Below are 276,178 nucleotides of genomic sequence, written 5' to 3'. Positions count from 1 at the left end.
TTCTTGGATTATTTTAGTTTGTGAATTTTAATGGTAGCTTAACTTAAACCCCTTCGACTTAATCAGGAATCCACTTTATTCTCATTTCCTTTTTTTTTCATTTTTTCTAACGGATGAAGTTTTAAGTTTACTATGTGGGATGAAGCTCTAAGCTCTTATTTTATTCAATAATTCATGAGTTAGCTGGAATAAACCTTACGGGTAAAAACATTAGACAGCGGCTTGGTAGACTTTTTTGCGTTCGAAGTCTTGATTTTTTAAATGCAATTTCCATTAAAGTCTTTAACTACTTCAACTTCATTTAAATTGTAAAAATAATTCTTAAATTTTCGTTACGTTGTTTCAATTTGATTTGCTCTTCTCTCAAGTTACATAAAACTAGTAAGTCCTCAATATTCAATAGCTGGTAAATCAAAAAAAAAGAGGCAATTACATTTCAACTACTTGCTTCTCAAATGCAAAAGTCAAGCTGCCATATTGGATAGATGGAATTGACGCACTCGATTACAATAGATTGGCGATGGGGACATCACAACTATATTATTATCTACCTGCCCCCAAAGTGAGTGTGGCACGAATAGAAAATCCGCAACCTATCACAACATTCGCAAAGTAACTCCATGCCTGACCTGACAGTTACAAACTGTTATAGGTCACTAGATAATAGACGAAGTAAAGGCCGAGAGACTCTGAGCTAGAGAGAGTGAGAAATGGAAAAAATAACGTCCTCTCTGAGAAGTCTAGGAGAGCGAATCGAGAGAGTTTGTGAGCTGAAAAGAGAATGAGTTTGCCTAGAAAAGCTTTTTCGAACTGCAAACTGGGTAGAAATATTGGGGAACAAAGGGAAATATGTCCCAAAGGACTATGTTAAGTGAAGGAAATTTTAACAGAGAACTGTTGCAGCGGTCAATTTAATAATTGAAAAGAAGTGAGCGGCGAAAGTAAATACAACGCTAGAATATTTAAATGTTAAGTTTATTATTTCCAATTCCTGAAACTATCTATCTAAATAAGAATGAATTGAATTCAACATTGATTTATATTGATTTTTCCAATTTGATTGTTCTAACAAGGAAAATATATAAGATATTTACAAGTTAATTAAGAATTAATACAGCAAAATATTTACTAAACATAACTATGTTACAATAATTGAGCAGAAATTTGTATCTAAATTATCAAAATATACTTGTATAATATTAATTAAATTAAACTATTTCGAAGATCCAAGAACTTTATTCAATGCACTTAATGGCGGTATTGAAGTTCAGAACAACCTACTGCAATTTATAGGCCTTAATTTCGAACTATTTCTCCCCCTTGAAATCTGCACTCAAATCTGCTTAATCAAGAAGCTGCTACCTCTGCGTCGTCTCCCCCCTTTTTGCCATATATTAAATGCGCTAATATTTACATTAATTTGATTAAAAGCATTTTAATGGCTCAACATTTGGGCGCATCGTTGGAAAATTTGCAGCATGTATGCCTTTTGGGCCCTTGGCTCAGTCTCAGGACGAGTTGCACTCCCCCTTCTCCCTATCTCCATCTCTGACTCAGCTGCTGCTGCTGCAGCTCTCAGGTGGCAGCTGAGGTGCCGTCAGTTGCCGCATCGAGCGGAAGTTTAGCCTGCATGGCGGAAGTGCACGTACCAAAATGGCAGCCCATTTAACGCATGTGTTTGCACGTAAAGTTGCAGCTCCCCAACCAAATTGCAACAGGAAAAGCAGAGAGTAGTGAAAGGGGAGACTGAAAGGTGAGCCATGTACGTCTTTTCTTCGTTTTCCAGCCATTTCAGCAGAAAACTCAAACTGTGAAAAGGCGAAAAGCTCAACAGCAGCCGCTCAGCCATTTTTACCTGACTGCAAGAAAGTTTTTCATTTGATTTCTGCTTCTCTGTCTCTATCTGTGTGTCTGCGTGTGTGTGTGTGTGTGTTTGAGTTGCTGTAGAAAACATTTTTCTGGTCTTTTGGATATCTGGAATCTGGGGTCTGCTGCTGCTGCTGTTGCAGCTGCGGGTATTTCTGCTTATCGCACATGGCCCCCAAAAAATGTTCGAACTGCAAACTGCTCCAGCGGATTACTTGCGGATTTGTCCTTGTCCTCGCTGGCCAGTTAAGAATTTAAGCTTTGGCTCTGCCTCTAGCTCTGCTTTCAGCTCTGACTCGGACTCGGACTCTCTGCCTCTCTGCCTCTGACTCTCTGCTATTACACCAAGGCAAGGGTAACAACTGGAGACACACCCCAAAAGCAGGCAAGTTGCAACTCGCAACTCACAGTGGCCCCACAGAATGCCGCCCACTTTATTTGTTTTTCACGCTAAGCGGCCAAGTTGGGGCCATCAAGGAAAACTTCAACTGCAGTGCAAGTCAAATTTTGACCAGAAAAGCGTCAAACTTTCCACTGACGTTTTGCACTTTTGCATATTTCAAGCCAAAACTGAAGCAGCTGCGAAAGAAAACTGACAAAGCAAGTCACTACCAATTGCAATCCGACTGGCAAATACACTAACTTTTATATAAAAATACTGTAAGGGGTTTATTGCTCGATTGATTGATTTCTTTGACAAATTTAGTTATTAGTAATTATTTAAAAATTCAATTGAATTCAAACCAATTCATTAATAAGCTCGTTAAGATATAGAAAGTTAGCGTATTGAAAGCTTTTGTTGATACCTTGGCAGCATTACAACAACTGTGCATCGTTTATCAGAAACTACATCAGCCCCTTTGCTCCCTTGGCCCCTTTTAGTTGGTTACATCTTTCTTTTAAACACTTACTTAACTAGAAATTTATGTTGTTTTTGTGCCTCAGTTGCACTACTTCCCTTTCCTCCTCCTCCTGCTCCTCTTCCCCTCCCACCCTTTGCTTTGCTTCGATTCAACTTGACTCGTATCTCCTCTCTGGGCTCGGAGTTTGAGGCTATTGGCGCAAAATGTTGCGTTTGATATGTTCCAGACAAGCGCCAAGCCAAACGCAGTCAAGCCATTTGTTGATGTGCAACGACGACTAGAGAGATATAGACTGAAGAGTGAGAGAGAGAGAGAAGGAGGGGGATGCAAAGCAATAAAGAGAAGGAGAGAGAGAGAGATGGAAAACTGCAGATGTATGTAAAGGCGAGTTGGCAAAGTTGAAGTTTTGCTTTAACAAGATAACACGCACCAGCATGAAAAACTGTGGCCAAAACTTTTTGCACGGCACAAGACACAATCCAAACGAAAATAAAAAATCACACAAAAAATTATAGAAAAGCAGAGTGAGAGAGAAAGAGAGAATAAGAGTGAGTTACATGTGAGATGCAAACGCCAGCAAGTGGCAGCTGAAAGCCAAAGCCAAAGCGAAAGCCAAAGAAACGCAGCAAGAATCTAAACCATTTGAATAGGTAAGAAATTAACTTTATGCAGATTACATCCCGTATATTCGGATTCATTCATTTGATTCATACACTCACGCACTTCGAGTGTGTGCGTGAATACACTTAAGTAATTTACCTTTGCTTCTCCTGTTCACTTTTTGGACTCCATTTCACAAATGCTCATATGAATTGCATGCATTTTATACATTTATTTTCTCAAAAAGAAAGTTTTCTTTTAATAAAAATAGAATCGAAGCAATGCTTGCAATACGATTAGAATTTTCGAAATAAATCTGCAAATATATAACAAGAGGATTTCAAATTCAAAACTAAATTGTAATAATAAGAAGATTTAACTATCATATTTGCTCTGTTTTTATTTTCTTTTTTTCCAAAATATTTCAATATTAGGTTTATACTATTTCTTTTGATACTGTTTGAATGATAATTAACAAATTTGTTAATAATCTCTTTCAGCGAATGATAATCAGAACTTACAAATGCTTGATCAAACCCTCATTAACCACACATATTGTTTTGCTACATTTAGATCGTTGCTCGCTTAGTTTGTTTTTTGCACTTCATTAGCAAAGAAACAAACTCGAAATTGCCGCAGTTTTTGGTAGTTTACCATGCAGCCTAAAAGTGTGCTTCAAAAATTAACAAAACTCGATCAGAAGTCATTGAAACAAGCCCCAAAAAATGTGCATAGTCCTCTACCATTCAACACACGATGTCGACAACGTAGGGCAGAAAAAATCAGAGAGAACTTTACACAAAAAGCACTCAAAATATTGTTGATTATGCCGCTACACACACACACACACACACACACACACACACACACACACGCAGCCATACACACACATGTAACATAGTCACCCACATGGAACTAAATGCATCGCTCTGTCAGTTGAAGCCCAGCAAGGAAACAGAGTGTGAGACCCTTTTGGCCATGTCCAATGGACAAGCGAAAAAAACACAACTCAAAAGAAGTGAAAACTGTTGTTTTTTTCTTTTGCTCGCGAGTTTTTTGTCGAACATTCTCTGGCGGCATTTTAGATACCCTGTAATCATTAGGCAAGTTAACGCGAGGCATGATGAATAGATAAGAGCAGGAATTTAACTTGAAATGTGGACAAGATCCTTTTAATGAGTTGTTTAATAATAATAAATCTTTACTAAAACCTCTTCTGCACTTACACAACTTTACTTTACAGGGTATTCGAACTTACAGCAAACGTTGTTCAACGATTTTCAAGCCTTGTCTGTTTTTTGCGCTCAATGTTTAGTTTTGGGTCATTGCGCATTGTTATTGTTTTGCAAGCATCGGCTGCATATTTGTTTTCCAGCTTGCCTGTCGTGTCCCCTTGCATTTCTCTCCATTTCTCCACCCCTTTGTCCATCCCACACAAAACATTCGGAGTTCCAATAGCGCGTTGACTCGTTACTCATTGCCAAAAACTTCACCAGTCTTTAGCTCTTTTAGCTGTTATTAAATTGGCGAGACTTTATTTATTTTCGCCTAACAACTTTGAAATTTATAAGATGAACTGTATTAATTAAAGATTATTTATTAAAGATAAAATTACTTAAACAAAAACAAAATATTAGTGGCAATATGAGAAAATGTTTTAAAAATTATTATTATAATATTCTAAGCTAAATATGATTTGTATTATTATTTTTTTAACTTGAAATGCAAACTAATAAATGTCATTATTTTTTTAATTTCAAAAATAGAAATTAGTTGATTGGAAATTACTTAAAATTGTTACATGATCGATACATCAAACATGTAAATATTGAATGTAAATATCCATCATTTCTTATTAAAAGCTGCAAAATATATTTTATAATTTTAGTTAATTGGCTTCTTATTTGAAAATATTTCTTCCCATTTGCTTTGAACTTGTCGCAAACTTTAAGTGTAATAAGTGGAGACGTTAAACAGAACTCCAGAAAGTGAGTTGTTGCTTATGCAAAACAAAGAAGTTGAGAGTAAAGAGTTTTGGTGAGTTTTTGAATTTGCCTTTTAATTTAATTTTTCACTCACCTGAAAGTAATCCTTAGTATTTTTAGCACTTAGCACACTTTGCCCCAGGTCCGGACTCATTTTCGTTATAGTCGTTGTCCGATTGCTTAATGCAAAACTACATTCGCATTAAAAGCTTCTAAAGTTTTTACAGGCAAAGTTTGATGCACAGTTAAAAATAACATTACTTAAGCTGCTCCACCTCTTCTAGTCTACCACTCTCCCTTCATTTCCGCATCCATCTCTTGGCAATGAGAGTTTTCCCCCAAAATTTATCAACAACATGTCAAGCTGCCAAAAACTATGCAATGCACTTTCCGAAATCCCAAAAAAGCCAAGGTGAAGCGAGTGCTGTGTGTTTTTAATGCGGCCAAATCAGTTTTTGTTAATGCAACTTTAACTAATGCTCTGATAATTACTTATAGAGACTGCCTCAGGGTTATTTTATGAATATTTTATCATTTTTTTGTTGAAATTTTTTTTAAAGCTAGCCAACAATCTGTTTTCCATTTAATGTTTGTTTTAACTTAAATATTTCCATTTTAATGTTTAACAATATTTTCCACTCTTTGAATATTATAAAAAATGTGCAGTTGATTCGTTTTAGAATGCTGTCAATTGCAGCTGTGCAAAAGATAAAATAAAATTGCATTTTAGTCTATCTGCATTTGGTTAAAAATTCCACAAAAATTATTTTTGTTTATATTGCTTTCTGATTGACTATTCATAATACTCATATCAATACTCAATCTCTATACGACGCTTTTCTACATTATTTGATTAGTTGATTTAAATTTGTTCTCCATTTTAATTACAACCCTTTCAGCTGTAAAAAACACATTACTCTCATCTCATCTCTGCAAAAGAATAATGCTAATTTAGTAGAGCTCATTTTAATTAAACGCATAAATTGCACACACCTTGAGCTGTTGTTGTCTGACTGTCTGCTGGTCTAATTAAATGATGCTGCCCCCTCTTTTCACACGTGGTACAATCCCTCACTCTTCCCTCAAACTCTTCACACACAGACAATAATATGCAGTGGCATCATCTTTCTCACATGCCGCGTCTCTTTGTGTCGCTCAATCACTTTCGCTTAATCAGCCAGCTTGTCAGGCAGGTGTACAAACAATCAGCCACACTCCTACACTTCTCTCCCTTCTGAGCAACCCACACAACCCTTAGCCTCTAATAAAAGTGCCACGAGAAGGCGACGACAAAAAAAAGAAGAGAAATATTTTGAAACCACAGCGGTGCAGACGGGCAAACAGAAGTTGATTGCTTAATAATATTTTGTGATGATGTGAATTTACTTTTATTTCTCATTTGGGAAAAGTGCCACACCTCTCAACCACACTTTGTTCTCCTTGCTCCCCGCTCTAAACAGCACACACGCTCTCACAGACATACCCACACACGCACACACACTCAGCATTCATTCATTGGCTTTTTGGCAAAGTCAGCACTGAGACCCCCAAAAGCAGGTGACACGTTTATTTACCCCGTGTCTGTCACTAGTCATGGGGTATATTATACTCAAACAGTAGCTGGTTTTACTCACTTGTACTATTTTCGATATATTTGTATATTTTGCATATTTATAGTAATTCTTGCTTAAAAAAAGCTATTGCAGCTTCCATAACTTAATATTCAAGCCTCTCTAATAAGCGTACATATCTTAAATTTTTTTTGCATATAGTTAACAAGTGTAATTTTTGTTATTTTATTATTTGTTTTTCCCTTTGCATAACAAATACATAACATCGATTTAGTTATACATATATATAAAGAAATTATATTTTCGATACGTGCTGCGCACCTAACCACAACGAATGTAAAGGTAAAAAGAGACAGTTAATATTAAGTGTTACCATACAACAAAGCGAACGATATTCAAAACTAAATACGGTCAAGTTTGTTATAACATATGTAATATGGGCACATTTACAACGAAATAAGAAATTGAGAACACTTTCGTTAGTAAGATTTTTCCAATTTTATTTGTACATTGCCTAAAGTACATTGCAATGTGGTAGACAATTTGTATCTTTTGGTAATGAAAACTACCTTAAGAATAACTTGCAAATGCTGTTCAAATTACAGGGTATTCTCCAGCCATTCAATGCACTAAACAGCTGCTCTTTGTTGCATTATCTGAAAGGCTCGTGCGAAACGCAAAAAGAGATGTTGAATTGAGCGAAGCTGTGGCGCCAAAACATGTGTAAATATTCATAAGTGTGTGTGTGAGTGTGTATGTAGATAGGTGTACAAACATGTGTATGTAAGTGTGTGTCGTGTTGTTGTTTTCTTGCAACTCGCTTTGCATGTTTATTTGTTGTTGCCCGTGTTTTGTTTTGCGGCCCTTTTGGCATTTGCTTGGCCCAACGATAAAAATGTAAATTTATGAAGTTTTAATCAATTTGGGGAATTCGCTGGCTCACAATTTCTCACACCCCTCCCCTCCATCCATTCGTTTCACTTCGCTTTGTTTTGCTTTTTGCTGCCTAAAGGCAAATAAACAACCATACACACACACACACACATACGCACATACATAGAAATAAATGCGAATTTTCATCTCCTGCCATTTTTCAGTTTTCCGTTGAGTGCGAAACATTTAAAACATATTCCATTTGTTTTTGTTTTGTGTTTTGTTTTTGTTTTGTCGGTCGTCGCTTTTTCGTTTTTTGTTTCGCTTTTTTGCCCTTCTCTTTTGACATTTTTCATTGAGCTTTTGTTTTGTGGCTGCGTCGTGCAAAGCGACGCCCAATAAAGACCCTAATAAAATTTTAATTTAGTGTTATTTGTCACCAGAGGACAACCGGTATGGGAGATATATTTATATATCTACGACTGTTTATATATATGATTCTATATGTATAGCTCATTTAGTTTGTTGCGTGCAAATTGAGTTTTATATTGGCTGCCCTTAAGTTTTTGCCACAAAGTTTGCCATCTAAATTGTGAAACAGGGCCAAAAAAAAAACTTGTCCATTTTTTTCACAGCCCATAAAAGTTTCTCCTCTGGGGGGCATAATAGACAAATCTTGCAGGCGAATGAACTACACTAAAGTGCCCGATCTTTCTCTATAAAGAAGACTATTTGCTTAGAACTTGAAGAGAGTGAAACTCTTGTTTATTGCACCGCTCCCTCAGCTACCTAATATCCTTGCCCTAATTCAGTAATTCATATTTTGGACAACATTTAATCAGTTAATTAGCATTTTTCTGCTTACCACAAATTCGTATCTTAGTTTCACCCTGACTCTCAAATTAAATTATAAATGAAGTACTTTTAAAATATCCTTAAAGGTATTACTCAATATACGTTAAAAACAATAACTGAAAAGTTCACACTATCATTGAATAACAAATATAAATATTAGACTAAGAATATGAATAAAAATGCATGAGAAATCAATCAATGTATTTTAGGCATTAAGCATTTTCCTGGTCGCCCAATACAAGAGTTTTTTTGTATAATTAACTAGCTGACACATCATACAAAATATTTTCGTATAATTGCTACGAATATGAGCCTATCATTGACGCCTTCTCAATAGTATTTCAGTTGCCGTAGAAACCAAATGGAGATGCTTAAGCTTTTCCTAATTCCCCGGCACTTGCCTTGATTTATTTCGAGTGTCGCATAATTCACGTAACTAATTGACACGACACATTAGGGCCATAAACATGTGTGTGTGCGTATGTGTCTGCTGGCAACCTGAAGCACAAACTTTATTTATCATTTAATTAACATAAAGCAAAAAGAAGGAGAAGGAATGGCAAAAAACATAGAAATAAATACGACAGACCAAACGGCAACAAATTGATTGTTTATTGTGCACACATTAGCACACATAAACACATAAACAAACACACTCACTCACAGATTTACGATTGCTTTGCAGTAGCCGAAGAAGTAGCTGTAGCATGGCACATGCGGCGTATGCGCAATATGATACACAGGGTCGCCACAAAGGTTATGAAACATAACCGCAGCCCAAGGCAAATTATGGCCGCACAAACTGTGACAACTGCGTAACGGTAATTTCCCAATGTCCAGTTGAAGCAGCCCCCTCAAATGCCACAGCATTTCCTTTGCTCTCTCCTCTGCTCGTCTCATCGCTCCGCTTCTCTTTTTTTATATTTATGTGTTTGACCATCAGACTGTGGTTTTGTGAATAGGAGCTGGGGGCGGCAGTGGGTGGTCTAAGTGTTTCGCGAAAGCACAGCATAAAACTACATTACTCAGAGCATAATTTTAATGTGCACCGCAGGCCAACGGTCAACTAAACAACAGGCATAAAACAGCTAGACAAACATGCTGCAGCACTTGGCGAAGACTGTAGACACTTTCATTTTGTTGAGTTGAGAAACAGGAATTTTGTTAGAAATGTTGAAAATATGAAGCTAAGAATATTTAAAAGTAACAAAACTAAAATTTGGAAAAAAAAATATTCCAGAAAGAACTCTTCAAATTACCTAGAAAAGTATAAAATAATACTTTCTTCTACAATTCAATAAAACTTGCTTATAATTTTCTATACTTTATACAATTTTCAAATTTCTATTATTACAAATATCCTATTTAATTTAATTTATTTTTTTTTTTAATAAATAATAAATAGAAGTAATAAACACAAACAAATGTTTTTTTACAATTTCAATATTTTCTTTCTCTTTTTTTTAAATACTTTAAATCTTTTTTAAATATAATATAACTTATAAACTTTATACAATTTTATTTTTTTTACAATTTTAATATTTTATTTTAGTTTAAAGCTCTTAGTGAAATTATGAATTCAACAAATTTCCCTCTGAAGCAGCGCACGTGTGGCGAGGCAAGAGTATTCTTGGCGTTAGATGTTGTCACTGTTTAGTTAGAAGCTGTTAGTTAGTAGCTGTAATTTATGTTGCCATTAGTGGGAGCCAAACGCACTTAGTCCAGTCCAAAACCAGAGAAAGAGAGAGAAAGAGAGAGCTGTAAACACTGCCGCGGCGAGAGCGAGAGAGCGGCGCGATTTATGCTTGCGAACTAAAATACAAAAGGAACATAAATAACGCGTCGCGCCGAAAAGTATGCAACTGGTTTTTCATATTCAAGAGCTGACGTTCGTTTCTCATTATCAGCCATCATTTACGCTCTCGCTCACGCTCACGCTCTCATCAACACAACGACACACGCACACACACACACACACACCGATGGAGAACTGAGCTAAGCTCTTCAACTTGGGGGCCTGTTTTATCGGCGTTTGTTTTACTTCCGACAGCGGAACCAGAAACGGAAATTTCTCATTTCACTACATTTCCGCTTCGCGAGCACATACACACAGACACTTGCACACTTATACACGCAGCACACACACACACAGACAGTTGCAGAGAGCTTTGTAGCTCATATGCATAACATGTGAAGGGGAAGCCGGTTGAAGGACCGCCTCGAAATGAAAAATAAACAAAGAATTGTGTGGCCTGAAATCAAAAGGCAATGGCAACATTCATTCTAACAAATATGTGAATAATAGGGGCGATAAAACAGACAAACAGACAAACAAGCCGAAGCAAGGAAACGGCAAACGGCACCAACAACAAAAACAACAACAACAACAAACATGAGCAAGAACAAGAAACAGGCAAAACGACTGTAAATCGCACAAATGTTAAAAACTGCCGCAAGGCATAATTTTGCCAGCTTTTTGCGTTTTGTTTTTTTTTTTACTAAGGAATATCACAGGCCTAGAGGACATCGGAGCAAAAGCAACTGCGAACAGTTGACAGCAGTTGGTTGTTGTTGCTTTTGTTATTGTTATTGTTGTTGTATGTACCACTTGCTCCTTGTTATCTATTTTTGTCATGCTACACAACTCTGAGATTTGTTCAATTGTGTGTTTTGTTTTGTGTTCTCCAGCTCAAGAGAGCATTTGAATTTCCAAGTGGGGCAAATGAGCTTTGATGCTTCTAAGCAGGGTTAAGGGCCTTACGAATGGAATTATAACTAAATATCCCATTTCAATCGAATATTACAAGCATTTCGAGTGTGTAATCTTATCTCAATTAAATTGAATGCTGAAAGTGCAACTAAAAATATACAAATTTTTATATTTTACTGCTCTAAAAAAATGTGTACCTTAACTCGTTTGTTCTGTCCGCAGGTTAAAGTCACTTCAACCATTTCTTCTCTCACCTGGTTAACCCTTTTTTTTGCAATTGAATCCGGATCGTTCTAATTTGTTGCTGTGAATTGCCACTTGAGTGAATTTTTCTCAAAAGGAAAAAACACAAATTCAATTTGCATTTTCTGACAGCTGTGCGGAGGGGTGGGACAAAAAAAACTGCCGAAAATCTCGCGCAAATTCAAAAGAAAAATACGCCTGTCGCTAATTACGAAAATTTATTGAAATCAAAAGTGTCGCACTGGGTTGAGGAAAAAAAAATAGAAATCGGCTTTGCTGCCTCAGATGGCATTGGTGCTAGAGAAAAAGTTTTCGATTTCAGAGCTTACAAATTGGCATTAATTAATTTTCAATGTTTTTTTTTTCTCTCTTCTCGGGCTGTACTTTTTTTCATTAGAGCACGAAAAACACTTGAAAATGGGTTTGCTTTTTTTTGTGAGTAAATGAAATATTTTTAGCAATTTGTAGAAGGTCTGCGAATGTGTGGATTTGACTTGGCAACGCTAAAAGCAGGCCGCGAACAATAAGATAATACAATTTTCCAGGTATTCTTTCACCTGGCATTATGCATTTAATCCTAATTTTTAATAACCCCTTCTTGAGGTGCTTGTTTGCTTTAAAGGCTTAGGCCAGCATTAATGATTCAATTAAAAACTAAGTAAAACTCAATTAGGCCAACTTGCGGTTTAATTTCGTTGGCGCAGAGCCTAAAATAGCAAGATTAGCTGGGTTAAAGGGTTAAACAATACCCAGCAGTAAAATGAATTAAATATTTTCTATGATTGTTTAATCATTTTGTTAGAGATTTTATTGCACAGGTTAAAAATAAGATAATTCCATTTTACTTATTTTACGCTTCGTTCTTTAAACTGTACCAGCATACCCCTTTGTGCTTTGGTTAATGGGTATAAGAAGAGAAAGACCAAACATACATACATTCAACACTCGCCGAGGGTTTGCATACTTTTTCAATTAAACCGCGGCATAACCTACACCTACATTAAAAAAACGAAGCGAAGAGTTGAAAGCTGCGTTAAAATTATACACATACAATAATTTCTTCTCTTCTTTTATGTTATTATTCTTTTGAGCGTTGTGAATATAAACTTTCATTTGCCAGTCGTCGCTCGTCAGAAAACCCCAAAAACCAACCTGAGTCATATAAATAATTCCTTTTCATTACATTTTTTTATACAAATTTCGCGCGTGCTCATTTTTTTGCTGTTTTCTGTAGATTCACTTTTATTTTTGTATCTTCTCTCATATAATAAACGAAGCCAAGCGCGCCGGCCTTGTGCCTAATATGAATTTTATGCGAAGGGCTTGAATTTCAGCTTTAGCGTTGCTTTGGTCATAATACTCACCCCTTTTCAATGTATAATATCTGTGTCTGTGTCTGTGTGTTGGTGTTAGGTATTAAAAAAATTTAATGTGGTTACGATGGTTGGCGGGAGGAGGGGGAAAAGGGAGGCGGTGGCTGGGCAATCCTCAATTTACGAGCTTAAGAAATTTGCTTAAATAAAGTTAAAACTGTGCCTGATTCTTTGATATCTTCAAACAAATTTGCAAGGAAGGGTTTCTGTTAAATACGAGTATATAAATCTTTAAGGTATTTATCGAGAGGAATTAAAGTTTGCTCTGGAAAACTTTCTTGATCGTATCAAACATTAAGAAATTAATAGCTTGTAAATTTACATATCCATTTCAATATATAACACCAAAGCGCATTTACAATCTGAATAGAAAATATATTAATCAATATTGAAACTTTAAAGTCAACCATATAAATAAATTCATAATTTTATAAAACTGTCTACAGGGTATTAACCAGTCAAGCTTTACTGAGAACGGTTTTCTTTTTATTACTTTCAGAAAACATAAAAACTTTTCAATATATTTTTGGCAAACAAAATAAAAAACAACCGAAGCAAATGTCCAGTCCAAAGTCGTATGTGAAGAAACTTTTTGCCAAAGCTATAAACTTGTGTTACGCAGTGGTTTCTTCCCTTTTCTTCTTTGCGACGTGGTCAAGTTTACGCACTAAGCAAAATAAATGTCGAAATGGAGAAAGCGTGAAGAGAGTTGGAAAGCATGGAAAACTAAGACAAATGAGGCGATAATACGATGCGAATTACTTCCAGTTACACTCACTGAGTACAATAACCCCATGGAGAAGAGTTTTAATTTATTTGAGATGAGTGTTCGTTTGGGCAAAGGAGAATGGATAAGGAGACAGGAGAAAGGAGAATACTTGTTGCATTCTCTAATTGCTGCAAGTGACACTTGGTTGAACACAATAATAATCTGGGCATAGCAATAAATCACTGGCACTGGCTCAGAGTTCTTTCAGAACTCTACATTCACTGTATAAAAATGGAATTGAATTTGATTTGGCGCGCTGAGCACAAAAGGCAACGCCAAACTGATAAGTAGCAATCATTTTTGGAAATGCTGCAGAACCAGAACGAGAAACCAACAGCAGCGAGCAGTCAACAAAACACAACTATAAATAATAAGCGATTGTATTGTATTTCATTTGAAAAGACGACCCAGTTTCATCATCTCTGCAGCCAGCACGAGTCAGTGGCAAACGCAGAACATCAATAAGCAAAGGTCCTGCCCGCGTTGCTTCCTTTTGTTTAGGCTCTCCGCCGCGGAGAGGGAACAAAGGATTCCACTGTTCCCCGTATTTGGGCATGTTTAAGCACGTGTATTGGCCAAGTTTATTGATGAGCTCAGACATTGTTGACGACAACAATGCGCAAATGGCGAAACGACTTATCAGCACTTCAAGCTTCAACCGAAAACCGAAAGAGGCCTATTCACGCAGTTATTTAAAGACACAACTTTCGGGGATGGGATGAATAAATATTTCGGAGAAAGCTCAGATTAAGTTTTCAATATTTTACACTGTCTAAAAGGCAGCTATTTTTAATTTGTATTATTATAAGTAAAAGCCATAAGTTGAACAACATTTCAATTTGTATTTCATACTACATTAGATGACGACACTCGAGACTCAATACAAGCTTTGCCACAAATTTCCGTCTTCCCCTGGTCTCTTTTTTTTGGTTTTTTATACCTTGAAACCATTGGAAAATATATACATATGTATACTATATATAGTATATAGTATAACAGACACAACTCAGATCATGCTTTTGAATATTTCAATTGAACTAAAAGGTGGCTATTTTAAATATTTATGGTTATGCAAGTGTTCAAGTTAAAGAACATTTCAATTTGTTATTAAAACATTAGATGGCTACACTGATAGTTTTTATACACACTACCCATTATAACAGTGTGTCTGAAGGAAATGTATTTAGCAGGCAAAAGCAGTTATCTCCGACCGCATATGTTATATGTTCCTGATTAGCACGATTAGAAAGCAAATATAGACTTCAGTATAGTCTTGTATTATTTTGTATATTCTTATGGTGTATTTTTAGATAATGATTTAATTGATAATGGGTTTTATTGAAATGAAAGTCTTACAGTCAGATATCTTACGGTTGCCACAAATTCTTAATAATGTTGTAATTGTAGCTATTCATGATGAGTAAAATGAATTTTGATAATTGTTATTTTTAATAATGCTAAAAAAAGTTATTAAAAAAAAATATATTTTTTTTTATATAAAAAAAAGTGTCAATTTATATCTAATAAATTGTCATCTAATTTATTAGATATAAATTGACACTTTTTTTTGAAAACTTAGCAGATTTTCTTTTAAGCCAGGTTTTCTTTTTTTATCAATATATTTTCAACCAATGGCAAAAATATCGATATAACTGCAATGAAATATATCGCAGATATTTCTAATATAATATTTATTATTATTACTAAACGCTAAAAGCCGTTGCAAGAAAGTTAAATTTTCGCTTGGTTTTCTTTAGTTTTTTTATTAAAAAAAATTGTATTCTATAGTAATTGGAATCATTGCGTAATCCGCTTGGCTGTAACTTATAAAGCCGCATGCATATTTCCTATGCCATTTCGCTTTTCTTAGTATGTTGTCACGCCCACGCGAAAAGAGCACCACATATTTTGGGATCATAAATTTCAGGCAGCAGCAAAAGCTGCTTCACAATTTTGTTTGTTGGCTTTTGTGAAAAAAATAGACGACGCAATGCAATGCAACCTTGTTTTTTTATGGCATTTCATAACGGGCCCTGGGCATTATGTATTTCCAACATGCTAATGCCAAGCCACTAAAACACACATTTCGTTGCTGCTGCTGCTGCTGCAACAACCAACAACCAACCACCAACAATAGCAACAATAAGACGACCATAAAGCCGAAAGAGGCAAAAATCGCCAGTAAATTGAAAAGTGCGCAGAGGTTTCACAAGTTTTTCATATAAATCTGAAACAGCTGGCGTCTAGAATGGGTACACAGCCCCCTTTCTACATCCCTTTCCCACCCACTTCACCACATCGTTGCATACCTTCGCCTATATTCAACTCTAGAGGGTGCTAAGAAATTGAAAGTATGCGCGCAAAGGTATGAAATAAATGATATTCGCCTACAACAATGTGCTAAAAATTTGCATCAAAAAAATGCAGGAAAATAACGCATGAATTGTAGATTGCTCTTTAGGATATGCTGAAATGCAGACAATAGAAATTTCAAATGCATATTTCCTGTGTAACAACATTTTCGTATTATCAAATATTATTTGCAAACTTGTAATTTTCGATTTCATAATAATTATTTTTTATTTAATAGATCTGTATTTAAAAAAAATTAATTTCACTTGAATTGTTGTATTTTATTTTTCTTTAAGATTTGCTTTTACATAAGTTACTCTTTATGAATATTAATATGTGAAAGCAATTTTAATGTTTATGGAAATGAAGATCGGATAGTTTTTGAAGTAATTATAAAAAATTGCTAAGCGTATTATGTCAATAATTTCTTTTAGATATATAAATAAAGTTGATAAAGAATTAATGTCTCATTATTTGTAACTAACATTCCCCGTTTTAAAATGTTACTTTATTCAAGGGTATATGGAAAGTGTTCAGAATTTTAACGGAGTTGAAATTGTAAAATTCAATAGAAATTGCTGCCAAGCAATTGTAATGCAAACCAAGGAAACATGGCTATGGGCGAGTTTATCTAGCTCCTTCTATTATTAGAATATATGTATATAGAATAGAGCTTGACAAAAAAATATCAATTTGCGAGTTCATAAAGTATAATAAATCAGCTTTTTTAGCCAAGTAACCGAAAGAAAGTTTATATTTCATAAATAGGCACTTTTCAGAGCTTTTCTTAATGCGGACATCATCAGCAGCAGTTTGAAGTGGCAGTCAGGACAAGGACTTTACACCTTGCTGAGCTTTCAAGCAATATTTTCGTCAAATCCTCTCAATTATGCGCACATTACAAGCTAATAATATATAAACTAAAGGATTACCCCGCTCAAGAGCAACAAAAGAGAAGATGTGCTGCAAAATAATACATATGAAATAGACCCGGGCACTTGAAGCAAATGCCATCAAATTGCGCTGCCAAGGCACGAAAAAAAAATCCCATGTCGATAGAGAGTGTAAAAGTGTCGTCCTTCTGCCAGATCCAGAGCCTGAGCTCAGAAGCGGCTTTAAGCCGAAGAGGACTTTGCTTGTAATTCAATGCCTGTCGTGGGAGTGGCAAAAAAGAGAGAAAAAAAGAAGCGAACGAGAAATGAATTTAAGCGCATTTCAAATACGCACACACCGCCTAAAAGCGCGCCTCTCTACGTTGTGCTTAACGCATTTATGTTGGAAACGTGATATAATAAAGAGAAACACCCCAGCCAAAAAAAAATGCGTTGAAGAAACGCACAAACAACCAAGAAAAAAAAGGGAACTACCCCAATTCAATATTTCGAAATGGAACGATACGAAAATCCAAAATCCTACACAGAACACAGCCTCTTCTTCTCTTTTGATATCAATATCAACTCAACTTATGCCCAACACACAACCCTTTGCAAAAAAATATTACTCATACGAAGCATTGACCTGCACCCTCCGACCCATCGCGATGGCATTGGAATCGCATCGCTGAGGCGCAAATCAAGTCAAAGCGCCACACAAAAATATGCTATAGAATTTTTTCGCACCCTTAGCATTTGCACGAGCCGAGACCTCGGCTGTAAATTGAATTGAAATTCGATGGCACTTAGCCTTAGATGCTTGCCTTGCCTTGCTTGCTTGTGTCTGTCTCTGTCTCGATGATGTTCTATGGGGTCTTTGGGTGTTGCTGTCTATATTAAGGTCGCCTCAACAGCTCAGCTCAGCTGCCACCATCATCATCATCATCCCGGCGCATTAGGCGCGCATTTTCGAGTGCCTTTTCCATGGATAAACGTAAATTTTATTAGTTTTCTTCTTCATTTTTTGTTGCTGTTGCTGCTGCTGCTGCTGCTGCTTCTTCTTTGCATTAGCGAAAATTAGTCAGGCAACAGCAGCAACAACAACTCAAAGGTTATTTGATTATTTGAAGAGCCAATCGAAGAATCATAGATACCAAAATACACACACATTCACACCTACAAATACACATGCATGGATTAGGACTATTTGAAATTTAAAGTTTTCGTTTGCATTATTCAAACAAGGCAACATTGTATATTACCAAATGTTTAAAAATATAGTAACGAATAAAGAAAATACGACTTCTTAATTTATGACGAATTTCGTAAGCTACTTTGAAAGCAGAAATCAACAAACAATGTATTTAATAATATGTTATTTTCTTTGATGCGTTTTATTTCTTTGAATTTTATTAAGACTTGAAGTTTGCGATGAACCAGAGTGACTTTGAATTGATGAGTTGAAGTGATGAGAGTGACTTTTATTGAATAAATAGGAAATTTCAGTAGAGTTTGGTTGACTATGAATAGAAAAAAATTAAATTTATACCAAATTAATATACTGCAAAAATGCTAACTATACCTAAAGCTATATTTGGTATATTGATAAAGTACAACATTCATAATATACCGGGAAAATACTAAGCTATACCGAAAGCTATATTTGCTATATTTAATGCAGGACAACATTCAAAATTCGAGACACAAGATTATAATACAGCTCTATGAAGAGCGGATATAAAAATATAATGAAAGGGAAAATACCTGCTGTCATGGAATATTCTTTATTACACCTTTGTTTTAGTTGATATATTTTAATATAAACAATCAAGTTACTGTTCTATTTATATGTCCAGCCCTTTTCGATTGCAAAACGATTTCAAAATATTCCGCATTCCACTCTCCAAATTGTACTGTACAGTTTAAATTAAACTTTTCTGTTTGTAATTTAAGACCATGCTGCGTTCCTCAAGTAATTTATTGAGAAAATATTCTAGAGAACAGCCCTCTTCTTGTTGCTTTCCACACACACGCATAATATGCCATTGAAACATTCAGATTTTCATTTAAAACATTTTGGCGTATTTGCTGAGCTAACAAAAAGTGTTGACAGTTAAGCGGAAAATTGTTGAAAATTGCTAGACATGAAAAAAGAATGTAAATTAACGTAATATAATTTGACATTTCGCCTTGTCAAATTAATGTGAAACTTTTCAGATTTTTTTCTACATTTCATGTGATTTAAGGGGATGAAAACGAAATTGAAATTAGAATTGGAGATGGAGATGGGGATAAAGATGGAGATGGCAAATATATTTGTTAGAGGCTCGCCAATTTGCAATCAAGCATTTTCTTTTTGCCCTTTTAATGAATTTGAATTTGCCAAGAGACAAACGCAGATTGAATTCCAAAATCAACGAGTAGATTTGACACTTATTGGACAGCCCATAATAAATCCAAAATTGACATGATTTTTGACCAGCACAAGAAGCGTTCATTTATTTAAATAAATTAAATTATTCGCACTTTAACATTACACCTTGAAGCAACCTTCATTGGCACCCCTTTTCGCACTAAACTTAGACACTATTATCAATTGAGTAAGCTCATCTCTCAGCAACATGAATTTTCCTTCTCATCCCTCCAAATCGTTCACCTGTGTTTAAGCGATAAAAATTGTTGCTTAGATTAAAGAGCTGTCCTCTCGGTCTGCGCGAAAGCAAAGGAGCTTGCATTGGGATGTAAGCGCTTGGCAAATAAGGGAAAATGCTGTCCAATCGCACAACTTCAGCTAAGCACACGCATTGAGCAAATATTACAATTACACTTGGCGGACACTTTTCGCCATATGAACGTATACTTTATTACGTTTACGCAACGTGTGCTGGCTGTCGCCTGAAGGGGAGCACACACATTTCCTAGCTGTCAGTTGGCAAATTGTGTTGGGGATTTTCTTAGTTTATTTCGATTTGAACGGGTTGCTACGCAGAGGACAATGGACTCTACTTTTTAACGCACAATTGAAATTGATGGCACAATTAATATTTGGAATATTTATGATAATTTTGTAAAGTGCACACACATATGTACATACAAATATGACAGTAATTTATATAAATAATAAATCCCACGCTAATTAAAATGCTCAGCCTCAATCCAGCCCACACGCAGCGCAGAGGCATCGCATTAACTCCCCGCGGCGCTGAGACTATTGTTTCCTCGAGGACTTTGCCAGCCTCATTATAGTTAACCGCACATTAATGAAATCTCCAAAGGCATATGCGAGCACGTAACATAAGCGTATTTGTGTGTGAGAGTGTCTCAAGCCAGATAGCAGCTACAATTTATATGCCACAAAGATGCACAGACGCATGAGGCACATACGATAAGCAACAAGAGCAGCGCAGGAGAGAGATAGATGGCACAGTCAGATAAATGGGGGAGAGAGAGTAAGTATGTGTGGATGGGTGGATGGGCAGAGTAGCGCTATGACTGACGCTGATTGATTTGAATAAACGCGCGCATATTTATCAAATTAGCCACAAGACCCGCCGAGAGAAAGAGCTGAAGCAAACCAACATATCGACTTGCCACAATGCAGTGAAGTGCCTCGAGGAGGGGGCACAAAAATTATAAATAAACTAGTAAAATTTATAGAAACCACTAATAATATAGTTGTATATTAATATCTTGTTATCTCATAAAACTTCTTTATGATATTATCCATATTTGTAATGGATACTATGTATTATCTAATCAATATTTTTATTGAAACACAAATATTCTGCTCTAAAATTACAATTTCTCAGTTATGGATAATAACAAACACTGACTAATATTTAGGTTTTATTATCTAAATATATTAAATCTATCTATAAGAATCTTTTTTTGACCTTCATTGTGAAATTTTGAGATATTCTTGAAACAAGATTATAATCTTGAATTTAAAGATTGAACAATCTCGAATTAAAAATGGAATTATGATGAATAAACGAATAAATTTATCCTGTACATTATTCATCAATAAGATCCTCTTAATGAACCTTTAGCCTGCGCCTCTGCTTTTGGCGTTCACACAGACAGGCAGTTTATATACATGCATATGTATACATCTAGATGTATGTGTATGTGTGCACATTTGAGCTCACACAAAGTGTCATCAACTAATCAAGCGGCATTTGCAGGAGAATGAGCAGCAGAGTGAAGAGCAAAGAGCTGAGAATGGTTGTACAGTGGCACAGCGGGAACGGGGTTAGAACATCGAGTCGGAAAGAGCCTAAGAAATGAAGATGAATCTGTTGTGGTCAGTGGAACAATAAATTTTGAGAGGGGAGAAAAATGAAAATGAAAATCAAAATAAATAATAATAAATCGGCGCATCAAATTGATAAAATGCGAAAAGACATTGTGATGATTTTGATTTAAATGCAACTGGGCGATAAATCAATAAACAGCACCAAATGAATAAATATTACAATGCTAGCAAATAATAATAATAATAAATAATATTGCGTGGCAAGTTTGCAGTTCTCAGTCCCCCGCACTTCTCTTTTTTTTTATTTAATGCCAGTCGCTGTCCATTAGCGGCACATAAATAAAAGGCTGCCAGGATAGCGGACAAGACAGGCGGACAGGCGAACAAAGGACCTCAACGGCTCAGTCTGAGGCTGAGGCAGGAGTTGAAAACCATTAACATACTTTGTTTAGCCAGCAAGAAGAAAATTATAATAATAATAATAATAATCATCATCATCATCATAATAATCATAAAATGGGTTAAGCCTCTGTGAAGCTAGCTGTCTTTGCCATTTTCAATTTTCCTTTCGCCCGTAACTGACACAAGATTTTTAATATGTATTTACTTAGCGGCTTTTTTATGCATTTCCTAAGATTTAACAACCGACGTGGCGTCATCGTTGCTGTCTTTTTTTTTGTATTTTAATATAAAAAACTTGGCCAAATATTAAACGCACCAAGGGTTAAGATGTTGCCTCAACTCCTTTGGACAGCCTCCTGTGAAAGATGGTACATAATTCTGAATAATTTCGTTATTTATATTTCCCCCTTCCTGGGGTCATGCTACCCTTCATTTTCTCTTCCTCTTCTCACTCTGTTTGACCGTCCACAAAGGCAAGGAGCACAACAATAAAATTAGAGGCCAAAAGCCAAAGGCTACTTGCTGGATGCCCGGAGGGAGTGGGAGGATCGTAATATATTTTCATTAAATTACATACAATTTTATGGTCTTTTGGGGCAGTTCTAAAAGTATTATACGAGTATGCATATAATTAAATGAGTGTGCAAATCATTTCAACTGTTTACTAAATCGCAAATGAAGAACTGCGATGCTGCATGCACAATTACATAAATTAAAAAAAAACTGGGAATTGCCATTGTGTGGGATAAATAGCAATATTACAGAATGTGATTATTATAGATTACACATATTAGATTAGACATATGAACAGAACATAAACTGAATCAGTTAAAAAAAAGAAGTAAAGGTTATTCTTACAGCTCTGTCTTTCGATAAAATACATAATTTCCTTCTTATTTTCTATTTCGTACAAATTTGTTAATTTTTGCTATTATCTTAAAGCAGAAAACTTATTCCAAAATCATTCTTAACTGGAATTAAAGTGATAATAAAGAGCTACAGGATTCTTTTTAATGTGATTGTACATACAATAACTACAGTACTCGTATTTAGGATTACTGACAATTTAGTTATGATGATCTAAATATTTTAGAGGTGATTTCAAAAACTCTTTGATTCCTTGACTGACAATCTAGTATATTTTTGGTATATTAATTAGGTATATTTTAAAAATTATACCGCAGTGTTTTGTTCTTATTCAAAATAAATAGCAGGTATCTCACTGTCAAGCACACTCGCCTCTAGCTTGCTTACTTTTTACTTTAAATAGTGTCGCCAGTTTAAAATATTAACATTTTTTAAAGTTATTCTTCTTTATATCGAATTCATACCAATATTATTAGATCCATATGTTTTCATTATTTTCCGATATTAACAAATGTTGTAGTTTTTCATATGAACAGGCAAACAAATGTATGTGGCTACAGAGAAGCTTTTTTCTTCCTCGTATATAATTTTCATACTTTTGTTAGCAAAAAAGAACGTAAGAAATTGACGCAAATAGACACAACTCGAAACTCTTAGAAAAAACTAAGGAAAAAGTAAAGCTATATGGTATGTATTATATTCACTTCATTTATTTATAAATGTTGGCCGAAAACAAAACTTATTTAATTTATAACTAAGAAACTTTTACGTTTGCTGGCCGATGGTTTGATTCCATTAGCTAACGCTGGTCGCGTCAACAGCTTTTTGCACTTTGTAGCAATAACAATAATACTGTGAATTAAATAAAATAATGGCAAATGCGGAAGCAGCGAACGAACGTTGAAAGGGAAGACAGAATAATGTAAAGTTATGCCAGTTTGGAAGATGCTGGTGGTCCAAACGGGGTCACGCGGCGTATACGCAATGCCAATAAAAGCGCAAATAATAGCCAGGCACACACACACACGCACACACGTATACATATAGATTGAACATTCAACATGCAACAGCAAAACGTAACAAAACAAAACAAAGCGAAGCAAAACACCCGAAAATGTCTTTTATTGAAATTTATGGCACAAGTTGCTTCGTGTCAGTTATGAAATCAGTGCAAAACATTGACCCGCCCCCAAGCTGGAGTTTTCGCACATTTCAATTAGATTCAATTTGCTAAAAAGCCAAAAATTCAATTGGATTGCAGCAGAGATTTTGATTGCGGCCCATATGAAATACGTGTAATGCGTGCAATTGTTTAGGCTTATGCCGCAAAAGTCACAATAATAATAATAATAATAATAATACTCGCATACATACAATATTTATAATAATAACAATCGAATACTACGTATACGCAGCGAATGGTGTGCTGCATATGCTGCGCAACCCTTTTGCGGCCCTTTTGTTTATGGTGGCCAGTGTGGCCAATGCTCAGTGGCCAGTGGCTAGTGGACAGTGGACAGTGGCTTGTGGGGGTATCTATGACTGTGGCAACATCCGTCGCCAACATTTGTCGCCAGCTGCGATGCCCATTGAAACGGAAATGAGAACTCAACGCAGCGGAAATTTAATAACGACCAGCAATTTAGCAAGGACGAGGGACAGAGAACGACAGAGAGAGCTGCAACCGTATATGAGACCATGAGAGAACGACATATTTATGCGGCCATTTGACTGACCACACCAGCCACACACACACACACACACACATACTCCTTGCCCCTCCTCGCAGTCGAACGACTTCAATTGTTGTGTTCATTGACAAATGACCATTTCATATGTGAAATGGCAATTCAATTGATTTCTGCGCCCTGCGCCATCAGCTATCAGCTCAGCTTGGTTTGGCTCGGTTCGGTTTGGCAACTGTTGTGTTTGCAATTGAAATGAAAATAGTTCAAATATGTTTGCCTCGCAGCAATAATGAGAAGTATTTCATAAAGCCACCCCCAATCACCAGAGCCACCATCCACCTCCCCCACATAAATTGCTAGCTGATGTGGCATACTCCAACCAATTCTCTTCCTTCCATTGCGACAATAACAAAACAACAAAAAAAAAAACCTGACAACAAATTGTCAATAACAATGGCAAAATGTTAAATGGCCAACATGCAGCGGGTCTGAATTTATGGCTAGAACAGATCAAGCACTCGTATGTCATGGTCATAATAATAAATTTTATACTTTCATTTCACAATTCGCATTTCACATTACACATTTCGGAGTGCTACATAACAAAATTATTACAATTGCAGGGCAAAAAAAGGAGCAAATAGGACTCACAATTAATTATTATGCTTACCTACATATGTATGTATATTATTGTAAACTTCATTTAGAGGGAAACTCATTCTTTTATATCGCACTTTAATTTATTTAAGCACTTTAATTTCACATGTAAGGTGTGTGTTTTTTATTACAATCCTGTAAACTAAATCGACATCAAAAATAAAGCTAACGGACTTCAACTGCCGAATCAACAGTAAATGAATACGACATTTGCTTTAGCTGACAATCTGGTATATATATTGTATATTAAAAATATTGTACTTTATTAATATATAATATATATACCCAATGTAGATAGATATATATTTTTATATTTTTGGTATATTTTTAGAATATGATTGGATTGAAAATGGCTAGCGGGTATGTCACAATCGAGCACACTTGACTGCTTATTTCTTATTATATCCAATAAATGAAGTTTTGTCACACATACCACATTGAACGATTTTATTTATAAACGAATTACCTCACCTACAATTTCAACGCATAGCATTGGATCGCGTAATTTTAAGTCTTTATCGAACGCTTTTAAGTAGACAACAAACTTATTTCGCCCTAAAGGAACAACCGCTTTCATGTCCACATGTATATCCACAACAAAACGTTCGTAAATGAATTTTGCCTAAGAAAATGGACAATAAATAAATTCTAATTAATTATATTATACATATATTGTGCAAACTTACACCACTCAAGAGACATTTTTCCCTCACGCCCTCTGAGCCGATTATATGTTTTGTCCACCATTCGTACCAATACTGCTTTTCATCATAAATGACGCTACAAACATCTCTGACGGTCATGCTGTATAACGTAGCAACCCAATCTCTACGTTCATAGCGATACAACGTTACAAACCCCTATATAATAATAATCAGACATTAGCCAGGCAATTAGATTTTCTTAAATTGAATTAAGTAAAATTACATCGATACGATCAGTTGGGTCGTAATTCCATTTGGACGTCATATTTCCAAATACTGTTAGTTCGTCCCCATCCTCGTTTGTGTGAAATTCTGAAGTATCGAATAATTCCGGAAGATCCACGGCGTTGGGCAACTTATTAATGCATGGCGTGAATATTTCCTCATTTTCAGGAATTAATTTATATGTAAATCCACTAACGAGTTCCAATAGAATCAGAATCAGCACTTCAAAGAGTAAACAACACTTGGTATTTTCCATTGTCATGACTGCTTTCAACAATGAAATGTTGACTATATTTATACAAGTAAATTGTAGGTTATACAAGAGAAATGAAGGGCATATAGTTATATGTTAAAATCAAATGTCATCAGTTTATTAGTCTATGTTATTTGTTAGCCGACACGTTATTCTAACAAGCTTATTAAAATTACACCAAATTACTAAATTAGTACTTTACATTTTTATGTGAATTGATTGCAATCGGAATGTAAGTTGTTTTCAATATTTAGGAAGGGAATGCCGAGAAGAGCAGTGACAGTGTCTATCAAAACCAGGCACAACTCATTCAATTCGATGGGATTCACGCACGCACGCCCATAGAGATGATCACACTAGCGTTTTAAATGCATTCGTGAGAAGCGCAAAGAGTTTTAAACATTTATCGACAATGCAGAGAATTGAACACGCTATATAAAGAAGCGAAATTTAAAATCGCATCTATTTTTTGTCTACCTTTTATTGGACAACTTATACCTAAAAGTTTTTTAATAAATATCTAAAAACTAAGTTTTTATATATAATTTAGTTATTTCCTAATGGAATAAAAGTTAAGCAGTTTTTTTTTGGTGAAATTTGTTTAGTGGAAGAATTTTTGAATGTTTTTTATAATTTGTGTACAAATGTATGTGGTGTATGTGTATATTAATAGCCAATTTACTTACACAGTGAATTATGAATTATGAAGCAATATGGCTGCTTTATTCACCTCAGCACCGCCATCTAAATCTATGTATGTTTTTTTTAAGCTAACATCTCACACACACACACACACACAAATACTCTTACCTATACTTACACACACATTGTGTGGAATTTATCAACAAAGGCGATGGGAAATTTTAATTTTCTATGAAATTAATTTTCCTAATCAGCGAGTGAAAAGTCACTCACATGACTTTTGTTTGCCTTTGCCGTCTAACGCACACATTCCAAAAGAAAGGATCCTTGCGTCCTCCCTCTCGGCACTCCTTTCCCCCAGTAAATGTAAATGTGTATGTGTATTAGGTTAAATGAAATGACTGGCTCAATTATCTTCTTGACATTCTTTTTTTTGCAGGCAGCTGGTTGAGAAATACTCGCATTAAGCAAAGGAGCTGCAAGAGGCAGGAAGATGTCAGCAGCTGCTCGTGTCAGATAACAAAGAGTTTTCCGACTTACAAGCTCGTCGCATTTCCATTGTGCGAATTTCTTTTTTTTGGCCAAAAGAGATTTTGCAATCCGATAATTTTCCATATATGAAATTATGCTACGATTATTACAATAAGAAGGTTAATGCAATTTTTGATTTAATTATAATTGTGTTGCTGTCATAATTAAAAAGTCTCGAACTCAATGCTCAGAAGGAAAGAGAAGCAAATAAAGAAAGAGAGAGAGAGAAACTTGAATATATTTCCAGCATTTTCAACGCTAACGCTTAAGCCAAAAAGTAATTATCCATTATTTACTTTATTTTACAGCTCACACAGACAGACTCATGAATTCGGAGAACGAAAGTTGCCTGAATCTATTCATTCGAGTACTCGGATCAGACCCAGAAATTAGCATAACAAAAGGCTGCTGCACAATCCAAACATTGCTAAGTCGATTCTTAATTTTCAATTAAAATCCAATTTGTGCACAAAAACGCCAAAGAGTTTTGCACCCATTCGTTTTTGCATTCGGAATGAATTATAACTTGTTCCCAAAACCCCAATTTTCACTTCCCACCAACCCCACCCAAAGCAATCCGACTTCCCACAATCTTAGCTCTAACTCGATTCCAACAAAATATTGTCAATTGCAAACGGACAGGCAGCATGTGAATGGGATGGTTTTGGTTTGAATAACTTGTCTCGTAACCGAAGCTGGAACTTTTGCTCGCCTTCCGAAAGTCCATTGTGGTTACTACGAGCTGGAGTTTGAATATAGCAATTAAGATTTAGCAAAACTAAATCAAATCTTTTAATATCATTTACCCATAGTTTTTTATTAAAAACTTCAATTGAATGTTTACATTCTAATCAATGAAAATCTATTAAATTAAATTAATAAAATTTATATGAATATTTTATTGTCATAAAATTAAAAGTCAATCTTTTGAGTCCCTTTCGAATATTGGTAAGCTATACATCAAAAGTTGCGTTTCTTATAGTTCTCCTATTATCCTTAAAGTTCACAAGTTTATTTTAAATGTCAATAATTGTAAATCATTTTTTAAGAAACAAGAACGGAATTCGAAAAGCAAGGTGTTCAATATTATTTTCAATCTAAAATAAAACATTATTGAATCAATCATTATTGAATTATTGATATTAATCTTAAAATGAGATGTTTTTAATTTTAAAATGCAAATTCAGCTAAAAAAAAACGTGATTTTAACCTAAAAATCTTATTCCAAATTGTTTTTTTTTTGTAAGACCGAAAAAGTCTTAAGTCAAGATTTTCAATCTAGATTTTTTTATCTGTCTATAAAACCTGCCTACATCAATAACACGTGCTTTCTTAAAAAAAATATTAGTCTATCTATTGTAGTTCCTGAGATCTAAAAAATATTTTATTTTTACAAAAAGAAATGTTTGTCGGAATTCAATTTTAATTGCAAATTTCAATATGTTACAGTTTCTCATACTCTGGTAAATCGATAATCGTGACCTCATTTCTTATGTTAATAACACGATGCATTTAATCTTTCATCGAGGGCTCCCAGGTAGCATGGATTGGATTTGGCTGCAAAGCATGTTGAAATTCCCACCAGGCGTTAAATGGTGAGATACTCACTCGATGATTTCTCCAACTTCCAGGATTGTGAGTTTCTAAAGAAATAACTCAGCTCATCGGCATGCGAAACTCCAGACTTGATGTCATTCCCACAGAATTTTTTACGATAGAAATTAAAGTCTGGCAAATCGAAGTCAAAACGATAGTAAAAGGTTTGTTTTAAAATCTTGTATAATACAAAACTGATTGCTTTACTTAAAAAAAAAACAAAAATCTATACAGGATCCAAGATAAAATGTATACAGAAAGTAGCGTAAATGTCGGTCATATCCTTATTGATCCTTACGAGTCCTGCGTCAATCAAAGCGTATTTGAAAGATCTCTTAACCAGCTAAATTCAATCCCGCGCATCCTTGTGATTCTCGAGTTATTCTTGAATTACTAAGTTAGATATAATTTAGTTGGCCAACAAAACTGAAAAATTACAAGTGTTAGATGCCAATCGATAGAGTAGGTCCCTACATTAAAAATCATCATTAAAAAACAAGTCCTTTAAATATGGAACAGATTATGGCTGCCATACACGCATTTTTACTTTTTATATGTGATATTACTTGCATAAATACGCATCCAAAAAATATGCTTTAACATAGTTGTACCCAACAATTGGCGGCCGCAAGTTCAAGGACTGGATCGAAGATTACATGTGAAATGTCAGTTGGGCCAAATGAAATACCAGGCGAACATAAATTGGCATGGATCAGCATGGACAAATAGAATAATTTAGGAGGCGCTGTAAAAGTATGCTGCAAAATGTTTGTTGCTGTAAGTAATTTTCTCATTAATTAATGACCTAAAAGTATGCTCTGAAATAGTTTTAGGTAAAATACTAAGCAATAATTTTCCGAATCCAAAAGTATGCCACATCCTCAAGACCTGTTGGCTCGGGTCTCGACTTAATATTTAACAGCAATACTATACATACATTTTTCGTATATCCTTAGGTTTAATTTATATAATCTTTATTTACTTTATATTTATTATGTATTGCTGACATAATTTATTTTCTGTTTATTATTTCTGATTTGCTTAAGTTGCCTAGTTAGGTAACAGTGCACCTATCTTTGTTATCATTTCGTTATTTTAATAAAAAAAAAGTATACGAAGAAAAAATGTAAATTTCAAAGTAATAAAAACCAGCTTATTTATTGTTTAAATGAAGTATGAAGTTGCTAATTTTAACACATGTTTACCTTAACCCTGAACCCAGGAATCCTAGCGTATATCGGCAAGCTATATGTATATCAAAAGATGCGTATTGAAATGATCTGTCAGCCAAGTTTCCATTCCAAGCATCGAACATAGAACTGTCTTCATTTAATAAATACCTACTATATTTACTTCTGAACTTTTTATTTTTAAAACTCATTTCTGCAAATTATTATTTTTTACTTTGCTCTTGCTTAGAGGTAACCATATCAAATTACCAGAAATCAAATCGAAATTTCGTGCACGGCAGGGAACGCCATTTTTAATATTTCTTTTAAGTAATTAAGTGTAAATAAATAATTTTTCATAATTTTATTTTAATTATTATCGGAAAATGATTTGATCAATTGATAAGTTTTGCCAGGTTCTTATAAAAAAGTTAACATACAAATTATTACAAGTACATATTTTAAATTAATTAACTAAAAATATGTAGTACAAAATATAAAATTAAATATAAAATTTGTACTTATGGAATTTATAAAATCTTCATGTTCAAAAAGAATGCAAAGTTAATGTGGGAATTTTCGCAAAAATCGAAAAGTGTTTACTATTTCTAATTTCTTACATTTATTTGCATAGTCACGATCGCGACTCAATTTTCTGGCCAGAATTATAAACTGTTCGCTGCCAGTGGAGAATAATGCCAGCAAAAAGTTGGCCAATATCTGTTGAAACTTGTCATCCAAAATATTAATGACGTGGCATGTGCTGTGGCAAGTCCAATGGAAAGACTTCAACGTATCCATTTTGACGGATTTGTCCACCTTGTGACATAGGGAGAGAAACTTTTGCTGTTCCGCATCCAACCGAAAGATAATCTCGTACAGCTCTGCAAGACGTAAATGCGACTTCAACCCTTTTTTGGTCTGAAACACGCCGCACTCGATGAAGTTGAGGTACTCGGCGTGTAGTGCGAGCAATGCATCCAGTGAGCTTGTGATGCTACAAGCATCGTAGAGACTTTTGAGGGCGCTGCCCAGGATATCATTGAAGAAGTAGTCTCGCAGTGTGGTCATGAAACCCATTAGCTTGTCGATGAACCCAACAAATTGCTCAGCCACCTGCAAGGCATCCTTGGATTGATCGAGTCCTGTGCGCTCCAGGAAGTGCACTTGCTGGCGACGAATGCGCTCGCTGAGCACATAGTCAGCATGATGCAGTTGCCACAGAGAGACAAAGCAGGAGGAATACTGCTCGATGCGATCTCCGATGAGTGCGGTCCAATGGCAAGGCAGTCTCCATTGCAAAAGGAAGCAAGACCAACATTGTTTGCCCTTACCATCTGCCTCACCCTTCAGCTGATCCACAAACAACTGCTCATTGTGCTTGTCCAGCAACTGCTTCATCAAGTTGTCCAGGAGCTGCACGTTATAGCAATTCACCGATTGCTCCAAGGCGGGCTCTAACAATTCGATCAATCCCCGAACAAAGTCCATATCGGAGAGCAGCAAATATTGATGCAGTTTGGAAAAGATTTCCAGCGGAGTGGGCAGCAAGTTCCTCAGCTGCAAAAGCAATGCCTTGGATGTCTCTTGTTGCCGAGATAGAATGATTTCTATGAGTGACTCTTCATCCATCTCCTCGTAGCATTTTCTGCATGCTTCATTCAACTGTTGCTGCAGCTGCTCGGCGTAAATCAAAGACTTTAGCTCAACATTCAGCCACCTACGTGCGTATCTATGACTTCTGCCCACTCCGAGCAGCAACTGAGCCAACTCTCGATTGAGAAAAGGCGGCAGCAACTCCTCAATCAACTCGAAGTACGAATGCCAATAGAGCGGACCATCGGCGTGTTCTTTGTGCTCCACAATAAAGTAAAGTTGATGCAGCTCCCCGTTCAACAGCCACTTGCTAATCCTGCCCAGCAACGGATAAGTGGCCAACAGCAGCCACTGCTGCAGCAGCTCATCAAAGTGCGCATTAAGACCAAGCTGCAGATGCAGCGATGTCAGCAGCGAAGCTTTGCTAGAGGAGAGGGCACTGTAGATCTCGCCATACCATTGGAAGCGGAGCTGATGGTCCCGTGTGTGCCAGTAGATTTGCAGCATATTCTCCGGCTGCAGCTTCTGAGCCTCATGGTAGGCATGAAGCACTAGCAGCTTATCCCGCAGACAATAGGCCAAAACCAGGCCACTGTCATCCATCTGGGACAAACGTTGCAGCAGATGCTTCGTTTTCCCGTACAAATGACCCACATGACCGATGGAGAGCAGCAAAAAGGATTCGCTGATGCTCTGCTGATGATGCGGAGAGCGCAATAGCAGACGGGCTTTCAAGGCCGAAGGCTTCAGCTGCATGCAGACAGCTCCCAGCAAGCCGGTGAGTACGTCACGTTGACGTGCCTCCTGACTGAGGTCAATCCACTCGCCACGGTCGCGATGCTGCCAGCGCAGTGACTTGTACAATTCTTTCTCCTGCTCCGTGAGAAACTCCTGCAGTCCCATGCGCGCTACCACATTAACGTTCATCCCGTCATGGGTCATGTCCTGACGCATGGCTAGCTTGATGCGCTGCTTAATCTCAGTGCCATTTAGCGGACAAGTCTTGGTGGCCGTCAGCTCCGAGAACTGCAGGAGCTGCTCAAAGAAATCGGGTCCCATGGGATCAGCCTCAGAGCACTGATAGGCGGGATTGCATCTGAAGGCGAGTATAATAGGGCGAGGTGCTGCAATCACATACCGCTCATGCTGCCACCGTCCAGTACTTGAACTTGGCAGTGCCGATAGCTCTTCCATTGGCGAAAAGATTCTGCCTTCGTCAGCAGCCCCATCAATCACTGTGTGATTGACCTCGTCGCGATAAGATTTTTGCATAAAGAAGTGCTCCGATGGTTGCTCCGACTCGATCATGCTCAAGAGATCTACATGATCTCCAGGTTGGCATTCCGAATTAACTGAATAAACCATCGACTCCCTGAGTTTCGTATCAGCTCTGAGCACAAGAATAGTCAACTTTCTCTGCTCCTGTTGCCACTTGAATCCTATCCACTGAGTAGACGAGCTCGACTGCTTCAAAATGCCCTGCAAATATGCAAATGCGTTGACTTTAAACTGAACTGGCAAATACTTTACGACTTTGCTTTCCGTTTCCCACTTAAGACCCTTCTCACTCAAATGCATTTGCAGTTGATCACAGCCCAACAAGGTTGGTAAATTCTCATTCTGTTTGACACAGCCCAACACAGTTCTCTCTTTGCACGGCAACTGTAATTGATACAGCGCATTGATTCTGTTCGCCAATCGAGAACTCTCGAAATCCACCTCATTGATATGGATAATTTTCTGCACCAGTTTTTTCAGTCGATCTATATACTCCTCTCTATAAGCCAACATGGCACTAAGCGGCATTGCCTTGGGTTTGTTCGCATCGAAGAGCTTGTAGCAGAGTATCAAATAGGGGCGTCGCTTCCGATCATCGGGCTCCAGTTTGACCAGCATTCCATGCAGATAGAGAAATAGTTTCGATCTCAATTGTAGAAGTTCTCGCAGATTGCGATCCTTGGCATTGTTTTCTAGCGATTTAAAGCGCTTTTGTATGTCCAACACTTCAATGTCAGCTCGAGGCTTTTGTGGCTTAAAAACCTGCATAATGTGATCCAAATTTGGATTACTGCAGCCCAGGGAAATGCTCAGTTTGCCAAGAAGTTTAAAGACCTTGTTGCGATCCACGACAGAGGAAGCCTCCAGAAATTTCTGCTGTTCTTCAGACATTATTTAAATTACTTGCATTCGATTTTGTACTCTATGATTGGTTTTTTAAATTTTTAAATTTTCTTATCATTGGATGATAACGTTCTCGGAGAACCTCAGAGAGCAAACTATGTTAATCTCTACTCACGTATTTTTAACTTGTCAACGTTTAATTGACTCATAAATCAAAGCCAACAAACTATAGCATTCAGCAAAAATTGTCTTTACACCTTTTGGCCAACTTTTCATTCATTACGCCCAGCAAACGAAAGAGATAGAGGCTAAAAGAGAAAGAGAGAGAAAGAGAGGCTGAAATGTATGAGGGCACTTTTAACCTAAGAGCGTAAAAAGTTTTGCCACCTCCACAAAAGGAAAGGAAACTATGCACAGATAAGTGAAAAAGATTATATATGCATTGTACTCAAATTTACCGCCAACATCAGCGACAAAAACCTCCAAAAAGAGAACTCAAAGAACAGAAAAAAACATGAAACTCAGTCACCGAAATGACACACAATTTACGTGCAGACAAGTCAAACGTAAGCGGAAACAGAAACGGAAACGGAAGCAGCCATTTAAAAACACGACACTGGAGATAAATTGCGGAGTGAGGAAATGAAAAGGAAGCTGTGTAAAAAGTCTGAATCAGCTTGCAAAAGTGTTTCAGAAATTATCAATGTGATTTTCGCCAACCAAAAAGGTTTCATTTTTAAGCCAAAAATTGTTTTCTTACCACATGCAATTATTAATACAAGCTTTGGGAATGCATAGGAATAAATTTAAGTGAAAGAGAAACTAGAAGTCTTTACATACGAAAAAAAAGTTCCGAAATTTCCAGTGTTTGTGGTCTGACAATCTGGTACGCTTAGTAATCTATGGTATATTTGGAATTTATCAATATACGAAATATATCCTTCGGCATATCTTATTATTCATACTAAATTTATTATAATAAATAAATAATTTTATTGTTTAATAGTAATAACACCGAATTGTTTTGCTCTTATTCAAAATGGGTATCGGGTATCTCACAGTCGAGCACGACTGTAGTTTTCTTATTTGATTTCTTGCTTAATTCATTATTTATATATATTTTAACTTTATTTTAGAAAGTATAATATTAATTGCCCTCTTTTCGAATCAGTCCTTTCAATCTTCTCTTGTCAAACTCTTAGCTAACTAACTACTAATATCACTTGATTTGAAGTTTATTCGTATCGAAATCATTCCTCTTCATATTTCAACCACATTACTTCACAGCTGCACTAGATGTCTAGTTATTGCTATAAGTATTGCAATTGTTTCCACAATCCTGACTATTTGACAACGACAAATACAAGTTGAGCAAATGCTTACTCGCATTTAGCCATAAAACTAGCAGGATGACAAAAGAGAGAGAGAGAGAGAGAGGGAGAAGATGCTGCTAATGCTAACTAACCAACAAGCTGAGCTGACACTCAAGTTGTAGTTACCGATTCATGTGAATGTTCAACAAACGACTCACTGAACAATGCAAATAATTGTCAAACTTAACATGGCACAAAAGGAGCAAAAAATGAACGCAAAGGGGGGCGAGGAGCGGGCGGCTTACAGGGCAAATAGAAATAAGCTGAGCGACGAGCAGAGCTAAGAATGGAAGCGTATGATTTTTATAGTGCACAGCCAGCAACCAACAGCGAAGGCAAAAGGCAAAAGGCATTGTGCTAAGTTGTCGGAAATGACAAAAAACCAGCAGCAGCAGCAGCGGTGGAAAAGTGTGAAAACTTTCGATGCTCACTGTTGATTGTCTATGCTATTGGTTCTCTTCCTCTAACCTCTAACAGCTTCCCCGGTCGCTGCATTTCTCCCATTTATGTTGGCACCAGTTTCATTCGTGCTAAGCGCCTCTTTAATCGTACACAAATCGAGGCGGATTCAGGAGTCGAGAGTCGAGAGTCAACGAGAAAAAAGAAAGGTGCACACTTTACGGGGTATCTGTAGTACTTTTCACCCCTGTCTCTCCCCCGCCACCTGTCATTGGCTTTGCACATTTGAATGAACGCGAAACAGTCGATGAATTGGTTGCGGGTTGGTCGTTAGTCGTTAGACTCACTCGCGTAGTGTCATTGTCGCTGCAGCCCCTCTTAACTACCCGACATTACAATGAAAGTCAATAAATTTGATTTGACATTTGCTTACCCGCCTCCTGCCCCCCTTTTAATCCACCAGCAGCTTGTCGTGTCCCTTGTCATGGCATGCGACATTTCCTTGCGCTGATTCAGCATATTTGCCTTCTGCTTGGCGAAGAGCCTTCAATTGTAATTTTATTAAATCCCAACTCTTTGTAGCACCCTGCCTCATCATCCAACATTCATTCTGTATTTTAATGAGCATAGCTGCTGGAAAAATTGAGAGTTGTTGAAGAAAACTGTAAAGATTAAATGAAAATTAAGGTGCAAATTTAATTGTTTGTATTAGTCATCGTAATTATGAAATATTCTTCATCTAGTAAAAGAGAACTAAGTAGAATCATGAAACGATAATGATTCATATGAAGAATGGTAAAAAAAAATGTAAAAAAATGCAAATTTAAATAAACATACAACTTAAGTGCATTTTCTATTTAAATAGTAATAAGAAATTGTACACAAATCAATCCAAAATATTTATTTTTAATTTAAATAAAATTAATATAATATTTAGCGTGTTATTGTCCCGCTACATAAAGTATATATAGTATATATTCTTGATCAGCATATGGCATATTTTGAATATAGTACTATACTATATTAATACACCAACTAAAACCGTATATTTTATTTATGTCTTATTCAAAATACGTAGCTTGAAACTTTCTCACTTATTTTAAATTAATTTTGCACTCATTTTAATCCACAATATAATATATATAATAATATAATATACATATTTAAAATAAAACAAATTCTATGCAAGTAAATACTATTAGTTTTATAGCAAATTTTAAGACTGTGCCTTGATTTCTTATTTAAATTAAAATCATAGTGGGCTATTTTACAGTTGTAACAAAACAGTTTATTCTAATTTCTGTTAACTTTGATCTACACAATATTTATGTAGTTCTGGCTCTGTGGCTATGCTTCGCAGCAATTAAATAATATTTTACACAGTGCAATCAACACGAAAGCAATCAAGTTAATTATAATTTCGATTGTATCGAATTGTAGTCAGTGGTCTGTGTCTACTCATGGATGAATTCCCCCAAGCAAGCATGTTTTGGGCCAAACTTCTGTCTTGCCCTGCTACCAATTAGAAATTGACCAACGCGCCACATATAATTAATGATTCGAGCTACCGACTTGGCACAAACCCAGGCCCAAGCTGGTGGCTGCTGCACATGTAAATTTATGCAATGCAGCTCCTTGCAGTCGCCAATACATTCGCAGTCGCAGAGTCTTAGGTAATTGCTGAGGAACGTTGAGACTAGCCCAGAGCAGTAACTCTAGCTACTGTGAAATTCTGCATTGATTACACATACGCCATGTGGTCAGAGACTGAGTTATTAATTCGGAATTTAGCATTAAGTATGGATTATTTAAAGGCACCTTCAATTACTCCACTGAATACGTACAAAGCGAGTTTGACGGGGTTCATTTAGCCACGTTACTTAAATGGCAAAATGCTCTGCTTAAAATCGTAAACCAATTATAAAATCATACAAGTCATGATATGAGCACTTGCGGCAATTAGGCAAACATGCACACACACACACATGTATAGAAGGATGTTACTGCAAAGGACACGGCAATTACGTGCAACGTTTGAAGCATCATTTTATTACACACAGACACAGACAGACAGATAGACGGACAGATAGACAGACAGTCAGAGCTCTTCAACTGGAATCGTTCATGTCATAAGCTCGCTACTTAAACAAGTCGCTTGTCCCACGTCCAGTTGAAAGTCCTTGGTGTAATCCTTTTGGGCCTCACATAGAAGTAAGTAAACACACACACACACTCGCGTACACTCATATCCTTGCACAACATTTTAAACGTTTTCATCTTCAATTACATACGAACGTGCAACTACTGCTCGTCAGCTTCCTAATAATAAACGCATTCTTGCAATGAGTTCTGTAATTCAAATTAAAAGCTTATTATCTGCCAGACTTAACTGCGAGCAAGTTTCAAGTATTATTTATTATACTCTACCTCATAAAATCAAAGTGCTTTCTCAACTTGCACTTGATTAGAAGCATGTTCTTCAAATTGATTGTCTTCAATTATAGTATTAAACAAGATAAAAATAAAAAATAATTAACAGTTGTCAGCTAATTTTTCGTATCTTAAGTAACTACATATGTATTATGTATTAAAAAATAATGTTTATAAACTCAACGTGCGCACAAAACGAAAGATATTTTATAACTGTTACGAAGTCGTGGCAATATTTTAACCTAATTATTTAAGCATTATTTTATCTATAAAAAATTAAAATACGAATGCGAATCTAATATAATCATCCTTTGTCAAACCAATCCAGCGCTAATCTATTTGATTTTCAACTACATAATAATGCTTAATTTTGTTGGAAAATGTTTGCCTAATTACTAAATCCATGAAAATACCATTTGAAATAAATTGAATGTGTAGCTTGATTTAGAAATTCAGTTGAACAATCAATCATCATAATGCTAAAATCAATTTTTGTCGGAGTACTTTTTGTTATTTGGATATCTAACAAGCTGAGTTATAATGTATAAAGAACAAAATTAAGTTCTTAAGATTGTGAATTTACAAATAAATAAAAACAACTTGTTTCTCAGGAAGCTGTCGTGTTTAAGTTTACAAATGCAGTTTGTGAGAGCCACAACAAATCGTGGATGGTCATAAATAATTGTCGACTACGTGCAGTTAACCGCCATAAAGTGTTGTTCAACTTTAATGGAACTATTCTACATCCAACTAATAGTATTGTGCTCCATTCGCAAATTTTCAAGAAAGCGAGTGGTTACAAGCCCTGGGTTATCAACTACACAACGGATTGCTGTCGATTTCTGAAAAAGAGCTATAATCCACTTGCCATTTACATCAATAGCTATTATTTTGACTTTTCAAACTTTAATCACTCGTGTCCCTTTATGGTAAATTTTTAGAGTTATCAATTTCAATAATAATATACTATGTATATATTATTATTGAATCTTGTTTTATGTATATATAATCTGTTTTTATTATATTTTTTTGTACTATATATTTATTTTTAAGGGTGATCAAATAATTGATGGACTTTATCTAAAACTTGAGATGCTGAAAGGTCTTCCAATTCCGAATGGCGACTATTTGTTGGCAATGAATTGGTATTTCTATGAGAAAAAACAATTTTCTACGAATTTATATTATACATATACAGATTTACAAAAAAACAATTAACCTGCCAATTTTAAGATTAGATTGTAATTTTTGGAAAATTTGTTCATTTATCAATTTTCAAGTCAGCAAAATCGATTGTTAATAACACAACCAAATAAATATTTAAATATGATAAAAACAATTGACTACATGTATCTTAGTTGGATATGCATCTGGCAACCCTACTTGTGTTAATCTGGCAACACTGTCAACGCAAGACCTTTTTAGTATCTTTTAGGTTCTGCAACTGAATACAAATTAAAATATACTTTGTATTACATTATTAAAACTATGAATTAAACAAATTACATCAATTGTTTATAATGACTAATTAGTATAATTAAAGTTCTATATTTTTTAGGGTAGCGTATTACCAGTTCGGTGTTGAAGCCATCAAAGTGCAGTCGTGTGTTGAATTGCATTTGTCGCCTTGCAGTGCCGACAGCAAATGCATTAGAAATTAGGCTTATTACAAAGCTTAAGAATATTATTGCTTCATATGCCCAATATTTATTCACCTACTCGACATGCTTACACACACGTACACATGCACACACACACACACACACACTCACAGTAACGTAGTATAATTTATTGTCCTGGGCATAAATTTCAATTGGATTTTGCTTAAAGGACGAGTTGGCCAATTAACATAAGGCTGGAATTGAAGTTTGTTTTGTTTTGTGGCAACTTGAATTATTATTACGACATTATTTATCTTAGAGACGTGTGTGTCCGTGTGTATGGGAGTACGTAAGTGTATGTGTGGGTTAATTTGCGTAAATTGTGTGGTTATTTGTGGCTAATTGAATGCATAAATCTGCATTGAAAATTCGCACAATTGCGGTGTAATTTTAATTTAATTGCCCTAAGCCGAAGCATTGCAAATCAAATAAGTGTCGCCCAATCCCAATTTATAGGAAACCAAATCTTAAACAGAAACCGACCCGTTGGCCCATTTTAGATTAAAATTCCCATTCCCTTACTTTAGAGGTTGCTCAGCGTCATGCAGCAAATTAAAAAATTGTGCAACAATTGGAAGCACACAGCAGCAAAGCAGAAATTGTCAGGAAAATGCAGCAACGAAAAAAAAAAGAAAGAGAATAAATAAATAATATATAAGAAAGCAAGAAAGAAAAAGGCGACAAGAAATTAGAAGAAGAGCCATACAGCAAGTTGCAAGTTACAGAGCACAATAAGAAATAAGTTGAGCAATCTGTAGTGAGCAGACAGTGGCAGTGGCATGTTGCAACAGTAGCTGGACGGTCTCGTGGCACGTGCAACACTTGCCACAGTAATTGATAGCACGCTAGACTGATTCGCACTGCAATTCCAGCTTCAAGCTTTGTCCTCTTATCCCATTTTCAGTCGAATAATGCAGAGCTGCAAATTTAAAAATCCTTTAAATTACCATATAATATTCTTGGTCTCTGCTCCAGCAAGAAAGTAGGCAAACTTATTGTTCACTTCTCTAACAAGTGCCGACGAGTATGAATAATTTCCACCAACAAATACGCTGTGAACACATTGCCGCCGGCAGTATCCGCTTTTTTATTTCCTATTTTTTATGACTCCATCATAAAGGGGGAAGAGACACAACACAAATTTGGTTGTGATTTAGTGTCAACATCTTGCTAGTGTGGAAATCATCAGTTGCTTGCCAAAGAGTTGCGTTCGCTTGTTCGCCACAATAAACAGTGAGAAATTTTAAAAGTTCTTTGCAGTTTCGAATCTTTAGAAAGTATTATATCAATTTTAAAATACATTATGAATTAATGAATCAAAAATACTCAATTTTAACATGCGCTCAAGAACATGGAAGTTTGAATAAAATTAAATGAAATACTATTAATCCAAATCGTATTAATGATAAACACACAACTTTCCCACAAAAATATTTTAAGGATTATTGGTGTATCTATTCATCGAAAATTGGGGATGTAAAACTTAATTTCCTCTTACTATCCATAACTTAATTCCATTTCTCCCCTTCTCGCTATCTTTTATGATTATTTTTAGCTCTCCAAGCGCTGATTATATCTCAACTAAATCATTTTAGTTATTTCCACATGCAATCTGCACAAAGCCTCTTCAGCTGTTTTTTTTCTTTGTCCCTAATCTATTCGTGAACAATCTTTTGCAGTGTAGTCCTTGTCCGTTGTCTTTTCGCAGTGCACAAATCTATTTTAATATTTTCTTATTTGCCACTGACATTTACGAAAAATCACATAAATTGGTGCACACAGCCATTTTGTCTTGCCATTGTCATGACTTTGCCTCAGACTTCAGGCCCCGAGGCCGAAGATCCCATCTACCCATCTACCCTGTATACCGAGTAGTGCCGACAACATTCACACACGCAAGCAAGCAGAAGCCAGATCCAGAAGAAGGCAGTTGACTAACTCCCCGACTACCTTACTGACTATGCCCATCAGCGAGGTCGAGGGGATTGTCTTGGAGTAGGGAGTGAGGCGCAATGAGAATGAGACACAGCGACTACACCACACAAAAGCTGCTTTTTTCCCTTCACTATTATTCCCACGTACTTAAATTTGTATACCCTCTAAATGTATGTAATGTGTTGTGTTGTGTTGTTTTACATACATTGTACATCTTATTTTTATTTTAACTTTTATTTCTTTGTCATAGAAATCACTGAAAAAAAATTCTGAAATCAAGATTTTGTTTTTAGTACAAAGTCTGGTCTAAAAAGTGCATCAAGAGTAAGCGAATCTTAAAGTTAGAAAACACATCTTGATTTCAAGAACATTTAATATGAAACCCAAGTTTTTATTAAGAAGATAACAAAATCTTATAGTTTATTATTTATAAGTTTATCTTTTAAGATCAAGAAAATATTATTCGAATATTTGTAATAAGAATTTGTTCTTAAAGTGGTCTCATTTTAAGAACACAATTTCGATGAGTAATATTCTTGATTTTAGAAACTGGTCTTTTTTCAGTGTATATCATTATAAATTTATATATTTGTTTTTATAGTCATTAGAAGCAATAGAAAGTAACAAAATAAAATAAACTGAATTTCAATAATAAGTATAACTTAAATTATTTTAAATTCAACTAATCATCTACTTCACATTATGAATGCAAAAGTTCTACCGAGAATAATGTGTAGAAGTACAGGGTATCACATCGTCGACTACTGAGTCACGAGCTATGCATTTTTATTGTTGTTGTGCACACACGACTGGCAACTGGAGAGATATGCAGAGATATAAAGCAATTTTCTACGTAAATACTTTGTAATGGATTTAGTAAGTAGTAAAGTATGACGCGTTTGCCATCTAGAGCATGTCTGCACATCAGTATGTGTGTGTGTGTGTGTGAGTGCTTGTCTGTGTGTGAGTTAGGAGCTCAATAAGAGAGAATAAAGTACGGCCTGTCTATTTGAGTCTGAGTCTATGTGTGTGTGTGTGCGTGTGTGTGCCATGTTTGATATTGTAAATCTCGGCATAGATATATATTTTTGCGCATCATATAATTGATGAAAAAGTATTACAGCGATTTTCAACGGCATTTTTTCTCATTCTCGTTCTCTTTCTTGTTCTCGTTAGCCCATTGCATACTTATGTCATGTGCGCTGACAGCAGACTTAGATGTGAATGTATATGCGTGTGTGTGCCTTTATATAGCCTTAGTAAATGGAGCGTAGTAAGTGAATTATATTTAATGCTTTGTGTAATTTAAATATAATAAAACCTCGTACATTCTGCAACAAAAACGCAGACGAGATAGAAAGGTGGGCAGAAGAACGTGATACAATAAAGAAGAATGAGAGTGAAATGTGTGCAGCAAAGGAATAATATTTTTTGTTGCTTTTGCTTCTGCTTTTCCTTTTGCAGTCATAAATGTTCGCATGCTCGATGTCACATACGAATGTATGCGCCAAGAAGTAGGCAATAATTTTTTGAAAATGTCACAACAAAATTCCTTGGCCTATTAAATGGATCATTAACTCAATTCTTGGAGCCATCAGTGATTATCAATTTTATTCGTATTCAAATTGATGCGAATTGTGTTGATTTGTTACTGCTGATGCAATCAAATTCATTTACTGAAGTCCACCATAAACAACATATAATTTAAACACATGTTTTCCACGCACATATTCCCAATCATTTAAACGCTCGTATCACTTCATGGAATGGTGTCTCTCTCTAGAGGCTATTGTTTTTTGTTGTTTTATTGACAACCTGCAAACCAGAACATCAACAACGAAATTTGTGAGCAAACAACTTGATTAAAAAACCACAAAAAGCAGCCAACCCCGAAAACAGCTCCATTGAAGCAACGAACCAAAACCCAACTGAGTATTGTTGGTCATTCGAAAAGGGCACTCAATGAGTATTCGCATTCGCATTCGCATTCGCATTCGATTGTGAACTGGACGTTGGATACAAACTGTTTCAATATGCTGCACCGCCATGTTGTGACAAGGAGGTCAGCCACAGGGTAATTTAAATGAAATGAACAACAAATGCACTCACACTCGCACTCGTAAAATACGATAAAACAAAAACACAAAACAAAAGAATCGACAACAAGAGGAAAAAAAATAAAAACACTCACAAGCACCCGTTGAATATGCTCGCAGCAATGTGACATGTGCCGCAAATGTTGCCCCAAAAATAAATAGCAAGTTGTAAATTGAGGAGAGTAGCTGGTTGAGCTGCTGATTGCAGACTGGTTGTAGCTGTCCAATGTCCACAAGTAGCTAAGGGGCGTAAAGAAGTGGGCGTGTCAATGGGCAGGGCCGTGTCTGTGAACTGTGTCCGCATATTGCTTTTCAAATTGGTCATCGAGCATAATAAAAAGCATGCGGGTATCGTATCGAGTTTTTATGGCGTTAACAAATGGCATTTTATAACACAATTTTGATATGTGGCCAACAACAAAAATAAAGCCCAATAACACTTGGCTATTTGTTTGTGGCTCCCATCACATCTATTTCTACTCTAAATTGTTGAATCACCCACATGGCAATCGATTGATTAAGCTTAAATTTTTAACTTATGCAAAACCCTGAGACACTTTAGTAGCTGCGTGTTATACGAGTTGAGCGTAAAGAAAGCAAAAAAAAAAATAATAATAGTTTGCTTTTAATATTTCACTTAGTAAAAAAGGAAAAACAAAACTGAATCCTTTGTTACAATATTGGAAGGTCAGCAAATAAAATCCATACATTTTCAATTTCACTTGCAAAAATGTTCGCTTTTGTATTTTTGTGTGTTTTCGAATTGTTGTTTAACTGAAGGCAAAAAGGGAAAACTTCTGGTTTTTGTATGTGCAGCTATCGCATCCGAATTGTATCATTGCTATCCATTGTTCTGTTTTCTCTCTCTCTCTCTCTATCTCTCTATATCAATATATTTTTCTATCTCGTTTGCTCGCTTCGTCTGTGGCCTTTCTATTAAAAATAACAAATCCCTAAATACGCCACTCAAAATTCAATTAAAACTCTCGACGCACAAGCGTCGACAGATTTATAAAGCCCGACACACACACACACACACACACACACACACACACACACACACACACACACACGCACACACACATGAATACACAAACACCCATATAAATCCATGGCTAAAACGTTGGCCAACTGGGCTTGGTGTGTTGGGATGTGATGTGAATGCGGTGGAGACACATTGCCATTTCAAATGCCAACAATTGAGTGCTTTCAACTGAATTTTCAAATATTTATACGCCTCGACAGCTGCAGAGGTAAATCGGCGCCTATAAATGAGCTCAGCGCCTATAATTATGCAATACAATTGGTTTATGGCGCTTGCACTTCACATTAATTCCCCTTATCATTTGGCACATTCGATACATTTTGGCCAGCCAGTCAAATGACGTTTGGCAGCTCTTTGATAATCCAAAAAAAAATCGAGGAAAAAATGCATTTACCTATCATTTTTGTAGTTTTATTACTTAAATTGCTGGCTCGCCTGCAGGTTGGCGTGTTTATGAGTTAAGAGTCTGGGCTTCCAAACTTTGAATGGCTAAGTTGCACATGACTGCAGTGGCATACAAATGTCATTAAGGGCGGTCACAAGCACAATCAGAGCTTGAGCAGAGGCAAGCGATGACTGCGTGATTCGTGAGAAAAGTCACGAGATATCCACTTTCAAAATTCCCTATAAGGCAAAGAGCTAATAAAATTAAACAAGCAATCCGCATATTCAGGAACTTTAGAACACTGCTAAAACACGAAAGATCTAGATTTAGTTTTACTAAAGGTAGAACTACTCTAGCTCATTATATAAGAAATAGCTTCACCCGAATAATGTTACTACTTTTTAAAGATATTTAGTATATAATATAATGATAATTAACATCATACAGTGTTAGATCTTTTAGAGCTTTAGACTGCTTTCTAATATTTCTGGAGCAACACTAGCTTTTTTGTACAGAATAGAAGTGCCCACATAAACTGGAAGGCAAATGCATCTGGATAACTTTTCTTGGTAAGTTTAATTATATAAAACATAAATTTTTTTATTTATTTATATAAAATATAAATTGGTTTATTTATTATAATATCCAATAATCGTAAACTACTAGCATTTAAGAAAATTATATAAACTTTCAGTATATAGCAATTAAACAACAAATTACGAATATAATATTCATTAAATTCAATAAGAATGCCGTCTTATCAAAAAGAAATACTGGCTTATTATAATTGTGTACTATGTAGTTAGATTGTGTTATACAACAAATACAAACATTGGAACTCACGTGATCATCTCTATGGATGTGTAGGGCCGACAAGCTGCGACGTTGTTTGAGCCATTTTGAACAGCTGTTTCGCCTGCTGGTTTTTTGTGTGCCTGTTAAGTATGCACTTTTTTCCGTCTCTTGTTCCTTAACGTTAGTGTGTGAGTATGTGTGTGTGTGCATGTGTATGTGTGTGTGTTAAATGTATGCGATTTGTCGTGGTAGCTCTATAATGGCCAGTGGAGGTCGGTAGAGCCGTTATGCTTATGGTTTTGCATGGCGGCACGTGTGGGGCATGCAGATGGCACCGGGGAGTGTGAGGAGAGTATTGAGAGAGCAGAGACTGAGTGGAGAGTAGTTGGAAAAGCACTGGGCAAGCGTATCGCAGCCCCCAACGAAGCACCCAACAAAGCAGAACTGAAATTGAACAAATTCCTGACAAATTGGAATTTGGTTTAGTTTTTTGCTTTTGTTTTTGCTGCCTTTTTTGTGTGTTGTCTCCTCTTCTCATTTCTTTTGCGCTGCCAGCGAAATTTGCTCACATTTTTCTTATTGTTGTTTTTGCCGCTTGCTCTTTTTTTTGTGCGCTGTTGTTTCTGCAACATTGCCACGCAAGATTTCGTCTCAAATATGCGCTGGGCCATTATGATTATTTCTACATTGCGTTTTACCCCAACCAACAGCTCTCCCCTTACCGCGCACCCCGCACCCCGCACTCGACACCACACCGACCGTATTGCTTCTGCACTTTGAAAAATGACACTTTACAACAGTTGTAATTTGTTTTTGTTGCTTCTCACGCTCCATCATTCTATGTATGTGTGAGTGTGATTATGGTCAGAGTGTGTTTCGTGGATGGTGGGGGTTGCCACCCCGTCCACAACTATGAGAACTCGGCTTGTGCAATTTGTGGGTGCCAATGTGATTTGCTGTTCTAGTTGTTGTAGCCAATGATATGGGCGTGGTAACTGACCAATTTGATGACATTTTGTGAGAATAGCTGGTCGTAACATAATTTCCGACAACTTCTGAAACAAGTTTAACAATGTGAAATCAATTGTCAAAAGGAAACTTGCGAAAAGAACTGAATTTAAATAGATGGCAAGGCCAATATTGAATTTTAATCGATCATTTTTGTGTGCTTTTTTTCTTATTTTTATCGATTATTGCCGTTTATTTCGATCAGAAAAAAACGAGATAAGTATCGTTTGCCATTTGAAATTGTAGTTAATCACATTTAAAAAATATATGCATTGCTCGGCTCATTGACAGACTAGATTCACACAATGGCTGATTACTGTCATCTGAAGTTGTCATTGAAGCGAATCCATTTGACCACTTGACCAGCCGACCGCAATTTAATCATTCGAGCCAACTGACAAACAAGCGTAACTACCAAACTAACCGCAAAAACCAATGTTTATTATTTTAGCATACAAATTAAATGCAATATTTATAGATTTTAATTTGTTGAATAATTACCATATCGTACCCGTTCACTCACATGGACTTTTCCTACCGATTTTATTGTACCTATTTCAATTACAAACAGAAATGTTTAAAATCACATAGGCAGCTAACTTTGCGGTCATTCTGGCCATCAGTGGATGGGAACGGTGAACGATGTTTTTGCGGTATTTTTCCACTAAAATCCCTGATGCTCTGAATTATTGAAATGCATGCAAATTAGTTTCCAGCTGAACAAATTGCAAAGCGTGAACATTTCCGAACCTAAATCAAGGATACATATATATTTTACTTGATCATCATTTGTTATTTATTAAAAACATTTGTTCACACTGAATTGTAATTAATACGTTTCAAGTTAGTTAGCGGTAATTGCATCTATTGTTATTGTTTACAATTTTCATAAGCAGATTATTAATTAGTTTAGTTTATTTTTTGAATGACGGCAGCTGGGGCAAACGAATTGGCTTGGAACTTCACCAATTCTAGACAGTTCCCCTAATAATTCGTCGGCATGTTAGCAATTAAAACTGCATAGTTGAGAGCAAAAAGTGGTGTCAACTTTTGTGTCTGCGGATACAAGTCATAAACTAAATGATATGAAATGGTCATTGACGAGAAAACTTGCCATTGGAGCGGAACAAGCTGCAGAAGAGAGCAACACGTTGAGACCGTTATAATGGCACACAAGGGGCATTATTAAGTCACGTACCATCGTGTGTAGCTGACATTTTCTTCAATTATTGTACTTATGGTTTCTTTTCGCGTTCTCTCGCCTCTACTGTATTTGTTGCTTTTTTTTGTGCGCCGCCTTGTGAAGAAGTATGTATCTGTCTGGGCACTAAATGAGTTGTGGCTTTCGAGCGTGTGACTCACTAAGTTCACTTAAAGAGTTGGCCAATGTTTGATCTTGACACATAAAATATGTAGTAAGTATCTTGGGTTACCGCAAATTATGAGTTTTCCGAATAATTGCGATATTTAGCTTAATTATACCTTACTCAAAATAATATTCTAATTCCTTTTCTATACCGAAACTTTAATTTTAATTGCAATAACGAAATCATGTCTATTTCATTCAAATTTAACGACCATTTTAAATCTAACAGGACTCCATGCTGTTAACGGAATCTGTTAGTTTACAGCATCTGTTAACATTGACAGTCGCGTGTGTAATCGATAACTTACGTCACTTACACTTATCGTTTCTTTCTGCGCACGAAAGAAGAAGCAGCACTTAATTGGCGCGACGAAGACATTTCAAAATTGTGTTGCACGCTAAATATAATGGGCATCATTTTGAAGAGTTGTGACGACGTTTATTTTATTTGGTAAGCATTCCAATTAAGTATTTATATGAATGAAGTGGAAATGTTTGTAATTGCTAATTATGAGCAGCATACGCGCGTCGCAATGAACGTCTTTTGCGTTTACCAACTACGGGACCCAATCCTCCACCAACTCCCGAGACTGTGCCCAGCTGGAGCAACAGTGGATTACTGACCAAGGCAGCAGCTATGCCAAGAACAGCGGCACTGGCCAAGGGAATTAGGAAACTCTTGGCAAGCAGCGCCTTTTGCGACAGCTCTGGAGGTCCCTTGTGAGAAGCCAGATCATGTGGCTCCAGATAAGCGTACTCGCCTCCGGTGCTGCCATAGTGCGAATGATGTGACACATGACTGGGTCGAGAGCCGTACACATCGAATGGTATGCCAGCCTCGGCGCTGCTGCTTCCATAGTAGCCACCTCCGCCACCACCATGATGGCTGCCGCCTCCTCCTCCAACGCCGCCCGCGTACTCATATGGATGTCCTTCGTAGGCGTAACTGACAGGTCCATGAGTGCTGGGCACATGCGATGCAATACCACCACCTGCTCCGCCTCCATAATGACCTGGCGACAAGAGTTTTAAGTGTCTGCAGTATTCACCATAGATTAAGTCACTTACCCACGCTAATGCGCTGCTGGACGCCAGCTGAATGGCGCCACTTGTTGTATGCATCACTGAGACTCTCACCCACGCTGCCCAGCTGCTGTCCGCCACCTCCACTCACGCTGCCAATGCCTGTGGAGCCAACGTAGCTGCCCGACCCAGAGCTGCCTGTTGAGCCTGGTCCCCTATAGAATTCCGGCGGCGGATCGTAGCTTTTGGCTATATTAGTGCCAGCATAGTCCACCTCACGTTTATTGGTATTCCCATTGCCAGTGTTGCCATCGCTTGGCTCCCACACCACTGTACTGCTGGAGTTTTGTGTCCAACTCGACGGCACACCGAACAAAAGGAGTAGCCAAAGGCTTCGCGATGCGAGTAGTTGACGTTTGAATCCGAACATTGCGACTAAGTTCGCTTCAAGCGATGTCATCGACTTTATAAAACATGGCACCCCCAATGTTGTGTATTGTTGCAACATTCGAGGGGATTCGTGTGTACTGGCGACAAATTGCGCTTTGGCAATTTAAGCCTGAAATTGTAAGCGTCTTTTTGTCGTCGAATACGCGACTCCAGTGGAGACGCATCGCTGCCTGCCTGTCTCTCTATACATGGAGGAGGCGACACTCGCTGCAAACCACTGAAGCAATTAGTGTCGCCAAATGCCAAGTTCTTTCGCCAGACGGCGGCGCAAGTTGCTTGCGCTTGGAGCAAACATCTAAAGGGGGTTCAGGTTGGTGGTTTCACTTTTCCACACAGGTTCCATTAACTTGGCCAGCACGCGTGTAGTTGCCAATTTGACGTCAAATGGTTAATGAAATAAAATGCAAATCGTAAATAAATACCTTTTGTAACTGCCGCGCCTTATCTAGCGAGTGATCTCGTGACACGATTGCTGGCACGAGTTGACAACATGTTTAGCAAATGGAATGAGAAGAGGCAAGCATGAATATCATAACAAATTTAAAAATAGTACCTAAGCTATTTATTCTGACAGACTGACAATGTAAAGCTGTAAAAAGTGATAATTATGTTAGACAAAAAACACCCACATTATATAAATATTACCTTTTATTTTTATTATTAATATACAAATTCAAAAAGCAATCGTAATGGTGCGATTAAAAAAAATGGTTGAAGTTTCTTAAGAAATACTTTCATTTGTCAAAAAACTCCAAATACAAACGGGTCTTGGTTGCTTTGGCTGGCAATCTGATATATTTTTATACCCGCTACCCATAGGGTAGAAAGGTATTATAACTTTGTGCTGGCAGGAAATGTATGTAACAGGTAGAACGAGGCATCTCCGACCCTATAAAGTATATATATTCTTGATCAGCGTCAACAGCCGAGACGATCTAGCCATGTCCGTCTGTCCGTCGTAATTTTAAAGCTAGAGTTACGAAGTTACAGTTTGGTATATACGATAATTGCTGTAGTAGTTATGGTTCCTGAAAATTTGGTTGCGATCAGATAAAAATTGTGAAAGATATTAAAAAAAATACTTTTGTATGGGCAAAAACGCCTACTTACTAGGGGTCTTAGTTGCTTTGGCTGACAATCTGGTATATTGTGCCTTCAATGGTATATTTTGAATGCGGTACCATATCGATATATCAAATATACCGTTTGGTATATTTTTGGTATTTTTGCTAATATTCGGTATATTTTGAGAAAAATACCGCAAAATATATTTCTTTTATTCAAAATGGGTAGCGGGTATCTCACAGTCGAGTACACTCGACTGTAGCTTTCTTACTTGTTTTATACTCTATTTGGTATATTTTGAATGTAGTAGTATTCAAGTATTTTTTGTGGTATATTTTTTATATACATATCTTTCGAATATGGCTTTATTCACAGTCGCGCGTATCTCACTGTCGACTGTAGATATCTTACTTGTTATAACTTATTATTATTTTTACTTTTCAAGACTATTATACGTGTATGTGATGACTGTTAATTTAACTAGCCAGTGCTTCAAATTATCAAACCGCCCTCGCAGCATGTTCAAAATTGTTTTGCCTCTTAAAAATAGTTAAGAAATTAACGCCGTTCGTCTTCGTTGCACTCACTAAAAGCAAAGATAGCAACCGTCGGCGAAGGTGAAAAGTAATACTGACGAAAAAATTGGCAATTTGTTAGAAATTCGTTTGACTATTTTTAGCAATGAAAATGCAAAATCTGTTGACCTTGCACGCGTTGCCATTTGCTATTTGGCACTCGCTATTGTCTCTTGCCAATTCCATAGTTAGCAATCTTGGCACACACCTCCAAATTGTGTGATTCGGTAGCCCGCAGTCTGCTGCCATCTGCTGCCGCTGCCGCCTACTGTTTGAGTCTTGACGTTTGCCGTGTTGACGTTATCACAAACATGGCACGAACCGGGACTATCAGTGTTTTCAGAATTTATATGGCATTTCGACGAAGCGCACTATCAGAGTGCGATACATGGTGAGAGTTTCAGGGAAATGAAACAATTTTTAGCAAACCTTATCGCAGATGACAATAGATTGATTAATTTGAAAGGTGACGCGCCGAGAGCGCATGCGTGAGAAATGACGATGATTAATGATCATGTACGATCATTACGTAGTTTATGTACGCAAAAAAATACTAATGAGTTCACATATCGCCTAGGCTGTACTTTGATCTTACGAGCAAATTTACGTATGGTAAATGGTATGCTAATTTTCTTTTGTTGTGCAAGTACCAAATTAAATTGAACTTGAAGTTGCATGCTTAAGAATTGATACTTTTAACACATCGTTAAATGTATACTTCTTTACATTTATAGTATTTTGAATTTAATTTAGAATTTGGTTTTAAAATTCTTGATTACAAATATATATTTTAAACTAGTTCTTAGTAGTTATTTTCAGATGTATTTAAATTTCAGCTTTACTACTCTTCTTATTGCCATTGATGGTTTTTAGCAACTTCGTCTAGGATAACGGCAAGAATTTAAATTATTTTTGCCTGAAAATTCTTAATTCCAAAGGTGCTTTGCTGTATCGACTCTGAATATGAGAAAACAAAATATTGAAGAACATATAGAAAAGACAGTTAATGCAGCGCTCCGAATATTATTGTAAAGATTCTTTCAAATTATATTACTTTAAAAAAATCGTAATTATAATTTTTTAAAGTTATAAGTTGTATACTAATACTTTATTCTTCCCTTACAACTGTTTTAAGTATTTTTACATAAAGAGACAGTGAGTAATTTATATTTTCAATAAAGTCTAGACCAATAACTTTTATACAATCCTTAAATTTAATTCTATGATTTTTGAGATTTAATCTTATTTTAATTAATATCACAATTTAATTTAATTTTCCAATGAAAATATTTAATTTACATTTAAGCCTCCATTTCATTGCTTACAGAAAACTACAAATTTAACACTAATTTTGAACTTCTTGAAAAATAAATAAACAAAAATACAATAAATTTAGATGGTTGTATGAACAAATATATTTTCCAAGAGAGATGAAATTCGTTATTCAATATGACAGTTAAATTCTTGTACTCTTTTTTCAAACATACATAGTATGTGAACTGAGCCTGCAGTGGTTAGTGGATCATTTAATGGATTCATTACCATTACCATTAAGTGATTCACTCTCCACGGCACGCAAAGTTCACCTGCTACTGCGAAAGGCGACCATATTGCGATAACTATTCGGATCCCAGAGGCGATGTCGCACAAAGTCAGCCTCTTTGGCCGGTAAATAGGCAAAAAAGGTGTCCGTAATGGAGCCCTCCAGATTGGAATAGCCATGCATGGCCATCCAGATGAGACGCGACGCATCCAGCGCTGCCTTATTGAGTGTGCTGTGGTATTCACTCTGCAATCGCCGCATGTGGCAGAGAGAGTGCAGATATTTATCATACGACTCGATGGTTTTGCACTTCTTGATGACCGACATATTTGGCAGTGGTACTTGCATTTTCGCAGTCAGATCATTGTTGATAATACCCATGCTTTTGGCCAGATTCTCTAACTGGCGATAGTTATATGTCTTGCCATAACGAGCAGCCACCCAATCGACCAGAATGGGCATCATGTGGGCATTGGGCAAGGTGGCGAGCACATACTGCGGATCTTTGCGCAGTATATCGATGGCAATTTTCAGCAGTTTCACTAGCATTACCACATCGTCGGGATCAATGGACTGCGCATGTTTGAATCCATCAACCGGCGACTTGTCACAATTCCTTGCGCTCGCTTTTCCCGATGAACTGCAATCCATGCCAGCGCATAGACGTGAGGATCTTTCATCGCAATCCTTAACCGCATCCTGTTGCTGCTCAATTCCGGTTGCAATTTCTACTTTTGTCTCTTCCATTGCCTTCTTGAGTGCCGCAATGCAATAGCTTCTAATGATCGCGCTGGCATCGAGCTGCTCCCCCGCCTGCGTCTGCGATTGCGATGCTTCCGGCGGCTTATAGATTTTAAAGTAATCCCACTGCAGCACACCATTCTTCATGGTTCGCCTGGAGCAAAACCTATCCACCGAAGCATCTGATGTCTCACGAGCTGCTGCCAGCTGACAACGGTCCATATCGAGACGCGGCAACACAACCTTCTGCAACTTGCCCTTGCTATTCAGTACCTTGATGAGACCCTCGATGGGTGTACAGCGATCCGAACCCTTGTACTTGAGCCCCTGACCACAATAGACATTCGAGCCCAAAGTATTGCGCAGACTACGCACAGTGTCGGACGTGATCAGGCGCAGCTGGTTCTCGGTGCCCATTTGCAGCACCCTCACCGGTTCGTCCTTGTCCTTGTCGTCGGGCGGTGGCGCGCTGACCGTAAAGTCTATGTCCAGCAGAAATGAAAAGTCAGGCTTTCGCTGTGGCCGACCCTTAAAGTCCAGTTCAAAGCCCAGCTTGCCGCACATGGCGCAACCGGCTCCAACACTGCATGGGCCGCCGATGAGACGTTGCAGCTGCGCCAGCTGAGTACGTGCCTCCTGACGCAGCTTATCGGTCGCCGCTTGTACATCATGCTCCAGGTGGCAGATGATGCGCCGTCGCCGTTTCTCGTCTTTATTGCCGCTGAGCAAATCAAGGCAACGCTTTGCCGTCTCGATGGTGAGTTCCTGCTGCTTGCGGGCTGTTGAAAACTCCAGCATGCGATGCACATTGCAAGTGGAACGCTCCAGCGGCACGCGACTGCTGCTGAAGAGTGGATCCAATGCAGCCGACAGGCAGTGCTTGATAATGCGTTTCACTGGCGACAATTCGTACGTGGCGAACCAGCGCGATTCATTAGGAATGCGATGCAGCTTATCGTTGTAGTCATTGTAACGCGGAAAGATAACCTGACGATCCCTGGGCGTAGACATCATTGCCATGGGCACATACGGTTTGGGTCGCAGTTGTGGTATCAAATACGGCAAGGTTTTATCATCCTCAGCTTTTTCTTTGGTCCGCACTGTTTTGCCTCGTTTTCGTGCCTTCTTTAGCATTTGATCGCGCTCCACAAAGGACATACCCCTGTCGACCACAAATGGCGGCGGTGTTCGACGTCGCAACCACTTCTTCCGCTTGGCTTCCTTCATGTCCTTGGCACGCTGTATTTCCTGGTACTTTTTCGAATACTCCGCCGTTGGCAGTATCTGGTCGAGGGCCCGCAACGTGGTCTTCATATCCAGATGGGCAATAGCCGAGAGTATTAACTGCTCATTGGTGGAGTATTCGTCACGTTCATTGCTCAGATCATGCGACGTCTTGTAGAAGGCTTCCCAGATAAACCAGAGAAAGGCCAGATCGCTTTCCTGGCTCAGCGACATCGTGGCCTTAATCTGTTTCGCAGTGAGCAACGGCTTCAAACCCAGCAGTGTGAGGCACTCTCGAACGCGATATGTCGACCCCTGTTCAATGTCGTCACGTAACGCATGTAACAAATTGTTACAACCAAGTATTTGCGTAACCGACATGCCGCGCAGCCAACGCAACGATCTCTCCAGTATTACAAAGGCACTGTACTCGGACGCCACCATTGCAATCTATTGCATCTACTTGTTTGTTTTGTCTGTTTACAACACACTTCAAATACTCACTATTCGTTCCCAAATTGTTCACTTCAAAATTTTGTCACCTACTTGGTATGATTCCAAATTAAAATCAAGTCTTTTTACCGATTCTTTTTATTCCTCTTATTCTCTCTTACTTTCTTAAACATTTCTTAAAGATGATTATTATTTGAGGTTCCATTTTTTTTCTATGTTTTGCTTATACAATATATTTATGAATTATACATTATTATTTTATATTACGTTATACTAACTACACTTATCTTTCTCAATTAGTTTCTTCACTGAAATTCTTAAATTTCTCTTTTTCAAATTAGATATTGTCCATTTCCCCAACAAAAATAAGAGACATAAAACAGCCTTCTCTTCGATATTATAGAGCTTATCTCTATAAAACACAAATAAAACTAATCACCCTATGTACTTTTTGTAGGGTTACTGGATAAAAATACTTCGTAGTATTAATATCCTTTTATTTCATGTATGTACATCCCCCTAAAGCGTTTGTTTATTTATGATCTCATTGAGCCTAGCACAATTTGGATTAACTAATCAACTAATTAAGGAGCAAATAATACTGTCAAGATAGTAGGTCTGATTTAAGGCCTCGCCAAGATTATTGAAAAACGTTTTCATGTTCCGGCCAAAATAGAAATTATCAATGCAAGAACAAAAGTAACAACAACAACAGCAAAAACAACAACGAGAGCTACATTGTCAAAAACAACAACAAAAGCGTCAGCAAAGAACATGAACATGACATGGCAAGATAAGTTGGTATATAATTAAAGAAATAGTATTACCGATATCAGAAGGCACAGTCGAGTATATAAGGCTCGCCATTTGGCTGGCAGAAGCACATTCAGTAGCATTCACTTCTCTGACTCTAAGCAAACATGAAAGCCGGTGAGTGCAAAATACGCAAAACTCGCATTTGTGCCAACAATTTGGGAATACCAACAGCACACTTGTTGATTGATTATTGATCTTTTACTTGCAGCAATTATTCTTATCAGCCTGGCCATGCTCATCGCAGCCGTTTATGTTACAGCTGAGTGCGATCCCGATGCCGAAGGTATTCCAGACTGCGCATCTCTTCTCGGCGATGCCGCTGGCACTCCATATCGCAACAACTGGGATCCTACTCATTACTTCGAGTGCGACGGCTCAACGGTTGTTCGTGAGGCATGTGGCCTTGGTACAGGATACGTTGAATCTTCCAAGGCTTGTGTCAACTGGACTGTGTGGGAGTGGGAGCCAGTTTGCTAGAGAATACAACTGAACGTCACATGAATAAAGATTTTTAATGATTATTACCAAAACAGAATTGCCATTTCATTTTTAAGCTAGCCAAGAAAGTTACAGCTCCTTAAGAATTCATAAATGTTGTCTATACAAATGATGACAACGACAATTAACTATGCTCGGATATCAGATATTCCCACTACAGGGAATAATTTAAACACAAAATATTAATTTGTTAAACAAATTTTTATTATTATCTGCAATTTGTGAAGAGTCTACAAAAAATTAAAGAGCGGATTAAATTCATAAATCCCACGTAAATGTAAATATTTTTGCTTACTGAACATCCAAATAAAAGCCAAAAAAAAAAGCAAAAAAGTGGGGTATTATTCTTAAAATATACCAAATTAATATGCCGCAAAAATACTTTAAAGAAAATATGTCAAAGGCTACATTTGGTATATTTATATAGTATTATTTTCAAATATACCATAAAGTGCGAAGTATACCGGATTGTCATCCACAGCAACTAAGACCCATACTAAGAGACGATATTGCCCATACAAATGTATTTCACAAATAACTTCTACATTTATTATCTGATCTCAGGAATCTAAAATACTTTTGTTATTATTATATCGCTATTATTATATCGTAAAATCGTTTCTCTAGTCTTGAAATGATGCTAGTTTTTCGTTTTTTGTTAATTTGCGGGTGCGGAAATATGCGTGACAAAATTTTGAAACAAACTTGATCTGCGTCCAAATATAACAAATGCTATCGAAAAATATTATAGTATTATCTCTTATAGTCACTAAGATCTACATAGGTTTTCATACAGACAGACAGACATGTCTTGATCGCCTCGGCTGTTGACGCTGATCAAGAATATATAAACTTTATAGGGTCGGAGATGCCTCCTTCTACCTGTAACATACATTTCCTGCCAGCACAAAGTTATAATACCCTTCTACCCTATGTATAGCGGATATAACAACAACTCAAACAATAGTTGATAAATATTTTATTTTGATTCTTAAGCTTTACCAAATTAACATACCAATAAAAAAATTACAATATACCCATCGTTATATTTGGTACATCGAAATATTATTATATTTATAATATGCGATATGCAGTTGCCGTTCGTTTGCAAATAAAAGTTAGTATTAGCTAAGCTTAAACTAATTTTTCTTGATAACAAAAATTTTAAAAAGTTGAATTCATATACAAGTAATACATAAAAAACCAATAAAATTTTAAGAAATTAAGAAATTTATATTTTTTACCTCATGAATAGTAAATTAAATTTTTGGAAATTTTTATTGTGGATCGGTAATTGAGGACCCTAGATTTAAAATAAAAAATATTTAATTCACAAATCTTCTTCAAAGACATAATAAACGTTGGTAATAAATGTTTTTTTCTTGTCAAATATCCATGAAATTTTTAATAAATAATCACCAGTTGGAATTATCAGACCTAATAAGTCAGCTCGTAGATAAAATCCTTCTATTATCTGTTCACCCTATAAAAACAAAATGGCTTACAAGAATATATTCACGAACTTATATCTAAAACTTACCACATAAGGGCACGTGTGATTAAGGTTACTGAATTCCTTAAACAGATTATAAATAAGAATCGCAGCGGGATTATACATTTTCTTTAAGAATCGGCAGGCGATAATATTGAAGTTATAAAGCCACGGCTTATAACCGTTAGCTCTTTTGAATATTTGCATATTAATGATAATATCGCTACACGGATGCAGAATCGTACCATTGAAATTGAAAACTATTTTATTGCGACTAATTGCATGCAGTCGACATTTATGTATGACCACAAATGACTTGTTGTAGCTTTCACAAACTACATTTGTCATCTTAAATACGACTGCATCCTGTTCAATAAGAAAATAACGAAAATACAGCGTATACGTTATATATTCATATATGTACTTACATTGAAAATCAGCTTATGGATTACCAAAAACAAAAATATCACATATGCAATGCGTCTTCTCTGCATTCTGCCTTTTTCTGAACTGAACTCTCAAATAATGCAATATGGAGGCTTCAAATTAAACTTATACAGCTAGCAATCTCATTTATATGAATATTGCCAATCAAAAACACATTTAACATTATTAAATTGACTATATAATTTTTGTAATTATATAATTAATAATTTTATCTAATTACATTTTCTAAAATTAGAACAATTGTTCATAATGTTAGTCTTAATCAAGTAGATGACAATCAAAGCTGCAATTAATGAAAATATCACAACAATGTTTTCGTATAAGCTAAATACATATATAAAAACTAGATTGCAAATTAAGTCGATTCTATTGCTGATAAGACTTAAATCTTAGATATTATTGGTAAAATAGAAATTATCAATGCAAGAACAAAAGTAACAACAACAACAGCAAAAACAACAACGAGAGCTACATTGTCAAAAACAACAACAAAAGTGTCAGCAAAGAACATGAACATGACATGGCAAGATAAGTTGGTATATAATTAAAGAAATAGTATTACCGATATCAGACGGCACAGTCGAGTATATAAGGCTCGCCATTTGGCTGGCAGAAGCACATTCAGTAGCATTCACTTCTCTGATTCTAAGCAAACATGAAAGCCGGTGAGTGCAAAATACGCAATACTCGCATTTGTGCCAACAATTTGGGAATACCAACAACACACTTGTTGATTGATTATTGATCTTTTACTTGCAGCAATCATTCTTATCAGCCTGGCCATGCTCTTCGCAGCCGTTTATGTTACAGCTGAGTGCGATCCCGATGCCGAAGGTATTCCAGACTGCGCATCTCTTCTCGGCGATGCCGCTGGCACTCCATATCGCAACAACTGGGATCCTACTCATTACTTCGAGTGCGACGGCTCAACGGTTGTTCGTGAGGCATGTGGCCTTGGTACAGGATACGTTGAATCTTCCAAGGCATGTGTCAACTGGACTGTGTGGGAGTGGGAGCCAGTTTGCTAGAGAATACAACTGAACGTCACATGAATAAAGATTTTTAATGATTATTACCAAAACAGAATTGCCATTTCATTTTTAAGCTAGCCAAGAAAGTTACAGCTCCTTAAGAATTCATAAATGTTGTCTATATAAATGATGACAACGACAATTAACTATGCTCGGATATCAGATATTCCTACTACAGGAAATAATTCAAACACAAAATATTAATTTCTTAAACAAATTTTTATTATTATCTGCAAATTTGTGAGGAGATTCTTAAAAAATAGAAGAGCGGATTAAATTCATAAACATTCCGTAAAATTAAATGTTTTTACTTACCGAACATCCAAATAAAAACCAACAAATAATCAACACTCGCAGTGACAGACCTAACAAGTAAGAAAGCTACAGTCGAGTGTGCTCGACTGTGTAAGTAGACTTTTTGCCCATACAAAAATATTTCTTTAATAACTTCAACTTTTATCTGATCACAACCAAAATTTAAGGAATCACAATAACTATAGTTGTTATTATATGTACATATATACCAAAACTCGCGACTCTAGCTTTAAAATTACGCTTACCCTATGGGTAGCGGGTATAAAAACCTATGGCTTAAAACAGTTTGTTCTCCTTAATTGTGGTATCTAGCTATGACAAGCCGCATTTGTTAACTTGAATGTGAATATATACAATATATAATATAATGTATACATATATCCACATACGGCAATGCATTAACTCTAACTTTCATTGCAAATCTGCTTGTAAGTTATCCAATAATAATATAATAATTTTAGTCATGTTCATGTGTATACGTATAAACCTTTTAAATGATCCATTAAAAATATAATTGATGCAATAAACAAAACGCTTTGAAATCAACCAACCAAAAACTCATGGTTTTAATAAGTATTAATTTTATGAATGTAGAGAAAGATGAAGTACACAAATACCAACTGAATTTTTAAAAATTCTTTATATAAAATAAGGTAGGAAGTTAATGGGACAGTTTTTCACCTCATCAATGGTTGATTACATATTTTTGACTTGTTAATTGTGGAATTGTGTTAATTGTGGAAAGCTACATCGAGTGGAAAATGTTTTACTATTGTATTGCACTACAAAAAATAAATGAAATACTAATTTTGAGGATACAATAAGAACCAAGGAAATTCATCTGAATTAAGAAAATTACATAAAGTTTTAATAATTAATTATATGCTTAAAAGGTACCTTCAGATACATTCACATATACTGACGTATTGTGAAACTAAGTTGTATAAGAAAAACAACATATATTCTATAACAAAAAAAATGAAAATTTCAAAATTACAATTCACAAATCTTCTTTGAACGCAAAATAGACATTTGTAATAAATGTTTTTTTCTTGTTAAATAACCAAGTCATTGCCAATAAATAATCCCCAGTCGGTAGTGTCAGACCCAATAACTCAGGACGTAGATAAAATCCTTCTAATATCTGGTCACCCTTCAAGAAGTGCGGTTTGCAAGAAAAAATACAAGTTTGTGTAAAATATATATAAAACTTACCACATAAGGACACGTGTGATTAACATTAGTGAACTCCTTAAACAGGTTGTAAACCAAAATGGCAACGGGATTATACTTCTTGACGAATCGACAAGCATCTACAGTCGTCTTAAAAAGCCATGGCTTATAACCGTTTGCTTTCTTGAAAATTTGAGCCTCAATAAAAATGTCGTTACATGGATACAGAACCGTTCCATTAAAATTAAAAACTGTCTTATTCCGGCTGATTGCATGCAGACGACAATGATTTATGACTATCCACGACTTGTTGTAGCTCTCGCAAACTGCATTCGTAAACTTAAATACGACCGCATCCTGTTAAGGAAAATATAATTTTTCACGAACTCTAATATCCAACATTATTAAAGACTCACATTGCAACTCAGATTCAGAGTTATCCAAACCAAGATTCCAAAAATAATGAATTTCTTTCCCATACTGTCGTATTCAAACTGAACTTTTAATGCATTTAATGCTACATCATACTAAAAAGTTACTACAAAAAATCTATCGTCTTATCAGTAAAAATCAGTCCCTCAAAAACACATTAATAAAATATAATATAAAGTAGAATTTAATTTGAATATATATGAGAAATGGTTGGTTGAAATCAGTTAACCATAAAATGTGTACAAAGAAAGTCGTATTGTAATCAAGTTTGGTACATACAATAACAACTACATTATTGTCGATTCCTGACATTTTGGTTTCGATCATATAAAAATTGTACTTCATGATATATTTTGAATATACGATCAATATCAATATACCAAATCTAGCCTTTGGAATATTTCAGTATTTTTCAATATAGTATATTCATTTGGTATGATTTAAGAATATTATTTGCTTTATTCAAAATGAGTAGCAGGTATCTCACAGTCGAGCACACTCGAGTGTAACTTTTTCATTTGTTTTGTCAACTTTTATGATGTTTTCCTTGACTATTAAAAAGCTATTCAAAATTTTTATTCTAATTAAGAAAAAAATGTATGTTGTATATTCTTTATTACTTGAAAAATACTGATTTCACAAATCTTCTGTAAATTCAAAATAAACATTCGTAATAAATTGTTTTCGCGTGTCAAATAGCCAAGTCAAAGCTAACAAATATTGACCAGTAGGAATTGGATTTAACAAGAGCTTAGGCCGTAGATAAAATCCATCCCTGGTGTTCCTTCAAAAACATAAATTATTTGCATGTTTACGCTATTGAACTGAATATTCACTGTCATTCACTAAGGATTTGTATTTCAATAATCTATTATTCGCTTCAATCATCAAAGTAATTCGAAGCACTTCGAATCAGTTTAACAGTTTAATTGTTTTAAACTATTTATCCATGTAAAACAAAACAACATTCGAATTATATAAATTACCTTCGTAATCGTAAAGTTGTTATCAATACAAAACAGTTTTGCAACTATATTTTTTAAATTATAATTGTCGAATGGCATTTATGGAAATAACAACTAGGAACTAAAAAATACTACGTTGATAATCTTTAGTTATTAAACCGACAACTTCATTTCTGTTTAGTAATTTTTGAGCCTTTTTTAAGGATAAAACATAAGGGTAACATAAAAATCATCTACGATTATTCCCCCCATTCAAAACAAATTATCCTATAACCCATATTAATAGTTTTCTTACACTCATATATTCATAATATATCATATATGTATATTTAATTGCTCTGCAATAATTTTACCACGCATACATAACATTTAAAGTATTTCTTAATAAATAAATTCACAAATCTTCTCGAAATTCAAAATATATATTCGTACTAACCGTTTTTTTCTTATCAAATAACCAATTCATAGCAAACAAATAATCACCAGAAGGCAATGGAAGCCTAAGTAGCTCGGGTCGTAAATAAAAGCCTTCGATTATTTGATGTCCCTTTAAAAATATATGCAAAAAATATATTCAGAGATAAGCCAATTAATTAAATTACGATCTTACCACATAAGGGCACGTGTGATTAATGTTAGTGTACTCCTTGAATAGATTATATACGAGAGTAGCAAAAGGATTATATGATTTCTTCATGAATCGACAGCCATCCACAAATCCCTTAATAACCCATGGCTTATAGCCGTTTGCCTTTTTGAACACTTGGCCATCAATAAAAATATCGCTACACGGATGCAGAATCGTACCATTGAAATTGAAAACTATTTTATTGCGACTAATTGCATGCAGTCGACATTTATTAATGACCACAAATGACTTGTTGTAGCTTTCACAGACTGCATTTGTCATCTTAAATACGACTGCATCCTGTTCAATAAGAAAAGAACGAAAATACAGCGTATACGTTATATATTCATATACTTACATTGAAAGTCACCATATGGCTTCCCAAAAACAAAAATATCACATATGCAATGCGTCTTCTCTGCATTCTGCCTTTTTCTGAACTGAACTCTCAAATAATGCAATATGGAGGCTTCAAATTAAACTTATACAGCTAGCAATCTCATTTATATGAAAATAGCCAATCAAAAACACATTTAACATTATTAAATTGACTATACAATTTTTGTAATTATATAATTAATAATTTTACTAATTACATTTTCAAAAAATATAACAATCGTTCATAATGTTAGTATTAATCAAGCTGCAATTAATGAAAATATCACAACAATGTTTTCATATAAGCTAAATACATATATAAAAACTAGATTGCAATTTAAGTCGATTTTATTGCTGATATTAAATCGTGAAGACTTAAATCATAGATATTATTGGTAAAATAGAAATTATCAATGCAAGAACAAAAGTAACAACAACAACAGCAAAAACAACAACGAGAACTACATCAACAAAAACAACAACAAAAGCGTCAGCAAAGAACATGAACATGACATGGCAAGATAAGTTGGTATATAATTAAAGAAATAGTATTACCGATATCAGACGGCACAGTCGAGTATATAAGGCTCGCCATTTGGCTGGCAGAAGCACATTCAGTAGCATTCACTTCTCTGATTCTAAGCAAACATGAAAGCCGGTGAGTGCAAAATACGCAATACTCGCATTTGTGCCAACAATTTGGGAATACCAACAACACACTTGTTGATTGATTATTGATCTTTTACTTGCAGCAATCATTCTTATCAGCCTGGCCATGCTCTTCGCAGCCGTTTATGTTACAGCTGAGTGCGATCCCGATGCCGAAGGTATTCCAGACTGCGCATCTCTTCTCGGCGATGCCGCTGGCACTCCATATCGCAACAACTGGGATCCTACTCATTACTTCGAGTGCGACGGCTCAACGGTTGTTCGTGAGGCATGTGGCCTTGGTACAGGATACGTTGAATCTTCCAAGGCATGTGTCAACTGGACTGTGTGGGAGTGGGAGCCAGTTTGCTAGAGAATACAACTGAACGTCACATGAATAAAGATTTTTAATGATTATTACCAAAACAGAATTGCCATTTCATTTTTAAGCTAGCCAAGAAAGTTACAGCTCCTTAAGAATATATGTATGTATGTTAGTGCTACATAAATGCTATGTCTATATAAATGATGACATCGACAATTAACTATGCTCGGATATCAGATAGTCCTACTACAGATAATAATTCAAACACAAAATATTAATTTGTTAAACACTTCTTATTATTATCTGCAAATTTGTGAGGAGATTCTTAAAAAATAGAAGAGCGGATGGAATTCATAAACATTCTTACTCAACATCCAAAAAAAACCAACAAATAATCACCACTTGGCAATGACAGAGCTAATAATTTAGGCAATATATGAAATCTTCCTATTATCTGATAACTCTTGGAAAAATATAATTAACAAAATTAAATAACAATAAATAAATAACAAATTAAATAACAGTTGATAAATATTATTTAGGTCTTACCACATAGCAATAAAGTTATTTTATTTTCATTCTTAAGATACACCAAATTAATATACCAACAAGAATACAACAATATAGCAAAGTGTTTAGTATATCGATATTCTATTGCATTTATACATACTACATATCGCATAGCTGACGTTCTTTGGCAAATAAAATGATTTCTTCAATGAAGCCTTAAAATTTTATCTGATCGCACGTTTTCAAGAATCACAAAGACTGTCGATAAAATTAGCTTTAAGTTTACGCTTGCTCGATTCCATACAGTTTAGAAAAAAAATAATTTTTCTTGATAATAAATTTAAACCATCAACAAAATTTGTATATATAGTATGTATACATATGTAACTCAGGGCGTAGGTAAAATCCTTCTATTATCTGATCAGCCTTCAAGAATATTGGATAAAATCAATTTATTATCTGATCACTCTACGAAAATATAGATAATATATCAGAATAAATAGAGGTTCATAAATAAGCCTTGTTGTAAGCCTTACTACATTGGGGCATGCGTAATTAATATTTGTATACTCCATGAATATGCTATAAACGAGTCTGACAAAAGGATTGGATTTTCGCACTGAGTCGATAGCCATCCAAAGCAAGCTTAAGAAGCCATGGCTTATAACAGTTTGCTCTCTTAAATTGTGGTACGTAGCTCTGACAAGCCGAATTTGTTAACTTGAATTTCGACTGACTCATCTAACATTTATTTATACAATATATAATATATACATATGTATATACACATACAGAGTTGCACAATCTCAAACTTTCATTGCAAATCTGCTTGTGAGTTTTCCAATAATTATATAATAATTTTTATGCTAATGTGCATTCAGAATAAACCTTCTAAATTATCTATTAAAGATCTAGTTGATCCAATAACCAAAACGTTTTGAAATTAACCAATCAAAAACTCATGTTTTTAATAAGCATTAAATTTATTTATATAAATTTAGAGAGGTATTAGGCACACAAATACTAACGGAATTTTTTGAAATTCTTTCTGAATACATATATTCAACACAGCATATAATATTTTCAACACCTTTAAAATACTTGTCAACCGATAACTGAAGAGTAGAGCTAAGTCATATATGTACTTATGTATATAAGATAAGGTAGGAAGACAATGGAATAGGTTACAGGTTACATATTTTTGACATCTTAATTGTGGAAAGGTAATTGAGGGTGTACGAAAAATAGATGAAATGCTAAATTTGAGGATATTGCACAATTTGACCATAAAAAACAAAGCATATTTCTGTGAATTGCGAAAAAATTTAATATTTAAACTAAGTTGGATCAGTAAAAAACATATATTATAAGATAATATAAATGAAAATTTTAAAATTACAATTCACAAATCTTCTGTAAACGCAAAATATATATTTGTAATAAATGTTTTTTTCTTATCAAATAACCATGCCATTGCCAATAAATAATCACCAGTCGGTAGTGTCAGACCTAATAGCTCAGGGCGTAGATAAAATCCTTCTATTATCTGATCACCCTTCGAGAAAAGAACTAGAAAATATACACAAACTTACAGAATATGTATAAAACTTACCACATAAGGACAAGTGTGATTAATATTAGTGAACTCCTTAAACAGATTATAAACCAAAATGGCAACGGGATTATACGATTTCTTGACGAATCGACAAGCATCTACAGTCGCCTTAAAAAGCCATGGCTTATAACCGTTTGCTTTCTTGAAAATTTGAGCCTCAATAAAAATGTCGTTACACGGATACAGAACCGTTCCATTAAAATTAAAAACTGTCTTATTCCGGCTGATTGCATGCAGACGACAATGATTTATGACTATCCACGACTTGTTGTAGCTTTCGCAAACTGCATTCGTAAACTTAAATACGACCGCATTCTGTTAAGGAAAATATAATTTTTCACGAACTCTAATATCCAACATTATTAAAGACTCACATTGCAACTCGGCTTAAGAGTTATCCAAACCAAAATTCCAAAAATTATGAGTTTCGTTCGCATACTGTCGTATTCAAACTGAACTTTTAAAGTATTTAATGCTACATTATATTAAAAAGTTTCTACAAATAATCTATTATTCGTCTTATCAGTAAAAATCAGTCACTCAAAAACACATTAAGCGTTATAGTATTATAAAATATAATATAAAGAAGAAGCTAATTTGATTATATATCAGAAATGGTTGATTGAAATAAGTCAACCAAAAAATGGTTACAAAGTCGTATAGTATTTATACCCACTACCCATAGAGTAAGGTATTTCAGCTGAAAATGCATATAATAAACAGAAGGAGGCGTCTCCTATTAAGTATATATATTCTTGATCAAAGTCAACAGCCTAGACGATATGGTCATGTCTGTTAATTTGGTATGATTTAAGGATATTATTTGCTTTATTCAAAATGAGTAGCAGGTATCTCACAGTCGAGCACACTCGAGTGTAACTTTTTCATTTGTTTTGTCAACTTTTATGATGTTTTCCTTGACTATTAAAAAGCTATTCAAAATGTTTATTCTAATTAAGAAAAAAATGTATATTGTATATTCTTTATTACTTGAAAAATACTGATTTCACATTCGTAATAAATTGTTTTCGCGTGTCAAATAGCCAAGTCAAAGCCAACAAATATTGAACAGTAGGAATTGGATTTAACAAGAGCTCAGGCCGTAGATAAAATCCATCAATTATTTGGTGTCCCTTCGAAAACATAAAGTTATAAAATATATTCCTAATAGTCAAGGTGATAGAATAAAGCTTACCACATATGGGCACGTGTGATTAAAGTTGGTAAACTCCCTAAATAGATTAAAAACGAGTATTGCAATTGGATTATATGATTTCTTGGCAAATCGACAGGCATCTATAGTAGCCTTAAAAAGCCATGGCTTATAACCATTAGCTCTTTTGAATACTTGACCTTCAACAATAATATTTTTGCATGGATGTAGAATCGTTCCATTAAAATTGAACGTATTTTTAGTTCGACTAATTGCACGTAGTCGACAGTTGTTGATGACCATCCATGATTTGTTATAGCTCTCGCAAACCGCATTTGTAAACTTAAAAAGAACTGCCTCCTATATAATAATATTCAAATTAAATTGGGATCCATTTTCTAGAATTTATGTTCAACTTACATTGCTACTCAGATTTTGAGTTATGATAATAAGGAATATACCAAAGTTGATCAATTTTATTTGCATGTCTACGCTATTGAACTGAATATTCACTGTCATTCACTATGGATTTGTATTTCAATAATCTATTATTCGCTTCAATCATCAAAGTAATTTGAAGCACTTCGACTCTAAACAGTTTAATTGTTTTAAACTATTTATCCATGTAAAACAAAACAACATTCGAATTATATAAATTACCTTCGTAATCGTAAAGTTGTTATCAATACAAAACAGTTTTGCAACTATATGTTTTAAATTATAATTGTCGAATGGCATTTATGGAAATAACAACTAGGAACTAAAAAATACTACGTTGATAATCTTTAGTTATTAAACCGACAACTTCATTTCTGTTTAGTAATTGTTGAGCCTTTTTTAAGGGTAAAACATAAAGGTAACATAAAAATCATCTACGATTATTCCCCTCATTCAAAACAAATTATCCTATAACCCATATTAATAGTTTTCTTACACTCATATATTCATAATATCATGTATGTATATTTAATTGCTCTGCTATAATTTTACCACGCATACATAACATTTAAAGTATTTCTTAATAAATAAATTCACAAATCTTCTCGAAATTCAAAATATATATTCGTACTAAACGTTTTTTTCTTATCAAATAACCAATTCATAGCAAACAAATAATCACCAGAAGGCAATGGAAGCCTAAGTAGCTCGGGTCGTAAATAAAATCCTTCGACTATTTGATGTCCCTTTAAAAATATATGCAAAAAATATATTCAGAGATAAGCCAATTAATTAAATTACGATCTTACCACATAGGGGCACGTGTGATTAATGTTAGTGTACTCCTTGAATAGATTATATACGAGAGTAGCAAAAGGATTATATGATTTCTTGATGAATCGACAGCCATCCACAAATCCCTTAATAACCCATGGCTTATAGCCGTTTGCCTTTTTGAACACTTGGCCATCAATAAAAATATCGCTACACGGATGCAGAATCGTACCATTGAAATTGAAAACTATTTTATTGCGACTAATTGCATGCAGTCGACATTTATTAATGACCACAAATGACTTGTTGTAGCTTTCACAGACTGCATTTGTCATCTTAAATACGACTGCATCCTGTTCAATAAGAAAATAACGAAAATACAGCGTATACGTTATATATTCATATACTTACATTGAAAGTCAGCATATGGCTTCCCAAAAACAAAAATATCACATATGCAATGCGTCTTCTCTGCATTCTGCTCTTTTCTAAACTGAGCTCTCAAATAATGCAATATGGTATATTAATGTGGAGGCTTCAAATTAAACTTATACAGCTAGCAATCTAATTTATATGAAAATAGCCAATCAAAAACACATTTAACATTATTAAATTGACTATATAATTTTTGTATTTATATAATTAATCATTTTACTAATTACATTTTCTAAAAATATAACAATCGTTCATAATGTTAGTATTAATCAAGCTGCAATTAATGAAAATATAACAACAATGTTTTCATATAAAGTAAATATATAAAAACTATATTGCAATTTAAGTCGATTCTATTGCTGATATTAAATCGTGAAGACTTAAATCATAGATATTATTGGTAAAATAGAAATTATCAATGCAAGAAAAAAAGTAACAACAACAGCAAAGACAACAACGAGAGCTACATTGTCAAAAACAACAACAAAAGCGTCAGCAAAGAACATGAACATGACATGGCAAGATAAGTTGGTATATAATTAAAGAAATAGTATTACCGATATCAGGCGGCACAGTAGAGTATATAAGGCTCGCCATTTGGCTGGCAGAAGCACATTCAGTAGCATTCACTTCTCTGATTCTAAGCAAACATGAAAGCCGGTGAGTGCAAAATACGCTAAACTCGCATTTGTGCCAACAATTTGGGAATACCAACAACACACTTGTTGATTGATTATTGATCTTTTACTTGCAGCAATCATTCTTATCAGCCTGGCCATGCTCATCGCAGCCGTTTATGTTACAGCTGAGTGCGATCCCGATGCCGAAGGTATTCCAGACTGCGCATCTCTTCTCGGCGATGCCGCTGGCACTCCATATCGCAACAACTGGGATCCTACTCATTACTTCGAGTGCGACGGCTCAACGGTTGTTCGTGAGGCATGTGGCCTTGGTACAGGATACGTTGAATCTTCCAAGGCTTGTGTCAACTGGACTGTGTGGGAGTGGGAGCCAGTTTGCTAGAGAATACAACTGAACGTCACATGAATAAAGATTTTTAATGATTATTACCAAAACAGAATTGCCATTTCATTTTTAAGCTAGCCAAGAAAGTTACAGCTCCTTAAGAATATATGTATGTATGTTAGTGCTACATAAATGCTATGTCTATATAAATGATGACATCGACAATTAACTATGCTCGGATATCAGATAGTCCTACTACAGATAATAATTCAAACACAAAATATTAATTTGTTAAACACTTCTTATTATTATCTGCAAATTTGTGAGGAGATTCTTAAAAAATAGAAGAGCGGATGGAATTCATAAACATTCTTACTCAACATCCAAAAAAAACCAACAAATAATCACCACTTGGCAATGACAGAGCTAATAATTTAGGCAATATATGAAATCTTCCTATTATCTGATAACTCTTGGAAAAATATAATTAACAAAATTAAATAACAATAAATAAATAACAAATTAAATAACAGTTGATAAATATTATTTAGGTCTTACCACATAGCAATAAAGTTATTTTATTTTCATTCTTAAGATACACCAAATTAATATACCAACAAGAATACAACAATATAGCAAAGTGTTTAGTATATCGATATTCTATTGCATTTATAATAAGCGATATGTTGACGTTCTTTGGCAAATAAAATTATTTCTTTAATGAAGCCTTAAAATTGTATCTGATCACACGTTTTCAAGAATCACAAAGACTGTCGATAAAATTAGCTTTAAGTTTACGCTTGCTCGATTCCATACAGTTTAGAAAAAAAAAATAATTTTTCTTGATAATAAATTTAAACCAAACAACAAAATTTGTAGAAATTAAAATATTTATATTTTTTAAAAAAATTCAATTTACAAAACTTCTGTAAACGCTTACTAAACGTTGCTAATAATTTTTATACCCGCTACCCATAGGGTAGAAGGGTATTATAACTTTGTGCAGGCAGGAAATGTATGTAACAGGTAGAAGGAGGCATCTCCGACCCTATAAAGTATATATATTCTTGATCAGCGTCAACAGCCGAGACGATATAGCCATGTCCGTCTGTCCGTCTGTGTGTCAGTTCGTTTGTCCGTATGAACACCTATGTAGATCTCAGAGACAATAAGAGATAGAGCTATAATTTTTCTTCGAGCTATATTTTTTTTTTCGATAGCATTTGTTTTGTTTGCACGCAGATCAAGTTTGTTTCAATTTTTTGCCACGCCCACTTCCGCCCCCCGCAAATCAAAACAATCGAATAACAAGCGTAATTTTAAAGCTAGAGTTGCGAATTTTGGTATATACTATAATTACTATAGTATATACTTGGTTGCGATCAGATAAAAGTTGTGGAAGTTATTAAAGAAATACTTTTGTATGGGCAAACACGCCTACTTACTAGGGCTTTAAGTTGCTTTGGCCGACAATCTGGTACATTGTGCCGTCTATGGTATATTTTGAATGGACTCCTGTATCGATATACCAAACATACCATTTGGTATATTTTTAGTATTTTCGGTATATTTTGAAAATAATACCGCAATATTTTGCCCATATTAAAAATGGGTAGCGGGTATCTCACAGTCGAGCACACTCGAGCGTAACTTTTTCACTTGTTTTGTCAACTTTTATGATGTTTTCCCTGACTATTAAAAAGCTATTCAAAATTATTATTCTAATTAAGAAAAAAATGTATGTTGTATATTCTTTATTACTTGAAAAATACTGATTTCACAAATCTTCTGTAAATTCAAAATAAACATTCGTAATAAATTGTTTTCGCGTGTCAAATAGCCAAGTCAAAGCCAACAAATATTGACCAGTAGGAATTGGATTTAACAAGAGCTCAGGCCGTAGATAAAATCCATCAATTATTTGGTGTCCCTTCGAAAACATAAAGTTAGAAAATATATTCCTAATAGTCAAGGTAAAAGAATAAAGCTTACCACATATGGGCACGTGTGATTAAAGTTGGTAAACTCCTTAAATAGATTAAAAACGAGTATTGCAATTGGATTATATGATTTCTTGGCAAATCGACAGGCATCTATAGTAGCCTTAAAAAGCCATGGCTTATAACCATTAGCTCTTTTGAATACTTGACCTTCAACAATAATATTTTTGCATGGATGTAGAATCGTTCCATTAAAATTAAACGTATTTTTTGTTCGACTAATTGCACGTAGTCGACAGTTGTTGATGACCATCCATGATTTGTTATAGCTCTCGCAAACCGCATTTGTAAACTTAAAAAGAACTGCCTTCTATATAATAATATTCAAATTAAATTGGGATCCATTTTCTAGAATTTATGTTCCACTTACATTGCTACTCAGATTTTGAGTTATGATAATAAGGAATATACCAAAGTTGATCAATTTTATTTGCATGTTTACGCTATTGAACTGAATATTCACTGTCATTCACTATGGATTTGTATTTCAATAATGTATTATTCGCTTCAATCATCAAAGTAATTTGAAGCACTTCGACTCTAAACAGTTTAATTGTTTTAAACTATTTATACATGTAAAACAAAACAACATTCAAATTATATAAATTACCTTCGTAATCGTAAAGTTGTTATCAATACAAAACAGTTTTGCAACTATATGTTTTAAATTATAATTGTCGAATGGCATTTATGGAAATAACAACTAGGAACTAAAAAATACTACGTTGATAATCTTTAGTTATTAAACCGACAACTTCATTTCTGTTTAGTAATTTTTGAGCCTTTTTTAAGGGTAAAACATAAGGGTAACATAAAAATCATCTACGATTATTCCCCTCATTCAAAACAAATTATCCTATAACCCATATTAATAGTTTTCTTACAGTCATGTATTCATAATATCATATATGTATATTTAATTGCTCTGCTATAATTTTACCACGCATACATAACATTTAAAGTATTTCTTAATAAATAAATTCACAAATCTTCTCGAAATTCAAAATATATATTCGTACTAAAAGTTTTTTTCTTATCAAATAACCAATTCATAGCAAACAAATAATCACCAGAAGGCAATGGAAGCCTAAGTAGCTCGGGTCGTAAATAAAATCCTTCGATTATTTGATGTCCCTTTAAAAATATGTGCAAAAAATATATTCAGAGATAAGCCAATTAATTAAATTACGATCTTACCACATAAGGGCACGTGTGATTAATGTTAGTGTACTCCTTGAATAGATTATATATGAGAGTAGCAAAAGGATTATATGATTTCTTGATGAATCGACAGCCATCCACAAATGCCTTAATAACCCATGGCTTATAGCCGTTTGCCCTTTTGAACACTTGGCCATCAATAAAAATATTGCTACACGGATACAGAACCGTTCCATTAAAATTAAAAACTGTCTTATTCCGGCTGATAGCATGCAGTCGACAATTATTTATGACTATCCACGACTTGTTGTAGCTCTCGCAAACTGCATTCGTAAACTTAAATATGACTGCATCCTGTTCAACAATGAAAAAATCAATCGTATTTATTATTAAATTATATACTTACATTGAAAATCAGCTTTTGACTTATACACAACAAGAAAAATACATATAGAATACGTCTTCTTTGCATTCTGTTTTTTTCTGAACTGAACCTTCAATTGCATTGCTATATTAATATGTAGACATCAAATGAAACTTAAATAGCAATGTAGAACTCATTTAACATTATTAAATGTATTATATAATTTTAATAATTTTAATAGTCACCAATTGGCAAGATACATACAAGATAGATACATATTATATATAGATAAAAATATAGATATACAAATTTGAAATATAGATATATATACATAAATATTCTAAGCGATTTAATTAAATATAATAATTGCAACATAGGTACTCATGTGAATCACGATAGTATAAAAAAAAATCGCTGAATAATCAAAGGTTCAATTTATGAAAATAGAGCATTATATTCATAAACCCAAAATATACTAAGCAAGGTTGATATTATGGATAAACTCAGTTCAGCTATTGACTTTTTAATTCTGGCTTGTGATAATATTTATACATTTTTCGGGGTTATTTCTTATGATTTTGAAAAGGAGTAGTTATTTCTTTTGTAATCTGTATTGCTGCATTTATAAAGTACTGTATTGACCAAGTACCAACAAACAAAGATTTTATGTTATTCATGAATTTATAAAAAGTATTTATACACAATTATAAATACATATTTATATTTATGTGATTCATTAAAAATGGCATAACTTTCTCATTAGAAATATTATATGAATTGGAAATATTCGTCATTGATTGAAGTTTGTTTTCAGAATAAGCAATAATTTCCAATAAAAGTCACCAGTCAATAACGACAAGCGATATTTAACATTATAAACTTAGCATAAGGCAATATGCAAAGGCAATATACAACATATATTATAATTCTTTTCAAAATCTCGACTGCAGACATTATATAATATTTATAAAACAATTAATCTACATTTGTTAATTTAAATCAATCTGTTAGCTTCTAACAAAAAGACATGCTCTTGAAATTAAATCTAAATTTATTTCCGTTTTAAATAGAAATTACAAAAATATCGAAATTTTAGTAAATTATTTAATTGTGATAATTCAATCTTCTACAAAATTCTAAAAATAAATTATTTAACTAATGTCGTTTGCTTTAATTTATTTTTGAAAAATTTTAGATATGTAATATGATTATTTTATTATGACATAACTACGCTATTACAAATCTTCTGTGAATTGAAAATACACATTTGTCAAAAATTGAGGTTTGTTATAAAATAACCAAGTCATTTCCAATAAATAATCACCAGTTGGCAAAGGCAGGCCTTGTAAGAGTTCAGGTCGTGGATAAAAGCCATCAATTATTTGATCACCCTTAAAACAATAAATGTTAACAGATTTATAGAACTTTGAACGATGAAAACTTACCACATAGGGACACGTGTGATTGAGATTAGAAAATTCACTATACAAATTATACAAGATAATAGCAACCGGATTATACGACTTCTTGAGAAATCGGCAACAATCCAGACTGAATTTATAAAGCCATGGTTTGAAGCCACTGGCTTTCTTGAGGATTTGCGCCTCAAGAAAAATGTTCTTAGTGGGGTGTAAGAAGGATGCATTAAAATAGAAGGCAGCCTTATTGCGGGCAATCGCACGTAGCCGGCATTTATTTATGGAAACCCACGACTGGTTATGGCTTTTGCAAACTGCATTTGTTAATTTGAAAATAACTGCTTCCTGTTACAAAATAAAATATATATATAAAAGTAGTATAATTGCTATGATTCCAACTTACATTGTATCTCAACTGGATAGTCATCCAAATGATTAGAATTCCGAACACGATGAGTCCTCTTCGCATGATTCAATTGAACATTTGATTCAATTGAACATTTTAGTCATTTTACATTATCTATTTGTTCAAGACACGATTCAATAAGCACCATAATTATCTGGAAATTAGCCAACTAGATTATACATGGTGCTAACATTATTCTATAAATATAATATATAACTATATAGTATAGTATAACTATAATTACGACTAATTACATTAAATATTGATCATTATAATAAAAAAAAACATACAATTCAGAAAATACCGCAAAGCAATTTAAAGATGAATATCAATATTGATGTATGTCCGACTTTCAGTTATTAGACCTCTCGTTCAGTTTATGCTTAGTATGTTTTAGTACTATCTTTTCTAATCATTATTTATTACTAAGTTACGTTTAAATGAATTCCAAATATTTAAACATGATAATATCGCGTGCATTAAATATTATCTTCGTTCTCTCATAAATTTTTTTTTATCGTTATGATTTTGACTGTGATTCATTTAACTTTGTTGGAAAAAAAAACTTGTGAACGGCTTCGTCTTGTGCCCCACCGTTCGTTTATGTGTTCCATCCTTGTCTAGGGGAGTGCTAACTTGCTCTCCTTCCAAACAACACAACGATTTCGCCAGCCGTCACCCTCATTTATACGTCAGCGTTGGCGAAAAACAACTTGGGAATTACAAGCGCACTAATGAAAACGAAAAATCTTCATTTACTAAACACTGCCGGGAAACCAGAGATAGTTTTTAGTTTAAATTATACAAAGGTCAAAAAATATATAGAGTTCATTTCTTATTATTAATTTATGAGCTAATGAATAGATAAGAAACCACATTGATTTGAAAAAAGATTAAGTGTACTTATGAAAAGTGGCCTCGCTATCAAATTAAAAATGTTATTTTGATAGATCTGGGCAAATACCGAGAATTATGAATGAATGCGATACGGACGCTATCAACATTTGAAAACAACCGATGATGTCAATGTAGAAAGCGCCATAGTCCAGTTCATCTGCGTTTCAATTAGTACAAATAAAACTACGTTGTGAATGGCTTTTACAAACTTTAAACTCGTTTTATTATTGTCTTTAGTTACGGTTTCAAAATTGAATTGAAATATTACATGAGCGCGTACAGAGATTGAAAAAGTAAATCTCTGATGTACATGTGTACTTACATACATACATATATGTATTTATATAATACATACTATAAAATATGCCCAGCAAAGTGTTAGTTCATCGATCATAGCATATTTTACAGTATCTATACATCTGTATTTGTTTGTATATAATATATTTATATAGAGTTTACATAGAGTATAATGATGTCATCCGAAAGACACACAAACGATAAAACAATTAATCTTCATATATTTAATGTCTTTAATACAACATGTTTGTATTCTATGTGGGGGAAATTGGCCGTGGCATATGGAATGATCTGCACCTGACCTAAAACTAGCCCTATACACGAACAGTTACTTCTAAACAAATAACTGTTTAGCAATACTATGCGAAATCACTTTTTTGGCATTGTGCGATTCTCGATCTCGATTTATGATTAAAATCAAATTGTACCTTTAACACAGAAACACTTTTTGGGATTGACAAGAAACTCTCGTTTGGACACAAATATAAACATATAGAAATTATCAAGGGCTTAAAATGCTAATTATTGTCTGGTACTGAATTGTGCTAAAAGAAATGTGTAATAAATAATAACTATTTAAAATCAAATAAAATCGAAGCACTTGCGGCAGCTGAGCACCTAATATAAACGAGTAACAAACAAAAAAAAAACTAAGCAAATACACTATACAACTTATCGATAGAGTTTGTAGTAAAAACTACATAAAGCCTTCGACGTAAATTCGCACACAATCTTTGAATATTGGAGGTATTGACTACCGGATTCAGTCCACGCTGGGATTCAAGATCTGCGCTAGACTTGCCCAGGTGCCAAAAACAAAGCCGCAAAGTCCAAATATGAGAATAAGGAAATCTTTCCACAGCATCCAGTTGTAGCGACCGTAGCCCACATTATAGAATGTGATAATCTCTATGATCGGTGGCGCAATTAGCGCCAAGGCCGAGCTGCTCACGGCACCTACAAGTGAGATAATAGATCCCAGATTTGGAATACAAGCGGCCAGCAAAACTGGAAAATAGTCACAGGATTAATGAAATTATTCACGGGACAAGTATAACCCATTCATGACTTACAGGTGAATGTGACCAGCACAGTGCGAAGGATTGTGGATGCCATTTCCTTGGCACGTGTCGTATCAAATTGGCTGCAAACAAAGGGCTCCACCATGTTGACGGGTACATAGAACTGCAGCGTGTAGGAGAGGAAAATTGCCACCGCCATTGTGATGCGTACCATTCGCGAAAGTCTGCAATGGATCAATAGACACAGCATAAGTTGAATTGTACAACAGGAACATCAAATATTTACTCACAGTTCTTCTTGAGGCAGGTTAAGAGTAATGCTTCCCTTGACACTCTCGCCATACTTGAGATATCCAAAGAATCCCACAGATGTGTAGAGGCAGGCCACGATTACCATACCCGTATTGAGGACACCTGTGGTGCCGCCAAAGTCCTCCGGTGTGCGCATATTGTTCTCCAGTGGCAGCACTACGCCAATGCCTTCAAATGCATAGATCGCAGTGCCAAAGTAAAGTGGCAATGTCGCCCAGGTGGCCACGGGTTTTACAGTGTGCGTGTCAGGCAAATCCTGCAACATGTAGGAGAAACTAATGGCCAAGCCGGCAACAGTTAGCACGGCGGCAATGAGAGAGACAGGCGTCAGGTACTTGAGATTGCGCACCAAATTCAACATTATCATGGGCAACAACATTAACAGCAAATAGATGCGCACATCCACTTTGTAATAATGATCCATCACATCTTTCACATTGAGGGCCACAAACAGAAAGTAAACACAACAGAAACCAATCTGTGTGATAAACAGGAATGTGGTTACCACCCGTCTGGCCAAATGCGAATAACGACGCAATCCCAACGGTCCCGTCTCAAAGCTACAGAATGCAACCTCCGAGAAGTCCAACGATGGCTGCTGGAAACGCCGGCACAGCTCGTGGGAGCAATTAACCAGCATGTGCATACAATGTGTGCAAATGGCACCCATTATCAAAGTTCCAAAAAGACCGACATAGAGACCGGCATTCTTGAAGGCCTCCGGCATTGCGAGAATGCCAGTGCCAATGTTGCCCTTCAGCAAATGCACCAATGTATCAAAGTTTGATGTGGGATGCTCCAGTGTGCGATGGTGCGTGGGATTGTAGCCGACCGACTTGAGATTCTCCCCGCTCTGTTCATCGTCATCTCCAGGGGCTGCTGCATGCACTGCATTAGTAAATATTTGAATAAAATTCTTCTTATGCTGCGATGGCATTTGCTTAAGGCGACACTAGATCAAGTGATTCATGAAGCTACTATTAAAATTTAAAACCAAATCTTTCAATTTCAGTGTACTCCAATCAAAAAATTAACAAAATCTTTTTATATTTCTGTTTTATATATTAATCGGAAACAATATGAAACAACAAAATTCTCACGAAAAATAAATGTAGAACAAAAACATTCGCAAATTTTTGCTTCCCTGATTGATTCACGAAAACATAATTTGCCCATTAACTTGATTATATTAAAATGCTTTGAAAGTGGCAAATAAAATTATCAGAATGAAAAGTATTTTTTTAACAACAATTATTGGAATACATTTTATAAATTACTTCACACTAATCAATTCATCTGCTACGTCACGTTATTGATTGATCGCATTTTAATCAACATTAGGAAATCAAAATGTTGCCCGTATCTTTATAATTTTAGAATGTTTTGGAGTTATTAAATAAAACAACACAACAAAATGACACATCAGTAGAAAAATTAAATTTTAAAAATTTGTTAATTTCATATTCCATATCATAAAAATTGCATTTAGATGCTTATGAAGAAAATGGAAATTCAGTTGAAATTAATTTAGCAAATTACTTTACACTAATCGACTGATCTCGTTAACTGTCACTTTCAGCAAATGTCATCTGAGCATGGGAAGGTGTTCATTTATTTCAACTGCTTACCTGCGATGCTGTCTTCGCTGTGCACATTGACCAGCGTGCTGTCCGGCGGAGAGCTGCGAACAGGTGGCCTAATTAGTCCGTTGCCACTCCGACTACCCTCATAATCGGAGCCATCGCCTTGCAGCAACAACGGTTGACGCTCCGACATCTTCGGTTTGCGCTTCGCGGAATCGTCGAGCTGTAAGATCGGTTAAGCGGGTCAAATATACTAGTGAACTCTTGTGCTGCGGGCGTGTGGCTTTGTAAGTGTGTGAGTGCGTGTGATGATGAGTGTAAAATGTACTGTAAATGATGTGCTCGCCTCGCCAGCTGAAGTCACACTGAAAATACAATGCGAAGCAAAGCCGCTTTTGTGTCTGGCGAATTTTCCGCTGAGTCAGTTTAAAGAGAACTGCAACGGGCAACAGAAAATAAAAACGGACTCTCGGATAACGCGATAAGAAGAGGCACGCCCCAGAGGAGTGGAAAGTTTTTGCGTGTGCCACCGTTGGAAACTGTCTGTAACTGATACGGTCAAGCCTTGGACTTGGACTACTTTTTGTCAGCTGCAGCTCCATTTGCAAGTTCGAGTTCATAGCATTTCAATTCAAATATGAATGTATATAGGCTGTTGTTATATTCGCATTATTCATTCATACATTCGATATCAAATCGAGGAGTCCAGTGACTCACTTGATATATAATACGTACAAAATTGTAGCTATACCAGAAGCTCAGACACGAAAACAAGTCCCAAGCGATAACAAGTCAACGTATACATATTACATAGCATTGCGTTCAAGTCTATTGGCTCTAAAAAGTCATGCTATAATGTGGTAAACAAATAAATATCACACTTAAAAACGCCCACAATATTAAGTATATTACAAATTGGAAGACCTTCGATTATTTCATCTTATGTGCGTATATTGCCGTATTACAAAATAAAATTTCATTAAGAGAAATCTTATCATAATACCGAAACTACATTAGATACTATAATAAATATGTATTTTACTATCATGTCATACTGTGCATATTGAAAACAAACATCAACTTTATATACCATAAATTTAAAGCACTTCAATATCCAAAAATATATAATATAACATAAATATTTACAAGTCGAACAACTATATCAGAAATATCTTCAGCTAGTGTATCGAATTATTAATTACATTATTCTTGCTTACTATTTAATTTAATGACAAAACATACATTATAAAACATAAGTATGATTTTATTCGAATATCATCAATATTTATAATTTAAGCAATAAATAAAAATTTAATTGGAAAAATCAGCTTTCTAAAGTATGAACTTTAATACAATTTCTAATCATACAAAAACACACTACCAAGAGATGCGTAACAAAATCTCGGAAAGTATTTGTTTAAAACTAGCATTTTAATCTATTGAGGACAATTATAGAGATAATTCCTGAAATTACAGTGTGATATGATAATACAATGACAACATATCTCTTATATTTCTCTGCGAATTTCAGAACAGTTCTCAGAGATAATTCTTGCAGGTAGTATTTGTTTGATATGATTAAAGCGAGCCCCGTGTCTGGTGTGTATATATATCCCAAAGCAAATAAAATAGGCAGACTTTATAATAGTCCCCCATATAATAAACGCTATAATAGAATTTTATGTGTTCACTTACAAAAGCAAAAGAAACTGTTGATAGAATGTATTAATTTTATACAAATTAGACATGCAGCGGGCAGTGCGTCGATAAGAAAACAAAAGTCTTTGAACTACAACTGAAATAATAAAAGAATTGAAATTAAATAAAAAATTTTAACATGCAATGATTATATTTTTATTTTTAAATACCTGTTGAAGGTTCGTCAATGGTGTCAAGTCTTCCATTGATTTTTTCCTACTTTCTGCCTTTTGACACTGACAATGAAAGAAAGGCTCAGAAAGCCACCGAAGGTCACGACGTCGACGCAAAAACGTACAATTTTAATCAATTCCTGTTGAACAAAGACATTTGTTGTTGAGTTGACAATTCGGTTAGACACATTTAATAACTTTACAACAATGTATGTATGCATAAATATATATATATATATATATGTATGCATCTATACTATTTACGCTATAAACAACTGTTGTTAGCATTGAGACTAGTTGATATTGCACAATAATTTACTAAACAAATGCAGCTGTGTAACGCTGTAGCCACATTTCAACAACATTTATCAATACAATCATTTATCATTACTGCAGTACACATTCTGCTTAGTTCATAAAATTACCTTTTTAACAGAAACGACGACAAGACCACAATCAAAACAAAACCAAATTATTGGTCTTCTTCCTCTTCTAGCTGAGTCATTCACTACAAATGTGCACATAAAACAGTGCTGGCAAATGCTGCAAGTTGTTCCGCACTATACAGCACTGTGTTCACCACCCCATATGTATTTTGTGTGTGACGTGTCTGCGCTTCGATAAATAATAATAATTAAATTTTACTCGAAATAAGCAAAATACAAATCAAAAAAACAGTAAAAATGGTTGAAATCGGTGGCGTCGTCTCCAAGTTCTACAACGATTATGTGCAGAACACACCGAAGAAGCTCAAAATGGTGGATATCTACTTGGGCTACATTCTGCTGACCGGCATCATACAATTTGTTTACTGCTGCTTAGTGGGCACATTTCCCCTTCAACTCATTCCTCTCGGGTTTCATCAGCACCGTGAGCTGTTTTGTGCTCGCTGTTTGTCTGCGTCTCCAGGCAAATCCACAGAACAAATCTGTTTTTGCTGGCATCTCACCGGAACGTGGATTCGCTGACTTTATCTTCGCACATGTAATTTTACACTTGGTCGTGATGAACTTCATTGGCTAAGGAACAATTTCAAGACATTTTCATACTTGCTAAATGATTATGATAAAAAATATAATTTAAAGAAAAATAAATATGTATGTACTATTTAAATGTATACATTTTCTTGTAAGCTTGCAGAAAATCATAATCATCGTTTGGAAACTCTAACTGAAGAGCAGGTTCTGGCATAAAGCGTTCAACAGGCTTTATAGTCTCCACATATTGATTCAAAACAGGCTCCGGTTGTTCTGTCTTTGGGATAGGCTTCGATGGTTTAGACACCTCCCAATTTGAAAGCGTATCGTTTACATTGAGTGGCGTTAGATTCTTGAATATAGCAACATTTGGCGCAAAGTTCATCTTGACCGTGACCTTTCAAATGCACAAAATATATGTATATTATGTAGCTTAAATGGGAATTGCTACACTACCTTGGGTGCTATGGCCGCTTTGGAACGAGGCGTCAAATTGGGATCAACAACAGCGCGCATATTTTGCAAAGCGTTCAGTTCTTCATGTTTGCGTATTGTTGTATTACTTTGCGGCACTGCAAAGAGATTTCCCGTTGTAGATGATGGTACTTCTCGCAATGCCGGTCTTGGTGGCGAAAGTGTATTTTCCAGTTCCGAGCCATGATTAGATTTAACGCAAACTTTTGGAGCTGCATGCAGTTGAGTTTGCACAGTTTTAACATGTACTTTATGTGTTTTACGCTTGTGCGGCATTTTTTTAAATCAAAAATTTTTGACAATTCAAATGGCTGACGCTTTTTGATGTGGTGTTTTCCAGCACTGGGTGCGGCGGCATTGATAAACAGCTGTTTTCGATTGTTGTTGTACTAGCTCGCGTGCAATTGATGCAGATATATTATTTATATTTTTTAAATTAAAATATGGCTTTGTCGCGTGCCAAGCCCGACCAGCTGCCCGCGGATGCTGTGGTCATCACAGAGGATCAAGCTCTGCGTTATCAGTGGAAAATCATAACAGCCTGGGACAAAAAAGGAGACGTGTATGTTGCCACACTTGACTTTCCTGCTGCTTATCTAACCATTCAATTTTTATTTAGCTGGTCACTGCGATATGCTCCAGGAATTTTAAGCGCCATGGCAGCTGCAACGGGTGCCTATGTGAATAATCATTATCGCACACGGTTACGTCTTGGTGGCCATGGACGTCTCTCCAGCTATTTGCCCATCGTTGCTGTGCCGGCGATCTTCACAATGCTGAGTCACAAATTTTTCATACAGCGCCCCATCCTGATAGATCCTTTATCCGAGTGCCCGGTGTGCATCCAAGTTCGTAGTGCCGCTTTCCAAACGGCGTTGGGCGTAGTTTATCCCACGATATTAGCACCATTTGCTGCATTTATGTTTGCAACCAGATGCTTCACATATCGTCTGCCATCGATAACGGAGAATCCCAAGGAGGTGCTAATGCTATATAGGAAATTTACAAAACCTATTGTACCTGCTCTAACTACCATAATAGCCATACAGGCTTTTATCGCAATGTATCTGACTGGCGAAGAAGAGAAGCAAAATTTTAAATTAATGCTGCGTATGAAGGAAATCGAGCATCAGGTTGAAGAAGAGAATATGCCGCAGCGGTTAGACTATTAATTGAAACGCATTGTGTTGTACTCTAATTATGTGTAAATACATATTGAACTTTAGAATTTTTAACATTGGCGCCTGTCGTTTCGATATTGTTTCAAAAAGTACTCATTCAATTACAAATCGTTTTTGGTACATTGCCCAACTCTGAAAATTGCAATTAGCGGACGACAATAGCGATATCGATAACACTTCGATGACACTCACGGATATCGATACCACTGAGCTAACCGGCTAGCGATGTACATTTGTGTGAATGACGAATGAGTCACTTGATTGAAGTGACTGCGGTGCTCAAGTTCGTTTTCTCATTTCCTTTTTTATTATGACCTTGTTGTTTTTTATTTCACATTTTATATTTTTGTTATTTTAGTTTTCTCCCAAATTAACGCAATACACACTACATTAACATTAACCAATTTCTATTACACTTTTTGCAGCTGAATTTTGTAAGCGTGACAGTTCACAGTACCCGTGATTTATTGATCATATCTATTGTCGCCACGTTGTGCCGTATAAAAAGGCTGACGAAATTAGTCGTGCATTTCACAGTGAATAAAAGCGTCGCATAAAATGGTACTGGACTTGGATTTGTTTCGCAGCGACAAAGGTGGCAATCCCGAAGCCGTGCGCAACAATCAAAAGAAGCGCTTCAAAGATGTGGCTCTTGTCGAAACGGTAATTGACAAGGACGGCGAATGGAGACAGCGTCGCCATCGTGCCGACAACCTCAACAAGGTGAAGAACGTCTGCAGCAAAGTGATTGGCGAGAAAATGAAGAAGAAGGAACCCGTCGGAGCCGAGGGCGTTGAAGTGCCTGCCGATGTGCGTGCCGATCTAACCCAAGTCACTGCGGATTCACTGCACCCCCTGACTGTCAATCAGATCAAGCAGGTTCGTCTGCTCATCGACGATGCCATGACTGAGAACCAAAAAGAAATGGATCTGGCTGAAGTGGCACGCAACACAGCGCTGCGTGAGGTGGGCAATCATTTGCATGAATCAGTTCCCGTGTCCAACGATGAGGACGAGAATCGTGTGGAGCGCACCTTTGGTGATTGCGAAAAACGCGGCAAGTACTCGCATGTGGATCTCATTGTGATGATTGACGGCATGAATGCCGAGAAGGGCGCCGTTGTCTCCGGTGGACGTGGCTATTTCCTCACTGGTGCTGCTGTCTTCTTGGAGCAGGCGCTCATACAGCATGCGCTCCACTTGCTCTATGCTCGCGATTATGTGCCACTGTATACACCCTTCTTTATGCGCAAGGAAGTAATGCAGGAGGTGGCCCAGCTCTCTCAGTTCGATGAAGAACTCTACAAAGTGGTGGGCAAGGGCAGCGAACGCGCAGAGGAGGTTGGCATTGACGAGAAGTACTTGATTGCAACCTCTGAACAACCGATTGCCGCCTATCATCGCGACGAATGGTTGCCCGAGGCATCGCTGCCCATCAAATACGCCGGCTTGTCCACCTGCTTCCGCCAGGAGGTTGGCTCCCATGGTCGCGACACACGCGGCATCTTTCGCGTTCATCAATTCGAGAAGGTGGAACAGTTCGTGCTCACCTCGCCACATGACAACAAGTCCTGGGAAATGATGGATGAGATGATTGGCAATGCCGAGCAGTTCTGTCAATCTCTGGGCATTCCATATCGTGTGGTCAACATCGTTTCGGGAGCTCTCAATCACGCTGCCTCTAAGAAACTGGATTTGGAGGCTTGGTTTGGCGGCAGCGGCGCCTACAGGGAGCTGGTCTCCTGCTCCAATTGCCTCGACTACCAGGCACGTCGTCTGCTTGTTCGCTACGGCCAGACGAAGAAGATGAACGCCGCTGTCGACTATGTTCACATGCTGAATGCCACAATGTGCGCAGCTACACGCGTTATTTGCGCCATCCTCGAGACACATCAGACAGAAACGGGCATCAAGGTGCCGGAGCCGCTCAAGAAGTATTTGCCGGCCAAGTTCCAGGATGAGATTCCGTTTGTGAAACCAGCGCCTATCGATCTGGAGCAGGCTGCAGCTGCAGAGAAGCAAAAGTCCAAGAAGGAGAAGACCAAGAAGGAATCGGCTGCTGCTTAAAACGTGATTCAGATACAGATGCAGCTTCTAAATCCTCATTTATTACTCGGCATACATTAAGCTTTTAAAGTCCACAAAATGTGTTATATTACTTACGACAAAAACAAAAACATAATACAATATTTATCGCATTTAACTGCAAATGTTTTCTAATTAAAGACGCTTTCAAATGCAAGACACTCGAATATTTCTTATCGCCATTTAAACTTGATTAAAACGTACTCTTTTATTATACCCGGCACTAGGTGAATAGAAGGTATATTGGGATTATAAGAGCTGCTTAAATTGTGAGCAGTCGGAAGGTTTATTTAAATGCTTAAATAGTAGCAGACTTCTATGTTTGACATCCGAAAAGTTCCTTTGCATGCTTTTTGGAGAATTCCCACACAACCACTTTCCTTTAAAATCATATACACATAAGAATGACCACCCTGAATTTATTATAGTATTATAGCATCTTGATCCAAATTCAAATTTTTTTGCTTTGATGAGATGAGATGATTGGCAATGCCGAGCAGTTCTGTCAATCTCTGGGCATTCCATATCGTGTGGTCAACATCGTTTCGGGAGCTCTCAATCACGCTGCCTCTGATGAGATATTCCAAATTGCCATGGCAACAGAGTTGTTTCTGGAACCGGCAGCACTTAAGTTGCCTGGACAACGTTTCTAGCCGCTTGTTTACAAGCAATCTTTGTTTTTCCCTTTAGAGAAAATTAGAACGAATTTTTAGATAGAATCGTTTACCATGTCGCAGCAGAAACGTCGAGAGAAATCAAATAAACTCACACGCTGGGATCGCATACGAAAGCGACAGCTGAACTCCAATCCCTTGAGTGTGATCAAAACCGATGCAGTGCGTCGCTTCATTGAGCTTGACTATGTCGACAAGCGACAATCGAAGCTGCTTATTGAAGGCGAGCCGCAGAAGCATCTGAATCCCAGCGTCATCATGGACATGCGTCACGAGATGGTAAGTTGAAAGAATATGCAAGATCCTAGTCAATCTTTTGATACACCTTCTTCGTTTCAGTTTGCTCAAATCCCACGCAAGCTGCCTTTGGCTACAGTGGCTCATAGCAACACACTGGAGTCGACCAAGGCACACAATCTGGAGGTGGAACAACGCTACATGCATCATCAGCTGCAAAAGTTTCGCCAACAGTTGGTCAGGCAGCATCCGCGTCAACACAAGCTGCAGGTGCGTCCTACCAAGCCCGATTTTAAATTGAATCATGGCCCGTTGATGGAAAGCTTGGCGCAGGCATCGCGCAACATCGATGAGTTCTACAAGACGCCGGTGGATGCACTGCAGCTGGCCCAGGAACTGTGCTCCACACACAAGCAGTTGGCTAATACAACGCTGCTGAATCAGCTGGAACCAGAGCCAGAGGCAGACGTCGAAGTCACTTGGTTGGTGGAGCAAGTTGAGGTGACCAAGATGCAGGAAACGTTTGAGAGGGAGCAGCTGGAGTGTGGCATGGAGCTGGACACGCTGGAGTATCGCAAGTTTAGCAAGCAGGTGCAGCTGGACGAGAGTCGCGCCCAGCTGCTGCAGCGCTGTCGCACGCCAAGTCCGCTGCTAACTACCGAGGAGCTGCTACGTCCCATGAGAGCGGCAGCCGAGCGTCAAATGCTGCACTTGCGCACGGTGCGCCACGAAGAGGAGCTGCAGCTGCAACAGCAGCAAGCGGAGCAGAAGGATCAGGGCGAGACACCTCAACTGCAGCGTGAATCCTCCAGTTGTTCCAACACGAGTGATGGCATCGATTCCGTCATCTCAGACCTGGCCGAGGAGGCGTTGTACGAGCTGCAACTGGAGGCAGCCGAGCAGCAACAGCAGCAGCTGGATGAAGCCTTAAATGAGGTGCTAGTGGTGGAACCACCTGCCAAGCATGTGCAGTTCCAGCTGCCCACCAAGCAGACGTCGACTCCCTCGCCCCTCGAACTGCCCTTGGAGCCGTTGCTCATCCGTCGCATAGAGCTGCCCCGCGTAGTGCTGCAACCCAAGTCGCCAGTCGTTGCTGAGCCTGAAGAGGTGCAACTAAGCAGCTGCAGCGAGGATGATCCTCCGCATGAGAAGCAACGCATCATTGAACAGCTGTTCCAGGCACGCGACAACAGCGAACTGAATGTGCTGCGCAAGTATTTCCTTAAGTGGATACACTACACGACCATGGAGAAACTGGAGCGCGAGTCGGGCGGCCAAAAGCAGGGCAATCGGGCACAGAAAATCAATGCATTTCTTGACAAGATCAGGCGGGAGAAACGTAGACAGCGTGCGGCGCCCAACGAAGGCGACAAGATAGCGCAAAAGTCTTTGGAGCAGCGCGAGGAGGCCGTGAAAATGGCCAAACAGTTCAAGAACAAGTGAGTGTTGATGAAGTTGATTTCAACAGAACGCGATTTGAATTCCTTTTGCAGGCTGAAGGTGCAACAGGACATCATTGATCTGCAGCGCATCAAGCTGGAGCGTCAAGAGCGTTTGATAATGCAGCTGAAATTGAACAAGCTCAGCGACGAAGCTAAGGAAGCACGCGAAGATCTCAAGCAGGAGCTCAAGACAGTCATACGTTGCGGCGATCCAAAGGCCAAAGCCAAGGCCAAGTGTCTGCAGTTGATTGGCAGTTTACGCGACGCGGAGGATGACGAACTAGAGCGCCTGCAGGGCAAGGCGCTGCTGCAGCCGCGCTTCCTGCAGCACATGCAGGAGCGTGCCCTGGAGCGAAGTGTGCGTCACGAGCAGGCGCGTCAACGTCGCGCTCAGGCGGAGGCCGAGCGAGAGGCCGCCAAGCTGGCCGTGGAGGAGGCCAAGCGACAGCAGGATGAGGAGGCCAAGCTGCTGCGTATCGAGGTGCTGAAGGAGAAACGCCGCCAGGAGAAAATGGCCAAAGTGCTGAAGGAACGCGAACGCCAACGTTTCATTGAGAATCAACGCAAAGCGCTGGAGTTCTCACGTCGTCTTCTGTTGCGTCGCGTCGGCATGGAGGCCTTCAAGCGTCTGCTGCAGCGGAAGCGCGAGAATCAGGTGAAGAGCGAGGAGTTCTGTCGGCGCCTCTATAAGCGCAACTATTTCCATTTGTGGCGCAGCTACACAGAGTTCCGGCAACGTGAGCGTCGCATTCGTGCCGATCTCTGCTATCAGCGTGCTCTGAAGCGTCGTGCTCTGCACGCCTGGCTGTTGCAGGTGCACGAGGAGCGCAAGAAATTGCAGGTGGCCATTGACTGGCATGCTTTGCATGCGATGGAGCATTGGTTCAATCGCTGGCTTAATCACACGACGCAATGTCGCCTCTTGGAGGATACCAAGATGCGTCAGGCGATCTCCCATCACGAGTGGTGAGTAGACGGCTGCTGCTTCACTTCCCCAAGACTATAAATGTGTTCCTTATCTGCCTAGGCATCTCAAGTGGAAGGTGCTCGACTGCTGGCAGCGGCTGCCGCAAATCTTGCGCCTAGAACGGGAGACGGAGGAACGTCGCCAGCGTTGGCGCATGAAAATCTGGGAACTTCTGCCCGACTATAAACCACGCGAGGACAGCTTGTGGTAGCAACAAGGAACTGGCTTTCAAAACTTGTTTTTATAAGTATATATTCTGCTCTTTGTTTTTGATTTTAGCTTAATTCTAATGCGGGTCTAACTGCTGAGTTTTTATAAGTATATTTTCTGTTCTTTGTTTTTGATTTTAGCTTAATTCTAATATTCTCTAGCTGCTGAATAAAGTGCAGATCAACTAGCAAGCGAAGTAAATCTAATAACGGCGACTAGCTTACCAAACTAACAAGTAATTATTCGGGCTTAAGCTAATTTAAAGGGAACGTTAGCTACAGTCAAGAATGAGGTCAAAATGAATATACAGCACAGTAAAATAAATATAATACAATAGAACATAAATTGATGGGAATTGATAATTATATGAGAAGAACAAATTTAATATTTATAAATGATATTTTGAAGTGCTCGAAAGTATAAATAAGTAAGGAATCGTATGATTTTTAATTGAATATAAAGAGTAACAGAAACTTTCGCACCGTACAATTACTTGAATAGCTGGCCGAGTAATTCAATTGACTTTTAACACGTAGATAAACAGCATCTAATTTTGAACTTCAATTAGTGCATAATCTTTGTTGTTTTACCGATTGTTAAACACTAGCGTTTTATTATAATTAAGTATAGTTTGTAAGCTTAAATTGCGTGCGCCTTAAAAAACAGAAAACAACATAAAACAACAGCTATTAAACTAAGTGAGAATAATACAGAGTTTAGCTTAGGATTCAGCTGAGTCTCTTTGCCTTAAATAAGTGTTGCTACAGCAAATACTATACCATATTCGATCACTTGAGCATGGCACGCCAGTTGTTCCAGACGCGATTGCGACTCCCGTTCCCAATGCCACCGCTTGAGGAGGAGGGCTTAACACGCTTAAACTCATGCAAGGTGGTGCCACGATACCACAGATACAATTGACGCACCAGCACAAAAGTGATGTAGCCCGAGATGAGAATGGCGTAAGCAGCCACCACAAAGGATATGCCCAATCTGCAAGAGATTGTCAAATATAAATACAGTTCAATAAAAGTCAATTAATCCACAACTTACTCAAAGTCCTCGAAAACCTCGCTGCAATCGTCGGGCAACAGCAGCGGAATGCCCAGTAGACGGACTACCAGAAACGGATGACACACCGCTGTCAGTGTCAGATTGGCGCCCAGCAGTAGCGCACACTCGGACAAGGCGAGTGCAAACAAATACCAGCGATAATTGCGTTCGCCAATGCAACAGTTGAGCCAATAACTGTGATGTGAACGCCGCTTGACGCAGCTGCCGCAGACGGCACAATGATATGCGCGCCTAGGTGTCACCTTGCGGCAGCTCTCACAGATATTCGGCTGACCACTACGATGCTGCTGCATAAGACCAGCTTTCTCGCCATCGTCTCCTTCCCCATCATCGTCATCATCATCGATGCCTAGAATGGTGTCGGTTGCTGCTTGTTGTTCGGCCTGCTCCTCGCCACTAGACGCTTCTGTAATGCCGGGCAGCTCATCCTTGGGCGTGGTGCCATACTGTGCCGTCACCAGATTCAGCGGCGCCAATTTCTTGGTGCGGTACAAAGCATACAAAGCGCCTCCCGATAACAGAAGCAATATGTAGTTCTCTTCAGGCAGGAGTTCCAGCAGTGGCACCTCGAACTCAAAGATCACCACCATGTACACTATCGAAAAGACAATCCAGCTGAGAAAGAACGTCGTCTTGGTCGCTGTGCGCTCTGCCAACTGCAATCCCCAGCTGGTGAAGCCAATCAGAGTGAGCATTAGCACAATGCCAGTCTTGGCATTTAGAGCTGCCAAACCCATCATCAGTGGCACAATAAATGCAGGGGCTAAAGCCGCGGGCGAGATGCGTTTGGCGCCGCCGCGCCATGGCAGACGCAATCGATCCTGGAAGGCGATCAGCATGCCGTCGATGTTGCGTTGTTCAATACGCTTACACGTGATCAAGCTGGCAAATTAAAATAATATTTATAATTAAATTTGAGAAAGTGGGGAGTGAAACACAAGCAGTTAAGCGATCCATGCGGGAGAAAAGGCGATAACAATTCTAATTAAAATAAATTGATAACGCGTAAATATACATATATAGTTTATCGAAACTTGAGCACAGCGTCATTTTTTGACCGTGGCGTCACCTAGGCCCGTCAGATCGCTCAACTGCATGGACCGCAATCGATCAATTTACATTGTGGGTGGGACTGGTCAAATATTTTTATGACTACGTATGTGTGTGTCTGTGTGTGGTGCCTACCGCGTGCATACCAAGTCAAAGTCTTCGCAATTACAACAGCATCCTAGCATATGAAAGGGCTGCTTATCTTCGGCAACGTATTCGCAGCAACAAAGCGTTGCTTGTGACGCTTCCGTCGCTGCTTCCGATCGCTCCGATTCGACCGCTGCTGCAAAAAAGTTTGCCATCGATTTGGGTGTGTGTGTGTGTTGGTTATTTTCGTTTTTTCCACGCAGCGTGCGAAGATAATAAATTGTTGAAATTAGTCTTGCGCCAACTCTAATGACAACAGACTGCGAACTTTACATATAAACAATTATCTTATTGCAAAATAAATACACTATTTTATCGGCATAAAATGCACTACTCACATTGCGACAAAAACAAAACCCCAACTATACGCTCTCTTACTACAGGGTGCTTCCAGCAATAAGAATATCGTATAAAAATCATCGCTATTTTCGATATATTAAGTTCAGGTTTATTGAAATTTTAGTTCAATTATACCGCGTTTTAAATTTTCATCTGCCTGCCATAGTTGCTGGCTATGAAAGATTTTGCCAGCTTTCACCACTTCAACGAATTGCTCGAGACCACCGCCAACTCCGAAATAATGTGACTTAGCAGCTATTAAAATATTTCCATCCGGTTGCAGACGCTTTCTGAGCGTATCTAGCAACTTTTGCTGATTTTCTATATTATATATAGTCTCAGAAGTCAGTATTATATCATATTTCTTATGATTCTCGGCGAGTTCCGCAAAATGCATCCAGTCTCCAGCATAGAATTTATTTTTTGTTTGCAGCAAATCCATTTTAACATCATCTTCTAATCCATCTTCACAATTTAAAAGCACATTTGGTATGGTTATTTTCTCCAAAACATCCTTGTTCTAAAACACGATACATTTCAGTTCAATTGCGTATTACATATTGTATTTTATGTTCCAGTCTACTCACATAATCTTGGAAATCAACGGTTGCTCCATTTTTCAAAGCATATATTCCCAAAAGGCCAGAGCCACAGCCCAAGTCCAAAACCAATTTATTTTTCCAATTGGCTTCAACGTATTCTTTTGCTAGATATAAAAGTAAATCATCGGTGCATTCCCAGATCTTGGCTCCGCCTTAAAAACAAGGAATCTTAATATAATAGATATTATTATTAAATATTTAGTTATACAAACCTTCATAAACTCCCGCTATTAAGTCAGTATGGCTTTCTTCTGATTGTTTTATATCTTTACTATCTACATCGTTGTTTGTTTTGATATCCTCAAGGAGAAAACCAGCTACAAGATGACGAATTTCAGTATTTCCAATGGTTAGTTCCTTGGCATTAAGCTCATATAGATCCATATTATTTAGAAGCTCTTTATTTGGTTTTACTTCTTCAGCTTTATACCAGTCAATTTTTTGCTCAGCTTCTAAATCTTTAATATCCTCCTTATCAACTTTAATCTTTTTGAAAGGACTCTCGGTGGAATCCGATGAATCCTGTTCGTTTACATCAAAATTGAACTTGAACATTTTGTGAGCACTTGAAACGCCCTGTTTGTTTTGGTTCTTGTTGGTAAATATGGTATCGGCACATTCACGTTTCTTAAAAAAATAACAAAACCATATATAATTAATGACATTGGTTGCACAATAATCAATTCAATCTTATTATTAAATTTTCGTATGTTGGACAAGAAACAACTGTTAAGTGAAACAAACCTAAACCACGCGAGAAACACACTGAATTTATCGATAAGCATACACACCGCACGGTGCTAATAAGCACCGGCACTATCGCTATCGATAGAACTGCCGAAAAACCCAAAAATCTCACCACTAGAATTTGCTTTTTCGCTGGAATATATTGTTTATTATTTATTAAAATAATAAATGGCCGACCAACTTCACGACGATGTAAGTTTTGTGTTTAAAATGAATGATTCATGGTGAATAAATTGTTAATATATGTAGGATGGTGAGGCGGCGTCCATAATGTCTATGCGATTTGAGCAACAGCAAAGGCAAGAAAACGCTGCTAGCAATGGCAGCGATACCGGCGACGTTGACGACGAAGCCCTGGAAGACAACGGCGACGACGTCGACGGTGATGGTAAAAAAGATGCTGATCTGGTGTTGCCAAAGGCACTAGAGGATGTGCTTGCTCTCAAAGATCAACGTGTGGCCGAGTTTGACACTGACGTCGATGGCCGGGGTGATGGGGGTGTATCACAAGACGGCGGCGATTTTGCCGATATCGGCGAAGACAGCGATGACGATGCCGATAACCAGGTGAATGGTGTCAGCAACAATAAAGCGGGCAAACAAAGTAAAGCGGACAAAAATAAAAAGAAGAAACGACGCAAGAAGCAAAATAAAAAGATACGCCAGAAGTTGGAATATGAGCGCCAACAGCAGTTGGCACGACGCTCAGAACCAACACAGGAGCCAGAGCCCGAAGAAGAGCCAAAGACAGCAGCGGTGGGAAGCGATGACGACGAGTCGCCTGAGAAGGACAAGGACATACAGAGAGAGAGTCGAAGCAAAAAGAAGAAGGATCGAGGATTTGAAGAAAAAGAGAAGACCAAGGAGCGCAAGAAGTCCGAAAATGGAACCGAAGATGATGTGACTATAGAGTAAGTAACTCAGCACTCTCACCGACTATAGCTAATCATCTTTTATTCACATAGATATGTGCCTGAGAAAATCACCATCGCTGATCTAGCGCCCATGTATCGACAATTCTATCGTGTCTTCGAAATCTTTAAGTTGGAAAACAAACCGAAGCCCGTGGAAAAAGACAAGGCAGCTCTGGACGCCGAGGCCTTGGCCAAGGCAAAAAAGTCGTCAAACAAATTGCACGACGATGATGACGATGATGTGGATGATGACGAAGACAACAAGGAGGATAAAGAAAAGTTGTCAAAACGCAAACTAAAGAAACTCACACGACTTAGTGTGGCAGAACTTAAGCAGCTAGTCTCACGACCAGATGTTGTTGAAATGCACGATGTGACGGCCCGCGATCCCAAATTACTAGTGCAGCTCAAAGCGTATCGCAATACGGTGCAAGTACCGCGTCATTGGTGTTTTAAGCGCAAGTATCTCCAAGGCAAACGAGGCATTGAAAAGCCGCCTTTTGATCTGCCTGCGTTCATCAAAAAGACGGGCATCATGGAGATGCGTGAATCGCTCCAGGAGCGAGAAGATGCCAAGACTCTAAAGGCAAAGATGCGTGAACGTGTCCGTCCCAAAATGGGCAAAATTGATATTGACTACCAGAAACTTCACGACGCCTTCTTCAAGTGGCAGACGAAACCTCGCATGACCATCCACGGTGATCTCTACTACGAGGGCAAAGAGTTTGAAACTCGGTTGAAAGAGAAGAAACCTGGTGATCTGTCCGAGGAGCTTCGCATTGCCTTGGGCATGCCCGTTGGTCCCAATTCGCACAAGATACCGCCACCATGGCTGATTGCTCAACAGCGTTACGGTCCGCCGCCTTCGTATCCGAATCTTAAAATACCTGGCTTAAATGCACCCATTCCCGAGGGCACCTCTTTTGGCTACCATGCCGGTGGCTGGGGAAAACCGCCAGTGGATGAGAATGGAAAGCCTCTTTATGGCGATGTGTTCGGCATGAATACACTTGATTTAGATGTGAGTAACAAAGTGCAAACTTTCATTTACATCATTTTATGCTTTTTTATCTGTGAGATAACTATCAGCTAGTTTCTAGTTGACCTATCAACTCGATAATATTGTATGAAGTGAAAAAGCGTAATCACTACAAATTCCTTTAACATGAACATGAAAATAATAAATCGATATTGACGTATAATTCTTATTTTATATTTTAGAACGGCATTGATGAAGCGGACATTGAGCGCAATCAATGGGGTGAATTTGGAATCCGAGTCAGAAGAGTCCTCTGAAGAGGAGGAAGAAGATGGCGAAGATCTGGGTAATCAGCAGGATGAAACGGGCTTGGTAACACCAGTCGAGGGTTTGGTAACACCCTCGGGTCTAACAAGTGTGCCAGCGGGCATGGAAACCCCAGAGAACATTGAATTGCGCAAAAAGAAGATCGAAGCCGAAATGGAAGAGTAAGTTAAAAGCACAAACTAAGCTGGTTTAAAGACTGAACATACGTTCTCTTTTGTACAGCAATGAAACACCAGTGCTTTATCAAGTACTGCCAGAGAAACGCACGGATCGTATTGGAGCATCCATGATGGGATCTACTCATGTCTATGACATTGGTGGCGGCGGCGTTGCTGGTGCCAACAAACAGCCAGCCGTGCGTTCTACAACAGATCGCGAGGGCATTGTTGAATTGGCATTGGACCCGAGTGAATTGGATCTAGATAACGATGCGATGGCACAGCGTTATGAGCAGCAGATGCGAGAGCAACAGAATCATCTGCAAAAGGAAGATTTATCGGACATGTTGGCAGAGCATGTGGCGCGCCAGAAATCGAAACGCAAGCGACAACAAACGGATCCAGCAAAGGCTACAAAGAAGTACAAGGAATTCAAATTTTAATTCTACAAAAACCTTTTTCTGTACGCGAGTTAACCGTTTCTCCGTCACTATGATATTTAAGCGATGCCGAAATAATGTCATTATTAAAAGCTATTAGGAGAAAAACTTTTTAAATCCATTTTATTTGTCAAAAGAGCTTAGTTTGAAATTTGGTGGGAATGTTGCTTGAGATTTCATCTACTTAAATGTGTAGCGAGATGATGAAAATGTAATTGTGCAGTTTTGTAGAAAATGAGACTACGTAACTATTTTAAAATAAACGATCAGCTTAAAATCTGATATCACTCTTTAGTTCATTACTCACTACATATAATGACAATTAAATATTGAATAAGTTATTCAAGCACGTGTCATTATTAGTTGGAAAATTAAATAAGTCTCGTTTGATTTTGTAGTCACACAAAGTGCAAATATTATTTTTGTTCTTATTGATGTTGGTTGTTTTTTGGACTTATAATGTTATAATAATTTCTTTACATTGAAACTGATCGCTTACATTTTCATGATTTGTTGTTGCCCGTGTCATAATAGGTCAGCAATCCAGAACAAAGCAAAAGGGAGATGTGCGAATGCAGAATAACGTTTGCAAAATTGTCCACTCGAGAAGAAAAACATTCCGAGCGGAATTCCAGTTAACGTACATCTAGGGCGCACATAATGCACCTTCTATGTTATGGCTATAGCTAATGCTAATGTTGTTATTTAGCTGTAGTCCCCATGATCGATGACCACATAAAACTGGTCATTCATCTAATTGTTCATTGAGCTGCGCCAGCAATGCTGCGCGTTTGGATTCCAGTTCACCATCGCTGAGCGTTAGTTCCTCATTTCTGGACGTCGCCGAATCTGATAGAGCGGCCGGACTGATTGGCGTTGTAGAGCGATTGTTCCGATGCCTTTTGGCTTCTTTATCCCGACGGGCGCGTTTCTCTTTTTTCTTCTTTTTCGCCGGTGAATGCGAATTGGAATCATTCTGCTGCAGTGCTGAGCCTGTGACTGGCGAATGATTTCCTAGCTCAGATTCGCAAGACGACTGTAAAAATAAGGTTAAACGTCAGTTGAATAGGAAAGTTCAATGTACAATTTCAACTCACAGCACGCGATTTGTTTTTACGCTTTTTCTTCTTTTTCATCAGCTTTTCACTTTCAATGCTGCCAATTGAACTGAGCGAGTTCTGTTTGCAAAAAAAAGAAAGAGTTATCAGATATTTACAGCAGATCTAACCCAACTTACTGAGCGTGATTTGGAGCGTCGTTTTTTGCTTTTTTCCAGCTCGACAAGCTCGTTTTCAATATCTGATCTTGAGGTGGACCGCACACGTTTTTTATGCTTTTTATTCTTTTTGGATTTACGCGATCGTGAATGATGATGACTGCACGCATCCTCGCTCTCCTTAATAAAGTCCTCCCAAATCTTTTCTACGCCAATCTCTTTCTCATACAGCGCAAATGCCTCCAGATGCTCGACCAGCTTCTTGGCGCTTTCGTAGGGCTCACCCACGGATACATTCGCTTCCAACCACTCATTTTTGATTTCATTCTCCAGCTTGCGTAACCTTCGCACTTCCTCCTTCATACGTTCCTTTTCAATGGTCTCGGCCTGCAGAGAAATTAGTTTGCTTAAGCAAAGCAAAATTCAAAGGAATATGAAACTATTTTACCTTCTCTAGCAGCGAGTTGTACGTCAACTTGACATTGCCGGCATCTAAGCTGGCTGATCGTTTATCCTCGCACACCACTGTGGCAAAGTCCTCAAAGCTCGTCTTAGCTTGCACCACAAACTGTTTCTCTTTGAGTATTTCGCGTATGATTTTCTTTTCGTCATGGAATCGTGCCTTTAAGTTCTCCACATAGAACTTAAATAAATCCAGCGGGGTTGAACCATTCTGTCCCAGCATGGCAGAGAAACGTATATCGGCCGATATTATGGGATACAATTCCACCCACAGCGACATCGACGTCAATTTTCCCTCCTCATGCAGCGAGTCGAGTAGCGCAAGGAAACCATCCCGATTCTTGCGTTGCTGCCGTTTAAGACGCTTCTTCTCGCGCTCTCGATCTTCCTCCTCTTCTTTCTCAAGCGTACGTATGTGTTCCTCAAACACAATCAGTGCATCCTCCTTATCCATGCCCAACAGAGTAACATCGTTTTTAAATGCTGCATTATCGAGCAGCATCACCTGAGCCTCCGACCACGTTGTGGCGTATGTAATGGACGTCATTGATTCTAGCAGCTCACCTAGCACTTTCATGTTGCGTTTCTTTAGCAGACGCGACTCCTCTTTCTCACGTTTGGCCAAATTGAATATGCAATCCTCGTAGATGTCACGCCGATCGGGTTCCGGGACTGTCGTCCATGTGCGATTGCTGGCAAAGACCTCTTCGCAGCGAAAGTATTTCATTTGCGAGTTCATCTTATCGCTGGACATGAGAAACTGTTCCAGATCCTCCTTGGCTTTTTTGGCACGCAGTCGCGACTCCTCACGTTCATCTTTCAGTTTCTGGGTCTTGTAAGCGTTGAAGGTTTGCTTGCGTTCGTTGAGCGTTTTAAAGGCATTGTAACGCGGGTCCTTTGATATGATCTTGACACACTGATCCCAATTGGCGTTTGAGGGCACGTTGCGATCGCGAAGCAGCTCCTTGAATGCCTCTATTGCCTCACGTTTATCCTTAAACATCAATGATGCGTTGTTCTCGCCGCCGGATTTGTCATCTTTTTTAGCTAAGTAAAAATTAAGTAATATTAGTTTGGCATAATGCCATGTGATTTGTGTTTACTCACCATTGGGCACTTCGATGGCTGCCAACGTGGCTGCCATGGCCTGATCCAGTGCCGAGGAGCTGTTCTCATTACTACTCGGCGTTAGTGGCGAGTGTATCTCCGGCGTCGGCACACGCGGCGCTGCTGGCAATGCCGCTGGCAATATGTTGGCCAAGGCCACGTGTGGCACCATGCCAGCCAGACTGGAAGACGTCATGGCTGCCACTGCTTTAGCTGCAGCTGCTGCTCTAAAACGGGATAAGCACAATGTAAGCGAATGTTATGCATGTGATGTGTCCTACTTACTCCTCTGCTTTGGCCTTGGCTTTCATGTCTAGATACTCTGGCGGTGGCTCCCAGCAAGTCTCTTTTGTGCTCACATTATGATAATACACTTTATTCGCGTCCGAACGATACTCTTTCCACGGGCACTGATTGTGCAGCAGCTCTGCAGGCGTCATTAGCGCCTCCGGTTTCTCCCACGAGCTTTGCTTTGTGTTCTGATTGTAATAATAGGGACGTCCATCCGGCGCCTTGTGCTCCGTCCATTCAGTGGCTAGGGCGCCAAAGGCAGCAGCCAGCTCGGGTGGTGGCGGTGCCCCAAAACCGGGAGGCGGTAGACTGAAGGGCGGCACTGGCATTCCTCCCATCCCTCCCGGCGGGTATCCCATGCCGGCCATCGCAGCCGCTGGCGGCATCGGCATTGTTGAATTATTGCCATTGCCAGCGCTAGGAGGAACATTCATTTCACTATGTGTTGCTAATATGATTAAATGAATTTAACGTTTTGGTACGAGTACCGGTCGTCTGGTTGCTGGCTGCCAATATGATGCGCTTTCAACTAATTTATTGAAAATTTTTAACAATTCTTAAACTTTTTCTTTTTTGCACGTCTCTCTCGTTTTTTTGACAGTCACAGTTTTGATGCGTGTTGGTGCCCTTGCCAGATTGGGTAAAGTCTGCCTAAAATTAGTACATTTTTGTCATGCAGCCATTTATCGATATGCGACTTATCGTCACGCTTGATAGTCGGTTTTTCTTGTATCCTAGGCGCAATTTTTAAAAATAGCGGTTTTTGTGAGAAATCAAAAACAAGAATTTGTTAATAAAAAATTAAATATGAATTCTTCCTCTCAATTGCTTAAATTGTAGAAGTCTCTCAGCGTTCCCTCTTTCTTTCCATTATAAAGTCACGCTTCTAAACAACGTAATACTAAAAATTATTCTTTATTTTATTTATATTTGTAACAAAACAAAAGAAAGTCAAAAACTTGTTGATGCCACGCGTGAACTAAAATTGTTGACTTCTTTTTTATTGACACACATGTCTATATACATTTAAATGCCAGACACTGGCGCATTTTATTGAAGCAGTTGGTTTAAAAGAATATGTTGTTATGAAGTGCCTTCTTCAATGCTTGTTAATTTTAAAGAAATAAGTTCAAATTCAGCTGGCTCATAGCATAGACATGTTTTCTCAAGCGTTCCAACATTTTCTCCGCGCACGTCGTATGCTGTTGTTGTATCTGGGACTTTGTGCTTTGATTTTTTTTGTGTTTTTCTCACCATTGAGTGTTTCTTATGTGAGCCGAGAATGTTATATGGACACTCAACTGTACGAGTCGGATAACGGTGGACTCAAGCGACTTGAGGATGTCCTGCTCTCTCAAATAATACCTCCGCCAGGAAGAAGTATATTCTTCCATGAAACCAAATGTCATTCTAGCGACGGACCAAACATATTCAAGTTGTCCGCGAGACAAGCGTGCTCCATCGAATCGGCGGCTTTGAATAATCCAAATTTTCAAGTTTTCCTATTATTTGCAATTCCCACCTATACATTGGATGACCAAAACGATCCCATACTTGATGCGCTTCGAAGCTACAAGAATGTAAATCTGCGATACTTAAATATCTGGCGCTACGTCAAAGATACGCCCATAGAGAAGTGGTTCAAAGAGGGCCATCTCTTTCGGTCAAAGTAAGCTAATAAACTACATTCCAATCTTCATAATTCTTTACGTTAATTTCACTTAGATTTCTGACGGAACACATGTCTGATCTGCTGCGATTGATTACCCTATATCGATTTGGAGGCATCTATATGGACTTGGATGTTGTGGTTCTACGCAGTATGGAGCTTGTGCCTCTCAATTATGTGGGAGCCCACGATAATGTCACCCTCGGCAATGCTGTGATCAGTGTGGAGCCCAGAGGCATCGGTCACGAGATGACTGAATTATTCATGGACTACTATCAGAAGCATTACAATGCCGATGAGTATGTGTCCAATGGTCCTACTTTAGTTACCGATGTGGTTAAAACATTCTGCAACAGTACAATTATAAAGCAAACTCAAGAAGATCCCAAAAGGTGCCGCGGCTTTAAAGTGTTCAATGAGACTGCGTTTTACCCATTGCAGTGGCCACAATGGCATCATTTTATTTTACCCAAGTACAAGGAAGATACCTTGGAAAGAACGAAGGACTCGTTTCTAATTCATTTGTGGAATAAGGCGTCCTACCGGACGTTATTCAAAGTAGGCACCAATAATGTTTACGGCAGGTATGCGGTTCTCAATTGTCCCAAAACTTATGCGGCAGCTGGAGCATACTTTTAGTATTTTGAGATGTAAGATGTACCAATAAACAAATAGACAAATTAAAACCAAGAGTTGCTACCTACTATACATAAGTGCCCAAGGTACATGAACTATGATATGCAACAGGGTCTGTAAGTTAGTTCATGCTCTTGTTACCCCCGAACACACATGGTACTGGACGTCTTACTTTGGAGATCGTAAACACATGTGCAAACACATATCGTTCTATGCAGAGATACATAATATAAAGATTCGAATATCTCTCTACCTAGCTATCTTCCTAGACATAAAAATAATAATGGTTATTGTACGTTCAGTATTTTCTCGTGGTAAAGATTTGCAAGAGTTATTAGAAAACTAATATGAACATCAAAGATAAATGATTGACGGGATAGTATTGTATATGCGACAAATATATACTCTTTACAAATAAAATATAGCATGCATATTATTAATGGAGTAAGCTCAAGAGATATGTATTTAACCCGATGCACATATTATAACATTTGGCAGTCAAAGTATCAAAGTATTTTTTGAAATATATTTTTTATTTACTTTAATCTACTATTTATTATGTAATATTAAATAGATTATCTAGCTTGAATCACAGGATTGATTGAAATGTCATCGAAAAATTCCTTAAATTCTACTACTACTAATAATAATAATAATGGAAAAGGTTTGTTGCTTGTCTTTGAATAACTTGATTAAACTTTCCCGTTACTATGCCATATATCTCTCACTGTTTGGTAGTTCAGACAAACATGAGAACTTTATGTATAGATAAAACAAAGGTAAACAGCTGTTCCATTGATAGGTACTTCTTCATTTATCGTAAAGGGTAAAAGAATCGTGGCAATCGTGCGACTTCCTCTCAACCAAAATAATAGAAGAAACTCTTATGTGATAAGACGCGCAATCACAGCAATTAAAAACAACAAGCTTAAACACAGACAACCTGTAATGTCAGTTCCGTTTGTTCTTCAGCGTGAAGATGGTGTCACATCAAAAGACTATTCTGTTTTGTTCCTTGATTCGTCGGCGGCATATTCTGTTATTCATAATTGCTTTTATTATTATCCTATATTATTGTACTTCACAAACAAGTCCATCTGAAGTATTCCAATATCCTTGTTATATGGACTCGTTAGGCGAGAGCTCAATCAGAGGACTTGAACGACTTGAAGACGTGTTGTTATCAGATATTTCACCTCCGCCGGGAAAAAGTATATTCTTTCATGAAACTAAATGTCATTCAACCGATACACCAAATATATTTAATTTATCCGCGAGACAAGCGTGTTCTATTGAATCGGCAGCTTTGAATAATCCAAACTTTCAAGTTTACCTATTATTTGCGACTCCCACCTATACATCGGATGACCAAAAGAATCCCATACTTGATGCGCTTCGAAGCTACAAGAATATAAATCTACGTTATTTGAATATCTGGCGTTATGCCAAAGATACGCCCATAGAGGAGTGGGTTAAAAAAGGCGATGTCTTCCAATCAAAGTAAGATAATAAACTACATTCCAAACTACATAATTCTTTATGTTAATTTCGCTTAGATTTCTGACGGAACACATGTCCGATCTGCTGCGCTTGATTACCCTATATCGATTTGGAGGCATCTATATGGACTTGGACGTTGTGGTTCTACGCAGTATGGAGCTTGTGCCTCTCAATTATGTGGGAGCCCACGATAATGTCACCCTCGGCAATGCTGTGATCAGTGTGGAGCCCATAGGCATCGGTCACGAGATCTCTGAATTATTCTTGGATTACTATCAGAAGCATTATAGTGCCGATGTTTATGTGTCCAATGGCCCCACTCTAGTCAGCCACGTGGTCAAAAGATTCTGCAACCACACATCAATGAAGCAAATGCAAGAAGATCCCAAAAACTGTCGTGGTTTTAAAGTGTTCAATGAGACCGCGTTTTACCCATTGCAGTGGCCACAATGGCAGCATTTTATTTTACCCGAGTTTAAGAAGGATACATTAGAGAAGACCAAGGACTCGTACCTAATACACTTTTGGAATAAGTCGTCCTACAAGACCCTTTTCAAAGTAGGCACCGACAATGCTTACGGCAGTTATGCTTCAGCCAATTGCCCCAAGACCTATGCAGCAGCAGCAGCAGCAGGAACAGATTTCTAAATCTAGGCTAATAAATAGTTGCTTTTCGTAGAAATAAACCAATATGTTACACACAATTAGTACAACAGTGTTCATTTCTTATGTTTACTCCCACTGTCGTGCGATGGGAAATTATACTTTTACTTAAAGAAAAATGTTAAATAACCCAGTTTAATGACTTTTATTTGCCCACACGTCAAGAACTTCATACAATAGTTTCTTTTTCACGTCAGCATTGAAAATTAAATTTCGGCAAGTCAACCTCGTACCACAACTTATACAAAAGCGGGAGAGTATTTCTTAGACACAAACATCTGTTAAGCAGTTCACTTCTCTAATATTCGTCCAATTGTATAAATAAAAAATATGTATTACAATCTCTAACCATTCTCTCTTGCATTTTTGGGAAATATTTTTCAAATGCCAAGTCATATATTCAGTTCTTTTCGAACTTACCTGGCAGTAACATGTTCCATTTAAAGAAAGTTTTCAACGCTCTCTATCGCAAATTTGGTCCGCGATTTTTCTTGTTGTTTTCGATTTGTTGTTTCATCATTTATGTGCTACGAGGACGAAAGGCAAAATATTATTATATGGATACAGAGCGAACATATGGAGATGCAAATCAGAATATCTTAGAAGATGTTTTATTTTCCAAGGAGAAACCAACACCAGGAAAAACTATATTCTTTATCGAAACGAAATGCGAGCGATCAGATTTGAACTATAATATCCTCAACTTTACCGCTCATAACGCCTGTGGCATCGAATCTGCTGCGTTGCATCACCCAACCCATGATGTCTACGTCCTGGTTGCTTGTCCAACATTTCGCCCACAAGCTGATCCTATGATTGATGCAATGCTCAGCTATAAGAATGTGAAGTTTCGCTATGTTAATCTATGGCGATTTGCGGAAGGAACTATAATCGAGGAATGGCTAAAAACGGAGGCGCTATTTCAGTCTAAGTAAGAATTAAAAAGGTATATCTATTTTGATTATTTATTGAATTTTCCCTAAGATATTTGATGAACAACATGTCTAATCTACTACGACTGCTGGCGCTGTATCGTTATGGCGGCATCTACATGGACGAGGATGTCATCATGTTTCGCAGCCTGAAAGATGAGTCCCCTAATTTTATGGGTGCAGAGACTGAGGACAGCATAGGAAATAGTGTGATTGGCATGGAGCAGACTGGACACGGACGACTTTTTTCTTATATGTTTTTAGACGATTTTAAGCGCAATTATTCGGGCAATGTCTGGGGTTACAATGGTCCCGATGTGCTGGTACGAATGATGAAAGTAATTTGTGGTACTAACGATGTGAAACTTATGAAAAAGGATGTGACTCGTTGTCTCGGCATTAAAGTACTCGACGTCAGTGCCTTTTATGAGATCAATTGGTTAGAAAGGGATAATTTCTTTGATGAGACTCCGAAAATCGTTAATGAAACGCTGACGCGTCTTAAGAAGTCATATGGAATGCACACATGGAACCATGTGAAGACCAATTGGACACAAAGTGTTAATTCCCCCTCAGCTTACATCCAGTTGGTGGCTAAGAATTGTCCAAAGGTCTTTGCAGCCACTGGGAAACGTTTCACATAGACGAAATCGGAAATCACATTACCATTGTTGGTATACTTTTATTCATTTTTAATGGACACCGAAAATAATGTTTTGTTAGCTGGCTGATAAGAAAATCCAAAGATCATAATAAAATTTCGTCACAGATAAGAAAATTGGTATCTTTTTTGCTGATTAAATGTTTATCTTTAAAAGAAATTTTGATAAAGTTTGGAAATGCAAAATTTAGTTTCGTCAGTTGACCAGTATTTAATCAGACGCCAACCGTTCAACACATTCTGTATCGCTCAGTAGTAGATTTTCAGGAAAAAGCGATTATGAAGAAACGTTCAACGTTGATAAGTGGACGCCGTTTTTTGCTTTTGATTGTGGCTCTTAGTCTAATTTTTCTTGCTGCGGTGTACTACATAACAGACATAAGGCAAACAGAAATCCCGGTCTACTCATGTTATCTGGACTACGATTCGAGAGGTTCTAAGGAAGAGCCGCAACAACTTGAAGATGTGCTCTTCGCAGACATAAAGCCAACTCCTGGAAATTCTATATTCTTCCTGGAAACCAAATGCAATTGTTCTAATCATAGGTATAGTATACTCAACTTTACGGCTCATCAGGCCTGTGCCGTCGAGGCTGCGGCATTACATCATTCCAGTTATGATGTCTTTGTGCTATTCGCCTGCCCCACGATTCGTCAGCAAAATGATCCCATACTCGATGCTATGCTCAGTTATGAGAATGTCCAGATTCGTTCTGTTAATCTCTGGCGATTTGCCGAAGGTTCCCCTATTGAGGATTGGCTAAAGAAGGATGATCTATTTCGTACTGAGTATGAACAAAAAAAAAACTAGTAAATTTACATTTTACTTACCCAGATTTCCTTTTAGATTTTTGATGATCAACATTTCCGATCTGCTGCGATTGCTGACTCTGTATCGCTATGGTGGTATTTACTTGGACGAGGATGTGATCATGTTTCGCAGTTTTGAGGACGAGGTCCCCAATTTCATGGGTGCTGAGACAAATACAAGCATTGGAAATAGTGTGCTTGGCCTGGAGCCTGATGGATTTGGCCATATGGTGGCAGAGCTTCTTTTAAATGATTTTCAGCGCAACTATTTGGGCAATGTCTGGGCTCACAATGGTCCCAAGTTGTTGGTGCGAATGATGACTCGAATATGTGGTACGAATGACGTTAATGTTATGCAAGAGGACATCAATATTTGCCACGGCATTAAGGTATTCGATATCAATGCTTTCTATGAGATAAATTGGACGGAAAGGTCTCGTTTCTTTCATAAACAATTTGCGAATGAAACGCTGAAGCGTCTGAAAGATTCATATGCGATGCACACCTGGAACCATATTAAGACTAATTGGCCTTTTAGAGTTGGGTCTAGTTCGGCTTACATGCAGTTGGTGGCACAACATTGTCCGCGGGTTTTTGCTGCCACTGGAAAATACTTCACATAGTTTATTAAAATATGTGTTAAATAATAATTATTTAAATCATTGATATCTGCCAAGTTCTTAAGGATATAAAACACCTATGTAATCGCTTAAGGTAGGTCACGAATATTATATTGAAAAATATATTAATTCTATCTCTAACTAAAACGAATTTTATTTTAGAACTCTTCAGTGGGCTCACTTGGAAAAGGAAAAACCCGTCTACGCTAAAACGCCGACTAATCTAATCTGTATTACTAAGCTTTTCTGTGATTTTTGTTCCCATTCTTCTTATGGTGCCACACAAACATTTCTAGACATATTTCCGTTTTATAAAGATTATAAAAAAGCTCGATTAAACATTCTGCCGGCCAAACTACCATAATATAAAATTCTGTCACCTACATAAATTGGCGATATGCCAATGAAGTGTGTATTTCTAATTCCATAATTTGAAATATTTATCGATTACACTTAACGAATTCTCCGTGTAATTACAAAACATATATTGAAGAAAAAGAGTTATAGGCAACCCTGCCCTACCCTTCTACCCTTTGGGCAATGGGTATATAAATTAAATTAATTTAATTTAGTCATCTATTGAATAATGATTCAGAGCTTGCTCAATAAACTCTTTCTATGCTTTTGGTTAAAGAGAAAGAGCAATAACCGTCGATGTTTAAACGCCAACTAATCTAATCTTTACTACTAAACTTTTCTGTGATTCATCCAATTGTACCTATGTTGCTCTACATTAGAAACATTTCCAGCCATTTTATTTTATGAAGATAAAAAAGATGGAAACAAAATTGGGTTAACAATTGCGTTGACTGAGCTCGACTGTGATATACCCGCTATCAATTTTGAATAAAGGCAAATCTGTACATACAAAAGAAATTCTTAAATAACTTATACAATTTTTAGCTGAGTGTAACATAATTGTCAGGAATCATAAATACTGTAGATATTATAGAATATAGCAAAAATCGTCTCTAGTTTATCAGTCTTGTTACTCGTTTTTTGAAATAAAATATTGACGTAGATCAACAATATGAGTACTTTATGGTTAGAGATGACTCCTTCTGCCCGCTACATTAATTTCTATCAGGCACAAAGCTATAATACCCCTCTTCCTTTCGCATAGTATTACAATTTTACGAAAACATAAAAACTCACTTCCGTTGTGCCCATATTCAGACCTACACAGTGTCAATGACTATGCGGTATAACGCAAATCGATTTGTAATTCCAAGGTATCAAAATCGATTTAATTGTGATGAACTTGTTAAATTAGAAGTGTTATGCGCAAGTTCATTTTGCACTTTACAGAAATTGCAGCTGCCCAAACAATAAAAAAGCTTAAGTAATGAATTAATCGTAGTAAGAATTATATCCGTAGACGTTTAGTTTAGTTATTTCTGCAGTGTCTTGCTGTCAATATGTTCAAAGTATCGCGTTTACTAAACTGTTGCATAATCTGGCGGCGGAAATTAATTTTCTTAGGTCTCATCATCGCTAGTAGTCTATTACTTATCGGAAAAATGCATCGAGAACCTAAGATTTATCATTGTTACATGGATGCAGAACAAACGCCGAATTCCAACGAAAAACAGTGGATCTTAGGGGATATTTTATCTACCAAAGGGAAACCCAGACCTGGGCGAACTATATTCTTTGTCGAAAGCAAATGCAATTGTTCAGACTCTCAATATAGTATTCTTAACTTGCCGGCTCATAGCGCCTGTGCCATTGAATCCGCAGCCTTGCATCATCCAACTTATGATGTCTTTGTCCTGGTTGCCTGTCCAACAATTCGTCAACAAACTGATCCCATACTTGATGCTATGCTCAGCTATAAGAATGTGAAACTTCGGTATGCTAATCTGTGGCGATTTGCAAAGGGATCTCCTATTGAAGATTGGCTAACGAAGGAAGATCTATTTCGTACCAAGTAAGAACTAAAATGCCAAATTCTGTTTTATTTACCAGCATTTCCTTTTTCACTTTAAGATATTTGATGGTCCACATATCTGATTTGATGCGATTGCTGGCTTTATATCGTTACGGTGGCATTTATTTGGACGAAGATCTAATCGTGTTCCGCACTTTGGAAGACAACAACCCCAATTTTATGGGTGCAGAGATAAAAACAAACATTGGAAATAGTGTACTTGGCCTAGCGCCTTATGGATTTGGCCATATGTTGGCAGAGCTATTTCTGAATGATTTTCAGCGCAACTATTTGGGCAATGTCTGGGCTCACAATGGTCCGAGGTTGATGGAGCGAATGATGACTCGATTATGTGGCACCAATAATGTTACTGCTATGGAACAAAACAGCAATCTTTGTCATGGTGTCAAAGTATTTAACGTCAGTGCATTTTATGAGATAAATTGGGTGGAAAGATCCCACTTCTTCGATGAGAAATACGCTAATGAAACGCTGAAACGTCTTGAAGTCTCGTTTGGAATGCACACATGGAACCATATGAAAACCAAATGGCCGCTTAGCGTTAATGTCAGATCAGCATACATCCAGTTAGCAGAAAAGCATTGTCCAAGGGTACTAGCAGCCAGTGGAAAATATTTCACATAGCTGCAATTACAAATATAAATTGAATAATATTATTGTATCAAATATTTGTTGGTTATCTGACAAGAAAATAAAACAAGTAGTTTTGGAAATATTATATATAATATATAAATAGCGTTGAATCCCGATCAGTCTAAATTTTCTTATGGTTTTTGCTATCACTGGGAAATATTTCACATAGTTGCTATTAAATTATTAAATAATAATATTATTAAAATAGGAGAATACATGATACATGTAATAGCAGAACTCGTTGGATAACTGTTATGTCGGTTAATTTAATATTAATTACATAATTTACTTATTGTTAGGTAGGTAGTGGAGAGAAAAAAAGATCTTAAAAATAATATCTAAGTAATGTTGTAAAATAACAGGGTAGCTAAGAGAACAACTCATTCGGAATTAATCAACCTAATTAATGTTAAAAAATTACGTAACTTATGTAGTTGGACTCAAGTAGTTTAACGGATTATAAACAGGTAATGCATCCAAGTTGTTGCAGTTGTGTTAATATTAGAGTTAATATTAATCGTCATTCAGTATGCGAATCGTGAATTGTTGCAAATGGCGGAAAGCTTTTTATTTATTGATTTTCAATGTGTGTGATGTTATCATAATAATATTGAGTAGAGAGTTGCCTTACAATATAACACATGTTAATAGGAATCCGTTTTCAAGGAAATAAGTGCGGATAATATAACATTATATTACGACGAGAGATCTATACAACTTGAAGACATTCTGTACTGTAAGTGAACATTCTTCAATTTAGTTTACTAACACTGACCTAACGACACTCCTGCATTATAGAATCCGCAGACTATCATAATGTATCTTATTTTCCTGTCTAACATTTCAACAAGACGATCCATTCGCAAATACCACCACAAGCTGTATGAATGTGAGACTTTGTGACGTTAATCCATGGCAATTGGCAGCTAATGCCCTGTAATATGTCAGTATCTGAGATCTTGTAACTGTTACTGTTACGGCGTTACTGTTAATACACTTGAGCTAATATTAGCATAGTTCGATTATCGTTTTTACTGCAATATAACATGTACTTAAAGTAGAAAATTCAGTAGTCCCGCAACTTTCGCAATGTATCGAGATGTCTCAACGTCAAAGATCATTCCGGGCGCGTCTCTGGAACTTTGTGAAATTGCTGATAGTTCCTCTTTTTGTTATTAATATATGTGAATTTCTCAGCATGCGTCTCTTTAAATTACCGCCTTCCGCGTATCCCACCTGCTATTCGATAGCTGCTTCGATGGAGCTTACTCCCGAGAACATATCTGCCATTGAAGTTGATGGTCCAATTCCACTAGAGGATATACTGCTATCGGAAGAAAAGCCGTCACCTGGAAAGACTATATTTTTCCTGGAGACCAGCTGCCCTTGCTCTGAAAATGATTTTAATTTCAGCACTTTGAGCTCACGACAAGCCTGCGCCATTGAATCGGCAGCATTGCATAATCCGAACCTAGATATTTATGTTTTATTTGCCTGTCCACACTTTCGCTATCGATTCGATCCTATAATGGATGTCATACTGAGCTATAGGAACATACGACTTCGTCGCGTCAATCTTTGGCGATTTGCGGAAGATACTCCACTTGAGGACTGGATGTGGCAAGAAGAACTTTTTAGCGCTAGGTCTGCGGTAAATTGTTTGATTGATTTATCTACTACTGCATTTACCTCTATTTTCTGTAGATTTCTGATGAATAATATCTCCAACCTTCTTCGCTTATTGTGCTTATATCACTTCGGCGGCATCTACATGGACATGGATGTGGTTGTATTGCGTAGTTTTGAGAATCAGTTGTCTAACTTTGTGGGTGCTGAGGCCGAACAATATATATCGAATGCTGTTATAGGTCTGGAGTCCAACGGATTTGGCCACAAGCTCGCTGAACTGTTGTTACGTGACTTTGAAGAGAACTTCAATGGTGATATCTGGGCCCACAATGGGCCACGAAACATTTTAAGCGTAATGACACAAATCTGTGGAACGAATAATGTCAGCCTCATGGAGACAAATCGTTATCAGTGCCAGGGCGTTAAGGTATTTAATCACAAATCCTTCTTTGAGATCCAAGGCTATCACTGGGCGCATTTCTTTGAGCCAAAATATGCAAATAAAACGCTGCTACGCTTAAGGAATTCGTATCTGACTCATATCTGGAATCGATATAGTGCGAAGAGATCGCTTAGGGTTGACTCCAATGCTGCTTACATTCAATTGGCGCGGAGACATTGTCCCAGGGTCTTGGCTATAACTAAAGAATATTTCGATTAGTCCGGTGAATTAATTGCTATGATAGAGGATTCAATTGCACTTGTAGTAGGACCGTATAATAAGGTAATACAGCTAAACAAACAACATAAAATGTACAATTAAACAGTTGCTATTTCATTTGTTAGTCGTAACTAGTTTAAACTGCAAAGTTATGGTTCTACGTAAATGGAAATTTCGAGCAAGTCTTAACAGGTGTGTCGAATTTCTAGTTCCCATATTGATGTTCCATGAACTAGACTTGTAAATATTTGTTTTCATGGAATTGTGCTACTATTTAATTTAAACTAATGTTATTTGAGCAAGATGCTCGCATCTTTGCCGTCAACTGGAGTGCGAATAAAAATATCAAGTACATACTCGTAATTCGAAAAGATATTCTACTCTCGGATGTCATACCCATACCGGGAAACATAATATTCTTTATCGATCCTTTATCAAAAGCCAATTGCCACGTTCCCGGTATATTATGAAGTTTACAACTCGACAAGCTTGTTCAAATGAATGGACATCATCTAACTGTTTCAAGTGCTCAAGTGTTTGTTTTACTTGCAAATTCCCTTCTAATAATGTAATCAATAATGTTTAATTGTGGTATTAGGGAACACGTCTAATAAAAATATGCAAATATATAATATTATCAGAAGAACTACGTGTATTGAATAAAGTGATCCATTAAGCAAACTGCAGTTCTAAAATGTGAAGTGTTTGCATTAAAAAATGAAATAATTGTAAGCAACTACTGATGTTTAGATTAAGTACTTTATTGCAAATGCAGTTGAGCAAATATTAAAAAAAGTATCCAATTGATAATAATAACTGTTTTAGCTGTTAGTTGTATTCACTCATTCACATTGCCAAGACATGAATCTACGTATACGAAAATTGCGAGCACGTCTCTTGATCTGTCTAAAATTTGTGTTTCCCATAATAGTTTTTCATGTGGTGGAAATAATGATAATATTCATCTTCGAAGAAAGTGATACCTTATATGAATTACATGAATGCTACTTGGATGAATTACCAGGAACAATCTCCACGAACTGGAGTTCGAATGCTGGCCACGAATATCTAGAAGATGTGCTACTTTCGGACATAAAACCAATACCAGGACGTGCAATATACTTTCTGGAAACAAAATGTTATTCGCTGAACTCGCAGTCTCATTATTTAATCAATTTGACAGCACGACAGACGTGTTCCATTGAATCGGCTGCTTTGCATAATCCAAACTTTCAAGTGTTTGTTCTATTTGCTAATCCCAAAGTTATAGATCCAGAAAATCCTTTTCTAAATATCATTCGAAGCTACAGTAATGTGCATCTCCGACAATTAAATATTTGGCGGTATGTTAAGGATACTCCAGTCGAGGACTGGATCGTTAGGGACAATAAATTCATATCTCGGTAAGAGGAAATCGTTTTCATCTACTTTATTGCTAATTTGATACCATGTTTTCGATAGTTTCCCCACTGAACATACATCAGATCTACTTCGCTTACTGACCGTCTATCGCTTTGGAGGCATCTACATGGACATGGACGTGGTTGTGCTGCGCAGCATGGAGGATATACCCCTTAATTTTATGGGTGCTCAGATCACCAATGTTATCTCAAATGCTGTGATTAGTTTGGAGCCCACGGGCATTGGACATGAGGTTGGCGAATTATTCTTACGTGAATTTCAACAAACTTTCAATGGCACATATTATCTATTTAATGGACCAATGCTAATTGAACGTGTATTAGCAAAAATCTGTGGAACAAAGTCTGTTATCGAAATGATAAATAATCGCGAACGTTGCCATGGAGTTCGATTATTCGACGCTAGTGCATTTTTTATATTGCAAAAACTGATTTACCTTTTTGATCCTAGAATGCTGAATGATGGAATAGAGAAAACAAAAAATTCATATTTAATACATTTATGGAACAAAGGTTCGCAGAAGTGCAAACTAGTCGGTCCCAGCTCTACTTATGGCAGGTATGCCGCACAGAATTGTCCCAAAACTTATGCGGCTGCTGGACATTTGTTTTAAGGAATTTGATTTGAAATCACAAAATAATTTTAAGAACAATTAAAGTCCCATACAATTTATTCGTATTAAATTCTTTTTTTTTAACTTGTTCAATCTATCTAATATTTGTAAGTAGGCGGATCAATTTTACCGGTTTTATAAATACAAATAAAAAAGTTACCTGTTATTTTCCATTTTCAATAAAAACATAACAGTGCCAAAATACACCTAAATAATATACTGCAAAGATACTAATATATACCGAAGGCTGTAATTTGAATACCACATTCAAAATATTCCATAGAATACAGAATATACTAGATTTTCGACCAAAGCATCTAGAATCCGATTGCAACAGTCGTTTTTTCTAATAATATTAATTTCTACAACTTTTATCTGTTTGCAACCAATTAGGAATTATAAATACTATTACTGCAGTCGAGCGACTCTAGCTTTAAAATTTCACTTGGTCAATTCTATTTTTTTTGATTGCGGGGGCGGAATTGGATGTGTTAAGAAATCTACCACAAACTTGATTTATGTGCAACAATAATAATTGTGGACAAACAAATTATAGCTCTATCTTTTATAGTATTTGGGATCTACATACGTGGTCATACGGACTGACGGATGGACAGACAGACAGACGGAAAAACTGATATGACTATATCGACTGTCAGAGCTGATCAGGAATATATATACTTTATGGGGTCGCAGCTGCCTCAGTCTGCCAGTTTCATACGTTTCCTCTCTATGGGTAACAGGTATAAAATCGGACAATGACTCGCAATAACTCTTAGAAAGTTGAACCACACTTAGTGTGTTAGATACACATGAAGTCGAGCTGTGCAAATGGGCAGCTGATTAAACATTAATTATATTTTCAGTATTTGGTCAAAGAGGTACAAGTTTTTACTCACTTTAAGTTTTAGTTGCATAACTTCACCTAAATTGCAAAGACATGTTTCACGAACCTGTGAAATGGCGTAGTGTAAACTAGCTTAAATAGCTGTTACATTTTTTTAATTTTCTGAAGTTGAAGCACTTATCAGTTTAGAACTTATGTTAAGAAACTTTGGGTTTGCATCATTATTACTTGGATGTGTTGTCAGCCAATGAATGTACTACTCTCAGATGTTAAACCAAATCTAGGATATAGACTTTCTATATTGCATTGAATCCTGCCTTCCATAATCCAATGGACCTTTAGTAGTTACTCTGTGGATCGAAAGCCGGGATGATGAATAATCCAAAACGTTGCCATAGGTTTAGTATTGTTGATCCAAGCTCTTTTTATATGATACGAAATACTCGATACATGTCTTTAACTCCGAGTTTCTGAGCGATGTCATGAGACTTACTACGAACTCCTATCTAATACATACACATAAAAGCGATTCTTTCAATTGTTATTTAAAGTCAGTTGCCAAAGCAGCTTATGAGAAATATGCTCAAGAAAATTGCCCAATGCTCTATGCAGAAACTGATAGATTTTTCTCAGATACTACTGATAGGATTGTTAAGATATTTTCTGAAATACGAAATGGTATCTCTTACGGAGTAATATTTAGTTTATTACATGATGCAGCTGAACAAATATTAAAAAAGTACTCAATGCGATAGCCAACACCAAGTATATTTCCTTCTTAGTGATAGTTCATTATTTTTATTGCAACGACATGCATCTTCATTGGCGGAGTTTGCTAACACATTTTCTGTTCTATGCACGAAGTCTATTGATTCCCATACTGATATTTCATGGACTGGAATTTATTGTACTCATCATGTTCACAATCTTCGAAGAAGGTCCTATAAATAGATGCTATATAGATGGAGTGCCGCCATTTGAGATGAATGCCGTAAACATAAATCCAGCGATAGACCCCACGAGTTTAGAGGATATTATACTCTCAGATGTGAAACCTTCACCTGGACGAGCAATATTCTTCCCTGAATTTCGGTGTCATCCTGGAGATGTGCATCGTATACTGCAATTGACAGCAAGACAAGCGTGCGCTATTGAATCGGCGGCATTGCACAATCCACATTTTCAGGTGTTTGTTTTATTTGAGAGTCCCACTCATATGCCAGTTGGCGAATCGTTTCCTTTACTCGATGCCATTCAAAGCTATAGGAATGTGCATTTTAGGCAACTGAATATCTGGAGCTTTGCAGAAGGCACTCCAATCGAAGATTGGGCTAAAAAGGCCGAGCTGCTTCACTCAAGGTATGTTTTATTACAATAACTTTTAATAACTATTCTTTATAGATCATTTCGGTTAGCTTTCAGTCCGAATATGCATCGGATTTACTGCGTTTCTTGACTCTTTATCACTTTGGCGGCATCTATCTGAGTATGGATTCCATTGTCTTGCGATCATTGGAGAACTTGACACTAAACTATGTTGGGGCCCATGATAATCAGAGTTTGGGTAATGCAGTTTTTAGCCTTAAGCCCAGAGGCTCTGGCCATGAGTTTGCCAAACTATTTTTGCGCGAGTTTCAGAAAAGTTACCATGCCAAGAGCAATGAGCAGACTCTTATTAGACGCATGATGCAAAAAATTTGTGGAACTCTTTCTATTAAAGAAATGCAAAAAGATGCCAATCGATGTCATGGATTTAAGGTATTCAATCCGAATACTTTCTTTGCTATTAGCGACGAGAGCAACGTGTTCACGGAAGCCAAAGATTCGTATATAATACATCAATGGAGCGCTGTCTCTAACAAATGCCAGCTCAAGGCTGATTTTAGAAATACTTTTGCACAATTTGCGAAGAAGTATTGTCCAAGGGTCTACAAAGTAAATAGAGAATATTTTTAAAGTGATAAACGCTAATTAAATGTGTTTAATTGTTGAATAAATAACTAGATTATGATATTGGAAAAAGTTTAAAATAATAAAAAGACATATATCAATTGTTTGGCTACTATAGCTAAAGACTCCACGAAAATCAAATGTGTTTAATTCTTGAATAAATTGCTAGATTATGATATTGAAAAAAAGTGTAAAATATATAAGGAAACATATCAATTGTTTGGCTACGACAGCTAAAGCCTCCACGTGCACGAATTATTTATTTAAAGATGGTTATTGCACCAGCTGGATGTGCATATTTGAGATTACTTAACCTACTAAACCAATTGAGCTAATATTTTCTCTCTCCTGCACTTGCCACTTCTGTCTGACGATATTTGGTTCAGTTACTTAACAACACTCGGATTGCATCAACATGTTTCAACGTCGCAAATCTATTCGCACTCGACTCATGAACAGTGCCAAATATCTAATGCTACCGGTTTTGGTGATCAATGCGTGTATTATAATCACAATGATTCGTTACACAGCGAAGAAGACAATTAAATATAATACCTGTTACATGGATGCAATCTCTTTGGCCAAGCAAAATCGCACGCATATTGAAGACGGCGGGCCAATTCCACTTGAGGATGTGCTGCTTTCGGAAGATCAGCCAACGCCGGGAGAATCGATATTCTTTTTGGAGACCACCTGTCCGTGCTCCGATCCCAAATATTATATGTTAAATCTGGCATCACGAGAAGCTTGCGCAATAGAATCGGCGGCACTGCATAATCCTTCGATGAATATCTTTGTGCTGTTCGCCTGTGCAAACTCTCGACAACAAGTTGATCCTACAACTGAAGCGATTCTGAGCTATAGCAATGTGAAGCTGCGTCGTGTTAATCTGTGGCAATTAGCGAAAAATACTTCGATACATAATTGGATCTCAAAGGACGAACTTTTTCGCTCCAGGTCTGAAGTAAATAAAATTGTTTTAATCTGATTCTAATATCTAAAATTCATTAGATTTCTGATGGTTAACCTCTCCGATCTGCTGCGCCTATTGACTCTATATCGCTTTGGAGGCATCTACATGGACATGGATGTTGTCGTCTTGCGGAGCTTTGAAAATGAGCCGCCAAATTTTGTGGGTGCCGAGTCAAAGGTCAAAATTGGAAACAGTATTCTACGCCTAGAGCCCAAAGGCTTTGGACATAAGATAATCGAGTACTTCTTGCTTGACTATCAAATGAACTATAACGGCGATATTTGGGCCGTTAATGGACCCGTTAGTTTGTCTCGCGTTATGTCGTATATTTGTAATACGCATAACATTACCGTTATGCAGTCGGATCAACGTCGATGTCAAGGCATTAAGGTGTTTCGAAGTAGTGACTTTTATGCGATTTCCGACTGGGCGTATTTCTTTGAACCAGAGTTTGCAAATGAAACGATGGAACTATTAAAGAACTCATATGCGGCACATTTATGGGGCCACATTAGCACACAGCGCGATCTTAGGGTTAATTCTAACGCAGCTTATATACAGTTGGCGACTCAAAATTGCCCCAAAGTTTTAGCTGCCGCGCGAAAATGGTTTGATTAATCTAAGTGAATATTATAATTAAAATGTAAGCTGCACTAAAGCTAATAATTTGAATAAATTGCAGTTTGGTACTAACTTGAGAGTTAACACTTACCGATTACGAAATTTACCAACTGATGGAGAAACCTCAACTAAAAATACAATCAATATTTAGAATTCCATTTTCCAAATTTTTTATTTACTGAGGGATAATATAATATAACAATTTTTCGAGAATTTCATTTATTTACTGAGGCATAATATAATATAACAATTTCTTTAGAGTTTCATTTATTTACTGAGGGATAATATAATATAACAATGTTTCTAAAACTTCATTGCAGAATTTTTTATTTACTGAGGGATAATATAATATAACAATTTTTCGAGAATTTCATTTATTTACTGAGGCATAATATAATATAACAATTTCTTTAGAGTTTCATTTATTTACTGAGGGATAATATAATATAACAATGTTTCTAAAACTTCATTGCAGAATTTTTTATTTACTGAGGGATAATATAATACATATAACAATTTTTCTAACATCCCTCAAAACTGAACAGAATTCGCATCTTAAGAAATTGCGTCAATGAGCAATTACAAGAATACCAGTTCAGCACACACCAGTTGAGTTAATATTTGTAGTCTTATTGATCAAATATAGTATATAGTAGTATTTTTTTTTCTATGCTTAAGTTGAAAACTTCGCATATGCGTTAGCTTCAGTACTTTCCCAACATTCGTAACAACATGTTGCAATGGCAAAGACCCATTCGCGCTTGTCTCTTAAACAGTGGCAAAATTCTACTGCTTCCGGTTTTATTAATTAACGTGTTCATAATCGTCTTTATGCTCCTTCGCATAGAGAAGTCAATAGTACGTGTGAAAAACTGTTATAAAGAAGCGGTTACTAATGGCTTGAGTTCCGTGAACTGGACTTCAATTGAAGGAGCTGGACCAACTCCCCTAGAGAATGTATTATTTGCGGAAAAGAAACCGCGACCGGGTCGCACGATATTCTTCTTGGAGACTAATTGTGTCTGTGCAGATCCGCATTATAATTTGCTCGCTCTGAGGCCACGACAGGCTTGTACAATTGAATCGGCTGCACTACATTATCCAGATTTTGATGTTTTTGTTCTCTCGGTGTGTTCAAGTTACCGGAAACCCAGCGATCCAATAATCAACACGCTTCTCAGCTATACGAATGTTCATATACGTCGACTTAATTTATGGCAATTTTCAGCAGAGACTCCAGTCGAGAATTGGATCAGGAGGGAAAATCTATTTGACTCAAGGTTCGCAGTGAATTTCAAATAATATATAATAATGTTCTTAATTGACTCTCATAATTTAATACAATAGAAATTCCCAGTAATCGAAAGGTATTGAAAATTAATTAAACCATTACCATTCACTGCATAAAAGTGAAATTAAGTTTTTATGCAGTTACCCACATTTTTCAGTACAATATTTAGCTAATCTTGGTTCTTATATGTCTTATCACTTATCAGATATCTGATGAACAATATATCCAATCTGCTTCGCTTGTTGGTTCTATATCGCTATGGTGGCCTTTATCTGGACATGGATATGTTAGTACTGCGCAGGTTTGAAAATGAATCGATGAATTTTTTGGGTGCTGAACCCAATTTCAGTGTTGGGAATAGTGTTATCGGACTTAAGCCATACGGATTTGGACGCAGGCTTGCCGAACTATTCCTGCTGGACTTTCAAAGAAATTATAATGGCAACATCTGGGCTCAAAATGGACCCAGAAGTGTGTCCAGAGTGATGTCATATGTTTGCAACACAGACAACATTAGAGTAATGCAGCAGGATCTTCTTCGTTGCCAAGGAATTAAGATTTTCCCAGTGAAAGACTTTTATGAAATTGCCGGTCATGAGTTGCAGTATTTCTTCGACCCAAAGTTTGCGAATGCAACAATGAAGCGATTACAGAATTCATATTTGACACATATATGGAATCACCAAAGTTCAATGAAACCCCTTAAAGTTGATTCTAAAGCCGGCTACATTCAGTTGGCAGCTCAACATTGCCCTGCAGTTTTAAGAGTCACTGAAAAGTGGTTCAATTAATGTAAGTAATAATTAAAATTATTATTATTATTAAAAGACTAACTACATTCATGACATGAAATACATTTCTTACAGCCTCAATGGAACTTCTTAATGCTTTTTCTCCCTTCGGTATTGAGTTCGTTAATTAAATAGAATATACAGCTGCCAGTTTATATACTATCCGAATACAGTACCTGAAGATTTAGTCGAACAGATATTTCAATGTTAATACATATCATAAGAAACGAAATGTTTACCAAATTGTAACGAAGATCACAGTAATTATATTCTAGAAATCAAAAGTTAAATTAATTTTCGAAATGTATTAGCAATAGTATGTAAATTTAATTTAGATAATAAGTTCAAATACTTATGTGGTGTATTGTATTTTTCAACACAGTGTATATATCTTGATACATTCTAGTTAACACAGCCGTTTCAAGTTCTTATATAGTTTCGCTATAAGTATGAATATTAAATAATGTTGAATTGCGATTTTAGTATGTTAACTATGTGTAAAATAAACGTTATATAGAGTGATCTATACATACCCTCACTCATACATTTGTTAGAAATATAATTACTGACCACTAACGAAAGAAACAGAAACATTAAAGAAATTACATGTTTTTCTCTTAGTCCTGAAATATTTTCCTATCTAATGAACTTTAACTTAATGTACATGGCTGAACTCATGAAATAGATTAGAAACAAGGTTGAAAGAAATTCACTTTCGATATTTCGAAAGTTATTATGTTCTTATATCTCATGGGTACGGGCATAGAAAAGTCGACATTTTGATAAGAAAAAGACACTGCAGATATGCTGAGCATGTTTCCAAAATAAGACCCGATACTATTATAATTTTCCAGGTTGACGAACGATGTTAAAATTTGTAGGAGCATATAAAACAAGCGGATGAGCAACAAATGTTCACTACTCTAATTAAGCTTGAGCACCCAAGTCATACAGTCTTCCGCCTCAGTATGTTTCAAACCCCAATAAAATTACCAGTGCTCTTACCAAAAATTCTACAACGAGTATTATTCTGCCTGATTGCCGGTGGCATAATGTTCTTATTTGTGGCATCCCCAACCGATGACAATGACATGCCAGCCAACTTTAAGCCGTTTCCATGTTTTATGGATGCGGACGATGATAACACAGATGATAAACTCATAAGACTGGAGGATGTACTACGTGCCGATGTAAAACCGACACCAGCTAAAACAATATTCTTCCACGAGACGCGATGTCATCCGCCAGGATCGAAATACATCATGAACTTGACAGCCAGACAGGCGTGTTCCATTGAATCGGCAGCATTGCACAATCCAAACTTTGAGGTATTTGTGCTCTTTGCAAGTCCCACCTATCTACCCGGAGCTGCAAATCCGAAGTTACCACTGATTGAGGCTCTTCAAAGCTACAAGAATGTACATTTTCGTCAATTAAATATTTGGCGTTATGCGAAGAACACTCCAATCGAGGAATGGATCAACAAAGGACTACTTTTTGAATCAAGGTAGGAATGGATAACTTTTACGCTCTCATTATGCCTACTTCACATAACATATATTTGAAAACAGAATCAATTAGCCGTGTCCATTAATGCGTTTATATTATTATTTGACAAGTAAAAAAGCTAAAATCGAGTGCTCTCGACTGTGAGATACACGCATTTTGAGTAAAAGCAATACAGTGCGGTATTATTCTTAAAATATACCAAATAATATATTCGTAATATACCAAACAGGTCATATACATATATCAGATTGTCAACTAAAGCAACTAAGACCCGATTGCAGCAAGCGTAATTTTTCATAAAGAAGTACATATTTCTCAAATAACTTTAACAATTTGTATCCGATCGCAATAAATTTTCAGGAATCATAAATAACATAGTTTCAAAATTACGTTTGTTATTCGATGTTTGTCCATTTGTGGCGGAAGTGAGCTTTGCAATCATTTGAAACAAACTTGATCTGCGTGGAAACATTACAAGTGCTGTTGAAAAAAAGTTATGCATCTTATAGTCTCTGAGATCTAGGTTTTCATACGGACAGACAGACAGAAGGACGGCCTCGTTTTGCCTGTAACATACATTTTCTACCCTATAGTATAATAATCTTTAAAATTGTACAATTATCATTAATGAACAGAAAGTTTCCGACATTACATCTTATTACTAATTAACTTGTTTCACATCGGCCTTAGCTATTTAAAGGAACACACCTCAGATTTTCTGCGTATATTGAGCCTCTATCGCTATGGCGGAATCTACTTGGACATTGATGTTGTCGTGTTGCGTAGCATGGAAAATATTCCATTGAACTATGTGGGAGCAGAGGAGCCTGGTGCGCTATGCGGTGCAGTCTTTAGTCTGGATTCCATAGGAACAGGTCACGATATTGCTGAACTATGTTTAAAAGACTTTCAAGAAAATTTCAATGGAAAACAGTACATCACAAATGGACCTAGTTTAGTGATGCGAGTGACCAAAAAAATATGCAACTCAACATCGATTCAAGAAATTGTGGCAGAGCAGAGAAATTGTAACGGATTTCAAGTATTCAATACGACGGCATTTTATCCGATTCCTTGGCCAGCATGGCGTCGATTCGTTGAGCCGCAATATCTCAATGAAACATTAGAACAGACAAAGGATTCCTATTTAATACATTTGTGGAATAAGGTATCGAAGGAGCTGAAATTTAAAAAGGGCGATGACACTGCCTACGGAAAGTATGCTCAAGAACACTGTCCCAAGGTCAATGCGGCAGCTGACGAATACTTTTAAATATCTATAAGTATATAGAATAGTTTTATTTGTGTGGTAGGCATAGAAAATATTTTTAAGATATGTATTATAATAATAATTACAATAGTTACTGCATAAGAAAACACTTATAAAAAGCAGTAGGCCAATATTTTTTAGTTGACCATTTCTCACCTCAAATGGTTGTTTAAAATGAAACGTTACATTTATTTTCACAATGTATTAGCAATGTAAACATATCTTCAATTTATATAATAAGTTCAAATACATAAGTTGTGCATTGTATTTTTCAAACACAGTGCATATAGCTGGATACATTCTAGTTAACACAGCTGTTTCATGTTTTTATATAGTTTCGCAATAAGTATGAATATTACAGAAAGTTGAACCACGTTAACATATTTATATAGCTGTAATCTATACAAACGGATTCGTACACTTATATATTTATTAGAAATATAATCAACAACAGACCTGCCAACTCAAAAAAAAAAAGAACTAGCTCGAAATGTTTAGCCCGCATGTTTAAATTGATCTCTACTCTTTACATTTTGTACAATGTATATTCCATGAATACTGGCCGTAGAAAAGTGTTCCTTTTGATAAGAAAAATACATTGATTGAAATGAAGATACACTGAGCATGTTCGCAAAAGAAAAACACCCGATATCAACCGAAGGTTGCCGTACGATGTTATAATGTATAGGGGCATTAAAAGCAAACGAACGAACAGCACATGTTCATTACTCTAAATGAGCTCGAGTTCCCAAGTCATACAGTCTTCCGCCTCAGTATGTTTCAGACCCCAATAAAATTACCAGTGTTCTTACCAAAAATTCTACAACGAGTATTATTCTGCCTGATTGCCGGTGGGATAATGTTGTTATTTGTGGCATCCCCAACTGATGACAATGATATGCCAGCCAACTTTAAGCCGTTTCCATGTTTTATGGATGCAGACGATGAGAATACAGATGATAGCATCATAAGACTGGACGATGTGCTCCGTGCAGATGTAAAACCCACACAAGGGAAAAACATATTCTTCCACGAGACGAGTTGTCATCCGCCAGGATCGAAGTACATCATGAACTTGACAGCCAGACAGGCGTGTTCCATTGAATCGGCAGCATTGCACAATCCAAACTTTGGGGTATTCGTGCTCTTTGCAAGTCCCACCTATCTACCTGGAGCTGAAAGTCCGAAGTTACCACTGATTGAGGCTCTTCAAAGCTACAAGAATGTGCATCTGCGTCAATTGAATATTTGGCGGTATGCGAAGGGCACACCAGCCGAGGAATGGGTCAATAAAGGAGATCTGTTTGATTCAAGGTAGGAGTAAATATCATAAACTTTTACGTTTTCATTATACCCTCTACGCATAACACAGTGGGACAAAATTCTTAAACCATGTAAAGGTATAAAATCAGAATCAATTATAGAGATTACATTAGCCGTGTCCGTGTCCAAACGTGTTCCGTTTACATCATAATTAAATTGAGACCAGATAGATCACTTCAATATTATACATTTAACATATTGACATTTATGGTACGTTTCCTGTCTATATGTAGTATAGTATAGATTATAGTGGAGTGTGGGAAATACATTTGTATGCACATATTTTCCTAATTAGAGTCAACCACAATAATGATAATGAGTTCTGCATGTTCTTCTGCACGTCTTCCTGTCTGTTGTTCTAAGATACATATATAATTATTTCAGTATGTTCAGATAAATAACAACTTTCGGTTTCTATAATAATGGGTAGGCGGAAGTAATGTCGATAAGTGAATTTGAAAATAAAAATGCTTTTACTTTTATTTTATACCCGCTACCCATAGGGTAGAAGGGTATTATAACTTTGTGCCGGCAGGAAATGTATGTAACAGGTAGAAGGAGGCATCTCCGACCCTATAAAGTATATATATTCTTGATCAGCGTCAACAGCCAAGACGATATGTATAGCCATGTCCGTCTGTCCGTCTGTGTGTCTGTCCGTATGAAACACTGGATCTCAGAGACTATAAGAGATAGAGCTATAATTTCGACAGCATTTGTTATGTCTGCACGCAGATCAAGTTTGTTTCAAATTTTTGCACGCCCACTTCCGCCCCCGCAAAACAAAAAATTTTGGTATATATAATAACTACTATAGTAGTTATGATTTCTGAAAATTTGGTTGCGATCAGATAAAAATTGTCGAAGTTATTAAAGAAATACTTTTGTATGGGCAAAAACGCCTACGTACTAGGGGTCATAGATGCTTTGGCTGACAATCTGGTATATTGTGCCGTCTATGGTATATTTTGAATACGGTACTATGTCTATATACCAAATATACCATTTGGTATATTTTTAGTATTTTTTGTAGTATATTTTATATATTTTGAGAAAATACTGCAAAATATATTTCGAGTACACTCGACTGTAGCTTTCTTACTTGTTATATTTAGCGGATGCGCACTAAGTTTTTGGATTCAACACAATTGTTGAATATTTTTTCTATGTCAATAAAAGGTGTAGCTTAATGTTATATTAATATTAAACCAACATTTGCCGTAAGTAAAACACTCAAAAATTGCCATTCATAAAATTTTTTTTTAATTTTTCAACAATCTTTGCAATTACTCAATAAATAACTTGATTCACATCTCATTTAGCTATTTAAAGGAACACGTATCGGATTATCTGCGTATATTGAGCCTCTATCGCTTTGGCGGAATCTACTTGGACATTGATGTTGTCGTATTGCGTACCATGGAAAATATTCCATTGAACTATGTGGGAGCAGAGGAGCCTGGTGCGCTATGCAATGCAGTCTTTAGTCTGGATTCCACGGGCATAGGACACGAGATTGCCGAACTATGCTTAAACGACTTTCAAGAAAATTTCAATGGACAAGGCTACATCTCTAATGGACCCAGTTTAGTTATGAGAATGACAAAACAAGTTTGCAACTCAACATCGATCGAGGAAATTGTGGCAGAGCAGAGAAATTGTAACGGTTTTCGAGTATTCAATACGACGGCATTTTATCCGATTCCTTGGCCAGCATGGCGTCGATTCGTTGAGCCGCAATATCTCAATGAAACATTAGAACAGACAAAGGATTCGTATTTAATACATTTGTGGAATAAGGTATCGAAGGAGCTGAAATTTAAAAAGGGCGATGACACTGCCTACGGAAAGTATGCTCAAGAACACTGTCCCAAGGTCAATGCGGCAGCTGACGAATACTTTTAAATATCTATAAGTACCGAATATTCTTAATTGTGTGGTAGGCATATAAAATATTTGTAAGATATGTATTATAATGATAATTACAGTAGTTACTACGTAGGAAAACACTTATGACGAGCAGTAGAAGTTCAAACGTGGCCGGCAAATATTATTTGACAATTTCTCACCTTAAATGGCCATTGCCATTAGTTAATTAATTTATCTTAATTTCCCTATTTTAAAATGTCTAATCGTTTGCAACGGTAACACATTTTAATGTTTGACTAATATAAATAACTATTTGGTTATTTAATGTCACTTAAGAACTCAACTTTATTAGTTTTGCGCGCATTGCAAGTTAAGCTTATACACGCCTTATAATTTACTCCTAATACTGTTACTCAATAGCTCTGTTAACTCCACACGCAAATGTTACAGTATTCTTCACGGGAACTGTGACTGAGCTCACTAAAATACTAATGTGATAATGTGATGTGGCCATTGAAATTTGTATGAAAAGACTTAAACCTTTCTGAAATGAATATATTTTACAATTATTACACATCCATTGTTGAAATTAAAAATATGTATTGAGTACATGGTATTTTTTAATATACTAATCTGAGCTGCGAGCAGCTGATTCTGTTATGTAGAACAGCTGTTCAACTTGCATCAATCAGTTTTGTTGCATATCTTTGATATGCATTTAAAATTAACTAATAGCATAACAAATAGTGCTGTTTAATCAATAATTTTGAAATAAATTAATAAGATGGATAATTGCAAAATGAGCTTCACGAACAGAAAACTGTCGTTACAAATTTATCACAGCAACCTTGAATTGCAGGCTGTTAATTACATTCCATAAAAATGTAACCATTACATTGCACTGTTCGATTGCAGCTAGTGTGTGTGTGTGTGTGTATATGTTTGTGTGTGTTTGTATTTTCAGTTGTGTGCTTGCGGCTGTGTATATGTATTTGTTTAGCATACATTTGCATATTTAGATGATTGCGTTTCTTTTGTTGCCGCCTAATAATGTGGTTATTTATTCAGCTATACTTTATGATGACATTAACTGCCAATGAATAAGCTACTGTCTTTAAATCACTGAGTGAGCATAATCTCATAACCACAAACCCCGCTTTTGTTTATTTCAAATACATACATTTGCGGCAGCATCATCATTATCATCATGTTATGGCGCCTGAACTTGTTATTAGCGCGTGTGCTTCATAATGGACGATTTCGTCTGCTTCTTTTGGCGCTTATACTGCTGCTTTTGCTTAGCATTTTGCTGACTTATCGCTGGCGAACTGATGCTCAGCTTTGTTTTATGGAAACGCCAGAAGCCCAACAGCAACAGCCAGTGAATATGCCCAAAATACTTGATGATGTGCTGGTTACTGAACCACTTCCCACTCCGGGTCGCAGCATCTTCTTCCACGAGACCAGCTGCCATCGACCGAAACGCAAAAGGCCGCGTCCTGGGCAGAAGAGTGCAGAGATGCAATACAACATGTTGCAATTGACGGCGAGACAAGCGTGTGCCATTGAATCCGCTGCACTGCATAATCCCAATTTCCAGATCTTTGTTCTGTTTGCCGGTCCCACCTATCATTACTTTGGCAACAGTAGCAACGGGAGTGGAAGCGGGAGCAGCCAACGTTATCAGCCCTTAATCGATGCCATATTGAGCTATAGAAATGTGCAGCTGCGTCAACTAAATTTATGGCGTTTTGCTAGCGGCACACCTGTTGAGAATTGGCTCAACGATGGTCCACTGTTCCGTTCCAGGTGAGTGAAGTTATTATCCTTTCTCCGGTCAGCCTGTTTTTCACTAATCCGTATTTTTTAATTTGAGCAGCTTTCTCTCCTCACACATCTCTGATTTTCTGCGCTATCTGACTCTCTATCGCTATGGCGGTTTGCATCTGGACATGGATGTGGTGATGCTGCGCAGCATTGAAGACCTGCCACCCAATTATACCGGGGCCGAATCCAACATTCACTTGGCCGCTGGTGTTATGAACTTAGCGCCCAATGGATTTGGTCACGAGATCGCAGTTTCGTGCCTACAAGATTTTATGCACAATTTCAATGGCAAAGATTTGGGCAACAATGGAGCGGGTGTGATAACGCGCGTGACACAAAAGTTATGCGGTACCAAAGATGTCAGCATCATGCTGGATAATCGTAAACGTTGTTTGGGCTTTAAAGTGTTCGAACGCAATGCCTTCTATGCAGTACCGTGGAAACGTTGGCGACACTTTTTCGAACCGCAGTTGCTCGAGCAAACGCTTGCACACACTAAAGATTCTATTGTGGTAAATTTGTGGAACAAACATTCAAAACAACAAGTAATTAAAGTCGGTTCAAGTACCGCATATGGTAAATACGCAGAACAGCACTGCCCACGATCGTATGCGGCAGCTGGTGAATATTTCTAAGTGATCAATTAGATCTACTCTATACCAAAGATCAAACAAAAAGAGCGCACACAGTGAGAGAGCCATAGAGAAAAAGAGAGCGGATGCTCTATTCTATTTGTTACATACATATGTACGTTTATTAGACTCGCCCACATTCCAAATATGAATCAAAACAAATGCTCAATTTAGCAATACCTCGTTTTTGGGGCAATAAAACAAAAAATTTGACGTATAGCACGAGCAAAATTTTTGTTATGCAAATTTTCTCATTAGGTTAGTAGAAATAAGAACGAAACGTACGAAAAACCCAATTCAAATATGGTATTAATATTTGTAATGTGTATGTGTAATAGTAAAAGAAAATTTTTTGTGTCGGCTAGCCGACTTTTGAGTACCCTTGCACAATCTGCAAAAAAAATAGTAAAAATCATTTGTATACAAAACTCTTGTGAAAATCATTAAATTTTCCTTAAATACATATGATAAATTATTTTCATTTAGATGATATTCAAAATACATAGAATATTAATGCACTCAGATTTTTCAGTATTTTTTGGTGCGTTTTTTCATTGGTATTTTCTAATGTACATTACATGACCGTTAGGCGTGCAAAAATACCGCGTAGTGAAAATGCTGGTATTAAATGACGTCAAGCGTGTCTCAATTGGTGGTTGTTAAGCGAGGTGTAGTAGATAGTGAGGAGTAGCTGGGAAAAAAAGTTGGCAACATGAAGTGCAAATATACAATGAAAGCGAGCACAAAAACAAAGTACTGTCGTAATGTACGTATTTTTCGCATAATAAACGTTCTTATTTCAATTGCAAGTGTATGTTGTGGTTATCTGCTATGATTTACTTATTTGAATTAACTCCGACAAGTTGCTCTAAGAGATAGCGTCGCAAGCACAGTTTTTTTTTCTTGTTAGGATAGCAAATTAAAAGTCGAGTTTTTTAAAGTTCTCAATCGAGATTAATTTGTGACAGTCCCATTAAATGGAATTCGAAATGTTAATTGCAAGGTCAGCAAGAGAGTGTTCAAATAGTTAATGTCAAGCTCATCGAGACGGTCTGACAATGAGAGACAGTGAGAGAGAGAGAGAGATCGAGAGTACAATAACAAATGTATGCAAATGTAAACACTCTATAAGTATAATGGATACCAGTGTTCACTATCGCATTACACAGAAAATGATTCATATTATTAAAGTATGTGGGTTTGAATTTTATGTAGTAATATTACAGAATCTTAAATTCAAACTTCCTCTAAAGGCTTTTTTCTTATCAACGGGCAGTAGTTTATTTTTGTAGCGATCGCGCGAACATCTTAATAAGACCCTCCCTTTTATACACTGTATGTTTTACAGGGTAACTGAACCATTTTGATCTGCGTCAATCGCCCATTCGGTTTAGTATCGTGGCGGTCTTGTCCGCATTCATATCGAGATGGCCCCGATTCCACGTGTGTTCTCCACCCGTCACTTGCGTGTCGCGTTGTACACGCTGTGTGCGATCTTGACCATTATCATTTTAATCATAACATGCCACAAATGGCAGTTGGATGGAGAGGCCAATTTGCAGTGCTTTATGGACTTCGAGCCAACAAATCTCCCGATAGTAGCCGAAAACGAAGTGGAAAGTGATCTACCAAAGCCCTTGGGCGATGTGCTGCTCACACAACCGCAACCCAAACCAGGGCGCAGCATCTTCTTTCTGGAGACTAACTGCATATCAGGCACGAAACATCATCCACTTGAGCTGACAGCACGTCAGACTTGCGCCATTGAGTCGGCGGCCAAACACAATCCCAATTTTCAGGTGTTTGTGCTCTTCGCCAGTCCCAGATATCAACAGAAGGAGGGCGAACAGCCGCTGATTGATGCCATATTGAGCTATCCCAATGTGCAGCTGCGACAGTTGAATCTAATGCGATTCGCTGTCGGCACACCCATTGAGGATTGGCTGAAGGATGGTAAACTCTTCAAATCGGAGTGAGTTTGCAGAATATTCAATTTGCCTTCCCAACTAAAGATTGCATCTTTTTAGCTATCCCATCGTGCACATCTCGGATCTGTTGCGTTTGCTCACGCTATATCGCTTTGGTGGCATCTATTTGGATTTGGATGTGGTGCTGCTGCGTAGCCTGGAGCAAGTGCCTCTGAACTTTGCGGGCGCCGAGTCGGATACACATGTCGCGAATGGTGTGTTAAGCTTAGCTCCCACTGACTTTGGTCATCAGTTTGCCACATCGTGTCTGCGTGAGTTTCAACAGCATTTCGATGGCGGTGATTGGGGCAACAATGGTCCGGGAGTCGTGACACGAGTGGCCAAGAGGATTTGTGCTACGCAGAGCATTGAGGTGATGCAAACGGATCCGAAACGGTGCATGGGCTTCAAGGTCTTTAACCGCTCCACGTTCTACGAGGTGGGTTGGGTGGACTGGCGACACTTTTTTGAGCCACAATACATGGAGCAAACGCTACAGCGAACGAAGGATTCACTATTAATACATGTGTGGAACAAGCACTCTCATCAAATGCCAATCAAAGTCGGTTCGGAAACCGCTTATGGCAAGTATGCGGAACAAAATTGTCCCAAAGCGTATGCAGCCGCTGGGGAATACTTCTAAAGACTAGAGAAAATGTCACAAAATCGATCAGAAAAAGATCTCAAAATGTGTACTTCGCGTCTACTATAGGGTGTCTCATTAGGTAACATCGTTTGCTACTGAGAATACTTTTCTATCTCTGTTGTCATTCCAAGAAATAGGCTGCTATAAGGAATGACATATCCGCTGCTTACCAAACGAACAGCAAGTAAATATTTATAAAATGTGAGTCATTTGTTGTAACTCACCACATTCCAAAAAAAAAAAAAAACAACGTCAAGTAGAGTGCCTTATATGAGCGTGCTCGACCTGAAGACATTCTATATGCCAAAGGAAAAGCTAGCAAATTTGCCATTTATTTAAATTAATTGATGTAACATAACTAATCCCATTCAAATAAGCTAAAGTATGCTAGAAGAACATGCTCGTCTGTAAGACGTGCTGTTGCCAAAGAAACTGTTTAATGAATATGAAAACAAAAATAATTATAATTTCATGAAGAAACGATATGTGTGAGGAGCCCTCATTTATATTTAGGTTGAAGAAAACTTAATGTTCAAACTTATTGATATTACTAATCTCATAAAAATAAGCAAAACTATACTAGAGAATATTTCTCGTGTGGGAGACTTGCTGCGGTTAAAAATAAATATGAAAATGAAAACATAATCTTGGAAACAAATTGAGCAATGGACATAAATCGACTCCGATAACGCTTTCATCTATATTTAGAATGAGTTTATAACCTGAAAACAAAATACTCGTTGCAAAACTATTCAAGAGAATGCTTTTACACTTTTTATACGCAATAAACTTTAAAGTGTTAACTGAATATATTTAAATGTTACCGATCCCATAGAGTATTTATGATTTTGTACAAAAACAGCAGCTGAGACGTCAGTCTGTCTGTTCATCAATCTGATTAACGTTATTTTTATAGGCTCTAGGCAGACAAAGTTTGATTTTAAGTCTTCTCAGCACAAAACGAGCTTAGTTTTAAAGACGATGACAAGAATTGTAGTATTTTATAATAACAAATCAGTTCTGAATTTAATAGCGATCAGCAAATAAGCATGAAAGTTGTCTAATTTTATGCGCTGAATTGTTGCAGACGCCCTTCAGACACGCTTCTTCATCTACAGGGTATTAATATTCACAATTGGCTACGCTCCACAGTTTAAGAAGCCAGCTCAGCTGAACACTAGCTGAAGTTACAGCGAAATGACAGCACATCCAAAGCAGCTGCTCGTGCAGCTCAAAAAACGATGGTGGATAAGTCTACTGCTGCTGATCATTCTGCTCCTTGTATTCGCCACGAATCGTTATTATCAACAGCATCAAAATTTGACTCCAAAGTCTGCACAATGTTACCTGCCTGAGGATTATCCAAGTGATGATGCAATTTATCGGCTACGTCCGCTTAATGCGCTGCCAGATCTACTGCTGGATGAAAGGCAGCCTCGATTTCGTCGGACCATCTTTTTTCTGGAGACGAGTTGCATTATGCCGCCAAGATTTCAGTATAACAAGCTGGAGCTGGCGGCAAGTCAAGCTTGCGCCATTGAATCGGCTGCTCAACTTAATCCCAGCTACGATGTTTTTGTGCTCTATCCCAGTCCGTGGAATTATTTGCCGGACGGGAAGACAAAGTCGCAACTTCTTGAGGTAACCTTGAGCAATCGCAATGTACATTTACGTTCGGTGAATATTCAGAGCCTTGTAATCGACACTCCAGTTGAGGATTGGCTCAAAAGTGGAGAGCTCTTCAAGTCGCGGTGAGTTTGTAGCACATATCTTGGCTTCTTCAATTAATCCTTTTCTGTTTTCTTAGTAATCCGACCGAGCACATCTCGTATCTGCTGCGTCTGCTGGTTCTCTATCGCTTTGGTGGCTTCTATGTGGACTTCGATGTGCTCTTCATGCGCCCCTTGATGAATTTACCCGAGAATTTTCTTGGCGCCGAGAGTGAGCATTCGATAGCCAGCAGTCTTTTATCTTTGGCTCCCTCTGGCATTGGTCGTCAATTTATCGAAGAATGTCTACGTGACTTTCAGCAGCATTTCGATGCGAAAAATTGGCGAAAGAATGGAGATCAACTCATCAATCGTGTGGCAAGCAAGTTCTGTGGCACGCAGAATGTTTCTGCAATGCTCGACAATCGTTCTGGTTGTCGTGGTCTTCAGATACACGATTGGTATGCTTTTTATGCTGTACAGAGGAGCTATGTACAGGACTTTTTTGATCCCACACGCGTGGAAGAAACTCTCGAGCTAACGAACGGCTCGTATTTGGTGCATTTATGGAACAAGTTGTCTTACGAGTTGCCTGTTAAATTCAACACAAATACTGCCTATGGCAAGCTGGCGAAGCAATATTGTCCTAAGGTCTATGAGGCAGTCAGCGCAAATTTGAATTAGGAAATAAACAAAGGATAAAATGTTCCAAAGACTGTTTCTTGTAAAACATTGCTTCAGTTTATATAATTCATAATTTTGTACCGAGTGTTTGTACCTACCGGATACACACACTCATAACTCATAAACTAGCACTGGCTTTATCCGAGTGCGTAAAATCAGATCACAAAAATCTTGTGCCTTTTCTCATGAGTATGTGTATTTTTATACCCGCTACTCATAGGGTAGAAGGGTATTATAACTTTGTGCCGGCAGGAAATGTATGTAACAGGTAGAAGGAGGCATCTCCGACTCTATAAAGTATATATTCTTGATTAGCATCAATAGCCGAGAGGATCTCGCCATGTCCGTGTGTCCGTATGAAACACTGGATCTCAGAGGCTATAAGAGATAGAGCTATAATTTTTTTTCGACAGCATTTGTTATGTTTGCACGCAGATCAAGTTTGTTTCAAATTTTTTCCACGCCCACTTCCGTCCTCTAGTATATTGAGCCGTCTATGGTATATTTTTAATGCGGTACTATATAGATATAACAAATACACCATTTGGTATATTTTTAGTGTTTTCAATTTTTTGGTATGTTTAAAAAATACCGCAATATTTTCCTTTTATTCAAAATGGGTAGCGGGTATCTCGCAGTCGAGCACACTCGACTGTAACTTTCTTACTTGTTTGATACCCGTACTCATGAGTACGTGTATTTTTCGTACCCGTGCAGTTCTCTGAATGTAAATTCAAATAGTGTATTTCTTAGATTTCATATTAGATAAATGTAGTCAACTGGCAGCCAAAACTGATTTCCATAACTAATTAATCTTGAACACTTAGCTGTAGCGGAGTCTGCTTGACAAGTAGATACTACGGAAGCGCAGCGCTAAAATAAGTACGCAAATACATATATAAAAAATAAAAGTAAAGTGTTAACTGATCCTACAGAAAATTATATTCTCTTTTTTTTTCATATTCTACTATACTATGTTTTAGAAGAAGTATGCTGGAATATATTCAATTTCTGGATTTGTTATTTTATATGAATAATAAAAAAATATATTTAGTTAAACTGAAACAATTTTAAAAATAAATAAGAGTCAATGGTATAGCTCAGGATTAATACTATATTTAGATCTAAGATTGATTTTAAGAACTTTATGATAAAACAAATAATATCTTTCATTTTTTTGTAAGAATTTGTTCGTTTTTGCAATTATCTTAAGACGGACAAACGATTCAAAAATCATTTTTAGTTTTAATTAAAGTGCCAATCAAGAGCTATAAAATGCATCTTTATTCTAAATAAAAAAATGTTTTAGTATATGTCTTTTTTACGCGGCACTCACAAGAGAATTACCCAAATTTATTTATTGTACACATGTATTTAAAATATAGACGACTTACAATCGAAAGCACTCCGTTGATGTTGCATCTCATTTACAGGGAACAAAGTTAAAATCCAATTTGATGCGATACTTCTATAGCTGGAATCAAACGTGGTGATCTTCAATCATATGTTCATCAACATGACGCCACGTCTGAAGCGCTGCATCATTAATTGTCTAAACTTAATTCTCCTGACTTTGATTCTGATCTATGTGCTGATCATGTTGCGCATCTACAAAGTGGAAAAGAAGTACCAACCATCCAACTGTTTCCTTAACAAGAATGACTTAGACGACTCCTTTGGAATTCCTCTGGAGGATGTGTTGCTATCCGAAGTGGAGCCAATAATTGAAGGCACCATTTTCTTCATCGAGACGAGCTGTCCTTCGAATGGCAACATCTTAGAGTTGACTGCACGCCAAGCATGCGCCATTGAATCTGCAGCCTTCAATAATGAGATATATCAAATATTTGTGCTCTTCGCCAGTCCGAGATATCAGCAACAGGAGGGAAACAGACATCCGCTGATTGATGCCATCTTAAGCTATCCCAATGTGCAGTTGCGTCAAGTGAATCTAATGCGTTACGCTGCTGGCACGCCCATTGAGGATTGGCTGAAGAAGGGTGAGCTCTTCAAATCGAGGTGAGTTCTCAAAGGGTATTCCTCAATTAAATGTACTCGTAATCGCTGCTCTCCTTTAGCTATCTGAGCTCACATCTGGCGGATGTGTTGCGCTTACTTACGCTCTATCGCTTTGGTGGCATCTGTGTGCACCTGGACACAATGATATTGAATACTGTGACGGTATTGCCGTTAAACTACGCGGGTGCCGATCTTGATAACCAAATTTCTACCGCAATGCTAGGCTTGACGTCGACTGGATTTGGCCATCAGTTTGCCGGAGATTGTTTGCGCGACCTTCAGCAGAGTTTTGATGCCAACAACAGACACACGAGTGGACGAGATGTCATCACGCGTGCTGTGCAGCGAGCTTGTGGCACACTCAACATTGCCGAGATGCGGAATGACCCACAGGGCTGTCAAAGCTTTCAATTGTATAATCACACGCAATTCTTAGCGATCAAGCCGGCAGATTGGCGCCAACTGTTTGAGGAAGAGTTTCTTGACGAAGTGCTGGAACAGACAAGGGGAGCCTCCTTTATGCTGCACTTATGGCACAGCAAGTCGCACAAACAGCGCATCAAGCGAGGCACAAGATCAGCGTATACGCAATATGCTCGACGTCATTGTCCCAAAGCTTATGCAGCAGCTGGTGAATATTTTTAAGGTTCAGCACAATAATTTAATTGTTAGAGTAACTTAATTAAGAGTGAGCATAAATTACGCATTTACTAAAACGAAATGATGACGAAAAGCACTAGATGCACTGCACCTGGGCATAGCGCAGACAGGCGCCAATGTTCTCCTCAGCGCTCCCCTTGCCCGGTGCATCGCCCCCTCCAAAGTGGACGCCAATGTAGAAGGGAGTGACGGTGCTTTCAATGCGACACGGCCAGGTGCCCGTGGAGCAGAACTGAGAGCCACAATGGACGGGCTCGCAGCCCGGCAAAGGTCCCAGCCCGGTGCCAATGAAATCCTCAATGATGCAAGGCATCGTAATCCGATCCGCACACGTGCTAAAGAACTGTCGCGCCTGCCGACGACGTCGCCGATGTCGCAAATCGAATGCGCTGCGCAGAAAGCCAAACAGATCAAAGCCTCCGGAGCTGCTGACGCCCAACGAGGCCGTTGCACCGCCCACTGGACGCGGACGTCTCGAGACTCCGGGTTGAGCGCTCGTTGCGCCGCCGCCGCCGCCGAAGAAATTAAAGATGCTATTGCTGTTGTCGTCGCCACCCCCAGAGCCCTCAGCATCATCGTTGGCTGGCGCTGCAGGCTGCTCCTCTTCCTGCTCCGCCTCCTCCTCTTCTGGCTCGTCCACCCAGCCGGGATAATCATCATCAGCGGCAACTGCGGCAGCTGTTGTGGAACGCACTGGCGCCGCTGTGGTCATCGCAGACGTTGCTGCAGTGCTGCTGGCATTTCTCATAGGTGCCGCCGTCGTTGCAGCTGTTGACGTTGTCGGGTTTTCAGTCGTCGTGTTCCTCACCCACTGGCTGAGCAACTGCAGCAGATTCGTCGTTGTAGACGTGGCATTCTCAGCTGCCGCGGAGAGTTCAGTGACAGGCGGCGTCACAGTTGAACTTGCCGCATTGGACATAAAGGAACCGCCGCCCAACCCGCCGCCAATGCGAAACGATTGCTCATCACACGGCTGATAGCTGATCGAGCACATGTCCGTCTCCTGACGCACACAGATCCTGTAGTGCTGATTGGCCAAGTGGCGACCGTTCTCCGCAAAGTTAAACGTCTGCATGACGCCCTCGACACCCGTGTGATATTGCAGGCAACCCGGCGGAGCACGCTGTGTAAAGGGTATTTGCAGCACGCGTATTTCCCACAGACGCATGGGCAGAAAGCGTCGGGAAACATTCAGTGTAATCTCTATGACCTGCTCCTGAGGATTCGCTGTCGCATTCGTCGCTGCCACTGGACGTAAGCTGCCATAGAGCGTCGATTGGCGTGGCACGGTGCGCACTGCCACATCATAGTACACTGCAAGCAATTACAGGGTATTAGAAGGATTAGTGAAAGAGATTCCTCTACTCACAATGCTGTCCGCTGTTTTGTCCGCACAGCTGAAAGGCTCCTCGAGCTCCGCCAGTGATGTGAAACACATCCCCATCACAAACTCCCGTTCGCCGATTCGGTTGTCCCAGCGAGAAGTGATCGAAATCGATTCGCAGCTGACTGATGTCCTCGCTCATGATCTTCACTCGCAGCTTGCATTCCGAGAAATTGCTGGGCATGAAACTGGGAAATCCCGGCGAGACTATATACGTTAAATTGTTGGCTATGGTGCCGTTGCACTCGGCCATGAATACGCAGCACACGCCAAACCCCATCGCGCATTCCCCCCGTGCTTGGCCGCCCTTCTGGCGACACTCGTAGGCATTGAAGCAGTTTCCCATCCGACGACCATCGTCCGCCAGGCACTCGCCATCCACAGGCACTGGAAACAGATGGATAACTGCAAATACACAGAATAAGTGAGATACATTAGAGTCATTATCAAACTAATTTAAAGAATTTCAAATATATATTAGAAAACACACTCGAAAAGAAATTCCTTACGCATCCCAAAAGTAGACTATAGAAAATAAATTAAGTACTATCCCCCACTAAAATTAATTTAAAAGTCATCACTGTTTTCATAGATCAAAGATAAATGTTTTCGATGTAGAAATATGTATATAAGTTACAAAATTTATGTATATTGGAAAATCCATCCCAAAAGTAGACTATCGGAAATAAATTAATTTAAAAGTCAAGTCAAAGTCATTTATCAAATATTAATGTATTTGATATAGGAATAAGTCGCAAAATGTATATATATATTAGAAAATGTTGAAAATGCAGACGAAAAGAAATTCCTAACGCATCCCAAAAGTAGACTATAGAAAATAAATTAAGTATTATCCCTCACTAAATTGAAAAAAATAGAAAAACAACGAATTTAAAAGTCAAGTCAAAGTCATTTGTCAAATATAAATGTATTCGATATAGGAATATGTATATAAGTCACAAAATTTATATATCATAACATATATTACAAAATGTTGAAAATGCAGACGACAAGAAATTTCTAACGTATCCCAAAAATTCAGTACTGTTTTCATAAATCACAAAATTTTAATTTAGCATTTATTTTAATGATTTATCGAAATAAAATAATTTTTGAATTTATTTCATATTTTAATTATTTATTTTAATGTTTAGAACGCCATCAAAATAAACAGAGCTAACTAATTGGTTTAAGTGTGAAAGTATAATTGGAAATTAAAGAGTACAGCATTTGAAATAGTAAAAATATATAGTTTCTGCTGTAAAGTATTTCCAGTTAATTATAAACACCTATATCTCATGAGAAACTGTGGCAGTTGAGAATTAGAGTGGTCGAAACTATTATTATTTAATAAAAAGTCTGTAATTTTAGGTACTATTAACTAATTGCTTATCTTTAAAGATATCCTTATTTAGCGAAATTGTGTCAAAATCAATATGAAATTGAAGCTCAGAATATGAAGATATAGTCGAAAATGTTAAATTTAAATAAAAGTAATTATTTACGTTATTTTAAAAAGTATCTAATCTTGCAGTGCAATAGTGGCGAAATATCAGTTGAGAATTTAAGTTTTCGAAATTTAATCAAAATTCTTAATTTAAAGTTCTTTTAACTAATATAATTATAATTATTTATAAAGAAAGTGTGACAGAATCGTAATTGAGAATACAAATAATCACAAAATGTAACCAAAAGTTATGTTGTTTTAAAAATTGTCTGATCTGGCAGTGAAATAGTGGCGAAATATCAGTTGAGAATTTGAGTTTTCGAAATTTATGTAAACTTAACTTCTTAACTAATATAATCATAATTATATATGTATAAGGAAAGTGTGACAGAAGAGCATTTGAGAACACAAATAAACACAAAATGTAAGTTACGTTTTTACGTGATTTAAAAAGTGTCTGTTCTTGCACACATTTATAATTTGTAGCGAAATTGCAGTTGAGAATTTCATGGCACTATTATTATTCGTAATGTCTTTTCACGCTGACCTTGCGCAACTTACCTTTGGGCCGTCGAATGCTGTTGCTGCTGCTGTGGCTACGGCTGCTGCTTCGATTGCTAAATTGAGGACTGCTCCACTGCTGGCTGCTCATTTGTGGCCTAGAGCCATAGCTGTAACTATAGCCGTGAGCATGTTGCAGTAATTCCTCTTCCTCAATGAGATCCCCATCCACATCCACATCTTCGTCGGCATCCATTTCCAGCTGCTGCTGTGGCACAGTTGCCGCTGGCGATTTCAAATCTGCGCTCCAGATATCATAATGATGCATGGGTGGCCAGGCAGTCTCGGTCTCATTTGTGGCTGCAGTCGATGGTGCTGCGAGGCACAGCTGAGGTGCATGGCTCAGCCACATTGTGAGTATGCAAACAGCTTGCAGCAGCAACATCAGCAGGTTGCAAGAACCAACACAACCGGCTGCTGCTGCTGCTGCTGCTGCAGTTGTTGTTGTTGTTGGGCCACCAGCGACAATAACTTTCTTTTTAGTCGCGCATCGTAATAAGCTCACGATTTTATTGCACTTGCTCAACAACAATTTCATGGCTTCCATGTCCACACAGTGCCAATCTCAATGCCAATGCCATGTGCTGCTCCACTCCAATGCTGTATAGAGAAGGCTCCTTCAATTGCGTCTCGCTTGTTGCCGCGTGCGTTCCGCTGCGTTGTTCAACTATAAATGCTGCCCCAAGTCGCAAGCTTCGACTTTGACTTTGGTTTCCATTGGCTTCAACAACATCAACATCGGCCAGAGTTCCATTTGGATGCTGTGCGTGGCCGACTTGATCAGCTTTTCTCTGTTGGCAGCTGTTGCTGTTTCTGTTTCAGTTTCTGTTGCCACAGTTGTTGCCACTTTTGCTGCGGTCGACATTTTGCTGGCTCTAATCTGTGCTTATATTTATTTGCTATTCTGTGCGCTCAGCTTCATTTGAACTGCCGTATCGTGCTACGATGACACTTGCTTACCAAAAATAAAGAGTATACAGACGTGTCTTATATTTAGCAAAAGTGTATTCCCCAATTCTGTCTATAAGAATTGATTTCTATTTCACTACTCATTTAATTCAACAAACTCTGTAATTTATTCATAGAATTTTTATTTTTTTACTTTATAAATGTTTTACAATACCCTTCTACCTTGTATAGATAGACAAATGAAGATGGTGATTAATATTAGCAAGTATCACGTCTAGTACAATTTGATTGTCGCTAACAAGTGTCTTCCCTAGCACACTTGCACGCACTGCTTGATGAATTAAAACGACACTTCTCTTAACATGACCCTAGCAAGTGTCACCCCTAGCATACTCTGCTTGCTCGCCATGTTAATGCTAGACAGCGCACTGCTGCTTAACAGACGCCTGCTGTTAATTTATGCATGCCTATGTTGGTGTTGCGCTTTCAACTGCTTCCCCACTATTTCTTCTCTTCTCCCGTTCTTTTCACACGCGACCGGCTGATGCTTATCCTACACCCCCCACCCGTTGCCCCTTGGCCAGTTTGCATACATAATGACAGCAAATTAAACTCACATGTTCACACTTTGGAGGCTCCGTCGACTGGACAATACGTGAATTAGCTGAAATTGGGTTGCATTTCTGCTGCATCATGTTCGCGGCGTTGCTGTTGTTGTTATTGTTGTAGCTGCCAGTTGCCAGTTTTGTGAATGAATGTGATACCCAGGCTGACTCGCAATTGGCAAAGGCAAAAATCAGGTTAAACAGCTCTGTGGTAATTTACGTTTGTCTCAAAACAACAACAACAACAACAGCATCGGCATCGGCAGCAACAACAATAGTTAGTGTGAGCCACAAAACAAGTCTTTAAGTAGCGGGCAGCAAAGCGTAGAAAGCTGGCGACCAAAGCAAGGCACAAAGCAACGCCAGCAAAAACTGTGTAATGTGATTAATTTTATGGCCAGCCACCAGTTGAATGTGTGGCAACTTTAGAACATTTGTAACAGTTACATCTCAGTCTCCGTCTTCGTCCGCTTCAAGGTTAGTAAGCTTCGCACTCCAAATGCAAATTAGTTATGCCGAAATAGGAAATTAGCTACTCGTTATTGCTCCGCCAAATTGCATACTGCCAAGAGTGTGACCGTAACCGCATAACTGACATTATCTCCAGGGACGTGCTCATAATTAGATGCTCAAAATGGCGTCGCTGGTAGATCGATAACAATTGCTCGTAGTGAATGGCAATGGATATTAAAAATGCCGACTCGATCAGGGATAATAATTGGCTAGGCAACATGACAGTGCTAGACTCTAAATAATAATACGTTACGTTAGCTAAGTTGGGTATTTAAAATGTCATCAGTTGAGTGTGATAATAATTAGTTGCAAGAAATGGAACGCTATTAAAATGGTATTTTTTACAGGGATAATAAAAGCTTAAGGCAGCAATATTTTTGCACCGACTTTGGATAAATGCAAACTCCCTCATAATGGCATTTTAATGTATTTTCGATGATCGAACAAATAAAACGACTTGCATAGTTATGAAAATATTTGTTGCATTGTATTTTTTGTTGTTTTGTTTTTGAGGACAGCTCATTCGTTCGTATACTCATCGTGGTAGCTGTTGATGTTAGTCTAACATCTCTGTTCTGTTAATGTTAGCTTAACATGCGAGTGCATTCGAAATGTAAAATGTAAAAAAATTAACAGTCAAGGATTACACGAAAATCGATATGTTGAGTATTTCATCTTCTTGTTTTAAATAAAGCGCTTAAGCTTAAACTTTGTACAATGTGTGTTTAGTAAGTAGGTGTGTTTGTATTTGTGTGTGTGTGTGTGTTGTTAGCCAAGTTTTAGTTTTGTTTGTATTGGTAAATGCTTAGAGCGGTTCAAGTGCTGTGGCAGCATGTGGACTCCCTTCCAGCTTGCGCCACACCACGTTGCACATCTCGCGCACCAGCGCCTTCTCGCCATCATCCATCTGATCCAAAGCATTGCCCGCCAAATTTCCGAGACGATCTCGTTCCAACTGCTCTCGCACCTCGAGCACTTGCAGGGCACGAACAACAGCCTCGGGACGACCGGCGATGGGTTCGGGCAACTGTTGCATTTGCATTGCTGCCGCAGCAGCAGCAGCCGCAACCGCCTGACTGATGTCCTGCTGGCTGTGAAGATGTGGAGGTGGAGGAGGATGTGGCGAAGGCGTTAATTTGGCTGGTGATGCGACTGTTGCTGTTGCTGCTTTTGTTGTTGTTGCTGATTGTCCCTGCTGCTGCTGCTGTTGTGATTGCTGCTGTTGCTGCTGCTGCTGCATATTGGCTGTGGGCGTGGTGCGCTCTTCCTCCAGCTGCTGGATGCGTCGCTCCAACGAGCGCACATATTGCAACGTCTGATCGTTCAGCGTGTGAGCGTTGCGCAGATCCTGCTGCAGAATATTTTCGGGGCATACCATTAGTTAGATTGTGTGTGTGTGTTGCAATCGAGTCTGTCTCGCTACTTACCGGCAATTGGCGTTGTTCCGCATAGTTGCGCAGCGCTGTGATTGTCTCATCCGCGTTCGTGCTTGAACTGGAGCCGTCGCCATCATCTCGCAGCGCGTTGCGCGTCGCTGCTCCGCAGCCGGCGCACAGAGCATTTGCTGCCACATGGGCGCGCTCCTCGTCCAGATACAGACAGAGCTCCTTCAGCTCCAGATTGTCCGTGATCAGCTCCTGCTGCTTGTCATCTAGCTGCCGCAGTTTGTTCTGGTTAAGGTGAAAGAAGGGTTTGAATAACACTCGTTTAACAGAGGCAGGGCTTATGTTATTTAACTAACAGTCTCCTAACAGTGGCGGAAAGAATACCTTAACAGCAGTAATGTTATTTGACAGGCGCTTAACAACAGTAGCAATGTTACATAACAGTCGCATTAATGTTAATGAAATGTAAAGTGCATCAGATATATTTTTGTACCAATATCTGCAAACTTGTGTGCGAAAATTAAAACGTAAATATATGGTTATTGGTTGTAATTTAGTTTAACATTAATTTAATTTCTTTAATATACTACTACTCAGATTAAAATTAAAAATTTCCCAGTTGCAATCGTGGTGACTAATTATAATTATTAAAGAGTCTACTTGCATGTTTCAGTATTATTTTCTTTTATATCGTATGATAATGATAGTACATTAACATTAAAATAAACATCAACATATTTAATAGTCTTAAATAATTTATCGAAAAAATGCAAAAAAAAATACTTTAGCTGTACTTTGTTATTATTGTGTCTACAAAGTACAATGAAGCATTTTATACTATTATTTGTTGTAGATTATTTTAGTTACACTACGAAAATTCCTCACATCGATTAACAAATGTTTAAATTGCTTACAGATCTACCAAATACCTCTGTTAACTTAACAGCATAACAACTTTACAGCCACTGTTAACTCACCTGATAGGCTGCCACCTCCTGCCGCATCACACTGGCCGTGTATCGTCCAAAGCGCTGCCATTCGCGTGCCAGCTTGCGTCCCTTTTGACGATCATCGTCCAGAAAGCAGCACAAATCGCGCAATTCCTGATTGTCATCCAGCAGACGCTGATTTTGTTCCTTCAGCGCGCGGAGCTCATTCACCAGGGACTGTTAAGGAGTGAAGCGTATTACATTCAACTGTTAAGCATACGAGTATGTTATTAATTTAATTACCTGCAATTGTCGATTCTGTTCGACTGTTAAACGTCCGCCATTGGCTGTTGTTGTTGGAATGCCCGTGGCTGCCACACTGGATGAGGTGACCGATGCAACGGGCGACGGATGTTCCTGTTCCGGTTTGCGCACAAACTTTAGCATATCCTGTTTGCCTACAGACTGTTGTTGCTGCTGCTGTTGCTGCAGAAAGCGCTGCTGTTGTCGCTGTTGTTGCTGCTGCTGCTTAACAGAGTCTGGTATATAGATGCTGGATAATTGTGGGATATCCGGTGGATACTTCAACGGCAAGTGTGGCTTCAAAATGCCACCACCAGCTGCTGGACCCGGCTGCGGCGGTGGCTGATAGCGAGGGGGGATCGAGTGAGCGGGCGCCTTTAAATGCGCTTTAAGCGTTGACTGCTGCTGCTGTTGTTGCTGCTGCTGCTGCTGTTGCTGCAATTGATAGAAGCTGCGTCGCGTGGGCGGCAACTCTTTAGAACTGTTATTGATCTGTTGCTGTTGTTGTTGTTGGATGGGGAGACGAGAAACAGTTGCTGCTGTTGCTGTTGCGTGCTGTGTGTGTTGCTGTTGTGTCGAGTGTTGCTGATGTATTGTGGCCACAGTTTGCAGCTGATGCGACTGTGCAGGCGACTGCGCTGCCGACGTCGGCGTTGGCGTTACGCTTTGCTGCGCTGCTGTTGTTGTTGCTGTTGTTGTTGCTGGCAGCAATGAGCGTCTCTGCTGAAATTGTTGCTGCTGCTGCTGTTGTTGTTGTTGTTGTTGTTGCTGCTGCTGCTTGCTAATCGTCGCTGTTGTTTTATGTACAATTTTGTCAACGCTATTAATTTTTATCAAATTGCTTGGAGCTGTATTTGAAGTTGTTGCCTTTTGCTGTTGCTGTTGTTGTTGTTGCTGATTCTTCAGTTGTTGCTGTAGTTGTAGTTGAAGTTGTTGTTGCTGTTGTTGTTGCTGCTGCTGCTGCTGTTGATTGCCGGACATTTTTATGTTGTTGCTTCCCTGTTGTTTGCACTTTTTATTTTTATGTTTATGTTTACTTTAAATTTGTTGTGTCTTTTTGGGTCTTCGACCTGCAAAGAGATAAACAAAAAGGTAACATTAGCGAAAAAGTAGAAAAAACACACACACACAAAAAGTAAATGGTAGACAAACATAAATCAGTTGATTGCAAACTGCAATTGATGCGACAGCTGAGGGCAACGACGACAGCAATAATTAAACTGCCATTAGACAGATAGAAAGTGAAATTGTGCATTTATCGCACCAGTGCAGCCATGACACATGCCTCAAGCCACATGCCACATGCTGCTTGTCGCACACACTCACACACACACTCAACAGTTTCCTTGTCTGCCGTGCAACGAAGCGTCGTAAACTCCCAAAGTCGCTGACATTGCCACGAACGTACGTCAAAGTTACTGTCAAACTGCTATTGTCACAGTCACAGTGACTGTCAAACTGTTACTGTTACTAACGCTGTTAATAGCGTCGTCGTTTCTGGTTTCAAAACCAAGTGTGTGACTATCTCTAGAGAGGATCTTGAAAGCGAAACCCAACAGCAGCTGCTCAGTTTGTGTTTAGTCAATTGAATTGTAAAGCGTGACAGGCGCAATTATGTTAAGCTGCTAAAAGCTAGAAAGTCAGAACGTCAATATCTTAGCATGACATTAATGCTATCGCGATTTGTCATTAGAACTTTCGCTATTTGTGCAAAATATTGTTCTGTTCTATTTAATAGCGCTAATTGCAGAGCTCTGTTAAGCTGGCAACTTTCATGCTGCATTAAGCACATCTCTATTAAGCTACTGCTGCATTTCTCATTCTGCTTTAACAGCAGTGTCATGTTAACCTGCTGTTAAGTGCTACAGCAAAAGTCTATGTGATCAACTTTTCTGGAAAACAATTTAAGAAATGAATTTTTGCAAAAAAAAACATTTTTTTCTTATTATTAAATCTAATTAAAATAATAAAACTTATATGAACAAAATTAGAATTTAAAATTTGATTTTTATTATGTATTTTGTATTCCAAATTGTTTTTAAACAGTTAATGCTGTCTTCTATAGGTATTCCCTTTCGTCTCATTTTTAGTAATTTGGCGTTCTATTACATATTTTTGACACCTTGTTTTTTAATGTCCATAATATTCAGATATGATCTGCGGACAGCCGCATATCTTTTATGCCAATCAGATATCAAGCAATTTCGTGATTTTCACATTAAAAAACGTCCAAAGTTTTTGCCACTCTTCTTTTATTGCCCCATTGTAAGCGAATGAAGATACAACTTATACTTATGGCTTAAAGGTAGAAGAATTCCCACAACTTTTGACTGCGGATGCCACCCACTAAGTATGGGAAACCGGCTCTGCACAATTTTGCGGCTCAACACCTTCCCTCCCTTTCCTTTCTGCACAATAAGTTGGCTCGAGGCTGCGCGAGTTGAAAAAGAACCGCTTTTGGATTTACATACAGCTTGTTTGGGGCTTTTCGGCTTGTTATTATTATTACAACAACCGCGCATTAAAAGTGCCACTAATTACACCAATTTATTATTGTGTTGTGAAGAGCAGAAACAAAACAGAGCTAACACCTAATAGTTAGAAACGCCCAACACCACCCCACACACACACTCACAGACAATGGTAACCATTAGCAAGTTCAGCAATAAAAATAAAATAGAAGCAACAGCGACAACTCTGGTTAAGAGAGAGCTTTAAGAGCGCGCCACACGCCAGTTCATAAACATGACAGGGACAGCAATATCGGAGCAGGCGGAAGGCGTTAACGTACGCATAAGTAGGCAAAAAAAAAAAAAATATATGAAAAAGTGCGTTTCAATGCGATGCCGAAGGCAACCAGGTGATGATTTGCTATTTATAGGGTTTAAGCCACATTTATGAAGGTCTCTTTAAGTGGTAAAGCTCTAGGCAAAGGCAAAACTTGTCGGCTAATCTAAAAGAACCTTGATTTGATATGTTGCGCACTTAAAATATAAAAAAAAATTAAAAAACATTTCATTAAATTTCACCCCAGCTGGGAATTGAGAATCATGGTATAAGTTAAGATGCGATCGTTGACTTTGCTATGCAAAACATCTTGTGTGTTGTTCTGCTTACTGACAATCTTGAATTTGCTATACCATGCCAACGATTGCTCTTATTTCGTTCTCGCAGCGAGAGCAGCTTAAATGAGGATAAAAGCTTTTTGCGCATTTCATTGTGATTGACATATTGCGCTGTAAGCTCTCAGCATACGTGGAATAGTTCTGCGACACATTAACATACACACACAAGCACATATACACTTATAATTACATGCATGGCTTTGAGTGTATATGAAATTGAACTTTCATGCCAAGTGTTTTTTTTTTGTACGTTGTTACTCGTGAGAGAGAGAGACTAAGTAGGCATATAAAGGTTGGTTGGCGGAATGATCGCACCACGTATTGGCATTTCCGACTGGCGACCCCAGTGTCGTCTTTATTGAAATCGACCCCAGTGCCCAAGTCGAAGCCCCGGCACCGGCCCAGGCTCAGACTGAGACCGAGACTGCGACTCACGGCACGGCAATCAAAAGCAACAAATCTACAGCAACAACAATGAGAGCAATATTTGTGCTCATTAAGCGTAACTGACACACGAAGTTTTTGTGCTGATGTTGTTGCTTTTTTTTTTTGGAGGGTTTCTTCATTTCGCAAGTCGCCAAATACAACGTCGCCTGTTTCAACTGGAGTCTGTGTCAGTGTGCACACACATACACACAAGTACACCAACACAGTAACATAAATCTGCCTCGGCCGCCCCCTTATTCCACGTCCCTTGCTTTGTGGCTTTTGGCGAGTGAGTGAGAAGTTGAAATTGTTGTTGGCTTCTCGCATTGTTTTTGTGCTTGCTTTTTTGTAGTTGTAGTTGTAGTTGCTGCTTTTGCTTTTGGCAATTTCATTTTCGTCCGCGACTGTGGCTCCATCTACAGAGAGCGATTGCTATTATTTGAAGGTAATTCGATGATTTACAACTGTTGGCTTTGTGTTTTGTAAGTTTTCTTTCAGAATGTACCTCTCTACATCTCTGACTCGCGTTGTGTGTGGGGCAACAACAACAATAATTTTTTCAAAGCAAAAACAAAGGGCCAGTCAGTCATTCAACAGCCTGGCAGCAGCAGCAGCAGCCTGTCCAAGCCTTGCCTTTGCTTTTGCCTGCCGCATTCTTTTGTTATTTCGTAATGGCGACGATGCCGTTTGCTCTTTTTGTTTCTGTTTTGCGCTGTAATTTTTGCATAGCAGGCAGCTATCAGAGGGGGCCCAACATGCCAATATGCTTTTGTCCGTCTTTCTTTCAACTCTTGTTGTTGTTGCGTATGCGTTGTAAATTCTGCGCCGCCGTTTTACATTTCGCACCTGTTGTTGTCATTTTCGCGCTTTCGCTTAAAGCAGATGTTGTTGCCAGGAGAACTTCGCGGCAGAGTTGACAGCTTAAATAAGCTTAAAAGTGAGTGTCGTACAAATTGATTGCCAACTGTTTGCAAATACAAATGTTAATGGTAAGTGCGTATACATGTATGATAGAGCAAGCTAGCAACACGTTAACAGATGGCATTGTCATTAACAGTGCTGCTATTCCACCCTCCCACTCAATCACGTTGCCAGCTGACAGCAGCTGTGTGCGCTGTTAATTGACAGCAGCTGTGAGCTCTGTTAGAGCTGAGCCGAGCTTTCACCTTTCTAATGCTATCAATCATTTAATCGCAACCCAATTAATTGTTGGCAAATGAACACACACAAATGTATTAGTTTTGCAATGTTGTGCCAAAATCACAGCATATTTTTTGTTTGCGTGTTTTAACAGTAAGCAATTATTTAGTTATGACTTGTAGGCTCAGCTTACAACATAAAGCTTTCGTTGTAAACGACATAAAGGGTTACGTAAGGGCAATTTTTGTTGTGTATGGAACTTTCTTAACGTTAGGTGTTTGCTGTTAAAAGAAGTATTTTTGAAGTAAAATTGCTTCAACAGTCAAAAATGGCGTACGTGATTTTTTGCTAATTTCTGCAATACATCATTAGCTTATGTTTTTGATATTTTTGACAGTAGGCATATTTTTTGTTAATGTACATTTGTTTTTCTTCGTTTTAATAGCATTGCTCAACGAAGCTTGAAACAAGTGTTTAATTAAGGAAATGAACGTAGACCTAAAATAAATAAACACACTTGTCGAGGGGGGGACTGAGCAAACATCAATTTAATATACCATAAAAATAATAAGCAAAAAGAATTGGTTAATAAATAAAACGAGAAACGAAGGCAAAAAATGAAACAACAAAAAATACGTGAACATTGCTGAAAGGTACTCAAGGTTAAGAAATCTCTTTAAAAAAAAGCACACGCACAACAGCTTTTTTATTTTTTTGGATTGGATGTGATGACAGCAGCAACAACAACAACGACAGTATGGCGACGTCGACAGCGACAGAGACGAGAAAACCACAAGTCATGTGGGTTAAGTACACTTACTTAACAACACAATTCAAAACTGACCGCGCGCACAGACAATGAAATTTGTAATGAAAGGTAAAGCTCAGCTCACGACGACGATGGCGACTGTGACAGAGACAGCAAAAGCAACAACGTGTGAGTGAATAGCATAAACCAGGGCTGGCAAATGTAATTTAAAAAACAAATACATTTATAGCTATAGGGTTAATCAACAGCGCAAAATAATATGCATCCTTACAGCTGTTAAGTTTAAGGAGCGCCATGTTAACGTCAAGTTTGCAGCCCTGCGCCAAGCTTGAAGACTTCAACAGCCACCCACAGCATGAACCGGCAAAGCGAACGAACGCATGAATTTGTGACAAGAAAACCCGCACACGAAAAAAGCACAAGCGCAAAGCCAAACGAAACACCCACACATTAACACACACCGATACATGAGACGGACAGACAGATAGACAGATATTGCTCTCGCGATCTACACGCTTCATTGCATTTGCATTGCACGCACTAAAAACGCGTGGTATATGTGTGCAGATGTGTGTGTGTGTGTGTATATCGTTTTTCAAATGTAGCTCGAAAAACGCCTTCGTCGCTTGTATCAAATGACAAACGACAACAGCGGCGTCGCTGTCGCCGTCTCAGTCAACAGCGCTAAGACAGACAGATGACTTGTGAGAAAGAGGCGACCGGCGAAAATTTCATGAATGAACCACGACTAAGACAAAAGGAAGCGTGTGCGCGACAGAGACAGAGGGAGTCGCCTTGGCGCGTTGCTCATTTATCAATCGTGTAGGCTGAAGGGAGATGACGCTGTCAATGGGGAGGAGGAGGAGATAATGGTGGGGAACACTGTTGAATCATAAGACGATTAAATTGCACGTGACACCGTGACTGGAAAAGCCGCTAAATTTATCAATCACTGATCACCGTAACATTCGTGAGCATTCGGTCCACGAATTCTGAGAAGCTTTGTAAAATGATACCCAAAAAAAAAACGTCAATGAAATGGATGCCCACGAATGTGGCCCAAATGAAATCAAAGATTTTTAGCCAGCCAACTAATTAAAAGCAATTTGAAATGCCGCCCACCCACCACGCTTACTACGCGCATTCCATTTTGTTATTCTTGTTCCCTTCACTCTCTTTTATGCTTGTGTGATCATTATAAATTCATACGTGTAGCACGAAACTTACAACAGCGGAGGAAAAAAGAAACAAAAGCGGCGCCGACACAAGAATTAAAAGCTCTTGGGAGAAAACTACACATCATAGAGGTTAAGCCGCAAGTCAAGCTGCCGATTCGAATGTGGAGCGTAGGGCGGAGAATGTCACGAAACGTGGAAGTTGAAGCTCTGCCAACTGCGCGCAGCCGCAACAGCTGCTGTTAACAAAACATCTTTACAGCTGTTATTCTGTATAAGCTGCTGTTAACTGCGCACTGTTAACACAACATTGAATAAACAGTTTAGACTTATGTATATCCTGCAGGCGCAACTGCATATGCTGCTGTTAGCTGCGCGCTGTTAACTTAACATTCCATTTATAGCATACATTCATAGCCACCCACTAATAGCAACATATCAACAACTATGGCTACTAAAGCTAAAACTACTCCAATTCCAGTTTAAGTTCCAACATGTAATCCCAAATATCACACCATAAAAAGTACCAAAGCGCTGCCCACGTCAGCGACGTCAGAGCTTGCTACAAATGGCGTTCAATTCTCCAACCAGCAGCGCCACAATTAATCACAGAATGTGTTTAGGTTGTAAGTAAGTCTGTGAGTGTGTGTGCTTTATAATAAAGCTATAAACAACATCGAGAAAATCGAAAGTAGCTAACAAATTCAACGGCAGCAAATTAATGAAACGCCTGACCAAACAATGGACCCCCGTCTCTTCACCAACTCTCAAGCGAGCAGAACATTAGCATAAATAAATTTTAAAGTTTTTTTCTCTTTTATTTGAAATTGAGAAACCTTTCCCATATATGAACATGATTATTCAAAATGGAAAGAAAACTGAAGAATTCAAATTTACACCTGAAATTGGGGGAATGAGAACTGCTGAAGAAATTTCCATTCGAAAAAATCAAAACAAAAACAAGTGTGTAGAGAGAGAGAGAGATTGTGCTCGACCTAAAGATACTCTGTAGTTAGTTTTTTAGGCTGAAACTGATTCAAGATGTGAACTATTTTAGAATCCATTTAAAAGCAGTTAATTAATTTATTTTAATATTTAGTAAAAATTCTAAGTTTAACTCTAAACTTCAATTTCAATCTCATATCTGTAAAATGTATTCACTTTTGTTAATTAAAAAGAATAATTTATAACAACAGCTCATTAGACCCTTCTTACTACTATTTTACAGGGTACGCAAAAGAAGTTTTTCCAGCCGTTGTGCTAGATGATAATTAAATATTTGTACATTTGAACTTTACTGGGTTAAGAGGCCAGCTCAAAAAAAAAACCAAAAAACACAAAAAGATAGAAAAAAGTCTACATACATATGTATGTTATAGTATGTTTATCTGTCTATCCGCCTAAGGTTGGGTTAGTTCGTCAGGTTGTTGAGGTTTGATGTTGTTTTTGGCAAACGAATCCGTTTACAAGTTCTTAATGCTGGCTGAAAGATTGATGCCTTGTTGTATTTGATACAACTACAACTTCTAGAGTCTGCCTAAAATATATGCAGACACGAATTTGCATATTTAGGCAATTTTTTACGATGCTGCCGCCTTCCATCTCCTCTTGTTGTTGAGGGCGTGGTAATGAGTTAAATTCGAAAGTTGTTGTCGTAATAATGTTTCTCGTTGTTGTTTATTTATTTTTACAAGTTTTCTCGATCTTTTGCTCATTTACATGCATAAATTATTTGCGTCTAGTATTTGTGTTCTCGATCTCCGTTTCTCGATGTGGCAACATTTCGCCATGAAATCGACAAGTTTATAGCGCACCTTTGTTGTTTGGCGAGTCGTTAAAAATCAAATGATGCCATAAACCATAAACATAAGTTCCAAATGGAAATTTGGGCTATTTGTAATGCTCGTGTTCTCGACTTCGCTTCTTGGTGGGATTGGTGCTCAACTATTATAATGATATGCAGCTTCGAGAATTGAGACCTGAGCATTGAGCATTGAGTATTGGGATTGGGATTGGATATTTGTTTATTCAGCATTTTTATTTTTTTCGGGGAGTGTCAACCAATAGCTGTTTACATTATGCATATGCGATTAATCGTAAATAACTCTCAAAGCGCATAACTGTTAACTGGACCAGAAAATGTGTCTGGTTATGATTGATGGAAGACTCGTGATCATTCACTAGGAAAATGAGCAAACAAATTGCAGATATGTTTTTGCATTTGTATTTTGTAATGTAAGTGGATCTTAGGCAAGCAAACATTTCCGTAAAACTTTTATCGCTTTTATTTTTGTAAATTTCTACTAATATATATATAGAAGAGAATATATAAATATATATACATATATGAATTCTGAAATATAACAAATTTGCAAATTTCAAGTTCAATTTTCTCTAAGAATTCTCGTTTTTTTATTTGTTTAATATCTTGAAATCGTTCTCCTTAACCTACAAAAAAACGTAGCTTAAAAATAAAAGCAATAAAAGCAACGAAATAGAAAATGAAAACAAAAAGCAAAACATTATGTAAGCATTAGCACGCTTTAACCCTCAGTTGACTATTTGTTTATGCTGCCCAGCTCCCTCTCGCTCTCTCCCCACACTTCCTCCCCACTCCCCTACATGCGCGACACGCTTTTCACAGTTCACAGCAAGCGTGAACGAACCATAAAATACAACAACAAGCAGAACAACAGCAGCGCAATAAATGCCACAGGCAATAGGCAATGCAGCCCAATTAATTTTCTATTAATTTTTCTGATTTTTTCCTTCTTCTTCGTCTTACGAATAATCATACGTAATAGGCAATGCCATAAAAGCGGAAACCATTAAAATGACTTTAGAAATTGCCGGTCGGTTGTAAGACGGGATGGGGGGGGGAATTCTATTTCCTTTCTTGGACAAAAGCCGCTTATTCCGATGCCCAAGCAATGATATTATGCTACGCTCGCCTTTGTGTGCGACAGAAACTTCCGGATTGAGATTTCATATACAAATAAACACAGCTCTTTGTGTGTTTGTTTATAGATCACGAACATTTGCGTCTTGAGTTTGTGCTCTTAATCAATAATTGCGCAGTAGCTATAAGGATAACATAACAATGTTAGTGAAAGCTCTGTTAAAGGGGGATTAGAATTAGATTAGAATTTAAAGAACATATAAAATACTTCTCATTGTATGTGTTAAGAAACATTTAGAATTATTTGATAAGTTTGTTTAACATTAAGTTTGCGCTGTTAACCAGCTGTAAGGTTAACTTAACAGCGGGGTGCAATGTTATGGAAATGCGCTGTAAAAACTCTGTCAATGTTGGCTTAGATTTTACAGGCATCACTTTAATGCAAAAAGGGAAAAGTTGTTGCTTTATTTGATTTATTTGCTGCTCAAGAGATCGGTGAAAGGTAAAGGAGGGTATTAATTTAACGGCTTTGTGGCCCAACGCACAATGATTGTTGTATTTTTACATAAAGCTAAATTTATGAACTAATTAAAAGGCTGTTCGTGTCGCTGTGCGAAAAAGGCAACCAGAGTGGTGGGGGGAGGTGGTGAAGGGGAAGAGGAAGGGGAATGAAAAGAAGGGAAGAAGTGGCAGGTAACCCAATACTTGGGACCCATTGAACCATGCCAGATTGTAAGAGGCAACTGAAGCTGTTCGCTCGTCTTTCAACAGCTGTGGCACGTTGCAAGCTTGTTGTTGCCGTTGCCGTTGATGTTGCTGTTATTGCGTTGCTCTCGTTTCGGATGCTGCTGCCTTGTTTATAAATCAAGTCACATTAAGTGTAATAATAAACGCAGATCGTTTGCCCAGCCGGTTTTCTTCAACGGATCGAATTGAATAAGTCATAAAAAACAACAAAAAGCAAAAATAAAAAGGAAACAAAATGGGAGGTAAGCGAAATTAATAAAACGCACGCCGCAAACGCAAACTCCGACAACATGTGAGTGTTGTTCGTGAGTCTGTGTGTGTGTGTGTGTGTGTGAGTGGGTAATTTGTATAGAGGGCAGCCTAATAACTTTGCCAGCAGATGCAGAAATGACAAAACGCACGCTTCATTGCAATTCCCCATTCCATCTATTGCTCTTTCACTCTCTCTCAGCTGCTCGCTCTCGTTGTCTCTGTTACGCTAACGATAATGCTGATGGCACAAATTATAGGCAAAGCGAAAGAGCATCAGAGGCAAAAGCCCGGCAGTATTATAACGGGCTGTCAGTAGCGATCGGCAGTGGAAAGTAAGCAAGAAAGTCGGAGGCCGAAGCTGAAGCTGAAGCTGCGACGTCGCTGTCGCTGTCGCCGTCGTTGACGCTGTTGTTGTTGCTGTTGTTGTTCAGATCCTCAATTTCCGCCATTTATGACAGTCACAAATCGAGTTATACTCACACCGCACCACAGCAACAGCCTCAGCTACGTACTTTCTAATTTCTAAACGTACTTTTTTTTTGATGCTGCCGTTTCGGTTTTTCGATACCCTCTACAATTAATAACCTAGACGTTGCTATACTTTTGGCAGAAGCTAAGCATAGAATTAATTACATTATTGTGCCGTCAATGTTAGTTTAAGTAATTAGAATATATGTTATCCCATTCAAGTTAATGAATTTATTAACACTGACTGTTATTTCTTTACTCAACTAGACTAGTCACATTAGTTAACATATTTAAACTGTTACACTCCAGGGTATTTGCAAGTCGCCCATTTAGTTTTGCTCTGCGCTTCTTGTCTTCTATTACAACTTTTGTGGCACTATTTTAGCTGAACAAAAACTTGTTTTTAACGGCAACAAAGTGTTAATGTTAATTTGTGTATGCGATATTCTATGCTTCGTCTTTTTTTTTTGTTTTTGCCCAAATGGCCGTGCAATAGAAATTTGTTGCCGTTGCTTGTAGTTACATTTTATGTAAATTTTCTACAGCGTTTATCGCACAAAACAATGTTCGCTTAACAGCAGCAGCAGCAGCAGCGAAATGACGTTGACAGCGACAGCAGAAAATGAGCAGCAACATTCTCTACTCACTCTCATACACACACACACACACCAACAGCAGCTGCAGTTTAGCAGTAAAAGCTGCAGGCCTGTTAGCTTAGGGGGCGGGCCACTTTGCGATTTGTTTGATAGGCTGTTGTGCCAGCTAAATGATGCTTGCTTAGATTAACTGTAACTAAAGCGTGTGTGCTTTCCTTAGCCAGGAAGTTAAAATTTTCTTTTAAATTGCTGGCGCAAATTCTTAAGTAGACAATAAGCTAATTTATTTGTATACCTCGCAATGTCAATTGAACTTCTTGGAAAAAATGCAAGTAACATTGTCTGCTGCTGCTGCTTCCTCTTCCCTCCTCTACTGATGTGCCGTTGTCAATGCAAAAAGCTCTGCTGCCAGTAACATTTTTGCTGCTATTGCTGAGAAAATGTTGCCAACGGTAATGGAAGGAGAGTTCCAAGAGTGGGAGAGAGAGAGAGAGAGCTGAGGTTGTTGTTGGTGAGTGGACAGGAAAGTTAAACTAGTTCGAGTTGCTAGCCGAGCGAGGAGAGGCCATAAACTGGGACACTTGTTGCAGCAACTTGCGAACGCTCGCTCTATTGGATGAAATAAAAGAAGCGACCAAAGATGACAGCAGCAAACACACACACACACACACACACGTGAGCACATTCCAAACTTCCCACGCAGCATTGTTGTTGTTGTTGCTGTAACTGGGAGCGGCAACCTAAATTGTCTTAATGGACCATGAAGCTGATATGCAGCAGCCGCGTAAAATAAAAAACTAAAAGGCCGCCCAATTATAAAAATAAAAAACAAGCGTCACAGCGCAGTCGAAGTCGACGTCAACGTCGCAGTCTCTGTGTGCTGCCGAGATAAGCCCATAAGGAAAAGAAAGTTTTTCTTCTTCTTTCGATGGCCAATTTCATTGACAAAATAAAAAGCTCTAGCAACGAACTTTGCATAATTGTTGTTGTACGAAATTGACTTAACATATTTCTAACAGCAGCCAGTGCAACAGGTTGCCAGCTCTGCACTCTCTCCCTCTCTCTTTTACTCGCACTGATTTGCTGATGCACATTACATTTCGAAATGCTGCGCACTGTTTGTTGTTGGCCGCTCAATCGGCTTTACCTGCTGCGCACAACAACAACAACAGCAAGCAATGAAAGCAGCAGCAACAGCGTCGTCGTCGGCAGCAACTGCAGTTTTTTGTTTGATCTTCTCTCTTATTGTTGAGCCGATGTCGTGCATCTTTTCCCTGCTGCTTGTTGTTGTTGTTCTTGCTTGTTATTGTTGCTGTTGGTCTCTTGTTTCACTGTGAAATTTATTGGCGCATATAAATGCCTCAAAATTGATGTTATTGTCATTTTTAGGTTGACCCTTTTGCTGGCTGTTAAGATTCTTGCTCTCCTCTTCCTCTATACATTTCGCTCTCTCCCCCATTGTGTGTTGTGTCCTGCTTGTTTGGAAAATTGATTTTTACTTAGATTTTATTGTTGTCAAGATAAGTGGAAAATGGGTTTGATATCGCTGACTGTTTATTGTCTTGTGTGTCTCAGAGGAAAATCGAGGAAAACACACACACACTTACAAAAACGGTGGGCGCGCCCAACTCTTCTAACTGCCAAGTGGGCGTCAGAATAAAGCAATTTGTGCAAGGGAACCGACGACGAGATGAAGCGAGACAGAGCCATATGGTTGTTATGAGTTAATTTTGTTTTACCTTATGAGAACAGACAGAGGGCAGCCAAGTGGGCGGTGTGTGAGAGCTGCCTGACAAAAGGCAGCCGCACTCTTCTAATAAGAACTATGAGGAGAAGTGACACTTACCTAGCAATTGCTATCGATGTCAATTGGTGTGTGATGAGAGAGCTTTTTTGTAGGAAAGCTTCCAGCAGCAGGAAAGTCACGCACACACACGCACAAGGAGTCAGCGCAATTAGCGTGTAAAATTGCGCAGTCGCGACAACAACAAATACAAATATTTGCAGACGCATGCGCCGCGTTGCTGCTGTTGCCGCATTCCGATGCTGCCACAAAACGCAAACGTGCGTCGCCTTTTCCGCGACTAAATTGTTTAAACAACAGCAGAATTTTCACACAATTTATGTGTAGGCAATAACAACATTCCCCAGTTTCGTTTGTTTGTTTATTGCAAACACACGCATGCATACACACACACTGAAATTATAATCGCAAAACAACAAACATAGGCAAGTTGGCAAACACAATTTTCGCGCACTTCGGCTTTTTCTGTATGTATCTTTTATTGGCTTGAATTTTCCTGCCTGCCCTTTTCGAGAGACACACAAAACGCAGACGCAAACGCAAAACGGGCAGCGACCTGTTGCTTCTTTTTCTTTTCAAATTGGTTTCTTTCGTTATTTTTTGCACAACTTGCGTGTTGTACCTAAAACTAGTTAAGAAGAGGGTAGGTGGGGCGAGTATTTGTAGCGCGTGTGTTTAATGTTTGCAACAATAATAATATGCTACAACCGTCGAACTCCGCACAACCGACGCGACCGAAACAACCGCTCAAACAAATTCAACAACAATTTGTTGAGTGTGACCACAGACAATATTGTCTAAAATATAAGTTGGAGTTCGATATGCCAAAAGGCTTCATTTAACATTTTGGTATATTTCTAAGCCCATGTACAATTAAGCGCCACTTTAAACAGCCTTTTATTTCTGTCTTCCACAATATTTACGCTTTATCATTGAACAGTTCTCATCCCGATATTCCGATTTTTTTTAAAAACAAATCTTTGTCTGTATACGAATGTCAGCAAAGCTAAGTTGAAATTTTAAAAAATACCGAAAGGGTGTTTTGGCACTTTGTATACCAAATATTAATTGTTAAACCGTTTAGCGTAATAATTTTTTGTAAAACCATATTAGTAACATATTTGCAATAATTACTATTTACTATCACAATAACATCTCCCCATTTTCCCTTGAACCATTCAAAAACAAGTTAAATTTATTTTTATTTTAGGTTAACAGTGAGCGAACAGAAGAATTATCGATTAACGATAGCTTATAACAGACATGTCTTTCCGCACTATTCGATTTTTTCCAGGGCTACACATTGGCACCAGTCAGTCAGCTGTTAAAAGGCCACCGGCAAAGCAGCAAATAACAAATTGGATTTGTTTTTGCATTATTTCGCATAGTTAAGAAATGGGAGTTTGCCGTTTTTTTCAACAAGGATCGTGTCGTTTCGGCACCAAATGTCGCAATGAACACTTTGATGTTAAGTATGTATTTATTTGATAATCAAAACACGCTGCAAATAGCTAAGAGAAATTTGGGCATCCGCCGAATTTTTAGGCAATATCTCAAGACGGATATGGAAGCGTGCATCAACAGTAACATGTGGCGCTTCTCGGTCTATGGACCGTTTAAGGATAAGCCCAGCATTCCTAACTTCATCGAGGATCAGTCCTTCGAAGAAGTGCGTCTCCAAGCCTACGAAAGTCGCAGTCAAAATCGCTTCGATCAATTTCATCAACAGTATACAAATCAAGTGCACGAAACAGTCAACAAAATGAAGGCAATGCTGCAGATGACGCCACAAATCATCGACGTGATGATCAAGATCTATGAAGCACCCGAGGGCGCTCAAGTAACTGCCACCAACAATAGCAATCCTTTTAGTTTTGCTGACAACAACGCAACACAGCAACAAGCTGGTTCCATTTTTGGCAAACCCGCTTTGGGAGCGAGTAGTGGCAATATCTTTGGTGGCCCAGCTGCAGCCCCGCCCGCAGCTGGCAATATATTTGGAGGCGGCAGCGTTAATAATGCGGCTACCAATAATAATATATTTGGCGGTGCCAACAGCACAAACATATTCGGACAACCGCAACAACAACAACAGCCGCAGCCTGCAGCATTTGGGCAACAGCAGCCAAATCCATTTGGACAGCCGCAGCAGCAACCTTCGATCTTTGCACAGCAGCCGCAGCAACAACAACAGCAGATGAATCCCTTTGGACAGCCAGCAACAGCTGCTAGGTCATTTTCATTTGCTCAGCCAACTCAGGCGACAAATCCTTCGCCCTTTGGCCAAAGCAACGCCTTTCTGCCACAGCAACAACAACAGCAGCAAGGTGGCGTCTTTGCTCAAGCTGTATCTGCTGCAGCAGTCCCAAATACAGGTAACATTTTTGCTCAGGCTACACAGCAGCAGCAGCAACAGCCACCAAATGGCTTCTTTGGCCAGGCAGCAACAGCGACAGGATTTCCGCCTGCGCAGCAAGTTCAAATGCAACAAGCGGCGCCACAACAGCAGCAGCAACAACAGTTGCAACAGCAGCAGCCAAGTGATTCTTCCATTTACAGTCGCATGGAGGATTTGACAGCCGAGGAGATTGCTGCATTCAAGGCGGAAGCTTTTGCCCCTGGCCAAGTGCCTTTAAACCCACCGCCAAGAGAACTTTGCTTATAAAAAATAAACTTAAATATAATTACAAAACTAACAACTACTTTGATAAATTCATAATAATACATTGAAATATAATTTATAGAAATTTATAATAGTAGTATATTAAAATATAATTTATAGATTAAAAAACTTAGAAAATTTTAATAAAAGTTGTTTGCGACTGATCAAAATACATAAAATATTTTCACATAAGATAAAAAAATGTCGAGTCTTACCTAAAAAAAGGGTTTTTTTATTTAAAAGCATTATAATTTAAAATTAAATTAATTTTTTTAATTAAAGTTAATCTTATCTGTTCATGAGAAGGAATAAATATTGTTTTGTTGAATTAGGATTAACAATTTCTCTATTTTTGTTTATTCATATTTTAAAATCGATTATTGTTGAAAATATATTGAAATGAATCATTATGGTCAAAGAAAAACATTAAAAATCTAAGTTAATTTCTATAGACATCATTGTATTATTTATTATGTTATTATTTACAAAAATAAAATAAATATATCTAAATAAATAAGCCAAAAGGGGCTATCTAAAATGTTGTGCCAACAATTAATTGAATTATGTTGTGTTATGACTTTGGTTATAGATTAAACTCTCTGAATTATGTTGTACACACCTCAACAATAGTCATTAACCTCCATCCCCATCGTTTCAGCAACGACATCATAATTTCAATATTCAATATATTGTGCACCAATATTTAGTGGGTAAGTCCAATCTTAGTGCATCATCATATTAAGACGCTCCTTGTTGATGGAATAGACAGCATGGGAACCAATGAGATTACGATCTTGAAAAGCGAGCTGGCAATCCTTGAGCGTAATCACAGTGCGTTCGCAGGGCAACCTGGAAAACAATAGAAATCACGTATTAAGCAAGGCAGTAAGTTTTTTAAAGATCTTTTAACTTACACTTGTTCGCAGGCGGAAAGAAAGACAATGTCATCGTTTTGTCGCCGCATAAAGTTCGCTGTGTTCAGCTCCTTGTCGTGCTCCAGCGGCGTGTCGTCCACCTTTTGCCTTGTCACTGTGTTACGCAGCGATGGATCCCGCAACTGGGCCCCCACATCATAGTAGAAGTTGCCCTCGCCGCTGGTCTTGTAATGCTTGCGCTTCTTAATGATGGCAGACAGCAGATCCTTGAGCAGCACCTGCACAGCCATTGCCACGTACTCGGCCACGCTGTCATCCACAGAGATGAGGCCAATCTCCCAGGCACCAATTAGAAAACGTCCCATAATGAAACCAGCATCGGGTAGAAACAATTCCTGGGCGCAATAGCGTTGTGTGGGCAACTGTTGCTGTTGTTGCTGCTGCATTCCCTGTTGATCGCCAGCCAAAGAAGGTGGTCGTATGAGCTGCATATTATCTTCATTCACAAAATTAAGCACGTCGCATAATTCGAACGTGAAGCGTTCGGCAAAAGTCCGAGAACTGCGCTTCCGTTTCCGGCTACTGCTGCTGTTGGGACCTGAGCGGCCTGAGCTGGTGTGATGTTGTTGCAGTGCAGCAACTGTTTCGGGTGGTGCAAAAGCATCGATTTTATTCAGCAGCGCCAGCAACAATTGATTGTGCAAATGCAGTTTCTCAGGTGTCAAAATTTTGCGACTCTCACAGTCGAACTCCTCTTTGGTCCAGCGGTTGCGAAACCAGTTCTTCATGTTGCCCCGGTAGAGCTCCCAATTGTCGCCGAGCGCTACAGCGAGCGCCTCCTTGGCCACGAGCACTTTGTCTGTCAGTGGATTCATTGAAAAGCGGTTAAATATTCCGTTTATTGTTATTCCTAGCAAGTTTGCAATGTTATTTTTTGCGCGGGTGTGACCAGATCAAGGATTTAAAGCGGTATTAAAATACACAATTGCACTCAAAAGGTATATTAAATGGTATAGCTCAAAATAGTGTGCTTACAATAATATTATCGATAATGCTATCGCTGTGTTTCCCATCTCAAAGCGACATGAATTATTTTTGTATTTACAAAATTGTTGGAGGTAAAACGAGTCACGGCCAAATATATATAAACAATTCAAGTAAATAACGTAATATTCACAGAATCGTAGAAATATTAAAGATGCCGAAGCTGGCGAAGAAAGGAAAGGACTCTGCTTTAACAATGAAGATTGTCGCTGTGGAACGCAAGCAGAAAGAAGTGAACCGCGTGCTAAAGTTGAAGAGTGAAATTTTGCTGAAATCGGAGGTCTCCTATTTGGAATATATTGAAATGCGATCAGAAATGGAGCGCCTGAAAGCGTTAAAGGACACATTTGAGCGGCGCATGCATAAATTAAAACAGCAAGCCAATTAGTTACAAATCATATTTTATGTGTGCTGAACTTAGAATTAAGATTTGATGTAAGAAATAGAAATTTTAGACTGTTGACTTGGAAATGTGCTCCACATACGCTCGAATTCTTTTTCATATGCGATTATCACACGATTATCATTCTGTGACATGACAATACAGTTTTCCCAGTTACCGTGGAAGCCCTGATTCGTCCAGTTCACGGAGCCACTCAGTAACACGCTACGATAAGAGCTTGTCTTCAACTTGTTGCTTGTCCTTTGTTGTTTAATATCGTTTGCAGCTTTGGGTGCATCGATTAACACGAATTTGTGGTGCATCATCACTTTGCTGGACGGACAACGAATATCGAAACCGGCATTTTTAAAATCAATCATTTTCGTTAAGGTTGAAGTCGTCATTACCAGGTCGGTGATAATTCGTAGTCGGACACCTCGCATGTGGGCTTCCATTAATGCCTGGAACATTTCCAGGTTGGTGAACGTGTACATGGCCAAGTCGATGGAATATTGAGCCTGATTAATGTAACTGATCATCGACTCTATACCGCTAGTTGGAAAATCTTGAGAACGCGTGATTTCATTAAATATTATTACATCGATGACTTCTTCAGCTTTTTTCTTGATTCGCGAATGTTTTTTCGCAATGCAGATGACTTCAGTGCATATTATTGCACCCACACCTACAGCAAACGGCATCCACGGCGTCTGACTGCTCAACCCTTTAAGCACTAGAAACAATTGACATGAGTTTTAAAATGTTTATTTTTCAAGTGGTGCAAATACAACACTTACTTTCTGCGCGCTTTCCAAACAAATGGTAGACAGCTTGTGACGTCACAAGCAATTCAAAATAGTGTAACCTCCGTCTTGACACCACGATATATTTATAATCTCTGATCGTTATCGATATATGAGTAGAATCAACCCTGCGTATAATAATATAATAGACACTTTTAAAATCAAGCCAAGCAATATAAAATAAATACAATGAATGATCCGTCCGGCAATATAATTTCAACTGAAACTCAAGACTTATTGGAGGCACGCATCGCTGAATTAAGGAAAGTGCTTAAACTGAAACTAATATTAAATGAAGTACGTGCAATAAAAAATATTGGAAAAGAGCAAACTCCTGAGATCAAACGCGCTCTTAAATTGGTTTCGGTGGCTGATTTTATACGGCTGGGTGATGGAACAGAGCATTTACTAGGTAAATAAATAATACAAATAAGTTATAGATGTATATGTGTATATTGAATTCCTTTTTAGGCTTGCAGGACTGCACCAGTTGTCCGTCGCTCAGTTATACCGATCGCAAAGCGTTGCGCTCTAAATTGACATCAAATCTGAGTGCAAAGTTGACACAAATTGTTGAATTGGGCGACAGGATTCGTTGCGAGCTACCAGATGCAATGTCAACAAATAATGGGGCGGACGCACAGCTGACAACAGGACAACAGGAAATCATTAAGCTTCAAAAGGATCAACGCGAATGCCTAGAGAAATTAGTGGAAAAACGACGGGAAAAATGTGAATTAATGTTGATGGCAGCGGACTTGAAAATGGGGCCACATTTTGCTTACGAACTGAAGGTGCAACAAGCGCAGGCCGAACTGTGGCACACAAAATCAGATCTGATGCGAATGTATTGTATTCACAACATTTTCTCACGCACTGATCACAGCTTAAGGGCGCATAAGGAAGTTGACAAATATGTCGATGAGCTGCTTAGTGCCAATCAGAATCATACAAAAGAAGTCGCCAATAGACGTTAAATGCAATGAAATAATACAAAAACAACCGATTATACAATTTTAAGAAAAATATACATATACATATATACATTAGAAAAAATGGCGTTTAAATTATAGGCGGAGAAACATCGATGAAATTTTAGATATGCGGTTTGCGGTTTTTACATATCGATATGACAAGCATCTAATCGTATAAATTTTTGAAGTCATAATTCATTTACTGGCTATTGACTGTTGTATTTTTTATATTTTACTTTGTCAAAATTCTTGGATTCGTAAAAACAGCATTGTATTTAAATTTGAGTATAAATGGCAAAGGTGGAAACGCAAACCCAAGTATAGACTGTACAGGTGGCAACCCTATCGCACAGAAAAAAGTAAACAAGGCGGCATTGCGTCTCGCCCGACATGACGGAAAATAGTTTTAGCGAAAGCAAAGAGGAGCAATCCGTGAATGACGATGCTCCGACACCAGAGAAGTCAGTACCAGATATAGCCACAGCCGTGGCTGCTGAACTCAGCAGCAGAGGCATCGATTGCGAGGACAATGCATCGTTGGACTCGGCAAGCGTTTTCAGCGCCACAACAACAACGACAACAACACGCAGCAAAAGTAAATCGCCAAATACGCGAAAGCTGAGGAAATTATGTCGTCGCGCCAAAGCGCCTAAAATGGTGCAACCGCTTTACAAATATAGGTGCGTTGTGTGGTCTAATTACTAATTAATATTAAATGTATTATATTTAATAACCACCGACAGCCATCATGTACGTGAGGATCACAATCATCAAATCTTTGGTGTGCAGTTTAATCCGTTTCTGGATCGAAGTCAAGCGGTGTTTGCTACAGTGGGCAAAGATCGTGTATCCATCTATGAGTGTGTCAAGCGCAATCCGGAGATGGAAGCTGGCGAGGATGACGGTATACGTCTGCTGCAAGTCTATGCAGATCCCGATGTAAGTAATATGCATACTAATATGGAATATTCACAATAAATTCAACATTGCAGACCGATGAAAGTTTCTACACGTGTGCTTGGTCCTATGATGCCATCACTAGAGATCCTGTACTCGCTGCCGCAGGTTATCGTGGTGTAATACGCATCTTTAACATCATAAAACATCAGTGTGCCAAGAATTATATTGGGCACGGACATGCCATCAATGAGCTCAAGTTTCATCCGGTGTTGCCACAGTTGTTGCTCTCCGGCAGCAAGGACCATTCACTGCGCTTGTGGAACATACAGACGGATGTGTGTGTGGCGGTTTTTGGTGGCGTCGAGGGACATCGGGATGAGGTTTTGTCCATTGATTTTGATTTGCGTGGTGATCGTATCATGTCTAGCGGCATGGATCATTCCCTTAAACTGTGGCGTCTTAATAAGCCTGACATTAAGGAGGCCATCGAGCTGAGCTCGACGTTCAATGCCAGCAAAAATACGGCACCATTTCCCACAATTAAGGAGCATTTCCCTGACTTTTCCACGCGTGACATTCATCGAAACTATGTGGATTGTGTGCAGTGGTTTGGTGATTTTGTCTTTTCCAAGTCCTGCGAGAACTCCATTGTATGCTGGAAGCCGGGAAAACTGTCAGCACAGCGTCAGGACATCAAGCCACAAGATTCGACAACAGTTTTGCATCATTTCGATTACAAAATGTGCGAGATTTGGTTTGTGCGTTTTGCATTTAATGCCTGGCAAAAGGTGCTGGCTCTCGGCAATCAACTGGGCACCACTTTTGTTTGGGAGCTGGACTCAAATGATCCAAATCTGACTAAATGTAGTCAACTGGTGCATCCCAAATGCACTTCAACAATACGGCAAACATCGTTCTCCAAGGACGGTTCGATTTTAATTTGTGTATGTGACGACAGCACTGTTTGGCGATGGGATCGCGTTAATTAATATATTCTATATGTAATTATTTTATACATTCTATGTAATAATGTATTTATTTATATATTTATGTGTAACTTAAACATAATTCAAATATGGAACGTATTTTGACGATAAGTAAAAAGTGGTGGTAAACCGACAGCAATATATTCGATAAAGTATTTCAAGTGGCAACGCCACAAAATTATATCTGTCAGTGTTGCAAAACCCGAAAAAGCAAATAATAAGAAGAAGACGAAAACGTTTAGAAAAAAACTCGGACTTTAGTGATACGGAAAAAGCGAAAAAATGGGCTCATCCTCGGGCAAAAAACATAAAAAAGATAAGAAACACAGTCATCGATCGCATTCGCGTGAACGCATGACAACAAATCGCGGCGTCGAAGATGATGTGACATTGGATCTCACAGACGATTCTTCCTCAACGCGACAACATCGACACCAACACAAGCATAAAAAACAACACAAGGAACATCGACACAAGCATCACAGACACAAGGAGCGTGAGCGTCCCAGCGAAGTCATCTCACTGGAAGAATCCGACTCAGACAGTAAGTTTTGTATATGTAGTAGTTATCAATTGATTGTGCAGTCCATTTAAAGGGGCAATTGCTCAACATCCCCAAATCGAAAAGCGATATTTCTACATGGGATTGGAATTGATCAATTGCCTTTGGAGCTGTACATTTCACTGGCTCAGAATTCACTAAAGCGCTCTTGTTCTCTTTTTTCTCTTTTTATTTCCTATTTTCCAGACAGACTGTGAGTCAGCTCAAGAAACTTTGGCCAATTTGGAACTGTTTTAAATTTCTATATTGTGTCCATACTAAGTCTTTGAACTTGTGTGTGTTTTGCAGGTTCCGATTGCGTTGAGGTGCCGGTTGAACAAGATGCCAGAGCCAAGGCACGAGAACGGGAGCAGTTGCCGAGAGAACGAGAGCGAGAACAGGTGCCAAGGGAACGAGAACGTGAGCGGGAGAGGGAACGAGAGCCGCAGGCATCACGAGAACGTGAACATGAAGTAGCCACGCCACCACCACCGCAAATCTCCAAGCATGCAGACTACGAGCGAGAACGAAGACGCGAGCGAGAGGTGGAAAGGGAACGCGAGGCACGAGAAGCACGCAAGCGTGCGGGAAGAGAACGTGAACGTGTGCGAGGAGGAAGATCTCGATCACAGTCGCCTGGCACATCACAAATGCAGCAGCAACAGGCGGAAGCGAATCGCAAGAATCGAGGGGTGCGAGGAGAACGTGAAGCAGGCAGAGAACGCGAAGCAGGCAGAGAACGTGAAGCAGGAAGAGAACGTGAAGCTGTCCGAGAGCGAGAGCCAGGACGTGAACGTGAAGCAGTTAGGGAACGCGAGGCAGGAAGAGAACGAGATGTAGTAAGAGAGCGTGAACGCGAGTCAGGAAGAGAACGTGAGCAAGTTCGAGAACGTGAGAGGGAGCGGGACAGAGAAAGGGAACGTGAACACTCACCTATACCAGAGAATGGCGCAGGTGATGTGCTCTCCATTGCCGAAACGAATAAATTGCGTGCCAAGCTCGGACTGAAGCCACTCGAAATGGACAGCGGACCTAGCAAAGCATCCCCGGCAGCTGCGTCAACATCTGCAAGCGGAAGCCAACAGGAGAGTAAACCACGCTCTGGTGCTGACAAGGATCTCTCTTCATATAAGGATGAGTGGGGTGAGTTCTTGCATAAGCCTGCCGACAATATACAAGAGAAGAAAGAGGCGGAGAAATTGCGTGATAAACTAAAGCAGCGCAAAGAGAAGCGTTTTCTTGAGGAGCGTTTGGCACGCATACGCACGCTGGGCGAATCGGACGAGGAGACGGACAACGTGGCGAAGTGGGTGGATCGCAACAAGCGTGTGGTCAATGAACGTGAAGAAGCAAAGCGCAAGGTGAGTAAATGGTTTATATATACATATATGCAAACTATTGCTATTTATCGATCTCTTGCAGGCTAAAGAATTAGAGGAGTTAGATGAGGCGTTTGGTGTCGCGGATCTGGTGGAGCAAGAGAAACAAAAGGCCAGACAGCAGGCCTATGGCGATCGCAATCTTAAAGGCTTGCGCGTGGAGCACGATATGGATGATTTTGGCGAGGGTCGCACTGTCATATTAACGCTCAAGGATCAAGATGTGCTGAATGAAGAGGAGGGTGACACATTGGTCAATGTCAATATGCTTGACGATGAACGTTACAAAAAGAATGTGGCAAACAAGAAGCTCAATCCCCTTAGTTATGGCTATAACGTCTATGAGGAGCAATACGATGAGCTGGGCAATCCCATTGAGCGTGCCATACTCGAGAAGTACGATGATGATGTCGATGGAAAGCCCAAAACACGCAAGAACTTTGTGATTGGCGAGAATGTGGAGGAGGAGCGTGAGCATAGACGGAAATTGCTCGAAATTAAAACCAAATTGGCTGGCAAACGGCTGGAAACTCTACAGGATACCAACATACAACTAGCCTCGGACACCTTCAGCGTGGAGGAGTTGGCCACGTAAGTTATCTGCTGTCATTTTTATTCCTTAATAATTTCAATTTTTTCTTGTTGCAGTTTCAAGAAGCCCAAGAAAAAGGTGAAGAAACTGCGTCAGAAACTAAAAGCTGAGGATTTGGAACCGCTTGCGGAGGCTGCTGGCTCCTCAAACATGGGCAGTCGTCATGGACGGTATCGCGAAGCGGACGACGACGATGTGGTCATGAAAGAGGAGCCGCAAATCAAGCTGGAACCCGATGATGATGACTTGGAGCGTGTGCTGAACAAGGCGCGCAAGCTGAAGCAAAAAGAGAACATTATTAAAAAGTCGTTGCCCATTGATGTGGCAAGTATAAAACAGGACATTAAGCCGGAGCCTGTGGACGAGGCAACCAGTACCTCTGGTGTTATTCTAAGTAGTGCCGATGGCAACATTGTGCTCAATGCCACAGCCGAGTTTTGTCGCACACTTGGTGATATTCCCACTTATGGTATGGCTGGTAATCGAAATGAGGATTCAAATGATATGATGGACTTTGATAATAACGATGCCATGGATGAGCATATGGATGGCAATCACGAGGAGCCCACTCTAAGTCACGGCACATGGAATTCTGTGAATCCTGATGAAGTTATGCAACCGGCTGACTTAGACAATTTGGGTGATGATGTTGAGGAGCGCGCCATTTTGGATGAGGAGCCTGATGTAGGCGCTGGCGTGGCAAATGCTTTGCGTCTGGCTTTATCGAAGGGTTATCTCGAGAAAGAGGAAAAGAATCGGCCAAGCAACACAAAAATGGCTCATTTGCAGGCCAAAAACTATTCGATTGAAGACAAGGCAGCCGGGTAAGATAATTGATTTGACTCTCTTTCCATTGAATATTTATTAAATTAATATTTTTGAAATGCAGCGAGGAGGACAAGATTGGGCGACGTGATCGCTTCCATGCTGGTCCCATTATGGACTTTAAGGACAAGGAGACATTTAAGCCAAATGTTAAGCTTGATTACATTGATGACAATGGTCGCATATTAAACCTCAAAGAGGCGTTCCGCTATTTGTCACACAAGTTCCACGGCAAAGGTCCCGGCAAGAACAAGATCGAGAAGCGTCTCAAGAAAATGGAGCAGGATGGCGTAAGTTCAAAATGTGAATAATATGGTAATCAATAACAACTACTAATTGTATTGTTGTTCCAGTTGATGAAGACGATGAGCTCAACGGATACCCCGCTCTGCACGCTAACCATGTTACAGCAGAAGCAAAAGGAGACCAAGACACCATATGTGGTGCTCAGTGGCAGCAACAAGAATGCCGCAGGCGTCAGTGGTGCTTCAATATCAAAGTTTAAATAATTAGTTCCGACTCCTACAACAATTTAACACTTTCCACAACGCAATGCAATAGTTACTTCCAAAATCACCAAACAAACTAACAATGTTCACAATTAGTTTAGAGTTCAGATCCCTACACACAAGAAGTTACTAACTTCACATTTATTGGTAAACAATCTCTTTTAATTGTACAAATTTATTTCACTTTCCTCCTCTTATTTTTGTTTTCAAATGAGTTTATTTAAGATTTCGTAGTGTATTTATTGAGATATTTGTAAAACTTTCGCAAACAAAAATAAGCAGCATTTAGGCAAAAACAATTATAAATCTTGAATAATTCCGAATAACAAATTACGTGTGTATGTTTATTTAATCCTTGTCAAATTAATACAGTTTAAGCTTGAGGTGTTTTATCGGCGTTTAGCAGTTGAATTTGCAATGGCAAATCGCCTCTGTTGAGTGTCACTGCAACGATCAAAGTTTAAGTAAAAGTTAACTATCTCCTTAAGTTCTTTTTACCTGTAAAATTGCTGCCCAACTGCGTGTAATTGTTGCCCTGGATCAGTTCGAAATGCTGCGTCGACGGACCAGAGCAATTCATGGTGGAGTTTTCATGACTGAATTGCCAACTGCACTTGCTGTCTGCAAATTGAATGTACTTCACCTGCAACTTCTGCACATTTGGTGGCACATTGGCGGTGGTCAATTGCAGTTGCAACGTGTCATTAACGCGTGCAAAATTGAGGCCACCATAGCCAAAGATTAGAGCTTGAAGGAAACCTCCAATGCCAGTTAGAAAATTGGCAGAGCCATCGTAACCAATGGGAGTTTCGCTCCACACTTTGAACTCGGGACGCACATAGTTCTGATAGCCGCGTGTAAAATACTCATCGGCACGACTAAACTCTGCGGTCCCCAGATAGTTGGCTGCAAACATGGACCAGGTCATAGCTGGACCCGATTCTCGTGTCACATTCGCATAGTAATGCAAATCATTCAAATGCGTGGAACTGGTATCGAATTGCAACGGATAACCAAGCAATATGGTGTCGGCCTGCTTCACAATGGCCTGCAGCTGATACCCCAAATGCTGCGGATGATAATCCAGTTGCGCATCATACAAGATTATCAGCTGATCCCTAAGCTGTTGCCAATTTGCGATGCGTGCCGAATTGTTGGTGTTGCTGTCGCATTTGTCTGCTGTCCAAGCAGCAAAATCGAGTGCGATCTTGGACACAGCATTGGTGTAGACATTGTCATCGATGTTGGCATGATCCTCATCGGGACCCATCACCTGGCGAAAGTGACAAGCATTCGCTTCACAGCTAGCTCGGCTGAGCAGAAAGTCGGCGACCTCAGCGACAATGGGCCAAGCGCGTTCGCAGAGCCAATTGTAATCTTGGGATTGGGCAAAAAGCTTTTGCAGCGCAAACGAAATGTCCGGTGAGATGTGTATCTCTTGTTGGGCCACCTCGGGACAGCAGGGATTGGTCACTTCGGTGCCCGTGTAGGCACTTTCCCAGGGGAATCTGTTCCAGAAATACTTATAATAGAAAAAGTAGCAAGGACTTTAGACGCACCTGGCACCCTTGTAACCCGTTGCATTGGCATTGTATTGAGCTCCATTCAGATGCCTGAAGCGGTACTCAAGCAGCAGTTTGCCATAGTCGTAGCCAAATTGTGTGGCCACCGGCAGCATCCAGATTTCCGTATCCCAAAAGTTGTGACCTTGATAGTCGGCCTCCAGATTGCCGCGTGCCAAGCCAGTGGGACTCAAGCCATAGTATGGATCGTTCGGTTGATTGCTGCTCAGCGTGGGCAGCGAACTGACCAAATAGAAGATACCAGCATTCACAATGCGCGATAATTCAAGAGCATTGCCTGTGATTTCGATGGAGAAATGCTGTTGCCAGAACTCGTGCCACAACTTTGTGTGGCTTGCCAGCAAAGCGGCGTCACTGAGTCGCATTACATTTTGCAATTCATTGAGTGCAACACTTTCTACGCGATCCAAGCTGATGACAACGCGATGCTGCAGCTGAGCTTGCCATGCGGGCCAAGGTACTTGACGTGGCTGCTCAAGGGACTCACTGAATGCCACGTGAATCTCATGAGCTTGCGGCTGAAACTGTTCCAACTCCACGATACGGGTGCGTCCACGTAACTGGCGATAATCTCCAACTGCATCGCTGCCATTGTTGATCCCCACAAAGTCAAAGGCATCGCTGTCATTGCCGGGTTGCTGTGTCAGCTTTAGAAATCTCGGTGCTGCTTTGTGAGTTTATATTATTACTCTTAATATAGTTATTAATTTGATTTAATTCTTACAGTTGATAAATGTGGATGTCGCATGTCGTGTGGCCAGCACTTCGTAGATCAAGGCGCGATTGTAATAACGATGTGGATACGTGCGTTGCTCCAGCGTTATGCCAATGGAAGCGTAGTTTTTCGTGTAATGAAAGTAGCCATCACGCAGATTCATCTCATAGCTAATGCCAGTTGGTTGTTCGCAACCAAAGCGATCGCAGATCTCGGCATTTATGTTGATCCAGTTGGGAATTCTCGCACGCTTGCTCTTCCCAGTGGCGCCATTGTACACGCCATTCATGAAGATGGCATCTCCAAAGACCGTGTAACCCAAATGTCCATTGGACAGACTGGGCATAAAGTTCAAATCCGAGGGTAAGCTTATGCAAACAAATAAAAAAAAATTGTAACTTTAGCTTATCTAATATCTCTTCAATCTACAGATCAAAACATTATACTTTACCTTTGGGTTTGTAGCAGGAAGGGATCTGAAGAGTCTGCTCTGCTCTGCCAGATAAGCGTGAAAATTAATGCAAATTGAAATTTGCTCATATTCCGCCTGCACTGATCCATTGTCGAGGAATGCTCGGAATATACTGAAACTGCTCTCTCAACTCTGATTGCTCGATAGCTGACAAAAGGAACTGATAAGTTTAAGTCGGAGCGGCAAACACTCGACAGTTGTGAGTCGCTAACTGTTTATATTTGTCGCAGCTGAAACAACTTTCTCACAGTAAAAGTACTATCTCTAATCAGCCTTAATCGCATTAATTGATGTTTGTGATTGTGTGTACCTAATCATTAATCTGTAATCATGAATTAAATAGTAGATTTATTTTAATTTAATTAATATTTAAATTATGTATTAGAAAAAGTTTAAAATGTATAAGTTTGCTTAGCTACAGTTAATAATTTCTGATTAATATAATTTATTTAACTTAAAGTTCATCAAACCTACAAATGAGCATTTAAATTCGTTCTCTCATTATTTTGGGGTATACTTTTAGGCATTTAGATAATATTGCTAGAGCTGCCCTCAGAAACTGACAAGTACAACGACAACTCGAGAACTACAAGGTCTATTTGAATGTCCATTGGTAGGACAATACTCCGCGCTTCGCTTGTCACAAGAATTATAGGATCTTACAGGATTGGATGATATGTAAACAATATGTGTATTATATGCACGGTTGCCACTTTTGGTACAAATGTACCAAAACTGGTACATTTTTTTATGCGTTGGTACATTGGATCACTTTTTTCATTTTGGTACATTTTCAATATGACTGGTCTAGAATTTAAATTTTTCATAAAATTTTATGTTCACACATATTATTTTAACAAATGACTTTGTTCCACCAGACACAAATTTTGTATTAGTTAGAAATTTAACCATGACTAACACTTGAAAATATCGCATACAGTCGATTTGCAACGTATTGTGTCAATTGAGAAAATATGTATGCGCCAATCTAAGGTCTATCACTACGTAAACAGTTATATATTGTGAATCACAATTTGTGAAATACAACAAATCTTTCGTGAAAAAATTTGTGGTACATTTTGCTAAAATTGGTACATTTTTTCAAAATTTTGGTACAAAAAATTTTTTTGGAATGGCAACCGTGATTATATGTTGAGTCCGTGGGAATTTTAAAAATGCTAATCGGTTTATATTGATGAAAATTAGAATTGCTCTTCAAATGGTAAAGAGATACTTATTTAATTATGTAACAATTTCTCTTTATAATATTTCATTCTTTAGAATCTAACATTGCCATCCTGGTTACCCTCATTACTAGATTTTAGCCGAGTTAAAGCTAAAAAAAACTAATATCCAAATGTTTTATATCTCTAATTATTCTTGTCACATTTTCAAAATACATGTATTAAAAAAATATGGAATCCGACACTTGTAAATTTTTGGTCAGCGAACTGATAAAGACAAGTGTATAATCATGAAATCTAGGATAATTCGGAAACTATAAGAATTACCTAGTTTACCTGTTGGAGAATAAGAGTCTTTACCAAGACTCTTAAATTGATATAGCACTCGCAAGAAATAGACGAGATATAAGTAAGTATAAGCTACTTATTTAGAAGTAAAGCGACTTTAAGAGAGGTAGCATAAATTTTTTTATCAACGGACTGAGAATTCCTTTGTGCCAGTAGCAAATGGATGGAACTGGCAGAAACACCCATGAAGTATAGACAGAAGAATAGATGGATAAGAGTATAGATATAGACATGAAGTATACCCATGAAGTATAGACATGAAGCTATATACAGACGATAAGCCATGTCCGTTTGTCCATCTATCTGTCCGTATGAACACTTCGAGAAATAATAATAGATACTTTAGATAGTATATATTTTTTCAGCTCCACTTGCTATCATCCCATGGAATAGTAAGCGTACGTTTAAAGCTTAAGTATCAATTTCAGTTTTTTACAATAATATTATAAGATAAATAAGATAACAAAAGTTAGAATTAACTTTTTAACAAATATTATTTACTTAGATTTGGATTTTATTGATTTTTTGCTAGGGAAAAATGTTAATTCTTTCGTTAGACTTTTATGCATTTTTATCTATCTCACATTCCTATATCATATGTTACTTGTTTATGGTATGCAAGAAATGCTCGTGCACATTTGTTTATTTAATTGTTTTCTTGCCTTGATTCGGCACAAATACTATGGAATTATTGGCAGTATTTATATGGTCAAGAGTGAGTATTTAATCAATAGATGCTGCCAAGGAAAATTAGACTTTTAGACTTCAAGTGTTCAGCAAAATCAATTAAAGAAGTTCTTCATGAAATAGCTTAATTTCTGTAAAGTATATGCGAACGATTATGCAATAGTTCCTTCAACTCATTGAAGATAACAAAAGGATATTGGGTTTAGAGTTTCTATAAAACACTGTTTATACCCGCTACCCATAGGGTAAAATCGAAAAAATCGAATAACAAGTGTAATTTTAAAGCTAGAGCTACGAGCTTTGGTGTATACTATAATTACTGTAGTATTTATGATTCCTGAATTTGGTTGCGATCAGATAAAAATTGTGGAAGTTATTAAAGAAATACATTTGTATGGGCAAAAACGCCTACTTTCTAGGGGTCTTAGTTGCTTTGGCTGACAATCTGGTATATTGTGCCTCCTATGGTATATTTTGAATGGTGTACTATATCGATATACCAAACATACCATTTGGTATATTTTTAGTATTTTTTTAGTATTTTCGGTATATTTTGAAAATGATACCACAATATTTTGCCTTTATTAAAAATGGGTAGCGGGTATCTCACAGTCGAGCACACTCGACTGTAACTTTCTTACTTGTTTTAAATCAAATTTAAGAATTTTAATAATTAATTTTAAAGAAAAATATATTTTTTTTCCAGAGATACTATAAGTACACAAAATTTACTAGCTCCAAGTCCTTATGGATTTGGAATTCGAGTATTTTCATTATCCTTCCAAAAAATACACCTGAAAGTTGCTTAAGGTGTACGTATAGAATAATGGACGACAAGTTGACAATTCCGCCGTATCAGGCAAACATGAAGATTTGTTTTGAATGCTTTTCAATTATTAATATAATCAATTAATTAAATTTTTAAGTAGCATCAGCATTCATTTTAAGACTACAAGCTAATTTGATGTGTATATTATTTATTCTTTTCGTTACTAATATTTTATAAGTTGGAAAGCGTTTTTTTGTTTAAATTTATACAATAAGCTTTTTTTTTAAATTGGAACAAACAATTTAATTTATTTATTTAGATTTTTATTTACCTGATCACATAAAATAAATCAATAAGGATAAATTTATAAATAGGTTTATGAAGTTTACAATTTATTAAATTTAGACAGGCAAACACCTTTGGCATATTGTTGAGTGCCTTCTTGAAAGTCTATAAAAATATATTATAGTCTTTGGGATTTTTTATGGACTGCACTTGTCGCTCAGATGAGATGTTGATAATTGAGACAGCGACAAGGCGTGGCACATGTGATGGGAAATGGGAGAGAGAGGGAGACACAGAGACAGAGAGAGAGAGAGAGAGAGAGAGAGAGAGAGAGTTGGGCTGATGATGTGCTGATGAATGAAGGCAGCGCAGACAATAGGATGTGGGAAATCTTCTAATGGCATCGGCACAAAAGAAAAGTCATTAAACGGTTAACTGAGAATCGCAGCTGGTTCAACGCTGGCATAACTCTGGGGTGGCCCAGCGACCCGAAGCACCTGCGTATCTTGCACTATAGTAGCACAATCTACTGTATGCTATTTTATTCTATAACAATTTTTGTCTCTCTCTCTTCCACATATATGCTCCACTTTTTTGTTGTTGTTTCGAATCGCTTTTTTTTCATCTTTACTGCAACTATGAATAATTCTGAGCTACTCTTCTTCGCAGCTGGGCTAATTATATGGCTTTCGCTGTTGTTGTTATTGTTCGTGGCACTAATTACGTGAGAATCTCGGCGTGCAACAACGAAGCTTTCCAGGCGTAGAAACCATAGAGGCCTAGAAGTAACCAAAATCAAAATCAAATTCGACATCGCCATTATCATCATTGCCCCGACAGCGAAGCGTAACCAATAAAACAGCTACAATTGCGACTCCACTCCACTCCGACTATAGAAAGAAGAAGAGCTAACCGAACTAACTAGAAACTGTAGCGATATGGGCGCATGACTTGCCGTCCCTCTTGCGTGTTTGCTGGGGTAGCTCAGAAGAGTGGCAATCGGGAACCCTTACATCTTAACTCAGCTAGAGCCAACTAACATATCTCAACTAATTTTAATGACGTTACGCCGCGATAGGTTTTCTGCTCAAGATCCATAAAGAAATGCTCAGGTGTTCAGTATATACATACTATATACATATATACGAGTATAGCAAATACAACACAGAGTACAGTCAACATCAACATGTCTTCTTTCTTTTTTTGTGGTTACTTGGCACGAGATCTGAATCTGTTTTAGATCTATGGGCCACGTGATTTACCCTTTGTTTTGCGGCTTTACTGACTTCCCCCTATTAGCGCCATCTCCTTCTGGCACACACACTAACTGTCTCGCTCCGGCAAATTTGAAATGCTCATGTTGCTCTTGCTCTTACTCTTGTTGTTGTTGTTATTATTTATTTTACTTTTTATTTTTTTTTTTGCTGTTTTTCAAGAAGTCTATGCAGAGCCTGCCTATCGCGATGTCGCCGCTTGCCGAAGCGTAACTGAAATATTAAAACATTTTTTTCCTTCTTTTTTTTTTCGCAGTTTTGTTGTTGTTTTCTGCTCCGCCATTTTGCTGGTGGTTTTGGCGTCAGATTTGTGTTTTTTTTTTTGCAGTCTTTTTGTAGTTGTTTTTGTCAGTTGTTTTATTTTGCTTTTTTTTGTTAACCTGTTGCCCGAAAAGTCGCGTCGAGAAATTTACGCAACGAAGCGTTGCCAATGAGTTTCCGCTTTTGAGGCATTGGGCATTGGGCTTAGTCGTCGTCGTCGTCGTCGTCGTCGTCATCGTCGTCGCACCACGCAACTCCGACTCCAACAACAATAACAACAACAACAACGCTAACACCACCAACAGGCAATAACAACAACAATAATAGAAGCAATAACAACAATACTACAGACAATAATTTCAACAATGGTTATAACAACAAGTTACATGGGCGATTTGACAAGTTTGTGACATTAATGGGAACTTGTGAAATTCTGATTTATTTTGTATGCATTTTTAACAATTTGTGACGTTAATGAAAAACATTAATTCATTTTATATTCTTTTTTAGCAATTTGTGAAATTAATGAGAATTTAGAATCTTTTAATGCATATTGTATTATTTACTTATAACATATGTGATAAAAGAGAATTTTAGACCTTTGTTTGAATTGTTTTTAATAATGATTTATGTCTAATACATCATGTTCTAATAATTGCATTGCATAATATGATATTTTGAACAACTTTGTTAATTAGTTTGATAAGTGATTACTTTAATACTTTAAAAGTTACTGCAAAAATTACAAATGAAGGGTTTCGAAAATACGATATTAATGGTTGTCCTGTAAAAATTTGCCTTTTATAAACACAGAAACTTTTGCATATAAATTTTCTGTTGTCAGAAAACAAATTATTGCTGCATTTATTTTTATTTAATGTTGATTTCTGTTAATTTATTTGTTCACATATAGAAAAAGTGAAAGAAAAAACGTACTAAAATCAAGAATAAAATCTGGAATCAACTTTTCAATCAAGAATCAAGATTTTAATTTTAAAATAAGATGTTTTTATTCTTAAAATACAAGTTTAGCATACAAATTTATGTTTAAGGTATTTAAGCCTTTGTTTCTTAATTGTAAGAAGATAATTGCGTTATTTGTTAATTATTTATTTTTAATTATAAAAAAATCGACATGCAAGTTTGTTTTCCTAAAATTTTATTTAGAATTTTGATGTTTACTGAAATAACGTAAATAATTCCTTAAATAATAAATTATTTCTTTCTGTAAAATAGGTGTGAGCAAGTTGTGAAACGCCCCTCGCATTGAGCCCAAGCATTTGCTCGCGTTTTTGGGGCTCTTTCGGGTCTCTCGCAGTGTTTTTCTGCCTAATTTGTGTGTGTGCGCCTCGAAAATGAAACGCGTGTGAAAATTATGTTTATTATGTAGTATAGTGAATAGTACAATGTACAATGTACAACCTACAATGTAATATATACGCAACATATGTATCTATGCATCTACATACCGCAAGAGTATGGAGGTCTTATACAAAAATACAAAATAAAACAAAAAATATAGTTAGTTGGTAATCGGTCGCTTTCGCCTGGATAGAGTTTTTGTTTTTGTGCTTTTGGGTGTTGTCTAACTGTGCGTTAGCTTTGGCTTTAATTGTTGTAATTTGCTTAGATATACACTCGTATTTTATTTATTGTTGCAAGATAATTATGATGATTATCTGTGAAAGGGCGTATTTAAATTTGATGTTGTTTTCCTTCTTTGCTTTTTCAAATGGCATTAGGCGATTTAAATGTAAGCGCTCCCGTCGTTGCTTTGGCTACCTCCACACAGCAGGCCTGGGAACCTCAAGTTCAAGACCTGAACTGTGTGTGTGTGTGTGTGTGGATTAGAAGGGGGAAGTGGAACGGTAAGAGGAAAGGAGGAGGAGGAGGAGGGGATAAGGAGGTAGGTAGCCCATCGACACCGCCTTTCAGCCGCCGCATTTGCAACTCAATTATGAGTGCAGTCTTTGTAGCACTCACTATCTGCACATCTGCCTGCACCTGACCATTCCGTGTGCAATTCTAGCCGATAATTTGCATTATTTTGTGCGCGTTGCACACAGGTGCACACTCTGTCTCTCTGTCTCTTTGCCACTTGTTCCACCCCTTTCCCCGTTCCCCTTCACCACTCTGTCTGCCTGAGACGCCGTTGATCTCACGCGTCGCGTGGTCGCTGCAATTACACCAAGCAACAGGTTCTAAACTCCTCATATGTAAATTAACAGTAGCTGCCTTTGAACTTAGTTCCACTTTAAGAATAATATACCAAATACTTGCTTACTTACAATACAAAATATACTTATTATTTAAATTACACTTCATTGTAAATTGCAATTGAACTAGTTTCTGGTAGTTTAAAGTTACATCTAAATTTTTTATAAAATTGTGCCACATGCATTTCTAATGAAATACCATTTGTTTAAGTATCTGTTATTTATTATAATAACTTGGGATTTGTTTATATATCATTATTTTGTAGCAATATATGCATATATTTTTATTATGAACCAACAATGTTAGTCAGTTCAACAATTCAGCACGAAAGAATTGTGAATGCTAAGAAAGAGTTTTATTTCGAGGAGAATCTTAAATTGTTCTACTTTGGAAAAATGATATTACACTTGAAACCTTTTTTTTATAAGAATTATTCTGATATTTGGATGCAAAATTATATTTCTTTTTCTTAGTCATTCGACTTATTGAGTGATGATGATAGACTTTTTTAATTTGGGTAAAAATGAAACTTATACGTTTTGATTGGCAGTTTAAATATAGCTAAGCTAAGGAACAATTTTTTTTTGTTGAAAAAATTAATAAATTTGTATGAAAAAAATATATATTTATATATTTTATCGTACAACAGAAAAAGTTTGTAAAAGCAATCTTAGCTCTAAAATGCTAATCCAGATCTATAAGAACAAACTTTACTTATTTTTAAAATTGTTTCATTTTTGTTTCACTGTAAATTGTGTCGCACGCGACGTTTATCGCCAGAGAATTACCCATATATATTTTATAAATATATATATTAAATATTAATTTATTTTCATTTTTATCTGCATATTATTAAATATATTCTTTGCAGTTAAAGCCATCTCTTCCGCTCATCCCTGAATTAAGTTCTGAATAATTTAACCAGCTCATTTTTTCGCCTTCACGTGCTACCTTATTAACTTATATTTGGTATTATTTTCCTCATATCTTAAACGCATCTTAAACTGCATTAATTCTCATTAAGAGCTTACTTGTTGTGCTGTGTGCGGTTTGCTTAATCATTGTGTTTATCCACCCCATTGTGTGTGTTGTGTTGCTCAGTGTAGCTTCCAGATAATTCAGTTGTATGTGTGTGTGTGTGTGAATCGTCTGTGACCTCTGGCCGGCTGCTCTTCAATTCAATTGCAATTGGCGCACAACGAAATGAATACACACACACACACATACACATTCATGAATACGGGTACTCATACGGGTACTCACACTCATGGTCGCTGATAATTATCAGCATGAGGCGCAATTTTGTTGTTTCATTTTGGGCGATTGATATGTAAATTCTCGTTTACTTCATTTGAAATGCGTAAGTCATTTCCCTGCGAGGCAACCACCGAGAAAAGCGTTAACTGTGTGCTCTGTGTGTGTGTGTATGTGTGTGTGGTGCGCACAGGTGCGACAAATGAGCACGCTTGGTTGACCGCTAATTAAGGTAGGTCCAGGTTCAGGAGCAGAGCGTGGGAAAAGCATCAAGCAGGACACTCGAGTTGAAGCACTGACGTGCTATGCGTCGTATGAGTTATATTCGCAAGAGAGCAGCGAGTGTCTCTACGTCTCAGACTTTTGTAATTTTACAGCTGCTGACTGCGATAATGCCCAAGAAATCAGCGAGCGTAACCGCAAAGCCAAGTCAAGTGCAGAATGTGCTCGCATCTTGAAGTAGCTGCGAGACAACGACGCCTGCCTCATAATTTGCCACAGCCAGAGTCAGAGTCAAAGGCAGAGGCAGAGGCAGAGTCAGACGCAGAGTCAGATTGAAAGCCAGCAGCGTGATTAGCGTTTTCCAAGCAGCGCGCGGTTTCAATTATTACACCTGTTCTTCGAGCAGCAACAACAGCCCGACCCCTCAAAAGAATTGCGTTTGCTGCTGCTGTTATTCATAATTTTTGTTGTTGGGTAAAATGAATTTCCATAAGATAGTACTTTGCAGCTACAAAGCGTGCTTCCTGCTAAGCCATCAACCAGCAATACTTTTGCGGCAAGATGGCGTGGTCTATGCTTCAGTCTTAATATCAATACCCAGTGGCCATAGCTGTGGCCAGAGCTGGGGCAGCGATAAGATCAGAGTTAAGAAGCTGCTGCTGCTCCTGTAGTGGTTGCTGTTGCATCCTCATCAATGATTGTGCGTTCGGCCATCAGTTCATAAATATTTCTCGAGCTCAGAGATAATCACAGGCTCTCGAGTTACTCGAGCTTGTCAGCAAGTGGCCTGGCTACCATTTAAGGTGTTAGCCTGCCACACAATCCGAACAACAATCGGTAGCTAACTAACAGCAGCAAAAACAACAACAACAACAACAACGACGACGACAACAACTTCAACCTCAACACGTTCACGCATCATTGCAACGGCAAGCTGCAACCTGGCACTTGTCCAACTTGCAACTTGCCGCTGCACTTTAGTGGAAAATTGATTTCTGCTTTTATTGTTTTTAGAGCGTTTCATATCTCACGTCATCTTGCACATAGTACGACTTCGACTTTGACTTCGACTTCGAATCTGTATCTGGCAGATACTCAGCTCGAGCAGCTGGCAAATCGATGACGTTTATTGATATTGGCTTATTGCACGATAATAGAGTTGTTATTGCACTTTAATTGAAACGCTAAACTGGCGCCATCTAACGCTAGGTAGACACTAAGCTGCATGTTTCAAATTTACGAAGAGAATTTTCCAAAATCTTTAATTGCTTTTTAATGCCAAGTGATAATCTTTTATGACTTACTTTAAGGTGAAACCCATGAAATAATAATACTTAAAAAAGAGAAAAAAAAGAAAATAATTTTAGATAAGGAAATGCAAAGAAATGTTACTTCAATGTTACCAAAGTGAAATGTCTGGATGAACCTTAAAAATAATGAGAATCTTTAAGAATTATACATTTTCAGTTATATTAAATTAGAATACCTTTGAAAAATACTTCAATTAATAATGTTTGTGTTCGTTTAAAAATATATATTTTTACAACATGAGTTGAAGGAAATAAAAATATGAAAATATGCGAGATTCGAGGTCTAGTAATAATACAGCAAACAATAAACGATCGATGAAGTAGTGCTTTGTAATTATAGCAATTTGAATGTAATTTTGCAAAATTTTCGTTTTGATAATCAATAAGATGATGACAGAAATTCTAAATAATCAATAGCTTTGTGTAACTATAATCAATAGCTTTGCTTACTACTTAAAACGTTTAAATATTTTACAATATTTGACAGTTAGTACTTACAATAAATATTCACATTCTGTGTCAAATACAGTGCTGTTTCTACTGAATAACTTTTAATGATTGGTTTATTATTAATAATTTTATAATAATGTGTATCTAGCCCTTTCATATATAAATAAGTAGAAAATATTGATATAAATTTCAAAAATACATTTATTGCTGATAATATAAATCAGGTATCTTTAAATTTTATTTTGACAGCAATATCTTCTATGCTTACTATATGTAATAACTTTTCTATGTAAACTGTGTGATATCGATAGTAGCGTGCTTGCCTGCTATCGATAGTAAGCTCCATAAACAGCCATAATTTCTGTAGCACAGTGTGGAAAGTATTAGTTAAGAATGCGCTGCTAAAGCTTTGCGGTAACTGTACCACTTGCCAAGCCATTTGCAAGCTGCGTGTTTAGCACATAATTTTTCACAATTTTCCATTTCCAGCAGCAGAAGCGGAAAATATTTGCCGAGTCGTTGCCACAATGAGGAGGCAGCAGCAGTGAACAGTCAGCTTTTAGCTTTGAGGTTTACTGAGGCAGCCAGCCGTTCAGCCATATTGCATGTTTGAGCGATAAGAGTCTAAATTATTATCATAGTCATCAAGGGACCGAGAGGCAAAAAACCTAGGGCAACCTAACGAACCTGCCACAACCTGACGATCTGCGGCATTCTGCGGATCTTCGAAGAAGTCGCCATACATAAGTAGTTCACTATATGCGGTGGACCTGTTGCACATGCTTTAGATATATTTCTCCTTCATTTTAGGTTTTTGTTTTTTATTTTCTGCTCCGTTGACTGCGGCGATGTGGCATGAAAGCATCGAGAGGGCGGAACAGAAAACGCCTTCAAGCTGCAGGTTTGCAGCTTGCAACTTCGGGCTAAATGCTGGAAAATCGTAACAATTTCAGCCACAAAAATTAAACGCTTTTCTCTCTCAAAAAAAAGAGACACACAAACAGAGAAAAATTATATTGTTTTGGGTGACATTTGTGGTAGTCGTTTTGTGGTTGTTGCTGTTAATGTTATTTTCGTTGTTGTTGTTGTTGTTGTCGCACATGCGCAGCATTTAAAAAAATTTATTTCGCTATCGCAGATCTGTTGAGGCAGCCAGCCGTAACGTTAGACAGTGGCAAACGGCGGCATAACTAGAATTTGACAGTATAAAAATACCAAAAAAAAAAAAGAAATAGTAAAAGAAAAGAACCCATTTTGGGATCACAGAATTGTCGTGAGTTGTACTTGTTGTTGTTAGAGTTTCAGTTAGCTCGTAAAATAATTGTCGGCTCATAACAGGAGCTGCCTCAGAGAGGGGAAGGAGAAGGGGAGGAGGAGTCAAAGTCGAAGTCCGAGTCGGAGTCGGAGTCGGAGACAGTGAGCTCTGGCAATAGAGCGCGACATATCACATTGGCCCCGGCTTATGGAGCAAAGAACTGCCCTGTAATTATGATGAGGCCAATACTACAAGAAACTGACCCTAAACGCACCGCTTTTTTTATTTTGTATATTTGCTGGCCGCTCGACTGGCCCCTAGTAATTAAGAAATCCTCTTTCTGTTTTCTGTTTTCTTTTTTACTTTTTGTTTTTTACAGTGTTTTTTTTTTTTGGTTGGGTTTTATGTCGGGCAGCGGCAAAAGTTTCACAGAATTCTGTTTTTTGATGACTTCACTTAAATGTGGTCAAAATGGTCATACATGTTTGGCTTATTGTTGTTGTTATGATTATTATAGTATTATTATTATATTTTTTTTATCATTGTTATTGTTATTGTTTTTGGTAGCAGGCTACTAGTGTTTTGTAGTTGTTGCCGTGCCAACTTTACATTAAGCTAAAGCCCTTTTTCTCTGCTGCTGTTCCTGCTGTGCGGTCAATTGCTTTTGACCCGCCTGGCCCCCTTTTTGGCCCAAAGCACAACAGATTTGGGCCTGTTTTTGCTTTTCGACTAAACATCCGTTAGTTCGCTTGAAGTTTGAAGTTCAACGGGAAGTTCTTGAAAATGATTTTTTTCCTGTTTTGGTGAAAGCTCGTTAGTTAGAACTGTATCGAAACGAGGAGAAACAGACAGAAAACTAACTAAAACTAACTGCAGAGGCTTTGAGGATTGACGCCAGCTGTTGCCGCTGCTGTTGTTGCTGCCGCACACACATACATATGTTGCAACTTTCACCCGAAATTGTTGCAGCTTTCCCAAAATGCAATTTGCAATTGCATTTGGCCAATAATTGCAAACTAATGCAACGAAAACAATAACACAACAGCCAAAACAACAGAAACAGTCACAGAAACAGAAAAGAGTCGAAGCAATTGCACAATTTGTCGAAACGAAATGTCAAGGGGAAGCAGCTCCAAGTGAGGGGGGAAGGGGGGGGGGAGGGGCGAAAGTTGTGGATAGTGGAGAGGGGTAGGGGAGCTGACTGAGTCATGCTTAGAAACATACTGCTAGAGACTTTTATACCTCTATAATACATATATATCATGTGTCTGTGTATACGAAATTGGAGCATTAACTGCTGAGATGACAGAAAGTGCTTCTTTGCTTCCGTTGTTGGAGTTGATTCGAATTCGAGTTACTCTATAGATCGCTATTTAATGCCGCGTCATTTCCTTATCAAGACAAGCTGCAAAATGTCACCAGCAACAGCAACAGCAACAGGAACAGCAGCAGCATCAACAGTAACAACAACAACAACAACAGCAGCACCCACGGCATAATTAATTATCCCTTCTCTCTCGATCATAGCTATAGATCCGGCGCACAGTAGCGCCCATTTCTGGCTTATTCCATTGCACATTTTAACTACTTTTTTCTATAATTTTATTTTGGGTTTTTTTCTTTTTCGTTATGTGTGTTGTGTTGTTGTCTGTCGTCTGTCATGCAGGCTCAGAGATAGTGAACGGCTGTGCACCCCTATAAAGCAGCCACTGTGAGAGGGCCATAAACATTATCGCATGTTCTACACTTAGATCATCAAACCGGGGGTTAGACACTGAGCCACACACAGGTACATCACTCATACACACACCACACACCACACACCACACACACACACCATCGCACAACCGACAGATCGCACAATAACAACGCGCCGTCACGGTTCGATGACAATGTAAAAAATAAAACAAAATAAAATAAAATAAAAACGCATGAGTTTCGAATACACGGGCATTATGGAATTTTATATAGCAAATACTGTTAACGAATCTATCTGACATATGATGAACAGCTAGCCAAAAAGCCAGTTATACCCTGTAAATTCACCCATATTTGTTTTATATACATAAGTAAGTTTGCAACAACTCTTAAACAGACATGAAATGTGAAATTAAAAAAAGTTAGTTTTTAGGAAAGGTAGAACATTATGGCATTTTATCATATACAGGAAATACTGAAAAAGTATTTATCGAACACAAGATGAACAGTTAGCCAAAAATCCAGTTATACCCTGTAAATTCAGTCATATTTGCTAAACATAAGTATTATCGAAAAAACTCCCAGAAATGAAATATAAAATTCACAAAACGTTGAATTGTAGCAAAAGTAGAACTAGATCTAGCCCAATTAATGACGCTAAACACATAAGATATACAGCTAAATCATATGCTTGTTATACCCTATAAATTTAATACAAATTTGAGCTTATAAAAACTTCAGTACAAACAAAAATTAAATAAAATTCGATTTAAATAAGAATAAATTTCATGAATACCAGATTTAATCAAATAAAATCCTACATTCTCTGGCATTTTTATTACACGGTAACTTTTAGTCTTATACTCTCTTGTTTACATCCCACAAGCAAATTGCAATGCGCCTAACGAACTGTTTATATGTTCCCTGACTGTTGAAACAACAATAGATTAGTCGCATTATAGTCATGTGTAGTTACTAAAATTCTAAAAATATCTCAACGAATACTTGCACGCTCATCACTCATAATCCAAATACCTTTTGAATACACTCACACTGAACTAGCTAATGATATACCTATTTAACTAAACTAAACGAACAGAGAGGTATTAACATTTTACTCATGAGTAAATCATAAAATTTTGAAAACATATTCTTTTATAGTCCGCAACTCTAATTCGAAAATTTTTGATTTATTTATTTTTATAAAGTTTATTTTCTTAACTTGTCTAGTCTTGCAGAAATGTGTATTCATTTGTTTATTACACTTTTCTGTTGTTATTTATTTTTATTTATTTTATTTTTATATAAACTTTGTTTGGATTTATTTTGTTCTGAACTTATAGGGGACAATGATTATTGGTTTGAGGTTGTACTTATAAATTTTAAAACCTATTTTCATTACGCAATGTAACTTTAACTAGAAAGCAGTAATGAAATTCCAATTACCAATAAGGAAATCTTAAAAATCTTTTATTAAATTTTGTTAAGATCTAAGGCTGACTAATAATAAATAGAACAAAAATATGATCAACATAATTGAAAAGCGTTTTGAAGTTTTACGTATAAATATCAAATTGATTTAGCTCACTTTAATAGCAAATTATTTGCGAAAAATTGAAAGAAATACTATTAAAACAATGAAGCCGAGTTCAAAGAGAGGAAAGCCAATTGGCAATGAGAATCGATTTGGGAGCATTGATAAATTAATGGGAGTGAAAAGATAATAAATAGATTAGTAATGGAGTAAAGCCAAAGATATTAAGGATGTAAGCTAAATGTGGTGTTATACTTTTTGGGGAATTATGGGATGATAGAAGCCTGGTGGATAGAGGAAGGTAAATATTTAGCCGGGATCATTTACAGCTCCTCAGCGGTTGTTGTTTGTTGGCTGCTTAGTCAAATGGAAAGCTGCAACAGCAAAATGTGGCAGCCACAGCGGTAACAGCTGCAGTTTGTTGCTGCAACTAATTGCATTTAGTCACCGGTCACCGGGAACAGATCGTCTAACGGTTGCTTCCGTTAAGCAGACGTTGCAAAGCCCCAACACCAGCAACAAAATAGCGCAAAAAAAAAAGAAAACAGCAATATGGCGAATGATTTTGCAATGAAATCAAAGCAAAACATAGAGCACCCAGAAAAATAGCAACAGCAAAGCAGCAATAGACAATCTAAGTAACAGTAGCTGCTAAAGTTCCACATGAATGCAGCTGGCAAAAGCTAAAAAAAAAGACGGAAGTTGCGGTCATTGAAAGGTAGCTGCATAGCATCCATTGCCAGTGCTGATCAGAGGATGATGATGATCGATCATAATGAGCAATTAGACTATACAAAGGGGAGAAGAATGAAGGTACCTAGAGGTAGGTGCTTGACGCGTGGCAAACATCCGATTGCCGTTGGGATACTAGAAAAGAACATTCTTCGATGCGATGCAATGCGATGCGTAGCTAGTTCCGGTCTTTATAATAAGTCCGCAGTTAGGCAGTTAAGAAGATTGCTTTTAAACGATATTGAAATTATAGCTGGGCCAATGTAAGCAATTGTCAATCGGTGGCTGCTAGCGGAAGTCCGACCCCATCCCTCTGTCCATTCCTCTGACCATTCGCCAGCAAAGTTCACATGGAACAGGTCAAACAGTGAGGCGAATTCGCTGCTATGTGTGTGTGTGTGTAGCTTTAAAATTCTGGTGAAAAGTCGGAAGCGCTGTTGCTTAAGCAATATTGTGTCTCAGGTTTTTTTTCAGTCTTTTTTTTGGGGCACACACAGCAGGGAGGGCAAGAGTTGAGCGCACATGGCGACAATTTAGCCAACGAAACTGGAGTCAGAAGCAGAGCGACTCCACGGCTAATGATCATTTGCGGCGACAGAGAGCAACAGAGAGCGAGAGCGAGAGAGTGGGTTACACACGGAGAGCGAGAGCAAGCGGCAGCGCAAGAGCAGGATAGCTATAGAGCCGACAGCGAACAGGTAATTACACCTGTGCTAATACGCTTCACTGAGCGCGCCATGTGCGAGCGAGACAAGCATATGGTCTGTGGAGAACGACGACGACGTCGACGTCGAGCGGCAGCCCGTCGAGGCAGCTCGGCGAGGTTACAAAAACCCCGTACCAGAGACGAGCCCAGACAAGTCGCAAATTGGAACGCAAGCGAGCGAGTCGCGTAGCACAAAGCAAAAAGATACAAAAAAAAAACAAACCTTAACGTACGCTTAGAACTCCAGAGTTTTGTTAGCCAGTGTGTGACTCAGTTCGACGCTTCAGGCCAGCGATAGTTGTTGCTGCTGCTGTTATTTTTGCTGTTGTTGGTGGCGCGTTCGAATTTTTTTGTGTACGTCGCTTTTGGTGGTGGTTACCTGTCGTGTTGGCCACGTTTGTGTCGATCCGATCAGTGCACCGTCAGCGAGCGGCGCGCGCAGTTCGTCGTTCGTCCCCAGCAACAGTCACATAGTCAACAGTCAACAGTCAGCAGACAACCGACAGCAGTCGGCAGTTGAGCGGCAATAGCGCCAGCTGCGAGCGAGCCAGAGATATCACATACAACACACACACACACAACAACAAGCAAAAGTGTTAGATAAACTGATAATACAATAGCAAAATAGAAATAGACATGCACAGAAACGTGGCGCAAAAAAACAACAAGAACAACAACAACAATAAGAACTCAACAAACAACAATAAAACGAAACGAAAAAAAGAAAACTATATATTAAAAAAACAACAAGAAATGAGCAACGTCAACGGCGAAAACGGAGAATGGCAAAAGCACAGCGCACAGTGTCAATAAAACTCTCGAATTCATTAACACAACACAAAACGTTCTATTAGTAAGCACTTGCAAATTTTGTGCTCCACAACGAGAAGGCGAGAGGAGTCAAGAAGGGAGCGAGGACAACACAGCGGAGCATCGCAGCGTAGAGAAGAAGACTCAAGCAGAGCAAAAAATTAGCGTTGAGAGACCCTATCGAATTGGGAGAAGCAACAGCAACAGCAACTTGTTCACGAGCAACAGTTGAAAGGTCTAAGCTATCAAATAGAGGAGAGCAATGCAAATACACACACACACACACATACACATGGGCTCAGCGACTGGCATAAAACACCTCATAAACGTCAGACGCCAGACAGAAGAGACTCTCAAAAAGTTAGAGCCCATAATAAAAATCAACAGCGACAACAACAACAACTACAACAGCAGCAGCATCAGCAGCAGCAACATGAGCAGCAACAAAAGTAACAACAACAAAATCAACTGCTGACCGTTGTGTCCTTGGCCTCCAAAAGGGCAGGTGAGTTCAATATTTTATTATGTACAAAATAACGATATTATGTATGTATTGTGTTCTCCTTATATTATATGTTATACCTTGCTCTTTTTGGTTTTGGTTTTATTACCATTTTGCCATGCATCATTAATCAGCGTCAACTAATAGATCTTTTGCCTCAAATTATGTTAGATATAAGTTATTCGTGTAGAGATCAAAGATTTACCTGCTAATGTTCAAATGTTAATGAACAAGAGACCCTTTTAACCCACAGCTACATACATATATATTTTGTAGCTTCTCGAACTGATTTACTTTTGAATGCAAACATAAAACTTGTAAATTAAGCAGACTTGTCGTTTTGAGTACTTAAACTAAATATGGCGAAACTTTTGAAATGCCAAAGAGAATGATTTCATTATAGTTCATAATAATTTTTAAAAAGTTTTAAAGTTTGATAATCTCGACATATGAAAATATAATTTATTTAAATTTGTTATGTTTTCTGATATAAGTTTTCTGAATCTTTTGTCAGTTTTATTTTATATTTTATAGTATTTTTTATACTATATTTATCACAAATTTCTTTCTGAAATTCTCCTTATAAAGTGAAGTACATCTAATTTTCCTTGAAAAAACCCCTTTCCGATAAAAATAGCTCCGAATGGGTCTTCGACTTTTCAAGCTTCTCAAAAATCCCCAGCTTCATGTGAACTATATTTAGATTTAGCTGAAAATTATAAGCTTCAAGCTGAACGCTATCCATAATAGTTAACAATGAAAAGTAAGAAACAAATACGTGTCTTTCTTTTTTTGCGCCATCATTTTCAATAATTTGTAGCTAAGAGAGAGAGAGAGAGAGAGAGAGAGAGAGAGAGAGAGTAGATAGAGAGAGAGAGGAAAAAAGCATTTAGCGGCGCTTTAAACAAGTCAATAAACGATTAAAATAATGATTTTTCAAAAAAGCGAGTGAGAGATGGGATACACAAAATTAAAAAAATGAATTATTTTGTAGCCCACACAAAAGGCAAACAGGCCTAAAAAATAATAATAATATTACAGACAAAAGAGAAATAAAAGATAAACTTGGTTGGTTAAAATGAGGAATGAAAAAAAAAAAAAAAAATACTAAGCCAAGCAGAAGAAGACGACGAAAAATTGTATAATAAAAGGCTGCTGAATCGACAGTTGGACAGTTCTCGGCACTGATATTTTTGTTGTTGTTGTGTGTGTGTGTGTGATTTTTTTCTCTTTTTATTTTTGGCTATAATTGCGAGCCAAGTCGCGGCAAGTGACATCATTTTAGGCAACTTTTTGGATTTGGCAAACAAGTTGTACTCGAAGAGTAAAGTTGTTGCTCGCCACACTCGTTGTTTGTGTAGTTGTAGTCAGGGCTTAATTGCTATGACTTTATTAGGTTATCAGTTGTGCGATTGTCTGAGTGAATGTGTGTGTGTGTGCGTGTTGATTTTGATGTACCAATGTTGTTGTGTGTTTGAGTTATGTCTCATTAGCAACACGTGTGAGCCTGAAACTTGAACTCCACCACAGCTCAGCTCTGATCAGCTCAGCAACAAGGCACACACAGATACACACAGATACACACACATTCATACATGAACACATACAGTTGCAATATCAATTACAGCATGCCACAGGAGCAGTCGCAGTTGCAGCAGTTGTTGGAGTCAGTAACTGGTTTCTTTTTTTTTTACTTGGCTCAGTACAGCACAAAATGTACGAGAAGCGAGCATAAAAACCAAAAAAAAAATAAAAGGAAGGAAAAAAAGAAATAAGAAAAGCAAAATCTCATTGCTGTTTGGGACACCTCCTGCACAAAGTTGAAGCTAAAGCTGCAGCTGAAGCTGAAGCTGGCTCCTGCAGGTTTCAAGTTGCAAGCATTTGCCTTGGACTCCGACCGACTCCTAAAATGACCCAGAGCTATCCACACACACACACACACATACACAGCTCTTGCTGTGGCCATAAAGTTGCAGCAGCCGTAGCAGCAACAGCAGCAGGAAACTGAAAGCAGCAACAATTTGCAAACTCATGCCAAGGCAGCCTTAAAAGGCCGCTACTTTACTCCGATCTACAACAATCTGCTCTGACTAAATCCCTGGCAAATAAAAGTGCGTGATTTGTGTGTGTTGAGGGCAAGTGATGTGGCCACCATCAACGGTGCAGCCGAGTGAGGCACAAGTGAGAGACAAGTGAGAGACAAGCGAGAGACAGCGCCGAGAGAGCGCAAAGTGTGTGTGTCTGCCGACAATCCATCAGGTCTGTTGACCCCCAAGAGGCCACAGAGCTCTGCTTCTGCTTCTGCCGCTGACTCTCATACTGACTCTGACTCTGATTCCGACACCAACTCTGACTCTGACTCTGCCGCTGTTGGTGGCAGTTGTGCGCCTGTCTAATTGCCGTCAAAGTCGCAACACTTAGCCAGGCTCAAAGTCGTGTGAATCTGCCACCAGTTGAGCATCAGCTTCAACCTGTAATAATTGCCAGCGGGTCATGCAGCAGCTTCAACAGCTTCAACAACTTTAACAGCAGCAGCAGTCGCAATAGTTGAAAGTCTCATCTTCAACTTCAACTACAAGCTTGAGCTTGAAAGTTCCTTTATCACACACTTGCAAACGTCAACAGCTTGCAAAAGTGTTTCTTCGCCTGCTTCGTGCACAGATCACACACAACACTTAACCATGACAATGAGCTGAATTACAACTAACTGCAACACGAGACGAGCACAACTACTTAACTCTAACGAGCCGTGAAAAGTTAAAGGATAATGAACTCCGAAAACGAATGGCAAAGCACTTAAGCTTCCATTAGAATGCCTAATGTTTTGGCATATAATAAAATGGAAATGTTGAGTAGGGATTTTCACCGAAGGGTTTCAAATTTCATTGACTTGTTGAATAAGATTGTTGAATTCAATTTCAGAGTATTATCAACTGTAAAGAAATACATTTATAAATTTTTTAAATTATATTAATTTCAATACTACTTTTGTAAGTACGTATAATTGCACTTCAGCATCAAATTCTCTGAGCTTTTTTTTTACTATACTAAAGCATTAACCCTTTGGCTAACTCTTTAGTTTAGATCGTTTTTTTTATGCGCTTCGCGTAAAAACTTTATATTAGCTTGACTTTTCAGCAGAGCAAGTGTAGTTCGGAGTCCAAGTGTCTTGTTAGTTGGCTTCGTTGTAGTTGTGTTATTTTTTTTTTTTTGGTTTTTATTTTCCGGCATGTCGAGCACTTCTGAAAAAGTTGCTGCGTTTCCTGGAATGGTCTCAGACCCTAGCTCCAGAGTCAGAGTCAGTGCTGGAGCCGGAGCCGGAGTCAGCCAGGGGCCAGACAATCTCACTCGCTCATTTTATGTTTTATTTATTTTTATTTGCTTTTTTTTTGAGTGAGTGTGTGTGTTTTTGTTGTATTTACTACATATATGTGTACCTATGTTTTGTTTGCTTTTTACATTTTATTTTCTTTTTTTTTAATGCTGACGGTAGCGCTGACCTTTTTCGTTGTTGATGTTGTTGTCACATTTTTTTCGGCAGAAATTGTAAAAAAGATTTTGTTCAAAGCGCCGCTGCGACGGCGGCGATCTGCGTTTGGGGCGTTAATGATCGCCGCTGGGCCCAAATGGGATGAGCTAACTGGATTGGTAGCATTGCAAATAGCCCAACAATTGGTCAAAAAAGAAAAACGAAAAGGAAGGGTTATTGCTACCGGTCGCAAGAGCAACACACGCAACTTGGCAACAAATGGCATCATTTAAAAGCCCATCAGGGCAGGCAGCTTAGCTCTGAGCTACAGTTACAGCTACAAGTTTAGCTGCAGCTTTGATGTTGCTGTTGTTGCTGTGTCCAACTCAAAGTCACAAAGTCAAAGTCAGAGTCAGCCACGATGAAGACGAAGAAGACTCCATCTTCATCTTCAGCTTCAGCTTCATCGCCAACGTTCAGCGTCCATCGTCACACAGGTGCACAGCAGGCAGTAGTCACAACATCGCACTGCTCATATATCTTTTGCGCTTTTGGGTTTGTCCAGCTGCAGCAAAGAGTGGACACAGACCGAGAGAGAGAGAGAGAGGGAGAGGAAGCAGCAGAGCAGAGAGGGGGAGGCCGGCTGCTTCAATTGATGCTGACAGCGAATGAAAGGCGCTGCTGCTTGCTCCAAACCGATCTGAGCTGAGCTGAGGTCGTTGAAGCAGCAACCGCAGAGACTCTGACCAGCGATTCAGACTCAGACTCAGACTCCGACTCAAACTCAGATTCAGACTGCGACTCTGACTCTTACTTCCTCCAGAGAACCAGTTTGAAGCCACGACCACGACAACGTCGACTCCCCAGATCAATTCTAGCAGATTTCACTTTTTTTCCTGTGTCTCTACTCCATACGTTCGCTTCTCGCCAAGTCTTGACTCTCGACTCTGGGCACTGTCTGTATTTTTTTTCTTCTGCTGCTCGTTTTAAGGTGCAGCTCGAACAGTTGCAACTGTTGCCTGTTGTCTGCTTGTCGTCGTTTTGTTCCTGCAACGTTCACCAGCTTCCAAGCAGAGCTCCAGCATCAGCATCAGCTTCGCAGCTCTTCTGCATTGCATTTTTATCTGAATGAGTCGCGCAAACATGTTGTCGTTGTTGGCTTCGTTGCATGCCACAAATGTGCGATTGGCATGTCAAAAGAATTATGTATTGATTTTTGATTTCGCATCGCGGAAGAATCCTTCTTTTTTCGTTCGATGTCTTCTCCTAGGCAACTGTCCGCCCCCAAAAGTCCCATTAAGGCGCTACAAAAATTAAAACTCATGTAACTCGCAAAGGATGGCCAAAAAAATACAGAAACAACAAAAACAAAACGAGTTTGCTCTGAGCAAAGTGGGCGCCGCTTGGACGGCGAAAATGAATGACACTAAACGCTACTGACAGCAAACATTTGTCGGTCGACTATCTCAACAGGAGTAGTTAATTACTTTTGCACGAAATTATGTTAGTTAATTGATTAAGCGTCGAATATTTTGAGCGCTTTTGATTACGAACTACGAACCAAGCGGACAGCTAGACAGCAGCCAGTCGTAAAACAGGCTCTAGCCGTGCCTTAAAAAAAAAAAACTCCACTCAAAAATTGCAACAAACTCTGGCGAAAATACTTCGATCGCAGCCTCTTGCTGCACCCACCCACGCGCTGCAGGCAACGAGCTAGGATGGGGATTTTGCTGCTGTCTAAATATGTACATGGGCGGCACTTTTTTTTCTGTAATGGCGGAGGGGGCTTTAACATCAAATAACCCGGCACGAAGCGCAGACAAGAGACAAACTTAATGGCGGAGTTGTGCTGCCTTCAAGAGAATCGATCCGAAAAATATAATTAAACAAGACTTTCCCTACTTGAGCCAAAGTAGATAATCCTGCAATCGAAGTTTGGCAAAGGAAAGTTGTAAAGTTACTTTAGGCAGAACATTTCGCAAGCAAGATGAACTACGGCTTCACTATATAGAGTATTGCAAATACTATAGCTAAAACATTTTTTAAAAAGCAAAACAGCGGCTAGAAAGAAAAGTATCTTATAATTAAGTAAACTCTATAAAAATAAATAAGTATCTTAAAGTTCCAAATTCATCTACTGCATATTTCAAGCACCAAATCGGTAGCTGATGAAAACGTATTTTAATGTTGTGTCTAAACTGACTCAACTACAAAAAATATCTCTAAACGAAATGCATACGAAATGATAAAAATGTATCTTTAAGTTTGAAAAAAATTATTTCACAACTACAAATTCGGCTAAATGCAAAGCAAAGCGGTAGCTAGATAAAAATGTATCTATAAGTTATGTAACATTGAGACTGTAAGCGAAAACATTGTATCTCAAAGCTATGCAAATTCGTAGGCGCTTTAATTAGTTTGCGCAAATTAAGATGTAGATCAGTGTCGATAGATTAAATGCTGATAGTAAATCTGATATCATCATAACTTATGCGCTGACTGTGAAAATCGAAAACCAGCTTCGGCTGAGTATAAACTTGTGTTTTGTTGAGATCCATTTGACCATTAGCTGGCCTATGATAAAAAGAAGTCTGGTTTTTTGTATTCTTCTGTATTTTCGAAAGGCAGCACTAGAAGAGATAAGCGCAACACAGTTTAGGCAGATATTGATCTATTGAAGACTGGTTTTTAGGGCCAGCAGCTTATGAAACACACATAATACAATTTATGAGCTGAGCCGAGTTAAGTGAGAGAACTTGAATGCGATAGACAGCCATTGCTATTGTTAATAACTATCTATTATAGTTGTTCACAGAAATATAATGTAAGTGTGTGTGAGTGTGTTGTTAATAACCAACAGATACACACACACTCACACATACACACACAAATTAGTAGAGGGCCAGACAATAGAACGAATCGTTTCACATTGTCATTTAAAGCTTTGCCAACGCATTCAAAATTGCGCGCATTGTTTGTGTGACTCGCATTGTTGTTGTTGTGGTTGCTGTTAGTGTTGTTTTTGTTGCTCCTCCTCCGTTACTGTCAACTACTCGACACACGCAGATAACCACAAAAACACAAACAACAACGAACAAAAACAAAAAAAAGTAAAATAAAATTACATACACGACTTTTTCATAACAGTCACGTTTTTCTCGCTCTCTTTTCTTGAGTTTTGTTGTTGCTATTATCATATACACATATATTTGTTACTTTTATTTGCTTTGCTGACGGGCCACAAAACAAAAAAACAGAAAACAATAAAAAATCGGGAAGCGATATTCAATTGTAGCACTTCTGACGCATCGAGTAAGCAAACAAATCAGTCCGAAAAAATGTAGAAGAAGAGGGAATGGAAAATCTTTTAAATCAGATTAGAAACCGGGAGAGAGATACAACAGCTTGAGCTTCATCAGCGTTGCTTACACAGCACAAAATAAGATACAAAGCTGCACACAACTACAAACACATACAATGAGTTCGAGCTCAAGAGGGAGATTATGATGTTCGGAGCGCGTTTTAGCCTGGCACATTGCATTGGCACTCAGACGTCGCCAGGCTGCCAAGTTAATGACAGCTTCAAGTTACTCGCGACTCGACTGCGAATGCGACTGCGACTCCGACTTCGAGTTCGAATGCGGTCTTTTGGCTTTGACTCTCTTGGCAATTAGTTAAGGCAGGCCACTCGCGCCATACGTGGCGTATACGTAATATGACTATATATCATCAACGCGCTCTCTCGATCGCTGTGTGTGTGTGTGTGTGTTTGAATGATGAGTGTTGAGTGCTGGCCTGGCAAATAATTGCTACTGTTCATCAGCGTCGTGAGCTGCCAACATATAATTAAGATCCGGACAACAGCAGCAGCAGCAGCAGCAGCAGCGCCTCATAAAGGTCACCAAAAAGTCTTATTCTTCCGTTAGCGCTCTCTCTCTCACGCTCTCTCTTTCTCTGTCTTTTGGACTCTCTCGGATCATTTAAAACGCAATAATTTACTAAATAAGGCAGCAGCCGAAAACATCAACGAAATGTGCATTTGTGCATAACTTGGCACAATTATGAAATACTTGAAAGGCTTCCACTATCGAAACCGGTTGTGGAGAGAGAACCCAAAGAAAACTTCATAAATAATAATGAAGGATAATGATGATGATGTTGCAAGCAGTCAGACGGACAGACGGGCAGACGGACAGACAGACAGGGGGAAATGCCACGCCAAGCTGGCTGCAGCAGAACTGGCTGAAAGTGCCGCCAAGATTTATGCATGTAAAAACTGAGTGTGTGCAGGAAGAAGATAAATACAACAAAGTCTGGCAGGGCATTAAAACTTAACTTCTGCATGCAAGCCGTAGATGAAGATGAAGCTTGAGGCGGGGGTGTCTTTACACGCAGCTCCCCGGGCCGCTTTATTTGTCAAGATTAATTACAAAATTTGCGTTAAATCATAATTTTCAATGTTTTACGACACAAGAAAAGAGGGGGGAAGAGAGGGCAGCACCTTCCGCTGATTTACGGCTGCTTGTTGTCGACTCGTTGTTGCCGCTTGCTGTTGTTGTTGTCGTTGTTGCTGTTCTTGCTGTTGTTGTTGACAAGCCCACGCTGACTGGCCAAAAAGGCGTGTGGCAACAACGAGAGAGCATTTGCCATTTTGCCTGGGAATGACATTTATGGCCTCGCTCTGTGCCATACCAAATGAATTTCTGTCTACAATTATTTCTACGTTTTTTATTTGATTTTTGTTTGGTTTCGGTTTTTTTTTTCTACTGATAAGCTGGCCGCAAAAATTTGATTGGAAAAATTGGTTGTGCTAAATTTAATAGCAAACTGCGCAAAAACAAGTTTTATTTTTGTTTAATTTCAACAAAATACGTTCTCGATAAAAGCAGCTCAAATTGCAATTATTGTGCTAAATAATATTAATTTGAAGAAGGCAAAAAGCTTCAATATCTTTGCAAAGATCTTTTAATGTTTGTAATCGAAATTTTCTGGGAAAATTAGTAACATTTCATTGTCTAATAACTGACAGGCAGCAATAGATATTTGCTGGCTATAAATCACATATTTAACATTTACGATTTGAGGAAATTAAAACAGAAACAGATAACAGAAAAAACAGTCCAACAAAAAAAAGCTTAAAAGGCAATAACTTAGAGCATACAAAAATGTCTAAAAATATGCAATTACTTGGCACTTAACTAGAACATACAATAGAGTTAATTAACTTTTTTAATGTGTGAATTGTATTAAAGTAAAGTTTTATTATTTGCTTGCAGCGCAACAACGCAACATCAATGAGGGCAAAACTAGAAGCTGGCGGCATTTGACATTTCCCCGGAGTCCTTTTTGTGCTGCATTTGCGACAAATGGAGCGAAGTTTTGTGGCAGGTAAGCGCAAGCGACTTTTATGCTGTTTATGGTTTTAATTAAGAGAGAAAGAGATAGGGATATATAGAGAGAGAAAGAGAGACACGAGGTGCAACATTGGTGCAGCTCATTAGCAGCAATTTGTTGGAGCATGCCGACAAACATCGTTTTCATGAGAAGCGCACACGCTCCCAGAGCTCCTCAAGCTGAAACCTTATATGAGACTAGCTTGCTGCGTGAGTTGTGCGTGAGTGTGCGAGTGTGTTGAACTTGTTAATTATGCATGTGGTACAGTTTTTCTTTGTTGTTGTGGCTGTATGTGTGTGTGAGGCGTTATCTATCAAGCGAACGTAGCAAGCCGAATCGTTAAATTCAAATTGACAGCGTCGCACAATCAGTGAAAGCGTGTGAACTGAACTTGAGACTTTGCCAACAGCAGACAGACTGACAGATAAACAATAACAATACATAAAAAACCACAGGGAAACAAGAGCTAAAATACAAACTGAGCGCCGGATTTGCCTAATGCATATGCAAAGAAACTTTGTGTGGCATGAGCCGGTATGAGGAGGAAGGAGGCAAGAGGAAGGCACAAACAGAGTGTGGTAGCCGACACATAAATCTACACATGTTTACACATTAGCCAAAGGCACTTTAACTCTATGTGTGTTTGTAAGCTTCCAAGCTACACACAACATTTGCCATATCAGTTGACAATTTGTCAACTGGCTGCGACTTGAATGACATTTTCCATACCGACCAACCGAACAAACAATGGACAATAACAACAACAGCAACAACAACTTGCCGATTCCAATTCATGAAATGCACAATTGTTGTCTGCTGCCTGCTGTCAGCAACAGCAACAACAATAACAACACAAGTATTTCAAACAACAACAACAGCAACAGAAGTCATTACTCGTTTTGTGACTAGACCGAAAGCATAATATTGATAAGTGTTCCAAGTGAATTTCATTGCACAAGTGGCCTTATCAAAATACCTTTACCTATCGCACACCCACATACATGCTTAAGGTGTAAAAGTGTGTGTAAGTGCAAGTGTGAGTGTGTGTGTGTGTTTGTGTTTGTTTAAAGTGTGAGTCAGGTTAATAGATTTCGTTTCATTGTCAGACACATTTTGTGGGCTATATGTCATCGTTTTCATTTGACAGTAGCTGTTGTATATCTTCTCACCTGCTTATGAAATACGAATAATTGGGTATTTGCAACTATCGAACAAATTTAGAATATCTTTTTACTAGGGTTTTAAATGTTAAGAGTCTAAGCTAGTACATAAAAGAGAATATAATAAAAGACGTTCAAAGAACTACAATCGAATGTGCTCTACTGTGAGATACCCTGTACATCTTTTCAATAAAACCAGATTCTACAAATATACCACAAATATGATGCAAAAATATAGCTTTATATGGTATATAAATATAAGAATACATTTTAAATATACCATAGAGAACAAAATACACTGGATTGTCAGGCAAAGGAACTAAGACCCGATTGCAGTATACGTTTTTTTGCCATACAAAAGTGATTCCTGAATAACTTTTACAATTTGTATGTGCTTGAAACCAAATTTTCAGGAATCTTAAATACTATAATTATTAAGATTTGTACATACACCCAAGATCACCACTCTTCAGAGCAGAAATAACAAACAAAGCTTAAGAGATCAACATCTCATAGTTATAAAGTCAACACATATTAGAGTATTAATATTTGTGCTTGTATTAGTGAAAGGTGTGTCGTAACAAAAAACATATATATAAAAATGCTTGGACAAAGCTGAATTAAAAGTGAGAGAAGGTTCTCCAGCACACATTAAGCGCTTAGAAAGGAGATTTGTTTCATGGAGTCTTAGCCTTGAGTTCAAGTTGTAAAGCTGCAGGTGAAAAACCTGATTTTAGATTTTGGCTCGTAGGTACCCAACTTTTTTATGGCATATTATCAATTGAGGCAAATGATAAGCCCCAAGTGATCATAAACTATAAACTATATACACTTTTCCAAAGCAGTTTATGGCCTCGTCATCTATCATTTCGCATCTGAGAGAAGCTTAAAGTTGCGCTCTTTTTTTCTCAGTTGGTCTATGATCATTTGAGTTTGGTCATAAATCCGCATCTATTACTTATCAGCAGTTGGGAATCTGTTCGGCTCCTGTGCTCCTGGCCAGCTTCGAGCTGCAGAGAGATAAATGTGCCCGCGAAAACTTTGACAAGCGATTAACTTTACAATTTATCGCGTGGTCGACAAAAAAAGAGAGGAAAACAAAGTCTCAATTGAAGCGGCGATTGTCGTAAATCTTTTCCTCTCTCACTGACTCTTTCTCTCTCTCTGTTTCTTTCTGCTGCCGCATGTTGCGTCATTAATTTAACTAGTTGTTGCAACAAGCGTCTGGGTCAGGCATCCTGATTAAAACATCAGGCCAAGAAGTAAGCTCTGTTCTGTTCTGTTCTCTGTGCTACCTGCACAGCTGCCACAAGTTGTGCAGTGGCAAGTGGCAAGTGGCAAACGTTGTTGTGTGCCCACTTGGCGTATTTATTTATGCATGTTTAAACATATTTAATGTCATTATGGGGCACCCAAGACCAACACGCATTTAATTATGCTCAACGCATTAAATTAATGAACATTTTTATCAGCGTGCCGCGCAACGTAAACTCTCAAGTTGCCATGCAGGTTTTCTGTTCATCTTCTTCTTGTTGTTGTTGTTGTTTTCCTTTTCGTTATCCGCGCCCAAGAACCAAACTGCAACGTGCCACAGTTGCAACAGTAGCTGCCGCTGCCGCTGTTCCAATATATTTATTGCAGCATCCACAGCGCTGTCGTTGTCGTTGTTGTCGTGTTGTCTTCGTCGCCTTTTGCCGCGTTTTAATCGCATTTAATATATCATTTTATTAAGCCAATCGTTGGCTGTCGCTTGTCTCTGTGTTGTTGATTCTCTCTTGGGATTCTCACTTGAGCTCGACGCTCGACACTCGTTGCGTCTGCTTAGCGTCTGGCTTGGCAATTTGCGTAATGCTGTCATAAGGCTGTCAGTTTATCATTCTCGACTCGCGCTGCTTTGCATCTCTTTATATTAATTTCTTGAATGACTCAAAGCGGCGCCTCTAGCGACATGTGATGACACCTAACTAAAGCTTCACTGTGGCAGTTGAAGTCGCTGTTTGCAGTTGCAGTTCGCAGTTTGCACGCTGTCCACTTGACAGCTAGATGAAATGCAGCAATGCCTGGCATTTAATTGTGGCATGTGGCAAGTTCCAAGTAACTGCCTAGTGTTGTTTTGCAGCTGCTGGTTAACTGCAAACAGCATTCCACAGCTCAGCTCAGCTCAACTCAACTCAACTGAACTCAAACCAGCCAACAAAGCAGCCAACAGTCGACTAACCAGGCCAATTGTCAAATGCATCGACCAAAGCCACCCTACGAGATCGCTTTCAGTTGTCGCGCCTGCCTCTTGGCGCGTTGTTTTTTGTGGCCCAGCCCCAGCCTGTTGCCTGTTGCCTGTTGCTCTCTGCTGACCACATAACTTACAACAGGCCAGCCTTACAGAGTAGAGTTCCCAGTCAACAGCAGTTCCCAGTCTTTAGTCTTCGGCCTTCAGTCTTCAGTCTCCCCCAGTCTTGCTTGCAACTACAGTCTTTACTATTTTGTTGTTGCTTCGCCTGCTCTCGCTTTAGTTTCCTGCCTTTAATGTTGGCTCTATTATGTAGAGCAGCGGCATTAGCCGATGGCAGATGGCCAACGAGCAAGCGCCTAGATAATGCCAAGGGAAGTCTTACAATAGAGCTCCCAAGTTGGGGGCTGTCGAAGCAGAACTGATGTGTGCATAATTTAAGTGAGCATGTGGCTGAGGATTGCAGATGCTATGCCACAGATTAATCTGTTGCAACTTGCCACAAAAAAAAGTATAAACGATATTAAGAGAATAAAAGCTACATTGAAGTAGAAAAGAAAACTATGTATATTTAAAAGAGTTCAAGACTTAATGCATACAAAAAAGCTGTTGAGAGCCTTCAAAGTAATTCTGAATACATTTTCTTTTCAATGCAAATTGATTGTAAAGTGTGTTACACAAATCGTTGCAAAATGTGTAAAAGAAAAGTTGAAAAACAAGTATTTATAAGACTAAAGAAAAGTTCAATTAGAAAACTTTAAAATGTTCCAATAATGTGTTGTAAGATGAAGTCAAGTGTTGATAATAATTGAGTAAATTCAAACAAGAAAAACAATATTTTTTAATGAATGCATTTTTTAAGCTAAAGTATATATAAGTCCCTCACTCACTCTTCTGGCAGCTCTTGTGACCTTGCTAGTTACAACGCCTTTCATTGATACTTATGTTATGTATCTCTCTCTTTCAGTGTTCTTTTGCAGACAACTTGAACATGTCAATCACGTTGTGAATGTGGAGTTGCGAAATGGCCGCGAGACGCTTCCTGTTGGGTAAGCTGATGCTGCTGCTGATACCTGATACATGAGACAACTAGGCAAGTAGAAGACAGTCAAGACAGACAGACAGACAGAGAGACAGACAGTCAAGGGGCAGTCAGATTGATGCTTAGTCAAAGCAAATGCCAATGCCAAGAGTTTGACAAAAAACTTGACTTGAACACGCACACGCAGAGGCACAGTTGACCCTGCCTAAAGCGACCCCTCGCTGACCTTTACCGCCTGCCGCGACTAATTTATCAAATAAAAGCAAAGCGAAATTGAATGTCGGTTCAGAGACGACGACGACGCATAATTAAGCTAAAAGGAAAAGAGACACAGAGCAAAAGGAAGGCAGCGGTATATTATGTTTTTTTTTTTTTTACCTTTTTTTGGGGGCCTACAAATGCGTTTTTAAACCATTGAGCAACGCCTCTTTCTAACAGTTTTTTTTGTTATTAGTTGTGGTTTCCATTCGCCTGTTTGATTTTTGTTAATTGCCGCTTATTAATCTTAGGGCTATTTCGCTGTGGCCCGTTTAATGGTCTTGCAAACAAAAATTCTAATTAATGAAATATTCGGGGAGAAAAAGAAAAAGCCACATTTTGTTAAACACAAAACAAAATTCCAAAAACGAAACTATTCTGGCCATTGTTTGGACGTCTTTCGACAATTAATCATAAAGAACAGGCTCAGCATCCACAAAAAGAGAAAAAAACTGTAGAATCTTCCAATAGACAAAGCCTAGGCATTGTCTATGAGATTGCTCGACGATCTTGCTCAGTGCGGCGCATTGACAAATTTGTTGGCAACTTGCAGCTTCAAATTAAGTTATCAATCATTTTGTGCTGTGATATCAAAGCAGCCGCGCTTTGATTAAACTGAAAACTGAAATTGAAATTGAGGGGCGACATTTATAATCAAATGATATTGAAAGTCAAGATGGTGGTCCAAACACAGATCTCTCTCCCATTCGAATTGACGTTGGTACAGTTTGAGTTGCTAACGAGTTGAGTTGATTCGAGTAGACGTAGTCGTATTTTCTGTGTTTGTAGAGTTGAAAGTTGCCAGGTAGATATCGCTTGTGATTGAAACGAAATATAAAATTACATTAAATTACCGGATGTAATTGCGGTGGTCGTGCCAGTCGCTCAACTCAACCCAACTCGACTCAACTCGACTGAACGCAACGCAACTTAACTGAGCTCAGTCTCAGTAGCAGAGCGTCTGTCTGCTCTCTTGCTCTGGTCAATGAATCATGGCCAAAACGAAGTGCGACGCAATTGTAGTCAGGGCAGTTGGGACAACAGGGCAGCTAAAAAAAAACACAAAAACAAAAGACTCTGGCAACGAACTTGAAGCACTTGGCGTGGGCGCACGCTCTCATGACCAAAAACGAAACAAGAAAACAGGAGAAGAAGTTGAAGCAGCAGAGGGCAGTTTCTTTATGTGTGTGTGCAAACCCACGCTGCACTTTAAAAACTCGTAAAAACAAACACACACACACACAGAAGCGTACGCTGTGGGCCTCGCAAGTCAATGACATTTGTCGTATCTTATCAGAGGCAAACGATTTTGTCAAACGAGCAGCAGCAACGACAACAACGACAACGACGACAACTGCCGGCACATTAAATGCCACTTTTTCACGCCACACGACATTTTCAATGCGCATTTAGTTGTCAATTATTTTTGATAGCCAGTCGCATGCCGATAAGAACACACATATAGCATGTCTGGTTTTTGTTTCTTTAGTTGCAGTGGCACCGTTGCAGCATCCAAGATTTGCATATTGAGCGGTTGTTTGTCTTTGCCAGCGTTTTGAGAGACATTACTTTAAGCCGCGGCTGTATTAGCCCATTTTGGGCAGCGACTTTCTAAGGCTAAAGCACACAACTGGTTAAAAAGGCATAAGATAGTTACTTGCGACTGACACAAATCGCTGACAGTTTGCAGCTCTCGAGTTAATTTATGAATGAGATGTCGAGAGATCTGGCCCAAAAGTATGCGGTCAACAATCATGGCCAAAACTAAATTGAAGCCATTCGTCACGAAATCTCAATAAACTCTTCACTAAAAAACTAAACATTAAAAATAATAAGCCACAATTATTGCAATAGATTGACATATTTTCGTGAAGATAAATTTAATTGCTGGCTTCCATATTTTTGTAAGCTTCTTTTCGAATTTATTTAATGTGCAATTGATTTATGGCAGTAACAACTCATTTAAAGTTGACTGCTAGCTCAATACGGTATTAAAAATAAATTACAAGAATTATATTTACTGGAGGTATTAGTCTCACATTAAGTGCTTCGCATAATAATTTATTGTCTGCTTATTTTATTTTTTAGTTTAAATGCTTCAAATAATAATTTATTGTCTGCACATTTTCGTATAATTTTGAAATTGCTATTCAATTTATAATGTGAATTTAACATCAGTTTCACTCAGCATCTTTATGCCGTGGAAAATTGCATTTGTTCACATGCTTCGATGTTGTACAATCAGAGCAGCTCGTTGTGACCCATATAAAAGATTTCAATTGAATATATATATGTATATGTGTGTGCGTGTAACGCAAAGCGTGCAACAATTTTCGTTGAAAACAATTTGCAGCAAGCAAACACAGGCGGAGAAACAGACTGAAAAAATGAAAATAAATATTTTCGCAGTGCATATGCCACGCACGTAGCAAAGGCAACACAACTGTGCAACAGCAGACAGACAGACAGACAGACAGAGAGACAATCAGACAATCATGCACATAATCATGCCATCAATATATGGCAATTATCAATGAAATTTATAACAATCCACGAAATGTAACGAAAACATAACCGACCAATAAAAATTTCATTTTCATAAAGCAGGCATCTCAAAATCAGGAATTGCGAATGAGAATGAGAACGCTGGAGCAGCTGCAGCAGCAACCAATGTGAATGCCGCGTGCTGTGTCCAGTTCAGTTCGTCATACTCGAAACATGATGTTGTATTTCTTGTTGTTGGCTGCTTTGTTGCTTGTTGCCTGTTGCCTGCTGCCTGTGATCTGCATCATAAAAACGTGCCAGATTGATGCGTGATTGAAATGCCAATTGGCTCACAAAAAAAAAGTCTCAAGTTGTAGATGAAGCTGAAGTTGCCTCGTTATTGTTGTGTTGTGTTTGAGGCACGTCGTTTGCTACAACTCAGAATCGGACTTGGACTCGGATTCGAACTCGGACTTTCGAGTGGTAGAAGCGCGTGTGGTTACCGTTAAGGCCTGCTTAAGAGGCGTCTTCATACCTAAAAACACGTATCTTCAATCTTTTCGCTCTTTCTACCTCTCTCAGTTTGCATTGTCATTGCAGACAATTAGAACTGGCTTTGATTCCATACAGAAAAGAGAGCATAGAGCATTTGACTGCAATTTGCTTAAAAAGGCCGCGTTGATAAACGATAAAACAGTTTGCTTACTGTTACCTTTTGGCCATATACGACAACGACAACAACGACGACGACGATGTTGTTGTTACCGATTTCCGTCGCTTACCGTTCTTAGTAGAGTTGAGTTGAGTTGAGTTCTTGTCCATGACATGGTCAAGACCATGACTAGTTTCTTTTCTGCTTTTTCTTTTTATGTTCTACTCTTTGCCTGCCGGGTAACTGCACTCTGCTAAGCAGCTTGTAATGCTGGAAAAACAAAATGAAACAACAGAAATGGGACAAAGAAGGAAGCGTGAAAAAAATGAGAGAAAACAAACTGTCAACGCACATAATAGCCAAAATAAATTCTTAAGAGCATTTATAAATAATTTCGGTTACAACAAGATAACAACAGCTATAAGCAGCTTTATGCCTTTCAAGACTAATAGACCGATAAATTGAAATTTTTCTGAAGGTTGACTGTTAGTAAAAAGTGTTTTAAAAAGTTTTGAATTCAAATTCAAAAAGCGAACAAAATATCCTTATATAATATCGTATGTTAGATACGATCTGGAAAGTTGTTTGCTAAATTAAAAAAGGGTATATAAATATCCTTATTTGCTGACAATATAGAACTGCTTCATCGTTGATAGTGTAAAAAGACTTCCATATTAGAACGCCTTTCTTGTTGCTCGAGGTATTCCTATTAATATTTATGCGTTTTGCCGATGACGCTTTGGCTGGCTGTGATGAATGAGTTTTGCGGTGCTGTGCTGAGGCAGCAGCTGCAGCTGGAATCTTGAATCTTGGCGCAGCAACTGGCGCCAAGTGAACGGCGACATTCGACGGGCGGCCAACTGCCAACTTCCAACTATCAAGTGCCAAGTGGCAAGTTGCTGGCCTGGCCATGTAGGGCAGGCAACGACTACTAACAATCAATGAAAGAGAGAGAGAGAAAGAGAGAGAGCGAGCGATCGACTGTAAATGACTCTCTAAGTCCATCTCTTTCCAGTTGCTGTCTGTCTGTCTAGCTCAGTGGCAACAAATTGACCATTTCAATTAATGAAAAACGCACTTAAACATTAAAGAGTTGTTCGGACTGTCCGTAGCAGGGTCTTCAAGTGTTGGCGCTAATGATGCGATGAGATGCGCGTGGATGCGATGCGAAATGGAGATGGAGATGGGGCTGCGAATGGAGATGAAGATGCCGAAGTTGCCACGCTGCGAAGCTGCGAGATGCGAGATGTGAGATGTGGAGACATGTAACAGCGTAGACCGCTCACATTTGCATATTTTGTTGTCGGTTTGTCTTTCTTCAGCTGCCTTTTTTTTCCATTTTCGCTCTGACGCCGATGATTATTGCCGGGGCCAGAGATTAAGCGCGTAAATTTGTCGTTAAAAATCATGTTCAGATATTGCGAGGAGATTGAGGGGAAAACAGGCGAGGGGCGAGGAAGGGGGGAACGATGTTAACTGCGACACGCGATTACGTTAGCGGGCTGCCTTGAGAAATGGTCAAACAGCAGCTGTTGAGTTTTTAACTGTTTCGCGTCGTTGCTGTTGTTGTTGTCGTCCGAGTGGAGGTTTGATTGCGCCGCTTTTTGATTGATGGCTGTCGCCTCACGACGCATGCTCGGCATGTCTATGAGGCGAAGACGGTTAGACTGACTGACTGACTACCTGACGAACTTGCCTAGCTGCCTATAAGTGCCTAACTGACTGACTGCCTGACTGACGTACTGATTTACCGTTGCCTGATAAGCAGCACACAACACACAAAAAAGTGGCAATTACATGAAATGGAGCAGCCGAAATTCGGCATTCGACATTTCGCCATTTCGCTATTTTGGGCATTTGCATAAATTGGCCGCAACGAAGCGAAACATAGCGAAGCGAAACGAAAGACTTAGGCAACAAACTCGATTACAATTCGCCATCTCGCATCTCGCTTTCTTCGTGACTAATTTACGGCGACGTTTTCCCAGCCCCAGAGCACAACAGCCACAGAGCTCCAACCAAAGTCAGAGACCAGAGGTCATTTGTAATTCACCAACCAAGCAATGAACCAGCAAAAAAAAAAACCAAAAAATAGCAATCAAAGCAATTTTCGATGTTACAATTTTTTGCTAGGCAACAGCTTAATTTCGTTGTGCCCCCAATTTCGTGGCAGCGATCGCCTTGGCTCAGTGAAGCGCAATCGCGCATTGAAATACATTAAACTGCGCTGCTTAATTAGCTAAGCTAACATGATAAGTTTTTAATTGGCTTCCTTTGCTGCTGCTTCTTATAATAATCATAATGTTGTTTGTCTTTCGTTGCTCATTTTCTTGAATTTTTTTTAACCCAAATTGAATTGTAATTTTATGCAGCACGCAGCAGCCACAAAATGATTTTTCACAGCGAATTATGCGGCCAACCGCAGCGACCCAGACACTTGAGCCCCAAAGCTTTATATTATATTTAGAGAGAGGGAGATATCAACATGATAGCACATGCAATATTCAGGTGGGAACTTGTATTTCCCACGCACATTGTCTCCCCCGTCCCTTGTGACACCCGCGGCTTTCAACACCCTCCCTCTTGAAAGCGTCGCCTCTTCCTGCCATCAATGGAAATGAACAACTTCCGCGAAGCGCGCCGCAAAAAAGAGAGAAAAAAACAAACACAAACATTTGCGTTTTTGATTAAATCGTGGGATAGATCAAAAAGCGCGAGGTTACCTTATCAGGCACTAAAAAAAAAGAGAAGCCAAGCACACAGGTGCGCAGTGTATCCCACAACGTGGGATAGATGTGAACAGTAGTCTAATAAAATAAAATGTGGATCCTCTGGCTTCTGGCCTGGCAGAGAACAAGTTCATTTGAGTAGTTGTTTTTATTTTGTTTTTTTTTGCAGGTAAATAACTTTTGAAGTGTCTTTCCCAGATCAAAGCAGCCAGTCAGCCAAACCAACGTTGCCATATCGGGCAAACACGTGGGATAGATCTCTCGACGAGGCTACTTCAAGTACTCACTCTGCTCTCTCTCTCGCTCAGGTAAGTTATGGCTGCCAGCCAACCAGTTCTAAGTTCTCAGCCAAAAAAAAAACAGTGAAGAAAAAATGTGGTAGCTTTATTGGTCTGCATCTCGGCACAGTTAATGGCACTGGAAGAATTCACGGGGTTTTTATAACACACCCGTGATCTCTTAGTGGCATCTATGGTGCGGGATATTGCGTATACACAGACCTCCCAACCAACAAAAAATTAAAACCGAAAAACGAAAATAAAAAAGCAAAAAAACTTCCTCCCCAGTGCTGAACATTGAGTACGTTAATTGTGTTAATTGAGTCGTAAAAAACTGTGAAATGTTTTCTAATTTTTGTGCGTGATTTGAAATGAAATCTGAGCAACTTTTTTGTTGTTGTGTTGTTGTCAGTTGGCAACCGCTTTAAATTGCAATAAATTGGTCGAGCAGCAAACAGCAAACATCGTGATAGCCTGGCCTGGAGACCAGCAATTGTGGGAAATTAATTATTGTTGTGCCTTTGCGCCTGCTGGTGTTGTTTTTTGTTGTGGTCAGTGGTGTTGCGCTTGGCGCTCATTAGCACCTTAAGCCAACAATCTAATTCATAAATACCGATTGTAAAAACAACAAACTTTCAAAATAAAAACCTTTAAGAACCTTAGAGCATTTCATTCTGTTTTTTTTTTTGGACTCGAGGCTGAGAATCATCTGAGCGCCGGACGTGGCAGGCAGCCTTGAAAAATCACCTTTCACACTGGCCACAGTTGAACAGAGGCATTGCTACAATTAACAGTTCAATGAACTTGAAGCTAAGCGCGCCAGAAAGCGGATGGAACAGTGGCAACAACAATCGCTTGGAGTGAGAACACAGAATACAGCACAACACAAAAAAAAGTACGAGAGCTAGGCCCGAACCATGGATAATAGCCCATTGGAGCTGTTGGGCATGCTACAAAAACACAAAAAAAGAAGAAGGGTAAAAAATAACAATAACAACAACAATCAACAGAGAGCGGGAGCTAAAAAAAAGATAATTAACTTTTTTTTCTTTTGTACTAAGTATGCCAACTGCACAGAGAGACGTACTTCGTCAACAAGTTGAAACTTTGAAACTCGGAATTACAGCACGCTAGAAATGCCGGCATGTGAGCCAAGTCTGTGTGTTGTTGTGTGAGAGAGTTTCACTCTGCGTGTCCAGGGTTTCCCTATTAGTTTGTTTTCCTCTGCTGAGTGCTGCCCTGACTCTCTCGCCTCTCTCTCTCGCGACTGTCAACTGAACGCTTCAATGATTTTATGCATAAATTTCGTTTGCAAATTTCAGCGCAGACACCTTGCTTCTATAAAAGCTAAAAATTCCTGCACGAGCTGATGATGATGATGACAACTCCAGCAACTCCAACTCCAAGAAGACGTTCCACGTTCCAGTTGGCTAACCTCGGAAGTGCAGGCAACGAATGCTTCCTGTGTCTCGCCATCAGCAGCAACAGCAGATTGCATTAATTTATGAGAGACACCTTCTCGTCCACAACATATCAATTGTCTTTTACTGCCTTCAGCCAAATTGCAAGCACAATGTATTCTCGGGAAGTTATTAGGGTTTCCTAAGAGACAGCTAATAGCCTTATTCATTAGTGCGAAGCTTAGATAATAACTAAGCGGAGGAAACCATGCTTATTAAATAAATTGTTGGAATTCAACGACATCAAGTTGGTTTTAAGAATCTTGGAATTCTTGGGACTCTTAAGGCGGCTTAACAGCTCATTATCTGGTGGAAAATTTTAGTTGGGAAACAACAATTGTATAAGCCATTATAGAGGAATATATTAAAGTTGAATTGTTACTTTAAGAGAACTTAGTTGAACTTTGTTAAGTTTTAAATTGCTGTGTATACTCAAAGAGATGTCCCAAATGAATACATTAATTTCTAAATTGTAAATATATCTTGTAACTGCCAAGAAAAAATTCGCTAAGCATATTAAAATTCTATTAAAAATAAATGTAGTATTAAATTATAAGAATTGAAAAATGTTTTTAATTTAAAAACTTAAAAATATACTTCTTCTGCAGCTATAATAATTAAACAGGAAGAAGAGCTGCAATACGAAGCTTTATCCAAACCTGTTGGCTATTGCGGAACTTGTAAATTTAATTTAGGACATTAAATTGTTTTGCAAATTGTAATCAAAAAAACAAATTTAAAACAAAGTCTTAAATATATTTGGTAAATGTGTAAATATCTAAATTCGAAAATCTAAATTGTAAAAGTGAAAAGATATTTAGAAAGATTTAGTTGTAGCTTGAGTCAAAGCATATAAAATCGTAACTCACCAGTTAATTATATAATATTACCTATAAAAATAAAAACATTCTATTATTTAAATAATTACATTTATACGATTAAAATTAATCATTAAATAATTAAAAATCAATAAAACTACAATTTGAATAAATAAAGCAGATAACTAGTTGCCAAATTGGCTCATGAAATGGTTCCAAATGTCCAAGTTATTTGCCACAGCTATTTTGCGCCATGAAAATCCCACCAAATTGAATGGAAGGCAAACAAATTTTGCATAATTCAATGCACACGCGCTTGAATTCAACGTTTTTCCAATTTTCCCGGGCCAATGTGGCGACACAAATGGTCAGAGAGTCAGAGAGGAAAGACAGACAGACCGAGTGCAACATGCCGAGGCAACTTGTTGCCGCTACGATTTAAGCCATTAAATGACGACAGTCCAAATTGCTAGGAAAATGCATTTTGCCTGCTGTTACTCGTTGTTGTTGTTGTTGTTAGTGTCACAGGGCGCGCTTTGGAAAATTTGGAAAATTGCCTTTAATCAGAGCGAAAATGAGTTGGCTAATTTGTATGGCCAATGGGGGCCAAACGAAGTTTAAAAACTTTGTACTAGCTCCAATTCCAATTTCAAGTCTCCCCCCGAGAAAAAATCTGTGCTCAATTTTCTGTGGGAATTGTGGCAATTGAACTGAGCCAAGTTAAGTTAAGTTGAGTTGAGAGAGCTCTTGGCCATTTGAAAATTGCGCTCTAGTTGCATATCACTGACTGACTTGTCTTGTGTTGTGAGTTGTGTCTTGTCGTGGATTGTTTTAAGTGTGTGTGGGTGGCGGCACTTCTGCTTCGAGTTTCGACGAAAAAAAAGGGGACGCACAGCTGTGCGTTTGTGTTGGGAGTTTTTCATTTGTGGAATGCGGCGCCATTTGCCATGAGAATTGCGGCAGTTCACACAGTTGGCGAGCGGATTGCACTCTGATTGACTTCCTAGCTGCATTTTATACTAAATTATGCAAATTACCGCGGGACAACAAAATGAAAGAGATGGCCACAGACAAAGAAGAGAGAGAGAGAGAGAGAGAGAGAGAGAGAGAGAGAGCGAGAAACAGCAGCCTAGCACGCTTCGTTTTTGATCTATGAGCTGCGATTACGAGGCGGCAAACAAAAAATTAAAAAGACAGTCAGCTAAGAAAAGAAATAATACTTAAGCGCATCTAAAAGCTGCACAAATAAAGCGCAGCTAAACTGTTGCTGATGCTGATGCCAAGTGCAAAGCGGCAGCTGCTGCTGCTGACGATGCTGCTGGGAAACCTGCCGCCAGCAGTTCAGCTTTGCAAATGATGATGAGGCACAACCGTAGCACACAGCCTAAGCAACAATGCACAATGCAACACGGCAAATTGTACAGATAAAGAGAGAGAGAGAGAGAGAGAGAGAGAAAAAGAGAGACTGCATGCATGACAAGCGACAAGTTGTCGTTAGGCCCAAAATTAGAGGCATTTACATGACCGCCAGACAGTCCCTAAGCTCGATAGAAAGAGACCGCGAGATAGATAGAGAGAGCGAGAGAGATCATACTGTGTGCTGTGTGTAAACATTTGAATGCATCAATGCAGCTGGTCAAGATCTGCACTGGCCGCAGTCTGGACCTCTGCGACTGCATCTGCTAACTTTGCACTGTGTAAATATTTTAGCAGCAATTTTCAGCTTAAATGCCTCTAAAAAGAGCTTCACAGTCTTGGATACATCTTCGAGAGCATGCAGCTCGGTTTTGTGGACTCAAGTCAACCTTTTGCTGCATATCCCACTCTAAAGAGTTGGTATAAATAAGGCATAAATGCATGCATACGAATACTTTATACTCAACTGAGCTGAGGTATGCAGAAAATTCAATAGGATTACAATAAATCATTTAACTGGTAAACTAGTTAAATTAGGAAATTCAATTCATTTATAATAATACTATTTGTGTATATTGAATTCCACTTGTTATATATGCTAGAACTAAATTACCTTACTTTAGCTTTCGACTTAATGACTGCAGCCTTTAATTATTATGATCGAATTGTTAGTACAAATTTTAACATAAGAACAATAACTCTCCAATCTTTGTCAACTTTAGAAACTCATTATAATAAATTAATTATCACAATATTTGTGAAATAAATCTGAAGAATGAATTCTAGCTCATTGATTGCCTATTAATTCTGTGTGCTGTAAGATGTTTTTGTAACTGTTTTCCAAGCAGTTAGTAAAAACATAAATTACAAATTTCCGGTTAACTACGCTAGCTGCCCTTTCTTTCTCTCTTTTTATTATCTCTATTCCCTCTCTCGCAGACTGACATTGGGGATTGGGGGTTTTCCAGGTATAATCGACTAATTAGCAAGCAAAAAACACGTGATGACTCTCGCTATCGGTTCACAGAGATCAATCGAGCAGCAACAGTATTCAGAACTCAACAATGACTGCATGCAAAATCAATGACGCTACCATATAGCAAATATATTCCTATGCGAATATCTAAATTTATCCATTCATCTACTCCAGACCTCAAAACACCGCTTATTCACATATTACGTTCGTTGTGTTTCGTTTCGTTTTATTTTTATTTTGTTTTGTGTGCTTTGAGGTGTTGGTTGGTTTAATTTGTCCCTGAAATTGTGCAGCAACCCCGTTGTGAGTTTCCGTTATGGCGCTGTAAGGCGTATCAATTGATTGTATGCGAAATTCTACTATGAATTTATTAACAATTCAAATTGCAACTTGAAAAGAAACGCACAGCAAAACAACAATCAAAGGCCAAGCAATAAACAAAAGAGATTGGACCAGCGCAGTTTAACAGCAACTGTGGCTGGTTGTTGGCTTCGCTTAGCCATCAATGCAAGAGCTCTTACAGTTGGCGAGTCACTGTGCGGTTTGTGCCTTTGCTAAGTTGGTTTTGTTACGTGCTTGACTTTTTTTTGCTTCACTTTTCTGTTTACTTCTTATTTTTATCCGTCTTTTCGCATTTATCTGACTTTTTCTCGTGCTTCTTTTCAGATTTCTCATTTTTACATTGATCGTCTTTCGCTTGAGACTTTGCAATTTTCTCATCCATGTCTTTGACTTTTTCTTTTAACTCTGCAGCTTTTGCATTCAGCTCACTCAAGTTTTTGCATTCCTTTTCCAGCTCAGCCAGCGTTTCCTTTATCACCTTCTCTTTGCATTCTCCAGCCGCTGCGCTTTTCTCCATTTTTTTCACACATTCTTCCATAATTTCTTTAGCCCCCTTCTCGATTGTCTTTTCAATTTTCGATTTACTCTTGCTGTCTTGAAGTTTTTTCTTTTCGATTTCTTCACATTTCTGCACCTCACGAATTTCTTCCTGTTTCTTCTCCGTAGCCACACACCAGGCCTTTAGCTTATTTTTTTCCCTATCCATTTCCGCATCCTTCGCTTGAGCTTGCAGCGTCTCATTACACTCTGCCTCCTGCGCCATCATCGCTTCGATGCTGTCATCAGGACATTCATCTTCGTCATCCTCCCCCATATTGGCCTGAACTCCTCCGCTTACTCGTCGTTCATCACGCAGTTCCATTGATTGATTCTGCAACTCCACGTAGCTGAAGCGATGATATCCAAAATATTGCGGATTCTTGTACTCCTTCGACATTCCAGCTCCAGGGCCAAGCACTTCGTCGGGTGATTGAAATTGGCGAAATGCTTCGGGTCTCACAAAGTCAGCTAGCTCGATGTCTTCATGGTCAACACTCTGTGGTTGGTAACCCTCATCTGGTGGATCCTTGGGTGGACGGGGTGTATTAAAGGCCTTGCTGCTCAGCTGCTTCAAGTAGAGATACTGTGGGCATTTTGCGCTGATTTTAGGTAGCCGAACAGATCGCAAAAGTAGCTTGAACATTTTAACAATGCTATAAAAAACTTGTTAGTTGCTTTTTAAATTGTAAGTTGTATTACTTGTTGAAGATGCTTATGTCAAAGTTTACTAAGATTGAAAAAAAAATTAAAAAGAAAAAACGAAATGACTTTTCTTAGGTAACTTTCATTTCTATGTGAAAACGAGTAACATATAATACGTGTGGTCTGTTGCTATAATATTTAAGATTTGTGGGAGAGGGAAATATCTCGATTTGAGAGTCTGAGCTCTCTGAGATTTTACCAACACTGCTACAAACATTCATCACTGTTCGTTTGCTTTGTGAGAGGCTGAGAAATGGAGAGCACTTCCTTTTGGTATCTTCCTCTTTAGCTGTAGTTCCGCACACATGCCTCACACATTCATCATGGTTCCGTGTATCGAAGCAGAGATGTTTGGCAACTAGCAACTGGCATTTCCGTTTCCGTTTTGTTTTCCTAGCTGTGTTCGCAATGTGCGGGCGTGCGCCACCTGAACGCAGGTTTTTTTTGCCAAGCTTCAACACAACAGCTGCCGCAGACAACGCAACAAGGTCAATAGACTTTTGGCCAGAACGCAGAGGAAGTGGCAAAGTCAAGTGAGGTCTTAGCAGTTTGCTTTGCTTTCGCTGCAATCTGATCCCCGTCTTTTTCTTTCTGTGACAATGACACTTGCCGCACTCGCAAAGCAGTGCTGTAGTTTTCCATGCGCTTGTCAGTCAATTGTTAACTGCCAGCGCCCAAGGCGAATTGCAGCTGCACTTTTGATGAACTTTTAAGTGATTTCTTTCAGCCAGAGTTTACGAGTTTTGCTCCTGGACAGCAGAGACGGCATTTTCAAGCCGCCATCTGGCATCTGCCATCTACCAACTGACATCGGCCAGCTCAAACTGCAGTCATGCCCTTTTATCTGGCGGCGCCAAAGTAAAAAAAAAGCTGTCGAGCTTTAAGCGACTTTTCAAATAGTTGAGCGGAATTTTATTTTTTATTATTAAATATATTATGTATGTAGTTGCATCGCTTATGTGGCTTACCAGCTTTAACTTCGTGGCTGTAACCTTAAACTTTGTTGTAGCGGATAAATAAAGAGGGTGGCTTACAAAGTTGCAGCTTAAAGGGAAGCCACAGATAATCACTAAACAACTAAATACTCGTAATACTTTAATTTTTGTTTTGCATTGCATAACTTCATTCTTTGTACTAAGCTTAGTCATAAATGTTTTTTATTTCCCTAAAAATTTCAATAAAATATAAAAGGAAATTTGAGAATTCAAGATCGTTAGACTATTTTATAAAATGTTTTGAGAATAATACGAATATCAATAAATCAAATTGTGTAACATAATTCTCTGAATTTAACATAGTCAAGCCATAAGTGCTTTTGTTTCTCTAAAATAAAATATTTGACTGTTCTTTAAAATCTTTTGAAAATAAGGCGAAAAATACTAAATAAATATGTAAGGCGAAATTAATTAACTTTTAGTTTTACGAACTATTTTGTTGTCATAGTCTTCTCTGTGGGTCAAACTGTACTTAAAAACTTCCAAGTACTATAAAAAATTTTCCAAAAATAAATTTGAAATAAAAAAACACCCTTTTTTCGGGTTTCGGGGAAAAAGTTTTCAGTGCAAAACTTGAAGACTTGCTAATTTATTTCTTTCTGTAATGTATCTGTAAAATTAGCAACTTTTGGCATAAAAGTGTAAAGTTATTAGGCAACCCTCTTGCGCCCCACCTGCATGGAATTTTCATTGTTTTTATAGCGTTTTAGCGTTTTGCCGTTAACAACATCATTTCGCACACAGCTCCTCCAGGTTCTCAGATTGCTCGCAGCTGTAGAAGCAGAAGCAGCATCAGCAGCGACCTCGGAGTTGACCAAGTGCAAGTTTATTTTTAAGTGTGCAACGTAAACTTTATGGTTCGGCGAGAAGGATCAACTTTGTCCTAGCTGTATCCTGCCTTCCACTCTCTGTTTTGGCTCAACGCTGTCTGCCTGTTTATTATTAAAAAATTTGTTGCCATTTGCTGCTGTTGCTGCCCTAAAGAAAGTTCCTTCAAGGTTTATGGTCAGCTTGTGCGCACACGTGTCCAGCATTGGAGGAGGCAAACGAGAGAGAGAGAGAGAGAGAGAGAGAGAGAGAGAGATGGAGGAAGCATGTGCAGTATTGGCCATGGCCAAGTGTCAAAGTCCATGAAAGGAGATTAGGGTCAACTGGCGCATAAACCACCTGTTGTTCGCCCAACCAACAATTTAATAGAGCTCTCAATTCTTTTCTACATTTTCCACACGTTCTACGTTGGCTTCACTTTATTTTATACGTTCATCTTTTTTTTTTAGTTTTAATAATGCAATTGGCTAGCTAAGATAAAAAAGTTACACAAAAAAACAATTAAACTTAGCTAAAATTGAGGAGAGAATTGGAATCGCAGCTTGGCGGGTTAGTTTGTTGAAAGCAGAGCAAATAGTAAAAGAGTCCCGTATCCCAGTTTAAATCTAACATCAACACTTTAGTACACTTACACTGAGTGTGTGTGTTTAAATGTCTGCGTGCATGAGTGTGTCTGTGTGTGAGTGTGTGTGTCTTAAATGCTACACATAATCGTGATTCCATTTTGTCGTATTGAGTTCAGTTTGAAGTTGTTGCTTTGTTCTTTGTTCTTGGCCTTTTACCATTGAGCGCGACGATTGCCATTGCGCTCAGAGCTGGAGCTGGAGATGGACTTGGAGCGCAGTTCCTCACTATCGCGACGCTGTTCTTCGCTGCGACGGCTCTCGTTATCCTCCAGCCTGTCCAGCTGCCACAGCTCATTGTCCAACAGCCGACGTCCCTGGCTCCAGCTGATGGCGGCGCCAGCGCGAGCTGCGTTGCCATTGAGACGCGTCGAGATCAAGCCATTCAGATTGCCCGATTCCAGGAGCAGAGGAGCACTGATGAGCTGCGCCTGCACCGAAGCACTGGAGGGTTGAGCAAGAATCAAGCTGGGCTGAGCAGTGCGCTCGATGGAGAGACGAGCGCTGGGCAGTTGACGCCAGGCATCCAAATCGCGTTCGCGGCTCAAGAGTGAGGTAGTTGTGCTGGCAGCGGGCAGGCGAGAGATCAAGGTGGGTGGATGCGAGACAACGCTGGCCTGCACGCTCTGGCCAATCAGCTGGGCGGCATTGGGCAGCAGCAGCGTTTGTTGCTCGTTCAGACGCTCCAACAGACGCTGTCCTTGGCTCTGGCTCTGACGCTGACGCTGCTCCTGTTCCCTCTGCTGCTGCTGACGACGCTGTTCCTGATCACGTTCACGCTGTTCACGTTCGCGCTGCTCACGCTCGCGTTGCTCCTGCAGACGCTGGAGTTCACGCAGTTGCTGCTCCTGCTGTTGACGCTGTTGCTCCTGCTGTTGACGCAGTTGTGCGGTTTGCTGCACCTGCTGCTGGAACTGCTCCATCAGTTGCTGGGCCTGCAGGCGTGCCTGGTTCTCGGACTCGCGACGAGTTTGGGCCTCCAGTTGCAGCTGCGATTGTTGCTGGGCATCGGCAATGGCTTGAGCTTCGGCCATGGCTTGGGCGGTCAAACGGGATTGCAGTTCCTCAATGCTGTTGTAGCGCGATGATGAAGAAGTTGCTGACGAGGAAGCCGATGAAGACGAAGACGAGGAGGAGGCGGAGGCAGAAGAGGAGGCAAGACGTTCATCGAGACGCTGCTTGGAGACAATGGCATTGAAGCCGCTGGCATCATCAGCCGTGTAGTCGACAATGCGGCGCGTGCCATCGGGTTCAATGAGCGAATATTGTCCCTTGACCAAATCGCCATCACGTTTCTCCTCCTGTCGCTTATCGTCACCGGTCAGCGAGTCACGCACATCGTAGGCAAATGTGTACTGTGGCCGGCTATCGTAATCCTCGCTCGAGTTGGGCAAGATGGTTGTGGCCTCATCCAAGTTGGCATCATCGTTGTTCAGTTCGGCGCGCAATTGCTGCTCGTTGTTGCCATTGTTGCTACGTTGAAGTTGCGAGGACTTGGCCAATTGGCTCAATTCGAGGGGTCGCAGGAAGGAGGCGTTGGCCACATTGCAGGTCAGCAGGCTCAGGCACAGCAACAGGCAAGTCTGGGTACATAGAATGGAAGATGCTTTTAAAAAACTAAGGCCTGCAAAACTTGAGCAGCAGCATAAATCAAATTGAACCAATTGGCTGTTGGTATCATAAATTTGCCGTTCACTTTTATATTTTTTTTTAGCTCAGCCTAAATGAATGAGACTCCTGCTAGCTGTGAGCGGGAGAAAGTCTCGAATGAAAGCTCCTACTCTCTCACCTAATGCCTATTGACAGCATGTGGCTGGAAACTTTGTCTGTCCTCTCGGCTTTGCTAGGATTTGTGATAGAGTTTATCAACTTTGTCAAACAGTTTGAATAACAAATTTTGAAGCTTATATTGAGCAAGTAGTATGAAAGTTCCGCTAAGGAATTATACATTAGTTACAATATGTTTTAGCCGAAAATACTGATTAAAGAATAAAGTATTTGAGTAGTTTCCTCAAGTGATATCTTTGGTTTTACTAGAGGAATACATTTGAATAGTTTTTTTTTTAAGAATTCAAATTATTAATGTGTTTTTTGAAAACCTAAATATGAACATTTCGAATTTCTTGAATGAAAGTGTATTTGCATTTCATTGCGACTGTCTTAGCGTTGAGCTCTATACAAATTGTCGTAATATGTTTACGAGTTTTATCGTTTTGTATTTTTGATCATCCTGATTTATGGGCTGTCTCTCCGCCTCTGGTTCGATGCGTTTTACATGACACCGCAGGCAATCGGCCGGGTGAAAATTTATGGCCAGAATTGAATGCCTGACTGCCGTAGAACTTACCCGCTTCATGGCTGTTGACGTTAAGTATTCGACTAGTTGGCTGCTTGTTTTGTAATTTGTTTAGCTGCTGCTGATGCTGCTGATGCTTGGAATGTTTGGTTAGTTGGCTAGTTGGCAACTTGGCTTTGCTCGCTCTTTACTTGTTGTGGCACGTTGTGCTACTGATGTCAATCCAAACAAGCATTGGCCATTTTATACTCATACCACTCGTAAGTAGTCGTCTAAGCTCAAAAATAAAGGGCCATCGCCCAGAACCAGACCACACTTGATATGCGTTTGAGGCTTTCAAATTTGTTTAGTTAAAGTTACAAATGACCTTCGGGTGATACGCCTGCCTGGTCAGCCACTGGTCTAAGCTGCAGCACAGCATTCACTTTCGAGCAGGTGCCGGACAGAAGAAGAACGTGGTGGTCGACTAAAATGTCACAGCAAACATTGCGTACGGAAATTGGAAATAGGACAGACGAGTGCACACACTAAACCCCAAGGGGGATCTGAGCAGAAACAAATTGCAAATTTTGTAATTTCAAGGCATGGCAGCTCCAATTGCAAATGGGAGCAGCAGACGCAAAAGACAACAAACAGTTCATGCTTATGTTGATGCCTCAACAAACTGAAATCGGATAGGCCTCTAGTGTGTGCTCAAGTCTAAAGCTGGTGACAATTTTCCGACTCTTGCTGCTGGTTTTTGCACCTTAATAATGCAATTGCGGCCAGCATGTGGAAAACTATATCAAAATAATGAACTCGGCACAAAATAGTCTATGTTTTTACTGTGTTCAGTGATTTCAACCACAAGCCAAACACAAAATATAAGAAGGAACAAAGTATTTGAATCACATGCTAATTGCCAGTTGGGCAAAGATTACTGTAGTTCTTTATGAATATGAGAACAAGCTTATCAAAAACAAAAAGCATGCGAAAAAATGAAGAAATATTCTTATAGTGGGCACAAGCTTTTGAAAGCATAGTAACAAAATTATATTCTTATTTATTTTTCATGAAATTTATAAATGTAAAAATATGAAAGAAAAAGTAATAAGAAATTACATTCGAGTGCGCTTGACTGTGGGATACCAGCTACCTAATTTTAATGAAAGGAAAACAGTGCAGTATTTATTTTAAAATATATCAAATTAATATTCCACAAAATACTAAAAATATACCAAAGACTATTTTTGGTATATTTATATAGTACTATTTACAAAATACCATAAAGGGCAAAAGGTTTTTTTGTCTGTAGCAAAATTTAAAACTATACATACATTCATTTTATAGATATAAAACCCTTCTATGGGTAGCGGACCCGCTATGGTAGCGGAGCGAAGAAACATATTTATACAAAATCCAAAATTCCCTCAAGTTTTTATTTTTCCTCTCCGTTGCTCTACAAAAACTAAGTTTGATAAAAGTCATCGCCTACTCTATCAATATATTGAAGTTTATATAAAAAAGTAAGCATAGTTTTTAGACTGACCTAAGAAAACAGACATTTGTCAACAGCATAGGCAGCAAAATAATAAGAAAATAAATTATTGAAAAATAATAAAGAAAACAATAATTAGGAAATAAAATCTAGCATGAATCCCAGTTTGAGTGAATTGCTAGAGAGGGCGAAATGGCTGGTGAATCAGACCACAATGGGAACAACAGCTCAGTTGCCTGTGGAGCTCACGCTCCCCGAAGTGCTGCAGAAGGCGGATGAGATGCATACACGTCTCACTGGACAGTCGATGGATAGTCAGCGAACAAATCAAATGTTCAGCCAGATTGGCATCGATATGCCGAAATTGACGCGAAAAGTGCAGAATTTTCAGTGTATGATTTTTGAACCAGATGAACTGCCCGATACTGATGTGCCCGGCTTACTCCAGCGTATGCAGCAGAAATCAATTATTGATATCATTGAGGAGACCAATGCAAACGTATTCAAGACGATCGAGAAACAACGCTGGCAATGGCAATTTCAAGAGTGGGAGGATGAGAAGCAACATTTGTTAAATGAGCTTGAGCAAAGCGATACAAAGCCAGCAGCTGTAGCCATGTCGAATGCTGCCACTTCTTCGCTTAATCGCGTCAAGCAGCTGTATGCCAAGGAAATCATAAGCTACAACAAATGCCAGCAGCGACGTGTAAGTCTGCTCAGCACATTCACCCAGATCGCCCAGCAGCAACTCCACGATGAGCAGGTCTCAATGATGTGGCAAGTGCTGGAGCATATGGCGAAAGAGTCGTCAAGCTGTATCAAGGCTCGCCAGCAGTCGCCTCAGTTTGCGCAGCAGGCGCTTTTTTATGTGGAACAGGGCTATAGACAATATATTCGTGGCATTTTAAAGCGTTCGGGAATCGGTTTCAAATGCGGCGGCATTCCCAGTGTCTACCATAAGGTTAAGATGTTTGTGTGTATCAAATTGAAGGAGTGGCAATCGTTAATCGATTTCGTTGACGTTGTGCGGCGTCGCCCGCTGTGGCCGCTTGTTTTTTATAGCTTACGCTGTGGTCATCTGCCATCGGCTGTGCAGTTTCTCAAGGATTGGGATGATCCGCAGCCCGAACTACGCGAGCTGCTGGAGTTGATGCAACAATTTAAGGCTGATCCAAAGCTGGGAGAGCTGAATTCGCACTACGATCGATTGAAGTTGCGTCTCAGTAACGAGTACAAGGAAAGATTAAGCCAGAGCAGCGATCCCTTCTTAAAGGCAGTACGTATCAGTTTCTCTAAATCCGTATTTATTATATATGCATCTATTCATTTTCTAAGGTATTTGCCATTGTCTTGGACTGCGATCCCGTCAATCTTCATGGTCAAGTGCTTCAGAGCCTGGATGACTTGGTCTGGGCACAGTTAATGCTGCGACGCGATTTGCAGACGCCACTTGGCATCTCTGATGTGGAGGGAATGATGCACTACGTCTATGGCAGCAATTATTTGAATATTGCTGGAACGATACCCATTTTCTTTCAGTTGCTCGTGCTCACCGGACACTTCGAGGCGGCCCTTGAGTATCTCTCTCGCACTGAGGCCAATGAAGTTCATGCTGTACACATGGCCATTGCACTCAACGAACTCTCCGTGCTGGGTGTGGCCAGCAATGAGCTGGAGCCAATGCTGGGCAACCACACTGATGATGCCTCAGTTCTGTGTCGTCTCAATCTAATGCGTTTGATTATCAATTATGCTAAGCGCTTCGAGGAAACGGACGTCTACGAGGCCATGAATTACTATTTTCTTTTACGGCATTATCAATCGAAAGATGGATCCAGTCTGATGCTCAATGTCATCGGTGAATTCATTATACGCAACTTCAGGCCTCAAATGCTGGACTTGATGTTTGGCAAACCCGATCCAAACGAACCTACATTTTATGCAGGGTATGTATTTAAAATATGTTTAAAAATTGCGTTCTAATATGGCACAATTTCTTGCAATTCGACAGTTTTTCTGTCCTTAAAAAGGTTTCTATCTTGGAATCTTTTCAAACAAAAAGCATATATTTTTTAATCTAGAGAATTTATTCTCATTTTAATGTTAGATCTAAATAATCTCGACTTAAGAATAACAAATCTAGAATTTTCAAAACATTTCTTGATTTTAAATTTAATTTTTAGTTTAAAACAATCTTAATTCAAAAAACCAAAAAGCTAGAATTTTCAAAATGGATTGATTTTTGATTTTCATTCTCATTTATACAATTATAAACTCCTTTCAATAGCGGCATGCTCGACCGTCTGCCCAGCGCGAATTTTGACAAGAATGCCCTGGCCTCCAAACTTGCCCATGATCTGACTAAGCGTTGTAAGTATGAGGCGGCCATCGAGATGTACCTCATCAACGGACAGCTTGACAAGGCAATGGGCTTGATGTGCTGCTTGTTGGCTCAAATGCTGCATATTAACTCGCCTAAAGAGAACTTACGTATGATTTTGACCAAGCTTACAAATCGCCTCTATTCGGGTGCGGCGCCTTGCACTTTATTCTTGAGTTCGAAAGAGATATTCGCATTCAAGTTGCTCTCAAAGATAATGAAGTTTTTTGATCGCTTTCATTCTGGGGATTATGATCAGGCTCTCGAACTGCTTGACGACACCGAATTGATACCCAAAAGTTATTTGGAAGTAGACTTTTGTCTCAACAAGGTGAAGATGCTAGGTACAGATGCTGTCAAAGTGTTGCCCAATGTTTTGCTTTCGACAATGAAAACCTATTTTAGGCAATATAAAAAACAAAAGTCACAGCAAAGTGGCGCAATGTTGCTGCTGCGAGAACGCGCCAAGGTATTGATAAACTTTGCAGCATATTTGCCACATCGCTTGCCACCCAATATAAATATGCGACTCGTGAAAATGGAGCTGCAAATGTAGGACAATTAGAATGGAGAGGGAAGAAATATTTTACTGTTTCTAAAGCCTATTTGTAAGCCCATTTCAAGCTAAAACAAATGTTGTTACTTTTCTGTTTTGTGGTTGATTTTTGGTTTGATTATAAACATTAATAAAGCGCTGTAGAGAATTCTCCCTCAGCTTGAGACTTGACATTAGTAAGCTTCGCTCTATTACAGTTTGTAGCGAGTCTTTTACATTGGCCAAAGTCAACATGATTTAGATGCGACACTGAATGCCTGAAAGCTTTATCAGCTGTAACAACTCGGAAAGAGGACGAGGATGAGAGGCTGTGCCAACAACAATGTCAACAGCTGTAGCAACAATGCGTAGGAAAATAGAAATGACAACAACATGCGCTAGTTCAAAAAAAAAAAAAAATAGAAAAAATCTGAAGAGAACGAACAAACAAAAACAAAGGAAAATAACAACCAAACTGGCCAACTGGCTGGAAAGAAAAAATTTCATGCATGACTGAAATACAAGAAGAGGCAACACCAGCAACCAGCAACCAGCAAACGAGCAACTACCAACGACCGGCACCATTCACATGCACACTCACAGACACACTCACATTCACATTCACGGCATATTCACGAACAGCAGTCGCTCATCGTAGCGTGTGCTGTGTTATTCTATCTGCTGCATAGTTTTAGGCGCCACACTAAAACGCAAAAAGAAAACAGCAACAATCTGGGCAAAGCGCCAACATCGGCCGAACGAACCATGTGTCGCCATTGTTGAACGTTTTTCTATTTTTTCCTCGTCTATTTCATTTTTCTTTTTAGCTGGCCGCCGCCGGTAGCCTAATTGAGTTCTGAATGGAATGAAAAGTCCTCAAATGAAATTCGAAACACTGTCACAGTTTTAGAAATCCGTGGCAGCAAACCATGCATGACGATGTCTCCGCCAATTTTGTGGTGCAATAATTGCGAAATAAATTCGCCAATTTGCCTTTTGGACAAATAAGGGCAATTAGGTTACAAAGTGTACATTTTCATTAATTTTCATTAAATAATCAATTTTATCCAATTACCTAGTTATTTTCTTTAATAATTTTCTGCTTTCAATAGCTGGGGCATAAAATAAATAATTCACATCCACATACTACAATGTATGCTGGGAAGTTTCCGTCAGTTGGTGTGCAATTAAAGGCAGATTCATGAATAATGAATCGCAATTACAATTTTCACTTTACAATTTGCAATTGGCACACAAGCACATTTGCCCCATTTGCCAAGGTAAATAAAGTAAACAGATTGAAATACGACTGCTGGTGCTGCATAGCGACTATCAAATATACTTTATGTAGAGGCTATTTGCAATTAAAATAAATTAAACCATTTGCAATTAGGGTAAATGTGTAGTGAGTGACTTTATGTTTACTTCATAAATACGTCAGTCTGTGATTCTGTAAGAATATTTCTACTAAAGTGAGAAATGTATTTAAAAATCAAGTATCCGGCAAGCAGTGTAAACGGACACATGTATACACTGCTTGGTGTAATAATTAGCATTGCACTTCTTGTAGTGATAATTAGTATCGCACTGCTTGCACCACGCAATTATCAATTAGAATAACTTAGTTAATTTGTTTACAATTAAACTCTTCTGCCCGGAGAAAACTATACAGATTACTAAAAGTAAAAAACAAATATTTAGCTCTTGCAATAAACAAATGATTGTATACAAAATGTAAAGTAATTCTAAAAGCAATTGACAATTTTTATATTCTAGATTGAAATCATTTTCTTGACGACTTTTACGTATTTTTCACATTTCTCCCCAACGTCATAAAAAGAACTGAGCTCCATCGCAGTCAGCGCAGCGTTGGGTTCATCTATCAAATTCTAGTTTATATCTCATTATGCGCTTAATGCGCCCGTTGATAATACACTCGGTCAGCCCCCGTTGGCAAATGTTGTTGCCTGACTACTTTTAATGCGCCACTTTGATTTGTGTAAGTATCTGTTGTCCGCTGTTTACAAAAGTGAAATATGCCAAACAAACCAAGTATAATATGAAATGCAGCTGGGATTAAGAGATTTTGGTCTGGTCAAAACAGGGGTTCGATTCTATGAGTTTGCTTCCCTGGGGGTATTAACGTTTTACAATTTCGCAAACAATTTTGAAGCAAAGTGAAAGCAATTCAATCTGTGGCTAGCTGGTAACTAGTATTTTGCTGCTACTGCTTGTTTGTTGCTACTATTTTTGATGATGGTTCTGTGGTTGCCCAGCGGTTTGGGTGTTGTCACATCTTTTCGCTGCAGCACTGATTGAGTTGCGCTGCGTTGCGCTATTTGACAGTTATAACTCGCAGCAGTGAAGATAGTTGAGTTAGACAGTCAGCCAGTCATCCAGTCAGTCCGTTAGTCAGTTGACCCAAGTTGACTGTTTCAATTTATTTTTTCATATTTATGTGTTTGGCGCTTTGGCGCTTGGTGTTTGTGTTTGTGCTGTGTTTGTTTTGTTTTAGTTTTCTATTTGGCTATGAAATCCCCGTTCGCATCGCGTTCAAAATGCCAAAAGTTAAAATAAACACAGAAAGATAGCGAGAGTGGGAGCGGGAGCGATGGAGATTGGAAGAGAGGCAGACAGTCAGGACATGGGACAGGAAGCACTTGCAAAAGTATGCCAACAATATTTTTGCCGTTTGTGTGCTTTGTGCTATTGAAAAAGGAAATGAATAGCAGGAGGCAGAAAAGTTAAATCACCTCGAGCACTGGGCGTGCCGTAGCCACTGTATGCTTTAGGGGGCGTATACGCAATATTCGCGCATAATACTTTTGCCAAAGCTCGGGCTTCAAAACTCGTCACATTTTCAGCCTGTTTCGGTTTCGATTTCAGTGTTTGCTTTTCGTTTTCGATTCTCTATTCAACAACAAGAACACAACAGCAAGTGCTCCTCTCTAAATGGGTTTCCATAATACGATGTCAGCACTGTTAAAAGCACGAAATTCAAATTGCACTTATCTTCTCCTGCTGATGCTAATTTGTTTTATGCGCTGTGGGCAGCAACTCCTTGATAAACGCAGCCTCCTGCCTTTCACTCTTCCACTTCCACCCAGTTTAATCGTTGCACATTTTATGCATTCAGGCAATCGCCATCGATATTTTTGCATTTTGAGCACACAAGTTGCTGCAATCGGCTGGAAACTAAATTTGCCACATTCACATCACATGACATCCGCTTCGCATATAAATTTTCATTTTGTTTTCCTTCCTGACGTTTGCTGCATTTTCATATTCTTTTTCCACACAATTTTCATTTCAATTAATTTCCATGGAAAACGCATTATTTTAGATTCCACTACAAAGGAAATTACTTTATAGTTATAATTGGAATTAAGTGTGCGAACGAATTTAGTTAGTTGTAGAGCTTAAAATATTCGAATGTATTCCATAGAATTGCAATTTTCGATTAATTATTTGCAATCTCTATTAAAGCATATTTTTTACTAACGAAGTAAAGTACTTTTTCATAGGATTAAAATTCAATTTGCAGCTCAATTAGCTCTCAATAAAACGGCTTCAAAGTTTCAATCATTTGAGCGTTAAATTTTTTAATTAAAATTACTTGAAGTCTGCACTTAAAAGTTTTCACAACACCAGCTGCATATGTTGAATTTTTTAAATGAAATACACGAGTTCGAGTGGGTCTGGTGGGCGTTAAATGCGAATGTGAATGAGAGTCACGTACAAAGCTTTCGGCGATAACAGCCAAACACGTCTCGCAGTCTCCGTTACAACCAAAGCCCCGCCATAAATCAGGAGCGTAAAAATCCTAACCTTGCCTAATGTCGAACCTAAGAACTGTGTGAGAATTTTAAATGAGGTTTGAGAACTTCTATTTGCTTAAAGTAATTGCAGTAAACTTATTTACTTTTCGCTGGGAATTAATTAAAATTTAATTAGAGAAGAGAGTTTTCACCCCGCTCGCAGAATATCGTAGCGTTCTGTTAACTAAGCATATAATTAAAATATTCACAAATCCTTGGCATTCAGTTGTAAACATATTATACAACACTTGGCAAGCAATTGCCAGATCAATTGTTTAATTGTTCAACACTATTGCGATTTTAGTGCGTATGCCAGAGCTTTACGATATTTGCGTTTTAATTACAATAACAAAAGCAACGGCTTATGGAATCATTCACAAATACAGATATCAGAATCTTCGAAAACGTAAACAATTCATTTGCTTTAATGTGCAATTTTGAATTGTTCCAATCGATTCGCATCGAAATGAAACAAAACAAAACCAAACAAATGTTTATTTGCGCATTGGGACGGGGGCAATTAATGATTTTCATTTGTTACAACGAACGAACGCTTTGTGCGGCCATTGATTGCCTCATTTTTTTTTGGGGGTTGGAAAATGGGTGAAATGGCAAAAGTGTAAATTGTGTTATGAATATGTATGGCACTCGTAGACAGGTAATTATGAAAATCAATAAGAGCAAACAGAGAGATATGGACGAGCAGACGTCATGAGAACATCTGCCGCAATTTGGCTTTAATTAACCTTAAGTTTCGCGAGAGTTTTATAGTGGCAACCAAATTATTTCGATTGAGTTCAAGACGTCGAATACCGTAGGCACCGACTGTGAAAAGTTGAATTATGATTAATAACAGTTAAGGAGAAAGTACAAGAGCAATGGAAGAATTGAATCGAATAAAAGTTTTCTCAGAAGGTATGCTCGGTCAAGCAGTGCACAGAAAATAAACGAATTGAACTGCTTTATACATTGAATATGTCAACTGCTTGCTACAGTTATTTAAATGTGTCACCAACAAAGTTTATATATTTTAATACTGATCAAGTGTGAATTTATTTTAACAATGTTCCGCAGTTTGAAAGCGAATTTTCGTTTTGCTTATCACAACATTTCATATGCTGAAACAATGACAAAAAACGTTTGTTATGTTCAGATGATCTATTTAAACAGCGAATGCATGGTAATTATAGGTTGTTAGATTGTTAGTGAGCATGTTATGCAGCCAATGACATATATAAAAAGGGTGGATTTAGCAGCAGCATTGTATTGTTATTTGAGCTCAGTAACAAAAATGTTGTGGCATTTTCGCAATCTCATTGCTTTCATTTGCCTGCTGTTGTATGGCAAAAGTTTGGTAAGCAGCACTTGAAATTGGAAATTACTATAATTAATAAAAATAAATCCATTTACTATGCAGTGCAACAAGAAAACCTATACGTTGATTATAGAGAAACTGAGCTTCAATATGACTGAGGGCCAGACGACTTTGGATGATGGATCGAATTTATTTCTGATGGGTCGCGATCGACTTATCAATGGAACCGTGGAAGTCTTTGAGGATATTGATCCCGAGCACTTTTTAGTGCATATTGCTCTCTTAAGTGATTCGTCGGGCAATGGCGATTTTAAACCACTTCCCTACAACGTTTCCACTACAGATCCGTGTACTGGGATCATCGATTACGGTTCAATGGCGAAGCCTTCCTTGGATCCGGATAAGAACACAAATTTTCCGATCAATGGCGATGTGTGCCCGATACCAAAGGGTGTATACTATTTCAATGACATCAAAGTATCGACTGATAACTTGCCATCACATGTTCCTCGCGGATTTGTTAAGGGAGTTCTAACTTTATTTAAAGATAATGCAACAATAGGCACTTTCGAAATGTTGGCCAGAGTTGAGGATAAATACATGTAGACTAGCACGTGCTTTGCTTAGAGCCTTGTAATATAATAAATATTGTCGAGCATTCATTTTTATTTTTTTGTTTTAAACATTTGCCACTCAAATATAACTGGTCGAATGTCATATTTAGCACGTGGCGAATTGAATTTGTCACTAAGTGGCATTTAAATGACACTAATAAAATTTTTATTAGTGTCATCTAATGAATGTCGGTCAGGTGTTTATTAGGGTATGAAAAGTAGTTGATTGAATGCATTGCAAATGCAAATTTTAATTGACTTGCATACTCAAATATGAAATTAATTTCGTTTGGTTTCATTAGGTTGGCTATTTTTATTGGAAACCATAAAGCGCTCAAACAGCTGTCGTTGGGTGGCCTTGAATATCGATTAGAGATTACCGAAATATTGCAACTATTTAATTCACTTTCAGGCAGTCAAAAGAAACACTGTTGTCAGGGCATAAAATTCGTGTCTGCCTCTGAATGTTCTTTTCATTTCAAGGTCTCGAATGTTTAATGGCCAAATCGATGGCATTGCATGCAAAGCGAGTCAGGAATAACATTGTTTTTAGATGACACAGTCAGCTTTTGGGTTTCCGCAAAAATTCCAGTGAGCCAAAAACTGTGCCACAAAACTCGCAAAAGCGAGCGCATTTTCTGCTTACTCTGCGTTCTGCCGCATGCAGACAAACCGATTCCAGTTCCCAAATTCAACTAACTCAAATGCAGCTCTATCTCTATCTCTCGCCTATTTCTTTTTTTGGTTTTTGCTCTGTTGGGCAAATGTACTCTTGGCTGTCAGTCAAAACATGCGGCAAAAGTTCACAGCATGCGGTTCAGGCTGCGTATACGTAATGCCAAGCTGAGCAACTGCGGAAGAAGAGCAAAAAAAAGAAATATTGAGCAGTGATTGAAGTAGCTACACCATTTAATACCCTTTACGTTGTATATTTTACATTTTATTTAAAATTATAGTAGTTCATATTAATTTTATTTATTTATTCACAATTTTCTTTTTTTTTACCTATTTGACCTTTTAACTTTTATTTAGATTGCACTACAACTGCAAACAGCGAATAGGCCATCTTTACGGTGACAAAAAAGGCATTCAGATTGAGTTCAATGAGTCCGCCAGCCATCATTGGCCGCTTCATCAGCCTCAGCGTCATCTGTGTAAAGATGAGAACATTGCGTCGATACTCAGCTGATTGCTCATACCAATTGCCCGAGAAAATGGCATTGGGCAAACGTTGTGCCTCCTCAGCGAGTACACTGGCAAAATAACAGCTGGGAAACAGTTGAATGCAGACAACCATAAAGTAGACAATGTTGTAAGCAACGGTAGCAATATCTTCGGTATAAAACAATGCATAGATGACAATGATGCACAGATTGGTGCCGCAAAACAACAATTGTGTAAGCTGCACATAGCTGATAATCACTCGGGTTAGCTCGTGGAGTCTACAATAGTTAACAAAGATCGAAAGCAAATATTTTTTTTTTCAAAATTAAATTCACGCACATGTTTTCATTGAATTGATTGCAATAATAGTTAAATAATTATAGTTATTAGCTCGCTCGCGTGCAATTGTAATAACTGTAATTAATTTATAATTTTCCATCGTCACACTGATTTGTTGGCATACCTCATCAACAGTTTAAAGTCCTGAATGCAAGCCAGCAGCTGCTGTTGAATGCCAACGCCAGGCAATCGATGGAATCCCAAGCGCGCCATCCGAATGCCAAACATATGGAGATGACCACTCACATAGCAAAGCGTCAGCGGGGTGTAGATGTCGTTGATTAATCCCTGTAATCCTTCGGTTAGAATGCTGAAGAACTGATAGCCAATGGCCAAGGCGTACTTAAAGTCATTGTTGTGCCAATCGAACGGGAACCACGCCAAATATAACAACTCGTGTTTTTCGGAGAGCAGCACGGAAATCGCGATGGGCACAAAAAATATATAGACGATGGCAAAACTGATGTAAATGCAGCGCGTAATACGATTAACTTGCCACTGCAACGTATGCTGATAGTAGTCCAGCTCTTCATCGCTCAATATGCAATCATCCAGCTGCTGCAGCAATGTGCTAATCTCCAGCATATGGGGCAAGTGCCACAAGTGCATAATGTGCTTCAAGCTGCACGCAGCACAGGTTAAACTCATCGTCAGGTTCTTGAACATTTCCGCTGGCGTTGCTTGCAACAGCAGCCCAAGCAGCAGGTGCAACGGAAACATGAGTGTCACCAGCAAATGCAGCAGCAGCGTGCACGCCAAAACCAAATGCGAACTGGAGCCCAAGAACGTTGGGGCAAGAACTCGTAAGCTGAGCCACAACGGACGATAGGCGCGAGTGCTGTCGATGTCCACGTTCATGTCCGTGTAGCGGCGATGTTGCAACGCCTTCAGCCGGACACGTTCGATGTGCGGCGGCTTTTATGCACTTGTCCCTAAGTGGCATTTAAACGGCGGCAATCAAAGATTCATTAGTGCGCCAGCAGGTGATGATTAAAAAATCGAGCCTATGTGTTGAATGGGGTTAAGAAAGGTCATTATCTGTCACAATAACGATTTGGCCAATTGAGAATTTTGAATATATTCGTTAATTGAAACGGGGAAATATTGGCATTACTTTAGGATAATCTCTGCAATTACAATTATGATAATTTATGGCAAGAGAAAGCAAATTGCTTCACGAAAAATTGCTCAAATAGTGTCAAGTAAAGCCCAACAAAATTACCTAAAAAGGTATCATAAAGATTATATCTTCAATTTTCTTTAATGAAAAGTTGCACAAATAGTGCCTAACAAAAAAAATCAGACTCACAAAAATAATAATTAAGCCTTCAGTTTGCTGTATGGAAGGACTAATAAAAATAAAAATGAAGCCTTCAATTAGTGTCAAGAAATAGATGCTCAAAAGATTCTAAAAGAAAATATAGTAATAATAATAAAAATTAAGTGAGCTATCATATGAATTATTTTGCCATCTTTAGCATTAAAGCTGATGATAGCAATTACATAAGCCAACAGGGAAGACAGCCAAGTTTTATTGTTCAAAGCTCATTAAGCAGTTGACAGCTGCAAGCAACAAAGTTGCCAACGTCGCCATTTTCTAGCGATCAAGATATTTTGGAAAATAAAAGATAGAGGCTTAAATTTAAAGCCAATTCTTACTACTTTGAATAGAACAAACATAAGAATAATGAATGAAAATTTAATTATTAAACGCACATAGAATTTATTTTCTTTATTGCATTCAAAAGCTAACATAGCAAATAAAAAATATGGAAGTTTTCATATTGCTAACTTTTTTTTACTTCAGCAAATATTCGCACCCGACAAACAATTAAAAGTTTGACTAAAATCTAACTATAAGTTGACAATTCTGGTCGAGTTGACACCCACAAGTTCAAGTTCAGGCCACTGAATAATACATATTATATTACAATGTTAGCAGGCGTTCATTTCAAACTTGGCAAAAAGAGATGACCATAAAAAAGTTCGTTCAAACTTTTCACTGTTTAAATGTTTATTGCACTTTACTCTTCTTTGTTTTTTTTCTTTGTGCAAACAAAGTTGCTGAAGCATTGGACATTAATACTTTCCCACGTACAACTTGCACTTTTCACACAAATCACCAAAGAGATTACAATATGTTTGCATAAAAGCGAATGAATTTATTATGTTTTTTTTTCTCTGTTTGGAAGCTTTGACACTTTGGGTAAGTGCATAAATGTCTAGGCTCATCTCCGATGGCATTTCCGTTTCCTTTTCCAAGGTCTTATTGTTTTATGGTCTCATCGATGACGACATCTTTGACTACGCCCGCCAACGACTTTGGCATGCAAAATAGAAAATGCGACAAAAACAACATTGCTTTGATGACGTCGTTGTCGACTTCCGGCTTTATCCGGCAATCTTGCAAAGTGAAACTGTGCCACAGCACATTTTACGCTTACTTTGCGCTAGCTGCATGCAGCCAAATGTTGCAAGTACTACCCCAGCTCATTCTCCTGCGTTTTTGCTGCTTACTGAGCAGCAGCAATTTGCTCGCTTTCTGCTTTGTCTGTTGTCCTGTTTGGCCGTCAGTCAAAACATGCGACAAAAGTTCGCAGCACGTGGTTCACCCGGCGTATACGTAACGACGAAATGCACAGCCGTGACGAAAGGGAATACAAAGCGCAAGACAAAAGTAAATAGAAATGATTCACAGAAGCTGTAATGACACAGAGATATACTCTGTAATTCTCAGCGTAAGGTAGTTTGATTATTATTACAAATTTAATATATTTTTTCGTTAAACTAATAGTATATGTAATTTTTAAATTACTATATTTTATATGTAAGTAGTTATTTAAGTGTAGCAGACCCTTTTACCTAATTAATTGTACGGTATGCTATGAAGAGCAAAGCAGCAACAGAAGCGACCGCAAACTTTTTTAAGCAAACTTTTTTTTGTTCAGCATTTTGCTTTTTTGGCTTTCTCATTTTTTTCTCGGTTGTGGTTTCCGGCATAAAAGTTGCAAAAAGTTATTTGATTTGGAATTTGGGAACTTTTTGTATTGCCGCTCTTATGCGAGACGAGAGTGTATATGTATGTGTGTTATATTTACACTAAATTAATGAAAATCACAACTGTGTGCAAAATGTAATTTAATTTTTTGTAAACTCACCGAACATTGCCAGTTGTCATTTCGCCAAGGGGCAAGTTACGCGAGGCCGATGTCTACAACTTGGTAGCATCTACAAAGACAACAAAAGAGAAAGCCAGAAGGAGAGTGCAAAAATTATTCTTTATCAACTGACAGTTTTCAAATTTATCAACTGGCAGCTGAAGCCCCACATTGAGACTCAGAGAGAAGTCGGAGTTCGAGTGAGCAGCTGTGAAGTGTCACGGTTTGCCGCATTTGTTTTGCTTTCTTTTCCAACTGTCTGCTCGAGTTGAGACGAGTCGATAAGTAAGTTTTACAATTCTCAACTTTGTTCGCACTGTAATTTATTAGCATTGGCTTCCTCGCTTGCACACTCTAATTGTCTTAATGTTCGCCTAGTTGTTGTTTACAATGATTTGAATGCAAATCGATCTAATTTCCATGCACATCCATGCACATCAGCCAAAGTAAACAATTAATATTTCATTACTGTGTGAGAATGTATTTAGCACCCTGCCACCCGCATTTCAATCTACAAGCACACTTCAAATTTTTCCCTCGAATTTTCTATTTCTGAATTTAATGCTCATAAAACGCACGACGTTTATCGCTTTAAACGCACAAAGGCATCTCTGAATGTGGTCTTAGAAAACACATATCCAAAACACTGCGATAAAACATTGCCCACTTCCACAGAAATGAATCGAGTCGAGGGCAACAACAACAACAACAACAACAACAACAACAACAACAACAAATGCACAGCTATAAAATGCAGCATTAAACGGACTCACAGTTGACAGTGGGAAACCGCAAAAGAAAATAAATGGAAAATATTTATATATCTATTTGGTGCAAAAACACAGTTCACGTAACCCTTCAACAATTTTAGATTACACGACACATTTAATATTCAACTTTAGTATGGATTTTATGAGCAAGCAACCATCAACCACAAGCTTCATTAAAAATTATCAATATAATTTAGGTTGAGCCATAAAAATGCAAACGGAGACTAGTTTGCTAGGAGGGCAAATACAATTCCTTTTTTGGTTTCTACGATGACAGTATTTTTATTGCAAATATAAGATATTCTGTGCTTGAGTATAAAGAAAAATAATCACCACTTTTTATTGAAGAAAATTAAAAACACGCGCAACAAAAATTGCTATTTAAATGTTGAACAATAACTTGTACATTCAATCAAGATATCAAAAAATCGATTAAACCGCAAAATACTTGGAAGCATTTGTATGTGAATTTGTATATAAATCGAAACAGTTTATAGAAATCATTTTAGCTAACTGTTTATATCAATCAAATTGGCTGCCTTGTGTGCATAGAAAACATCCACTCATCTCGAGACCGATGCCTTTAATGTTTGTTTATGCAATGGATTTGGCTTGGCGCAAAGGCGTCAAGTATTTATTGGTTTTGCAGCTTAATGCCTTTCGGTTATGCTTTGTTCAACTAATTTCAAACGATTTTTTTTTGCACGAAAAAACACGGCGAAAAACGCAAAAATTTGTTTTTGTTCTTTTTGTAAATTTTATGTGCTTCTTCGCGGCGATAAGGCGAAACTCTCGCAGTCATAGTTCGACCAGCTGGAATTGTTTATTTAGTCTAGCCTCGGTCTGCTTGCGTCTATGTGTGTGTGAGAGAGAGAATGTGTTTGTGGGGTGTTGTGGTCATGGCAGTGGCTAATCGTCTAATTTTATCATGTGGTTATCCGCGTTTAAGTGCTGCCAAGTGTTGAGCGATTTGTGTTGCTTGTTGCCTCGCCTTGCCTTGCGGTTGCGGTTGCTGTTGCTTGCGATACGAATTCTCATACTTATACTATTCACAATGTTCAGACAATACACCGCACAGCATGCATGCATGAAATTGCAATTTGCTAAAGTCGCTTGCCATTAGACTAATGGACTGCCCCCAACAACAACATGTCGCCAGCGACTGCAGCAGCGGCTTTTGTCCTTCGCGTTCTCGCTTTTTTGAGACACTTGAGCCAAAGTCACTCATTAGCAGTGCCAAAGAAACGCAAAGGGAAAAATGGTGACCTCCCAAAAACAACGCTCAGGGCGTAAACAAAATGATAAAAAATGTCAGTCGTTAAAATGCACAAAAGGTCACTAAAAATTACATAAATAAACAACAGGAAATGCACGACTTAAAAGCACTCTGGACTAAAAATTAACTCAGCAAAGTGTTTGTCATTAAATATTCAAAAACTACACAAATTAGGAGATGATAATCACAACTGAAATAATTGTGTACTTCACTTGCAACTCAGTTTTCCACAACAATAACGCAAATGTCAATGACCGTTTTAGATAAGTGAAAAATCGATGCGATGAAACAGCGTTTTTCTATCGTTAAATATAAACTGCAATTAGGATTTAAGCAATGAAAACCATCAGCATAATTGTCATGCCCGCAGTCGCGGTGAAGGCAACAAATTGCACAAGGACACACAAAATGTTGTGTCGACGCGCGTTCGCTGCACCTGAAAGCGAAACGTTGTAAAAAGGATGCAAATTAATTGGTAGACCCGCTTGTAAAAGGAAGCGCAGTAAGAGCAGCACAGATAAAATCAGTGACAGAGGGAGAGACAGGGAGACGTGGCACACTGGCAGGTTGCGGACAAGAAATGGCGGTCACGCGTTCAGCATATTTGTTGTGTATCACATTACGCATACGCCATGACTGCGCCGTGACTACGCCATGACTGTGTTCAAAGCGGCATCGTGTAGCTAACTACACGTACAACATGCGACGACTCGTTCCGGCTATGATAGGCCAAAAGGCAATCAATCAAATGTTACAATGACGCAGTCTGCCTATTCTGTTTTCCGTACCCAACCCAACCCATATTCCTGGTATATGTTACATATAACTTGGCTTGGCTTGACTTTGTTGGCTCGCTGGCTGCCTGCCCATGTACCGGACGGACTTTATGCTGTGTTGTCCTTGCCATCCGCCAAGCCATGCCGCGCCACGCCACGCCTCTCTCTGCCACAACTTGAGTCGCCTCGTCTCGGCTTGGTCGGTGTTTCCGGTTTCAATTTTACATAAACGCAACGCTTGCCAGACAACATTTTGCCTTGTCAGTTGAGGCGAAAGGGTAACTGGCCGGGATACACTGAATATTTAATTAGCTTTGCAAGCTGCTTGCAAGCAAAATGCACATTAATAATGTTGCTTTGCAAATAAATATTATTGCAAAAGAATATTAATGGCAAATCAGTTGGCTGACTCTTAAAAGTAATTGTTATTTTAGGAGCAAATAAATAACTTGAAAATAATTTAGAAATAGAAACTTTTTAGAAATATTGAGTCAATATCTATGACTGCCTTCATAAATCATACAAAACAAATTTCACAAAAAATGACTGTTGAATTCATACTTATAATGATATAAAAATATTCCATATTCTAGAAATATACCGAAAATATACCACAAAACTACTGGAATATAACAAAGGATATATTTGATATATCGATATTATACGGCATTCTGGTATATTTTGAATGTAGTACAAGGTCGGTATACTAAATGCATATGTCAGCCAAAGCATTTAAGACCCGTAGTAAATAGACGTCATTCCCATAAAAAAATTGATTTATTTTATTTTAGTATATAGTTGAGCTTACAAATAATTTTAGAAATACTAAAACTTATACCTTTGTTGACTGCACAAATAATTCATAAAGAAAACTAAATGTAATTAGAGCAGAACTTAGGCAGCTGACGGCTGCAAACAAATTAATGAAGTTAAATAATAATTAATGACAAAATTTGACTATGGAAATCAGATCACATTTAAGACAACAATTTGCTATGCATTTGCTAAACAGTTGCTGCAGCTAAATCTATCGCATACCCTAACTTGCATTAGATGTCAGTTTAGCTCTTGTATTGTGTTGGCTTGTGTTAGCTGCTTGTTGACATGATGACTCCAGTGTCAGTTCAGCCCATTTTAGCTGCTGTTCAGTGTCCAGTTCTGTGCATAACAAGCTGCATTATTATTATTATTGCCGACCAACAACAAAATGCTGACATTTCAATTGCGGCAATGAAAGGCGAATGCCAGCAGGCAGAGCTCTTGCATTGTTGTTGTTGGCCGCAAACCACAAAATTTTATGGGTCAAGCGATTGGTGTTGGTTGGATATTAGTGCGGCAGTAACAGCAACAGCAACAGCAAAAGCAACGACAGGCACTGAAATTTCCGTTAAGCGCCACTTGAACTATAACCTTAACGCCTGGCCGCAAATGCGGTCATTAAGGCGCACTGAACAAGGTTTCTTGCTCTGCAATCGGCCTTCTGCCTCAGCTCAGTACAGTTCAGTTCAGCACAGCTCAGCCTATAAAATATGAACCAATTGACGTGAAATTGATTGTTCTCTGCTGCTGCTGCTGCTGTTGGTTGCTGTTGCTATGGCTGTGGCTGCTGTGACAGCGCCTTGTGGTCTTCCGTTTGAGCTTTATTAACTACAACAACAAATACATAAAGTGCAGACGATGTTCGTAGCACACACCACACCATACTCAACTACTATACTTACGCTGGGTTAACTGCTCGACAGTTCTGATTGAGTATTCAAGGGGTTGAGGTTTGCCACCCACTCGCTTATCGCTCATTTTACACACAGCCAGCTATGCGAGAAATGCCACAAAATTCCCCCTACAGCTGGCATATTTTACGTGCCAGCCGACAGAAGAATATGCTCGACGGCAAGGATTAGAAATTCATCCATGTCTATGCTTTCAACGTTCTCAATCCCAATTCGAAACCAAAGTTCAATTGAACTCTATGTTAAAGAGAGAGGGAGAGAAGAGACGCTCGGTTGTGTGGTGCTTTAATTAATGTGATGACGGAGAGGTCAGACAAAAGATGCGAACATCATCAATAGCACTTTCTGCCTCAGTCAGAGACAATCATTCATTTCGTACGTCCAACAATGCCAAAGAGTTCTGTGCCGTCATTAAATGTATAATACAATTGCGAAAACGAACAAAAAAATGCTCTGCAATTGCAAGAAAGTTGAATTTAAATATGCTTCAGATTTCAAGTCATATATAAATTTTTGTACGTCTACATTTATCACACTTTGCTTACACTTCAACTAATTCGCAGAACAAATCATAATAATAAATGATGATGATTCATTTGGACACGAAATGCATTTATCAATTTCTACACCTGAACACGCGTCGTATACTTCATTCACATTTATGAGCAATTTTTCAACACTTCACACGCAACGCCACAGAAAATCCCAACTAAAGATATAAATGTATATTCTATATATATATATTCTATATGTATGTGTATTAACTGACGATTTGTATGCGCTGCAAGCCAAATGGATGAGCACTTGGCGTTGCATTACGCATACGCCGTATGGGCCGTATGGGTGGATCGAACCAAAACACAACACAAATAATCGCTTGCAACATGTTCGAAGCACATGGTGCAAACAACGTCGAACCGAATGTGCGATATTGCGTTGCCTTTAGCGTCGGCACAAAAGTTCTCCAACTGTTTCGGTTTCAGTTGTATGGAAGCTATCGCAGCTAACGGTACAGATAGCGCTTGCATTTGTCTGCTCAACAATAAACAAAAGCGTGTTAAGCAACAACAACTGTTCTATGATATGAGTGTGTGTTTGTGTGAGACAAAAGAAAAGCCCTCGCAAGGCAAAAGCAAAGCAAATGACTTGGCTAGTAACATAGTGAAAGTGGCGTTGATTTTCAAATTCGTTCGTTTTTCTGCCTAATGAATTTCAATTGACAACGGCCAAGAGCAATTACAAAAGAAATAACAGAACATAACAGAGGAACAAAACACGGGGAAAAAAATAAAAAGAAAAACATTGCCTCTCTGTTTGTTTTTAACGTATTCGCCCTGCAGCGATGCTCGTCGTTTGTACGGCTTCAAAAATAACCATAACATGTCCTTGACAGCGACTGCTATTTTTAAATAACCCAACGACAAACGGCCCCTTCTCACTCTTTCTCTCTGAAGCTTGGCCGGACGCTTCAAATCAACCCAAAACGAAAAGGAGCAACATAGAAAACACACAAAAAAAAACAACAACAATCGTAATCGCAAATGTTGTGAAAGCCAATTGCAGTGAAAGTGAAAGAAATTCTTGCTACGAAATCTCAAGTGAAATCAAAATGAATTCAAAAATAATGAAAAGCTAAAAGAACTCAGTACTCATGATGAGTTTGGTGATTGACAGGCTGGCCGCAAGTGTCCTAGACTCCCCCATGTGTGTGTGTGTGTCCTTAGTGTCCTGGCCTGGCCTGATGCTCTCTCATGTTGTAGAATTTCTGTTTCGGTTTCTGTTTTTGTTCTATTGCGTGATGCGTGTGTCAAGACCAACAACAAATCAGTGCAGCGTGTAGCGTATTTGATGCGTTCATTGGGCTACGTCTACTGGCTGCTTTCCCGCCCGCCACTTCTCCCTCCCTTTTGGGCTGTCGAGTCTGTCAATGCTGCCAAATGAGGCGTTGACTGATTTGTTTTTCATTACAAATTGCGGCACATGGAGCGTATGCGCAACGTATGCAAACATCATTATTATCATGTACAAGTGATAAGTTCTCGCATTTGAAAGCCAGCAAAAACATTCAATACTCACACTAGATGCAGTCGTTGTGAATGTGCTAATTGATTGCATGTGTGCTCTATTTATAAACTAAATAAATGTTCGTCTCTGGGTATATTGAGTGACAGGTTAGCAAGAAGTTTGGTTTTTTTTTATAGACTATTGAAAAGAATTTAATGAAGATTGGTACATACCATATGTTAGTTTTTATTAAGCTGAGATAATTTTCGATTCCAATAATAATAATAGGATATCTCATTTAATTTTTGAATAATAAAATATTCATATATTATATTTAGATGAATATTAATTTTTTATTCGATTTAAAATTTGAGTACTTTTATTTTATTTGACCTTGCTGTATCGAAAAATATATATCTTAGGAAATAAAAGACAATAAATTTGATCATTGCCCGGAGCTTATGTATACTGACTTTTAACAATCACTAAAAGTATGTATAACCTAATTTAAAAATGTAATTCCAACTTACATATATCTGAAGGAGGAGAAAGATGTATTAGATTCTTTCAAATCCTATTATAACATAAAAGAGTTCCCTTCTTATACACCGAATACAGTAAATATATGTTCACATATAATAGGTTGAATAACTGGCTTTTCTAGCTACCCATGTGTCTTAAAAAGGAACATTTTGAATAGCACACATAATTGAGGTTTCTAATACGTTTCCGGCAAACTGATTAACCCTATTTGGCATTCATAAATTCGGCTTGTGGTTTGGCTCTGGGTACTTGGCTTTACACTTGGCTGTTTAGAAAATTAAATTACACGTCGTAGCAATTTGTGAGAAAAAAGTGAAACCATTACTACAAGCTATCCTATTTATGCACAAGTTATTAATTGCGTATGAGTATACATATACGCACACACACACACACACAAACACATAGACACGTAGGCCTGCTCATTGTATTAGTTAAATCAAGCAGTAGCAGGTCACATTACGTATACGCGGCATGCGGCAGGCGGCCTACGGCATGTCTGCCTCCGGTTTGTGCCTTGTGGCACGTGCTCAATTATTTGCCACCGCCACAGTCTCCGCTCCCCCATCGTCATTGTAGCCGTCGTCGTTGTCGTCACCATGGCAAGGATGTCGAGCCTGCCTAACTGCACGTTCTACATTCTGCGTACTCGTAATTAATTTATGCAATAATTTTTCATTGCTGACATAACTTGACGATATTTTGAGTTGGAAAAATATGTTTTCATTTTTTGTGATACCGCATTGTCCTGCGTCCCCTTGAATACTTGCTTGCTTGCTTGCCTAATAAAACTCCGACCAAAAAACTAACGAGTACCTCTTGAGCTGGCGTGTCCTGTGCTTAGACGAACTATCCAGTAAATTCTTGTGGCAGCATTTTCATTTCATTTTTACGTTAGACAATTGAAACATTATCTTTTTGTGAAGCGTCCAAACGTTATGATGAATGACAATGCAAAGGACATAAAAACGAAAAGAACAATGTGGGGAGGAGGAGAGTTGGGGGCGAGTTGAAGTATCCACGCACAGCAGGACATAAATGCCGGTCATTAGGTTAACTGACTGGACAGGAAGTTGGCAAAACGCGCGTTTAGCCGCGCCATTGTCGCCATTGTGCGCCGTACTTTTTCGGGCACATCACTTTCAATGATTGGCGACGGCAACAACGGCAGCAACAGCGGCACTTGAGCAGAAGCATTTCGAAAGCCAGCGGGACCAGCTGCGCTTTTCGCACGATATCAACGAAAAAGTTTTTCGGTGGAGCGGGAGTAGTGGATTTTCTGACGCGCACTTGACAATTGCCACCAAGGACAAGGAAATGACATTTTAGGCACGCAACGACAGCGCGCACAGTGGTCTCCGCTTCTCGGGAGACAGCTCAATATCTGGCATAAACAATTTCCGGTTTTCCCAAGATATTTATTAAATAAAGCGAAAACGATTGCTGACTGTGCTCTGATTACGAGCGGTAATTGAGCTTGAAACATTAAAGACAACAAACAGCTTAACTATTGTAGATAAAAGTTGCATTTTAAAGCTTTAAATTGTTATTTGAAAATATATGACATATAATTAAAAAGCCTTCAACAAAGAGATTTATATGCTTTTAAAGCAGCTTTCAACTGTCAGTTGAAGCACTTTTCATAGAACGCATTTGATGGATTGTTATTACAACTGCGCATTAACAGTAAGGCTATTAATAAATGTGGCTTTGAGAAAGTTGTTGATACACTGTGTGCGTTATTTTTAGAGCTTCCATAAATATGATGAATTTTTAATATTAATTTGAATTTATGTATGCTCTTCGTTAGTACGAGGAAAGCTTAGTCGAAATGCCCACCGTGCGACATTCTTGACTTGTCCTGACACTTTGAACTCGCACCAATTTCGACTACGTCATTGATTGCTATCTGTTTTGAATTTTTATGAATTTCTCCTGCCTGCCTGCTTTGTTATTGTTTTTCCCTGTGAGAGTTTTGTGTGTGTGTGTGTGTGTTTTTTTTTTGTTATCGAGGCTCTTCTGCAGCTTGTCACACTAAATGTCAAGTGCACGTGCTGTGCGTTCGTCTTGTGTGCGCTGACTGAGCGACGGAGCTGGCAAATTGGCAACGTGACGTATGAGTGATACATGTTATCTGTTGGGAACTGCTTATTAAATATTGCGCATACGCCACATGTGTCAGCGTAAATTACTTCAGTGTGTTTTACGAGCAAATACCAAACAAAAAATTGATTTCGCGAATACTTTTAAGCTGTGCACCACGATTGCTGTGATTTCAAATCACAGCCACAAAAGTGAGATTCCTCAATCTACAACTAAGCATTCTTGCAGTCTCTAAACCAACATCCACAAGCAATATAAGTCACAATAATTTACAAAAAAAAAGAAAGCAACAAACATAAGACAAGTGCACTAATTAAAAATTCAACTTGAACTTAATTAAAAACAAGGAGAACCCTCGACCAAATAAAGCTGCAATAGACAAAAGCAATTGGAGCTCTAACAATTGGAGGAAAAGGAACCAGGGTAAGTGACAGCCAAGCGGCAACCTTGACGTATGCGTAATTTTCAGCCAGCACATTTCATCCAAAAAGTCCAGCATGCAGGCGCAGACCGCACAAAACACAAGGCAAATTTCATGCATAATGCAAATGAAATTCAAGGATAGTTTTTCGGACAGTTGTGTAGTTGCCCGTCACTTGGCATACTTTAAAACTGATAAAGTTCTGTGCGGCAGCTAGAACACTTGAATTACTTTCAAATATTTACCTGCACATCGAGTCTAACAAATTATTTATGTATTTTCGTAGATACTCGTAAATATTTGTTTTATTTGACTGCACGGTGAATTGTTGAGAACGCAAACAAGCTCACATATAAATCAAGGTAAAGGAAATAAAGAAACTGAATGCAATTAAATTACTCTTAAATTATTGACGTCAAATAGAAATTACCGAAATGCAGTTTATTGAATTTCGTTTAAATTGCATTAATATTCAGAAGGAGAAGTTTATTTGCCGGCATTCGAAGGCAGGATGCTTATTGATAATAGTTAAATACGAATTGGAAACTTTGAATATATTAAACGATAGAATATAACTTCCTTGAAAATACGAAAATTTCATAACCACATTTATATTTTATTAAAGTTTAGTAGAAAAATGGCAATGTTTTCTTGTTTATATTAATGATAATAAAAAAATAAGTTACTTTTTAAAGTAGAAAGCGTGTACAGACTTCGATATGTTGCAGCACACTAAAAGGTATTTTAATTTCTAGCTTGTTTGCAATTTGTTATTTGATTTGTTGTTGCTGCCAAAACCTAGAAGCTAGCCACGAAACAACATAAGGCGAGAAGAGGACAAGAGATGGGCGATTGTAAAGAGGCAAATGTTGTTTTTGTTTGTTTCATTGCGTTTTAGTTTTGTGCTTTTGTTTATTTTTGCGCAATGCTCCAATTAAAATTGTGCGCCTTTCGTTTCGCCTCGCGTTATAAAGTAATTTTATTTTAGTGCCTCGCACTTGGCTCATTATTCAACTTCAACGTTGCAGCGCAGCCAAGCAGAGAGAGAGAGAGAGAGAGAGAGAGACAGCAAAGAGAACATTTTGAGAGCTGTTAAAACTTTTGCATTCAACTAAGTTAATTATCAAAAATTAATTAGCATTGTTCGGGCCAATTTTTCAATATGGCCTGCATTAGTGAGAAACTAAAACTCGCATGTAATTAATGGCAGCTGCCCTGAAGGCGGTCGTTTGGCATTTGTCAGATTTGTGTTAATCACCTGCAGTCCTGAGCTGCCAGACAACCCACTGTGCTACCACTTAAGAGCGAGAGAGAGAGAGATAGAGAAAGATAGACAGCACTGTGCGCCACTCGCAGCCTCTTGTGCTCTTTGAACTTTTCGGAAACACTCGAACAAAAGAGCTAGCGAGAGAAAGTTTTATGTTAGAGCCGCACATCTTTCACTTCAGTTTTTCGTCCTTCCATTATGCATGTGTGCCCAATCCTTTTCCTCTAGTACTCTCTCTCTTTCTCTGGTTCTTTGCAGCCATTTTGATTTATTATGGTTTTGGCTGGCGAAAAGTTTTGATTTTTCATTGTGATTATTTTATGATAGTTTAAGCCGAGACTTTGGCACAAAAGTTGTGACACAACTGTGAGGACAGAGATCCCGAGCCCGCATTGAATGCCATTTGGCTGAATGTCATAAACGCAAATTGTGTGAGTGCATTCAAAGCTTGCTCACAGCATGTATTCGCATGGAAGTTATGTAGAATACAGTATAGTAAGTGTCAATATTTCCAAGAGTTTCACTCAATTGCAAGCAATTTTCAATTGAATAACTTTTGCATTGAGCACACAAAAGTGAATATTGTATTCGTTGTAGTCTTACAGGTCACCAGCCAACACATAAACATCATAATGGCAGGCAGCATTTCTCAATTTCGTCAAAATCAATAAGAAAGTAGGTCAAAAGTGCGGCATTTTTTTGGGCTTATTTCAAATTGGAGGGCACACAGCAGGGTTTCGTTCGCTTTTTTTAATAAAGCAAAGTTCGAACAGGATTCCCGCATTACGTATACGTCGCGTAGTCATTCAAAAATTGCTGTTGATGGCAGCACGTGGCTGCTGTCACATTACCATTCGCTCTCGTAATTACACATTTAAGCCATGTGTCATGCATATTGAGAGGCTCATTAAAGTGACGGATGCTTCAGGGAACTATACGCAATCTCCCCTCAGTTCTCAACAGACAACAGACAACAACTAGCAGACAGCCGCAGGCTTCTCACGTACTCCACTTCTCACCCAACACTAAATGTTTTGTACCCAATATACACACACAGTATATACTTACTATGATGGTAATAATTCAACTAATTTGCGTATTTTCAGCTAACAAAATTGCTTTTAGCTTGCTGTATGCTGAATATCACTAATTAAATGGCCAATTAGTGTAGATACTCGGTTCGGGTGCTCAGTTGCTTGTTGCCTGGCAACAAAATTTGTTAAAAAACAACAGAGAAATGGAATCCTCTGAGTACAGAAAAAGTGTCTGGATTTCATTGTTGTTGTTCATTCACTTTTAAAATCTTGTATTTTTATTGTCAGGTGATTAAATTGCTGCCTTGGGGTATGTTGTCAGCTGAGTTGTCTTCTCGTTGCCAAGGTCGAGTGACTGCTTCTTGCAGGCGGCGACGTCCAAATGACATACAGAGAAATCTCACAACAATACACACAGAAAAAAAGCAGCAAACGGCAAGCAAAAAACAAAAGCATGAGCATACTTTTTTGGGGCATATTTCACGAGTTGTTAATTTTCAGGGCAGCGCAAGCTGTCAGAAAAAAAACAAAACAAAAAATGAAAACAGCCGCCTTCTCATACCAAATGCGAAATATGTGAATGGGAAAACTCTTTTAATTGAAAATTCATGTGGGAGGTCGGAAGCCAGGCGTTAGCGGAATGCGCAGCTTAAATATTTTGCTTTTTGTTGCTTCCGTCGGCGCCGTTGTCGTCGTTGTTGTTGTCGACGACGTTGGCAAGCAAAGCGTTGATTGTCCGTGTAATGCAGCGCCATGAAAGGAGGTTAACAAGTTGAAGCTGCCTCTTGTTTTGCTGACGTCTCCTGGCCTCAAAAATTCGTGTGAAAAATATGCTACAATATGTATGTGTATGTGAGTGTGAAGAAAAGGCAAATGCATCTACTTCTCTCACTCTATTTTGGTGGCTTTCACTCTGTTTCTCTGGCTCTCTCTCTCTCTCTATCTCTGTGTGTGTTTACAGGGTGCATCAAGTAGGCCAAAGAGGGCTTAGCAGCGTCGACGACGAGTTGCTAAGCCTTTCGCACATTTGTGCACGGTAAACATATCTCTAAAGTGGAAAGTAAGCACACACTCACTCACACACTAACAAATGCACTCATACAAATGAATTCTCATATTTCCATTTTACCGTTGCTGCTGCTTCTGCTGTTGTGCAACACAGCGTTGCAGTTGCAGTAAGTCTTGGCCAGGAAAATGCTACTTATAACAAAGTTGCCGCTAAATGCGCCACTTGCCACCGCGCTGCCATCGCTACTAGCCACACACACCCACAGACACACACACACACACACGTGTAAAGTGCAACCAAAAGTGCACAGCAGTGTGAACAAGACGAGCCAAGTTTAACCTTGTCGAAAATCCCTTGCCATGCATATGAATATTCGCTGTGTATAGTAAGTGGGCCTCTTCGAGTGCACAATTGAAATTCGTTGGATTTTTCTTCCTCTTTTTTTTTGGTATGCCATACAAGCAAGTCAGCAAAAATTACAAAAATAAAGCTTTAACCAAAAGGAAGAACAAGAATATAGTCACCTTTATTATTGATGAAATTGATATAGGCTAACGATGTGAAATAAAAGCAGGAAATGTTAGAAAAAACTTGAAAAACTCTTATAGAAATAATGGCTAGGAAGCTCATAAGATAGTATATAATTATACATTGCAAAAGAAAAGAAGTAAATCTACTCAAAATGTCTTAAAACTGATTATATCATACTTATTACATTTGAAGAAGGATCTATATATTGATCATCATTTAGTGTGTTTCCCTAACTATGCTATAAAAATCATAATCACTTATAATAATGCTACTGTATATGAACAATTTTTTGTCTTGTGCTTGTAATAAGGTCACCAAGATATCACAATTAAAAAGGTTCATAAATCATTGTTTAATATTTATTGGTTTCAAACAACTTATCCGTTCTAAGTATAAATTAATGTTTATGATTTCTACAGGTTAGCTTCAAGAACATAAAAGACAGAATTGATTAAAGGAATTTATATCATTATAATAAATCTAATTTCTATTAACAAAATTATTTGTGATTAAATATATCTGCAATTGCTTAATCATTTCATCTGACGGTATGAGCTTGTTGTTTTAAACAGTAGCAATAATTGTATAACATAGAAATAGTAATCTTCATTTATATAATGTGAGTTGAACCAAGAGTAATCATCATTAAAATAAATCTAGGAAAGCTTCCGCTACCACAATGATTTGTCAGCAAAATCTCCGTTTCATAATTGACAAACACGATTGTAAACCACAAAATGGCAAAAGAAGCGGAGAAAAAAACTACTCAACTATTGCAGACAGCTAGTAAAAAGAAGATAAATGATACCTGAGAGAGAAGCAGGTGAATAGATAAAAACCACATTAGAGCTGCAGTGGCAGCAATTTACAATTTGATGAGCCAACTAAAATGAATGAGTAAAGTTCTTGAAGCTGTACGCGAGTCTTCGAGTGCGCTAGGCTATTGTTAGGCTATAGTAATTAGAATATTAAACTCATGCCGTGGCTTTTAATGATTTATTAAGTAGTGGCAGGCACTCGTAGACATTCCACTAATTCCCCACACTCAGCTGAGCTGAGCTGAGCTGCGATGGCTGTGCGCGTATAATTCAATATTTTAGTTGGGAACTAAACAACAAAGTCGAAAACTTTTACGCTGCGAGGCGAAAAGTTCTTCCCGCTGCTTTGCTGTGTTTTCTGTTGCATACTTTTGCGGGTTCGAATGTCGTCAGTCGCCGCAGTGTCGCTGTCGCTGTTTCTGTCGTTTTTACTGTGTGTTTTGCGTGTGTGAGTGTCAGGTAGTTTGTCGCCGAGGTCGTTCCCCAGTGTCATTAATTGCCTGGCCGCCATTTTGGCTGCCGCGGCGTATCGGTATCCGGCTGGCGTCCTGTTTGTGTGTGTGTGTGTCGTTGTCCTTACATCATCTAGTTAAACAAATCAACGCTTTTCATGGCCGCTAATGCAATCAAGCCGCAATAATTTTGTCATTTTCCATTGCATACCTCAGCAGGTGGGCAATGGCAGAGGGGGAGAAGGAGGCGGCTGCCCTGCTGGGTGCGGCTGAAAAACGAGCGCCTGTCGCGCAGCTTTGGCATTTCATTTCCATTTTTATGCGCTTGTCGCTTCTCTGGTCGGAGTGGGGACTTAAGTGCTGCCATTTGCAGCAAGCGAGCGCCTTAGTGTTGCCATCTCAAATGAGATACACACACACACACACATCGACACACACAAGTTGATCTGTGTGTGTGCACACGTTGAGATGCTTTTTAGTTGATGGGATTGCTTTAGTTTTGTCGTCGCTGCCTTCGGTTTTTGCAGAGCACTTAAATGGCAAAAAGGTTGGCAGATTCACCAACATTACCTGGGCAACGTCAACCTTTAAGCGATGACAAAGTATCTCTCGATACTCTTTATGTGGCTTAAACACACACACGTCTTATATGTGCATAAAACTTGCGCTTAATTCATACTCGCATATGATGCATATATTTAAGACGCTTTTCCTGCAATTAAGCAAGGAAAAGAGCAGCAAACAAAAAAAACCAGCAGAAAAATCAATTCAATTCCCCAGAAAGGCTTTCGCCTTCATCTCCCGCACAAAAGGCTCAGTTGTCGTGGTCGTTGTGCGTTGTTTGGTCAGCCAAGTGTTCAATAGATAAGACCACAGTCAAACACATTCACGCACATTCCCCGCAGCAATTTCCACACACACACACACACAGCCCACACACACATAGTTAACATCCATTAAACACTTCATAAAATGGCCATTTCTTGTCTGTTGCCTTTGGCCAGCAAACTGCTTATACTCTAGTGTGTGTGTGTGAGAGTGTGAGTGAGTTTGTGGAAGTTTTTCTGTGACGTTGGTTGAGTCATTTTATTGCGGCATACTTTTCGGTTATTCGTATGTCCCATGTCCCATGTCCGGTGTCCTGTGTCCTGTTGTCCCATGTCCTTCTTGCTCATTTACTTTTTGGTATTTGATATTTGTATTCTGTTCTTATTTGGGTACAAACAATGAGAATCAGTCAATAAATCGATTGCTTGCATTATTTATAATGCCAGAGACACGCACTCGGCCAAAAAGTTAGTTAGTTGCTAACAACAATCCCTTTGGGCCCTAAAGGTTTTTGTTTTCCTTCCCCTCTCCATTTCTCTCTCTCTCTCTCTCTCTCTCTCTCTCTCTCTCTCATACCCAACTCTCAAACACCCATTTACCCATTTCAAAATCCTTTCCCATCCAATTCATTCCCAAATAACAATCTCGGCATTTGCCGTTTCAATCTCAATCCATTTTATGTGGCCATTGTGTTTTATTAATTGTTTTCCTTTGACTGATTGCTGTCAATTTTTATTGATTTCCCATTCACCATCATCCACGGCATATAGAAAATATGAAGGCAAAAGAAAGCAATCAAAGTGGACGACGACACAATCAGAAAGACACTCAAATGCTGTCTAAATCTTCCCAATAATAGCTGAATATTTATCACCATTTTGATTCTAATCAAAGATCAAAGTTTCTCCAATTAATGGTGTGAGCGTAATAAACTTGATTAAAGCAAAATATTTTGTCTGCAAATAAAATCGTTGATAGTTTTTCAATTGGATGCGTGAATGAATGCTAAAAGTAGATTTAAGATAATTTGTGACTAAAAAAAAAAACTGACTTGATATTAGTTGAAATACAAAAAGACAAAACTAAAAAAAAATTTTAATCTTTTTATTGTGAACAGAAGTTAAATACTATATATATTTAATAATTTGCAACTGTTTTCGGTAAAAAGTGTTGAAGAATATTATAATTAAAATGTGAAAACTTGGCATTTATGATTATCATTTAATTAATGAATAAGTCACCCTATTGTATGTATTAAAAATTCAATTATTATTTTGGGTTCAACATATAATAGACAACACCAACCACAGCTAAATTCACCCTATTTTTTTGTTCAAATATAGCAATTTTCTAAAGAAATTTTCCCTCAAAATACTTTATTATTTAAAAGAAACTTGGCAAAGTTAATTTGACAAACTAAGATGCTTAAATCTTAAGTATTTGTTGGCACAGATCTTTAATATTTAAAATCGTTCAACAGAAACTCAATTAGAGTTTTGTTGTTATTTAATTTGTGAGCCACAAAATATGTTTTCCTTTCTGTCCTGGCATTTCGAGTGCCTTCTATCCCACTTTGTACTTCTGTGCAATTTGTTGCTGTTGCTCTCTCAGTTTTTGCCCAGTTCTGCTCGGGTAATGGGAAAAGTTTTTTGGTTGTTCCCAAGAGTTGTTTCATAGTTTTGCTTTAGCTACAAAGCGTGCACATTTTCTAATTGGTCAAGTAATATACGCTCACTTTCTCACTTTTTTATACACTTATATGTAGGGTTATATAGTTGGATATACACTATATATGTTATATATGAGACTGTTAACCTGTTGGCGGCAGTGTTGGACATTTGCTGCGCATTTAACGCTTTTGTGGCTGGCAAACATTATTTGCTGCAGGTTCTTCGTCGCTCTGCCCTCTGGCTTCTGAGCCAGCGTCGAGTCATGCATTATGTATGACATGATTGGCGTATTTGTGGCGGCATCAAGTGGGATTATGGCCTTGAACTTTTTCTTCAGGGTGGGTGTATCCCAAGGGCCGCACTGTGTGTCATTGATTTATTGGCTTTCGACCCCTCCACCCCCCAAAAGTCGAGTCTTCGCCCCAACCAAACACACTCAGTCAGTCGACGCTTTCGACTTGAGTCGAGTGTGTTGTATTGTATGTGACTTAGAACTCGTGAGTGCTGGCTAAATTTCATTTAAAGTTGTGTGCCCCAGAATTTAGCATATATTACTTAAAATGCTCACACACAAAAGAGGCAGCTGGTGGGCGTGTGACAACCGCAAACTTTACCTCTCGCATAGAATATGAGTAAAGTTTTTCGCACCCAACGTTGTCGCCCACTCTTGCATAATTAAGCAGCTGACAAGTTGTTCAGGTGATGGAAAAAAAAGTAAAACGTTGCCGTGACACAGTTTTTGCCAAAAAAAGGAGAAAAAAAGAAAAATGTCTTTGTTCTTAAATTATATAGTTGACAGGTAGGCACAGGCGTAGACAGCCAGGCAGGCTGGCAAAGTTGGCTTGGCAGTCTTGACAGTGTAGTGGCAAGCAAGTTGGGGCCACAAGCACATGCGGCTATAATTCAGTTGAGCTCATTAATGCCCAACAAATTGCCAACGATTGACATAATTTATGTCAAACTCAAATCGGTTTAGGTGTGTGCGCGTTCTCGCTTTAGTCCCAGGAGATCAATAAAACCACCCACAATCTGAAGCAAGGCACCACAAAAAAATAAAACCAAAAAACACAGAGATGAAGCGCCCAAAAGGGACGAAGGCCAAATCCTTTTCATTAAATATAAACAAAAATGAAAATTGTCGCCAGCGTTGCTCTTTTGGGAGCCTCGGCCCAATCATCTATGTAAAGTGGTCAAGCGTAGGCTTCAGACCGCCAGATTAGTTCACTGTCCTTCGGGGCCGTTTCACAATCACAATCACAATTGATCGATGAGCCAAATGGAAAATGTGTCAGCAAGGCTTTGCTCAACTCAATGTTGTTGTTGCGCTGCCTTACCTTCCTTTCTCCCAAAGCCAAAGCTGACAGCAATGGCCAATAATTCGATTTTGGTCGTTGTTTTTGTTTGGACATTAAATGTCAAGCACAGGTTTTTGACAAAATTAAAACAGACATACGAGTATTCGAATTTACAGTGTTCTTTTCCATTGTACTTTACAAATGTTTTTCTTATACTTTCACAATTGGCGTCAGCTGTTTATACTTTTAATACCCGCGATATTTCTATATAATGTACCATATATCAATATACCAAATATAGCCTTCAGTATATTTCAATATATTTAGTATACGAATTTGGTTATTCTTATAATATGAATAATACAACACTGTCTTGTTTTTATTGAAAATAGGTATCGAGAATCTCACAGTCAAGGACACTCGACTCTAGCTTTGGTACTTGCTTTGTTTTTTTTTCGACAGAATTTAATTACAATCGATTTAGTCGTAATCACATAGTTACACCAATTAACTCGTTGGCATTTATTCGTAATTATTTTCACGTTATCTAATTATTCATTTAAATTTGTTGATTTTATCCTCCACATTGTGTTAAAGTACTTTGTGCTTTACGGTTATTATTTTGTCATATTTTCTTTTGTGTATCTAATCATTTCGATTGCTCTAAATTACTAGTTGTTATTTATTCACAATTGTTTTCTAGTTATCTCCTTGTTAATCCGTTATTATTATCCTCACGCTAATTGAAGTTCTATATTTAGATAGCTATATTTTGCGTGTATTGTATTCAAATATTACACTCTATATATACATACATATATATATTTTAACTTTTATATCAATACACGAAACATAGCCTATAGTCTTCTATTAATTTGGTATATTTTTAGAATAATATCGCACTGTTTTGTGACTTCATTAGTTAATCAAAATATGTTTATATCATTATATTACTAGTTTCTTTTCAAATTCATTTTTGAGTGATAAACATGATTTATTTATCAATTTGTTGTATTCTTAAATGGATGTTATGTTCTTTATATATATGATTTATTTATTTAATCTGTCGTTAAAAATATATAACTTTTGTTTGTTTTTTGTTTATTGAAATTCGATTTATTATACATGTTGTAAAGTATTGGGAATATTATATTATTCCCACTTATTAATATTTTTTAAAAATATTTTCTTTGTATTCTGTTTTATCGTCATTGTGCAGGCTCCATTTACTTATTACTGTTATTATTTTTTGGGAATCCTCTTCTTATCTATTCCCTATAAATCAACCACTGCTCAGCTCAGTCCTTTGGGTACTCGTTCTCGCTTAACTACTCAGTTGGCCTACGTTCATCTTGTCACATTCAAGGCAGTTCATTGAGGCGTCCAATCCAGGCTCGACGGCAACTGCTTGACAGCAAGTAAATGTGTGTCATTGTGCGATGTGGTCCGTTCGCTTCAACTCGCTGTGACAGCAAATGAAATGAATGAAGAAGGTTGCGCAGGTTTTTCTGTCTTTGGGTTGGAAGGAACTCTCGTCATCTCTTCGTCATCGTTCATCAGGCATCATCAGGCATCAGCGCTTCAACTCACCCGCTTAAAGCAATGAACTTTAAGTAATTTGCTTTTACTGCCTGACAAGTGACGAACAAAGTGCGCCGTTTACTTTATATTCCATTTTTTTTGTTCACTCTATTTTTTCGTTGTTGCTATTGCTGTTGTGTTGTGCTGTGTCTGTTATTTTGTTGCAGGACGACAGCGTGTTATCAAAATCAATTTGCGGGGTCTGTGGGAACAGGGCGCGGGGCTTAAGCTGAAACTGTGGAGGGGACTAAAGCTAAAGGTCTCTTGTTTCTCGCCTATTTTGGCGCTCTATTTTTGAGTTTGCAACGTGTTTTGTTGTTATTTCTGTTGTTCTCGTTCTCAGTGTCGTTGTTGCGCTATATTATTGTGCAATGTTCCGGAACGCTGCTTTGTTTCAGCAAAATGCGCTATAAACAAGCGCACACAATAAAAAATAGGAAAAAAAAGAGAAGAGTGCTCAGTTCTAGAAGCTATCTTGAAAATGTTGTTGCTCTGCTCGTACAATGTTTCTCAGATGATTGCGTTGGCCATCTGCAATTTTAGTTACTTAGCTAGCTTGCTGGCAAGTTCAATGCAATTCCCACATAGTTTCAAACTGAGTGCTCTCTGAGTACGTTTAGTTTTATTAAGCAGAAACTGCTTTTTATGGTCAATAGACCTTGAAATTTGCAAAAGAGCATGCCATGGCGCTTAACAGCTGTGAAAATGATAAACTCGAGTCTCGTATCGTATAAAATACACTCGCAACAAAAAAACACTTATGGATAATTAAAGGATTGCGACACTGGACTATCGATTGGTCGTGTTTGGTCATCGTTGGCAATTCTTTTAAACTACATTTTTATACCCGGTACCCATAAGTATACCATGTAACAGACAGAAGGAGGTATCTTCGACCCTATATTTTTGATGAGCGTTAACAGTCGATACGATATAGCCATGTCATGAAGACCTAGATCTCAGGGACTGTAAGAGATAGAGACAAACAAAATCTTTGGTATCAACTTATCAACTTATTAACTTGGCATATTTTAAGAATAATACTGCACTGTCATAACTTTAATTCAAAATGAGTAGTGGGTATCTCACAGTTGAGCACACTCGACTGTAGCTTTCTTGTTTTTAGTACATTTCTTTCGAGCAGTCGACAAGCTTATAGTATGCTATCCAATTGCTGCGCGTTACGATGTGCAGGGTATGAGACTGGCGCAAACTGGCAAATATTTTTGTTAAATAAAATAAATGGAACATTCCTGATGTGTGCTCTACAATTCTCGATAAATATATGTGCCGGGTTACACACACACTTGCACAGTCACCCTTAACACTGAGTGCTATACATTGTTTTAAAAAGAAAAAATAGAAGAAAACAGAAATTGTCAGCTACCTTATTTAGGTCGAAAAGCACTCAGGATAGGCAAAAGCCGAATGCCGAGAGCTGTGAGCAGAGAAATTCCTCTCACACACGCATATGGAACGTCTCCATGAGCTAAGTGTGTGTGTGTGTGTGTTTTGGTTGTATCTGTGTGTGTCAGTCAGGTGACAGTGTAAGCGCCTTAAGCTGCTTGAAAGCACACTTGCAAACACACACACACACACACTCACACACACACACACATGTGGGCAGGACAACCGACATATGGCAGAGGCCAGTTTCCAAGAGCCAAAGGGGCCAAAAGGTATCCACAAGATACTTGTTCCATTATATAAGTTGTATTAGCTGGCTCTGATGCCGATCTGTCGTCTGTCTTTGCTGCTTAAAGTGTGCACTTTAATTGAATTCCCCACTGAAGCGGGGTGAAAGTGGAATGCGCATTCGCATTTGTCGCATTTGTAGTTAATTTCCAATGTTAGATTGTGCAGTAAATTGTGTAATTTAAATAAAGTGCAGCACAATTGTGACTGACAGCCTGCATTCGTTGTTGCTGTCGCTGTTGGCCACGTCCCCAGCATGCTGAAGCATGTCAACACACAGCTGCAGATGCAGATAAAGAGATCGACATTTACACAGCTGCAGCTGCACCTACAGTTGCAGATACAGATACAAATACAGATACAGATACAGAGAGATGTGTAGCTCTTGCACATCGTCGCATGCCATGTGAAACAATTTGCCAGGCGGCACTCAATATTCGAGACCAGAAAATTGTATCTACTAGTACGTGTATCTCGAGTCCCCAGGCGGACAGCAATACTCGTAAATTTGCCAAAAACACAAACACGCACACTCACACACACACACACATGCTGATGCTGCAGTTTCCGGCGATAAACAGCAACAGCAAAAGCAACAAATTATTTTGGTAAAAAATTTACCAAATAGCTTAATAATAAAAGAGCTTTACGTTACAAGAACATTTTTGCCTCCTTCTTCGTCGTCGTGTGCCTCATCAAAATTTCATGCGCTGAAAAATATTTTCATTATTGTTGTTGTTTGCCGTTGACGTTGTTTTTTCATCTTCTTAAGGTTGCTCGCCTTTTTTCGTTTCGTCGTTTTTTGCGCATTTTTATTTTTGTTTATTGCTTCGCCTTGTCCATTTATGCGCATAATTTATGCATAAATTTCAATTACCTGACGCCCTGAAGTATGCTACGACTGCCCCTGTCTGAAGTCTGCCAAATGTCCCCGCTTTCCCTTCCTCACTGGCCACCTCCCTTGGCCTGGCTTTAATTCACTTAACTAAGCTCTATGGCAAGAAATGTGCTTTCGATGTGTGTCGCATCTGTTTGCATACAGAATAATTTTATTTAAATTTAATAATTGAGTTTTATCCTCTACCCTGCTGAAATATGCAGTTTATAATGCAGTAGCAATTTTCCGTTTGGGTCAAACTCAATTTATGGCATGTTCTATAAATATTTCACAAAAATATGCCTGATTACTGCTGCTAAGCAATATCACAGAATTGTTATTAAATTGTTATTTAAAGTAAAGGCTCTTTGCTACAATTGAGATACATTAAATTTGCAGGATTTTGATTTATGTTGAGTGTTATTTTAAAATACATTTCAAAGAAGTGCTTAATTAGTTTTCACAGAATCATTATATTAAAATCTGTTTTCTTTGTTTGAAGAAGAGATGGTAATACACTTCAAAATAATTTAGAAAGTGCATGAATTCTTATTTGTTTCTTACTTAATATGAGATGAAGTTGTTTCCTAATAAAAACGACTCCAACGAACGACTCTTTCTAGCTTTTAGAGTATCATCCAGTCGCCGCTGCTTTTGGTAATTGAGATTTTAGAAATATTTTTGTACACTTTTGTTCTCTTTGTTTTTTGGAGTGCTGTGAATTTGAAATTCAAAGCACGTAAGAGCCGCCACACGTTCGCGCCATTCGCCACTGCTTACAGATATGCGAGTAATTTATATGGGCAAATATTTGCTAGCTCATCGCGAGCCGGGCAAGTGGGGCGGACTGCAGTTAGCCACGCCCACCCACGCAGTGCTGTTTGCCCACATCCTGTGGGGGCCTTTGCTCCCATTACAGCTTCATTAAATGTTGAGCCTTCGCTGCCATTCGAAGGGCTGCAAAAATTCGCATATTGCGCAACATTTGTGTGTGCCTGCGTTTCCTCTTTTTTTTGCCTCTTCATCTCTCCAGGGAGGAGGAGGCAAGCACATTAAATCGAATTGCAATATGCTCAACCATGTGTGTGACACACTGTCCACTGTCCATTGTCCACTGTCCACAGCTGGGCCACTTCAATAAGCAAGTCCAACGACAACGAGTCTGTGTCGGACAACTCAGACCGGCGACCAACCGGCGCTTATCTTTAAATTTTAATTGATGACCACCGCAGCCTGACGCAAAAGTTAATGAAAATCCGCCATGGTCGAGGCGTGAAAATATGCAAAGTGACAGGACGAGAGTGAGCGAGAAAGAGGGCACAGGAATGCCAGAATGAGAGAGATGGAAAAGGGAGAAGTGAGCTGGATGAGAGGACCAAGGCCAGTGCTGCCTGCTAATGCTGATGGATAATTAATTTTACTGAGCCCAGGGCTTGTCTCACACTCCCTTTGCCTTCCTTCTCTTTCTCTCACTCTGCTCCTGTCTCTATCTCTTTCCCTCTCTGAGTCTATGCTTGAACTCGCACTCGGTTTTAATGAATTTGCAGCACAATAATTGGATTGTTGCGAGAAAAAGCTTGACTAAAAATAAAATCAACACACAAATAGATACAACAACTAAGTGTTTCCTCTAGCTGACTGCTCAACTATGCTATACCCTGTATTCGGGGCGATTGTGGCATTCCACAATAAAACAAACTGCCTTTTTAGCCTAAGCTAATTAACATTCTTTGTGCTTGGCTTTAATGCGCTTTTAAGGCGTTAGGCATTTTATGCAAAGCTTTGCTTTTTTGTTTGCGGTTGTGTTGAAGACTTATGGACTGACAAATACCCTGCAGCAGATGCGAAATTAAGAACTTCTTAACTTGGCTGATCTTCTTGAGCTGATGGACATTTTATTTTATTTAAGTTCTGATTTTTAGAGTCATAATAGGTTGTAAAAATTTAACATTTGATAAAATAAAATAAATTAAAGTGAATTAATGAATGAATTAATACTAAATAATTTTACTTCAGAAAAATTTCCATTGGTAAAAGATTTGTTTAAACATTTTTTTTTTTTAGAGAAATATTTATATTATTTATTTATTTAAATTTATATCAGATTAGGCAATGAATGTGCTCTTGCTAGCAATAATCTTTCCCTAGCAACTTCATGAATACGTTGTTTATTTTGATCTAAAACACTAACTAAATTTAAATTTCATATAAACCGTCGCTTCGTCTTGAAAGTGTTCAAGATAAATGCAATTGCCATGCTTCGAAATGGAGCAACTTTTTCACTTAGGCAAACGTTGTCAACCCGTCAAATTGCCTACAGGGTACAAGGGACACAAGCGGCGCCTGGAATTATGCAAACGCTGCGAAAGCAAAGCGCAAAGGCAAACACCGATTAGCACAAAGAGTGCGTAAGCCAGCGGCGGTGTGGTGAGCGTGGCTTACAGCGGGTACATGAAGAAGACAGAGACAGAGAGAGAACGAAGGAGCGTAGCTAGAACAGTGTTTTGTTAAGTGTGAGTCGAGTACTTTGCGCTGCGTTAATGGGTGTCATTACCAGTCGAGCGGCAAAAACTTTTTCTAACCTCTTGCGGTGCTGTCTCTCTCTCTCTCTCTCTCTCTTTATCTCCCTGCACCCCTCTTCTACCGCTCATTAGCTGGACGCGGCTTGACGGCTGGTTAGCTTGACCATAACACGCCAGACAATCTTGTTTGGGATTTGTGCTTGTGAAATATTTGCAGCGGCAATTTGTGAGTGCGTTGTCGTTAACTTTTGGGATGCCCATAAAAGTTGCTAAGGCGTGAAAATATCCTTGGCAATTAAATGCAGGTGTTTACAACAATCTTGGCCATATGTGCGCTGTATGCGCTATGAACAGCTGTCGACGGTCCAAGGCAATTCATCAAGAGAGATTCAGAACTGTGTCTGGACATATAAATCAACAGAAAGCACACACAGAGAGAGCAGAGCGATTGGCGGCTGCTAAGCTGCTAATGACTAATGGCGACAATCACAGCACAGTTATCAAACTCTGAGCAAAGACAGCTTCGTCATAAGCTTATTGAGCCGTAACATAATATTTATGCGCCAAAATCTTTTATGGCCGCCTTCGTCAACCCCCCCGCAAGAAATATGCGAACAGCGAAAGGCCACTTCAAGTCATGAAACTTCGACTTCGTCCAGCTTAAGTAACTTAATCTGTCAAAGTGTGTGAGAGCGATGTCTGCGAGTGTGTGTGTGTGTCTGCCATTATCATCATAAATATAAACAGCTCATCACTTGAGCTAGTCCCTGAGTTGGGCTAAGCTTTTAGTTCTACATAATTTGATATTCATGCATGTCCAAGTCATCAAAGTGAATTTTGTTTATGTTGCATTTAAATCAATGTCTTACGCCTTACTAATTCTTTCTCTGTCTTCTTGCAGAACGCCCACAACACGAAGACGTCCCGCATAAAGCCCAGAGCACCAAACGGTAGAAAGGTAAGCAAGTCAAGGATAAGTCACTCGACTGTCACATCTGGCGTATACGCAATGCCTAATGCTATGCCGCATGCACAGATAAAATGGGAGCGCGCGCCAAACAATGCAAATAAAAATGAAGAACAACATTTGCATATTTATTAGGGCATACCAAATATTTATTTATTTGCAATTCTCGAACCCAAATAGCGACAATCATTTTTCAATGTCAATCAGCATTTGCCATATGCCAGATTTGCAGCAAAAGATACTATCCTACCCTTCGAAGTGGAATATATTATTTGTGTGTTTCGGCAGGGCAATAAATAAAGTTAAGTCACTTGAACTTGACTTCAGCTTTTATTGAATATGAATTTATCATTTTTCGCAAAGATGCTAATTGAATTTTTGACAGCAGTTATTTTTCATTATTCAGTTATATAATGGGTAAATAAATCCGCCCACAAAATTAGAATTCTGTTCAATAAAAATTTAATACAAATTAATAAACTAATTTATTTTTTACCTGATTAACTAGCAAAATTATTCAATTAGTTTCAATCGGCATTGTTTCTATAAAATATAATATATAATTTTCGCACAAATTGTTTTTCACCGCAACTTCGAATCGTAATTTATGATTATTATTATTAAAAAATCAATTTTTATTGCTGCGATATGTTTAAAATGCGGCAATTGACACAATTTTATGAGGTTATTCTGTGTGCTCATTTGTGCAAATTGAAAATCAATGCAATAATTTTGGTTGGTTTTCGTTTATTGTGTTTACCAAAAAATAAGAAGAGAAATTTTCATGCAAGTCTAGATTTATCATCGACAATACACCAAAAACGAGGACAAACAACAGCTTTTGTCCCTGGCGTGCAATAATTAAAAAATTCAATTCAATATTGTCATGTGTGTGTGATTAATTATCGAGTTTGCTGTGTGTAAATATTTATGAAGGTCTCTTTGTGTGCCTCTTTGTGTGTGTGCGTGTAACTTCAATTATGATTTATGAGCAGGTGTGTTTGTAGTTAATACAATCAGCAGGTTCATCAATCAATCGGTCAGGACTGATCAAATATGCACGCTTATTGCAAAATCGACTATGAAATTATAATTAATGCCAATTTGGTGCATGATTAAACAAAAGTGTTGCAATTATAATTAATATTAATTGACACCAATTTTCACTAGCTATCATTTTCATTACGTTATTGATTACAGCGTTTTAATTGGCATTCAAGCCATTCAAATTTCCACGCATCCCAATTAATTAGGCTGCAACTGTTGAGGAATTATTTTGTGAACCAATAGAAACTTATTTTTCTTAAAAATGAAATAAACTTTTTAACTACTTTGAATATTTTTTGGCACATTGCCTCAACTATGCGAAAGTTAAGTGTCAGTTCAAAAAACTTCATCTATTACCATAGTTAACCTTGTCTGGCTGTTTGTCGCTGCTTGACGTCAATTATATAATTATTTTTGCATTAAAACGCGCTAAATTTTGGTGGCTGTCAATTTAATGAGACGATTTCACAGCTTAAAGCGCATATAAAAAACAGCAAAGGCGGCATACCACAGCCTCCAATCTGACGACCATAAAAAACTCTCTCAGCTTTCAGCTTTCTGAGCTGACTTCTGTTGCTGCCAGCTCAATCTGCAGCCCCTCATTTTGGCGCTCTGTTAATTTGCACGCTGCTTGCCACGAAAGACGCTAAATAAGTTATGTCATTTGGCTTGGAAAGGAAGGAGCAGGAGGAGAGTGGAGGGAGTCGCAACGGGAGCACATTTCATTTTACTGTGCTGCCGTAGAAATTTAATAAAGCAGCGCCAAAAAATTATTAGCATATTTAAAGGCAAATGCTCAACATAAACTGAAAGACTCAAGACCGAAGCTCAACGCCATGCGACATTAAAGAGGGGGAAGCTAGCAGCTGATGGAACTCATGTGGAGAGCGTGAAGAGCGTGAAGAGCTGAAGAAAGCAGCAGTTCATAAAATGAGACGGCTGAGAATTGTCTTAAAATATGCACAGGCTGTCGAAGTGCTGAGTGTAGCAACGGGGACGACGAAGGGAGAAATAGATTGACAGCTGGCACACTGCCAATGACAATTGGTGAGAAGGCTAAAGTTGTGCAGCTGACCAAGAAAATGCAAGGACATTTTTCCCATCACAGTTGAATGCAAAAAATAAGAAATAATAACGAAATTATTTAAACTTTATATATATTGTAAATGAAAAAAAAATGAGTTGCTAGTAGATTGTCAAATTTATGTTACCTGGTAACCCATTTTGAAATGGAAATGCCAACAAATTGCTTTTCTAATAAAAAAATATACTTAGTTTTAATATTTTTTCAAAATTATACATTTAATTACTTAATGTCTAAACAATTTACTCTTTTTAATTTACGCGATGAAAATTGCAGTTTGATTTATATATAGTTTTTTTTTGAAACTTAATTTAATTTACATACTTCAATTATGCAATTAATTTCTAATTAATTGTCAAATTTATATTATTTGGTAACCCATTTTTAAATGGAAATGCCAATAAGTTGCATTTTCAAATTGAAACGAAATTATCTTAAATTGTTTACAATTCAATTAGCTGCACAAATTGTTTTTCATATTTGGTTTTGCAGTTGTCAGCAGAATATAAATTGAATGTCAGGTTCAAAATTAGTTTATATAAAAACGAACAGAAAATGAAACATAATAATATACGAATTCACTTGGTACGTCTACTGTTACTACTATGCCATTGATATTCTTATGTACTATTGATATCTTTATTTACTATCGATATTCAGTTATGAAGGAAGTTCTTTTCTATCATTTTTTGTTCACTGTTTGTCAGTCTAATGTCTAAACAATTTAGTTGTTTTTTTTTTGTTTTTGCTTTTAAAAGTGCAACGTTTCAAATATTGTTTTTATTTGGAGCTCAACAACTAAATTACGCATACGTCACAGCGGCCGCAGTCTGAACTGGCATATTTACTAAATCCATTAGCCATTAGGCATATTTATTTTGTTGATATAACTGTCAGATAGTTTAAGTTTTCCTTTATGCGCATTTTGTGCGTATTTCTGAAATACCTTCATAAATCGAAATTATATAGGCACGATAGATACACACACGCTTACAAGGCAAATGGTCAAATTTTTGGTGTAATTTTAGTGGACGGGGTATCACCTTACCCACACACATACACACACACTCTCGCACATACTGACAACAGATGTTAATGCCTCAGTGAGCAAAGTGCGTTTCGCTGTTCGCCTTTTGTGTTGTTGTGTACCGAATTTGGCCCACCATTGTTATCGCTCTTAACGTTGCCATCCTCTCTCACAGCTCCTTCGTGTTGTGGTTGTTGTTGTTGTTGCTATTGTTATTGCTGGTTGTGGTCAGTATTAATATTTGTTGTTGGGCTTTCGCATACGCAGTGTGGCCACAAATTGTATGCCCAAAAGCTGATTCAGGTTTTACGATGGCCCATAATGTGCCTACTCCAACCCCAGAGATACCCTCACCCTCTCTATGTCTCTGTCTCTCTCTCTGTCTCTGTCGTGCGTGTAACTCGCTCGCATTATATCGAATTATGTTATAAATATGAAATATATTTGCCCATTGCCAACACAGAAAGAAATACGTGTGAGCATGCTGAACATGAAATTGCTGCACACTTTTATGGACTTTTATGCGTTGTTCGTGGACACACGAATCGGATTTTGTGTGAGAACATGCAAAAAGGACAGCTTGAGGCATAATTAATACATTATCTGGCTCAACTATTGAGTGTGTAAATACAAGGCAATAATACAAATTCGATCTGCTCACAGCAGGGCATCGGAATGTTGAGTTCGCCCAGAAAGATTCATGCGCTAGAGTGCACATTATTGTTGTATAATTTCCGCTAATTTGGTTGGGCAAATAATCAAAGCAGCGACGACGACGTTAACAAAATGTGTAACGACCAAATGCAGCGACGCAGCGACAGGAAGTCGCCAGCTGTGCGGGTCATTTGCTTGGCCTTCTGGGGGTCCAGCACACTAACTTATACACACACTTATGCACACATAATGAGCGGTCAATAAATGACTCATAAATGTTGTATTAATTTTGTGCAACAATGAATGCCACAACAACAAGGCGCGCCTCCATAATTCAAGCACTTTACTCGAGAGTTATCGATGTTGCTCTGTTTTTTTTCTGCCTTTTTATACCCGTTACCCATAAGGTAGAAGGGTATTATACCTACCCTATAAAGTATATATATTCATGATCACCGCTGAGACGATGTCTGTACGTCTGTTCGTACGAAAACATAGACCTTAGAGACCAGAAGAGTTAGATATATAATCTTTTTCTTTATTTTTCTGCAGCACTAGTTATATTTGCACGTAAATCAAGTTTGTTTCAAATTTTTGCCACGCCCACTTCCTCCTCAGAAAATCGAAAAAAAATTCATATTAAATTGAAGCTCTTTTTGGAACATACAAAACCAACTATAATATAATATTTATGATTCCCGTAAATTTGGTTGCAATCATATAAAATTTATTATTTAAGAAAATCTTTTGTATGGGCTTTGGTTGACATTTGTGGTATTTTTTGTACTCTATGGTATATTTTAAATGTAGTAGTAGTAGTAGTATATCAATACTATATAGCGTTCGGATTATTTTGAGGTATATGAATTTCGTATATTTTAAAATTAATACCGAAAGTCGAGCACGCTCGACAATAGCTTGGTGAATTGGTATTTTCTTTTTCCATTAAGCATGCTGTCGCCTTAATTTGTGCTGCGCTGCAAATCAATATTTGGCTTACATTGTGTGTTGACCACATTTTAAATTAGCCCATTCAATGCACTCGAATCTCAGCCTCGGCCTCAGCCTGAGTTTGAGCCTGAGCAGCCACTCAAAATCAAGGCAACACAAGCCGAATTCAGAGACTGAATTACTTAGCCTCGACGATGCTTTAGTTTTATTGATTTTATTTTTGTATTTTCTTTTTCTTTAGAATGTTAGAAGTGCCAGTTTGGCATTTTTCAAATGCCCTGCGAAGGGCATAATAAATGATACTTAGAGTAAAGCAGCATTTATTTATTTTAGAAAATTTCCAACAATTTAGTGTAAAGTATTTGGCAAAGAGCTTAAAAACTAAATTTCTAAATTAAACCGCACAGATTATGCAGCGCTTGTTTCTCTATTTAAATTTAAATTTTTTGGGAAAAAAATGCAATAAATCTGTGGGTGCAAAATTGTTGTTTCATTTTGCGTGCTTGTCGTACTGCATGTTGGATTACAGCTTGTGTTTTTGTTTCGTTCTTTTAAGAAACTGGCTTACCAATGGTTTCTTTTTTTCGTTGTTGTTGTACGAAAGCTCTAATTGCTGTGGCTGTGTCGCTGTCGCTGCTGGGGATGCTGCTGCTGTCTGGCCTGGGTGCCAGAGCTCTGCCTCTGCCATTGTTTGGAATTACACAAAATGGAAAAAAATATGTACCGAGTACCAAAAAAAAACAACAAACAACAAACAAGCAGCAAAGAGCGAGTAGGAAAAAATGCGAGTGCCAACAACAACATCAACAACAACAACATTTGTGAATCGTCCTTGACTGACCTTGCGCATTGCAGGACGACTGCGTGCTACGCTCATTATGCTGTTCTTGTTATTGTTGTGTACAGCTCCTCGTCTTCCTTCTTGGCAAACGTCAAGTCTGCGCTTGCATTTTAATGATTGCAATCAAAATTTCAATGCATTGTTAGCAACATGCGGCGAAATACTTTTTGAAAAGGCCAAGGCAACTACTCTCAATTCTTCCACAACTAACAACCGTCTACCGACAACGCATTTACAATAATAATAACATTCATCGAGAGCTGCCTCCGAAATGTAAACAAAACGTGTGCAAACAAATTCGTGAATACAGCTTACTTCAGCTAGGCCTCGAAATTGAACCCTTTCTTATTTTTTGTTAGTTTGTTTGACAAGAGTAAAGGACGAAAGCGAGAGCGAGATTGTAAACGGAATACAAAGTATGTTGCGTCACACACACACACACTGCGTATACTTAACATTTTGATTTTCAGTTTGGCAACAGTTTTTTTATGAGCGGCAACAAAAGAGCAAGAGTTTTTCATGTGGTAATTAGAGCAAGTAACTTTTACTACACAAGAAAAAATGGCAAATGAAGGAAGAATGGGGGCGTGTCGACTGCAAAATGAAACGAATGAATGGTAAAATAATAGTAAAGGCAAATAAAAGAAAGACAGCAATGGCTGTGAATGTGAATCGCACTTTAATTTCATCAGAGAGCAGAGCACAAGATGCTTTCTATTGTTGTTGTTGTTGCTCCTTCTCCTCCTGTTGTTGTCGTAGAGCCAAGGAGAAGGCGTGTAAGCACATCAGCAAAATGCCTGATGATAAAATAAAATGCCAAATGTGCGCGCATTATTCAAATGTCATGATAGTCTACTCAGCTCTCACATGGCATGCGAGCACAACTGAGGTACAGACTCTATACTATATGAGTATGGGAAGCACACAAAAGTGTGAGTGTGTGAAGGATGTGGTACTCTTGACTACAGCTGTGGAATAGACAGGGGGGAGATGGGATATGTGAAATTAATGCACCACAATAAGCCAGCTACAGAATTAGAGCAGCCCCATCAGAGATAAGTTTAAGAGCAATATTTTCTTAAGATTCGAGTGTGCTTTCAGCGAAGTTTAATCTAGCAAGCATAAATCTACATATGCGTTATATTCATCAAATCATGAATGCATTCTCTTCTTTATGAAATCTAACTTAAAATAATAAACATTTTGTTTAACGTGTTTGTAGTACTCTTGAAATTATTGAAGCATTTTAAGTAGTAGACATTCCGTATAACATATTTGTGATATTAATCAAAATATTAAAGCACTTTCTATTTTATGTAATCTAACTTCAAATAATAAACATTTATGTAGAGCATATTTGAAGTATTCTTAGAATTATCTAATTATTAGACATTTTGTATATCATATTTGTGGTATTAATCAAACTATTAAAGCACTTTCAATTTTATGTTATCTAACTTAAAATAATAGATATGCTCTATTACATTTTTTTATAATATTAATAATTTTTATTAAGCAGCTTTGACTTAATCGTTTCCATATTTGAGCCTATACATTACATAAACATGAAATTATTAACACTTTCAGAGAGCATAAAATCCAACCCAAAATTAAAGACATTCTGTACAACATATTTGCAATATTTCCCACCGTATCATTTCCTACTCAGCAAAATAGACAACACTTGCTGTCACAGTAATAAAATAAATATTCATTCAACCAAAGAGAAAGTGCCGACACTTTAATTTAATGTAGCATAATTTGCAGCGTCTTGATGATAATTATGCTCAAGCTGCTTTTACCACACTCAAACACACACATTATACAGACCAAAGGTTATCAACGTGATGTGCTACTCGTACTTCAATATAAATTCACTTGCGCATACGTTTAAATCTACCAAATAGCTGGCAATAAAAGTAATGCATAAATGTTTTTATTTGCGCTTCTTTCGAAATTCTATTCTATTCCAAAAGAACAGAACAGAGACATGAGCGATGAGCGCTGAGGGCAAAGTAGGATTGCCATTTGGATTTGGGGTCGAATCCTTTACGAGTTTTTGACTCACAAGCACACACACAGAACAACAAAAACAAGAAGAGGAAGAATACACGTACTTTTCGCACGCTGCGTAAAACATTTGTTTTAACCATTTGAAAAACACACACAGAAAATACACCAAAAGAAAAACAAGAACATGTAATAAGAAGTGAGAAGTATGTGTGACAAGGCATAAATAACTAAACACCTGCAGAATCTGCGGCGGCAAGGGATGTATTTATATGTATAGTAGGTGTATGTATATTATGAGTGTGTATGTATGTTTGGTATGTAAGTGTTAAAGCCTCCTTTTGGAATGAGACGCAGCAATCTCCAGCTATGTCTGGTCTTGCTTTGTCAGGCACGTCTGAGTTGTGGTGTTATAAATTACAGAAGGCTCGTCTGCCATTGCTCACAGCATTTGTCAATATATCTTGAAAAACCCCCATCCCCCCCTCCTCACTGCTTGCCGCTTTGAACTGAGACGAACCCAAAGACGGTGCTGAGATTTGGCGTGCCAAATATTTTACCAGCCAATAATCCATGTGTGACTACCAAACGACTTTAAGCACTATAAATTTGTGGTTGAATTGCACAATTATGCAGATTTGTACGTATACGTAATTTTAGGGGTTTCAAAAGCGATGTAAATAATAAATATATACAGTATATACAACAGGTAGCAGACAAACTAACGTATGTAATTTATATGGAAATTTAAAAATCGTTTCGAATTTTCGTAAATTGATTTATATTTTTTCAATAACGGTATTTTTCTTTATATATTTTCATAAGATTATTAAAATTTTATTTAATTGAAAAGAATTGAATAAATGATTTAACATGAATATATAAACTTAACGTAACATTATTTATCTGTTTTCTTTTAAACGAACGAAAAATTAGGCGTCTTCATTTTTTTATGGTTTCAAATTTGAAGTAAATATATAAAAATAATTAATAATAATGTCAATCGAAATTATATAGTATTTAAATGTATTTGGAAAACAATAAAATTAACATTTTAAGTATGATTACAATTTTCCTACAACATTTTATATATTTTTTTAAATGAATTGAGTTAAATTTGCATTCATTAATTTCAATTTAAATAATGTACATAATATCCAAATTTATTTTCTTAACTTTCAACTGAGCCTGAGCTGTGTGCTAAGCAGCCGCCATCTGGCGTTGGTAAGCTGCAACTGTTGTATTACTTGCGCTAAGCTTTGAGGTGAAAAGCTTAACTAGAGAAGAGACAAAGAGCTAACTGTGAGAGTGCTGCCCAATCAGCTGTTGTTCAAAGATAACAGCTACAAGCAGGCGGCTGTAAATCAATAGTTATATTATTTGCCAGTAAATGCAGCTGATGATAGCACATCAATGCAGAAGGTCACATAGAAAAACAGTAAATAAATCAATTTTGTTATGATTAAAAAATATGATTATAAATACCTTGGAATTGCGGTATTAAATCACAAGCTGACTAATGCCACAATTTGGCTTATCAATGCAGCGCTCGAATTGCAAATAAATACGCCTTCGATTACTGTTTCAAGGCCTCCTTCATTTCATTGCCAACAGTTGAGTAAAATGAGCACTCTCTCTCTCTCTAAGTTTCGCTCTCTCTTTGCCTCTTTTTGTACGCACTTTTGTCGCTCTTGCTGTGAGCTTTTTTGTCAGCTTTGATTGATGCAAACGAAAAAAAAACAAAGAATTTGTTGCTCTTTGCGAGCTTGCACTCTCGCTCTCTTGCAGGACTTTGGTGGCAAGGAAATGATTTGCTGTTTGCTGCTGCTTCTACTGTTGCTGCCAGTTGATTGGCAACACGTTTGCCGGAAGGTGGTAACCAACGCTGGCAGGCAGTCGGACAGGAAGTCAGGACAAATTTTGCCCGTATAAAAGCTAGCAAATATTTCGACTCGTGTCTTGTCTTATCTGCTTCGCCGATGCCACGCGAAATTTCCGTGTTGTGTTGCGTGTGTGTGTTGTGTTTGTGTATGATATTATTTAAACAATCGAGTGCATCGAATGATTCCAAAAATAAACGCGACGTGAGAGTCTAATTCAAGCCAACTTGTTGCTGCAAAAAGAAAAAACGAAAACGAAAATAAAACCAAGCTCAATTTGAAATCAGCTGCCTTTTGCCTGAACCTGTTGCCGCTTGTGAGCGCAAGCGAAATGAATGCTAATTGCAAATATTTGTTCAACAATTTGCTTCACGTTTCGCAGTCTCGAGCGAGCGCGTTAAGAAATAAATTAAGGGCTAAGCGGCAATCGGTTAATGGAGCACCCAGACTAACTGATGCTCGACAATTAGTCGCACGTCCGGCCAGAGTAAACAGCCGAGAACTGTAACCAAAAACGAAAGGCCAAAAAACACGTCCAATCAAGGGGGGAGGGGCCCACGGACGGGCAACCAGACAGTCAGACAACTAAAATTACATTAAACACATTCAAATTACAATTACGTAACCCAAACAAATAGCTAAACACACTACAACAACAATAATAACAAAGCCAGCTATAAATCTGAGAAGAGCAGTCAAACGGGCCTGCCAACACCTCACGCACACTCGCACACACACACACACACACACACATACATCCCGGCGTGGTGCCAGACACACCCCGGAAATACAACAGGCAACAGTCGGTCACCTGACCCACACAGACCCAAAAGGCAACTTTTGTTACAAGCTGCCAAACAAAAACAAAAGCGGATTAACACTTTGGCCCAATGATGATATGGCATTCACCCTCCTCCACTAGCGCCCTCTAGCGCCACACGCTGTCGTCATTTTTTATACGCCCTCGGGCGTGGCAGTTCAAATCAAGCAGGCCTAACCAGCCAAACCGTCGACCAGGCCAAGCCAAGCAACTCCAACTCGCATTCTGACCTGACCCTTTTTGCTTAGTCAATCTAACTGGGCAACCTTTTTTCTTTGCTTTCTGTTTTTGTTTTTGTTTTTGAACTGCACAACATAAAAATTCAAAAATAACACTCTACAACAATGTTTGGCAAATGAAAACACCATGAGTTAATGTTTAATTAAATGTGTGTTTTACAAATTGCGAGTTTGACAAAAGTTTTCGGATAATAAAATGAATTAAAATTTTAATTATGTTAAGGGGTTAAAATTGTAGTGTATTCAATTTTTTACTATGAACGGTTTCGAATTAGAAATATTAGCATGCTTCTAAGCTCCAAATAAATATAAAAGATCAAAGAAGTAGCAAAGCAAACAGTTGCTAATAAATATTATCATATCAGCTTAGCACATAAAAGCAACGTACTTTAAGTGCACATTTTTATCATCTAATATTTAGCGATTTTCAGGCAAAATTTGTGATTTTGAATTATATTCAATAATATATTATGATATATTCAGTAGTATATCAAAAAAATGCAAACCAACAAAAGTCATGAACTGCTTCAAAATAATTTCGAAATTAATGTTTCATTATATAAAATGATTATTTCTTGGGTCACTCAAGATTAAAACTCAAAAAGTTCACAAGTGTTTAACAGCTTGATTTTGTAATTAATTCGAGATATGCAGCTTATAGTTTTATCTGCTCTTTTGTTGCTTAGTGTAGCATATCTTCGAAGTGAGCAGCCAATTGTTGTTGTTATTTGCTGGCAACACTTAAGCCGCAAAATATACCCAAAGTTTATATTTGTGGGCCCCTTTCTCAATGTGCTGCTTTTATTTTATTTTTGGCCTTAGAGCGGTAACAGCAGACAGACAAGTTGCTTGGCCTAAACAGCTCAGCAATTTGCCTTTGTTGAACCCTTGTCCATTGGCTCTGTGTGGCCCGCTGCTGCTGCTGCTGTTGCTGCTGTTGATCCAGTTCGGTTCAGTTTAGCTCAATTCAGTTCTCTGTCTTTAGTCAGCAGCGCATTCTGTTTTGACAGCGAGTTTGTGTATCAGTAACAATTTTCTTTCCTTTTTCGGAGTTTTTATACCCGCTACCCATAGGGTAGAAGGGTATTATAACTTTGTGCCGGCAGGAAATGTATGTAACAGGTAGAAGGAGGCATCTCCGACCCTATAAAGTATATATATTCTTGATCAGCGTCAACAGCCGAGACGATATAGCCATGTCCGTCTGTCCGTCTGTCCGTCCGTCCGTCTGTCCGTCTGTCCGTCTGTCCGTATGAACACCTAGATCTCAGAGACTATAAGAGATAGAGCAATAATTTTTTTTCGACAGCATTTGTTATGTTTGCACGCAGATCAAGTTTGTTTCAAATTTTTGCCACGCCCACTTCCGCCCCCGCAAATCAAAAAAATCGAATAACAAGTGTAATTTTGAAGCTAGAGCTACGAATTTTGGTATATACTATAATTACTGTAGTAGTTATGATTCCTGAAAATTTGGTTGCGATCAGATAAAAATTGTGGAAGTTATTAAAGAAATACTTTTGTATGGGCAAAAACGCCTACTTACTAGGGGTCTGAGTTGCTTTGGCCGACAATCTGGCACATTGTGCCGTCTATGGTATATATTGAATGGGGTACTATATCGATATACCAAACATACCATTTGGTATATTTTTAGTATTTTTTTTAGTATTTTCGGTATATTTTGAAAATGATACCGCAATTTTTTGCCTTTATTAAAAATGGGTAGCGGGTATCTCACAGTCGAGCACACTCGACTGTAACTTTCTTACTTGTTTGTTTTTTTTTTTTGCTTTTGTTTTATTTTGGTTTGTTGCTTGTCGGCACCCCGGCAAATGTTTCCAACTGAGTTGATTATTTGTAAACGCAAATCAAAGGCAAAAGGGAACGCAGCCTTAAATTTTCTGCATTCACCAGCGGTGTCTCCGCTTTTTTGTAGTCATCTTCTAAACCCTCCCGCCCACCGAGTGGCGTGACCTTGCGTCCGCGCGGGGGCAAGTGACGAGGGCTATTTGCGACCTAAATATTTCAGAATTAATTTACCAAATTAAAGCCGGCATGCTTATCCAAGCCACTGAGCTTAGCAATTTATCTGCAAACATGAGCACACTCACACACATACACATACTTGAACATTAACACATTCACTCAGCGAGACAGACAGAGAGAGGGAGAGAGGGAGTGAGCGAGAGAACAAACGCCCAAAGGTATTAATTAGTATTGCACAATGAATTGGGACCTTTGCCAGCGGCAACTCAAGGGAGTCTCAGCACACAGAACGCAGCGAGCTGAACGCGTCCAAAACTAAAACTTATTATAATACAATAAACATAATACGGAGAGGCGGGCGGCAGCTTTGACGAACCTCTGAACAAAGCGAGCGAGCGAAAAGCACATAAAAAAAAGAACAAAAATCCATAATGGCCAAGCTGATTTCAACTTGCGCTCATTCGGTTCATTTTTTCGCGTGCTTCGTTATCGTATCGACAGGGGACACACTCACATCGCACACTCACACATACACACACACACCTTCATGCAAACTCTCGCATTTGGAAGGTGTTGAAATGCTAACGCCCTGATGCGCTCGCATATGAAAAGGCCAAGTTTGCACGACATTCAAAGACAGGCCACTGACAACGCACAAAAGTATTCTACATCTTGTTGTGTATGATATACAGTATGTTATATATACCATATATACTATATAGTATTATGGGCGCTGATAAGAACACGGCTGGCAGCATGTGTTACACACATCTGCACGTGTTGCTGTCTAAATATTTTTGCAACTAAATAAAAGAGCACCAGCATGGTGTTGAATGAAATGAATGCATGAATGAGTGTTGGAAATGAATGCAGCATTTTTTTTTTTGCTGCCCATGAATGAGTAAACGCTTGACAGTTGCCATTCGTTTATTTTCCATTTTTTGTTCTGCTCTTTTTTACTCCCATCGTGTGTGCTAAATTTAGTTTAGCCGCAAAGTAGGCAACAGTTTTTGCTCACACACATTACGTATACAAATATCACGCATACGCAGTGTTATATTTGCCATTGAAAACCTACGACGTGTCAATATTGACTGAAAGCAAACCTTTCGTTTATTTAGTGGCACATTTAAAGTAAC

General features: G+C 38.3%; 48 protein-coding genes, 2 long non-coding RNA genes and 1 other non-coding gene across 63 annotated transcripts; 30 read left to right on the top strand and 21 right to left on the bottom strand.

Moving 5' to 3' along the window:
* Nucleotides 1-25,248: 25,248 nt before the first annotated feature.
* LOC133850884 (uncharacterized) lies at nt 25,249-25,985 on the bottom strand. Its single transcript, XM_062287134.1, has 3 exons — nt 25,729-25,985; nt 25,488-25,661; nt 25,249-25,423 (listed from the first exon to the last, which is right to left on the bottom strand). Exons 1-3 carry the CDS (start codon nt 25,768-25,770, stop codon nt 25,253-25,255), a joined length of 387 nt encoding a protein of 128 aa, XP_062143118.1. The 5' UTR covers nt 25,771-25,985; the 3' UTR covers nt 25,249-25,252.
* A 4,422-nt stretch (nt 25,986-30,407) lies between these two features.
* LOC133843641 (uncharacterized) lies at nt 30,408-33,804 on the bottom strand. Its single transcript, XM_062277281.1, has one exon. The coding sequence runs from the start codon at nt 33,684-33,686 to the stop codon at nt 30,486-30,488; it is 3,201 nt and encodes a 1,066-aa protein (XP_062133265.1). The 5' UTR covers nt 33,687-33,804; the 3' UTR covers nt 30,408-30,485.
* A 14,739-nt stretch (nt 33,805-48,543) lies between these two features.
* LOC133850521 (uncharacterized) lies at nt 48,544-50,190 on the bottom strand. Its single transcript, XM_062286648.1, has 3 exons — nt 50,027-50,190; nt 49,200-49,950; nt 48,544-49,144 (listed from the first exon to the last, which is right to left on the bottom strand). Exons 2-3 carry the CDS (start codon nt 49,660-49,662, stop codon nt 48,636-48,638), a joined length of 972 nt encoding a protein of 323 aa, XP_062142632.1. The 5' UTR covers nt 49,663-49,950; nt 50,027-50,190; the 3' UTR covers nt 48,544-48,635.
* A 2,445-nt stretch (nt 50,191-52,635) lies between these two features.
* On the bottom strand, nt 52,636-55,304 carry LOC133846300 (uncharacterized). The gene has a single exon (XM_062281192.1). The coding sequence runs from the start codon at nt 55,194-55,196 to the stop codon at nt 52,827-52,829; it is 2,370 nt and encodes a 789-aa protein (XP_062137176.1). The 5' UTR covers nt 55,197-55,304; the 3' UTR covers nt 52,636-52,826.
* Nucleotides 55,305-60,690: 5,386 nt separating this feature from the next.
* Nucleotides 60,691-61,457, bottom strand: LOC133848205 (uncharacterized). The gene is made up of 3 exons (XM_062283676.1): nt 61,394-61,457; nt 61,020-61,334; nt 60,691-60,738 (listed from the first exon to the last, which is right to left on the bottom strand). The coding sequence occupies exons 1-3, from the start codon at nt 61,454-61,456 to the stop codon at nt 60,691-60,693; spliced, it is 426 nt and encodes a 141-aa protein (XP_062139660.1). The 5' UTR covers nt 61,457.
* A 3,853-nt stretch (nt 61,458-65,310) lies between these two features.
* LOC133848202 (uncharacterized) lies at nt 65,311-66,915 on the bottom strand. Its single transcript, XM_062283660.1, has 3 exons — nt 66,853-66,915; nt 66,476-66,793; nt 65,311-65,331 (listed from the first exon to the last, which is right to left on the bottom strand). Exons 1-3 carry the CDS (start codon nt 66,913-66,915, stop codon nt 65,311-65,313), a joined length of 402 nt encoding a protein of 133 aa, XP_062139644.1.
* Nucleotides 66,916-69,850: 2,935 nt separating this feature from the next.
* LOC133846444 (uncharacterized) lies at nt 69,851-70,359 on the top strand. The gene is made up of 2 exons (XM_062281434.1): nt 69,851-69,938; nt 70,033-70,359. Exons 1-2 carry the CDS (start codon nt 69,929-69,931, stop codon nt 70,299-70,301), a joined length of 279 nt encoding a protein of 92 aa, XP_062137418.1. The 5' UTR covers nt 69,851-69,928; the 3' UTR covers nt 70,302-70,359.
* A 4,570-nt stretch (nt 70,360-74,929) lies between these two features.
* LOC133838172 (uncharacterized) lies at nt 74,930-76,588 on the bottom strand. Its single transcript, XM_062269560.1, has 4 exons — nt 76,188-76,588; nt 75,591-75,747; nt 75,215-75,532; nt 74,930-75,160 (listed from the first exon to the last, which is right to left on the bottom strand). Exons 2-4 carry the CDS (start codon nt 75,654-75,656, stop codon nt 75,005-75,007), a joined length of 540 nt encoding a protein of 179 aa, XP_062125544.1. The 5' UTR covers nt 75,657-75,747; nt 76,188-76,588; the 3' UTR covers nt 74,930-75,004.
* On the bottom strand, nt 76,154-76,251 carry LOC133835416 (U6atac minor spliceosomal RNA). The gene has a single exon (XR_009893572.1). It is a non-coding gene; the product is annotated as a U6atac minor spliceosomal RNA (small nuclear RNA).
* Nucleotides 76,589-76,685: 97 nt separating the features above from the next.
* On the bottom strand, nt 76,686-82,130 carry LOC133848376 (proton-coupled amino acid transporter 1). 3 transcript variants are annotated; one of them, XM_062286126.1, is made up of 6 exons: nt 82,001-82,130; nt 81,573-81,715; nt 79,750-79,927; nt 78,100-79,009; nt 77,861-78,033; nt 76,686-77,795 (listed from the first exon to the last, which is right to left on the bottom strand). In XM_062286126.1, the coding sequence occupies exons 2-6, from the start codon at nt 81,606-81,608 to the stop codon at nt 77,551-77,553; spliced, it is 1,542 nt and encodes a 513-aa protein (XP_062142110.1). In that variant the 5' UTR covers nt 81,609-81,715; nt 82,001-82,130; the 3' UTR covers nt 76,686-77,550. The 3 variants fall into 3 exon arrangements, with proteins under 3 accessions (XP_062142110.1, XP_062142856.1, XP_062121012.1); XM_062286872.1 differs by having other exon boundaries at nt 78,100-78,997; XM_062265028.1 differs by lacking the exon at nt 82,001-82,130 and adding an exon at nt 81,400-81,499 and having other exon boundaries at nt 81,573-81,714.
* Nucleotides 82,122-82,688, top strand: LOC133839010 (dolichyl-diphosphooligosaccharide--protein glycosyltransferase subunit DAD1). Its single transcript, XM_062270697.1, is given in 2 exon segments — nt 82,122-82,405; nt 82,407-82,688. Coding segments are annotated over 2 exon segments (339 nt in total). The 5' UTR covers nt 82,122-82,258; the 3' UTR covers nt 82,599-82,688.
* LOC133837325 (protein PPP1R35 homolog) lies at nt 82,636-83,302 on the bottom strand. Its single transcript, XM_062268420.1, has 2 exons — nt 83,009-83,302; nt 82,636-82,949 (listed from the first exon to the last, which is right to left on the bottom strand). The coding sequence occupies exons 1-2, from the start codon at nt 83,300-83,302 to the stop codon at nt 82,680-82,682; spliced, it is 564 nt and encodes a 187-aa protein (XP_062124404.1). The 3' UTR covers nt 82,636-82,679.
* Nucleotides 83,303-83,446: 144 nt separating this feature from the next.
* On the top strand, nt 83,447-84,273 carry LOC133836445 (uncharacterized). The gene is made up of 2 exons (XM_062267299.1): nt 83,447-83,588; nt 83,646-84,273. Exons 1-2 carry the CDS (start codon nt 83,470-83,472, stop codon nt 84,196-84,198), a joined length of 672 nt encoding a protein of 223 aa, XP_062123283.1. The 5' UTR covers nt 83,447-83,469; the 3' UTR covers nt 84,199-84,273.
* Nucleotides 84,274-84,570: 297 nt separating this feature from the next.
* On the top strand, nt 84,571-86,449 carry LOC133835703 (serine--tRNA ligase, cytoplasmic). The gene has a single exon (XM_062266138.1). It carries the CDS (start codon nt 84,766-84,768, stop codon nt 86,272-86,274), a length of 1,509 nt encoding a protein of 502 aa, XP_062122122.1. The 5' UTR covers nt 84,571-84,765; the 3' UTR covers nt 86,275-86,449.
* A 521-nt stretch (nt 86,450-86,970) lies between these two features.
* LOC133834971 (trichohyalin) lies at nt 86,971-90,507 on the top strand. The gene is made up of 4 exons (XM_062264777.1): nt 86,971-87,245; nt 87,306-88,642; nt 88,697-89,611; nt 89,673-90,507. The coding sequence occupies exons 1-4, from the start codon at nt 87,021-87,023 to the stop codon at nt 89,821-89,823; spliced, it is 2,628 nt and encodes an 875-aa protein (XP_062120761.1). The 5' UTR covers nt 86,971-87,020; the 3' UTR covers nt 89,824-90,507.
* On the bottom strand, nt 90,433-92,513 carry LOC133834974 (palmitoyltransferase ZDHHC23). Of its 4 annotated transcripts, XM_062264781.1 has the most exons (4): nt 92,432-92,513; nt 92,082-92,226; nt 90,876-91,778; nt 90,433-90,815 (listed from the first exon to the last, which is right to left on the bottom strand). In XM_062264781.1, exons 1-4 carry the CDS (start codon nt 92,511-92,513, stop codon nt 90,611-90,613), a joined length of 1,335 nt encoding a protein of 444 aa, XP_062120765.1. In that variant the 3' UTR covers nt 90,433-90,610. The 4 variants fall into 4 exon arrangements, with proteins under 4 accessions (XP_062120765.1, XP_062120766.1, XP_062120767.1 ...); XM_062264782.1 differs by lacking the exon at nt 92,432-92,513 and having other exon boundaries at nt 92,082-92,393; XM_062264783.1 differs by lacking the exon at nt 92,432-92,513 and having other exon boundaries at nt 92,093-92,229.
* Nucleotides 92,514-92,541: 28 nt separating this feature from the next.
* Nucleotides 92,542-93,801, bottom strand: LOC133834976 (histidine protein methyltransferase 1 homolog). The gene is made up of 4 exons (XM_062264787.1): nt 93,779-93,801; nt 93,247-93,661; nt 93,020-93,186; nt 92,542-92,952 (listed from the first exon to the last, which is right to left on the bottom strand). Exons 2-4 carry the CDS (start codon nt 93,587-93,589, stop codon nt 92,542-92,544), a joined length of 921 nt encoding a protein of 306 aa, XP_062120771.1. The 5' UTR covers nt 93,590-93,661; nt 93,779-93,801.
* Nucleotides 93,802-93,822: 21 nt separating this feature from the next.
* Nucleotides 93,823-96,726, top strand: LOC133834973 (splicing factor 3B subunit 2). The gene is given in 6 exon segments (XM_062264780.1): nt 93,823-93,973; nt 94,031-94,692; nt 94,747-95,716; nt 95,917-95,961; nt 95,963-96,162; nt 96,224-96,726. Coding segments are annotated over 6 exon segments (2,280 nt in total). The 5' UTR covers nt 93,823-93,949; the 3' UTR covers nt 96,603-96,726.
* Nucleotides 96,727-96,970: 244 nt separating this feature from the next.
* Nucleotides 96,971-100,377, bottom strand: LOC133834972 (pre-mRNA-processing factor 40 homolog A). The gene is made up of 6 exons (XM_062264779.1): nt 99,670-100,377; nt 99,385-99,611; nt 98,264-99,324; nt 97,837-98,202; nt 97,697-97,777; nt 96,971-97,635 (listed from the first exon to the last, which is right to left on the bottom strand). The coding sequence occupies exons 1-6, from the start codon at nt 100,107-100,109 to the stop codon at nt 97,345-97,347; spliced, it is 2,466 nt and encodes an 821-aa protein (XP_062120763.1). The 5' UTR covers nt 100,110-100,377; the 3' UTR covers nt 96,971-97,344.
* Nucleotides 100,378-100,725: 348 nt separating this feature from the next.
* On the top strand, nt 100,726-104,470 carry LOC133834975 (lactosylceramide 4-alpha-galactosyltransferase-like). 2 transcript variants are annotated; one of them, XM_062264786.1, is made up of 2 exons: nt 100,726-101,344; nt 103,537-104,470. In XM_062264786.1, exons 1-2 carry the CDS (start codon nt 100,833-100,835, stop codon nt 104,126-104,128), a joined length of 1,104 nt encoding a protein of 367 aa, XP_062120770.1. In that variant the 5' UTR covers nt 100,726-100,832; the 3' UTR covers nt 104,129-104,470. The 2 variants fall into 2 exon arrangements, with proteins under 2 accessions (XP_062120770.1, XP_062120769.1); XM_062264785.1 differs by lacking the exon at nt 100,726-101,344 and adding an exon at nt 102,953-103,480 and having other exon boundaries at nt 103,537-104,468.
* A 95-nt stretch (nt 104,471-104,565) lies between these two features.
* Nucleotides 104,566-105,840, top strand: LOC133850828 (lactosylceramide 4-alpha-galactosyltransferase-like). The gene is made up of 2 exons (XM_062287054.1): nt 104,566-105,074; nt 105,128-105,840. Exons 1-2 carry the CDS (start codon nt 104,575-104,577, stop codon nt 105,717-105,719), a joined length of 1,092 nt encoding a protein of 363 aa, XP_062143038.1. The 5' UTR covers nt 104,566-104,574; the 3' UTR covers nt 105,720-105,840.
* Nucleotides 105,841-106,015: 175 nt separating this feature from the next.
* LOC133850827 (lactosylceramide 4-alpha-galactosyltransferase-like) lies at nt 106,016-107,239 on the top strand. The gene is made up of 2 exons (XM_062287053.1): nt 106,016-106,524; nt 106,583-107,239. Exons 1-2 carry the CDS (start codon nt 106,016-106,018, stop codon nt 107,166-107,168), a joined length of 1,095 nt encoding a protein of 364 aa, XP_062143037.1. The 3' UTR covers nt 107,169-107,239.
* A 1,306-nt stretch (nt 107,240-108,545) lies between these two features.
* On the top strand, nt 108,546-109,815 carry LOC133843684 (lactosylceramide 4-alpha-galactosyltransferase-like). The gene is made up of 2 exons (XM_062277335.1): nt 108,546-109,095; nt 109,155-109,815. The coding sequence occupies exons 1-2, from the start codon at nt 108,584-108,586 to the stop codon at nt 109,738-109,740; spliced, it is 1,098 nt and encodes a 365-aa protein (XP_062133319.1). The 5' UTR covers nt 108,546-108,583; the 3' UTR covers nt 109,741-109,815.
* Nucleotides 109,816-110,831: 1,016 nt separating this feature from the next.
* On the top strand, nt 110,832-112,665 carry LOC133850656 (lactosylceramide 4-alpha-galactosyltransferase-like). Of its 3 annotated transcripts, XR_009895675.1 has the most exons (3): nt 110,832-111,393; nt 111,454-112,388; nt 112,481-112,665. XR_009895675.1 is itself a non-coding variant. In XM_062286795.1 (2 exons), the coding sequence occupies exons 1-2, from the start codon at nt 110,849-110,851 to the stop codon at nt 112,037-112,039; spliced, it is 1,131 nt and encodes a 376-aa protein (XP_062142779.1). In that variant the 5' UTR covers nt 110,832-110,848; the 3' UTR covers nt 112,040-112,665. The 3 variants fall into 3 exon arrangements, 2 of the variants coding, with proteins under 2 accessions (XP_062142779.1, XP_062142780.1); XM_062286795.1 differs by having other exon boundaries at nt 111,454-112,665; XM_062286796.1 differs by having other exon boundaries at nt 110,832-111,400; nt 111,454-112,665.
* A 33-nt stretch (nt 112,666-112,698) lies between these two features.
* Nucleotides 112,699-114,148, top strand: LOC133850763 (lactosylceramide 4-alpha-galactosyltransferase-like). The gene is made up of 2 exons (XM_062286950.1): nt 112,699-113,442; nt 113,501-114,148. The coding sequence occupies exons 1-2, from the start codon at nt 112,901-112,903 to the stop codon at nt 114,072-114,074; spliced, it is 1,116 nt and encodes a 371-aa protein (XP_062142934.1). The 5' UTR covers nt 112,699-112,900; the 3' UTR covers nt 114,075-114,148.
* Nucleotides 114,149-115,709: 1,561 nt separating this feature from the next.
* LOC133846260 (lactosylceramide 4-alpha-galactosyltransferase-like) lies at nt 115,710-116,928 on the top strand. Its single transcript, XM_062281118.1, has 2 exons — nt 115,710-116,280; nt 116,337-116,928. The coding sequence occupies exons 1-2, from the start codon at nt 115,733-115,735 to the stop codon at nt 116,875-116,877; spliced, it is 1,089 nt and encodes a 362-aa protein (XP_062137102.1). The 5' UTR covers nt 115,710-115,732; the 3' UTR covers nt 116,878-116,928.
* A 343-nt stretch (nt 116,929-117,271) lies between these two features.
* Nucleotides 117,272-118,530, top strand: LOC133847045 (lactosylceramide 4-alpha-galactosyltransferase-like). Its single transcript, XM_062281798.1, has 2 exons — nt 117,272-117,828; nt 117,883-118,530. The coding sequence occupies exons 1-2, from the start codon at nt 117,287-117,289 to the stop codon at nt 118,460-118,462; spliced, it is 1,122 nt and encodes a 373-aa protein (XP_062137782.1). The 5' UTR covers nt 117,272-117,286; the 3' UTR covers nt 118,463-118,530.
* Nucleotides 118,531-119,191: 661 nt separating this feature from the next.
* On the top strand, nt 119,192-120,704 carry LOC133848429 (lactosylceramide 4-alpha-galactosyltransferase-like). The gene is made up of 3 exons (XM_062283990.1): nt 119,192-119,745; nt 119,962-120,548; nt 120,623-120,704. Exons 1-2 carry the CDS (start codon nt 119,198-119,200, stop codon nt 120,545-120,547), a joined length of 1,134 nt encoding a protein of 377 aa, XP_062139974.1. The 5' UTR covers nt 119,192-119,197; the 3' UTR covers nt 120,548; nt 120,623-120,704.
* Nucleotides 120,705-121,638: 934 nt separating this feature from the next.
* LOC133848192 (lactosylceramide 4-alpha-galactosyltransferase-like) lies at nt 121,639-123,329 on the top strand. The gene is made up of 2 exons (XM_062283648.1): nt 121,639-122,054; nt 122,747-123,329. The coding sequence occupies exons 1-2, from the start codon at nt 121,639-121,641 to the stop codon at nt 123,327-123,329; spliced, it is 999 nt and encodes a 332-aa protein (XP_062139632.1).
* Nucleotides 123,330-123,462: 133 nt separating this feature from the next.
* LOC133838799 (lactosylceramide 4-alpha-galactosyltransferase-like) lies at nt 123,463-127,713 on the top strand. 2 transcript variants are annotated; one of them, XM_062270035.1, is made up of 4 exons: nt 123,463-123,672; nt 123,763-124,640; nt 125,972-126,588; nt 126,638-127,135. In XM_062270035.1, the coding sequence occupies exons 2-3, from the start codon at nt 124,045-124,047 to the stop codon at nt 126,552-126,554; spliced, it is 1,179 nt and encodes a 392-aa protein (XP_062126019.1). In that variant the 5' UTR covers nt 123,463-123,672; nt 123,763-124,044; the 3' UTR covers nt 126,555-126,588; nt 126,638-127,135. The 2 variants fall into 2 exon arrangements, with proteins under 2 accessions (XP_062126019.1, XP_062126013.1); XM_062270029.1 differs by lacking the exon at nt 126,638-127,135 and adding an exon at nt 127,587-127,713 and having other exon boundaries at nt 123,464-124,640.
* LOC133838782 (lactosylceramide 4-alpha-galactosyltransferase-like) lies at nt 127,448-129,055 on the top strand. 2 transcript variants are annotated; one of them, XM_062270010.1, is made up of 3 exons: nt 127,448-127,644; nt 127,710-128,327; nt 128,398-129,055. In XM_062270010.1, exons 2-3 carry the CDS (start codon nt 127,726-127,728, stop codon nt 128,978-128,980), a joined length of 1,185 nt encoding a protein of 394 aa, XP_062125994.1. In that variant the 5' UTR covers nt 127,448-127,644; nt 127,710-127,725; the 3' UTR covers nt 128,981-129,055. The 2 variants fall into 2 exon arrangements, with proteins under 2 accessions (XP_062125994.1, XP_062126002.1); XM_062270018.1 differs by having other exon boundaries at nt 127,448-128,327.
* Nucleotides 129,056-130,325: 1,270 nt separating this feature from the next.
* On the top strand, nt 130,326-131,840 carry LOC133838824 (lactosylceramide 4-alpha-galactosyltransferase-like). Its single transcript, XM_062270055.1, has 2 exons — nt 130,326-130,949; nt 131,005-131,840. The coding sequence occupies exons 1-2, from the start codon at nt 130,405-130,407 to the stop codon at nt 131,585-131,587; spliced, it is 1,128 nt and encodes a 375-aa protein (XP_062126039.1). The 5' UTR covers nt 130,326-130,404; the 3' UTR covers nt 131,588-131,840.
* A 159-nt stretch (nt 131,841-131,999) lies between these two features.
* Nucleotides 132,000-134,016, top strand: LOC133838814 (lactosylceramide 4-alpha-galactosyltransferase-like). The gene is made up of 2 exons (XM_062270045.1): nt 132,000-133,341; nt 133,398-134,016. The coding sequence occupies exons 1-2, from the start codon at nt 132,788-132,790 to the stop codon at nt 133,981-133,983; spliced, it is 1,140 nt and encodes a 379-aa protein (XP_062126029.1). The 5' UTR covers nt 132,000-132,787; the 3' UTR covers nt 133,984-134,016.
* A 1,456-nt stretch (nt 134,017-135,472) lies between these two features.
* On the top strand, nt 135,473-137,047 carry LOC133838117 (lactosylceramide 4-alpha-galactosyltransferase-like). The gene is made up of 2 exons (XM_062269095.1): nt 135,473-136,002; nt 136,062-137,047. The coding sequence occupies exons 1-2, from the start codon at nt 135,488-135,490 to the stop codon at nt 136,645-136,647; spliced, it is 1,101 nt and encodes a 366-aa protein (XP_062125079.1). The 5' UTR covers nt 135,473-135,487; the 3' UTR covers nt 136,648-137,047.
* Nucleotides 136,739-141,018, bottom strand: LOC133838095 (uncharacterized). Its single transcript, XM_062269063.1, has 3 exons — nt 140,055-141,018; nt 138,032-138,451; nt 136,739-137,976 (listed from the first exon to the last, which is right to left on the bottom strand). The coding sequence occupies exons 1-3, from the start codon at nt 140,599-140,601 to the stop codon at nt 136,739-136,741; spliced, it is 2,205 nt and encodes a 734-aa protein (XP_062125047.1). The 5' UTR covers nt 140,602-141,018.
* A 1,525-nt stretch (nt 141,019-142,543) lies between these two features.
* Nucleotides 142,544-158,862, bottom strand: LOC133838105 (putative uncharacterized protein DDB_G0271606). Of its 2 annotated transcripts, none has more exons than XM_062269084.1 (5): nt 158,142-158,862; nt 144,699-145,768; nt 144,444-144,632; nt 143,509-143,751; nt 142,544-143,429 (listed from the first exon to the last, which is right to left on the bottom strand). In XM_062269084.1, exons 2-5 carry the CDS (start codon nt 145,677-145,679, stop codon nt 142,887-142,889), a joined length of 1,956 nt encoding a protein of 651 aa, XP_062125068.1. In that variant the 5' UTR covers nt 145,680-145,768; nt 158,142-158,862; the 3' UTR covers nt 142,544-142,886. The 2 variants fall into 2 exon arrangements, with proteins under 2 accessions (XP_062125068.1, XP_062125059.1); XM_062269075.1 differs by having other exon boundaries at nt 142,544-143,432; nt 158,142-158,860.
* Nucleotides 158,863-159,395: 533 nt separating this feature from the next.
* On the top strand, nt 159,396-160,890 carry LOC133847052 (uncharacterized). Its single transcript, XM_062281811.1, has 2 exons — nt 159,396-159,571; nt 159,645-160,890. The coding sequence occupies exons 1-2, from the start codon at nt 159,495-159,497 to the stop codon at nt 160,762-160,764; spliced, it is 1,197 nt and encodes a 398-aa protein (XP_062137795.1). The 5' UTR covers nt 159,396-159,494; the 3' UTR covers nt 160,765-160,890.
* A 577-nt stretch (nt 160,891-161,467) lies between these two features.
* Nucleotides 161,468-162,511, bottom strand: LOC133835301 (transcriptional adapter 1-like). Its single transcript, XM_062265299.1, has 2 exons — nt 161,676-162,511; nt 161,468-161,610 (listed from the first exon to the last, which is right to left on the bottom strand). The coding sequence occupies exons 1-2, from the start codon at nt 162,509-162,511 to the stop codon at nt 161,484-161,486; spliced, it is 963 nt and encodes a 320-aa protein (XP_062121283.1). The 3' UTR covers nt 161,468-161,483.
* A 323-nt stretch (nt 162,512-162,834) lies between these two features.
* LOC133835304 (uncharacterized) lies at nt 162,835-163,164 on the top strand. The gene has a single exon (XM_062265302.1). It carries the CDS (start codon nt 162,835-162,837, stop codon nt 163,066-163,068), a length of 234 nt encoding a protein of 77 aa, XP_062121286.1. The 3' UTR covers nt 163,069-163,164.
* A 101-nt stretch (nt 163,165-163,265) lies between these two features.
* On the bottom strand, nt 163,266-163,988 carry LOC133835303 (mitochondrial cardiolipin hydrolase). Its single transcript, XM_062265301.1, has 3 exons — nt 163,860-163,988; nt 163,470-163,795; nt 163,266-163,395 (listed from the first exon to the last, which is right to left on the bottom strand). Coding segments are annotated over exons 1-3 (390 nt in total). The 5' UTR covers nt 163,861-163,988; the 3' UTR covers nt 163,266-163,332.
* A 66-nt stretch (nt 163,989-164,054) lies between these two features.
* LOC133835302 (augmin complex subunit dgt2) lies at nt 164,055-164,912 on the top strand. The gene is made up of 2 exons (XM_062265300.1): nt 164,055-164,277; nt 164,337-164,912. Exons 1-2 carry the CDS (start codon nt 164,055-164,057, stop codon nt 164,840-164,842), a joined length of 729 nt encoding a protein of 242 aa, XP_062121284.1. The 3' UTR covers nt 164,843-164,912.
* Nucleotides 164,913-165,027: 115 nt separating this feature from the next.
* Nucleotides 165,028-166,869, top strand: LOC133835300 (polycomb protein esc). Its single transcript, XM_062265298.1, has 3 exons — nt 165,028-165,519; nt 165,583-165,778; nt 165,832-166,869. The coding sequence occupies exons 1-3, from the start codon at nt 165,230-165,232 to the stop codon at nt 166,726-166,728; spliced, it is 1,383 nt and encodes a 460-aa protein (XP_062121282.1). The 5' UTR covers nt 165,028-165,229; the 3' UTR covers nt 166,729-166,869.
* Nucleotides 166,870-166,913: 44 nt separating this feature from the next.
* LOC133835298 (U4/U6.U5 tri-snRNP-associated protein 1) lies at nt 166,914-170,904 on the top strand. Its single transcript, XM_062265294.1, has 6 exons — nt 166,914-167,269; nt 167,576-168,627; nt 168,689-169,236; nt 169,294-170,061; nt 170,127-170,352; nt 170,416-170,904. The coding sequence occupies exons 1-6, from the start codon at nt 167,008-167,010 to the stop codon at nt 170,569-170,571; spliced, it is 3,012 nt and encodes a 1,003-aa protein (XP_062121278.1). The 5' UTR covers nt 166,914-167,007; the 3' UTR covers nt 170,572-170,904.
* On the bottom strand, nt 170,899-173,469 carry LOC133835299 (protein-glucosylgalactosylhydroxylysine glucosidase). 2 transcript variants are annotated; one of them, XM_062265296.1, is made up of 5 exons: nt 173,321-173,469; nt 172,879-173,237; nt 172,131-172,821; nt 171,070-172,079; nt 170,899-171,015 (listed from the first exon to the last, which is right to left on the bottom strand). In XM_062265296.1, exons 1-5 carry the CDS (start codon nt 173,428-173,430, stop codon nt 170,945-170,947), a joined length of 2,241 nt encoding a protein of 746 aa, XP_062121280.1. In that variant the 5' UTR covers nt 173,431-173,469; the 3' UTR covers nt 170,899-170,944. The 2 variants fall into 2 exon arrangements, with proteins under 2 accessions (XP_062121280.1, XP_062121281.1); XM_062265297.1 differs by having other exon boundaries at nt 172,131-172,818.
* Nucleotides 173,470-189,691: 16,222 nt separating this feature from the next.
* On the top strand, nt 189,692-205,462 carry LOC133847060 (uncharacterized). The gene is made up of 3 exons (XR_009895120.1): nt 189,692-190,842; nt 199,585-199,696; nt 204,057-205,462. It is a non-coding gene; the product is annotated as an uncharacterized LOC133847060 (long non-coding RNA).
* Nucleotides 205,463-215,544: 10,082 nt separating this feature from the next.
* LOC133850188 (axoneme-associated protein mst101(2)) lies at nt 215,545-216,883 on the bottom strand. The gene is made up of 2 exons (XM_062286219.1): nt 216,797-216,883; nt 215,545-216,737 (listed from the first exon to the last, which is right to left on the bottom strand). The coding sequence occupies exon 2, from the start codon at nt 216,725-216,727 to the stop codon at nt 215,807-215,809; it is 921 nt and encodes a 306-aa protein (XP_062142203.1). The 5' UTR covers nt 216,728-216,737; nt 216,797-216,883; the 3' UTR covers nt 215,545-215,806.
* A 2,110-nt stretch (nt 216,884-218,993) lies between these two features.
* LOC133850757 (uncharacterized) lies at nt 218,994-221,729 on the bottom strand. Its single transcript, XM_062286942.1, has 2 exons — nt 221,580-221,729; nt 218,994-220,815 (listed from the first exon to the last, which is right to left on the bottom strand). Exons 1-2 carry the CDS (start codon nt 221,586-221,588, stop codon nt 219,388-219,390), a joined length of 1,437 nt encoding a protein of 478 aa, XP_062142926.1. The 5' UTR covers nt 221,589-221,729; the 3' UTR covers nt 218,994-219,387.
* Nucleotides 221,730-223,068: 1,339 nt separating this feature from the next.
* LOC133847194 (nuclear pore complex protein Nup93-1-like) lies at nt 223,069-226,089 on the top strand. The gene is made up of 3 exons (XM_062282068.1): nt 223,069-224,281; nt 224,341-224,951; nt 225,293-226,089. The coding sequence occupies exons 1-3, from the start codon at nt 223,160-223,162 to the stop codon at nt 225,939-225,941; spliced, it is 2,382 nt and encodes a 793-aa protein (XP_062138052.1). The 5' UTR covers nt 223,069-223,159; the 3' UTR covers nt 225,942-226,089.
* Nucleotides 226,090-231,021: 4,932 nt separating this feature from the next.
* LOC133850647 (uncharacterized) lies at nt 231,022-231,704 on the top strand. Its single transcript, XM_062286785.1, has 2 exons — nt 231,022-231,092; nt 231,156-231,704. Exons 1-2 carry the CDS (start codon nt 231,030-231,032, stop codon nt 231,657-231,659), a joined length of 567 nt encoding a protein of 188 aa, XP_062142769.1. The 5' UTR covers nt 231,022-231,029; the 3' UTR covers nt 231,660-231,704.
* Nucleotides 231,705-232,691: 987 nt separating this feature from the next.
* LOC133834996 (odorant receptor 33c-like) lies at nt 232,692-234,047 on the bottom strand. The gene is made up of 2 exons (XM_062264825.1): nt 233,295-234,047; nt 232,692-233,109 (listed from the first exon to the last, which is right to left on the bottom strand). The coding sequence occupies exons 1-2, from the start codon at nt 234,026-234,028 to the stop codon at nt 232,692-232,694; spliced, it is 1,152 nt and encodes a 383-aa protein (XP_062120809.1). The 5' UTR covers nt 234,029-234,047.
* Nucleotides 234,048-261,165: 27,118 nt separating this feature from the next.
* On the top strand, nt 261,166-262,811 carry LOC133843871 (uncharacterized). The gene is made up of 3 exons (XR_009894549.1): nt 261,166-261,521; nt 262,432-262,488; nt 262,567-262,811. It is a non-coding gene; the product is annotated as an uncharacterized LOC133843871 (long non-coding RNA).
* Nucleotides 262,812-276,178: the final 13,367 nt, after the last annotated feature.

The sequence above is a fragment of the Drosophila sulfurigaster genome, chromosome 2L, assembly GCF_023558435.1.
Source record: "Drosophila sulfurigaster albostrigata strain 15112-1811.04 chromosome 2L, ASM2355843v2, whole genome shotgun sequence".
In the NCBI taxonomy this organism is placed as follows: domain Eukaryota; kingdom Metazoa; phylum Arthropoda; class Insecta; order Diptera; family Drosophilidae; genus Drosophila; species Drosophila sulfurigaster.
Note: the sequence above shows the minus strand (reverse complement) of the source record. Positions and strands in the feature narration are given on the sequence as shown.

Excerpts from the sequence above, each read along its gene's own strand:
- LOC133850884 (XM_062287134.1), bottom strand. The coding sequence starts at position 25,770 with ATGACGTCCAAATGGAATTACGACCCAACTGATCGTATCGAT. Across the intron at positions 25,662-25,728 it reads ACCCAACTGATCGTATCGAT|GGGTTTGTAACGTTGTATCG; the intron begins GTAATTTTACTT and ends ATTATTATATAG. Across the intron at positions 25,424-25,487 it reads AAAAATGTCTCTTGAGTGGT|GCAAAATTCATTTACGAACG; the intron begins GTAAGTTTGCAC and ends CCATTTTCTTAG.
- LOC133843641 (XM_062277281.1), bottom strand. The coding sequence starts at position 33,686 with ATGTCTGAAGAACAGCAGAAATTTCTGGAGGCTTCCTCTGTCGTGGAT.
- LOC133850521 (XM_062286648.1), bottom strand. The coding sequence starts at position 49,662 with ATGTTGCAACAATACACAACATTGGGGGTGCCATGTTTTATAAAGTCG. Across the intron at positions 49,145-49,199 it reads CCAGCAGCGCATTAGCGTGG|GTCATTATGGAGGCGGAGCA; the intron begins GTAAGTGACTTA and ends TCTTGTCGCCAG.
- LOC133846300 (XM_062281192.1), bottom strand. The coding sequence starts at position 55,196 with ATGGTGGCGTCCGAGTACAGTGCCTTTGTAATACTGGAGAGATCGTTG.
- LOC133848205 (XM_062283676.1), bottom strand. The coding sequence starts at position 61,456 with ATGGGAAAGAAATTCATTATTTTTGGAATCTTGGTTTGGATAACTCTG. Across the intron at positions 61,335-61,393 it reads CTCTGAATCTGAGTTGCAAT|GATGCGGTCGTATTTAAGTT; the intron begins GTGAGTCTTTAA and ends TTTCCTTAACAG. Across the intron at positions 60,739-61,019 it reads ATCACACGTGTCCTTATGTG|TTTCACAATACGTCAGTATA; the intron begins GTAAGTTTTATA and ends TATACAACTTAG.
- LOC133848202 (XM_062283660.1), bottom strand. The coding sequence starts at position 66,915 with ATGCGAACGAAACTCATAATTTTTGGAATTTTGGTTTGGATAACTCTT. Across the intron at positions 66,794-66,852 it reads CTCTTAAGCCGAGTTGCAAT|AATGCGGTCGTATTTAAGTT; the intron begins GTGAGTCTTTAA and ends TTTCCTTAACAG. Across the intron at positions 65,332-66,475 it reads ATCACACTTGTCCTTATGTG|AGTGATCAGATAATAAATTG; the intron begins GTAAGTTTTATA and ends ATATTTTCGTAG.
- LOC133838172 (XM_062269560.1), bottom strand. The coding sequence starts at position 75,656 with ATGCGAAGAGGACTCATCGTGTTCGGAATTCTAATCATTTGGATGACT. Across the intron at positions 75,533-75,590 it reads CTATCCAGTTGAGATACAAT|GAAGCAGTTATTTTCAAATT; the intron begins GTAAGTTGGAAT and ends ATTTTGTAACAG. Across the intron at positions 75,161-75,214 it reads ATCACACGTGTCCCTATGTG|GGTGATCAAATAATTGATGG; the intron begins GTAAGTTTTCAT and ends TATTGTTTTAAG.
- LOC133848376 (XM_062286126.1), bottom strand. The coding sequence starts at position 81,608 with ATGGAAGACTTGACACCATTGACGAACCTTCAACAG. Across the intron at positions 79,928-81,572 it reads CATTGACGAACCTTCAACAG|CTCGACGATTCCGCGAAGCG; the intron begins GTATTTAAAAAT and ends CCGATCTTACAG. Across the intron at positions 78,034-78,099 it reads AACCTGCCTCAAGAAGAACT|ACTTTCGCGAATGGTACGCA; the intron begins GTGAGTAAATAT and ends GATCCATTGCAG.
- LOC133837325 (XM_062268420.1), bottom strand. The coding sequence starts at position 83,302 with ATGCCGCACAAGCGTAAAACACATAAAGTACATGTTAAAACTGTGCAA. Across the intron at positions 82,950-83,008 it reads AAGCGGCCATAGCACCCAAG|GTCACGGTCAAGATGAACTT; the intron begins GTAGTGTAGCAA and ends TGCATTTGAAAG.
- LOC133836445 (XM_062267299.1), top strand. The coding sequence starts at position 83,470 with ATGGCTTTGTCGCGTGCCAAGCCCGACCAGCTGCCCGCGGATGCTGTG. Across the intron at positions 83,589-83,645 it reads TGGGACAAAAAAGGAGACGT|CTGGTCACTGCGATATGCTC; the intron begins GTATGTTGCCAC and ends ATTTTTATTTAG.
- LOC133835703 (XM_062266138.1), top strand. The coding sequence starts at position 84,766 with ATGGTACTGGACTTGGATTTGTTTCGCAGCGACAAAGGTGGCAATCCC.
- LOC133834971 (XM_062264777.1), top strand. The coding sequence starts at position 87,021 with ATGTCGCAGCAGAAACGTCGAGAGAAATCAAATAAACTCACACGCTGG. Across the intron at positions 87,246-87,305 it reads TGGACATGCGTCACGAGATG|TTTGCTCAAATCCCACGCAA; the intron begins GTAAGTTGAAAG and ends TCTTCGTTTCAG. Across the intron at positions 88,643-88,696 it reads GCCAAACAGTTCAAGAACAA|GCTGAAGGTGCAACAGGACA; the intron begins GTGAGTGTTGAT and ends TTCCTTTTGCAG.
- LOC133834974 (XM_062264781.1), bottom strand. The coding sequence starts at position 92,513 with ATGATTTTTATACGATATTCTTATTGCTGGAAGCACCCTGTAGTAAGA. Across the intron at positions 92,227-92,431 it reads GGTTTTGTTTTTGTCGCAAT|CGGTCGAATCGGAGCGATCG; the intron begins GTGAGTAGTGCA and ends TTTTTGCAGCAG. Across the intron at positions 91,779-92,081 it reads TTTGACTTGGTATGCACGCG|CTTGATCACGTGTAAGCGTA; the intron begins GTAGGCACCACA and ends TTAATTTGCCAG.
- LOC133834976 (XM_062264787.1), bottom strand. The coding sequence starts at position 93,589 with ATGTTCAAGTTCAATTTTGATGTAAACGAACAGGATTCATCGGATTCC. Across the intron at positions 93,187-93,246 it reads AATAGCGGGAGTTTATGAAG|GCGGAGCCAAGATCTGGGAA; the intron begins GTTTGTATAACT and ends CTTGTTTTTAAG. Across the intron at positions 92,953-93,019 it reads CCGTTGATTTCCAAGATTAT|AACAAGGATGTTTTGGAGAA; the intron begins GTGAGTAGACTG and ends ATCGTGTTTTAG.
- LOC133834972 (XM_062264779.1), bottom strand. The coding sequence starts at position 100,109 with ATGAATGTTCCTCCTAGCGCTGGCAATGGCAATAATTCAACAATGCCG. Across the intron at positions 98,203-98,263 it reads ACAACTCGCTGCTAGAGAAG|GCCGAGACCATTGAAAAGGA; the intron begins GTAAAATAGTTT and ends ATTTCTCTGCAG. Across the intron at positions 97,778-97,836 it reads GACGCTCCAAATCACGCTCA|AACTCGCTCAGTTCAATTGG; the intron begins GTAAGTTGGGTT and ends TTTTGCAAACAG.
- LOC133834975 (XM_062264785.1), top strand. The coding sequence starts at position 102,960 with ATGGTGTCACATCAAAAGACTATTCTGTTTTGTTCCTTGATTCGTCGG. Across the intron at positions 103,481-103,536 it reads GGCGATGTCTTCCAATCAAA|ATTTCTGACGGAACACATGT; the intron begins GTAAGATAATAA and ends AATTTCGCTTAG.
- LOC133850828 (XM_062287054.1), top strand. The coding sequence starts at position 104,575 with ATGTTCCATTTAAAGAAAGTTTTCAACGCTCTCTATCGCAAATTTGGT. Across the intron at positions 105,075-105,127 it reads GAGGCGCTATTTCAGTCTAA|ATATTTGATGAACAACATGT; the intron begins GTAAGAATTAAA and ends ATTTTCCCTAAG.
- LOC133850827 (XM_062287053.1), top strand. The coding sequence starts at position 106,016 with ATGAAGAAACGTTCAACGTTGATAAGTGGACGCCGTTTTTTGCTTTTG. Across the intron at positions 106,525-106,582 it reads GATGATCTATTTCGTACTGA|ATTTTTGATGATCAACATTT; the intron begins GTATGAACAAAA and ends ATTTCCTTTTAG.
- LOC133843684 (XM_062277335.1), top strand. The coding sequence starts at position 108,584 with ATGTTCAAAGTATCGCGTTTACTAAACTGTTGCATAATCTGGCGGCGG. Across the intron at positions 109,096-109,154 it reads GAAGATCTATTTCGTACCAA|ATATTTGATGGTCCACATAT; the intron begins GTAAGAACTAAA and ends TTTCACTTTAAG.
- LOC133850656 (XM_062286795.1), top strand. The coding sequence starts at position 110,849 with ATGTCTCAACGTCAAAGATCATTCCGGGCGCGTCTCTGGAACTTTGTG. Across the intron at positions 111,394-111,453 it reads GAAGAACTTTTTAGCGCTAG|ATTTCTGATGAATAATATCT; the intron begins GTCTGCGGTAAA and ends TATTTTCTGTAG.
- LOC133850763 (XM_062286950.1), top strand. The coding sequence starts at position 112,901 with ATGAATCTACGTATACGAAAATTGCGAGCACGTCTCTTGATCTGTCTA. Across the intron at positions 113,443-113,500 it reads GACAATAAATTCATATCTCG|TTTCCCCACTGAACATACAT; the intron begins GTAAGAGGAAAT and ends TGTTTTCGATAG.
- LOC133846260 (XM_062281118.1), top strand. The coding sequence starts at position 115,733 with ATGCATCTTCATTGGCGGAGTTTGCTAACACATTTTCTGTTCTATGCA. Across the intron at positions 116,281-116,336 it reads GCCGAGCTGCTTCACTCAAG|CTTTCAGTCCGAATATGCAT; the intron begins GTATGTTTTATT and ends CATTTCGGTTAG.
- LOC133847045 (XM_062281798.1), top strand. The coding sequence starts at position 117,287 with ATGTTTCAACGTCGCAAATCTATTCGCACTCGACTCATGAACAGTGCC. Across the intron at positions 117,829-117,882 it reads GACGAACTTTTTCGCTCCAG|ATTTCTGATGGTTAACCTCT; the intron begins GTCTGAAGTAAA and ends AAAATTCATTAG.
- LOC133848429 (XM_062283990.1), top strand. The coding sequence starts at position 119,198 with ATGTTGCAATGGCAAAGACCCATTCGCGCTTGTCTCTTAAACAGTGGC. Across the intron at positions 119,746-119,961 it reads GAAAATCTATTTGACTCAAG|ATATCTGATGAACAATATAT; the intron begins GTTCGCAGTGAA and ends ATCACTTATCAG.
- LOC133848192 (XM_062283648.1), top strand. The coding sequence starts at position 121,639 with ATGCCAGCCAACTTTAAGCCGTTTCCATGTTTTATGGATGCGGACGAT. Across the intron at positions 122,055-122,746 it reads GGACTACTTTTTGAATCAAG|CTATTTAAAGGAACACACCT; the intron begins GTAGGAATGGAT and ends CATCGGCCTTAG.
- LOC133838799 (XM_062270029.1), top strand. The coding sequence starts at position 124,045 with ATGTTCATTACTCTAAATGAGCTCGAGTTCCCAAGTCATACAGTCTTC. Across the intron at positions 124,641-125,971 it reads GGAGATCTGTTTGATTCAAG|CTATTTAAAGGAACACGTAT; the intron begins GTAGGAGTAAAT and ends CATCTCATTTAG.
- LOC133838782 (XM_062270010.1), top strand. The coding sequence starts at position 127,726 with ATGTTATGGCGCCTGAACTTGTTATTAGCGCGTGTGCTTCATAATGGA. Across the intron at positions 128,328-128,397 it reads GGTCCACTGTTCCGTTCCAG|CTTTCTCTCCTCACACATCT; the intron begins GTGAGTGAAGTT and ends TAATTTGAGCAG.
- LOC133838824 (XM_062270055.1), top strand. The coding sequence starts at position 130,405 with ATGGCCCCGATTCCACGTGTGTTCTCCACCCGTCACTTGCGTGTCGCG. Across the intron at positions 130,950-131,004 it reads GGTAAACTCTTCAAATCGGA|CTATCCCATCGTGCACATCT; the intron begins GTGAGTTTGCAG and ends GCATCTTTTTAG.
- LOC133838814 (XM_062270045.1), top strand. The coding sequence starts at position 132,788 with ATGACAGCACATCCAAAGCAGCTGCTCGTGCAGCTCAAAAAACGATGG. Across the intron at positions 133,342-133,397 it reads GGAGAGCTCTTCAAGTCGCG|TAATCCGACCGAGCACATCT; the intron begins GTGAGTTTGTAG and ends CTGTTTTCTTAG.
- LOC133838117 (XM_062269095.1), top strand. The coding sequence starts at position 135,488 with ATGTTCATCAACATGACGCCACGTCTGAAGCGCTGCATCATTAATTGT. Across the intron at positions 136,003-136,061 it reads GGTGAGCTCTTCAAATCGAG|CTATCTGAGCTCACATCTGG; the intron begins GTGAGTTCTCAA and ends GCTCTCCTTTAG.
- LOC133838095 (XM_062269063.1), bottom strand. The coding sequence starts at position 140,601 with ATGGAAGCCATGAAATTGTTGTTGAGCAAGTGCAATAAAATCGTGAGC. Across the intron at positions 138,452-140,054 it reads CAGCATTCGACGGCCCAAAG|TTATCCATCTGTTTCCAGTG; the intron begins GTAAGTTGCGCA and ends GTGTATTTGCAG. Across the intron at positions 137,977-138,031 it reads ACAAAACAGCGGACAGCATT|TGTACTATGATGTGGCAGTG; the intron begins GTGAGTAGAGGA and ends AATTGCTTGCAG.
- LOC133838105 (XM_062269075.1), bottom strand. The coding sequence starts at position 145,679 with ATGTCCGGCAATCAACAGCAGCAGCAGCAGCAACAACAACAGCAACAA. Across the intron at positions 143,752-144,443 it reads AGGAGGTGGCAGCCTATCAG|AACAAACTGCGGCAGCTAGA; the intron begins GTGAGTTAACAG and ends CACCTTAACCAG. Across the intron at positions 143,433-143,508 it reads CGGAACAACGCCAATTGCCG|CAGGATCTGCGCAACGCTCA; the intron begins GTAAGTAGCGAG and ends AATATTCTGCAG.
- LOC133847052 (XM_062281811.1), top strand. The coding sequence starts at position 159,495 with ATGGGAGTTTGCCGTTTTTTTCAACAAGGATCGTGTCGTTTCGGCACC. Across the intron at positions 159,572-159,644 it reads AATGAACACTTTGATGTTAA|GCAATATCTCAAGACGGATA; the intron begins GTATGTATTTAT and ends CCGAATTTTTAG.
- LOC133835301 (XM_062265299.1), bottom strand. The coding sequence starts at position 162,511 with ATGAATCCACTGACAGACAAAGTGCTCGTGGCCAAGGAGGCGCTCGCT. Across the intron at positions 161,611-161,675 it reads CTTTCCGCCTGCGAACAAGT|GTTGCCCTGCGAACGCACTG; the intron begins GTAAGTTAAAAG and ends ATTGTTTTCCAG.
- LOC133835304 (XM_062265302.1), top strand. The coding sequence starts at position 162,835 with ATGCCGAAGCTGGCGAAGAAAGGAAAGGACTCTGCTTTAACAATGAAG.
- LOC133835303 (XM_062265301.1), bottom strand. Across the intron at positions 163,396-163,469 it reads TACGAATTATCACCGACCTG|CAAAGTGATGATGCACCACA; the intron begins GTAATGACGACT and ends TTGTCCGTCCAG.
- LOC133835302 (XM_062265300.1), top strand. The coding sequence starts at position 164,055 with ATGAATGATCCGTCCGGCAATATAATTTCAACTGAAACTCAAGACTTA. Across the intron at positions 164,278-164,336 it reads TGGAACAGAGCATTTACTAG|GCTTGCAGGACTGCACCAGT; the intron begins GTAAATAAATAA and ends ATTCCTTTTTAG.
- LOC133835300 (XM_062265298.1), top strand. The coding sequence starts at position 165,230 with ATGACGGAAAATAGTTTTAGCGAAAGCAAAGAGGAGCAATCCGTGAAT. Across the intron at positions 165,520-165,582 it reads CAACCGCTTTACAAATATAG|CCATCATGTACGTGAGGATC; the intron begins GTGCGTTGTGTG and ends AACCACCGACAG. Across the intron at positions 165,779-165,831 it reads AAGTCTATGCAGATCCCGAT|ACCGATGAAAGTTTCTACAC; the intron begins GTAAGTAATATG and ends TCAACATTGCAG.
- LOC133835298 (XM_062265294.1), top strand. The coding sequence starts at position 167,008 with ATGGGCTCATCCTCGGGCAAAAAACATAAAAAAGATAAGAAACACAGT. Across the intron at positions 168,628-168,688 it reads GTGAAGAAGCAAAGCGCAAG|GCTAAAGAATTAGAGGAGTT; the intron begins GTGAGTAAATGG and ends GATCTCTTGCAG. Across the intron at positions 170,353-170,415 it reads AGAAAATGGAGCAGGATGGC|TTGATGAAGACGATGAGCTC; the intron begins GTAAGTTCAAAA and ends TTGTTGTTCCAG.
- LOC133835299 (XM_062265296.1), bottom strand. The coding sequence starts at position 173,430 with ATGGATCAGTGCAGGCGGAATATGAGCAAATTTCAATTTGCATTAATT. Across the intron at positions 173,238-173,320 it reads TTCCTGCTACAAACCCAAAG|CTTACCCTCGGATTTGAACT; the intron begins GTAAAGTATAAT and ends TGTTTGCATAAG. Across the intron at positions 172,822-172,878 it reads GACATCCACATTTATCAACT|CAGCACCGAGATTTCTAAAG; the intron begins GTAAGAATTAAA and ends AAACTCACAAAG.
- LOC133850188 (XM_062286219.1), bottom strand. The coding sequence starts at position 216,727 with ATGTTCAAGCTACTTTTGCGATCTGTTCGGCTACCTAAAATCAGCGCA.
- LOC133847194 (XM_062282068.1), top strand. The coding sequence starts at position 223,160 with ATGAATCCCAGTTTGAGTGAATTGCTAGAGAGGGCGAAATGGCTGGTG. Across the intron at positions 224,282-224,340 it reads GCGATCCCTTCTTAAAGGCA|GTATTTGCCATTGTCTTGGA; the intron begins GTACGTATCAGT and ends TCATTTTCTAAG. Across the intron at positions 224,952-225,292 it reads GAACCTACATTTTATGCAGG|CGGCATGCTCGACCGTCTGC; the intron begins GTATGTATTTAA and ends TCCTTTCAATAG.
- LOC133850647 (XM_062286785.1), top strand. The coding sequence starts at position 231,030 with ATGTTGTGGCATTTTCGCAATCTCATTGCTTTCATTTGCCTGCTGTTG. Across the intron at positions 231,093-231,155 it reads TGTTGTATGGCAAAAGTTTG|TGCAACAAGAAAACCTATAC; the intron begins GTAAGCAGCACT and ends TTTACTATGCAG.
- LOC133834996 (XM_062264825.1), bottom strand. The coding sequence starts at position 234,028 with ATGAACGTGGACATCGACAGCACTCGCGCCTATCGTCCGTTGTGGCTC. Across the intron at positions 233,110-233,294 it reads GACTTTAAACTGTTGATGAG|ACTCCACGAGCTAACCCGAG; the intron begins GTATGCCAACAA and ends TAACTATTGTAG.